This window comes from Bos indicus, chromosome 16, assembly GCF_029378745.1.
Source record: "Bos indicus isolate NIAB-ARS_2022 breed Sahiwal x Tharparkar chromosome 16, NIAB-ARS_B.indTharparkar_mat_pri_1.0, whole genome shotgun sequence".
Taxonomy (NCBI): domain Eukaryota; kingdom Metazoa; phylum Chordata; class Mammalia; order Artiodactyla; family Bovidae; genus Bos; species Bos indicus.
The window spans coordinates 27,881,629-28,169,986 of NC_091775.1; the positions used below are offsets into that span (position 1 = coordinate 27,881,629).

The 288,358-nt window shown below is 45.9% G+C and overlaps 3 protein-coding genes across 5 annotated transcripts; 1 reads left to right on the forward strand and 2 right to left on the reverse strand.

Moving 5' to 3' along the window:
* Positions 1–3,578: 3,578 nt before the first annotated feature.
* On the reverse strand, positions 3,579–72,105 carry CAPN8 (calpain 8). Its single transcript, XM_070768016.1, has 21 exons — positions 71,869–72,105; positions 63,262–63,331; positions 36,531–36,649; positions 35,883–36,016; positions 34,667–34,835; positions 33,633–33,716; positions 31,947–32,032; positions 29,506–29,580; positions 28,625–28,785; positions 25,399–25,574; positions 21,203–21,214; positions 18,078–18,289; positions 16,841–16,877; positions 16,472–16,540; positions 13,686–13,743; positions 11,701–11,765; positions 7,450–7,518; positions 6,966–7,044; positions 6,318–6,434; positions 5,014–5,072; positions 3,579–3,862 (listed from the first exon to the last, which is right to left on the reverse strand). The coding sequence occupies exons 1-21, from the start codon at positions 72,103–72,105 to the stop codon at positions 3,839–3,841; spliced, it is 2,112 nt and encodes a 703-aa protein (XP_070624117.1). The 3' UTR covers positions 3,579–3,838.
* A 33,971-nt stretch (positions 72,106–106,076) lies between these two features.
* On the forward strand, positions 106,077–164,294 carry CAPN2 (calpain 2). Its single transcript, XM_019976266.2, has 21 exons — positions 106,077–106,338; positions 111,455–111,524; positions 137,242–137,360; positions 138,339–138,472; positions 139,573–139,741; positions 141,082–141,165; positions 142,762–142,847; positions 144,054–144,128; positions 144,834–144,994; positions 146,750–146,919; positions 148,661–148,672; positions 149,859–150,070; positions 151,895–151,931; positions 152,852–152,917; positions 154,367–154,424; positions 157,367–157,431; positions 158,383–158,451; positions 158,935–159,013; positions 161,145–161,261; positions 161,521–161,579; positions 163,326–164,294. The coding sequence occupies exons 1-21, from the start codon at positions 106,102–106,104 to the stop codon at positions 163,347–163,349; spliced, it is 2,103 nt and encodes a 700-aa protein (XP_019831825.1). The 5' UTR covers positions 106,077–106,101; the 3' UTR covers positions 163,350–164,294.
* A 1,389-nt stretch (positions 164,295–165,683) lies between these two features.
* TP53BP2 (tumor protein p53 binding protein 2) lies at positions 165,684–233,476 on the reverse strand. Of its 3 annotated transcripts, XM_070768019.1 has the most exons (19): positions 233,155–233,476; positions 210,107–210,250; positions 206,126–206,273; positions 199,450–199,563; positions 195,880–195,962; positions 190,991–191,092; positions 188,728–188,902; positions 187,995–188,176; positions 187,469–187,633; positions 186,855–187,083; positions 185,026–185,136; positions 184,559–184,707; positions 183,222–183,687; positions 180,889–181,664; positions 177,769–177,906; positions 176,944–177,077; positions 174,286–174,452; positions 169,123–169,322; positions 165,684–166,610 (listed from the first exon to the last, which is right to left on the reverse strand). In XM_070768019.1, exons 3-19 carry the CDS (start codon positions 206,271–206,273, stop codon positions 166,569–166,571), a joined length of 3,381 nt encoding a protein of 1,126 aa, XP_070624120.1. In that variant the 5' UTR covers positions 210,107–210,250; positions 233,155–233,476; the 3' UTR covers positions 165,684–166,568. The 3 variants fall into 3 exon arrangements, with proteins under 3 accessions (XP_070624120.1, XP_070624118.1, XP_070624119.1); XM_070768017.1 differs by lacking the exon at positions 210,107–210,250; XM_070768018.1 differs by lacking the exons at positions 210,107–210,250; positions 233,155–233,476 and having other exon boundaries at positions 183,222–183,440; positions 183,531–183,687.
* Between the last annotated feature and the right edge of the window lie 54,882 nt (positions 233,477–288,358).

Genomic DNA, 288,358 nt, shown 5'->3' on the forward strand with positions numbered 1-288,358 from the left:
GGCCTTGGGAGAGTTGAAGGCAGTAGTAAAGCTGACTGGTGGTCAGTCAGAATGGCCATCATCAAAAGGCTACAAACAATAAATGCTAGAGAGGGTGTGGAGAAAAGGGAACCTTCCCACACTGTTGGCAGGAATGTAAACTGGTGCAGCCACTATGGAAAACAGTATGAAGTCTTCTTAAAGAAACCAAAAATATAGAGCTACCATGTGATCTAGAAATTCCACTCCTGGGTATATGTCCAGAAAAAAATAGAAACACTAACTTGAAAAGGCAGAGGAACCAAAGACCAAATTGCCATCATCCGCTGGATCATTGAAAAAGCAAGAGAGTTCCAGAAAAACATCTATTTCTGCTTTATTGACTATGCCAAAGCCTTTGTGGATCTATGCCAAAGCTATTGTGTGGATCACAATAAACTGTGGAAAATCCTGACAGAGATGGGAATACCAGACCACCTGACCTGCCTCTTGAGAAATTTGTATGCAGGTCAGGAAGCAACAGTTAGAACTGGACATGGAACAACAGACTGGTTCCAAATAGGAAAAGGAGTAGGTCAAGGCTGTATATTGTCACCCGGCTTATTTAACTTATATGCAGAGTACATTATGAGAAATGCTGGGCTGGAAGAAGCACAAGCTGGAATCAAGATTGCCGGGAGAAATAGCAATAACCTCAGATATGCAGATGACACCATCCTTATGGCAGAAAGTGAAGAGGAACTAAAAAGCCTCTTGATGAAGGTGAAAGAGGAGAGTGAAAAAGTTGGCTTAAAACTCAACATTCAGAAAACTAAGCTCATGGCATCTGGTCCCATCACTTCATGGGAAATAGATGGGGAAACAGTGGAAACAGTGTCAGACTTTATTTTTGGGGGGCTCCAAAATCACTACAGATGGTGACTGCAGCCATGAAATTAAAAGATGCTTACTCCTTGGAAGAAAAGTTATGACCAACCTAGATAGCATATTCAAAAGCAGAGACATTACTTTGCCAACAAAGGTCCATCTAGTCAAGGCTATGGTTTTTCCTGTGGTCATGTATGGATGTCAGAGTTGGACTGTGAAGAAAGCTGAGTGCTGAAGAATTGATGCTTTTGAAGTGTGGTGTTGGAGAAGACTCTTGAGAGTCCCTTGGACTGCAAGGAGATCCAACCAGTCCATTCTGAAGGAGATCAGCCCTGGGATTTCTTTGGAAGGAATGATGCTAAAGCTGAAACTCCAGTACTTTGGCCACCTCATGCGAAGAGTTGACTCATTGGAAAAGACTCTGATGCTGGGAGGGATTGGGGGCAGGAGGAGAAGGGGACGACAGAGGATGAGATGGCTGGATGGCATCACTGACTCGATGGATGTGAGTCTGAGTGAACTCCGAGAGTTGGTGATGGACAGGGAGGCCTGGCATGCTGCGGTTCATGGGGTCGCAAAGAGTCGGACACGACTGAGTGACTGAACTGAACTTGAAAAGATTACAATAGTCAAGACATAGATACAAACCAAGTCTCCATATACAGATGAATGGATAAAGGAAATGTGGTATATACACACATATATAAAATACATATGTATTTAAAAATATATGTATAAATACACACATTTGTAAAATACATATGTATTTTAAAATATATGTATTTTATATATATGTGTATACACACACACACACACACACACACATATATATATATACACAATGGAATATTACTCAGCCATAAAAAATAATGAAATAATGCTATTTGCAGTAACATGATGGACCTAATATCATACTAAGTGAAGTAAGTCAGACAAAGAAGGGCAAATATCATATATCACTTATATGTGGAATCTTAAAAAATAATATAAATGAATTAATATACAAAACAGAAATGGACTCACAGACACAGATAACAAACTTATGCTTACCAAAGGGGAAAGGGTGGTGGGGAGAGATAAATTAAGAGTTTGGGGTTAACAGATACAAATTATTTTACATAAAATAGATAAGCAATAAGGATTTACTGTATAGTACAGGAAACTGTATTTAATATCTTGTAATAACCTATAATAGAAAAAAATCTGAAAATATATATATATAATTGAATCACTTTGCCTTACACCTGAACTAATACAATCTTGTAAATCAACTATACTTCAATTAAAAAAAAAAAATCTGACTTGTGTTACTCCATACTTATAAGTCATGGTCCTATAAAGAAGACTCATCCAGTTGCATTTATAGAGGTCAAATACTAACCCTTAATGAGACTACTACGGAGACCAAGGTGTGAGTATGTGTCTTCTCTCCAGTAGCTCACTGCAGTGGACTGAATGGCTGTGCCCCCTTCAAATTTAGATGTTTAAACCCCACACCACACTGTGGTAGTTTTAGGATGTCGGACTGTAGGTTATAATTAGGGTTAGTTAAATAAGATCGGGGTTTCCCTGGTGGCTCAGACTGTAAAGAATCTGCTGCAATGCAGGAGACCCAGATTCAATCCCTGGGTCAGGAAGATCCCCTGGAAAAGGGAATGGCAATCCACTGCAGTATTCTTGCCTGGAGAATTCCATGGACAGAGGTGCATGGTAGGCTATGGTACATGGGGTCACAAAAGAGTCAGACACAACTGCTGCTGCTGCTGCTAAGTCGCTTCAGTCGTGTCCGACTCTGTGCGACTCCATAGACGGAAGCCCACCAGGTTCCCCTGTCCCAGCTGAGCAACTAACAAACACACACACACACAGGTAAGATCATGAGGGTGGGGCCCTCATGAATGGGATTGAAGTGTTAGTAGCTCAGTCATGTCCAACTCGTTGTGACCCCATGGACTACTAGCCCATCAGGCTCCTCTGTCCACGGGATTAGGATTAGTGCCCTTACAAGAGTCACGAGAAAGCCTGCCTCCCCTCTGCTCTTGCCACATAAGGACACAATGAGAAGTCCACCGTCTGTAGCCCAGAAGGAGATCTCACCAGAACCCAAGTGTGCTGCACCAATCTCAGGCTTCTAGCCTCCAGAACTGTGAGAAAATAAATGTCTGTGTTTTATAAGCCACCTGGTCTCTGGTATTTGCTAGCGCAGCCCAAATAGACTAAGACATTCATCTTCCTTTATACTTCATTTCCACAGTCAGTGCACGAGAGTCAGCTCCATCCCCAAGTGCCTATCAGGACGCTGGGCTATAGCATCTATTTTCTTACCAATAACAAAGATCCTCCTGTTTCACTGTGAGCAAAATTAACCTGAACCTCACCTCCCCTCAGGTAAGAATTCCCCGCAGCAAGAATTTTCCCTTCCTTTCCTTTCCCTCGGGCAATGCTGACTTGCAATGTAGCAACTTATCCATCTGCGAGTGAGGAAGAAAGAACTCCTCCCCTTGTAGCTCATCCCAGCACCTATCTCAGAAGGGTGGGGAGCAGCTCCTCTCCTGCAGGTGGTCCCCAGAGGTAGCTTAATCTGTAGCAGGCCTTTTCTTCAAGAAATCCACCCGCATTTCTCATCTTGCAGCAGCTTTGGGCTGGGTCATTTCTCAAGGACATCTTGTTTCCTAAAGCAGGAACACCCCAGAGCAAACCCCAGATTGTGTATCAATAGAGAAAGGCAGAAACCCTTTTGGCCCACAACTTTAATCAATTTCTGTCCCTCTGTGGTGCCCTGGGATCAGCGTAAATGCTGTTGAAAGAGATCTCAGACTCCCTGATTGCTCCGGTGAGACAGGCCAGGATTTCAGGAAACAATAAACAACAAGGAAGAGATGAAAAGTTAATGAATGCCCCCTTAAGGATGAAAGTTCACAAAACTGCAAAGAAGGGGAGAAAAGATGCAGGCAGGTTGTCATGGAGCATCACCGATGACCAAAACCCTGGGTCAGACCAACACACAGCACAGCCACTGCAAAAGAAGGAGATAGAAGTAAGCTCAGGGGTCCTCTGGGAGCTGGTGTGATTGCACCAGAGATGTTCTCCAGCCTCACATGGGTGTGACTTGCTCTAGCTCCTTCCCCAGGAAGTGCCTCACTCCATAAGAGGAAGCAAGGAAGCCCTTTGCTAAGTCACTGCTCCCCAGCCAGAGCCCCAAGGAAATATGACTTAGGAAAAGCTTGACTTCCACAAATTTCAGATTCAACCCAATTGAGCCTAATGTGCTTCTAGGAAGGCCTTTCCTAGATCACTGGAAAGGGGTCAGCAACACTACTATTCTAGAGCAGAATAGAAGTGGTTGTACCCAGACAGCTAGGCAGGACCAGGAATAAGCTGGTGCTCTAGCTCTTCTGCCTGAGAAGCAGGTCGAGGGCAATGCCCTACTCCTGAATCCTCGGGACATGCCCATACCTGCATCTCCACAGGCCAGTAAAGGCCTTGCTGCATAGGCTGCAGCCTTCCCCAGGGGAAGGGCCTGGTGTTCTCTGCATAAGATATTGTGGGCCTTGTACACAATAATTTACACCCATTTATTTTGCATCTACTCTTGTTGCTGTCCAATCACTCAGTCATGTCCCACTCTTTTTGACCCCATGGACTGCAGCACGCCAGGCTTCCCTGTCCATCACCAACTCTCAGAGTTTGCTCAGATTCACATCCATTGAGTTGGTGATACTATCCAACTATCTCATCCTCTGATGCCCCCTTCTCCTCCTGTCCTCAATCTTTCTCCACATCAGGGTCTTTTCCAATGAGCTGGCTCTTCCCATCAGGTGGCCAAAGTATTAGAACTTCAGTATCTACTCTACCTTGTTGCAATTTAATTCTTTGTTTCTGATTTCCTTCTATATGTCAATCAAAGACATTCTGTGTGAGAAGTTAGGCGCTTTAAACTGTACCCACCACCCCCAATTTCATCCAAATTAATAAGAGCTTGCATCCTTGAAATGATCTGAGATATAATTGATGACAATCACACTCCTCCCAGAAATGCCTGCCACAGAACATGCATTGTTTCCACAAAGAAATAAGACAGGCCAGTGTGAATAAACAGCGCTTGGCAGCAATACCATCCAAGAATTTTCAAGTATCACGAACAAGCAGTTTACCAAAACGACTTACCTCAGCCAGAGAGAGCTGGACAATGCCATTCTGGTCCTTGTCCAGAAGTCTGAACAGTTCTAGAATGCCAGAGAAGGAATGAAGTCAGATAAGGATGCTCCTGGACTTTGGAACAGCCGGAGAGCTGCCTCTGTCCACCCCACACCCACCTGACATCCTCCCTCCATCTCTGGCACCCTCTCCAGCTCCCACCTTGCTTCAGGGACCCCAGAAGGGTAGATCTGGATCCAATGCCCAGAGCAGTGAGCTTTTGGCAGCAGATGTCCGCTTGCCCAATTAGACAAACTTCCAGTTGTGAGCAGAGAAGTTCCTTTTACCATCTGCACATTCAGAGCTCTAGAAACTTGCAATTCTTTTAACATTGGGGGGGGGCTGGGGTCATGGAACAGGGGTGGTTGCTCCATGTGTGGGTAATCCAGACACTAAGCTTCGCCTCTGGCTGCCTGACCCTTCCCCAAACTCCCTCCCTTAATAGGATATATTAGCATAAGCATGGGGCTTCCTAGATGGCTGGGTGGGTAAAGAATCTGCCTGTAATGCAGAAGATGAAGGTTTGATTCTTGCATCAGGAAGATCCCCTGGAGGAGGAAATGGCAACCCACTCCAGTATTCTCGCCTGAAAAGTCCCAAGGACAGAGGAGCCTGGTGGGCTACAGTCCGTGGAGTCGCAGAGTCAGACGCAACTGAGGGGCTAAGCACAGCATTACAGCATAAGCCCAAGCGGGCAGAAGACTATCCACAGCCTCCCAGAAGGAGACCCCTATCCTCTCTCTGGGAGGTGATACCTGCTCTCAAATGATTCCCATAGATGCGAACAGATACCAAAAGCCATTTAAGGACCATTGCAGGACTCGTTCATTTGCTGCAGTGACTGCACACAATAGGTGCACAAAAATCTTCCAGAGAAGGCAACACCTTGGGCATGGCCAGCTTGGACTTCCTCAGCCCCTTGTTTCTGCTGCCCCTCCCCCAAGGATGCCACAGTTACCTAAGCCTTTCTGGTTCTGCCTTCTGGCCCTGCCCCCTTCCCCTTCCTATACCTCGGGAGAAGTGGGATGGGTCAGGGTGGGGGTGAGGGGCTTCCTTGGTGGATCAGATGGTAAAGAAACTGCCTGCAATGTAGGAGACCCCGGTCTGATCCCTGAGTTGGGAAGAACCCCTGGAGAAGAAATGGGCAACCCACTCCAGTATTTTTGTGTAGAAAATCCCATGGACAGAGGAGTATGGTGGGCTACAGTCCATGGGGTTGCAAAGAGTTGGACACGATTGAGGGACTAACACTTTCACTTGAGAGAGTGACTCACTGAAGAGGGTCTCCAGGCGGATCATACAGGCAATGAAGCTGTCAAAGTCCATGGTGAGTTTGCTGCATGCGTACCGCATGGCGATGGTCTGCTGGACCTGGTCACTGAGGGTGAAACCTGTGGGCAGAGGGGGGCCAGGGTCACAGATGGAATGGGGGGCTCAGTTCTATCTCCAACAGAACTCAGGGCTAACTCTGGCCTGATACTGCCCCCTTCAAAGGATTCCAGAGGATTCTGGTAATCAAATCAGTTTCCTTTTAGAAAATCCTCAACAGGATGAACCTCCTCCTTGGTCCAAAAATAGGCCTGGAGCTCCAGCACTAACTTAGCTTTGCATCACATGGACGACAGCAAAAAAAACAGGGAAGGTGAAGGGACTGCCTCTCCTGCCCATCCCCTGCACAGCCCAGTCCTGTGATTCCTGTCACCTTCCCAGGAACAGGCAAAGTCCTTGGAAAAAGTCTAAAGAATCCAGCAACATTCCCTGCTCCCCAGTTAAGGAAGGTACTCAACACGTCTTTGTTATCACACTGACATCCAACATAAGGCAATTACCACTGATGGTCATTAGCAACCACCATCATATTAAGCACATTTACAATGAGCACATCCCAGTCTCGGGATCTTGCCTTCAGGATGTGTCCTCACCTGCCTTCTTGAGGGCTGTCCTCATCTCGTGGGCATCAATAGTCCCCGAGTGGTTATGATCGGTCTCCCGAAAGATGTCCTAAAGCAGGAGAAAAATTCCAGGTGAAAACAGCTGTTTGCAGCCCCTGCAGAACCATCTCCCTCCACCCCCACTGCTTCCTCAACAGGCCAGGGACACCCTCAGAGGCTTCACTGATTCCTCCCAAGAAGTCTCCAGAACAAAAATAGGAGCTTGTGCTCAGAGCCAGTCTAGTCCTTGTGCTCTGTGAACAGTGGGACTTCCTCTGGCGGCACTGGCGCAGGGGCCTGCTTAGTCCTTCCCGGACAACGTGTCCGGGTCTGGGGTTCACTTTGACCATGATGAAGGATCTGGTCAGACCAGGGCAGGAAACTGATCAGGAATGGGTGTCAGCAAGGCGCCAGGAACAGAACCGAGGAGAGTGACCAGAGCCCAGAGGATACCCAACAGGGGGAAAAGGGTTACCAGGTACTTTCGGATCTTCAGCCAGAGCGTCTTGAATTCCACCAGTTCCAGGGAGCCTGTCCCATTGCTCTAGGCGGGTTAAGGCCAACGCGATCAAGCCCAGATTCCACATGCTTTATGGACCACATTCTCTGTGGCCTTGCACAGTGAGTGTCTTAAGACCTCAGTGAACATCCATGTCTGCGGTAAGCAGGGCCCTGGGGGTCATGGTGGGAAGGATTGGTGGGAGACAAGTTCAAATAAAGATTAAAGAGTCAAACGCTCACAAAGGCCCTCGTTTGAGGTCAGGCATAGAGCTAGGGGCAAAGGGCAAGTCAGGAGCCTAAAGCCCTCCTACAATATCATTCGTTTAGTGTCCAGCATCCTCATCATCGTGGGACATTGAAAGGGTGGAGCTAAGCAATCTGTAGTAAATTCCCTTCCAGATTTAAATGTCTGCCATTGATACTAGAGTTGACGGCAAAATGGTACCAGAAGAGTCAGGAGCATAGGACTGGGATTCCTGGCCACACACAGTCTACACGTATTTGGTGCTTTAAAGGGGCTCTGAGCTTCTCAACATTGATTCCCAGGGATCTTGAGACATGGTCCCAGCAGGACAGCTGGCTCAGCCAAAATGGGCCAGGGGTTCTGTGCGATCCTCTGTGTCCTGTGACTGCTGATTAAGCACTGGGCTAGACCTGGGGGGTGCTTTTGAACTGTTTGTGAAGTTCGGTCTCTTTGAAACTACCCTTTTCTCAGCCATTCCAATTAATCAATAGACACCAGCGTGTTACAACTCAGGTATTAAAATTCTGAAACAGACCATCATTCTCACCTCCTTCAACTAGCCAAACAAAAAGTCATGTTTGCACTCAAGACTGTAAACCTCACCCTTTAAGGAAGTCTGTGTCTTTTGTCTCCACAGTCTATGCTGAGTGTTGGATGTAACCACAGCCTTCAAATCCTCACTAATATGTCTACCAACATGCCTGAGGATAGTAATCCACAAAGAGGGCTAACGCTATGGTCTAGCCAGACCTGTGTATACTTGTATCTCATTTCAGCCTCACAAGACCACAGGAGCTACACTCCGTTATCCCATTTTCCAGGAGAAGACATGAGGTTCACAGTATTCAATAACTGTGGTGGGGCCAGAACTTGGATCTCCTGTCTGTTCCAAAGCCCTGTCTCAGAGCACCAACATATCCTCAATTCCAGACAAAGCTTCCCACTCCCAGGCCTTGTCCCAAATACCCTGAATCAGCATCTCCAGGAGTGAGACCCAGGCAACTGGATTTTTAAAACCCCATGATTTTTCAGTGATGATACATGCTACACTGGACCACATGTTAAACGATTCTATTAACATGAAAATATCCAGAATAGGCAAATCTATAGAGACAGCAAGAGGTAGTAGGGCAGAGGGTTTGGGGTTGTTGAGCGGAAAGGTGAGTGACGGCAAATATGGGTGCAGAGTTCCTTTTAGGGGTGATAAAAAGCTCTAAAATGGATGGTGGTGTTTGCACAACTCTGTGAATATACTAAAAAAAAACATGAAATTGTACCCTTTAAATGGGTACATGGGATGGTATGTGAATTATGTCTCAATATCGATAGCTCAACAGGTAAAGAATCCACCTGCAATGCAGGAGACACAGGAGACATGGGTTCCATCCCTGAATCGGGAAGATCCCCCAGAAGAGGAAATCACTACCCACTCCAATATTCTTGCCTGAAAAAATCTCATGGACAGAGAAGCTTGGTGGGCTACAGTCCAAAGGGCTGCAGAGTCAGACGCCACTGAATGAACAAAAACACGCAAAAAGCTACACAAGGTTCCATGGGGCTTCCCTTGTGGCTCAGATGGTAAAGAACCCGCCTGCAATGTGCAAGAACTGGGTTCAACCCCTGGGTTGGGAAGATCCCCTGGAGAAGAAAACAGCTACCCACTCCAGTATTCTGTACTGGAGAACGCCAGGAACTGTATAGTCCATGGGGTCGCAAAGTCAGACACAACTGAGCAACTTTCACCACAGGCAGTTCTGCTGTATTTTCTGGTTCAAAACCACTGCCCCCCAAAGCATCCAAATGGTGAAACAGACACTCTTGAAGAATGGCTGAGTTACAGTCCTCCTAGAGCCATGAGAATGCAAACACCCCTGGGAACAATGTTTGAGGGACCACAAGGTCACCCTCAAATCTAAATGAAAGCTCATAGGCAAGTTTGAGAAGAATGACTCAGAAATCAAGGAACTGTTTGCAGAAAAGTGGATCAACAGTTAACAGTTCTTCATGGCCCATGGTTTCTTAAAGGTGGACCTCACTGAAGGACCACACTGGCCTCATAGAAGGCTGCAGGGGTGGACAGGCCCAGCATCTGAAACTCCGGGACCACAAGGATAGAACCAGCTCTCCACAGTTGACACTCCCTAGCAGAGGTCGGCACACTCAAGCCGGCCACCCAGGCCCTCTGTGCATGGCCACGGGGCAAGTACAACTCATTCCTCCCACCCCAGAGGTCGTCATATCTCATCACAGATGAAGCCCCCAGAGCTGAAGTACATTCTCCAAAGCTCCAGTTTTCAAAGAAATCGCCTTCACCAGCAGCACCATGGGACACGGTAACCTGGACCCACCCAAGACCAAGTTTCAAGGAAGGGGCGCCCTGCCCTTCCCCACTCTGTGCTGAAGGTGTTCCTTCCACCTGGAATGCCCTAACCTTCTCCATTCCTCCCCAAATCCCTTTCTCATTCTTCAACATAGAACAAGGGTTAAATCAGGTCAGAGCAAACAAACAGGTTTTATCCTGTGTCATCAAATTCTCAACAACTGGTGTCAAGGCTGGGAGACAGAGACAGATGGGGATGGAGAGAGCCAGGGAGAGGAAGGAGAGGAACCGAGCTCCGTGGGAGGAATGCCATGATAAGTGGGGGGAAGGCCACAAATGCCATTTTTGCTGTCTCTGAATTATTGATATGTATACACTATCACCCTTATGGCAGAAAGTGAAGAGGAACTCAAAAGCCTCTTGATGAAAGTGAAAGTGGAGAGTGAAAAAGTTGGCTTAAAGCTCAACATTCAGAAAACGAAGATCATGGCATCCGGTCCCACCACTTCATGGGAAATAGATGGGGAAACAGTGCAAACAGTGTCAGACTTTATTTTTCTGGGCTCCAAAATCACTACAGATGGTGACTGCAGCCATGAAATTAAAAGACGCTTACTCCTTGGAAGGAAAGTTATGACCAACCTAGATAGCATATTCAAAAGCAGAGACATTACTTTGCCAACAAAGGTCTGGCTAGTCAAGGCTATGGTTTTTCCTGTGGTCATGTATGGATGTCAGAGTTGGACTGTGAAGAAGGCTGAGCGCCGAAGAATTGATGCTTTTGAAGTGTGGTGTTGGAGAAGACTCTTGAGAGTCCCTTGGACTGCAAGGAGATCCAACCAGTCCATTCTGAAGGAGATCAGCCCTGGGATTTCTTTGGAAGGAATGATGCTAAAGCTGAAACTCCAGTACTTTGGCCACCTCATGCGAAGAGTTGACTCATTGGAAAAGACTCTGATGCTGGGAGGGATTGGGGGCAGGAGGAGAAGGGGACGACAGAGGATGAGATGGCTGGATGGCATCACTGACTCGATGGATGTGAGTCTGAGTGAACTCCGGGAGTTGGTGATGGACAGGGAGGCCTGGCGTGCTGCGATTCATGGGGTCACAAAGAGTCGTACACGACTGAGCGACTGAACTGAACTGATACACTATCATGTGCAAAACAGATAGCCGGTGGGAAGCTGCTGGATAGCACAGGGAGCTCAGCGTGGTGCTCGGTGATGACCTAGAGGGGTGGGATCGGGGTAGGGAGGAGGTTCAAAAGGGAGCGGATATATATGTAATTATGACTGATTCACGTTATTATACAGCAGAAACCAACACAACATTGGAAAGCAATTATGCTCCAATAAAAAAATTTAAGTTCTTGGTGAAAATGAAAAAAAAAAAATGTGAATCACCAAAAAAAAAAAGAGGATCTTAAACAAGTCATTTAAACATGGCACACCTCAGTTTCTTCACCTGTAAAACAGAGAGCATCTCAGGCTTACTGAGGAGCAAAAATGAGATGACATTTTTCTTTCCAGCTCAGGCAGGGTACCTGCCATATGCTCAGAAAATGCTACTTCCCTTCTTTCTCTTTCCCCTGCCTCCATCTCAGGTGGAGGAGTCGAGAAAACCAGGATCAAAGTAAAAATAATGTGACATTTAAAGGATACATCCATCAGGCTGATCATCTCTCTGCAAGTGTTGATGTCAAATCCATCAAATTTGATGTCTGTTCCTAAATATTTAAATAGAAAGGGGTGAGGGGAGTCAGGATCATTTGAAAGCACGGGAAATAATTGCCCTGGTAGGAGGCCACCAAAGACACCAGCCAGAGTACAGAGCCGAACGTGAGCGCCGCATAAACGAGTGAGCTTGGTGGCGGGCTCCTGGGAAGAGGCCCCCTGGGGTCCCAGAGGTGGATGCTGGCCTCGGGGCTCAGTGTCAGAATCTCAGCTTTGCAACTCACAAGCCACGGACTTCAGCAAGCTAATATCTCTGAGCTGTGCTTTTCTGCTCCATCAATAAGAACAACAATAATACTTGCCCCCAAAGCTAACTGGTGATAAAATTAGATAATGTAAGTGAAGTTCTTAGCATGGTGCTTGGTCTATGACAAGGTCTTAATAAATCAGCTAACTTTTTATTGGTCAGGTATTGTTCAAAGCACTCTATTTTGTTTAGTCTCTACGTCAAGTCCAGCTCTTTTGAGACCCCTTGGGCTGCAGCCCAAGTGGCTCAGCAGAAAAGAATCTGCCTGCAATGCAGGAGTCTCAGGAGATGTGGGTTTGATACCCAGATTGGAAAGATGGAAAGAGGGCATGATAACACACTCCAGTAGTCCTGCCTGGAGAATGCCATGGATGGAGGAGCCTGTGTCTATAGGATCACAAAGAGTCAGACACGACTGAAGTGACTTAGCACGCATGCATGGACTGCAGCCCTCCAGGCTTCACCGTCCATGGAATTTCCCAGCCAAGAATACTGGAGTGGCTTGCCATTCCCTTCTCCAGGGGATCTTCCCGACCCAGGGATCAAAGCTGCGTCTCCTGCGTTGGCAGGTGGATTCTTTACAACTGAGCCACCAGGGAAGCCCTCTAAGAACTGTACCCCATGTGGTAAATACCTTCATACCCATTTTATAGATAAGGAAACAGAGGCCCAGAGAGGTTAAATAATTTGCTCAAGATCACAGAACCCAGGCCGAGCTGCGATCTAAACACAGGCCATCTGGCTCCACAGCCCAAGCTTTTAACCACAACACACAGCCTCTCAAACAGTAACTGTTAATGTTACTGCTAAATTGCAGGCATCTCTGGGATCTACAGCCATCCCTGGCTCCGTGCTCAACTTGTTCACACCTGAAAACCAAGGCAGGAAGACGCCAAAGACCCTGCAGCCCTCTCCACTTCCCTGGGCTCCTTCTCTGCCAGGCGGGAGGAATAGCTGGAGCAGAGGGTGGGGAGGGCCTCCAGGCCTGGGCTCTCAACCCTGGGGAAGTGCTCAGCCCAGGGTGGGCTCACATCCGGCCTTGCCCCTGTGTCCTTCATGCTCGGACCCTTTCTGGCTGCCATGGGTGAACATACCCATCGCTCAACCAGCCAGAAGCCTTAACCTGGCCCATCCTCGGGCTGGGCAAGAAACCAGCTCCATGGATCTGCAGTTCATAGGGGAGGAACATGATTTTTCTCAGCCTGGGTGCAGTTTGATCCTCTTCCAGCCCTCAGGACTTTAGCTAAAGTCTGAAGACTGAGAACTGTCATGATCGAGGACAGGCAGAATCCTCCCCTCCACACGCCTTCCCCAGAGGTGCACTACAGAACAGGATTTTCAAGCTGCATAGCTTCCACAGTACCAACTTATTAATTTTGTGGGAGAATTTCATTTAAGTCACTTTAAGCCCAATTTCTTTCCCGCCAGGACTCAGGACTCTTTGCTGTAGGGCCGAGTGGCCCCAGCATCAGCCCCGCTCTCACCCTGCCCACCACCCCTCTGCTCCAGCCTCTCCCACCTGCCAGACATTCTCAGTACAGATGGAATCAGGGCCCTGGTCCCCATCTGCAGTGCCCCTGACCCAGTGCCCACCCCCACGCTCACTAGCTCCCAACATCTCTCTTAGGCTCCCAGACTTCCTGAAAAGGCCCCATCAAGAACTTACGTTTGGAAAACACTTCATTCAGAGCTGTCCTGAGTTCATTGGCCCTGATCTCAGAATCCTAGAAAGAGGAATCCAAATGCAAAGCATGTCACACCTTAATGAGTGTTTCAAGACACAAAATTAACGTAGATTCAGACACCAGGTCCACTGACCCTATGATTTTTAAAAGGGTATGACAGCTTTAAAAAAAAAATCGAATTCACAGCTTCTCTGGGGCCCCCATAGCCCAGTGAGAACTGTATATTAATGGCGTGAGCAGGGTACACTCATAGCAGAAGGCTGCACACAGGGTCTACTGCCTTTCTCAGACTTGTCCAACCCGAGACCAAGACGGGGCAAGAAGCAGTAAAGGAGCTAGTGTTGAGAGCCACGTGCCTGGGGTGGAGCATCTGCAAAACCTCACAATAGGACTGTCCTTGTGTTAGGGTGAAGGGAGCTGTGACTTTGTAAACTGCTGAACACCATATGGGCTTCCCTGGTAACTCAGTAAAGAATTTACCTGCAATGCAGGAGACCCAGGTTCAATCCCTGGCTCAGGAAGATCCCCTGGAGAAGGCAACTCACTCCAGTATTCTTGCCTTGGAAATCCCATGGACAGAGGAGCCTGGAGAGCTATAGTCAATGGGGTCGCAAGGGTTGAACATGACTTAGCAACCAAACCACCACCAAACGCCATTTACCTTTACCATGTAATTGCCATTTGCCTGCAATATAATTGCTGGAGTTCACAGTCGCCAGTGGCAGAACTGGGATTCGAAACCTAAGTCTGTCTCACTCCAAAGCACTTGCTTTCCCCATTGCATCTGTGGGAGCTGCTATTTCACATAAAGCCCACCTCATCCCAGAAGTAGAGATTTGGGGGACTAGGGTTTTTCACCCGCACGGGGTGGGGGATAAACACTGAGCCTCAGGATTATTGGTCCCTTAACAACCAGCTGAAGGACAGACCTCAGGCAGGATGCCGAATGAAGCTCAGAGACAGTGAGGCTTAGAGAAGGGGCCCCAGGTTAAACTCTGGGTTCCAGTTGTAACCCCCCCCCCAACTTATTCGCCATGGGACCTTAGCCAAGTCACTTCCCCTGGTGAGGTGTGGTCTTAACACTTGTCTGCACGGGGCCCCATTTCTCCCCTCTTCCACCAGCCAGGCCCAGGCTGCTCAACTGGAAATAAGCAAGGTGGGAGCTGTGAGCTTGCCTGTGAGTGCAGCTGGCCTCATTCAGGCACAGAACGGTCAGTCTCAATAATAAGACCTGGGGACATCCTGAAAAGCCTCCAGGCCAGGAATGGGCTGTTGAGACCTTGATTGTCCTTCACAAGGCCTCATGCCCCAGCCAGCTCCTTAACCTCTCTGGGCCTGACCCTGCACCAGGAGAACAGCGACAGTGACTGATATTGCCCCACCAGGCAAGCGAGAAAAGATAAGGTACATGAAGAACTACACAAATAGGAGCTTTCATTTTGTTATCAGTCTTGATGTTCCAAATAAAATACGGTCCCTTGGAAGCTAAGGCAACAAGGTTTTGTTAGCAAAACATTGGTCTAAGTGTCTGTCTTGAACATAAATTGCCTCAATTTTGCAAAGACTTCTTTAATGGCTATATAAAGGAATTGTGTTCCCAGGTTTTATTTTCTGCAAAGGATTTTAATGTATTTTCTTCTACTCCGTCCTTAAGTCTATAAAGTGGCTCAGAGCTTTCCAGGGATGGAGAGCATTGTTTTTCTCCTTCTGTTACAGAATGAATGTTTGCATCTCCAAAATTTGTATGTTGAAATCCAACCCCCAATGTTAAAGTATAGGAGGAGGGACCTTTGGGAGGTGATTAGGTCATGAGGGTGGAGCCCTCATGAGTGGAATTAGTGCCTTTACAAAAGGGACCCCAGATGGATTCCTAATCCTCTTTCTGCCACATGAGACAGTGAGACGTGAGTCCACAAGTTAGAAGACAGCCCTCCCCAGAATCTGACCAGGCCAACACCCTGATCTCAGACTGCTAGCCTCCAGCACTGTGAGAAATAAATTTCTGTTGTTCAAACGCTTCCCAGTCTGCAGTACCTTGTTATAGCAGTCCAAGATGATGGACGCCTTTCCAGGCCCTCTGGCAAACCTATTATCCTTCAAAGAGCAGTGCATTCGCTGTATTTATGGGGCCAGTTGTGACACTTGGAGTCTTGAGTCTGCTCTGACTTACAGCCCCTCAGGACCGGAATCACAATAAGCCAAGTCAGCAGGATGGGGCGGGAAGGAGCAGTGGGCACACCAGCTCCACAAGCCCTGGAGCGGCGCTGGCACCTGGGCCAAGCTTGACTTTCACAAGCCCAGTTCCGCCCGTGTCCCTGGGGGCAGGCGAGGCAGCAGGACAGGAAGCACTTAGCCCAGGTCTGGTTGACTGAGCTGCCAGCCACCTGGGCTGGGCGATTCCTCTCATCTCTGAAGGATGTAGGGAAGTTTTGCCTTCTGGTTTTCTAGTCAGGGTTCTGATCCACCAGGGTCAGTTTACACACAGAAAGGCTTTTGGAAGGACCTGGAGATTCAAATTTTCTACTTTCTCAAAATGCAAGACGACACAGCAAGAAAAGTGGCCGAGGTCAGTCCCACAGTCCTCTCACCAGCAGTGTAGGAAAGACCTCAGGCTTCAGACAGGAAGAGGCAACAGACAGGCCTGGGAGGCCTGAGACCTGTGGCCCTTGCTACGCAAGGAGATGCAAAGGACAAAAGACTCAGGTGACCTGAGATTTCTCGAACACTCTCCTGCCTGTGTGGGAGCTCGTGTTCGCCCTCTACTCACCTTCCCAGCAAACTTCTCAAACAGGCTCCTCAGCTGGCCATCTTCTTGCTCCACCTCGCTGGGTCGAGGCTAAAAGGCAGGGCAGTTACATAGTTAAGATGGGACTCACTGAGAAAAATGAAAGATGAAGATTTAAAATTCATTCGTGCATCATTCACTACATCTGTTGTGAGTCTGTTGTGTGCTGGGCACTAGGTGGGGACGGGGGTGCATGGTGATAAACAGGAGGGGTCCAAGATCCTGGCCCCAGGAGTTTCCCATCCAGCCAGGCAGGCTCAGGGGTCAAGGGGATTCCTAGGCAATCAATAAGAAGCCCCAAATGACTGCTACATGTCAGTGTCAGAGCTTGGCATTTTAAAGGTGGCATACCTCATGTGGGTTTCCAACTACCACATCCCCAATTTCCCTGAAACACAGAAAAAGGAAATAGCAAACATGGATAAGTATTAACAAAACATATAGCTAATGGCTAGGTTCTTTCAGGAAGTCTGTGACCCAGCTGAGGGACCAGCTTCCCAACACACGACCTGGTTCCTACTTTCACCAAACTGCATAAACTGAACCAGGATCCCTCCCTTCAAGTCTCCAACTCCCACCCCACCCTGAGTTTTTCACGAGAGACAAGAGCTGCCAAGTTCAGTGGGCCCTTCATGGAATCTAGAATGTTCACCCTGGAGGACCACTCTTCTGGGGAATTCTCTCCCCACCTTTCCCAGTTACTAATATCATCTTCCCAGCTATGTGAATCCCTGCTGAAATGGTATCTGGGGAATGAGTCACCAAGCCCACAACCCACGAGTCCATGCATACATGTACATGGTATGTGGTGCAATGTGTGTGAGGGGAGGGGGGTATGGGGGGGCGATACTATGTGTTAAGTGTGTGTACGTGGTATTTGTGTGTGTGTGGTTCTATGTGCATATAGGTGTGTGGTATATGTGATGTGTGTATGTACAGAAAGTATATCAGGTGTGTGTATGGCGTGTATGTCTGGTATATATATGTAAGGGACATGCGGTCTGCATGTATGTATGGTATGTGTGTATATGCGCATGGTGTGTGTGTAGCGTGTGTGGTGTGTCTGTAATGTGTTGGTATGCAGGTGCACAGTACATGGGATGTGTGTGGCATGTGTGTGTGGTGTGTGTATGTGAGATGTGCGTGCATTGGATATGTGTGGTGTGTGATATGTGTGTGTGGTATGTGTATGTGATGTGTGTGTGCATGGTACATGCAGCATGTGCATGAGTGTGTGGTGTGTGTATGTAGAGTATGAGTGTGTGGCGTGTAAGAGAAGTGTAAGAGAAGAGGCAGTGTCTCACCCAGCTCCTCCTCTATGTGGCGCCCATCCCTGCTGGGAGGAAAATGCTTTCACCCAGCTGTATTGATGCCCTCTCTTGATCTTTTTAGAAGGAAAACTCTCCCCGTCCTACAGACCAACACGGAGGGGCAGGAGCGGGCCCCTCTAATGAAGAACCCTTGCAGGGGCAACAGATTTCCTCCGGAGGCTGGGGGTGGGTCCCACACACCGACGGCGCCCTGCACCCTCGCGGGGCCAGGTCCCTCTGCGGCCCCCGCTACCAGCCCGCAGAGAAAGGACACGCACAGGGCCTTGGCCTTCTTCTCGGAGAACACCCTCAGGCAGAAGTCGCCGTCCTGGAAGGGCTCGAAGGTGGCCGGCACCACCACATACTCCCCGGGGGGCAGCTGCACGCGCGCGGAGACTTCGCGCAGGTTGACGTAGGTGCTGGAGCGGGCGGCAGGCGGGCGGCCCAGGAAGAAGTCCCGGCCCAGGTGCGCGTCCGTGTGACTCTCCAGCTGCGCAGAGCAACGTCAGGGTCAGGGTCTGCCCACATCCTGGAAGATGAGGGCCGCGGAGCTGGGCTCTATTGCGTTGGTTTTGGGCTCGCTGATCTTTAACCCTGGGCTGGGAATCCTGGGTGTTCACTGGAAGGACTGATGTTGAAGCTGAAACTCCAATACTTTGGCCACCTGATGCGAAGAGCTGACTCATTTGAAAAGACCCTGATGCTGGGAAAGATTGAGGGCAGGAGGAGAAGCGGACGACAGAGGATGAGATGGTTGGATGGCATCACTGACTCAATGGAGATGAGTTTGAGTAAACTCCAGGAGTTGGTGATGGACAGGAAGGCCTGGCGTGCTGCGGTTCATGGGGTAGCAAAGAGTGGGACAGGACTGAGCAACTGAACTGACTGACTGAGAATCCATAGGCCTTGGACTCTGCAAACTCACCCTGTGTCCATCAGCAGGTGTATTCTGAACACCTTCTGGGTGCCCGGCCCGGTCGAGGCACTGACCTTGACTACACGACCTTGGCCTGACCCCTTGCCCTCTTCCCAGCTAAATAAAGGTTCGTCAACAGGGTCTCCACTGTGTGCTTGGCTTCTCTCTGGATATTTGTCCTTGTGAATCACCCCTCATTGAATCCAACAGACTCTTTCTCTGCATCTATACCTGGGGAGTGGCTCTGAGCTACCCAGTACAGGCCTGTGGCTTAAATCCCAGTTCTCAAGCATCAGCAGCCAGTAGGGCCTGTTCATCTTTATCTGGCTGGGAAAATTGCCCTGCCAGGTAACCAGGGCGTTAGGCTGGACGGTCAGGGAGGCAGACAGAGGGGGCGGCCACAGCCAGACCGCCCTTGGTGCCTTGGCTCTCATCTGAGGGAAAAGATGCTCCCATGACCCATTTGTTTGTTGGAGGGAGGCGGAGGCTAGCAGTGATGACACCAGCTAATTAGTGGCTGCAGAGTGCTTCGAAAACATAGGTGCTCATGTTATTACTGCTGTAATTAAGCCTCCCCTTAGCACTGTATTTTATGATCAATCTTCATCAAGATACCTGTGGCAGAGGGCAGGTGCTGGTAAGCTACAAGGGCAGTGACTTCTGTGTGACCCGGAGTTGGATTGCCCACCCCAGAGTCACAGTGTCCACTCATGGTCACCAGAGCCTCTTTAGATCCCAGGTCTGCTAAACAGAGAAGGAAGGCAGGGCCACCAGCCCCCACTGCCCTGGTCAGGACTCCACAGGACCCACCAGCGAGTGCCTGATGACCTGGCTGCAAGGGCAGCCACAGCCTTGGGATCCCTCCCTGAAAATTTTTATACTCTGGGGGCATGCCAGCAAGGTGTTGGCCAAGACTAAGCATTACTGGGCTAAAAGTCATTCTTGCCATCCTTGATGACAGCAATCAGCAGGGGGAGGTACCAGTAATGTAGAAGTGGGGGTGGGGGTTGTGTTGGGAAAAAGGCAAATTGAGTTCTAGTAAGAACTGAGGGCTGGGACAGAGTACAGAAGCCTCATTCGAGAGGCCAGAGTGAGAGGTGGAGAACACAGAGGCAGGAGCTGGCACCCCTCCATCTTACTGGAGACTCCACACACACGTGCTCCAGGCCCCCGGCTCTCGCACCTCCCCGTGGCCTGGCCCAGCCACCAGTGTGGACCAGCATGGGCAGCTCTGGGGGACTCATTGGAGACGCAAGTTCTTGAGCCCCACGCCAGACCTACAGACTCAGAGATTCTGGGGTGGGGGGCAGCAGGCTAATGCTTTCACAAACCCCCAGGGGCTTCTGAGCAGTGGTTTGGAACCACTGACCAAAGATTCCACAGCACTTGGGGATCACGGGATCCACAGAGTCACACAGAGGGCACAGGGAAACTGCAGGTAGAGGCTCCTCCGGGCATGCAGAGGGGCCTTTCCCAGGAACCGGCCATTTCTGATGGGAATCGCCACCCATCAGACTTAACACAAGTCTGAGTTTATTTACTTTTGAGTGGTGACAAGGGCTTGCCTTGAATCATCCATACCCGCTTTCTGTCACCGCCATAACCAATAATATGCATTTGGGAGTCAGCGGGCAGGGTATATCAGTGGTCAGCACCTTTGGAACAACGCATGGGCTGGAGCCTGTGAACTTGGGCTTCACTGGCACATGCTACCAGGTGGCCAAGGTTGAGAACCCAGGGGGTAGGGGTAAGAACAGCAGGCAAACGTATTTCTACATAACTAGAATAACAGACTGGCTGGGGGAACTCCAAACAGAAGCATTTCCTAACCTCAGCTGCACACGGGAATCACGCAGAGGTTCTGCTATAATTGCTCGGGCATGAGATGTCTAAGAGTTCCCTGGTGTCCCCAGCGTGCAGCCGAGGGGAGGCCTGCCGGGTTGGGATGAGCTTGGGCCTGACTGGGTACCATCTGTGTGGACAAGGCACTCTTATAAGTGTGCCCTGCTAGCCCCTGCCCATGAGGCCACTGGCATTGCTGGCTGAGGTCTGGGACGGCAACAGGAAACCCCAGCGGTAAGTAAGACCTTGATGATGTTTCTCTCAAACCCAGCTGTAAATCACTGAGGAGCACGGGAACAGCCAGGAGCCAAAAAGATAAAACTGGTGCTTCCTTTTCTTATCAGACATGAGGGCGTTTATTCCTGTTAGCTAGATAAACAGGAGCCTGAGTGAGCTACAGTCATCCTGTTTGGATCAGAGCACCAGGCACACGGGGGCAAAGGTTACCACTGTGCCCTTCTTGGAGGGTGGGTCCCAAGTATCTTTACCAGGTCTCAAGGTTACCAGCTCACCAGATCCTGTAGAGTTGGTTTGTGGGAGAGCCAGCTTCCATCAGAGGAAGCTGATGTCGCCAGGTGCCTATCCGTAGAGGCTGCCCAGCTGTTCCTTACCAAAGAGGGGACATCTCCATCAGCGTGAACATACCTCTTTGGGTATCTACAGGGAAGGAGAAAAGAGCAGGTCACCCAAGGGTTCCTCACCCCTCCCCTTGTGCCTTTTTGTCCCTCCCCACATCTAGCGCAGACTGTGCAGTCCTGGGCCACTGGGAGGAAGCCTGTGCTAAAGTGAGAGACTCATCAGCATTTCTGAACCTGGAAAGTCATTGGTGAATAGCAAGATCATCTGTAGACTACTGAGCCCTAGAAATCTGAAAGAAAGGAAAAAAAAGGAGTTCTACTTAATTTTCTTGTTGTATAATCTACCAGGATCCCAAATGTTTTAAGAGTAATAGCCTTGGGGTTTACATGAGAACTAACATCTTACAGGCCTACAGACCGGGCCTCCAGATCAAGGGCTTGTCCAGAAGAGGGTGTCACTCAAGTCAAGACATAATTTAATCACATTAACAACAGGGATTGGTCCAGGAAGAGGCTCGTGACCCAAGTCAAGTCCATCAGAGACTTCTCTATGATTTTCAAATTGGAACTAAGGGAAGAAGGCTCTTCTTTTATGTGGACAACATTAGGGAGATTGTGCAGAAAGCTAGACCGGGAGGATGGCATTGACACCAGAGGGCAGATGTGGAGAGAAAGGGTCCTGAGAGCAGGCAAGTCCCTTGTCCCAAGCATTCCTGTCATTCTCTGGGTTTGCTTACATGAACTGGTAGATTCCTTTTCGCTAGTCTGTGTGCGTGCTTAATCACTCAGCTGTGACCAACTCTTTGCAACCCCATAGACTGTAGCCCACCAGACTCCTCTGTCCATAGGGATTCTCCAGGCAAGAGTACTGGAGTGCGTTGCCATGCCCTCCTCCAGGGGATCTTCCCAACACAGAGATTGAACCCAGGGCTCCTGAATTGCGGGTGGATTCTTTACCATCTGAGCCACCAGGGTAGCCCAAGCATACTGGAGTGGGTAGCCTATCCCTCCTCCAAGGGATCTTACCAACCCAGGGCTCAAACCCAGGTCTCCTGCATTGCAGGAGGTTTCTTTACCAGCTGAGCCACCAGGGAAGCCCCTAGTCTAGTTGGGTCTATTATTTGCAACTGGAAACTGTAATGCCCACAGGAAATCTCGGATGCAGAGTGGGAGGCCCCATGTGCCCAGATAGAGAAGAAGGTTCAACCCCCAACTTTGCCCCTGCCACACAGGCTGTTTAGACCAGAAGAGCAGGAAGGGCATTGTTTGTGGCTTAGGTCTGTGGGCAACTGCCAACACTGAAGGAAAAAAAGGAAATTTGGATCAGCTGGCATCCTCACTCTGGAGCCCCCGTTTATAATCAGCAGCAGAGGTGGAAAAGTCTGGGGCCACTGTCACTCCTCTGACTTGGTGTCTAAAGCTGAGTCGCATGCAGAGGCCCTGGCTGTCCGGGAGAGCAGAGGTCCTCAGGGGACTGCCTCGTAGTACCTGTCTAACTGCTTTCACCACCCCCTCAGCAGGGACTCCCTTAACCACTTCAGAGGTCTTTCCATTTAACTCGCCCACCGCCTGGGGCAATATGCTCTGAATCCACAGCCAAGAGTCCCTGGACAGGATCTGAGCCATCCAGCTAGCCAGGCAGCATCCAGGCAGGAGACAAGGCCAGCCTCGCCCAGTGATGGATGAAAAGGGACAGTCACCTTTGAAACGTAGGATCCTGAATGCAAATGACAGGCCTGCCTGGCAGGAGCCTGTTGTCACCACAGGAAGATAACAGGGGAGAGAATGGAGGCCAGACAAGCAGGGCTCTTTAGCCTTCGGGGCTTTCTGGCTGCTTCTCAATCAGTGTCAAGTTTCCAACCTCAAGCCAGACTCCAGTTTACAGACAGTTAAAGCCAGAAAGGGGAGGACAGGAGGGGTTGCTTCCCAAGTGGCGCTAGCAGTAAAGAACCCACCTGCCAATGCAGGAGACATAAGAGATGAGGGTTCAATTCCTGCATCAGGAAGATCGCCTGGAGAAGGAAATGGCAACCCACTCCAGTCTTCTTGCCTTGAGAATCTCACGGACAGAGGTGCCTAGTGGGGTACAGTCCATGGGGGTTGCAAAGAGTCGGACACGACTCAGCAGCTAATACTTTCAAAGCCAGAGGAGGCAGTTCCAAGGGTCAGAGAACAGTACCCCCTACAACCCCTGCATTCCCTTTGTCCAACACCAGGTCCTTTGAACAAGCCCAGACACTGCCTCCACCCTCAGACACTGCCTCCACCCTCAGACATCCCTACAGCGCTGCACATGCCCTCATCCTAACCCTAAACTTTGTGTTCACAGGTGTCATGCTCTAGATTAGAAGGCTCTGGCTATAAGCAGGTCCACGGATCACATACATGGGGTTATTTTAAAAGCAGCTATAAACTGATGTCTGAAAAACTGACATGCTGTATATATTATTTATGAGAGCAAATGCCATGCCCACAAAGCTATTTCCGTGTGTTAGCTCACATTCCAAAGAAAGAAAGCTTTTCTGATCATGTTATAGTTGGTAGAGCCTGTGGATGACAGCTGGTGGCCACAGTCCCCATTGCAGCCCACCCTTCGGCCATACCTGGCTACTGCTTGCTCTCTAAAACTGTCGCTTTCTCTCCTGCTGTCAAGAAGCACATGCTGTCCCCTGTGGCTGGAAAGTTCTCCCTCATTCATCTTTGAAATCCAGCTCATTTTTTGATGCCCTGATCAAAGTCTTCTCCACGAAGCTATCCCTCTGTGAGGAGACCTCAGCCCACAGTGTAGGTCCTCATCATAGCAGATCTGACCACCCTGCAGTTAGTGGTGTGTGTGTGGTTTTCCCCTTGAGATTATGAGCACCTTGAGGGCAATAACCTTGTGCTATTCCTCTGCATCTCAGCCTTCAGCAAGGCACCTGGTGGATACACACTAAAGATGGGTTGAATTGATATGCACGGGGTAAGTGCTTCCTCAGTTTTGATAAAGAATCTGCCTGCAATGTGGGGAACCTGGGTTCAACCCCTGGGTCAGGAAGATCCCCTGGAGAAGGGAATGGCAACCCTCTCCAGTATTCTTGCCTGAAGAATTCCATGGACAGAGGAGCCTGGCAGGCTACAGTCCATGGGATCACAAAGAGTCGGACGTGACCGAGTGACTAACACTTTCACTTTCTATAAAAAAAGAATCTGGTTGGGTGCTACTTACATTCTAGGTGGAGGTGGAAGGGCTAAGCTGGAATAGAATTGGAGCTTATTTATTTGAAATTCTTTTCTCCAGCCATCAAACAGCAATTATTTTTCAATTCCCCATTTCTCCAACACAAAATACACACACCCTAAACTCTAAAGCCCTAAATTCCTAAATAAGAGAAAGAAAGGGGCTGGAAGTTGTATGAGCTTAATAGTCACAGTTTTCCTTACTGGTTTCTTATTATAATACTTCTTTTTCATGCAGTAATTTATACTGAGGTGTTGGGCCTCCAGCCAGCTCTTGGTCCTTCTGATTAGAATTGTATTTTCCCCAAGAAATTCATTTTTAACAAAATTCTATAAAAACAACCACCATGAATCCCTCCAGAATTCGTTATAGAAAGTCTTTGCCTGTATTAAAAAGTGGATTCCAATTTGATCCTGGCTAGGCTTATCAAGACCCAGAGGTCTTGCTCGAACGTATCTGTGAGGCTGTGAAATCTATACTGAGGTGGTTACCAGGGCAAACTGGGGTATTAAGCCAGGCACTGCAGCCTGGGCCAAGAGCCAGCTATGACCTTCAGTCCAGAGATACCAGAACTGAAAATGACCTGTGGCTCCTTTTACCCCAGCCTGGTGTGTCCCAGCAAGTGTCTTGGGGTTACCCCGAGAGGAGGGTGTTTGTCTTTGGCTCCCATAACAATCTTCCCTTTCCCTACTCTGTGATGTCCTCAAACTCCTGTGTCACCTTCTTGGCTCCTGAACCCTGAGAAGCCTATACCTGGAAAAAGTCTAATAAGTGTGTTTACACTGAATAGGCAATGACAGGGAAAAGTTTAATGAATTACACATCTCGATGTTAATAATAGAGATTTAAGCCAAAGGAATGAATATCTAATTGTGAAACTGAGGCCTCAGTAAGGCCATTGAGAGAAGCATTTTAGGGGAGCAAGGAAAACGCTTGATTAGGAACAGCCAAACAAAAAGAAAGATGCACTTCAACTGCTGGCCAAAATATTCCGACCAAAGACAATAGGTGTGCCATGATGGCTGACCCCAGCTGCGGAGTACCTTGTAGACAGCATAGCCGATGCTGAGCATGCCCTGTCCCATCCTCTTCTGTCGCCGGCGATTCTTCTGCATCAGCCCCAGCAGTACCGTGCAGCAGGGTTCACTGACGCCCTCCTCCTGGTGATCATCCACCTCGTCCAAATGGATTTTGAACTGGGGATTGGTCCAGTAAGTGGCTGGAAGTCACCCAGGAGATGGTGGTTCCCCACAAGGCAGGTGAGGAGATCAGGAAGAACAGAATGAAAGGGAGGAACGTGATCATCCCCAGAAAGCATAACTCTGGCCAAACTGTGCCAGGTAAGCTGGCCTCAGCAAGACTGCTTTCCAAGGTCGTCGGCATTTCCTCCTATCTCCCTACCCTCCCCACATACCAGCACACACACACCCCCAGCATGTGCAAACTTTGCACTTGTCCATTTCATCAACCAGGGGCCCTGGGTGCTTGACTGGGATATTCAAGGTCCCGATGTCCCAGGGCTACACAAGGTCCCTCTGGGGAAGGCCAAGTCTTCCTGGGGAAATGGTTAACATCTCCTTGTTCCCAGCTCCTGGCCTGTGAAGATGAACCCAACTCCTGGAGGAAGGAGGTGTCTGGGGAACAAGCAGGTCTCTGGCTCAGGTGAGAACAAAAGTCCAGTGAAGACTAGGAACCAAGGGGGCCCCTCCTGACAGGCTGTAAAGATGACCACTCTTGCCCCCAGGAAGCCCCCTCTGATGGGCCCCTGCTTCAGATCACAGCCTGAAACAGCCCTGATTACAGATTCTCTGTCCAGAGGCCCCGGGGCCCCTCTAGATGACTCGGCACTGCAGCCAGTGATGAGACACACTCCCTCAAGAGTACAGTGGAGAAGGAAATGGCAACCCACTCCAATGTTCTTGCCGGGGAAATCCCATGGATGGAGGAGCCCGATGGGCTATAGTTCATGGGGTCGAGAAGAGTTGGACACGACTGAGTGACTAGCACTTCAAGTCACTTCAGTAGTCTCCAACTCTTTGTGGCCCTATGGACCATAGCCCACCAAGCTCCTCTGTCCATGGGATTCTCCAGGCAAGAATACTGAAGAGGGTTGCCATGCTCTCCTCCGGGGGATCTTCCTGACCCAGAGATCGAACCTAAGTGTCTTATGTCTCCTGCATTGGCAGGTGGGCTCTTTACCACTAGCACCACCTGGGAAGCCTAATTGGCAATTAAGAAGCATGTCTGCCATGCCACCTGTGGATATTTTAAAAAGACTGCTTCATTTCAAATATAAAAAAAAAAAATCTTAAAAATAAATCTCTCCAAATAGCAACTGTACAAGCTAAGGCACAGAGACGGCAAATGAGTCACCCAGGGGCAGACAGCAATTCTATGACAGACTCAAGTAGCAAAACATAATTGAGGAAGACGGGCTTGATGGGCCATCTCCATGCCAGGGCCTCGATAAAGTCAATAATGATGTGCCTGAGGGCAGGCGGGGCAGGGGGTTGGGGGGAGTGGGAGGAAAAGAAGGGATCCTCTAAATAAGGGTCCAACTTGATGAGATAACAAGGCTTTCACAAATGACCAACAGCCACTGGTTATTATATTTTCTTAACAATAAAATTACAATCCCACCTTCCCAGAACCTCCACTTTCAATTTTTTTTTTAAGGACACAAGTGTGTAGATTTTAAAGCCAAATATCTGCCGACTCCAGAGGAGCCAGAGACAGTTCTGTAATCTTCTGTACTTACATCATTACCAAAGGGCAGGAACCATTCATCTCTTCTCGACAGCTAGCTGGCGGCACAGATGGGGTCGCGATTTCATGCATACAGATACCTTAGGCACCCCCTACAGTGCCAAGCTCCCAAAATGATCCATGCAAATTTCCAACACATTTTCTAAGAGCTTGCTAATGGTGAGCATATTTTAATTTCTCCCAAATGCAACATTACTGCAATCCCTACATATTTTTGTTTACTCCTTAACGGAGCTCGAAGAAGAGAATGGGTCATAAAAATAATACATCCCATTTGTATAACACTACACCGTTTACAAAGCACTTCCAAAAGCTGGTATTATCCCTCCACTTTGACGATTGGGAAATTGAAGCTTAGAACAGGGAAATGACCCTCCCAGGGTCCCAGAGCCGTTAGACTGAGCATCTGAGCAACTGTGGCAGGAAAGGAACTCCCTCCTCCCTCTCTGCTCAGTGTTCATCTCAGCCATCAGAAATGGGAGCTGAGGTTGGAGGGGGACAAAGAACCAGAGACCCAGTCAAGCCCCAGGATTCCACCCACGTGGGACTTTGTTCTAATGCTGCTCCCACACCCTGAGCACAGGCCTGCACTGAGCTCTGTCCTGAGGACAAGGCCCAGCGCTTACACATCTAAGTCCATCAACAATGTCGACATCAAACTAGGAGAGGGAGCATGGAACCTGGGGAGGTGGGAAGTGGAGAGGGTGGGTTTTGCTTTCTTTCATTTCTCCTGAGAGATGTGGGGCTGTTTTTCGGAGTTTCTTCCTCTGCTGCTGCCTCAGGTGATTCGACCTAGGAGGAGCCTGTATGTGTAGACATTAGTGATCTCCCGCCAACGGGAAGGCTTCCCACCTTTAATAGGACAAGGGCCCAGGTTAGCACAGCAGCAGTGGTTTGCACCAGACTATCCCCACCAGGGAGGGTGCTCCGATGACTCCCAGGGGGAGCGGACAGTGGCCATTCCCACGCCCTGCGTGTGACCACCACTGATCAGGCTGTCAGGCCCCCGCCACCTCCAACTTAGGTGCAAACAAAGCAGAACAGCCACTCGGATGCGGTCTACCGACACAGTGACGCTGCACCTGTCCCAGGGCGCAGTGGGCCAGGTGCCAGCCAGCTGGGCCGGGTGGAGACGGAGGAAGCCCCAGAGAAGAACAACAGACCTTGGTGCAGGATGCCAAGTGCATGGTTAGTACAAAGAAGAATAGCCTTTTGGGGCAAGGGGCAGGTGGGTGGAACAGAAAGTCTGAACACGCAGATATGCTGAAGAATGACATTACCTGAGATCGAGCTGCAGGTAAGGGGCTGCAGAGTCACCACCCACCCCTGCTGCCTTGGCCTCCAAGCCCCAGAAAGAGTCTGGGCCACCAAGTGGTGTCAGGAGCCGGAGGACAGAGCGCAAAGGCATTGTCCCAAGATTAACGGATAAGGATGCCCAGCCCAGGGAGGACAAGACAGAAGACGAGGTGGACCCAGCATCACCCTCCCCGCCCCCCATCTCACCTGGGTAGTTCTGGCAGCCTCCAGCTGTGGAGCCCCGAGTCCAGCGCCCATTGAACAGCACCAGGCTCCACTTGTGCGCCTCCTCGCTGCTCAATGAGTCCAGGGACAGGTTGCAGATCTCCAGCCGAGAGAACTGCCTCAAGAAATCCGAAAAAGACATCCTGGGGGCAAAGGGATCAGTGAGCTCTTGGTCAAGAGAGCTGGGCTGGAAAGGTGGTGGAAAGTGTGGCCCAGTGGGCACAGGACAGAGCAGAGGCTGTGGGCCAGCTAAATCTTTCCTACACCCCACAGTACAAATACGCAGTGATCATTGGCCAAATGTCTCAGTATTTCTTTTTAAATGACTTATAATTTACCAAACAATGGTATTTTAACAGCAGTGAAAAAACTGTACAGTATTGGCAACTTCCTCACTATTGCTTGCATCTCTGCTCTTAAAAAGCTCCCCTCTTATATCCAACCAACCAGCAAAGAGACTGAACCCTAAACTGCAGAGATCCTCGGAGGTAAAATGAACCAAGTTACCACCTTGAGGTGACTGGTTAACTCTGGTGTCCAGCCTAGAGATGGTCCCTAAGCCACACAGTCTAACCGTGTCCTTATTATCTTCCTTAGGGAGTGAAGGAAGTTATTGTATTTTGATGCTAATCTAAACTTTGGACTTTGAAAAGATACAGAAACTGAGAAAGTCAGGCTGATAGCTAATCTTGAGGCCCAGATATCTTGGTTTCTACCTTTTACTGGAGTAAAAGGGGAAGAAGAAAGAAGACCCCTGGCAGGAAACCACATTGAATTCCTGGAACACCTAGAGAGAACTGCCCATGCGCAATCCAGGAAGGAACCCACAGCCAGGAGGACAGCACTCCTGCAGACCCTCTCACCAAAACTCTCCATCCTCGGCTTTCTTGCCCAGCTGTTCTTTCTGCCTGGGGTCTATGTAATTCCACTCCGGTGCACTGGGAAAGAAAGAATAAAGATGTTGTTTTAAGGAAGCAGAGGTGATAGTTCTTGAAGAGCTTGCTGCAGAGCAAGCTGTTTACTGCAGCTCTCAGCTTCCCACCCTCCCCACCTCCTGCCCCACCACCAACCCCAGACATGGGGAATACCGAAATGACTGAGGGTGGGCGAGGGGTATGAGATGATAGGGGATGCGGTTGGGGAAGGGACGGGACTTCACAGGCACTAGCAGGGTGACCCCAGACATGCAGCAGGAGGAACCCTGGGCCATGGCTTTGCTCTAATTTCACTCTCCAGCCAAGTTCTACATTCATGTCTGATTCAGCCCCCCAGGCCCTGGATCACAGGCCTGGGCAAGTCCAGGGGAAGAGCTGTGAGAATGGCCAGCAGAGAAAGACCACCTCCTCCTCTTCTCAGTTGGGGAGACATCCTTCTGGCTTATCTGTCTGAGGTGAAGATACCGTGAGAGGGGCTAAACGTCTCGGACACATCAACGTAGCCCCCTTCCTGAGCCTGCGGAATGCTAATCACACCCAGTTTTGTGACAGTTTCCCTGGAGTAATGGCACCCTGCAAGGCCCCCTGCTGGCAGCCTTTCCATGGCAATACCCACGTACTTTGTTCAAATGCCATCTCCAGCTACCTGACCTTTAAGAAGTGAGGTTTCCCTGAAATATGTATGCAGTGTCTAAATAACTAAGCAGCATCGAGATCCATCTTTAAAAAAAAAAATCCCTTCTCTGAATGTTTTCAGCAAAACGTGAAGACCTCCTCTTGGCTGCATGAACACCAGGACTAAGCCCAGCCTCTTCCTCCAGGAGGGCTCTCAGGTCCCCTAAGGATCAGGCAGGGAAGCTCTTAGGGCCTCTGTAATTCATGGAAACAGTCACTGAATCAGAACCAAAGCTCAGAATGTGCTTGTCATAAACAAAGATTAGGAGACAAGTTGGAGAATTTGAGATCTGACCTAAATATCCCAGTTGGTCTCTTAAAACTAATTGGAAAAAAAATTTATTTTAATTTAAAGATATTGGGTTGAGGCTAGGAGGAGTCTCACAGAGCTGCAGCACCCTCCCCCACAACATCCATATAGAAACACCCCAGGCTGCGTCTCCAGATGGTGGGGCCTGCCAGTCATCACCTTGAACCCCTGGACCTGTCCCAGCCTGTTACAGACTGAGCAGCATCAGGGAAAGGAGATAAAGTTCCATACGCCCTGTAAACAGCTTGGGAAACAGCTGCTGCTTAAAAAGGCCAAAACTCGGGATTTCGATTTCATTCAGCCATGACACGCTTTTGGGGCAGTTGGTGTTGGGTTTGGGTAAGGTTTTGGGTTTTGCTCCATCACAGGCAGTAGAATGACAAGTCTTTAATACAGGAGGCCATCTGTGGCCCTGGGGACGTGTGTTTCTTCGTGACACAAACCTGAAGGGAAGGACTGCAGTTATGAGCAGTAATGGTGTGTGATTAGTTCATAAAAGTAATAAAGTTCCCTTCCAAAGCCCTGGTGGCATCATGTAGTACAGATAGCACATGGGGTGCACGTGAGGCTTAAGGACGTGTTTTTTGGGGGGTTGTTTTTATGACCATTCCCATTTCTGGCAGCTCTTCATCCATGACACTGGTGAGTGCTCCATCCTCCCCCAGTGGCGCCAACCTGCCTCCTGCCTCCCCCGTGCCAGCAGCGCTAACTAGGGCGGAAACCAGACCAGGCTCTCTCCATCCTCCCACACCACGGTGGCACTGGTTCCAGAACACAGCTGTCCCGGGACACCACGGGAGGCCTCTGTCTGGGTTCAGGCACCATCTCTGAGATGCCTGGGTCCCTACAGTCATTAATGGCTTTGTCAGGAGAGATCAGTACCCGCCAGAAATGAGCTCTCAGGGGGCGGGCACCCCTCCCGTTCATCCTCCTGCCTGCGGTGGCCAGTGGCTCCTCTAAGATTCAGTTCCTCTTTCTAAGCGCGTTTCTTCCTCGTGCCAAGGGGTTTGGCCTTTGTCAGAGTAACCAGACTTTGCGAAGTGGAAAGAATTGGATGGAGAGTGATGGATCTCACCTTTGGATGACCGCCGTGGTACACAGCAAACAAGCAAACCCTCGGGCGCTAAGCAAAATTCCACTGAGCTGCCAAACTTGCAAATGCCAGAGCAGAGCGAGGAATTAAAGACTACTGCTGAGTGGGTTTTGTTTGGCTTTTCCCCACCTGGAACCATCTAACATTCTTTTCTAAACAGGCTGTGATTTGCGGACAGGAAGCGCTGCGAGCGCACTGCCCTGGGGGTCTCAGAATCATTGCGCGTGTTTCGACTGATGCCTTCCCTGCAGAGGGAGGTGAGCACGGGCAGGGAGGGAGGGGAGAACCTACTCGTCGCTCCAGGCCCCCTTCCACTCCACTTCGCCCCACGGGTTCCGGAGTCTGATCAGCCTCTCAGGACAGCCCCGGAAATCCACCTGCAAGGGCCACACACAAAGGCATCTGAATCTCCACACCCACCCCTGCCGCCCTGCGTTCCTGTCTGCACCTGAGGGACTTGCATTCAATTCCTCAAAGGCCCCTAAACATTCTTCTTTTCACACAGTTTTTCAGGGCTTAGCTCTGTTTTTCACAATCTGGTTGAATAAATAGTGAGTCTAGCATAAAAAAACAAGCATCTGTCGGCTTTAACTTGACTTAAAATTTTATAGTTGACTGACTCAGTTCTTAATATATGAGACCCATTGATAATAAATGCCCTCCAACAAATACTAAGAGCAGAGCAATTAGCATTTCATGAGCTGGTGCTATGACCTGGGCACCAAGTTCGGCCTTTCAAATGCATTATCACCTCATTTAAACTTCACAACCATCCTATAAGTTGGGTGCTGTCATCATCTTCATTTTAATCTCCCTCAAAACTTTGAGACTCAGACAGGGTGGATATATGTACATGGATAACTGATTCACTCTGCTGTACACCTGAAACTAACACAACATTGTAAATAAAATATATTCCAATACAAATTTTAAAAACAACACTTCTGAGACCTAGACAGAGGGGTTGAATTATCCAAGATTACCTAGTTAGTAAGTAGTAGGTGGAGGACAGGCACCCAGGCAGCCTGTCTGAAAGCCCATACGTTCAGCCACCTTCCCCTGCTCTCTATGGAACCCCATTTGTGTATTTGCTCACACACACAAACACGATGAACTGTTCAGTCTTCAGGATCTGACCTCCCTTTGTATTCTCCATCATGCCCTCAGCCCAGTGTTTACACATTCATGCTGAATTCATGTTTGGAATTGACTTCATTAAGGAGCGTATTTGTGAAACACAAATACACAGAGTGAACATTAAGGCCTTTTTAATAAATAACAAAAACTAAGACACCATTGCATTTCCCTTTTTGCCTTAGCCCTCAGGAAACCCAAAGCAAAATTAATTTCTCTACTGTCTTTAGCCCGGACTGTCTTCTGTATTTTGCCTTTGTTGTATGGTTTTATTGAGTCTGTGCTTTTCATTGCAAACCACTGCACATCCTTTTTGGAAATAGACTATAGTAAATAAAAATAATGAAAAGCTTAACCCATGCTTTTTCCTTGGGCTGGAGAGTAAGGAACATCTGCGTTCCTCTCACTATCACACCCCACCTTGAAAGCTGGGGCACGTATTACTGCCTTTTTCACCTTGAGGATCCTATGGGTTTCCAGTGCTTTACCTGTCAAACATACCTCTTAGAAAGAGTGTGGATCTAACTGACAATTTCTACAACTTTCCTCCAAAACCTTCTGTCCCTTCCTGGCCACATCTCAGAGGAGAGCCTGCATTTAGTTAGAACCCATAAAGCTGTGGCTCAGAGAGGTTACGAAATCCATCTCTGAGTGGGTAAGAGGAAGAAGGGCCCTTGTAATGAGGAGGAGAGTGTCAGGGGCTCTGTGCAACCAGAGAGGCTGCACCCCAGCAGGGCAGGGAAGAACTGGATGGTGATCCCCTCTCTTTCTCTCTAGGATGCCAGGGATTTATGGTAACACCGTCACGCATTACCCTACCCATCCATCCTGGCCCAATTTTACCTCTTCAACTCCTGTGACAGAGTATGCGTGACCCTTAACCAGCTTCTGGCTGGTGATGGCTTCCGTTTCGGCTGCACTGGAGATCTGAATTGAGAATAAAGAAGTCCACTCAGAGTGGCTGAACTTGACCTTCTTGGGACCAGTCCTACAAGGCTTTCTAAGCATATGCTGCACAGCCAGAGGGTCCCAGTGCAGGACTGGGGATATATGCAGGCGGAGCAATTAACCCCAGGTCAACAGAGCTCTCTCCATCTACTCCTCTTTGATCAGGCCTGCCTGCCAGTCCTGGGAAATGACTGACAAGCCTTTAAAATGACATAGGAAGCTGGGAAGTAATTTATTCCCCAAGAGGGATCCCACGACTGCCTGCAGAAGATTAACCATGACAACCCCTCTGGACCGGTCCCAGTTCACCAGCGGGGGTCCCCAGAGTCCCTCCTCAATAGTCCCATGCCCTCCCCAGGGTCCACATCACTTCTCTACCAAAAATCACACATATCCTGCTGGGGTTTTTATAGAGAGCAGAAAGGGAGATTGTTCCTGCCTGGTCATTTATATGTGTGAGACCACCAGGTAAGGAGAGAAAGAGCAGGTGGAGGGGCTGGTGGCGTCCAGAGCATCACCCCTCGTTCAAAACCTCTTCCCTTTTCTTCAGTGAGCTCCAAGCCCCCATCATATACTGTTGATCACTGTATTTCCAAAAATCCCAAGATTACTTAGCCAAAAGGGGATAGCAAAAGTAGGGCCCAGGATCGAGGGGTCAAGACTACATTCTTAGGGCAATTCCTGCAGAACTAAAGGGGCTTGACACTTAGGGCTCCTAAAATTTCTGAGTTTATGAGACCAAACTCTGGTCCCTATCCATTAATTAGGTCTTGCCACCAGCTCCCACCTGCTAGGGACCAATATATCATGGGACTTACCCCGTAAGCCCCTGACTCTGGCCCAAAGCCTTCCCAGCCTCGAGCCCCCGATCTGGTCCCTTCCCTACCACACGCAGGGAGGAGAAGCAAAGAGAAACCATCCCAGCTCACGTCAATGGAGCAGGCCAGCAGAGACCCCGAGCGGAGGGCCTTCTGGATGATTTGGAACAGACTGGCCGGTGGCTTCTTCAGGTTATAAAACTCAGAGATGCCACCTGTGAAATCCTCAAACCCCTCCACCGTGGACCCTCCAGTGAGAGCCTCGTAAGAACCGTTGAGCCTGTTGGACGAGAAAGAACACGGGTATCATCCACAGCCATTAGCAAGGGGGTCCCGTGGGATGGGGCAGGAGTGCCGCTAGGACATGGTGCGCCCTGGAGGGCACAGGAGGGCCTTAGTCAGTTTCGTCTGTGGGCCAAGGAGGGGTTTAGGCACAGTTTCACAAGGCCAGCTCAGCACTCTGCCAGGCATGGATCTCAGAACACCTCTCACAAAGCCAAGTGCTCTTTCAAAAAGCAAAGTGCAGGACTTCCCTGGTGGGGTCCAGTGGTTAAGAATCTGCCTGCCAATGCAGGGGACACGGGTTTACAGGACACAAGCCTGCCTGCCTACAGCCCATGCTCCACAGCAAGAGAAGCCACCCTAATGAGAAGCCCAAGCATTGCAAATAGACAGCCTTTACTCGCTGCAACTAGAGAAAGCTTGAGCGCAGCAACGAAGACCCAGCACAGCCAAAAAATAATACATAAAAGTAAAAAGCAAAGTGTAATCCAGAGCTGACCTTGACATCTTGGGTTTTGGGGGAGTTGAGGGCATAGGTAAGGATGAAGGGGACCCTCCCTCAAGGCTGAGAGGACTCCTTTGGGGCTTGCTTTGGGAATAGGGCTGGGAAGGAACAGAGGTTACAGGAAAAGGGGACCAATCAATAAAATGAATTAAAAGAACCCCAAAGAAGACTTTGAACATTGAATGCCAGTGAAGAAGAATGACTCCCAAACAAAGGGTAGAGACTTTGGTGAATCTGATATCTAAGCATATTTGCTTTATTCTTCTTCTTCATCACTCTTTAAAAAACTCACATTGACCTAAGAACTGACCTGGAGGCTTTAAGAAGACAAAGCCAACATCCCAATTCACACATTCGTTTGGGACAGAGCTGAGCTTTGAACTCCTAGCCCAAATTTCTGTTTCTCTTAGTTATTGAGGATACTGTACTTGTGGGGTCTGGGTGGTGGGAAAGACTTGGTCAGGGTACCCAGAGCCAGGGGGGAGGGGGCAAGCTCCCCCAGCTCTGCGTGGTCTCCCAGCTCCTACCTGCACCACTTACTTGGCATAGGCCTTCTCCAGCAGTGCGCTCCAGAATTCACTGCCTTCTTCGGAATGCAGGAAGAGCAGCTTTCCATTCTTGGTGGGGAGCCTGTCGTCCACGACCACCTCCACCCACTCTCCATACTGCCAGAACTGGGGGAGGGAAATACAGCATCCGCTTACAGGGATGAGCCGACAGGCAGAGTCCGCGTCCTCAGGGGACCTCGGAAGGAGCCTCGGAGCTGGTTAATGCTCCAGCCTTTAATGAACTGAATCTGTCATTTAAGAGCAGGATCTGTCTTATTTGACGATGCCCATGGGAGATGCCAGTGAAAGCGGAAAAGAAGTCCAGAGGCCGAATTTGTGAATAAGAGAACCTGCACCTCGCTGCGGCAGCAGTGTGTGACTCGAGCCCACATCTCCTGACCCTCCCTCCAAGTGCTCTCCTCAGGGCCACGTGCCCTGGAGGAGACGGGAGGGGATAGGCGTGTGGATGATTGGAGGAACGCAGCAAAGCAATGGTTCTCAAACTCAAGACCGCGTCAGAATGCCCTGGAGGGATTGTTAGAACCTAGGCTACTGGGCCCCAAACCCGGATTTCCGATTCTTGGCATGGGTCCCCAGACTATGGAAAGTAGGGTCAGGGGCCAAGAGCTAGGCAGGATACCTGAAAACGAAAGATTCCTGCATAGTTCTCCTGGAAGCTCTGGTCCCTGGGAACCACGCGGTACAGCAGCTCTCGGTTCAAGGTGAGGGAGGCAATGGCCGCCAGCAGCCAGCAGTCACCTGCGCCGGGTCGAGGGGGACACACACTGGTCAGGCCAGGCCTGCAGGCTCGCTGCTTTCTTTGATTCACTGGCCCGTTCAGTCCAGAGTCATGTGACTCCCTTCTAGGTCAGATAATTGGACTCTCTTCCTTAGTGTGTGAAGGTCCCACAGCCTTCTTGGAAGTTCTTAGCTCCTCCCTCACCACCTCCCAAACACACAGACACACACACACACACACACACACACACACACACGCTGACCATTCCACATGTCCTAAGCACTCAAGAGTGGAGTAGAAAACAGAAAAGAAGAAGCAAAAACCAGCCTCTTTGATTCCTTAACAGCAATGTTAAGAAAACATCTGGGGGACTTCCCTGGTGGTCCAGTGGTTAAGAATCTGCTTTGCAATGCAGGGGATGTGAGTTTGATCCCTGGTCAGGGAACTAAGATCCCAAATGCCTCAGAGCAACTAGGCTCACACGCCACCGCTACTGAGCTCACATGCCACAGGTAGAGAGTCCGTGCGCTGCAACGAAAAACTCATGTGATGCGATGAAAATCCTACGTGATCCCACATGCTGCAACCAAGACCCGACATAGCCAAATAAATAAATATTAAAAAGAGGAAACGTTTGGTTGGGGGAAACACTGAAGCGATGTGGTGAGTGCAGGGGTGTGTGTGTGTGTGTGTGTGTGTGTGTGTGTGTGTGTTCCTTGCTCCTTGGCCTTGGGTAACAGAGTTGCCTCTTGGTGTCTGTTGGAGGACTGCCCTTTTACGTTTCACATCTCACCATGACAGGCTTGATCTCTCATTGCTTATAACACTCCTGAGATATTAATTAGCATGAAATTATCATACTTTTACGCACAGCAAATAAAAATTAAGAGAGGTTAAAAATGATAGGGCTCAGCGCTGGTCACTTTGGAGATCCAAGTAAATGTAAAAGAAAACAGAAAAATGCTTTCTGTACAAGTCAGGACACCCCCATGCCCAAGCCCCTGAGCACTGCCTCCCTGGAGGGCATCTTAATCCCCCATGGTGTTGACTCCAAAGGTGAACCACAGGCCCCAGAAACCCCTTACTGACTTTAGCATCCTGGGGTGGATCTAGCATCCTGGAATTGATGTACACTTGTGCCACATCCATCTACCTGCTTATTCTACACCAGTCTCTGAGATCTCAATGTCCCATGTGTGCTGCTTGTTGCATGAACGAGTAAGTCCATCCTCCCAGTCCAACAGCTGCCTCCTCCCCGTTTCATTCCAGAGCCCTGCTTCTAGGAGTCTAGGGTTTGGTGACAAGTTTGTCCATTCCTATCCCACTCAAATGGCTCCAAAACCCAGCCTGCGTGTCACAGCCTTCACCTTGTCCACAGAAACAAAATCTCAACATCCTCAGGTTATCTTCAGAGGAAGTCCCTTCAACCTTTCAGAGCTCCTCTGAGGACTTTGTCCAACTCCCTGTTTTCTTTCAATGCTGTGGCCCAGGTTGCATACATAATCCAAGATGTTCTCTCAGATGCAGGCTATCTGAGCAGGCAGTAAGTGAATAGTGGGCCAGGAACCCACCTCCGAGCATCTGTCACCTGCTCAGAACAGCTCCATCACCAGCTCATCCCAGAAAGCCTTTTGGTTTACCTGCCCTCATCTCTCTCAACAGAGAGGCTTCTGATTTGGTCCCATAGTAATTCCTTTCCCTCTACCTTTACCCAATCAGGCTCGTGTATTTTCTCTCTTTCCCTCTCTCACACAGTTACTTTTTGAAGAGCGTTTCTGACCCAGAAGGCAGCCTACTCCCTGCCTCCCACTCTCACTGACAAATGCCCTCTTCCCTAAAGCAGCAGGGCCTCCAGGTGGGACCAGATCCAGTAGCCAGAGGAGATAAAAATTGGTACAGCAGGCCTGAGACTGCAGCTTCTCATTAAAGAAGACTCGAGGGGGCCAGTACCTCGTTCAAAGACAACTTCCAAAGAGTAGATAAAATAACATATTCCCTTCTCTCACTCCAGCCTTCTTCCTGTTAACACATGTGACCATCTCATTCCTCTGCTCAGAAATCTTCGACTTCCTCCACTGCTCAAGAGCAAGATAAAAACTAATGGAGCATCAAGACCCTTCACGACATGCCTCCTTTCTACTTCCGCTGCCTGCCTCCCACTGTCCTCCCACCGTGAGTCTGGTCTCCAGATGAACTCGGAGCTGCATAAACACCATGCCCTGGTCTTTCCCAGCGCGCGTGTTCACTCATCCATCCCCCCGGCTTGTAGAGTCCTTGCTGTAACACCATCCCCTTTCTCCTCCTCCATGAAGCTTTCCCTGATGCTTCTCATCCTCCAGGCGCAGGTCACCTCTTTTTCTTTGTGTTTCCCAAAGACCTTGTTTATATCTGCTGCTGCTGCTGCTAAGTAGCTTCAGTCGTGTCCAACTCTGTGCGACCCCATAGACGGCAGCCCACCAGACTCCCCCGTCCCTGGGATTCTCCAGGCAAGAACACTGGAGTGGGTTGCTATTTCCTTCTCCAATGCATGAAAGTGAAAAGTGATAGTGAAGTCGCTCAGTCGTGTTCGACTCTTCGTGACCCCATGGACTGCAGCCTACCAGGCTCCTCCATCCATGGGATTTTCCAGACAAGAGTACTGGAGTGGGGTGCCATTGCCTTCTCCGCTTGTTTATATCGGGTTCACTCGGATTTTTCTGTACGCTGTTAAGGAAAAACCTGAACTAACTTTTTGGCCAATCCAGGACTTCTCGGTGCACAAGCTCTTCCCTGTCCAATTCCTGACGCACCTCGGTGCTCCATGTGCTCCATCCCCAGAGCCCCCAGCACCTTTCTGGGCCACTTGAACAAGACTGGCTTCCTCACCGTCGTCCCCACCCCATCTCCCGCCCAGTCCTCTGCATCTCTTCCTCAGAACAGGCACATGGATCCCTTCATCTTGGCATCCCCAGCAGGTAGCCAACACATAGCAGGGACTCAATGTTTAATGAATAAAAATAAATGTTTGCAGAGAAAGACAAGTATCATATGATTTCACTTATACGTGGAATCTAAAATATGATACACATGAGCTTATATACAAAGCAGAAACAGACTCATAGACATGGTAAACAAACTAATGGCTACCAAAGGGGGATGGGGAAGGATAAATTAGACTTTTGGGATTAGCAGATACAAACTACTAAATAAAACAGATGAACAACAAGGTCCTACCATAGCACAGGGAGCCATATTCAGTACCTTGTAATAAACCATAGTAGAAAAGAATATGAGAAAGAATTTATATATGTATAACCAAATAACTTTGCTATACACAAAAGTTGTAAATCAACTATAACTTAAAAAAATGTTTAAGAGTTTTTAAAAATTTGTAAATATGTGAAGGTAGTGCTAGTGGTAAAGAACCCAGCTGCCAATGCAGGAGACATAAGAGACGCAGATTCAATCCTTGGGTGGAGGAAGAACCCCTGGAGAAGGAGATGGCAACCCACTCCAGTATTCTTGCCTGGAGAATCCCAGGGACAGAGGAGTCCAGAGGGTCGCAGAGTCAGACACGACTGAAGTGACTTAGCCCGCACATACATGACCAAATGAGTCAATGATTCATATTTTTGTTCTTGTGCAAGTTCCCAGCAGCACCTCACATGTTTGCATCTGAACATCCCTGGTGTGTGGAGAGGTGGAGCCCAACGAGGACATGCCCTGAACGTGACAAGAGTCAGCTCTGCCAGTATCAGGGGCCTCAGCCTCTAGAGCCAGAGGGCAGAGGGAGACAAGGGAAGATCACCGCAGAGGCACAGGCCTCTGGGAGTGGGCAGTGACTGGTCCGCAACCCTCCCTGAGGCTGGTGGCCTCTCGCAGAGATCTGAGCACACCTCCCTTCACAACGAGTTGCTGCCTTGGTTCTCTTCTGATACCAATGTTCTTGCTGCCAGACAGGCTGCTTCCAACGGCCCACCTTAGACGTACTCCTTAGACGTTACAATTCACCACAAGGACACAAAGTGTCCCTCAGCTGCTGACATCAAAGGGGCTGCCCAGCTGGAGGAGAGTTTAATTTGTTCTTAATTTGCCTCATTCCTGACTTTTCCCCGGGTCTGCCAGCACAGGGCTGAGAGGAGATGCAGCGGGTACCGGGGCTCTGGGATGCCTGCCAGGGGCTCCGTAAGATATCGATGCACAATCATCACCAAGATGCTTTCTCTAAGGCACAGATCCAAATGAGCGTGTTCCTCTTCCGAGAACCCTCTTGGGAGGATAGACGTTTATGCTGTCGCTCAAAACATTTCAGAGATGTGTTTGGGGATCTGCCTGGACACCTGCACATATACATCGACTTCTCCTCCGTGGACTCACAGCTTGATCTTTGAGCACAATGTTAATATCCAAAAGCAACCGAGCGGCTTTTGAATCTCAGTTTAGTGGTGAAAAAGATGACAGAAAAAACTGGGAAAGAATCTTGATGGTCAAGGCCCTCCTCCCCAGCCACTCTCCAACGAGGGCAGGTTCCGGTTAGAGAGTCACCGACCAGGGAGCTAGAGAACGGCTCCTGCATCCCTGTCCTCGTGGGAAGCCTGGAACCACCCAAGCTTTGTTCTTCCCACTCCTTCTTCAGGTTTAACATGTATTAAAATAATAAGCTGACTTATTTTCTACTCCACTCAAACTTCCCACTCATTGCATGAGCAGGCTTCAGGGCTCTAGTAAACAGCAGGTAGATCCCAGTCATTATGATGGAGCTGCTGCCCTGCTTTGTGAAAAACATGTTTTAAGCCACTGAGGAAATGATAATCCTGAGTCAGGCTTTGTTAAAAACAAACAAACGAAAAACTCCAAATTAAAAATTTCCATTTACATGTTACCATCAAAGCTTGATGATCTAAACACCCAGTGTTAGGATAAGCCCTAGGTATCATGAACTGGGGCTATAATCTAAACGAATTTTTCAAGCTCAAGGGAAGAAGTGGAGATGCTTCTGGGCTACCGGGAGGAGAGAGGAAGAGAAAAAAAAGAGAGAAAAGGTCAGACATTGGAACCCCTGTTATCATTCCTCTTCCACCGGGAGGTTGACCAATGGCTGGAGCAGCAACAATAGCAAAACCACAGAGAGTTTTTAAAGAGGAAGCCAGAGCAGAGAGGATTTATGCCCAGCTTCCCACCGAGGACACGGGGAGCAGAATAAAAATGGCACCACAGAGAGCACGGGGTTGGCGGGGTTGGGGGTGGCGGTGGGGGGGCGGTGCTCGGGGAGATGCGAGAAGGTGGTAAAGAGCGCCCTCTAGGGACTTCCTGGCGCTCCAGCAGCTGAGACTCCATGCGCCCAGTGCAGGGGGCCAGGGTTTGACTGCTGGTCAGGGAACCAGATCCCACATGTCACAACTAAGAGTTTGCATGTCGCAACTAATAGCTGCTGCAGCCAAATAAATAAAAATACTAATATGCTTAAAAAAAAAAAAAAAAAGAGCACCCTCAAGTCTTCCTCTGCCATCAGGGCTAAGGGCAGGGAAGAGAAGGCAGGTCAATCCCACCACAGAGGCCATGGGTGACCGCCTGGCTCAGGGCCATGGAGGTGTGCCAGCATACTGAGGCAAGCCTGGGTCAGCCAGGGAAGAAGGTCCACCAGACCCCAACAGCACCAGCAGCACAGACCGCACACCGCACACCATTTCCAGCTCCATGAAACCAGGGAGACACAGGGGCCAGCCACCCTCCTCAAATAGCCTGGAGGACATTTGGCCTTTCCTTCCGTGCAGGCGCCGTCCTGGGGAGGCTGGAGAGGGGCCAGCCCTGAAGAAGCAAAAAAAAAAAAAATCACCCGAATAGAGAGACTGAAGGAGGAGCATTTACCAAAAAGGGACAAGAACCCGAAACAGGCTGAGGCAGAAATACCTTTTATTGGCCGGTTGCCGGGTCCCTCCCACTCACGGTCAGTGGAAATTGGGGCTCCCCAGCAAGCTGAGAGAAGCGAGAAGGATACAGAATACGTGACGATCGCATATCTGAATGTAATGCAGAGACTCTGACGCGCCTCTGTGTGCTTGTTTCCTAAAAACCCATCCTTACTCACAGCTGAGGCCTCCTGCGTCCTCTCCTCGCTGTAAGATGGCTGCAGGGGTTCACACTCGGGCTGCTGTTCTCACTCTGCACATCAGCACCAAGCAATCGCTGACGCCTCTCTCCTCCCCTCCCTCCCATGGGTGGACAGGCCTTTTCCTGCCCTCTGCATTCAACTCCTGCCTTCTTGGATGAACTGAAGCACATACGCACATGCTTGTGGCCATTCTCGCTTTGCTGACAATTCCCAGCTCTCTGGCTAGACCAAAAGCTGACTGGAGGCAGGCAGTGAGCTCCTGTCTTCGTAGACCTCAGCATACAATGCTTCAGTGAATGAAATCATTCTGGCCGGCCTGATCTGAAAACTCATACCTTAATTACGAGCAAGAAAGTCTCATAACTTAGCCCATTTAGCAGTTGAGATCTTGAACCAGGAGAAATAATACAGCATACATTCATGCTGCATAAGACTAGAATCAGATTGAGAATTTAGAGTTACTAGCCTAGTTAATAGGGGCTTCCCCGGTAGCTCAGCTGGGAAAGAATCTGCCTGCAATGCAGGAGACCCCAGTTCAATTCCTGGGTCAGGAAGATCCCCTGGAGAAGGGATAGGTTACCCAATCCAGTATACTTGGGCTTCCCTGATGGCTCAGATGGCACAGAATCCACCTGCAGTCCAGGAGACTTGGGTTCAATCCCTGAGTTGGGAAGATCCCCTGGAAGAGAGCATGGCAACTCACTCTAGTATTCTTGCCTGGAGAATCCCCTTGAACAGAGGAGCCTGATGGGCTTACAGTCCATCGGGTTGCAAAGAGTCGGACATGACTGAGCGACTAAGCACAGCACAGCATCCTAGTTAATAAAGCTCCTGTAAGTTTGGGATTAACAGATATACACTATCATGTATAAAATAAACAACAAGGACATAATGGAAGCACAGAGAACTATATTCAACATCATAATGGAACCTAACAACCTAATGGAAAAGAATCTGAAAAAGGATACATATATATTATTTATGATTCTTCAAACAGAATCACTTTGTTGTACAACTGAAACTAACACAACATTACAAATCAACTTACTTTAACATTTTTAAAGGAAAAATATTAAAAATAAAAAATCTCCCATAACATAGTATATCCAGCCAGAGCAGGTTTCTCTAGCTGAGCACTGCTGACACTTGGCTGGATGGCTCTGTGTTGCCAGCCATCCTGTGCTCTGTAGATATTCAACAGTACCCCTGGGCTCTGCCCACCAGGTGCCAGGACCACCTGCCTCCCAGCAGGACAACCAAAAATGTCTCCAGACACTGCCAACATGCCCTGGGATAGGGGATGGAGGATCATCTCCCACCCCCATTGAGACCTCATGAGCCAGAATATCCACAGCAAAATCGGGGGGTGAGGGAAGTCTGCGTTGGAGAAGGTTGGACAAAATGGCTTTGCATATGTCTCCAGTTCTCAACAATGGCTCAGTATGAAAATGTCACTGACGAGAATGATAATGATGTTTCCTTAGTCCATTACTCCTAGAGTCTTCTGGAAGCCACTTTCTTCTTCCCCCTTCCTTCTTTCACACCTGTCTTCACTAAAGAAAATTGTTAACACCCAAAGGAAAGCTCTGACTTGCTCCTCAAGGTTGGCACCCAAGCCAGAGTAGGGTGTCATCTTAGCCTGCTTCCAGCCTTTGCTCATCTCAGGATCCCAGGTGTAGCATGATTAGACTTAGGCCCCTCTACCTGGATTTGGAAGAGTGACTGTTTGACCTCTTGCAGACCTCCTGAGCTATATCATTCTACCATTCTTCTTTTCTGCAAATCATACAGACGCCAACCTTCACTGTTGCAGGCCAAGGCAAAGCTAGACATTCCTGAACTTGCACGACATCAGTGCCTCTGGGTCCCCTCACCCCCTCTCTGCAGCCTCGGTGGCCAGCCTCCATCCTAGCCTCCAACCCCCTTTCTAGGGTTGGCCCAGGATCACAGATGCCTGCCAGCCCAGGAGAGTCTGGCTCCAGCTCTGCAAGGGTCTTTTGGCATCCTCAGGGGTCCTGTTTACTCTGACATTATTGTCAACTGCTCCCTGCTCCCCCAAGCCACATCACTCCCTCCCTGGAGCAGTGCCTGCCCAGGCTGGTCTGGTGGTGCACAGGACCAGGGGAATGAATGAATCAGCCACATTCACACCCCCTGCATCCTACCAGAACCCTCCATTGACATTCCAGTCCTCTTTGAATCATTTAGTATATCTCCCCCACCTCATACCTGCCTCCAGCCCTCCTTGGAAAACATCTCTGTGAGGTTCCCTTCCCTCAAGTTTAGGGAGTATGTCCTGTATGTCAGTCACCATCACTCACCAGGACTTAGCAAGCATTGCTGGTGTAGGACACTGGGACAAGAGAGATGTAAAAGACATGACCCCTGCCTTCAGGGAGCCAGCAAGCTTAAAGGAGTCAAAATAGCATGGCTTTTGCCCTCAGAAAGCCTGGGTTTAAATTCTCAGGCCCCACTTTGCCTGCCAAGTAACGTGTAGCAATTCTTTAACTCTTGTGATCCGCGGTTCTCTAATCTGTAAAATGGGTTTATGTCTCACAATTTATCGTACAGGATCATTTGAGCAAAAAGAACTTATTTGTAGCAAGAGGGATGTTTAAACATAAATAGCAACTTCTAGTTAGGTAGAGAGGACATCAGGACATAAAAAATATAAGAGATGCATACGGATGTACATGTAACAGCAGACATATTTTTGAGGGTCTCTGGAGTATCTTGATTAATGGTCTCCTGAGGGTAAGCCAGCTTTTCTCTACCCCAACCCCATTTACCAATACAGTTTCAGGGAGGGCAGAGAGGGATGAGCAATAAGAGGTGGGCTTTAAAACTCCAGAGCAATGAGCAGGGGCCCGAATGGGGTGAGATGAGCCCAGAGGACAGTGTCTCTCGGACCCTCCCCAGTTGGGATTCAGAGAAAACCACTGTGGGGAATCTTCTACACCACAGAGGGAGTGGGCAGCCTCCACAGAATTAAGAATGTGGTGAGCCATGAGCTGACTCTCAGAAAATCCCCCAAGCTCCCCTGTGACCTCAACAAAAAAAAAGGCAGAGGCCAGTGCAGGCAGGAAATAGGCTGAGCAACCCTGGCAGACACAGCTAGTCTGCACACGGGGCCCCAGCCGACCGGGCCTCTGGCATCATCTTGGGCCTCCATCACCATCTTGGGAAGGAGAGGGCAGAGGAGAGCGATCTGGAAGGCTAAACAGTTACCCCAAGGGAACAAGCTATACCAAAGAAGGCTCTTTCAACTACTGGGTTGGACAAAGTTTCAGGCTGAACTGGACTAAGTGTAGTCCCCCACTTCGCTAGGCAGGGCTCCTGAGGAAGATGAAAGCAGCTTTAGATCTCAGACATGCGCTAAGTGCCAAACCCAGAGACTCCAGAGAGGCTGCCTGAGATGAACTTTCAGGAAGTCTCCCACAATAAGCAACATTTCTGCTCAGATGCGACGACTCCACTGGCCTTTCTAAGGCCAAACAGAAGCCTCTGTGCCTCCTGGAATAGCAGCCGGGGGCTCTCAGGCTCTGTCTGCGGCTGTCTCTTTCCTGGGTCAAAGGAAACACGTCCGGGAACAGGTCACACTCACACGGCAGACATGAGCCCTACATCCGGCTTCTCTGCCCGGGTCCATGCAGCGTTAGCACTTCCCAATGTGAATCTCGTGTCAAGTGCCTGCACCTTCTTGGAACCTGCGGGTGTACTGTGGGCTAGAGGACTGTGCACATCCCGTCCCCAATAAACCCTGCCACGTCCTGAGGTAGATTAATCCGATGGTTTCTGTGAGTTCTTACAAAATGGAAATGAGAGGAAAAGGCATTCCAGACTCAGCCCTTCATCTTCCAAGAGTTTCCCTGAAATCGCATAAGTGCCCCCGTCCTTGTTAGTGTTCCCCACAGCAGGAGGGTATCTTCCTGCCTTTGAACCTTTCCAGCTCTGCACTGGGTGAGGCAGGCATCTAGTCCCCACTTTCCAGATTCGTAACACTGAGGCCCTGAGCAGCTCAAGGTCAGTCAGTGTCAGAGTCAGGTCTAGCCCAGCAAGATGATTAGCCTGCTGCATTCCCACACCCCGCGGAGCCCTCAGAAGCCAAAGCAAATGGAATTATCCCACCATATGAAATGTTATGCCCTAGATGTCTGGGCAAGAGGCTCATTTGCAGGATTTCATGAAATTGATGAAAGTGACTTTGGAGGCCTGTTCCTCAACCAAACCCAAAAAGAACCTGGCAGAGTGGCAGCGGTGACAGCTAAGGAAGAGAAGACGGGGTTCCAGGCACAGTGGGCGCTGCAAGGGAACAGTGAAAGCATCAAAGGATTGAAAATGGACCTTGGGGAAAGTGGGGAAGCCTTGAACGTTTCCATGATTCTGCATCAAAAGTCAAGGGAGAAGTGGAAGGTGTCACATCCCATGGCCTTGTCTTTTTTTTTTATTCAGAAAAAACACACCCCTCAAAAGTCAACAACTGGGACTTCCAGGGTGGTCTGCAGGTAAGACTCCAAGCTCTGAATGCAGGAGGCCTAGGTTTGATCCCTGGCCAAGGAACTAGATGCTGCATGGCTTAACTAAAGATTCTGTGTGCCACAATTAAGACCCAGTGCAGCCAAATAAATAAATAATATTTTTCTTTAAAAAATCAACAATTGAAGCAATCTAAATATCTATCAATAGATGAGTGGATATAAGATGATGGGGCCGATACATACAATGGAATACTATGCGGCTATTAAAAAGACTGAATTTTTGCCATTTGGTGGCTGCCAAGGTCTATTGAAAGGGAGAAGTGGAGAGATATTAAATTGGTATAAAATTTCAGTTGTCTAAGATTAATTCTAGAGATCTGCTACAGGACATACTATATCTGATATGGTGCCTACAGTTAACAATAGTCTATTGTGCACTTGACAGTTTAAGAAGGTAGATCTCATGTGAAATGGTCTTACCAGAAAAGTCAATAAAATGAAACAAAGGAACATGAGGAAACATTTGGAGGTGAGAGATATTACTTTGATTGTGGTGATGGTTTCACAGGTGTATGCTGTCTCGAAACTCATTAAACTGTATACATTAAAAAAGAAAAAAAGAAAACTATAGTCATGGAGATCTAACATGGCCTTTTGGAAGTACCTGGATTTGTGAGGCCCATGAAAGAAAAAGGATGAAAGGACCGTCCTTGTAGATCAAATAAAAACACAAGCCGGGAAAAGAAGCCAACAGTTGATTCATTCTAAGATCTAGCACAAAGCTGCAGTTATTGCATGAGAGCTGCAAAAATCTAAGAAAACATTTTTTCAGAATTTTTTTGTATCATTGTTCAAAGTGGCATACACCAAACCTTTTTAGACACTATTTACCGTTGAAGGTGGGCCTCTTCTGATACAGCTCATCCTCATATAATGAGGGTTTCTCGTCTTGCGGCTCGTCTGTCGAAGGGTGTTTCCACTCTCCCCACTACTGCAGCACACCTGGTGGAACTTGCCCTTGGTGACAAGCTTCCCCATGGGCCCACTGCCCAGGACCAGAGCCCCGAATTCTTCCCCCAGCGTCACGGCCCTGCACCGTCCGGCAGCTCCCTGCTTTCCACCCCCAGCCTCTGTGCCCCTGCTCCGTCTGGGCTGCAGCCCCTCCACTTTCCTTCAAGTGCTCCCTGGTGTCCCGCTTTTCCTAGATAAAGGACCCTTGCTTATATTCCTTCTGTTGCCTGAAGCCCTCCTCACTGGGAGAGGAGACACAGTGCCAGTTTGTTCAAAGAAGACACTTAATATGGGTAAAATGAAGGAGTGAGCTGTGAAAGTTCTTCCTGATTGTGACAGATTTAAATGTCTGTTAAGACATATATCACTTCACTCTTGGGAGCATCCCACTGTCAACCACCCCTGGATCTGCCACCTAATCCGCACCTCCTGCTGTGCCTGTAAATGAAGAACCTAGCACACCTTACTGGAGAAGGCCGTGGCACCCCACTGCAGTGCTCGTGCCTGGGAAATCCCATGGACAGAGGAGCTTGAGAGGCTTGCAGTCCATGGGGTCACGAGGAGTCGGACACGACTGAGTGACTTCACTTTCACTTTTCACTTTCATGCATTGGAGGAGGAAATGGCAACCCACTCCAGTGTTCTTGCCTGGAGAATCCCAGGGACGGGGGAGCCTGGTGGGCTGCTGTCTATGGCGTCGCACAGAGTCGGACAAGACTGATGCGACTTAGCAGCAGCACACCTTACTGGAACATCTTCACTTTATGGTTGCGCTAGAGCAAGGTACCATTGTTCTAGAAGCAGGATCCCAGAGCACGTCAATCCTTAGTATTTTGAATGTCCAGAAGCAGGGGGTGGGATACTGGGGTAACCCTGGGAGGAATATCACCAATACATTTTCCAGGATTAGCCCCCAAATCCTATCGGTATTTTTCTGAACAATGGTGGCGTGATTCCTTATGGCAAGTATAATTTTTACATCCTCAAAATCACTCCTTTCAAGCTGCAGTATATATAATAAAGCACACTAAATAATCCACTTCTGCGGCTCCCCCCATAGGTCAGCTCGCATCGCCACTCCTGGTTCCCATGACTACCCAGAAGGCAGCCTTCACATCTGACAGCAGAGCTGGGCACCCAAGGCAGCCAGAACCCATCACTACATTCGGCACAGGGTAATTCTGGGCAAGGGGATGGGGGTGGGGGGATTGGTCTTCAGCTTCCAGGAGCTCAGAGCATCCCAGAGAGTTAATGCAGCATCAAAAAAGAAGAAGAAAATGGGAAAGGTTGGCAGGTCATCTTTTGAGTCAGAGGCCATCTTGCTTTACCTTCAAAGTGATCAGTGGGGAAGAAAAAAGAAAACTCTTCATAGTTGAGGGAACTTATTTAAATTATTTCAGAATTTCTTTCTAGTTGTTCAGGGAGCCCCACCCCGCCCCGCCCCAGGCCAATTCTCATCTAATTTCTTCTATTGTTGAAGGAATAAGGTTGATAACATGACACTGCTTGAGGTCATCCTATCCCCAAACCCCCTGTTTCAAATCATAACTTAAATGCTATTTAGAAGGGGAAATTTCTTATATAGATTATAAAAATGAAATTGATTCAAAGGAGGGGAAAAAAATCAGTAAGTAAATACATTTGGGGCTTATGTAAATACATCTCAGAGCTAGTTTCCAGGAACTGGCTTGCTTACTGAGTTTAATTATAATACCCTTTGGATTCAAACGCCAGAAGCCAGGTTCCAATGGAGAGAGAAATAAAAAGATAAGTGCTAAAGATTCATCACAAGCTCTGGCCCAGGCTGAAACACAATGAGGTAAAAAGTGATCTTTCACTGTTTGTGCTGAGGCAGAATAAGCATGCATGCATGCTAAGTCGCTTCAGTCGTGTCCGACTCTTTGCAACCCCATGGACTGTAGCCCGCCAGGCTCCTCTGTCCATGGGATTCTCCAGGCAAGAATATTGGAGTGGGTTGCCACGTCCTCCTCCAGGGGATTTTCCTGACTCAGGGATCGAACCTGCTTTTTTACATCTCCTGGATTGGCAATTGGGTTCTTTACCACTAGTGCCACCTAGGAAGCCTGAAGCAGAGTCCATGGCTTATCAAACGCCTAATTCCAAAAACGATGGTAAACGGTGTGGCACCCCCAGATCGGTCCTGGGATCCTTGGGCTTCAAATGTACCTGTGGGTCCTCAAAGTGCGACAAACATGAAACACAGCCTAAAGGAGAGTCTCCACAAGATGAGGATGGCCTTCCACATATTAAAACATAGGGTGGAAGGACTTCCTGATATTCCGATAGTCCAGTCGTTAAGACACGGTGCTTTCACTGCAGGGGGCACAGATTCAATCCCCAGTTGGGGAACTAAGATCCCACACGCCATGCAGCACAGCCAAGAAACAAACAAAAAAAAGAGAGCAGGTAAGTGAGCTCAGATATAAAGTGCCTGGAGCCCAGTAGGGTGTTGTCAACAGAAAACAAGGTATTTTTATGCTGGGGAAACATCCTGAGTACAATGACAAAGAGCAAAAAGATGGAAAAAGAGACAGAAAGGAATCAAAGCTCTTAGGAGGAGGGGCAGAGGTGACCCTGGCCAGGTCTCTGGGCAGGGGACCACAGAGAAAGCAATTTCCAGCAGCAGCCAGGGCAGGCATGCCTGGGGCTGGTCTACAAAAGAATAGGGTTTCTTCGAAGACGAGAGTAAGGACGGTGAGCAGCAGTTCAAGAGGCTCAGCAGGGTAAAAGTTGATTAGAATGCAGAAAATCCAAAAGGCCAATGGCATAACTCGAGCCCAGTAGGGCCATAGTGTAGAGAAAAGAGGATAAACCAGTCACAACTGGCTCACAGATCTGCTGGGCTTGGGCAGTGCTGGCCGGCATAGTGATGAGCGTGTCTGAACTGGGAGCTTTCACATAAACAACCGGATTTCTGGCTTCTCTTAAAAACTACCAAATCCAGCCAAAATTCCTGTAGTCATTCTGCAAATATTCATTAAGCATCTACTCTGTGCCAAGCAATATTCTAGGCCCTAAGGATATAACAGTGGGCGGGGTGGAAATCCTCCATGTGATGGAGTTTCCATTTTAGTGGGGTAGACAAGCTAAATAAATCCATGTGCCTGGTGGCATATATATATGCCATGAAGGAAAAGGAAGCCAGGTGGGATGAGTGAGAGTCACAAGGGGGCTGCTTTTGAAGGTAGGGCAGTCGGGGTTAGCCTCCTGGTTCCTTGGGTACCATCCCGTTCAAGCTGGGGGATGGCTCCCTGTCGTGCAGGGTGTGGTCTCCAGCTTGCCACAGTCACCACTGCTCTCTCTTGTTACCTACTCCTGGCCTAGAGGAGCAGGCAAAAGGGCAAGATGGCAAGAGGGAGGCGACAGAAACTGGCAGGGCCAGGAGAAAGTCCCTGAAAGAGACAGGCATCTGGGAAGGGCTTGTAAAAGGCTTAAACCAGGGCAATGGAGACACTGCTTGTTCTCTGTCTTCAAATCAGTGCAGCCTCTTAGAACAAAGGAAGCATCTGTCCTTCCAGTGAGCAGGTGGCATGGTGTTGCTTCCGGGAGGACCACCTCATGTGGGAGGAGAGAGCAGAGGAGGGGAAAGGAGGACCCATGTTTCTGTCCTGCGGGTGGTGGGAACCAAAGGTATAACCTGTGGACTGCAGCTCAGATGCACCTGCAGAAGCTTCTAGTAAACGCCCCCAGACTGAACCAAACCTCATGGAGGCCCAAGCACAGCCGGTAGCCTCGTGCTTCCTGCTCCTGCACCAGGTGGCCTCCAGCTCAGCTGCTTGCTCTCGGTGAGGAGCCCCTGCACACAGCACACACAGGCTCCCTGCAGGCTTGGGGACCCAATGTAGCATCCTCAGTGCTCCGTCAACGACCCTATCTGCCGCCGGCCCCCGGGCTTCTGGAATGATGCCCTTTGACCGGCCTCATTTGGGGGGGCAGCGGTGTGCCCCCTAAGAAGCCAGAGAGGGTGGAAGGAACCCAAGACTCACAGCCGGTGCCTGATGGGGAAATTGTCCTTGGGCCCTGGGGTGGTGTCTGAAATGTGGGGACCTAACCCAGAGATGGGAGTTCCCTGAGGCACAAAGTCGGGCCTTAACAGTGGGGGTCCTATTGGGTCCGTGGATGACGCTACAATTATGGTCCTCTAAAAATATAGGACAGAAGTATTGGGTTGGCCAAAAAGTTCGTTTGGGGTTTTCCGTAAGCTGCTACAGAAATATCTGAACAAACTTTCTGGCCGACCCAATGTGTCTGCCACCACCTCTCTGAGCAGGAGTCAGCCAGACTCTGAACTGGGTTTTCAGACCCAAACCTCAGGCTGCTCAGCCAAGGCGGAGCTCGACAAGCACTTCCTCCACCGGCTGGTACCACTTGCCACTTCCTTATCAGTTTAGTAACCTCCAGGGCAAGAGTGGGTCTCCCTAGGGACTCACTGGCTGGCCTGCACTTTTTGCATCTCTCTTAAGAAGTGAGAGATAGTCAGGACATCTCTTAGTAAAACTGAAGGGCACTGACAAAATTCCCTTTGCTGCAAAAAGAAATCTACTCCTGGTAGAAGCAGCCTAATATCCTAGTAATGCAGAGTTCTTAATCTTTCCTATGTCTGGACCCTTTGGCAGTTTAGTGAAATCAAGATCTGATCCCAGGATAATATTTCTAAATGGATAAAATAAAATATAGGACTACAGAAACTATATTGAAACTATTATTGAAATATGTTTTAAAATTATACTAAGGTTTCTACTTCTTTATTAATATTCTATATAAAAGATTTGGAGTGGGGTCTAATAAATAGCATAATTATGAAGTAAGATGAATATAAGTGGTATTTTGAGATATTTGCAACAATCGTAATGTAATATGAATATAATCCATAATTTCTATTACTGTGCTTCACTGCTTGCATTCATACCAAAAGGAAATAACTTAGTGAGGGTTAGTGTAACTAAAGATGTAAGAGTCCAATTCTTTCATGCTCTTAAGATTCTGTTCTACATACAAATCCTCCTTAATACATTGGTTCAAATTCATACTAAAGTGTAAATGGCTGTCCTGGGCCCTTTTCTCAGAGTGGATGAGACAATGGTGTTAGCGGGACCAAACATGAGGACAGTAAGCACTAGGGATCAAATAGAGGGAAAGATATTTCACAAAGAAGGGGAATCACTGAAAGCAGGAGAAGACCATTAACAAAAGCAAACTTCCCCATGTCACTTAATGACTGGGCTACAAGTTACTGTCATCTGCAGAAGTCTAACCCTGTACTCTCCAGAACCAATGAGGGGCTCTGGTCCCTTTGAGTTCTCTGAGGCTTCCCTGGATTTCTCATTAAAAGTAACTAGTGAATTGACTTACTTTGCCCCAGCCCTCAAAGGATGCTACAGATCAAAAGGTATCAAGAAAAATGCCTGTGAAGATACTGACATCAGCCCCAACTGCTGAGGGCTGTGGGGGCCTGGCCTCTGTTGCAGGAGAGCAGGCCTCTCTTGGTGGGGCGAGTGTGACTCACAGAGAAAAATCGATGCAAGGGTTGCATCAGAGAAGGTGCCTGGATTTAGGTGTCCCTGTTCACTCTTTTTTGTCTATAGAGACAAGTGAAACCAGCCAGTCATTCCTTTTTTGAAACAAAAATATCAAATATAAAAACCCTACTTGAGAAATACAACAAAGATGAAAAAGACATCAATTTCATAAAGGTGAAGAGGAAAACCAAGTCACTAGAGAAAGGAAGAGATAAGAACACATGAACACACACACACAGAGAAGTCGGAGAGTGGAAAATAGCAGGATAAAAAGAGAGACCCCAATACTCACCAAACCCTTCAACGGAAAGTTTAGCTCCCTCACTAATCCTGCTCCAAATGGAAAATAAACCACCACTAGATCAAAAGCCTAGATAAACATAGTTTCACATTTGTTATTCAGAAAGCATGCTAATTCCTATCTAAATTCTTCAAGTCTCTGTCTCTCCTTTGTTAAGGAAGAAAATCTCCTGCTCCTCATTCCTGAGAGCAGCAGGGCACAAAAGATGCCCAAAGACACGTAAAGTCCTGTTGCACTTTGACAACTGTAGGCATAAGTGATACCCTGACTCAATGTTTCCCCACTTGAGGATGCAGGATGGGGAGGGTGGTGGGCCTGCGTGGTTCTGCTGAGCCTGGGAGAGACAGGCTGACTCAGAGCAGAGTCCTCTCCTGGGGGCCACAAGATCTAGAAAGCAGAAGGAGCTGGCTTCCTCCCCATGTTCCTTTACTCACAGCCACCACAGGGCCTTAGGACAACGTCATTCCTGATGTCCCTGGGACCTAAGTACTTTTGGTGATCTGAGAATGCCAACAAGCTGGTTTGCGTGAACTTTGAAATCCTTGAAAAATAAAGACAACCCACAAACTGCAGAACAATTATACCAAAGAAATTCTTGCACTGTTAATAAAGTTCTAGAACCCACAACAGATTTCCTAACCTGGGGATCTAGCAAAGGGACTGAGAACCCCCAGAAAATTTACCCAGACTTGCCTGTGAGTGTCCAGGAATCTCCAGCAGAGGCATGGGTCAGCAGTGGCCTGCTGCAGGGTCAGGGGCATTGAGTGAGGCAGTGTGTGCCTGGGACCTTTTGAAGGGGGTCACCATTATCTTCATTACCTCCAGGACAGTTTGGTCTCAGGTCAAAGAACAGGGAAGGAACACAGCCCTTCCCGTCAACAGAAAATTGGATTAAAGATTTACTGAGCATGGCCCCACCCATGAGAACAAGACCCAGTTTCCCCCACAGTCAGTCTCTCCCATCAGGAAGCTTCCATAAGCCTCTTATCCTTATCAGAGGGTGGACAGAATGAAAACCACAATCACAGAAAACTAATCAAACTGATCACATGGACCACAGTCTTGTCTAACTCAATGAAACTATGAGCCAGGCCCTGTAGGGCCGCCCAAGACGGACGGGTCATGGGGGAAAGTTCTGACAAAATGTGGTCCACTGGAGAAAGGAATGGCAAACCACTTTGGTATTCTTGCCTTAAGAACCCCACAAACAGTATGAAAAGGCAAAAAGATATGACACTGGAAAGATGAACTCCCCAGGTCGGTAGGTGCCCAGTATGCTACTGGAGAAGAGTGGAGAAATAACTCCAGAAAGAATGAAGAGACGGAGCCAAAGCATAAACAATGCCCATTTGTGGATGTGACTGGTGATGGAAGTAAAGTCCGATGCTATAAAGAACAATACTCCCTAGGAACCTAGAATGTTAGGTCCATGAATCAAGGTAAATTAGAAGTGGTCAAACAGGATATGGCAAGTGTGAACATCAACATTTTAGGAATCAGTGAACTGGAATGGGTGAATTTAATTCAGATGACCATTATATCTACTACTGTGGGCAACGATCCCTTAGAAGAAATGAAGTAGCCCTCATAGTCAACAAAAGAGTCTGAAATGCAATACTTGGTTGCAGTCTCAAAAATGATAGAATGATCTCTCTTCAATTCCAAGGCAAACCATTCAATACCACAGTAATCCAAGCCTATGCCCCAACCAGTAAAGCTGAAGTTAAACAGTTCTATGAAGACATACAAGACCTTCTAGAACTAACATCAACAAAGATGTCCTTTTCATCATAGAAGACTGAAATGCAAATGTAGAAAGTCAAGAGATATCTGGAGTAACAGGCAAATTTGGCCCTGGAATACAAAATGAAGCAGGGCAAAGGCTAACAGAGTTTTGCCAAGAGAATGCACTGGTCATAGCAAACACCCTCTTCCAACAACACAAGAGAAGACTCTACACATGGACATCACCAGATGGTCAAAACAGAAATCAGATTGATTATATCTTTTCAGCTGAAGATGGAGAAGCTCTATACAGCCAGCAAAAACACCACCAGGAGCTGACTGTGGTTCAGATCATGAGCTTCTTATTGTCAAATTCAGACTTAAATTGAAGAAAGTAGGGAAAACCACTAGACCATTCAGGTACGACCTAAATCAAATCCCTTACACTTTATATAGTGGAAGTGACAAACAGATTCAAGGGATTAGATTTGATAGACAGAGTGCCTGAAGAACTATGGACAGAGGTTTGTGACATTGTACAGGAGGCAGGGATCGAGACCTTCCCCAAGAAAAAGAAACGCAAAAAGGCAAAATGGTTGTCTGAAGAGGCCTTACAAATAGCTGTGAATAGAAGAGAAGCTAAAGGCAAAGGAGAAAAGGAAAGATATACCCATTTGAATACAGAGTTCCAAAGAATAGCAAGGAGAGATAAGAAAGCCTTCCTTAGTGATCAATGCAAAGAAATAGAGGAAAACAACAGAATGGGAAAGACTAGAGATCTCTTCGAGAAAATTAGAGACACCAAGGGAACATTTCATCCAAAGATGGACACAATGAAGGACAGAAATTGTGTGGACCTAACAGAAGCAGAAGATATTAAGAAGAAGTGGCAAGAATACACAGAAAGAACTATACAAAAAAGATATCCATGACCTAGATAACCACAATAGTGTGATAACTCACCTAGAATCAGGCATCCTGGAATGTGAAGTCAAGTGGGCCTTAGGAAGCATCACTACGAACAAAGCTAGTAGAGGTGATGGTATTCCAGTTGAGCTATTTCAAATCCTGAAAGATGATGCTGTGAAAGTGCTGCAGTCAATACGCCAGCAAATTTGGAAAACTCAGCAGTGGCCACAGGACTGGAAAAAGTCCATTTTCATTCCAATCCCATAGAAGGGCAATGCCAAAGAATATTCAAACTACTGCACAATTGCAGTCATCTCACACGCTAGAAAGTAGTATTCAAAATTCTCCAAGTCAGGCTTCAACAGTACGTGAACCATGAACTTCCAAATGTTCATGCTGGATTTAGGAAAGGCAGAGGAACCAGAGATCAAATTGCCAACATCCATTGGATCACTGAAAAAGCAAGAGAATTCCAAAAAAACACCTACTTCTGCTTTATTGATTATGCCAAAGCCTTTGACTGTGTATATCACAACCAACTGTGGAAAATTCTTCAAGAGATGGGAATACCATACCACCTGAACTGCCTCCTGAGAAATCTGTATGCAGGTCAAGAAGCAACAGTTAGAACCGGACATGAAACAACAGATTGGTTCCAAATTGGGGAAGGAATACGTCAAGGCTGTATATGGTCACCCTGCTTATTTAACCTATATTCAGAGTACATCATGTGAAATGCCAGGCTGGATGAAGCACAAGCTGGAATCAAGATTGCTGGGAGAAATATCAATAACCTCAGACACGCAGATGATACCACCGTTGGGGCAGAAAGTGAAGAGGAAGAGAAAAGCCTCCTGATGAAAGTGAAAGAGGAGAGTGAAAAAAATTGGCTTAAAGCTCAACATTCAAAAAACTAAGATCATGGCATCTGGTCCCATCAGTTCACTTCATGGCAAATAGATGGGGAAACAATGGAAACAGTTACAAACTTTATTTTCTTGGGCTTCAAAATCACTGCAGATGGTGACTGCAGCCATGAAATTAAAAGATGCTTGCTCCTTGGAAGAAAAGCTATAACCAACCTAGACAGCATATTAAAAAGCAGAGACATTTCTTTGCCAACAAAGTTCCATCTAGTCAAAGCTATGGTTTTTCCAGTAGTCATGTATGGATATGAGAGTTGGACCATAAGGAAGGCTGAGCACTTAAGAATTGATGCTTTTGAATTGTCGTGTTGGAGAAGACTCTTGAGAGTCCCTTGGACTGCAAGGAGATCCAACCAGTCCATCCTAAAGGAAATCAGTCCTGAATATTCATTGGAAGGACTGATGCTGAAGCTGAAGTTCCAATACTTTGGCCACCTGATGGGAAGAACTGACTCATTGGAAAAGACCCTGACGCTGGGAAAGATTGAAGGCAGGAGAAGGGGACGATAGCGGATGAGATGGTTGGATGGGATCACCAACTTGATGGACATGAGTTTCAGCAAGCTCTGGGAGTTGATGATAGACAGGGAAGCCCTGTGTGCTGCAGTCCACGGGGTCACAAAGAGTCGGACACGACTGAGTGACTTGAACTGAACTGAAAAATAAAGACATGTTGTCAACTTCAGGATGGGATTTTTTTATTCCAAATATATTCCAAATGCCCGATCCAGCCTGATTGCTAAGAGTGATATTGGCAATAAAGGAAGTAAAAACACAAGTAGCTTCTGATTTAGGCTACCCTGTTTCCATGATTTAATACTGATACAAGGCAAAGGCTTTAGAAAACAGGTCAGATGTAAGTAAACATTCATGGAGCCCTGCTACACCCCCAGGCACTGTGGATTATAGAGACGCAGAAGAGAGTCAGTCCCATGGTGCATATAGGCAGGGCACCCAGGGTTATTACATCCACTTCCGCCCCCACTTACTGCCCACTGCTGGGAGGACAAGGAGCCGTGTCAATTCCCTACCCATCACAACCACCAGGCAGGCTGGGTTTGATTATATCCCCACTGTACAGCTGTGCTAACTGAGGTGGTGCGGCCACAGGCAGACCGTGAAGACCCAGGTCTCCCTGCAGGGCTCTTTGCACTCCAGCTGTGAACTATGTACTGCTGGTGGCAGATCCAGAGAGAGAGGAGAACGGTGGGGAGGAGCATTTCCCAGAGCGCTGCAGGGTGGTGGATTCAGGGGCAGGGCTTGGGGGAGGGGAGAGAAGAGGGCAGGGCCAATGAGTCTGAAAAGCAGGGGTGACCTGGGGTGGGGAGAGCGCAGTGTGGCCAGACCTGATGCCTGCCGGCCCACTGCCGCCTCCTTTCCAAGAAGTATTTGGGGGGAAGGCCTGCAGTCACAAAAGCAAGTCCATGACCCAACCAACCATAGAGTCCCTCACCCCTCCGACTAAAAGACCCCAAGGAGTGGGCCAAGAACCCAACCACCAGACCAGAGGCTTTTTCTGGGATTAAACCAAAGCTGGTTCATGATCGTACCAAGTTGACATCTGGAACCCTAGTGGTCATCTCTTCTGCTGCTTGGAGCCTGCCTGGCACGGGAGAGGGTGGAGCTGGCACACAGAGACCAGCGGAGACGTGACAGGCAGAGAGAGCTCCAGGAACACCTAGATCCCTGGACCCAGCCTTCCCCACGCCAGCGCAGCCCTTCCCTTCCCGTGGTCCAATGGGATGAGCCAACAACTTCCTTTTCCTTAAGTTGACTGAGTTGGACTTCTGAAGCCAGTGACCATAGGAGTTCTGCGTGGTGCATGGTCATGACATATTGCATGAGGTGAATGAAGCCAGAAACATGAACTTCATGGTGGGACAGGATCTGTTTCTGTGGCCTCAGAGGGACACACATGGGTCAACAAGAGAGAGACAGACAGTGCAGGGACAAACAGCAGAGGGACCAGAGAGGTGCCTGCTGTTCCCTGGGTGATGCACCAACCATGAGCCTTCGCCGGAAATGGGCACCACAGACGTGCCCTACAGGGAATCTCACACTTAACAACTTACTCGCTCATGACACAGTGAGGCCTCTAGATCCCCTCATACTGGAGGGACACCGAGTGTGTGGCCCTTGCTAGATCTGGTGAGTGTGGGCTCTGCCAGGAAGATGGAGCATGGAAAGGCTGAGGCTGAAGGGGACCCCTTCTTAGTGCACCAAGGTGCACTAGTCCTGAGGAGGCCTTTTGTCTAGGGGCTGTTTCATCACCAGACCCCCAGTTGATAATGTGTGAAGGCAAACCACCGTGTTCTCTGGCAGAGACTGAGTCACCCAACAAAATGCATACGACACTGTGAGTAATTATCTGGAGCAACTGAACCTTTAGCATTGCAGACTTCCCAATCTTTCATCCTATAATGATGTCTCCAAAGAAAGTTAGCTCCTGGACTGCACACGAGCACAGACTCTGGTGGGAGCCAAGGACTCTCACAGGGTGAGAACTCACATGAAGCTCTCCTAAGAACTAGATTATATATGCTGCTGCTGCATCGCATCAGTCGTGTCTGACTCTGTGCCACCCCATAGACAGCAGCCCACCAGGCTCCTCTGTCCCTGGGATTCTCCAGGCAAGAACACTGGAGTGGGTTGCCATTTCCTTCTCCAATGCATGAAAGTGAAAAGTGAAAGTGAAGTTACTCAGTCGTGTCCAACTCCTAGCGACCCCATGGTCTGCAGCCGACCAGGCTCCTCTGTCCATGGGATTTTCCAGGCAAGAGTACTGGAGTGGGGTGCCATTTCTTTCCCCACATAGCATGAGGTGCAGCCAAAAAAAAATAAAAATGAAAAAAAAAAACAAGAACAAAGCCCTTCATACACTGTCTTGGAAAGATCTCCAAGACATTTTATTAAGTGAAATAATGACAAATAATGGCAAGGTGCCAAACAGTATTTCCTGAATGCTATCTTCAAGGCAAAAAAGAGATACGTATTAGACTATGTTTTAAGATTTGCTTGAATTTGCATAAAGAAATACTGGATGGAATTTAAAAAGGTTGCAAGGAAACAGTAGAATAGATGGAAATATATGGGAAGCCGAATTTTCACTCTGGACCTTTCAGTTGTCATTTTTGAACAGTATGTAATGAAAATAAAAGTAAAACTACAGTGACACAAAGCTGTGTAAAGGACATCATTTTCATTATATAGATAAGCTGTAAAAAAGTAACAGTAATATTTAAAATCTGCATTAGGCCCCACTGCGCTGTGTTGGACTCTGTCAAGCCTGCAAGGCACTGGGCAAGTATTAATTCCTGTCACTCCCTGACAGGTGCCACATAACACCACCTCTTAATCTCTCCACGATCCACCCACTGTTAAAGCCGCCAGGCCCAAGTCTCATAGGCCACACGGATTGCTGCCATTCAGCCCCGGGCATCCACCTTGGGGCCAAGTTGCAGGCCCAGCGCCAAGGTACCCACTTCGATGCTTGTTGCAGCTCCATCTGGTCCACAGGCCCTCTGGCCCCATACCAAGCACCCTTCAGGAAATTGGACTCAACAAGCCTTTCCGCTCGGTTCATTAAAATCCACCAAGGCAGCGCCGGGCTAACCCAGGGCGGCCTCCACGGCGTCGCCCCAGCACTTTGATGTGAGTTGGATTCGGGGAGTCGGGTTCATTTCCTGCTCCTCCAGCCGCAGGCTTCATCAGCAGCACACGCTCACCATGGTAACGCTCTGGCCTCTTTTGGGAAACTCTCTTTCCTCCAAGCTTAAAACTATTCAAAGGAGGATCTCTCCAAGTCAATCAATTAAAAGATACTTACTAAATACCTTTTTCCAAAGTCAACCCATCTACAAGAAGAAGTTGTTAAAAGCGTAAATGTGAAGTTGTGTTTCCCTGAGATGTGTGCTATATTAGGTTAAACATTTCACTTGAAGTAAAAAGGCACAGCACACTTACCAGAACAAGAAGAGGTCAGAACACAACCCCTCTGGGAGCCCTCACCTCGCTCAAAGGCTGAGGACACGGAGGCTGTGGCTTTCAGGGCCTGGGGCACACGAGGATGTGGTACCCGAATGGTTCTCACTGCTTTGTACTCACGCTCCATGAGCTCTGGCTAAGGGGATATTTGCTATACTCATTAAAGGAGAGAACATCGGAAGCATTTAAAATGAATGTCAGTGATCTTCAAAATCATAAAGGTTTCCAGCAGGCTGAAGAGAACAGGTTTGCGGTGCAAGGAGAAAAAAGACAGAGGGGAAATCTCCGGAAAGATAAAGGGCGATGGGGACACGTGGACGCGGAGACTTTGTTTGTTTGGCTGACTTTCAAGCAAGCAGGATTTGTTTCCTCCTGTCTTCGTTTCCAGTTCTATATCCTGCGGCTGTCACCGGCTGGCCGTTTGAAAAGCTGGCGAATTCAATTCAGAGCCATGTTGTCCCTAAAATGTCAGTGTTGTCCAACTCAATGCAGAAACCGTGAGATCCTGGGATCAGGAGGGCTTATGAGATCAACAATGCTAATCTGCTATCAAACAGAACCTTGGTTTCCAACACTTAAGGCTAGAATTTAACAAAACAAAATACATTATTCCTCTAACTTAACTGTGCCTGATTTGGAGGGAATATGGAAGATTGGGAAGTGAAGGTTCTGAATCCCATGATTCCTGGCCTAGGAAAGAAAGCTTGGCTACAAAGCTAGGATTTTTGTTTTCTTACTCATGATAAGAGCATCTATTGTGACAGCAGGTGGCGCTAGTGGTGAAGAATCCGCCTGCAATGCAGAAGACCTAAGGGACGTGGGTTCCATCCCTGGGTCGAGAAGATCCCCTGGAGGAGGAAATGGCAACCCACTCCAGTATTCTTACCTGGAGACTCTCACAGACAGAGGAGCCTGGGCAGGCTGTGGTCCAAGGGGTCACAAAGAGGCTGACATGACTGAAGAAACTTAGCATGCTTAATTGTATACATGTGGCCACTCCACAGGTCGAATCATGTCCATTTACAGGAAACTATTATCAAAACACAGCACAGGGACTCCCCAGCTGGTTCAGTGGCTAAGACTTCGTATTCCCAGTGCAGGAGGCCCACGTCTGATACCTGGTCAGGAAACTAGATCCCTGTGCTGCAACTAAGAGTTTGTATGCCACAGCTAAAGTGCAGCATGCTGCAACTAAAACCCGAAGCAGTCAAATAAATAAATATTAAAAAAAAAAAAAAAAAGGACACAGCTAGCACAGTTATCTGCTGCTGCTGCTAAGTCACTTCAGTCGTGTCCGACTCTGTGCAACCCCAGAGACCGCAGCCCACCAGGCTCGCCCGTCCCTGGGATTCTCCAGGCAAGAATACTGGAGTGGGTTGCCATTGCCCTTCTCCGAGCACAGTTATCTACCATATGCCTATAATCCTAGCTTGTGACTCTAGCATTAAAAAGGGTTAAATGAGCATATGGAAAATCTCTTGGTTAAAAGGAACCAAAGGGAGTTCCAGTATTCCAGACCCAGAGTGGAGAGTGCAGTCTCAAAGACCCATACAGGTGAGTGACAGACCTAATGTCGACGGTCAAGTCTAACAGCGTAATCTGATGTTACTCATCACACACACATCTGCCCTCTCCCAAAACAAATAGGACTCTCCCCAGTGACTCACCCAGGGCACCCTGACAGATGTCTGTGCGCGTGGCTCCACCAACGATAAACTGAGGGCTGGGGCACAATTCCTGGAAACAATCGGGGACAAAACACAAGTCACAAAGATGCCCAGTGATGGTGGCACCAAGGGTGAAGGGGCTTGATCGTCACAAAATTCATGGAAGAAACCCAAGGGATCATCTATTGCATGTACCGCATTTTATCACTGAGGATTCTGAAGCCCAGAGAAGGCAGGAGAGCTGCCCACAGTCACACAGCCAGGGGTGGCAAAGCAGGAGCTGGAGCCCACAGGTCCCCTCGTGAGCAGGCTTTTTATCACTATACATACAGTGTGGGTGTGGGTGTGTGGGTGTGAAGGCGGGGGAGGCAGGAGAAAGGCAAAGGCTGAGATAATGACGGGATAAAATATGATCTCACCGTTCAGACAACACCCCTACTTTTAGGGAGAGGATGAGGCTAATGTTTACACTCTAAGAAAATGCTCTGTGCCCTGCGGACACTCATTGACTCAGTAATGAGGACCCTGTGTGCTGATGGAAACACTGGGGCTTCAGGAAGTGTCTGTCCAGAGAAGAGAACTCAACCTCATTCCCACACCTGCCACCTCCCTGCTCATCTATCTCAGAGTGGCACTTGTCACAGGCAAGCTCATAGCCCTAGAGCTCTATTAGGGCACAAGAAGGCATCCTGTAGGCCTTCTTTCTTTCTGGTTTACCCAGCAAGGATGTACTCAATGCCTGTTCTATACATGGTACTGCTGCTGCTGCTGCTGCTAAGTCGCTTCAGTCGTGTCCGACTCTGTGCGACCCCATAGACGGCAGCCCACCAGGCTCCTCCGTCCATGGGATTTTCCAGGCAAGAGTACTGGAGTGGGGTGCCATTGCCTTCTCCGATACATGGTACTAGTTGCTCCATATCGGGCAGGGGAAAGATGGGAGCATGGTGACACAGAGGGAAAGAACACACGTGGTTCTTGGCCTCAGAGTGCTTTCAGCCTACGTGGGAAACCAAGATAGACATCCATGGTAAAAATCAGAGGAAAGGGACTTCCCTGGCAGGCCAGTGGTTAAGACTGTGCTTCCACTGTAGGGGGCTTGGGTTGGATCCCTGGTTGGGGAACTAAGATCCTGCAAGCCATGCAACATGGCCAAAAAATAAAAATAATAAATAAAAATTTTCTTTAAAAAAATCAGAGGAAAAGCCTAGTGCCTAATACTGCCGTGTAGACCACAGAAAACAAAAGGAGAAAAGGGAGAAATGCCCATGAGGGATTATGCCTGAAAGACTTATTAGATGGGAGATGATGCCTGTGCGTGAGAAAAGCAGAATCTAGGACAAGCTAGTGGTACTAGTCCCGGGTGGCGCTAGTGGTAAGAATCTGCCTGCAGTGCAGGAGACATAAGAGACAAAGGTTTGATCCCTGGGGGGGAAGATCCCCTGGAGGAGGGCATGGCAACCCACTGCAGTTTTCTTGCCTGGAGAATCCCATGGACAGAGGAGCCAAGCAGGCTACAGTCCATCGTGTTGCAAAGAGTTGGACATGACTGAAATGACTTAGCAGATGTGAAGACTGGTTCCCAAAGGAGAGGTGGGTCTGCCTCACCACCAGGAGCACTCTTAGGGGGAAAGGGTGGAAGCCCAAGGGACAAAAAGGAAGCCAGCCTGGTTTTGCTACATCAGGGACTGTCTGACCACAAAGAATGGGAAATATTTCCATCTTACTCCATGAGTGACTGTGTGCTAAGTCACTTCAGTCATGTCCGACTATTTGTGACCCCACGGACTGTAGCCTGCCAGCCTCCTCTGTCCATGGGATTCTCCAGGCAAGCATACTGGAATGGGTTGCCATACCCTCCTCCAGGGGATCTTCCAACCCAGGGATTGAACCCGAGTCTCTTATGTCTCCTGCATTGGCAAGCAGGTTCTTTACCACTAGCGCCACCTGGGAAGCCCATCTTACTCCATAGAGATAAAGAAATGGTGGATCGAAAAGGAAAGGAGAAGCAAGAGAATGATGGGTTGAAGGCAGACAGAGAGAGTGGGTGTGCAGCCATGAGCTGGGATTCTGGGGTTCTGGGACCACGAGGGGCGGAGGCTTCCGAGTGGCAGCCCTAACACCCTTGATTAAAGCTCCTGCCTAAATGGGCAGAGATAGAGCCTTTGGGCTGACTTTTTTTTTCTTCCAAATATTAAAAAAAAAAAAAAAATCATTAACTTGTTTTTTATTTAAGAAGTGTATGCCCATGGGTAAAAAAAAAAATGTAACAGCAAATAATGCTATAAAAACAAAAAAACTCCTTTCACTTTAGATTCCTTGCTGTTAACATTTCTTGTATACCCTTCCAGTAACTCTTTTGATGTAAAAGCATATTTACATATATATGGCTTCCCTGGTGGCTCAGATGGTAAAGACTCTACCTGCAATGCAGGAGACCCAGATTCAATCCCTGGATTGGGAAGATCCTCTGGAGAAGAGAATGGCTACCCACTCCAGTATTCTTGCCTGGAGAATTCCATGGACAGGGCAGCCTGGTGGGCTACAGTCCATGGCATCACAAAGAGTTGGACACGACTGAGTGACTAACACTTTATACATGTACATTTTCTATCTTGTATGTCTTTGCTCAGCACATATAGACCTTTATCATTTCATTGTAAGTACCGTGAGTTATTTAGCCAGCCTTCCAAAGATGGAGCATAGTTCTGCTTGTTTGTTTCATCCTCTAGTGGCAACTTTTTGTTTTTTTAATTTGTCTGCACCAGGTCTTAGTTGCAGCATGTAGGATCTAGTTCCCTGCTGCAGCTAAGTCACTTCAGTCGTGTCCGACTCTGTGCGACCCCAGAGACGGCAGCCCACCAGGCTCCCCCATCCCTGGGATTCTCCAGGCAAGAACACTGGAGTGGGTGGCCATTTCCTTCTCCAATGCATGAAAGTGAAAAGTGAAAGTCAAGTCGCTCAGTCATGTCCGACTCTTCACGACCCCATGGACTGCAGCCTACCAGGCTCCTCTATCCATGGGATTTTCCAGGCAAGAGTACTGGAGTGGGGTGCCATTGCTAGTTCCCTGACCAGGGGTTAAACCTGGGGCCAGTGCATTGGGAGCACGGAGTCTTAATCACTGGATCACCAACTGTCCCTCTAGCAGCAATTTACAGACAGAAGTGGCATGAGCCAAACTAGGGGTTCTAAAAGTGGGCAGCAGCAAATTCTAATCCCAAGTGATCAAGAATATCCCAGAGTCCAGACATCCTCTCTTTGTGGGCAGAAGGTAGAGAGATTTGAAATTTTAATTAATAGAAATGGAGAGACAAAAAGAAATGTTGAATGTAATCTGTTTGTTTAAAAAAAAAAAGGGGGGGAGGGCTGAGAGCACGCTGAACAGAGGTTGGGCAGAATCTCTGCTTAAAAACCTTCTTTAAAGAATCTCCAGCGCCTCATCTCCCGTCCATCCGTCAGTCTCCTGAAGCCGGGCTCCAGTCTCCCAGGGCTCCATGAAACTCCTCTCACCTGAGTCACCAGCACTCACAGGTTGAGCTTCGCTCTCCTCCGTCTCACTGCTCTTTACACTTGATACTCTTGCCTGTTCCCACCTTCTGAAACCCTCCTCTCTTGGCGTCTGTATCCTCACTCGGTCTTGACTTTCTCACCTCTCTACTCCTTGTCAAGTCTCCTTCAAGAGTTCCTCTGCTCTGTTCATCCTCAGGACCAGGGAGCCCCTGAGCTGGGTCCTCAGTCCTGGGCATGACCCCGTCTCATAGAGCAATAACATGCCTGAAACCTTCTCCCTGGGTGATGCCATCCAGACCTGTGGCTTCAGTTACTAACTATAGAATATGCTGATGCTCCCAAAGCACTCCCCCGAGCTGTACGTTCAATTACCCATGTCACACTGTCTATATGGTAGAAGCGCACTAGACTCATACCTAATAGGTCTACCAAGCTCAGCTAAAATGTAAGTTTGGCTTGGAAAACAGAGTGGTTTGCAAAGGCTAGAGACAACAGAAAGCGTTATAACCAGAGTGGTGCTAAGGGGTTCCTGTGTGTGCCCGCTAAGTCACTTTCAGTTCAGTTCAGTTCAGTCGCTCAGTCGTGTCCGACTCTTTGCGACCCGTGTCTAACTCTTTGCACCTCTATGGATCATAGCCTGCCAGGTTCCTCTGACCATGGGATTTTCCAGGCAAGAATACTGGAGTGGGTTGCCATGCCCTCCTGCAGGGAATTTTCCCAACCCAGGGATCAAATACACGTTTTCTTATGGTTCCTGCATTGGCAGGTGGGTTCTTTACCACTAGAGCCAGCTGGGAAGCCCAAGAGGGTTCCGAGGTGATGGACTGCTCATTTGATTACATGTTATTCACTAGCATAACTCAAAATATACACCACCACCCCCCAAGAGAAAACTACCAGGAAATTCCCTGACTTATATGTTGTATGAATCTCTCAGGGGCCACAGAATGTCCTTAGCCTTGCAAGGAGATCACATCTCAGCATTATGCCTGAAGAATATTCCCAAAGTCTTCTCTCCATTACTAACTTTCTATCAGAACTCAGATCAGATCAGAGATACAAAGTAACTTGGCAGTCAAAGATGTTTAAAAGAGGCAAGCCCCTGCAAAGAGGCAGGCTCCCAACTCCCTACACTTGGGACACTATATTTTCTTCTTTAAGAACAAACATGTCTTTTTAGCAATAATGTTTACAATTTCTCTGATAATCAAAACACACCAAAAACTCAATTACTCAAGCATCCTATCAGCCTCTGATGAACAGTCACAAGAGAACCACCGGTATTAGTAATAAATTCAAGGTAGGAAGTGATTTAAATCACACTCTCAGTGATTTGATGACTTGGAAATGCTGCTCCCCAGGATATTAGTCCATGTCTGATAATCTATGTTTGGCAATTCAGGAGCCCTGGCTGTGCGCTTCCGGGAAACCCAATGATGCTGTGACATTCATCAGCAGCAGCATTGATTATGCCCATGGGACTCAGCCCAGCACTCCTGTCCCTCTAGGGTCTGGCCCCATTTGACGTTTCCAGGCTTGCTGTCTGCTTCCCACGGTGCTCTCTCTCCTCTGACTACAGGCCACTGTCGTCCTCTGAACGAGCTCTGAATGCACATCCACGGCCCTGTGCCTCTGCCCACACCGTGCCTTCTCGGTCTTGATCATGACCCTCTTCTTTCACCAACATGCCCTCCCACCTTCAGATGTCTGCAGTAATTAACCTGCCCCAATCCCACAGTCACTTTCACTGTTTCTGCCCTGAACTCCTGTACACTGTGTCCATATTCATATTTCACTCTTTGGACATTTTGTCTTACGGTAATAGCTAGAGACAGCTCATAGAATCAAGCATCTATTACATGCCAGGCACTGGGCTAAATTCATCCTCTCATTCAAACTTCCCAATAACCCAATGAGATAAGTCATATTCTTCTTCTTCTTCTTTTTTTTTTTTGGCCAAATTGCATGGCATGTGGGATGTGGAATCTTAGCTCCCTGACTAAGGATTGAACCCACATCCCTTGCAGTGGAAGCACAGAGTCTTAACCACTGGACTGCCAGAGAAGTCCCATGTTATTCCCATTTTATAGACAAGGAAACTGAGTCCTGGGAGGTCAGTAACTTAGCCACACAGCTAATAAATGGCAGAGAGGGAACCAGAATCCTGACCCACCTGTTGCCCAAACCCAAGCTTTTGGCCATTCTGCTACTGGTCCACTATTTGACTGTCTCCCCGGCTAGCCAAACTTCACAAAGGCTCCATGCTAGCATCTGTACGTGACCAGCACTCAATAAATCAAGGCTGAGCTGAAAATTCCCAAATTCATTCACCTAAGCGGCAGGCAGAGTGGAAGCCCCACACTGAGGCCTCGCCCCCTCATCCTTATCCAAACCTCCCAAAGGTCAACCCAGCAGGTTTCTCTTAACTGGAGTTGGCTGTTCCATGAGTCCGTACCATGCAGCTGACACTGTCTCACTTCTCTCTCTCTCTGTATTTCTCCTTAGAATCAATAAACTTCTTAATTACAGAAAGGGAAAAAAAAAAAAAGGACAGAGAAGAAAATCATCGATTGGTCCAAACTGGGGCCTGCACACATCGAGCATCCCTCAAACCACAGAGGCCGGGCTGGGCATCAACCCAGGGCCATGGGGAAGTTGGGAGATGAGAAGCCGCTTCTAGAATCCCAGGGACGGCGGAGCCTGGTGGGCTGCTGTCTACGGGGTCGCACAGAGTCGGACACGACTGATGCGACTTAGCGGTGGCGGCAGCAGCAAGAAAAAGAAAAGAAGGAAGGAAGGAAAGATGGAAGAAAGAGGGAGTGGGAAAGGGAAGAAGAGAGGGGAGGGAGGGAAAAAGGCAAATGAACTCATTGATGCACCTCATTTTTGGACACCCCGACCTTCTTGCGGGCCCCTGAGAGACCTCAAGGAAGAAGGAAATGAAGCATTTGGGAACAGGCTGATTTTCCCAGATCCTGAGGCACATCTCTAATAACAGAATCAGGGTCATTACCAACTCAGGAGCCTATTCAAAAACCTGTAAGATCGTAGAGGATAAAGCTGGGTCCTGTAGCATGCCAAGTGATGTGTGAGCACAACCTAGCCAAAACCAGCCGTGTGAGAATCCTTACTGATGACTGGGAATGGAGAGGGTAAATTTTGACAGGCTTTTATTCACTCATCTGAAAATTCTCAATAATGGGAGTACTTAGGTTTCACATTAATCAGGTTCTACTTACTACCTCATCGTCTGGATTTTATAGCATTTTGCTGACAGGCACAAATCAGCACTCCATTCTGAAATTACCAAATTTATGTGGATAGTGAGGCCAGGTGAAGACACAGTCTAGGGCAGAACGTGGTTGAGGAGGTGAGGGCTCTAAGAATTTCACAGGAAGGAGGGGCTTTCCTGGTGGTCCAGCGGCCAAGACTCTGTGCTCCCAAAGCAGGGGGCCCAGGTTCCATCTGGCACACACAAATATATATATATACATATATATATATACACACACACACACATATATATACACAAATATATATATACACACACACATATATATACACACAAATATATATATTGCTAAGTCGCTTCAGTCGTGTCCGACTCTGTGCGACCCCATAGATGGCAGCCCACCAGGCTCCCCTGTCCCTGGGATTCTCCAGGCAAGAACACTGGAGTGGGTTGCCATTTCCTTCTCCAGTGCATGAAAATGAAATGTTAAAGTGAAGTCGCTCAGTCGTGTCCGACTCTTAGCGACCCCATGGACTGCAACCTACCAGGCTCCTCCGTCCATGGGATTTCCCAGGCAAGAGTACTGGAGTGGGGTGCCATCACCTTCTCTGAAATATATATATATACACACACAAATATATATATATATATGTACACATAGGCTTCCCTGGTGGCTCAGATGGTAAAGAATCCACCTGCAGTGCAGGAGAGCTGGGTTCAATCCCTGGGTTGGGAAGATCCCCTGGAGGAGAGCATGGCAACCCACTCCACTAGTCTTGCCTGAAGAATCCCCAGGGACAGAGGAGCTTGGCAGGCTATAAAGTCCATGGGGTCACAAAGAGCAGGACACGAATGAGCAACTAAGCACAGTATATATATATATATATATGGAATTTCAAACAAAGGAGAAACACTAGGCAAAGGCTAACGATATCTGACTTTGGTCACCAAATGAAGCTTTCTCCCCTCCCACCTTACCCATCTCGCCTGCCCCAGGCTCCCTGGGGCCCTTCATCCCACTTGAATGCGTCCTCTTCCCTTTCCATCATTCAGTCTTAACACCCAGGGTCCCGCACCCATGGTTTATGTCTCTGTTATCATTTCCTTCATTCTGCCCAGGATGTCAGTCCTTTATTCAGTTGTCTGCCTTCCCACAACCTCCATCAGAGCTGAGACCACAGTTGATCCCTCAGTTTCTCCCCAACCACCTTCCCAAACAGGGCAGAGCCAACGCCTGGCCCAAAACAGGCCTAAAAAAAGAAAAAAAAAAAACAAAAACCATCTGTTGAAATGAAACATGGCTTTCAACTCCTGACATTAGACTATAAACCCAACCTGGATTTTGCGAACATCTCAAAGTACCCAGATAGGCTCCAGAGAGGGGTGGGAAATGGCCATGGAAGGGCTGGAGGGAGGCTAGGCCAAGGAGTTATGCTCAGAGGCGGTGCTCAGTCATGTCCAACTCTTTGCAACCCCATGGACTGTAGCCCACCAGGCTCCTCTGCCCATGGGATTTTCCAGGCAAGAATACTGGAGTGGGATGCCACTTCCTTCTCCAGGAGAGGTAACTGTTTTGTAAAACTGATAGGATGAAAACAGAAAGGGAAGAGATTGCTGGAGGTAAGGGATGATTCTGATCCCAGGATTCCAATCTAACTTGTCTGGTTCCAAAACCCATGCATACTCTTCCCTCTATACTTTATTGTCTCTGAAAAAAAAATTTTAAGTGGGGGTGCGGAGGGGGGCGGTTGTCTGAAATACGGGATCCAGGAACACAGGGTCAAGAATCATAATTTCTTCCTCAACTACTGCCCAGAAGCGAGGGACCTCAATGCTGACTCTCAGCAGCAAGCCCACCTCCTTACCATGGGCCGCTTCCAGACAACGCCTTGAGTTCGAGGGGAGCAAGGTCCGAGATCCTTGTAGCCCAAAGCTGACGGGCACGCTGGGAACTCTGGGTCCTTAAATAGGAGCCCCGAGTCCAAGCACTGCTGCCTCAAGGTCTCGAAGTCCTGGCCCAAGTACCTCACAGCCTTCTGGCTGGAGCCAAGGCCTTCGGTGGCTGCACGCTGCCGGGTTACTCGGGCCGCCAGGGCTGCCATGGCTGAGGGCTCAGTGGGGTAGACAGAGGGCAGGGCTGCTCCGTGCTCTCAGAGACCTGCCCCCCTGGGAGGGAAGCTATAAGGCATCGTGAAGCAGGGGAGGGGCGGGTGGAGCAGGTAAACATTTCACCTGAGGGCCCCCGCCCCATTGGCCCCCCTGCTCCAGAGGGCAGTGAGTCAGGGCCAGGAGCAAATATGTACCCAGGGTGCAGGTGAACCTGCCCTGCCCTCCCCTTCTGCCTTTCAGCAGACAGTTTGGAGGCTGGGAACCTTCCAGGGCCCCTCCCACACCATAAGCCTAAGACATTCTTGAGGATCACAGTCACCCAGCCCCATCTCTTTGCAAGACCTGCTTACCTGTCATTGGCACCATCAGCTGAGATGAGAAGGCCTATTGGGTAGCTTAAGGCCAGTATTTACCAAAGAACTGGTTCTCAGCAGAAGGGAAAGGGGTTGGAGGGGTCACCCTTCTTGCCAGAAAAGTTTGGCTACATATTTTCTAGAAAGATAGAAATATCAGAGAAGGATGAGTCATGGAAAGCATCAGTAACCCCAAGCAAAGGGGCCCCACCTATGAGTGAAGGGTTTGGCCTTTTCCTGGGCATCTATCCCATCTCCACCAGTCATTAGCTCTGTCACCTGGAGCAAGTCATTTAACCTCTCATCCCCTCAATTTTCTCCCCTGTAAAATAGAAGGTAATAGTAGGACCTACCTTATATAGGGTTGTTTGGAAGGGTGATGAGATAGGACATAGAACTTGCTTAGAAGAGTACATAAGAAGCACTCAGTAAATAATCCGTCATCATTATTCCTGGGAACCAGGACCAGAAAGAGAAGGCCTGAGGATCAAGAGCTGTGGGTTCTGTGGATAGCCTTTAAAAGCCATCCTTGCCGCAAAAAGCAAGGAGCTGGGTTTCCCATACAGAGCCTTAAGAAAGGTGCAGAGCCTGCTGACGCTGCTTTCTGCGCAGTGAAGGCCGTCAGTCTTCTAACCTATGTAACTGTGCTGTGCTTAGTCACTCAGGCGTGTCCGACTCTTGCGACCCCATAGACTGTGGCCTGCCAGGCTCCTCTGTCCATGGAGTTCTCCAGGCAAGAAAGAATACTGGAGTGGGTTGCCATTTCCTTCTCCAATGTAACTATAGAAACCAAACTTGTGTTGTTTTAAAGCCACTAAGTTTGTCATCGGAGAAGGCAGTGGCACCCCGCTCCAGTACTCTTGCCTGGAAAATCCCATGGATGGAGGAGCCTGGTAGGCTGCAATCCATGGGGTTGCAAAAAGTCTGACACGACTGAGCGACTTCACTTTCACTTTTCACTTTCATGCATTGGAGAAGGAAATGGCAACCCACTCCAGTGTTCTTGCCTGGAGAATCCCAGGGACAGGCGAGCCTGATGGGCTGCCGTCTATAGGGTCACACAGAGTCGGACACGACTGAAGTGACTTAGCAGCAGCAAGTTTGTCATAATTGGTTATGGCAGAAATAGAAAATTAATACAGGAAACAAAACGTAATATGAGGAGTGGTTACATACAGGGGAGGAAGGAAATAGGGAGGGGCGGTCCCGAATAGAAACTAGACTTATTTTATAGGTTTGACTTGGAAGGTGTAAATATTTAATCCTAAAAATTGTCATTAAAAAAATCCATAAAATAAAATGGGATGAACATATTGGTAGCACACCATTCAGAAGTTCAAAGTGGCTAAAAACCACAAGTTATTTGGTTACAACCTTTAATACAACATATCTTGGAAGAAAAACTTCTGAAACCACAAGAAAAAATCTTACACTATTTTCACTAATCATACGGTTAGTAGTAAAATTTTCGTCATTGTTTTGAAATTATTGCGTGCATATTATGGGAGAAAGCAAATGAGAAGTATTTGATATTCTAATTCTATAATTCGGTGCCGTTAGAACTCAAATTCTGGGCAGGGGGTAAGGGAAATTCATACTTAAGATCAAAAAGATTAAATAAAAATTCTGCCAGTCCTCAATTTGGATTGGAAGTATCATCTTAAAAAAAAAAGAGTTGTGGGTTCTAATCTCGGTAGAGAAATAGGCCCTGGGACCTTGCATTGATCGTTTTTCTCAGGGCTCCAATTTTCTAGGTCTTGTCTACCCTAAGATGGGAACATCAGTGATTTTTGAAATTTGGGGGTGGGGGAAGCTGAAAAATGGTCTCCCAAAGACATCTAGTCCTAATCTCTGGAACCTGTGAATAGCATATACCTTATGTGGAACCTGTGAATAGTATATACCTTATGTGGAAAAGGGATTTTTGCAGACGTGATTAAGTTAAGGATTTTAAAACGAGGAAACTATCATAGCCTTAAGTGTAATTACAAGTATCCTCATGAGACAGAGGTCGAGGGAGATTTAACAACAGTCAGAACAGGAGAAGGTACCCACAGAGGCAGACAGACTGGGGTGATGCTGTCACAGGCCAAAGAATGCCAGCAGCCACCAGAAGCAGACAGAGGCCATAAATGAATCCTCCCCGAGAGTCTCTGGAAGCGATGTGGCCTTGCCACCATCTTGGTTTCAGCCCCATGGAACTGATTTTAGACTTCTGGCCTCCTAAACTGAGAGAGAACATATTCCTGCTGTTTTAAGCCACAAAGTTTGTTAACTGGTTACAGCAGCCCCAGGAAACAAATCCAGGGTGTGCAAGACTCCTGTGAAACACTTGCTTAAAATGCTGATTCCTGGGACTTCCCTGGCAGTCCAGGAGTCAAAAATCCACCTTCTACTGCAGGGGGTGTAAGTTTGATTCCTGGTCAGGGAACTAAGATCCCACCTGATGGTGCAACCTAATAGATACAATTTTTTTTTAAGTTTTTTAAAAAATAAAATGCTGACTCCTGCCTTTGCTCCCCACTCCCTCCAAAGTTCTAATTCAGTGGGTGTGGGGTAGGACCCAAGGGTCTATAGTTTTTATACTGTTATTACAGTTCAGTTCAGTTCAGTCGCTCAGTCGTGTCCAACTCTTTGTTACCCCATGAATTGCAGCACACCAGGCCTCCCTGTCCATCACCAACTCCCAGAGTTTACCCAAATTCATGTCCATCGAGTCCGTGATGCCATCCAGCCATCTCATGCTCTGTCATCCCCTTCTCCTCCTGCCCCCAATCCCTCCCAGGATCAGAGTCTTTTCCAATGAGTCAAATCTTCGCATGAGGTGGCCAAAGTATTGGAGTTTCAGCTTTAGCATTAGTCCTTCCAAAGAACACCCAGAACTGATCTCCTTTAGAATGGACTGGTTGGATCTCCTTGCAGTCCAAAGGACTCTTAAGAGTCTTCTCCAACACCACAGTTCAAAAGCACCAATTCTTTGGCACTCAGCTTTCTTCACAGTCCAACTCTCACATGCATACATGACCACTGGAAAAACCATAGCCTTGACTAGACGGACCTTTGTTGGCAAAGTAATGTCTTTGTTTTTCAATATGCTATCTAGGTTGGTCATAACTTTCCTTCCAAGGAGTAAGCATCTTTTAATTTCATGGCTGCAATCACCATCTGCAGTGATTTTGGAGCCCCAAAAAATAAAGTCTGACACTGTTTCCACTGTTTCCCCAACTATTTCCCATGAAGTGATGGGACCAGATGCCATGAGCTTAGTTTTCTGAATGTTGAGCTTTAAGCCAACTTTTTCACCCTCTTTTTTCACTTTCAACAAGAGGCTTTCTAGTTCCTCTTCACTTTCTGCCATAATGGTGGTGTCATCTGCATATCTGAAGTTACTGATATTTCTCCCGGCAATCTTGATTCCAGCTTGTGTTTCTTCCAGTCCAGTGTTTCTCATGATGTACTCTGCATATAAGTTAAATAAGCAGGGTGATAATATACAGCCTTGATGTACTCCTTTTCCTATTTGGAATCAGTCTGTTGTTCCATGTCCAGTTCTAACTGTTGCTTCCACCTGCACACAGGTTTCTCAAGAGGCAGGTCAGGTGGTCTGGTATTCCCATCTCTTTCAGAATTTTCCACAGTTTCTTGTGATCCACACAGTCAAAGGCTTTGGCATAGTCAATAAAGCAGAAATAGATGTTTTTCTGGAACTCTCTTCCTTTTTCCATGATCCATCAAATGTTGGCAATTTGGTCTCTGGTTCCTCTGCCTTTTCTAAAAACAGCTTGAACATCTGGAAGTTCACAGTTCACATATTGCTGAAGCCTGGCTTGGAGAATTTTGAGCATTACTTTACTAGCGTGTGAGATGAGTGCAATTGTGCTAGTTTGAGCATTCTTTGGCATTGCCTTTCTTTGGGATTAGAGATGATGCCAAATGCAGGGGTCCACGGTCCACACTCTGAGAAGCTCTGAACCAGCTGAACTCTGAGTGCTCCGGGTTCCCACCTTCTAAGCCAGCCACCGCATATAGAGCAGTTCACCAGGGTCTGGGCAAAGAGAAAGAAGTGTCTGCTCCCCAGGCATCCAGCATAAGACATGGTTTCAGGTTTCACCAGAAATTCAAGGCCAAAAAATGACCCTTAGAGGCTCAAGCTAGCATCAATGTCTTGGCTAGGCCCTCATCTCTCTGGGGGTCCCACCTGCATTTCCTCAACAGCACCTTGATTCACCATCTGCCCCAATAGTAAGCTCATCCGAATTTTAAGATTAGCTTTTCCCTTGTGGCTCAGCTGGTAAACAATCTGCCTGCAATGCAGGAGACCTGGGTTAGATCCCTGGGTTGGGAAGATCCCCTGGAGAAGGGAAAAGCTACCCACTCCAGTATTCTGGCCTGGAGAATTCCATGGACTGTATAGCCTCTAGGGTCGCAAAGAATCGGACTCGACTGAGCGACTTTCATTTCACTAACGTTGCTCCTGGTCTCACTTGGGTGGCCCCATCGTCCTTTAAAATCAGAACCATAATTCCTCCACTCAGTCAACACAGAATCCTCTCAAGCACATAGGATTCCAGGGGCAATCTAGCAACTCTGTGCGAAAGGCAAGGAAATACTTATTTTTAACTTTTGAATCTGAAAGTGAAAGTGGAAGTCGCTCAGTCATGTCCGACTCTTCATGATCCCATGGGCTACACAGTCCATGGAATTCTCCAGGCCAGAATACTGGAGTGGGTAGCCTATACCTTCTCCAGGGGATCTTCCTGACCCAGGAATCAAACCAGGGTCTCCTGCATTGCAGTCAGATTCTTTACTAACTGATCTATCAGGGAAGCCCCATTTTTTAATTTACTGCCTAATTATCTGAAGCTTGTGACTGACGTCCATGGCCAATCTTACTCTACTCAGAGCAGTCATTTCAAATACAAATCCAACCATGTCTCTTCCAAACCTAAAGCCCCCTCAACAGCTGCCCATCATTCAAGAGAATAAGTCTGCCCACCACTCAGCAGACTGGTCCCTTGCTCCCTCTCTGCCCCCTGTCCCAAACCCCCCTCCCTCTCTGCTTTCCACTTCCTGACCTCTTTCTGGTCCTGGAATGCCATGCTCTGTCCCACTGAAGGCTTTGCACCTGCTATGCCCTCCCCCGGAAATACCCTCTCCTCACCCCCACCCCTACTCAGCCTTCAGATGCCCAGTGCCCCAGGGAAGACTTCCTGGACCCCCTACACAGAGACATCCACCTTCTGTAGGCTCTCGCAGCAGCCAGCGGTACCCTGTCTGGCAACCAGGCAGGGTGAATTTGATGAATGCCTCTCCACCCCAGCAGACTCTGATCTCCACAAGGACAACTCTCTGTGTTTGCTTTGCTCATCACTGTGTCACTGGATCCTGGAAAGCTCCTGGAGCGTAGTAGAGACTGAATAAATATTTGCTGAATGAATGAACACCCATGGCTATAAGATGCCCAGTGGTTGGAGAGATACACACCAGGTATAGTGGACCCAGTACCTTCAGGCAGATAGCTCGTGGGATCATTTTCCCTGCCTCTGTTTCTCTCCAAGCCTCCCTGAAACACTCCCCTTAGATGGACTGAAATAGACAAGCCCTCCCTCCATCTGGACTGAAATAAACAAGCCCCCCCCCCCCCCCACCATCTAATGGCAGAGTGAGTGCAGCTGGTAACTTCTTTTATCCATAAGTGGCTCCTTTGGGGTTAGCAATCTCCTTCCCACCCCACCTGCCTAAATCACCTCCAGACGCTGCACGAACAAACCCATCTTCATTTTAGGCAGACAGGTCTGCACCGCTGTGAACAGAGCCCTCATTTCCCAAGTCAGGCGGCATCTCTGCTCACCAGCCCCACCTGAGCTGACAGCCAGCGTCTCCCCGTTACCCAGCCAGGTGCCCGCTGGCCCTGTCAACCTGGACAGACATCTCCCCAGCCTCACACCCCAGACACCCCAGCAAGAGCTGCTGCCAGTTCCACCCAGGAAGCCCAAGTTCCATGACAGAGGCTGACGAGGGCCTGCAGAAACACATCAGGCGGCGCCGACTAGTAAGAACCCTTCTTGGCAAACAGCACTGGTCAATGCGGTTCAGACAGAGCACTGTTTTACCCAGTGGCTCCTCTCAGCCAGAAGGACAGGCTGCCTTGTACCCTCAGCAAGGAAGACAAATCACCCCAAAGCCCAAGTGAGCTTTTCAGACGAAGTTTGCAAAGCTTGTTGTCATGCAGAACCCGATCTTCCGTCTCTCTCCTGGGCCTTCCCATTTCAGATTTCTAAGGCAAGCAGGGGGTGAATCTAACGTCAAGAGGATTACAGAGTTCCCATACGCCCCTGGTGGGAATGGAAAATGTACAGGCACTTTGGAAACCAGTCTGGCAGTTCCTCAAAATGCTAAACACAGAGTGACAGGGTAATTCCTGGGAACATTCCACTCCAGGGAATTGAAAGACAATTGAAAACTCAAGTCCACAGGAAAACGTGTACTCCGATGCTCAGAACACGTTATTTGCAATAGCCAAAAAGTGGAAACAGTCCAGTGTCTATCAATGGATGAATAGACAAAATGTAGTATCGCCATGCAACTGAATATCATTCAGCCATAAAAAGGAACGAAAAAACGGACACACACTACAACGTGGCTGAGCCTTGAAAATACTATGCTAAGTGAAAGAAGGGGCGGACCGGCAAGCCGAGCTGGGAAACCAGTGGAGACTGCCCCCCAGCGGCCAACCGAGATCCCGCAGACCCAGTGAGACTACAGCCGTCACAAAAAAGCTATGATTCTAGCTATATGCAATAACCAGACTAGCCAAGTCCACAGAAACAGAGTAGATTATTGGTTCCCAGGAACTGAGCAGAGAGGGAAACTGGGACTGACTACAAACAGGTATGCGGTTTCTTTTTAGGGTGATGGAAATTTTCTCGAATTAGGGAGCAGTGATGGTTACAAAGCATAGTGACTGTAACGGAAGCCACAGAATTGTATACTTTAAAATAACGAGTTGTCTAATATGTGAATTATTTCACAGTTAAGTTTTTAAAATAGAAGAAAATAATATTACAAAGAAGATGGTTTGATGTGATCTATGCATTCATTTGTGCTCTCTAAGGAAAAAGATGGGTTTCTGGTCTGCCCCAGGACAGCAAGAATCCCATCATACCAAAGAGTGCCAGAGCTGAAAGACTGAACCCTAAAACAGCCCCGAGAATACAGAAGTCTGGGCAGGCCAGGTATGTGGGTTCACATACCATCCCAGGCCCTCATCGCTGGCAGGAAGGGGTGGACCCAGTCAAGCCAAGCTGAGAGACCAGCTGAGACTGCCCCCCAGTGGCCAACCTATATCTTGCAGACCCAGTATGACTAATGCTCTAAAAAGTTATATCTGAATAGAGGTAGCACTTTCAAGCCCATGACCAATTTGAGACTCATAGCAAGTCTATGGGGAGAAGGCAATGGCACCCCACTCCAGTACTCTTGCCTGGCACATCCCATGGGCAGAGGAGCCTGGTAGGCTGCAGTCCATGGGGTTGCTAAGAGTCGGACATGACTGAGCGACTTCACTTTCACTTTTCATTTTCATGCATTGGAGGAGGAAATGGCAACCCACTCCAGTGTTCTTGCCTGGAGAATCCCAGGGACAGGGGAGCCTGGTGGGCTGCCATCTATGGGGTCGCACAGAGTCAGACACGACTGAAGCGATGCAGCAGCAGCAGCAAGTCTATGGGTAGATTGTATTGTCAGGTTAACCCAAAGTCATTCACGTGATAAACATGACCCGAAGCCTTCTGATTTTAAATTCTACGCTCTCTCCACAGCACAGGACCTACCCTGCCTACTAGTAGGAAGCCCTGGTCTGGGCAATAGGCCACAAGGCAGGAAACCTGAGACAAAAAAGGCTATTGACCGTTCAGTCCTTCAACCCACAAGCCTTCTCCACACCAACACTTTGCTGTGCGTGAGCAGACACCAAGTAGCAGGATCAAAGGACAAGCAAACAGCACCCCTGCCCATGAAGAACTTGGATGCTACAGGAGAGACGGGGCAGGCCACTCAAAGGAAGGAGTGGCCAATTCCGAGGGGACAGATGGTAAGGAAGGCTTCATGGAGAAGATGGCATTCCAGCTGGATCCTGAAGCTTTAAGGGACTTAAAGGATGATTAGGATTTGAAAAAGGGAAACAAGAAAACCGCATTTGAGCCCAGAGGAGCATTGAGAATAAAGGCAAGGACTATTAATGCTCCCACGTGGCACTAGTGGTAAAGAACCCACCTGCCAATGCAGGAGACGTAAGAGATGCGGGTTCGATCCCAGGGTCAGGAAGATCCCCTGCAGGAGGAAATGGCAACCCACTCCAGTCTTCTTGCCGGGAGAATCCCATGGACAGAGGAAACTGATGGGCTACAGTCCATGGGGTCGCAAAGAGTCAGACACAACTGAAGCAACTTAGCATGCATGATTAATGCTCCAGAGCGGTTGGAGTGAGGGATGAGGTGATGGACAAGATGACAGGGCAAGTAGGTACTTCAGACGTGGAATTTTTCTCTAGTTAAAAGCAATTAGCAACTTCCCTGGAGAAGGCAATGGCACCCCACTCCAGTACTCTTGCCTGGAAAATCCCACGGATGGAGGAGCCTGGTAGGCTGCAGTCCATGGGGTCGCTAAGAGTCTGACATGACTGAGCGACTTCACTTTCACTTTTCACTTTCATGCATTGGAGAAGGAAATGGCAACCCACTCCAGTGTTCTTGCCTGGAGAATCCCAGGGACGGGGGAGCCTGGTGGGCTGCCGTCTATGGGGTCGCACAGAGTCAGACACGACTGAAGCGACTTAGCAGCAGCAGCAGCAGCAGCAACTTCCCTGGTAGTACAGAGGTTAAGAACCTTCCTGCTAATACAGGTGACACTGGTTTGATCCCTGATCTGGGAAGATTCCACATGCCACAGAGCAACTAAGCCGGTGAGCCACAATTACCAAAGCCCAAGCACCTAGAGCCCACGCTCCACAACGAGAGAACCCACCACAATGAGAAGCCCGCACGCCGCAAGGAAGGGTAGCCCCCACTGGCCACAACTAGAGAAAGTCCATACACAGCAACAGAGACCCAGTGCATCCAAAAATAAATAAATATTGATAAATAAAATTTTTTTTTTAAAAAAGATGCAGTTGCTCTAAACCAGGCAAGAGTGGATGACAGTCTAAGCCAGGTAGTGCCCGTGGGGTTGGGCAGCTGGAGAGATGAATCGCCAAGGTTCCCCCCTCTGCGTGTCCTGGAGTGGCCGGGGGGAAACTGCCAGGGTACCGATGAACAGTGGCCTTGTGGAGACCCTCTCCCACCCCCGCCCTAGAGCTCTGACAGTTCAGGATTCACGTTTTGAGTAACAGGGGCAATGTGATTTCCTCCAAAAGGAAACGACTTCCTAGAAAAGAAAAGGCTGGGGGGAAAGGTGAGAACTGTCCTGGCCCAGTCTATCGCAGAAAACAAGGCCATGGAAGGCTGGAACTGTGCATGCGTTATCTAGTTTATCATGGAAGCTGCCACAGAGTGCCGCGGGTAATTGCCAGAGCTTAGTGATTTGAGGTGGTTCTTTCGGAGTATCACTAGGCCACACACTCCCTTGCCCTCCGTCCCCGCTGCCAGGTAACCATGGATGTAGCATCGTCAGTTTTCTCTTTCCTTACGAGGTCATTTCCTTCAGCATACAGCCTTCCTTTAATTTCTCTTGTTTCTAACTTTTCTTGAATCCATATTTCTGATTCATTTTCCCCTTTTTACAACAAAATGTCATCAAAGAAGTGTATGCACTCACTGTGTCCAATGCTCACCTCCAGTCTCTCTTCCAGTCAGATTTTCAGGATAAACCATTGGGTGAAGAACCTCATGACCATGATGTTGCTAAAACCAATGCTTACTTCTCAGTTCTCATTTTACTTCAACTATAAGTAGCAATTAGACACAGATCAATGCTCGTTCCTTCCAGAAACAGATGGTGGGGGGGGCAGAATTTCACGAGGGATGTCTTTGAATGGGCAAGGCAGGATCCGATCTAAAACCCAAGGGGAAAGGTTGGGCACAGCTAGGAGCATAGACAGCCCGTCCTTAGTCACAGGAGCGAAGGCAGAACAGGTATGAGCGCAGGTATGACCGTGGGACCCAGAAAGTTCTCTTCTGATTGCTTTAATTTTTACTCATGGAAGTAGGAATTAGGACATTTAGGTGAAACTAAGAATGAGGTGGAGGTGTTGGAGATCTGAAAGAGAGCAGTTATGAACGGGAATGGGAGGAGGGAAGGATGGAAACATAATAGTATGGTTGCCAGGCAGTATTAAGAGCCCAGTGGAGTCAGTGATTATCAATAGCTGCTGCTGCTGCTAAGTCGCTTCAGTCGTGTCCAACTCTGTGCGACCCCAGAGACGGCAGCCCACCAGGCTCCCCCGTCCCTGGGATTCTCCAGGCAAGAACACTGGAGTGGGTTGCCATTTCCTTCTCCAATGCATGAAAGTGAAAAGTGAAAGTGAAGTCACTCAGTTGTGTCCAACCCTCAGCGACCCCATGGACTGCAGCCTACCAGGCCCCTCCGTCCATGGGATTTTCCAGGCAAGAGTACTGGAGTGGGGCGCCATCGCCTTTTCTGGATTATCAATAGAGTGTGAGACAAATCAGCCTGTGTATTAGTTATCTATTTCTGCTAGCAATTTACCCCAGTTGTTGGCCTAGAACAACTACTTATTACCTTACCATTTCTGTGAGTAAGGAAGTTGGGCATAACTTAGCTGGGTGGTTCTGTTCTGAGTCTTTTTTGAGGCTGCAGGTAAGATGTTGATGGGAAGCTACAATCAGCTGAGGCTTGATTGGGGTGGGATGTTATTCTCAGATCAGCTGAGATGATAGCTAGCAGAAATTAGAGCTGCAAGCAACAACCGTCAGTGGCAAGGAATTTTTAAAGGTGTCAGAGCCAAGGTGTTGTGACTCCAGCGGCTGGTGGTCTTTGCTGCCCCCTAGATCCCTGTTTCATTTCAACCTGCCTTGTAGATTCATTTGAAACCAAGTGCTTGGTGTAACAGAGAGTGTGTAGTACCACTCTTCCTGTTTCACCCCTCAAGAGGGTTGTAGCTAGCTGTCATTCTTTTAAAGGTTGTGCCTGCCCCCTTCCCTACTCTTTCATTTTTATTAAACATCTAAAAATGTGTAAGAAGAGAGCTTAGGGGCACTGTGTACCTGGAGAATGGAATATCATTAAAGTGAGAAAGGGAGAAGGAAATCGCAACCCACTCCAGTACTCTTGCCTGGAGAATCCCATGGACAGAGGATCCTGGCAGCCACAGTCCATGGGGTCTCAAGAGTCAGGCACGACTTAGCGACTAAACCACCGCCACCACCAAAGTGAGAAAGGGTGATGAAATGGGTCAGGTCAGGGTTAACAATAAACTCCAAATTTTGTAGCCAGTTAGACTGAAGCGACTTAGCAACAGCAGCAGCAGGCTTTGTTAGACTGTTGTTCCCAACACTAATGTGAACAAAACATACAGCCCAGCTTTTAAAAACTAAAAATTAAGATATTATTTATATGAGTCATAAAAAAATCCCCTTACCACCAGACGTAAGCTAATACCACATATAAGAGTGAACAGTCAGGAACATCATTCAACCTCTTGTTTAAAACTGGCTTTGAATTGCCGAACTCTGGAGAATTAGAGCTGCTTTTTATTGTCTGGGATTCTCTGGAGGGATATCAACTCTGATCAGAGTTTTAAATAGAGAAAAATATCGAGAGTTAATTAAAATGTGTCAATGCTGTCATTTTCCATGGGGCACAAAGAACTCTAATGTGTAGTTAGGATATCAGCAAAAGGCTAGTAAACATGCTATTCACTGGTAAATTAAGTGCACAACTCCAAGGATATGATCACAACACAACTTTTTTTTTTACATCCTGTTCAGTGTGCATTTGATATTTCTACTTACATGCCTGCTTTGTGTAAAAAGTGAGGATCCATTTTCGTATGAAAGGAACTTTCACAGTTAACAACACTCTTAGCTATGGGTGCCGTTCCAGGCCTTTTATAAACAGATTTCAGACTCAGAAAGAATCTGTCAGGCAGAAGGAAAACTAATCCAACAGATTTATCTACAGCATTTTGACCATATATCCTCAGTAAAGACAAAAAGAATTGTAAACAAATATTGAATACTGATTGGTAGTTTTGACTTTTTTCACAGTAGAATGAGTTAGCAATTTAAAACTACTTTCAGAGTATTCTTGGATTAAGTAAATGAAGAAATACATTAAGAATGATGTTCTCATTGCTGGCGTTCTTCACTGTTGGTGAAGGGAATTACAAATAAGGAGAGAGGGAACTTTAAAACAAACCACATGGCATTTGTTTGGAAATTGAAGATCAGTATGAACTCATGAGGCAAGGTATAATTTTTTATAAGTTAAAATGTTATTTCATTTATTCACTTTCATAAACATAAAAGTGAAGATGCATTTATTTACCCAATTTTTAAACTAATTTATTTTCCTGTTGAAAAGAAAACCAGCAAGGTGGTAAAAGGTGGTTCAAAGAGAATTTGAGAGATTAAATATTGCAGATACTGAATAAAGAATGATAAAATAGGATATGTGGGTTAGATACAAAGCTGGTTAATGTCATACAGGGCAAGGAAACTATAACCTTAGGGATTTGAGGATTTAGTTTCTGATTTTTTTGGTTTTTTGTTTTGTTTTTTACCTGAAAGAAATAATTTGCCTCAGTACCAGACAAAAATCTATGTATTAGCATGTAAACTTATAGAGTCTGGGCTCTATTCAGTGGTGAATAACGACTCAAACAAAAGTTCATTTCCCTAAAGAATTTTTTTAAAAATCCTTGCGTGGACCTGTTAGCTGGCGACAGGACAGTGTCCTCTATAGCGAGGACAAGATATGTCTGCCATGAGGGTCACAGAGCATCGCTGCTTCAATAGCAATAAGCACCTAGATCTTTCCAAACACCATTCTCCACTAAAAGGTACAAAGACTCCATGAAGTAATGGAGCTAGGGCAGAAAACATTCAAGAGGAATCTGGACTCTAGTTATGTGCCAAAAAGTAAGAAAGTGCTCAAAGAGTGGTTCAATTCAGCTCAGTTCAGCCACTCAGTCGTGTCTGACTCTTTGCGACCCCATGAACCGCAGCACACCAGGCCTCCCTGTCCATCACCAACTCCCGGAGTTCACTCAGACTCATGTCCACCGAGTCAGTGATGCCATCCAGCCATCTCATCCTCTGTCGTCCCCTTCTCCTCCTGCCCTCAACCTTTCCCAGGATCAGGGTCTTTCCAAATGAATCAGCTCTCCGCATCAGATGGCCAAAGTATTGGAGTTTGGGCTTCAACATCAGTCCTTCCAAGGAACACCCAGGACTAATCTCCTTTAGGATGGACTGGTTGGATCTCCTTGCAGTCCAAGGGACTCTCAAGAGTCTTCTCCAACACCACAGTTCAAAAGCATCAATTCTTCTGCACTCAGCTTTCTTTATAGTCCAACTCTCACATCCATACATGACCACTGGAAAAACTATAGCCTTGATTAGACAGACTTTTGTTGGCAAAGTAATGTCTCTGCTTTTTAATATGCTGTCTAGGTTGGTCACAACTTTCCTTCCAAGGAGCAAGCGTCTTTTAATTTCATGACTGCAATCACCATCTACAGTGATTTTGGAGCCCAGAAAAATAAAGTCTGACACTGTTTCCATTGTTTCTCCATCTATTTCCCATGAAGTGATGGGACCAGATGCCATGATCTTAGTTTTCTGAATGTTGAGCTTTAAGCCAACTTTTTCACTCTCTTCTTTCACTTTCATCAAGAGGCTCTTTAGTTCTTCTTCACTTTCTGCCATAAGGGTGGTATCATCTGCATATCTGAGGTTATTGATATTTCTCCCAGCAATCTTGATTCCAGCTTGTGCTTCCTCCAACCCAGCGTTTCTCATGATGTACTCTGCATATGTTAAATAAGCAGGGTGACAATATACAGCCTTGATGTACTCCTTTTCGTATTTGGAATCAGTCTGTTGTTCCATGTCCAGTTCTAACTGTAGCTTCCTGACCTGTATACAGGTTTCTCAGCAGGTCAGGTGGTCTGGTATTCCCATCTCTTTCAGAATTTTCCACAGTTTATTGTGATCCACACAGTCAAAGGCTTTGGCATAATCAATAAAGCATGGTGGGGATATGTTAAAAGGACATAGCAACCAACTTGAACTCCAACTGGATGACTTGAGGATAGAAATAAATAATGATAGTAATGGATTAGAATCCACTGAGTAAAATAAGAATTTGTGTGTCTTTATTGGAGGAGAAGGGGAAGTTCTTCATAACAGCAGAATGCCAGCCAAGGAAGACAGAAGAAATAATAAGACAAGAAACCACTGTTTTGTAATACTCATAGTAATGGTTGTTTCAGGCAAGACATATCAATGAATGCTATAGCTAGCGGACAAAAGTTTGATTAGGCACAGGACATTAATACAGTTTCAAAATATTTCCTATCAAATGATTGATTGATTACAGAGGACAAACTAACTTTACAGTGGAGAAGCTGGCAGACACCACCTTCCCTCAGTAACCAAAATCAACATCTCCAGTAATGGGACAAATCAGTATCATATGCCTCCAGGATGTAAAGTCCTAAAAAGGATAGAGCATCATTTCTATGACATTATTGCCAAAAGGCACAGCTCAGATCATGAAGAAACATCAGACAAACCCAAACTCAAGGACATTGAAACTAGCCTGTATTCGTCAAAAATGTTGAAGTCATGAAAGACAAAAAAGACTGAAGAACTGTTCTAGTTTAAAGAACTCTAAAAGGATATAACGACTAAAAGCGCTTCATGGTCCTGGATGGGGTAGTTTGTGGTGGTGAACTGTAATTTCCTAGTTACTTGTCTACATCCTCTGTGTCTTGTTCATGGTTGAGGCCTCAGTGCTCATTGTTTTACCTGGCACATTACACCTTGACAGAATAGTGATACATATATGCATGGATAGATGGATGGATCGATAGATGCTTGGTTGATTGATGATAGTAGGTAGATGACCCATTAGATAGAGATGGATGGATAGATAAATGAACAAAATAACTCAGTATCAAACTCCAGAGTGTTTTGGACTCTGCACTTAAATTCCTGAGATCCGTGGCAAAACGCTTTACCAGTTTTACTCATTGATACCGAAAAGTATCAAAGGACTTTGAGGTAGAGATTTCCTTTTCCGCAGCTATATTGGGGGTTTTGTGGTTTTGAAATGACAATACTGCGTTCTGCCACGTGGTGGCGCCAGCACAACACCAAAGAGGCCTTCAGCGGCGCCGTTTCGCCTCGTCTTCTGGCTGAGTGTGAAGTCACCCACCCCGGTGGACGGTGGATAGGGTTATTACGGTAAAGACTCTACTGCTGCTGCTGCTGCTGCTAAGTCGCTTCAGTCGTGTCCAACTCTGTGCGACCCCATAGACGGCAGCCCACCAGGCTCCCCCGTCCCTGGGATTCTCCAGGCAAGAACACTGGAGTGGGTTGCCATTTCCTTCTCCAATGCATGAAAGTGAAAATTGAAAGTGAAGTCTCTCAGTCGTGTCCGACTCTTAGTGACCTCATGGACTGCAGCCTACCAGGCCCCTCCGTCCATGGGATTTTCCAGGCAAGAGTACTGGAGGGGCTTGTATTTTGTTATTCGGGTCATCATGGCAATAGTTAAAATTCTCAGACTCAAAGAAATCATCCTAGCTTCACAAAAGGGTGGAGAGGGGTATTTTCTCTCCAAGAACCTGTCAGCCACCTGGGAAGAAATAAGGGAGCAAGCTGTTCCACTGGGAATGAGGAGAAACCATTGTCTTTGAAAAAGCCAAGTACTTTTCCCTCTGGGCCTGCCTCTGAGGTCAAGCAGGCTCTAGGGACTGAGAGGAGGGGTAGGAGGGGGGTGGAGTCTGCAATCGGACCAGATTCTGCTTCTGGAAGGAGCCTTCAGTGTCTCTGGCATTTCCTGCCATGGGGCTCAGGGGCCCCCTCCACCCTGACCCTGATCCCTCCCCGACCCAGCCTGACCTTCACACTCATCTCCTTAATCCTTTTATGACTCCCTCGAGGACCAGCGTCCCTGGTGGCTCAGCTGGAAAACGTCTACCCGCAATGCGGGAGACCAGAGTTTGAATCCCTGGATCAGAAAGATCCCCTGGAGAAGAAAATGGCAACCCACTCCAGTATTCTTGCCTGGGAAATCCCATGGATGGAGGCGCCTGGTAGGCTACAGTCCATGTGGTCGAAAAGAATCAGACACGACTGAGAGACTTCACTTTCCATTCCTTTGAGGGCCTGCAGAAGAGCCAGCCCCTCCCCACCCCCCAGGCTCACCTCTGGGCCCTCTGCCCGCCTCCACACTCCCACTCCCCTCCACCCTACCCACCACCACCCCACCCCCCACCCCCCGCCCCTGCAAGAGATCAAGAGAGAGTGCCCTGGGTCTCTGGTTTGTAACTGGCCCTACATGCCCCCAGTGGGTGGAAATGGGGTAGAGAGACTGGGCTGTGTGATGGCCAGTCTGGTCCCAAGCAGACTCTCTAAAGGCTCTTCCGCCACACACACATACCAGCATTAGCATCCATACCTGAAGGAAGGATGTAACTCTGGACCAGTCCAGCCACAGAGCATGGGAGGAGGAGGGAGGCAGTAGGAGACACTTGAAGGTAATTGATCAAGAACATTCTCACCTTTCTCCTAGAGGAGACGTCACAGGCCCCGCCCTGGGGAAGAAACCTTCTGGTTCTCCTCTAAAGAGGGATGGTGCACCCCACCCCCACGAAAAACAGGGACATGAGAAATAATCATCATGGATGTTAAATCTGGGCTCCTAAAAACTCTGAGAATCAAACCAGTCCATCTTAAAGGAAATCAGTCCTGAATATTCATTGGAAGGACTGATGCTAAAGCTGAAGCTCCAATACTTTGACCACCTGATGCAAAGCACTGACTCATTAGAAAAGACCTGATGCTGGGAAAGATTGAAGGCAGGAGGAGTAGGGGACGACAGAAGATAAGATGGTTAGATGGCATCACCAACTTGATGGAAATGAGTTTAAGCAAGCTCCAGGAGTTGGTGATGCACAGGGATGCCTGGCCTGCTGCAGTCCATGGGGTCGCAAAGAGTAGGACACAACTGAGCAACTGAACTGACTGAAACTCAGTTCAGAGAAAAAACTCTGAATTCAGGGATCCCTTTAGCAGGACACAAGGCCCTAAGTAGCATCTCCTTCTACCCTATATAAGTGACATGCGTGCATGCTAAGTTGCTTCAGTAGTGTCCGATTCTTCGCAACCCCATGGACTGTTGTCCACCAGGCTCCTCTGTCCATGGGATTCTCCAGGCAAGAATATTGGAGTGGGTTGCCATGCCCTCCTCCAGGGGATCTTCCCAACCTACAGATCAAACCTGTATCTCCTGCAACTTCTTCGTTGCAGGAGGATTCCTTACCGCTGAGCCAACAGGGAAGCGCATACAGGCAACACAGACATTGAAGAAAACAGCAAGCTTTGCCTTGGGGAAGCTTTGTGTCTATGGTCCTTCAGTCAACAGACCTCTACCAGGGACCCATCAGGCGCCAGGCACCGTGCCAAGGTCACAAAGTGAATGAGAAAGACCCAGTCCTCCATTTCAGGGACTTACAGGCCAGGCGGGGGTCAGACCCATAAATATTTGTCACACCCAGTTATAAACGCTGTAACAAGTCACACAAAAAGTGCTAAGGTAACAGCTCTAATTATTCATTATCGTGGGTTCTGATTTATATTCAAGTCCACAACATAGAATATACATGAGAGAGCACTTATGTCTTGACATGGCTTGCATTTCTGATCAGTCTCTAGAAAAGAATTCCTCCAGGCCACTCCCTTCTGAGTATGAGTCAGGAAGCTGAGGCCTCTCCGGCATAAACTGGGTCAGAGCGGGGGTGACTGGGCCCCACTGCAGGTTCCAAGGGGAGTCTGGGCACAGCCTGAGTGGGGGTGGAGGCGGGTAGCAGGACCAGACCCCACTCTGAGAAGCAGGGCCTCCGTGCCAGCTCCAGCCCTCCCCTACGGCTGCCACAGCCCTTCTCTAGCCTCGGCCTCTCATCTGGTGATGAGATGGGAGGAGACGGTCCTGCCCTCTTCTCCACCTCCAAGCCGGTGGCCTTGGTGAGTCTCATCCTTGCCATTAGATGCTGAAGAACCTCCACTCTCTGAGTCAGACCCTGTGCGGCTACATCGCTAGGACATGACTCAGACCCGGACTCAGCTGGGAGGCTCCTCTGGTAATATTCCCTTATTTGGCCCCAGGCAGGGGCTCTCTTGGGAGCTGCTGGGCAAGGCCTCTTTCTGGGCCAAGGAAGAACCTGGGTGCCCAACACTCAGGCAGGGACAGCCGGTCACAGGCTCCATAACTGACTGGCTCATCCCCAGGAGGGACTAGTGCTCAGGAAGCTTTTCCCAAGCTTTAAATCATACGGAAATGTAGGTTATAAATTGTCTGGAGAATGACTTGGGCACCGTTAAGATTCACTGTGCCTGGAAGCCCAAATTAACACTCTGAAAGTTAAATATCTCTGTAGAAAAGCCGTGCAAGTATGCGCTTGTGTGTGTGCATGGTGTGTGTGTGTGTATTAAAGAAGACAAACAACCTCTCCAAGGAGGAAGCGTCAGGCAGTGCAAATACCTTAGTTCTACTCCCAGAGCTGGCTGCATGTGCACGTGGCCCCCATGGCTGGAAGTTGAAAACAAGAGTGGAAGATGGACCAGGCAGATTCTGAAACAGGAAAAGCTGAATCACTTGTACATAAAGGGCACAGGCAGAGGAAGGGGAGCTGGTGAAGGTGGTTGAGGAAGAACAGGCTGAGACCTGGGAGGCAAGCCAGGGGAGGGAGTGTCCATGGAAACAGAGCAGGAGAAAGGTTTTGAGGAGGGAAAGGGCTGCACAGGACGAGGCAAAAACAGAGAAGCCTTCCAACCTGCCAAACAGCTCAAAGGGTGTGGCTCAGAATATCATCTATAGCCTTGGAGAAACCAAGATCTTCTTTAAAAAAAAAAAAAATTTGAGCCATTAGGAAATGTAGATGTCTTTTTAAATTTTATTTATTTTGACCGTGCTATGCCGCATGTGCAGTGAAGGCAATGGCAACCCACTCCAGTACTCTTGCCTGGAAAATCCCATGGACGGAGGGGCCTGGTGGGCTGCAGTCCATGGGGTCGCTGGGAGTCAGACACGACTGAGTGACTTCACTTTCACTTTTCACTTTCATGCATTGGAGAAGGAAATGGCAACCCACTCCAGTGTTCTTGCCTGGAGAATCCCAGGGACGGGGGAGCCTGGTGGGCTGCCATCTATAGGGTCGCACAGAGTCGAACACGACTGAAGCGACTTAGCAGCAGCAGCAGCAATGCCACATGTGGGATCTAGTTCCCCGACCAGGTATCGAACCCATGTCCCATTTAGTGGAAATAGGAGTCTTAACCACTGGACCACCAGGGAAGCCCCAGAACTAAGATCTTTGATTGAGAATATGGAAGCCATCAGTGACTGTGGCCATTGCAGTCTGGGACATACTGGTGAATAAGGTTTAGAAAGTTCATTTTTCACCCCATTGGTTCTGCAAATCACATGGCCCTGGACTCCCCTACTCACTGGCTAGATGACCCCAGGGAAGTCACTGCAACTCCTGGTGCCTCGGTTTCCTCATCTGTAAATGTGGGGAAAACGACAAGACCCATCTCCAAGGGTTACTTTGAGGAATAAAAGAAAAAAAAATGTGCAGGGTATTCAAGATGAAGACCAGCTCTCGCTAGGCTGCTCCAGCCCCCGACAATAAAGCAGAGGCGCCGAGCTGGCCATTTCTGTCCACCTCTAACAGGCCGACTTTGCTCAGGTGTCCCTCGTGGGTTGGCTGGGACTTTCTTGGGTGGCACTGCTGGCCCCCCAACCCTGTCATCTTTCCTTCTCTTTCTCTCTTTCCACAGGTGTCAGGCTTGTACTGTGGTCAGAAGGCTCCCCGACGTCCTCTGCCCCCTGCACACTTCTCTTTCATGGTATCACCCCCAATCAATGTCTTGCACGTCTGATTTCACGCTGGCATTTGCTTCCTGGAGGACCCAAATTGACAAACTAGGCAAAACAGAATTCTTCGCTATGGGACTTGCCAAAGTCTTTAACGTAAGAATATACATTATGATTTTCAAGAGGGGAACATAATCTGAAATGTGTCCCAAATTTATTTGATCTCTAAAAGCTAACATACACATACTCACACCCACAACACCACAGAACATCCATTGACATCTCATGGAACTTACGCTCTGTAAGTAAAGTTTGGCGAACACTGAAGGAGAAGGCCTCTACAGTTCCATCCGACCCTGGGATTCTGTCTCAGGGCTCTCAAAAGGTGAAACACTTCTGTAATTAGAGTGCTTCCAGGGCTTCGTTGTACAGAAGGGAAGTCCCAAGTCCTCACTTGATTTTTCTCAACAACCCAAGAGATATTTATGTCTCCTTTGTTTGCACACCGTACTTTATTAATACCGATGTAATCATCCCTATTTTATAGACGGAAAAACTGAGGCTTAGGAAGATTAAGACACTTGCCTCAGATCCACACTCAAGTTCCTGGTGTTGACACTGAGTCATGATCATTTTGAGACGTTGCCTTGATGGGCGGCCAAAGGGAGTGGGGAAATGGAAAAGTTCCTAAATCTAGGTCCCAGGAATAAATTGGATGACAGCAAAAACAAGATGTCACTAGGTCGAGCCCTGTGCCTAAAGGAGAAAGAAGGTAAAAAGTAACAGCAAGAGAGTGGTGCCTGAGCCCAGGTGGAATGCGATATCGCACAGAGGAGAAAAAAATACCGAAAACTGCCAAGTAGCATCTGTAACAGAGTGTGGGGAATGTGGAGGCGCATGGGGCTTCCCTGGTGGCTCAGATGGTAAAGAGTCTGCCTGCAGTGCCGGAGACCCAGGTTTGATTTCTGGGTTGGGAAGATCCCCTGGAGAGGGCATGGCAACCCACTCCAGTATTCTTGCCTGGAGAATCCCATGGACAGAGGAGCCTGATGGGCTACAGTCCATGGGGTTGCAAAGATTTGGTCATGACCAAGCGACTAACACAGAGGGATTAGGAGAGAGGGCTATGTCCTTGTCCTTGTATCCTGTCCAATGAGCAGGATTGGCGACTGGCTGCCCCAGCCCCATCCATGTCCGCTCACTGTTCTAGCCCAGTCTGCAGTCCCCAGACCCACCCCAGCCCCATGTCGACCCAGTCCACGCACTGTAGGATTACCACCTAACCCAGCAGAAGCTAGATCAGTGCGGCCACCAGCTTCCCTTCCAAAGGGTGGGTATCTGGAGACACTGGTTATGAAACATTTTCAAGTTCATTCTCCAATAACAAGCCTGTTAACTAATTGGCTGAAAAAAACAGGAATGGAATTGGGAGAAGTAATGAATCCAAGAGACCAGACAGAGCCAGGCTTCTCAAGATGCAGTTACCCACATCCCAGTGTAAACAAATGAGCATGGGTGATGTTTACTCATTGCTCTGAACAGCCCCACACATTACTGGGGAAGCTGGTTTCTGTCACAGCTCATGTGGGCGTGGTGGGGACAACCACACGGCAGCCACCAAGCCTGCAGACAAGGAGGGCAGAGGGGGCCGAGTACACACTTCTCATCGTCTGAGCTGGAGCATACGTGGGGCAGTTCTAGAATTTCTACATAAAAGAACTTAGGGCTGGAGATGGGGGTGGTAGGTATAGTGGGGTGCGCTGGGGCCTTGTCTTGAGGCTTTTTTGCCTAATAAGTCCCCTGTTCCAGCTCAGAAACGTATTAATGTGGGGGGCTTAGAGGTTCTGCTGATGGAAGTTATGGTTGGGGCCAGCCCCCCTCCCAGCACCTGTGGTGCAGACACTGGAGCTTATTGCTTCCAGCAGAGGAGAGAACACCCGCCCTGCGGTCCTTCCCTGCTACGGGCGGCGTGAAAATAGAGGAATCGCTCCCAGAGTGTCAAGGACACCCCGGGCTTGAAGACAAGGGTGCGCGGCTGCTGGTGAATCGGCCGAGGTAGTCCAGTGCCAGCAATTTCACACACACTGCGATTCGACGCTTACAAACAACTCTGTGAACTTTGTGACGTAGGTAGTTTTCCCCATTTGAAGCTATGAGAGAATTGATGGTTAGTGTTTTGACAACTCCAAAGGACCCCACAAATACAAGATATAACATCATCAGCAAAGCTATCACCAGGGGACCCCTTCTATGGAAGCTGCTCCCAGAGATGGTGTGTGGTAGGTACCAGCAGCCCTGCCTCCCTGGCCTCTTGGCAAGAGTCGGTTAAAATACCTTGGAACCTCGGAGTTCCAGCCGACTGATAAAATCATCAAAGGGCCCAGGAAACTGGGCTTTTGGAAGCTTGCTTTGCCAGGCACGGCCCAGCCCAGTCCTTGGAAACACACAGGACACCCCCTCCGCTCGATGGAATCCAGCAGGCCCTTCCAACCCTCATGGGACAAGCATGAGGAAAGAATAAGGTCTGCGGCAGCTCCAGCGAGGAGAAATCTCTAAAACAAAACCATATGTTGTTAACACTGCAGAATTCGTATTCGCCCTGTTCTCCGCTAGATTCTGATCACGGACCTGAAAGTTGAGGAGAAGACAGAACTCACTTTGCCTCAGCCTGAGTCCTAAGGGAGAGGCGGCCCCTTGCCCTCCTAAGCCAGGAAAAGAGACTGGACAGGACTAAGGCTCTATTACATAATAGCTGTCACTCTCCTGGGCCTCAGTTTCCTCGTCTGTCAAATGAGGAAATAAGATCTCCCTGACCAATTAAAGATTTAAATGTGCAAACGTGTATAATGAGCGGAGATCAGCCTGGCACATAGAGGGGTCAGTTAAGAAGTTGGCTTGGAAGAGTGTCCCCAGGACCTTCATACTGTGCCCCTGTCACCTCTCAAGCAGCCGTGCTGTGGGGCTGGTATGACCTAGGTGCTTTATTTTCTCTTCTTTTCACTTGCAGAAAATAATCTACAGGAAAAAAATCTAGGAAAGGATGTCCTACTATATAGGACAGGGCTTCCCAGGTGACTCAGTGGTAAAGAATCCGTCTGCCAGTGCAAGAGACGCAGGTTCAACCCCTGGATCAGGGAGATCCCCTGGAAGAGGAAATGGCAACCCACTCCTGTATTCTTGCCTGGGGAATCCCATGGACAGAGGAGCCTGGTGGGCTACAGTCCATGGAGTTGCACTGAGTGACTGAGCACATGCCACATAGCACAGAGAACTGTACTCAGTATCCTATGATAAACCATAATGGGAAAGAATATTTTAAAAAGAACGTATATATAGATTTAACTGAATCACTTTGCTGTACAGTAGAAATTAACACAACATTGTAAATCAATTATACTTCAATTAAAAATATATTGATCAAGAAAAGAAAACCTACTAAAAGAAATTCCTTTGCTGTGGCCCTCTGACACACACACACATTCCCTCTCTCTCTCTGTCACACACACTCCTGCTGATGCACAGACTTGTGCTTCACCCCTAGGCAGCTTTGGGTAATCCCAGCAGCACTGACTCACCCCTGCTCTCAGGACTGGTGACTCACTGGATCGGTGAGGCTGGTGGGGTGTATGTATGTCTGTGCTGATGAGCCCTGAGGAAGGGATTGTGTGGTCAGAGAGAGATGAGGTTTTTCCAGATCCAGCGAGATAGCATTATGTGAGAGGCTCTGAGAAGTACAGGGCAGTGGTTATTCAGGTTTTAAAAACTGGATCTCTTCCAATGGTGGGCGTGATCATCACCGTGTGTAATTACAAGTAAATGTGAGTTCCTTTGTGAGAGTCCTGTGTGCAGAGGCCCTAAAGGCTGGCCAATCAGTTGCCAGGGCTGCAGAGAAAATTGGGCATTGCACCAGCCCAGAGGGAGGCAGTCCAGGGTGACAAGGAGGCTCCTCTGCCAAGGGCTGCAGGGAACTTCTGTTAGGGCTGGTTTGCCTTTGTCACTAAAAGGCCTGGGGGACCTCAGCCACTTGACCGGGAGAAGGTGCCTTCCTGGAACCAGCTGTCCTCCAGCAGTCGGCTGGAGAAGCAGTCTGCCCACTTGGCTGCTGGAGGGGTGCACGAGCTTTCTCTCAAGAGCCCAGAGCTCAGTGCCCCAATGGAAATTCAATAGTGCAGGAAATTAACAATTTCCATGAAGAGCTGTCTCTTCCCTCTCTTCTCCACTGGCATGGTTTCATGAAACTCTTGCATCAGAAACCCGTGAGCTAGAAATGAATGCCTGTGTCCCCCATTTCACCCAAGCATACAGAAAGCAAAGCCCAGTGCTGGTAGTGTATGAAACACATTCAGACTTAGACGGGGAAGACTAATCAGAAAGAAAGGCTGTTGCAATCAGGGGAACTCCCTGGTCGCAGAAAGCTGCAACAGTCTCAAAATCAAACAAAAAAGGACTTTGTGTGTGTGTGTGTTTAATAGAGTAAAGGAGGGGCAACAGAGATAAGCAGAATGTTTGGAGGGGAAGCCAGACAAACAAGGGGAAACGAACGGGGTCGGATAGGAAAGGGTCATGCTGGAGTCAGCAGATTCTCGGGAGAAGCTGATAAGGGGGGCCCGGTCCATTTTTTTCTGTGTTGGCTTGGGCTTGGAAGCAAGAGAGAAACCTGATAAAGTTTGGTCAAGCAGAGGGTAAGAAATGGACTCCTGAACAGCTGGTCAAGGACAAGAATAGATAAAGGAGGAGGAGTAAAGTCGGTGAATACAAAACCAAACCAAACCAAGTGCAGGCTGATTCCACAAAATCAGGCGTGCCTGGGAAGTCCACTCCTGAAGCATTTGGTGCAAAGGGCTCAGTCCTCAAATATGAAAATATACTCGTGCAGCCAATGCAATTCACATATCCTATGGCTCTTCCTCCTCTCCAGGAAATTTAGAAAGTGGGGAGCAACAGGCAGTCCCCAAAAGATTCTGAGGGGCAGAGAAGTAGTTCCTTCGAATGCAACCCCCCACCCCTTATAAAACAGATGTGTGGCCCTCAAGATCAACATCAGTGCTGACTTTAAAGAAGAAGCTGGCACCCTGATGATGGGAAAGTAGCGACAGCATTGGCTCATACCGCCTGTCAGCAAACCTTCTGGTCATGGAATCTTTGGCTATGAAAGGACCCCAGAGGTCACCACCCCCCATCGCTGAGCCCCCTTTGGCAGAGGGACCCCAAACTGGCTGGCCCTCAATCATTAAAGACCAAACACTTTCTGACCTACAGAGCCTTGGCTGCCCAGCCCAGAATCTGTATTTTTAACACACTACCCAAGTGATTCTGATACTCACCAAGCTGGGGAACTCCTGACCCCTTGAACACAACCAGTGGTGCTGGACTCCCAGCATCACAAGGTGGCCCATTGCACATGGCACAGCTCCAGCCACTATTTAATTAGTTTTCATGGTGAATTAAAATCCGTGCCCCTTTAAATCTGCCACTAGTTCCTTTTCTCCCTCTGAAGCAACACAGAATGAATACGCTGCCTCTTCTCCAGGACAATCCTGCAAACACTTGAAGTTAGTGTTACCTGCCCAATATCCTTCTCTTGCTTCCCCAGTGGCTCAGCTGGTAAAGAACCCACGTGCCAGTGCAGCTCAACAGACACGGGTTGAAACCCTGGGTTGGGAAGATTCTCTGGAGAAGGAAATGGCAACCCACTCCAGTATTCCTGCCTGGGAAAGCCCAAGAAGAGAGGAACCTGGCTGGCTACAGTCCATGCAGTCGCAAAGAGTCAGACAGGACGGCGCATGCGCACATGCCCATCCAAGGAAAAATGCCTCTGTTTTCTTTGACTATTTCTTACCCATTTTATTTATTTAGTTTTGATTTAACTCATGAACAAATGAGGGAACCAGTATATGTTCTTGAAAAATTAGTTCAAAGGAGAATCTGAAAGAACAATTAGGAATACTAAATGGAATTTGTTAATATACGCAAAACTGAGGGAGGAAAGATGGTTGATTGCACTTCTATCCCAAGAAATTCATTTGCATATACACAGACAAGAATTATTTGCATTACTATCAACGTCTACACTGCACAGAGCAGTAAAATATACTGAAGACTATGAAAGGATGCTTAGGCACAGACCCTGGCAAAGTGATTAGGCTTCATCTAACTCTGATAGGGACAGAGTAGGATAATCAAATAGCTCTGAAATCCCATTATGAGATTATATCACTAGATAGAGAAGCAACTTTAGGAGGCTTTGGGAGACCACAGTAAGTTTATGATCACTCAAGAAAGCCAGGTTTGCTTAACCACAAAATCAAGCAGGCTTGCTTAGTAACAAAACCATGCAACAGAAGCATCAGACATACCCCCAAAACAATAAAACAGCGGTGGCAGGAGACCCACACATGACCAGTGAGCTCAATAAGTTAATGACCCCTAGGACACGCTCTCTGCACACATAAAAAATATAATAATAACTTACAGAAAGGCGACTCTTCAAAGTGAAAGGCCTGAGTGTACTGAGACCTGAAATAATCTTTTCATAGTGCCATGACAGTCTTGGTTTGGCCACATAGGGGCAAGAAAACTCCCCTGCCCAACCTGGAGGAGGAACTGATGGTGGAAACATGACATCTACTCAAAAATTAGGAAGAAGGTGGTTTTTCCCTCCTCCCTGCTTTTCCTTTGATTATAAAACTGTAGCCCACTAAGTGCTCAATGCACAGCACCCTCTTGTCCTCCTCCCCCGCTTGTAAGCCTCACAAGGTTCCTATTCTAATAAATCACTTCTTATCTATCACTTTACCTCTTGCTGAATTCTTTCTGCACTGAGACTTAAAGGATCAGAGCTTCTTGAAGCCCCCGAAACCAGTTTCAATTCCACAGGGCACCAGGAACATTTTTTTAATTCCAAAGACTTTTAAGTCTATCCCTAAAGATCATTGCTTCACTAAAAAATTCTGAATGTTTAAATCTCAAACTATCCTTCAAGATTGACTAAAATGCCACTTTATCTGGTCTCCTTTCCTTGAACTAAAAGATAATTTTTTTAAATGGCAAAATCATAACTCATAGATGTACCCATTTTAATGGACACATTTTAAATTTTTTATTTAACTTAATTAAATGAAGCAACTAGTGGCAGTGTAGTATTAGTTGCTCAGTTGTATCCAGCTTTTTGTAACCCCTTGGACTGTAACCCACCAGGCTCCTCTGTCCATGGGATTCTCCAGGCAAGAATACTGGAGTGGGTTGTCTTTCCCTTCTTCAGGGGATCTACTGGACCCGGGACTCCAACCTGGGTCTTCTGCATTGCAGGCAGATGATTCTTTACCATCTGAGCTACAGGGAAGACCTAAAATAAGAAGCGACTAAGTGATACAATAACTGATTCAAATAAAAAAGTCAAAGAACCACATGTTTATATGAAGTGAAGAATAAAGAATATTAAAAATGAATGTGCAAATGGACTCAACAGGCTTCTCTAAGATGGATAGAGAGATCCCCCCACTGGACAGAATTAATCTGCATGTAGAGAAAAATTATTTTGCACTGCTACAGCTGTCTACAATTTGAGGTTGTAAAATGACTTAAAAACAATGAAAAGCTGGAATCAGATAACCTGGGTAAAGGTGCTCAAAACCAGACTTTCTCAGCCTCAGGGATTACTGACATTTTGGATGCTGACTAAAAATTGTCACTTGCCATCTGGTTTCCACTAGCCACTGCAGTCGCTGACCTTCAACACACTCTGAAAGAAGTTCAGGGTAGGGATCAGAAATGAGGCACTCACTGCTCTGGGGAAAACTGGCAGAACAGGCCTTGAGATAGTTAGATATTTTCAGAAGGTTTTATGAGCCAAATTTCATGCATCTTCTCACATCTCAGTCAGTTCAGTCGCTCAGTCATGTCCGACTCTTTGCGACCCCATGAATTACAGCACGCCAGGCCTCCCTGTCCATCACCAACTCCTGGAGTTTACCCAAACTCATGTCCATCGAGTCGGAGATGCCATCCAGCCATCTCATCCTCTGTCGTCCCCTTCTCCTCCTGCCCTCAATCCCTCCCAGCATCAGGGGATTTTCCAATGAGTCAGTTCTTTGCATCAGGTGGCCAAAGTATTAGAGTTTCAGCTTTAGCATCAGTCCTTCCAATGAACACCCAGGACTGATCTCCTTTAGGATGGACTGGTTGGATCTCCTTGCAGTCCAAGGGACTCTCAAGAGTCTTCTCCAACACCACAGTTCAAAAGCATCAATTCTTCGGCGCTCAGCTTTCTTTATAGTCCAACTCTCACATCCATACATGACCACTGGAAAAACCATAGCCTTGACTAGACGGACCTTTGTTGGCAAAGTAATGTCTCTGCTTTTCAATATGCTGTCTAGGTTGGTCATAACTTTCTTTCCAAGGAGTAAGCATCTTTTAATTTCATGGCTGCAGTCACCATCTGCAGTGATTTTGGAGCCCAGAAAAATAAAGTCTGACACTGTTTCCACTGTTTCCCCAACTATTTCCCATGAAGTGATGGGACCAGATGCCATGATCTTAGTTTTCTGAATGTTGAGCTTTAAGTCAACTTTTTCACTCTCCACTTTCACTTTCGTCAAGAGGCGTTTTAGTTCCTCTTCACTTTCTGCCATAGGGTGGTATCATCTGCATATCTGAGGTTATTGATATTTCTCCCAGCAATCTTGATTCCAGCTTGTGCTTCTTCCAGCCCAGCGTTTCTCATGATGTACTCTGCATAGAAGTTAAATAAGCAGGGTGACAATATACAGCCTTGATGTACTCCTTTTCCTATTTGGAACCAGTCTGTTGTTCCATGTTCAGTTCTAACTGTTGCTTCCTGACTTGCATATAAGTTTCACAAGAGGCAGGTCAGGTGGTCTGGTATTCCCATCTCTTTCAGAATTTTCCACAGTTTATTGTGACCCACACAGTCAAAGGTTTTGGCATAGTCAATAAAGCAGAAACAGACCTTTTTCTGGGACTCTCTTGCTTTTTCGATGATCCAGCGGATGTTGGCCATTTGACCTTGTGCATATCTTCTGCTTCTGTTAGGTTCATACCATTTCTGTCCTTTATCGAGCCCATCTTTGCATGAAATGTTCCCTTGGTATCTCTAATTTTCTTGAAGAGATCTCTAGTCTTTCCCATTCTGTTGTTTTCCTCTATTTCTTTGCATTGATCGCTGAGGAAGGCTTTCTTATCTCTTCTTGCTATTCTTTGGAACTCTGCATTCAGATGCTTATATCTTTCCTTTTCTCCTTTGCTTTTCGCTTCTCTTCTTTTCACAGCTATTTGTAAGGTCTCCCCAGACAGCCATTTTGCTTTTTTGCATTTCTTTTCCACGGGGATGGTTTTGAACCCTGTCTCCTGTACAATGTGCACGAACCTGTACGATGTCCATAGTTCATCAGGCACTCTGTCTATCAGATCTAGTCCCTTAAATCTATTTCTCACTTCCACTGTATAATCCTAAGGGATTTGATTTAGGTCATACCTGAATGGTCTAGTAGTTTTCCCTACTTTCTTCAATTAAAGTCTGAATTTGGCAATAAGGAGTTCATGATCTGAGCCACAGTCAGCTCCAGGTCTTGTTTTTGCTGACTGTATAGAGTTTCTCCATCTTCGGCTGCAAAGAATATAATCAATCTGATTTTGGTGTTGACCATCTGATGTCCATGTGTAGAGTCTTCTCTTGTGTTGTTGGAAGAGGGTGTTTGCTGTGACCAGTGCGTTCTCTTGGCAAAACTCTATTAGTCTTTGCCCTGCTTCATTCTGTATTCCAAGGCCAAATTTGCCTGTTACTCCAGGTGTTTCTTGACTTCCTACTTCTGCATTCCAGTCCCCTATAATGAAAAGGACATCTTTTTTGGGTGTTAGTTCTAAAAGGTCTTGTAGGTCTTCATAGAACTGTTCAACTTCAGCTTCTTCAGCGTTACTGGTTGGGACATAGACTTGGATTACTGTGATATCGAATGGTTTGCCTTGGAAATGAACAGAGATCATTCTGTCATTATTGAGATTGCATCCAAGTACTGCATTTCGGACTCTTTTGTTGACCATGGTGGCTACTCCATTTCTCCTAAGGGATTCCTGCCCACAGTAGTAGATATAATGGTCATCTGAGTTAAATTCACCCATTCCAATCCATTTTAGTTTGCTGATCCTAGAATGTCGATGTTCACTCTTGCCATCTCCTGTTTGACCACTTCCAATTTGCCTTGATTCATGGACCTAACATTCCAGGTTCCTATGCAATATTGCTCTTTACAGCATCAGACCTTGCTTCTATCACCAGTCACATCCACAACTGGGTATTGTGTTTGCTTTGGCTCCATCCCTTCATTCCTTCTGGAGTTATTTCTCCACTGATCTCCAGTAGCATATTGGGTACTTACCGACCTGGGGAGTTCCTCTTTCAGTATCCTATCATTTTGCCTTTTCATATTGTTCACAGGGTTTTCAAGGCAAGAATACTGAAGTTGTTTGCCATTCCCTATATCTAGGAAAGCACAAAAGTCATTAACAGAGACACCTGCTCCTGGTGACTGACAGAAACCTTCTGCCAAAATGTGGGCTTGACTACACTCATCTCCTGTCACCAAAATCACATATATATACTAACTGGGCTGGATGAATCACAAGCTGGAATCAAGATTGCCGGGAGAAATATAAACAACCTCAGATATGCAGATGATACCATTCTAATGGCAGAAAGCTAAGAGGAACTAAAAGGCCTCTTGATGAGGTTGGAAGATGAGAGTGAAAAAGCTGACTTAAAACTCAACATTCAGAAAAACAAGATCATGGCATCTGGTCCCATCACTTCACAGCAAATAGATGGGGAAACAATGGAAACAGTGAGATACTTATTTCCTTGGGCTCCAAAATCACTACAGATGGTGACTGCAGCCATGAAACTAAAAGATGCTTGTTCCTTGGAAGGAAAGCTATGACAAACCCAGACAGCATATTAAAAAGCAGGGCCATCATGTTGCCAACAAAGGTCTATATAGTCAAAGCTATGGTTTCTTCCAGTAATCATGCATGAATGTGAGAGTTGAACCATAACGAAGGCTGAGCACCAAAGAACTGAGGCTTTCAAACTGTGACGTTGGAGAAGACTCCTGAGAGTCCCTTGGACTACAAGGAGATTAAGCCAGTCAATCCTAAAAGAAATCAATTCTGAATATTCATTGGAAGGGCTGATGCTGAAGCTGAAGCTCCAATATTTTGGCCACAAAATATTGGATGCAAAGAGCTGACTCACTGGAAAAGACCCTGATGCTGGGAAAGATTAAGGGCAGGAGAAGAGGGTGACAGAGGATGAGATGGTTAGATAGCATCACCGACTTAATGGACATGAGTTTGAGCAAACTCTGGGAGATGGTGAAGCTTGGTGTGCTGCAGTCCATGGGGTCACAAAGAGTTGGACAGGACTTAGCGACTGAACAACACAGACAATGGGACACAGAGAGGTATCTGATCTCTAGGCCTCGAAGGTCCCCACCACACTGAGCCTATAATCTTTGCAGATATCTCTGTTGATTGCTCTGTTTTGGAAACAGGTCCTTTATCTAAATTCTTCAGGCCATTATCGGGAAGGTCAGTTTCTTCCTGAGTCTTCTGAGCCTCCATTGTTTTCAGTTCAAAATAATCCGCATGCCAAATAAGACATTTTGAGGTGGCAAATTTTGGTCCCTTAAATAAGAAATAATTTTTTAGTGTAAGTATGCCACCATTCACTATTTGGAACATACGTATAGTGAAAAATCATTAGTGTTTACCTGAAATTCGAATTTAGCTGGGTGTTTTACTGAATGAAATTTCGTGTGCCTGACACCCAGTGAAGCCAAATAAATCAAAACAGTTTGGAGCAGAGGAAGGTTTATTGCAGGGTCATGCAAGGAGACCGGGGTGTCTCATTGTTAAAAAGCCCTTAACTCCCTGAAGGGATTGAGCAAAGCACCTTTAAAGGCAAGCTGAGGGAGGGACATGGTTAGCTGTTGCAAACTTCTTGGTGTTGGACTCCTTTCTTAGCTGTCCATGTAGGTCAGGTCAAGACATTCCCATAAATCTTCAATGAAACAAATGTTATTCTCTGTTCCCCAAATTTTTATCTCTATATGAATGGACTCTTTTAGGTGAGAGCCCTGAAACTAGGCTCCCCTATATATTTCAGGCTATAGGCAACATTTTTTTTTTTTTTTAACAAAAGATGCAGAACCAATATGAGTAAGCACAGGCAACACAACAGATCTAATATGGAATCATATTTGTTCTTCCCTATTGCAGCCATGAAATTAAAAGACGCTTACTCCTTGGAAGGAAAGTTACGACCAACCTAGACAGCATATTCAAAAGCAGAGACATTACTTTGCCAACAAAGGTCCGTCTAGTCAAGGCTATGGTTTTTCCTGTGGTCATGTATGGATGTGAGAGTTGGACTGTGAAGAAGGCTGAGCACCGAAGAACTGATGCTTTTGAACTGTGGTGTTGGAGAAGACTCTTGAGAGTCCCTTGGACTGCAAGGAGATCCAACCAGTCCATTCTGAAGGAGATCAGCCCTGGGATTTCTTTGGAAGGAATGATGCTAAAGCTGAAACTCCAGTACTTTGGCCACCTCATGCGAAGAGTTGTCTCATTGGAAAAGACTCTGATGCTGGGAGGGATTGGGGGCAGGAGGAGAAGGGGACGACAGAGGATGAGATGGCTGGATGGCATCACTGACTTGATGGACGTTAGTCTGAGTGAACTCCAGGAGTTAGTGATGGACAGGGAGGCCTGGCGTGCTGCGATTCATGGGCGCAAAGAGTCGGACACGACTGAGCGACTGAGCGACTGATCTGATCTGATCTGATCTGATTACAAGTGGATATATTTTTATTTGCCAAATCTGGCCCCGCTATCTGTGATCATACAGCTAACCAGTAGCAGTGTGTAGCCTTCTGATTGTAACATGCCTCTGGTAACTTGGAGTCCTTGTTCCACCCCAAACTAGTTGAGCAACACCGGGTGATGTCGTCTAACCTCACTGTTGCTCAGTTTTCCCATCTGTCAAATGGGGTCTATAGCAGAGAAACCACCTTCTTACAGAGCTGATTTCGTCTCCTCCAGCTCTCTCCCCTTCTGACTCACAGGGTGTTTCCTGGAGAGTCAGGATAGCCCCAGCCTTGGGTTTTCGCCAGCCTTCTCCAGCAAGTGGGAAACCGGCTAAAGTGAGGCTGGATTTGAGTCCCCGCTTTTCCACCGGGATGCCCGGGATGCTCGCAGCCGGCCGGCTCGGCCATCCCGGGAGCCGTCCGCAGGTGGCAGCACCGGCCCCGCGGGCCACCGCCGTCCGGCTGGCGCTGTGCAGGCCGCTAGGGTCCCGGGAGGGGCGCCGAGCAGGCCGGGAGCGGCCAGGCCACGCCCGCCGGGCGGAGGGCGCTGCCGGACCCGGTGAATCATCGCCGGCGGCGGCAGCTCACAGTCCCGCTGCCGCGCGCCGGAACCTGGCCGCGCCCCTGCCGAGCGCTGCTCATAGCCGCAGCCGAGACCCTCGCTCGCTCGTCCGGCGGCACCGGGCCAACCATGGCGGGCATCGCGGCCAAGCTGGCGAAGGACCGGGAGGCGGCCGAGGGGCTGGGCTCGCACGAGAGGGCGGTCAAGTACCTCAACCAGGACTACGCGGCGCTGCGGGACGAGTGCCTGGAGGCCGGGGCGCTGTTCCAGGACCCCTCCTTCCCGGCCCTGCCGTCCTCCCTGGGCTTCAAGGAGTTGGGACCTTACTCCAGCAAGACCCGGGGCATCGAGTGGAAGCGGCCCACGGTAGGGAGAGCGCCCGGGGCGGGATGCGGGGCCCGGAGGTGCGGCGGACGGGCCTGCGAGTGGGCGAGAACCCGGCCCCGCGCGCGGGGAGCCGCGGAAGCGCGGGGAGCGAGCCCCGCGGCCTGGATCCGGGGCTCCGCTGGCGCGGGGTCGCCCGCGTCCCATTTGCCACCCACGGGGCCCTTAGGACGCGCCGAGGTGCACACTGCCCACAGATCCCACTAGCAGGCCCACCGGCAAAAACTCACAAAAACGCGGGTGACATAAGGGGACCTGGAGGAAACTTCTTGGATTCCGGATGGCGGAGAAGGGAGGCCGGGGGTTAGGGGGGGGGGGGGGGGAGACCGGGGCGTGGGTGTTACGGTATTTCACGGGGAAAGTCGGTCTCTAACTCGGTTATCTCTGCTTCAGGGAGAAAGTCCACGCATGGCCTGGACGTTGTGACTAGGGATTGTCTCTTGAAGTGATGGTTAGATTTATCCACTCAGTTTCCTGTTTATTTTTCCAGATGGGAACTGGCAAGACAGCTCCCTGTAATATTTACCCTGGTGATTATCAAAAGGATAGGGGAGATGCAGCCAGGAGCCGGTTCCTGCTCCTCATCCGGGAATCTCCCGGCCTCCTCTGAGCTCCCTTTTCCCACCGGCCCTGGATCTCTGTCCTCCGTGCCCTGGCAGGCCTTGGGTGCAGTTTGCTTCCCTGATCAGTTTGTACATCCTGTGTCCCTGGGAACCCTCCTGGCCCCACCTCCTATGGGACAGACACCTCGCTGACCTTCTCCCACCACACCTCAAGGAGGCCTCCTGGGAAATCCAGCCTCTAGATTCCTGTTAGGAAAATAAGCCTTCCTGTCCTGCTTCCCCTCCCCTGAACCCCTACCCCGACCCCCATCGGCTAGTCACCTTCTGTTACCCCAAACCCAGCCCGCAGGCAGCAAGTGCAATAGGAGGTACCCTTGGCCCAGAGCACTTGAGTTCAATTCTTGCTAACTTGAGTGAGCTGTTTAACCTCTGTGCCTCCATTTCTTTATCTAAAAGAGAGAGTTTCCTCTCTCCACTGACTCACCAAGCCCAGCACTTTTTAGTTTCTCAAGGGCACCTTGCTCTTTCCTGCCTCACTGGCCAGAGATGCTCTTTCTCAGTTTTCTGGAATCTGGCTCACTCATTCTTTGGGACTTAGGTGTTCCCTCCCCAAAGAGATTTTGTCCTGACCATTCTTTGCAGCCCCGCTTCTCATCTTGTCATTCTTTATCATGAACTCTGCTGATTTCCTTTACAGCATTTCACAGTTTGTTCACATAATTACATACATTTGCTTGTCCTTCCTATTGAACTGCAGGGACCGTGTGTGTATTGTTCACCAGTCAATCCCTGGTGCATTCAGAGTAAGCATTCATTTGTTCATTCATTCATTTAACAGTATTTGTTGAGTGCCTGTTAAATGTCAGGCACTGTCTTAAATGCTTGGGATACATTTGTGAACAAAAAGACTCTTTGTGGAATGAATGAATGAATGCAAGATTGTAACAAGCCTCAAAAAAATTACGACCGTGAAAGTGATAAACGAGAATGTAATTGCCTTACGTTTGTATAGTACATGACAGTCTGTGGAGTGAATTTATATACTTCTTTGCTTATTCTTTCATTCATTCTGTAAGCTTATATTGAACACCTACTGTATGCTAGGCATAGTGCATATTGGTTTTTGCCTCTGAAGGCATTAGGGGCTAGACAGACAGGTCACCCAACAGTTGGGAATACCTGTAGGATTTCCAGATGGGAAAATGGAAATCTAAGCCCATTTTAGAGCCCCAGGTTAGGGCATGAAAGGGGTATGAGCTGAACAACCAATGGGGAGGGCAACAGGTATAGACCCATTCAGCAGCTGAAGAAATTGAGGCTTGAGAAGGTTAAATATCTGCTTATTCAGGTGTCTTGGGCTGGAGCCAGGACTGTCCGCCTGGGGGTGTTTAGAGTCCACAGCTCATAGCCACCTTCTCTGCCTTCTCAAACACGGCTGTAGTTCAGGTCAAGTGAGACAATCAAAAATGTATCCACTGGATCTAGACAAAAGCAAGTCACTGGTGACTTTAACAGAGCAATTGCCATGGGGTAGAATGAGATGGTTAGGTAGCCTCACCAACTCAATGGACATGAATTTGAGTAAACTCTGGGAGATAATGGGGGACAGAGGAGCCTGGTATGCTGCAGTCCATGGGGTCAAAAAGAGTTGGACACAACTTAGTGACTGAACAACAACAACCGAATTGCAGTGGGTAGGAGCCAGATAGCTGTAGACCCCAAAGTAAGGAACCAGAAATGAGGAGCGTGCTCATGTAGTTCCAGAAGCGTTCTTGCGAAAGGAAAGGAGGAAAGGTGGCAGGGAGAGTGGGACCTGGGACTTGAGAGGTTGTGTTTTCAGACGAGAGCAATTGGAATGTTTTATATGCCAAGTCCCAGGCTTCCCTGGTGCTCAGTGGTAAAGAATCCACCCGCAATGCAGGATCCACTGGAGATGCAGGTTCGATCCCTGGATGGGGAAGATCCCCTGGTGCGGGGCATGGCAACCTCCTCCAGTATTCTTGCCTGGAGAATCCCATGGACAGAGAAGCCTGGTGCGCTACAGTCCAAAGGGTCACAAAGAGTCAGACATGACTGAGCAACTGAGCATGCACACAAGCTTATGTCAAGCCCCAGAGAGAAAGGAACTAAAGAGAAAAGGAGGCCCCGAGGAAGTGAGAGGAGGGAGTAAGAGGAGGGAGGGGAGCGGGCCAGCCCTGGAGCCAAAGGGCTGCCCTTCCTCAGAGGGGGTTTCTCAACACTAGCCACAGAGGGCTCCGCAGACGGGAAGAGGACACGGCTAAAGTCACTGTGGGCTGGTCACCATCAGGGATGGCACCAGTCAGGTTGGAGCGAGGGCAGACATGCCAGTCCCCACCTTGCCCTGACCGGTGCCTATGGCCTGTTAGGAACCAGGCCATGCAGCAGAAGGAGAGCAGCTGGTGAGCAAGCAAAGCTTATCAGTGTTTACAGCTGCTCCCCATTGTTCACATTACCACCTGAGCTCAGTCTCCTGGTGTATCAGCGGCAGCATAATAAATGTAACATGCTCGAATCATCCCCAAACCATCTCCCCACCCCATGGGAAAATTTGTCTTCCACAAAACCAGTCCCTAGTGCCAAAAAGGTTGGGGACCTCTGATCTAAGGCCTCTGAGACCTTAATGACTTGTTTACACTCAGCTAGCTGAATTCAGCCTCAAGCCTGCATCTCCTGCCTCCAAGTTCAGTGATTATGATACTCCTTCAATAGCTATAATAGTCGGTAACTGATATAGTGCTTACCGAGACACACATCCATAGTCATCTCATTTAACCTTCAGATGTCGTAGGTACACTTGTCATCACTATCCCCATTATACAGATGAGGAAACTGAGTCTTTTTTTTTTTTTTGAAACTGAGTCTAAAAGAGGTGAAGTAACTTGCCAGGGTCATTGAACCCACTATATAAGAAGTGGCAGAGCCAGGAGTCACACTCCAGCTAACTCCAAAGCCCAGGCTCTCAACCCCTTTCCTGAGACTGTGATGTTCCGTATTTAATTCGTGCCCTTCATGCTGTGTACAAATTTCCTGAAGCATCTCTAAGAGCCACTCTAAACTTTGCCTTCTTTGGAGAGGCTGCCAAAGGCGTGAAAAATTTCTCAAAAATAATGGAAAAACCCTTCTGGGATAAGTGCCTGGCGCACCGAGGATTATCAATATGATTTCTAGGCTCCCAGCACCAAGTTCCGTGTATTCCATCAGCAGGATAAGTGCTTGGCTGGCAGGCCTCGGGCAAAGCTGGCTTCCTTTGCCTCAGCAAAAAAACATTCTCACTGTGCCTGTCTTCCCCCAGACAGACCCACCCGAACAGGGAAGGGACAATTCAGGCATGAGAGGAGTGTGCTCTGCTGTGGATTCCAGAAGGGTCTACAGTCTAAGCCACGATGGACAGGGGCTAGATCCTGGCCTCACCCAGGAAACGTTTCTGCTTGACAGAGAGGGGGCCCTCCGGGCACTTTGGGGTGGAGCTCCTCCAAATCAAAGGGTCCCGGCCAAGGGAAGCCCAGATTTATGCTCTGTGCTTCCTCTGTGGTTTTGGGTGCGGCTCTTCAGAATCAGGAAGCGTGCTCAGAGAGGGCAGCAGAGGGGCCAGCCCTGCTCAAAGTTGGCTTCCAGTAGGCGACCTGTGGGACAGCCCTTTTTGGCTTGTTAGTAATCATTTAGAGGCAGTTCAGGAGGGGAAGGAGTATATGGTTTACAGCAGTCAAATCCCATTGCTGTCTACAGTCATGAGCGATGCATCTTGGGACACGTGGCTCATCTCTTAGCCTGTTTCCTCACCTATAAAACGGGGTTGTTGCCCATCCATGTTCCTGAGATAAAGCACCACACACAGTACTGACATACAGCAGGCTCATAGTATGCGAACCCTCCGCCCCGAGTATCATGGCCTGTGGGCAAATCCAGAAAGCTAGATACCTCCCCCTGCCCTCAAGAAGCATAAGTGTTAGGAAGACATAGTGGTATCCAGCACCATGCACAGCACACATCTAGCTGCTGAATTGCAGAGTACAGATACTCTGGGATTCAGGATGGAAAGGATGAGTGAGGGCCAGACTGTGAAGGAGGGCTTCATGGAATTGGTGGCAGTGAGTCTTGAGATATGTTAAGATGTGGAGAAGGAGGGAACTGGGTAGGAGAGGAGAAATCCCATGCAGGAAAAGAGGAGAGGGGCGGGCGTGGTGGGCAGGGCAACTTTAGAGTGTGGAGCATCTCCAGGCCCCCAGAGGAGGCTGGACTTGCCACCGCCCTGGCCCTAGGAAGTGGCATGATGAAGTAGGCTCCAAGCAGTATGGGGCGTTGGGATCTGGTGGAGCAGTAGGATCCCCTACCACCTATCAGGACCCACAGAGCAGGGGTCAGAGAAGGACCCCATGGCAGTCTAACGGCCAGGCGTTCCCTAGAGGAGAGGGGAGAGACAGAGGGGTTTGGTGCATCTGTTGGAAACTGAGGTGTCCTAACTACAAAAGCATATGGCATATATGTTGACAATACTTTGTGGGTCTCGTTTTCAGGAGATCTGCGATAATCCCCAATTTATTACTGGAGGAGCCACTCGCACAGACATCTGCCAAGGAGCCCTAGGTAAGTGATGGCATCTAAGCAGGCTACAGGGGCCTGTCGACACAGCTGTGGGTGGAAAGAGTGAGGGATAGTTATGATTCCGCTCTCTTGCTAAACCCTTTGGCAATTTCCATTTCCAGAAGCTTCCTGGAATGTCTTGTCTCCTTAGGATCCTGTGCTGTGGTAGACAAATAGACAGAGGTGCAGTGAGGCCCCCTGTGTCCCCTGCACCAGACTGGGCTGTTTGTTGCTGTTGTCATTTTAAAGAGTTGAGATTATTATTATTTTTACTATGTATTTATTTTTGTGCTGGGTCTCAGTTGCAGCATATGGACTTTTCAATCTTTGTTGCAGCATGCGGGATCTTTAGTTGTGGCACATGGGTTCTAGTTCCTTGACCAGGGATCAAACCCGGGCCCCTGCCCTGCAGTGCGAATGAGAAGTCTTAGCCTCTGGAATACCAGGGAAGTGCTGGGCTAGTTGCTGAAGTTACAAAGATGCTCCCACTGGGAGACAGAGGAGCTCCTGGATCTCAGCCACCCGGAGCGTCTGCATCTCCCGGAGCCAGTGTTACTAGTGGCCCACGGAGCAGTCAGGCTCCAGGCTGAGGACCAGTTAGGAGGACTCCCCCGGGTCAGCTGCAGCACTGAGACATCAGTTCTCTGTGGTTCAGGGATGGGATGGTGACTCATTGTAAAGGAAGAGGAAACCCTAGTAGTCACTGGGGGGAGGAAGTTAACGTACCAGGGTGTCCTCAGTGTTTGCAGGACGAGCTCACCATGGTATCACAACAGTGGGCATGGTGCTCTTGTCACAGAGGCAATTGTAATGTTCACTTAAGTAATTTTAACTGGAGTAGCTGAGTTGTGAGGCTCTCTGAAGCCGGGCTCTGATTTCTGAATACAGTGCCTGCTGAGACTGGAACCTACAGGCTGCTTTGACATGAAAGCACCTGCGTTTTATTTTTGTTTTTTTAATTGATTTTATTGAAGGATAGTTGATTCACAATGTTGTGCTAATTTCTGCTGTAAGAGTGACTCAGTTACACATATACATGTTCTTTTTCACACTCCTTACCATTATGGTTTATCACAGGACCTTGAGTACAGTTACCTGTGCTCTAAGTAGGACCTCGTGGCTTATTGCCCCCAGGGTTTCTTTGAAGAAGTCTTAACAAAGGGGCCTGCGACCACTGTTTAAGATTCTCATAGAATCCACGCTTATTATGTTTTACTCCTAGTAGATATGAGCCTACGATCGCTGGAGCAGCTTATTTGCTGCGATAAACCAAAACCTAATTTTGAGCCATCAGCTTCAACTTGTTTTCAGTAACAGAGTTAAGCATCTTTGAATTGTGCCTTCTTTCCTGGCCCACCCAGCAGAGAGGTTCTGTCCTGGGAGTGACTTGCTTAAGGTCATCCCACAGCTGAAGCGAGGGCCTGGAATGCAAATGCAGACGGTCTGTGTTTAATCCCTGAGCTAGACTCCCTAGAAGGGGCATGGAAAGTTTTCAACCTCTGAGGGATGTCGGGGCCGCTCTGTGAATCATTAAGATGTTAAGACAGGGTATGCTGGGGGCCCCTTGGGAAATGGAGAGCATGACTCAGAGCTAGGCGTGCAAACCCCACTATCTGAGCTCAGCATCCGTGTGCAAATTCCTGAGATGCCAGAGCATACTTTTACCTAAAGAATACCTACCTCCCATTTCCTGCCTTCTCTCCCTCACAAAAGATAGACCCAGGGGCCCTTAGGCACCTAAGGTGGGTACTCCAGAAAAGTCCATTGGTTAGAGAAAATGAAAGTTAATTGAGCTAGAAGTTGATGGAGATTACAGCTAACCACGGGGGTTTTAGAAAAATCTGGAAACAGAAATGGCAACGGTCATATCTGGGCTAAATTCCACACCTGGGCTAAACATCCACTTCAGAGCTTAATGATCTCTTAAGGACCGAATTGTAAGATGTAAGTCCTGTTGGAATACTGTCAGGCCATTTGGAGAGGAGACACAAAAAGTTTACATTCCTGGGGTAAAAATCCACATGATATGCACCGAATTAAATAAAAACAAGTTTAAGCTAAAGTCCTTTAAAAACTTCTCAGTAATTAGGTTTGCCATTTCTAAGTTTTGTTTGTTTGTTGTTGTTTTTATACCACATTGGCCATTTTGTTCTCTTGGCCTTTTGTACTGGAGGATCCTGATTTGACTATGAACTGTGAAATGTGGTGAACTGAACTCTCACCCTGACTCTGGCATCTGGGCAGAGGGTGGGTGTGGGGTGGTGGCTGTCACCCGGTCCCCGAAGGTTCAGAAGCATCAGGAACAAATGGCAGCAATGCCTGCCACGCAACTAGAGATAGGAGTCGAGGCTCACCTCACAGTTGAGGACCGTGGGCAAGTCATCACTAGGAACCTCAGCCTCTTCTAAAAAGGGAAGGTGGGGAGGGTCAGCAGGGTGATCTCAAAGATTCCCTACTAAGGGGCATTCAACTGTTCTAGAATCACTCCTCATGCCGGACACTGAGTGGAGATCTTGGGCTAGGCACCAGAGTGATATCTTAGCCGAGGAGTGATAACAGCCCCTGTGACCCTGTGTATTCATGCTAAATTGCTTCTGTCATGTCCAGTTCTTTTCAATCCTATGGACTGTAGCCCTCCCGATTCCTCTGTCCTTGGGATTTCATAGGCAAGAATACTGGACTGGGTTGTCATGCCCTCCTCCAGAGGGTCTTCCTGACCCAGGGATCGAACCCGTGTCTCTTACGTCTCCGGCATTGGCAGGCACGTTCTTTACCACTAGCACCACCTGGGAAGCCCCTGTGACTAAGAAACAGTGTGCAACTCGTGGAGCATTTTCATCTCATTATCTCATGTCATAAATATTATTACATGTAGTGATATTATTATTATCTCATCCAAATAAATATTTTCACCCCACTATGCAGATAAGAAAGCTGCGGCAGCAGGTGGGGACTCCATGCAAGGCCACAAAGCTAAAAATGGCCCAAGGAAAGAACTCGAATATGATTTTAAATCTTTCTACACTCTTCTCACTCCCATCACAAGTTGCCATGAGGCTTTGTTGAGGAAATATGGAGGTAACATTCTCAAAGCAAACTGTATTTCCTTACCTGTACTTTTTACCCGGAGACTCACTCAGTTTGCCAGGGAACCTGGGCCGGGGCTGTCCTTGGACTTGTACATCTCCCAACAGGGCTTCCTTCACAGGGCTGCCTGGCAGTAGTTAATCCACAGATTTCTACCACCTTCCCAGAGGGTCAGCTCAAAGCCGCACCAGAGTAACCCTAACTGTTGTAGGCGGCTCTGATGTGAGCCACTTGTACTGCAGACCTTGGCTGTGCTGAGCACTGAGTCAGGGAAGAAAAGTCTGCCTCTCTGGAGGAAGGGCTGGAGATCCAAGCTGACCTTCAGCCAGGCTGCCCTGCAGCTAAATACAGCCTGGAGTTGCTGCTGATAGCCTCTTGTGACAGGTGATGGCCATGGTGGCCCCCAGGGCTGGGAGACCCGAGAGCCGAGCTCCTTCTGCCTCTGATTTTCACTGGGCCACTGCTGAGCTTTCACACTGCCCCTTTTACATAGCTCCCCACGGTCCCCACTGCCCTCACGGCTCTCAGGGGAAGGTGGCTGCCCTGGCCAGGTGCCCCCAAAGGCCCTCAGCTTCTTGAGGGAGGGCTCCAGGCTGCCAGTGCTGAAACCGCACAGCCCCGTGTCTTTGTAACCTGGCCCCTAAAGGTGGATCACCCAGCCTCTACCCTCACCCTACCGCTGAGGGTCACACAAGCCCCACAGCACCTGCTGAGAGGTGTCACAGGGTGTCTCCCCTCACAGCCGAGCTCAGCAGAGAGTGGGGAGCCCAGAGCCAGTGGGAAAAGCACCAGGAAGGAGGTCTCCAGTTTCGGCTTCCTCTCCTGTTTCCTAGCCCGCGTGACAATGAGCAGGTTATCCAGGCACTCTGAGCCTCAGTTTCCTCTTCTAGAAAATGGGAATCATGATAATACTTCCTTCCTGGGGCCATGGTGAAAAATGCAATTAATATAGGCAAACGCACTTGGCAAATTGTAGAATCCTGAGCAAATTCAGCCTCTCCCTATTTTCCCATTTTTAAAGGTTATATAATAATAATCATTTAAAAGTGATTCTTATAATTTTTAAAAGCCACTTTAATAAGCACCTTAAAAAAATTTAATAGCCTTTATTTGTTGGAACAGTTGTAGATTTATAGAAAAGTTGAGATGAAAAGTACAGAGAATTCCATACACACCACCCCCAGTTTCCCTGATTGTTAACTTCTTACATTATTAGTGTGGGACATCTGCTACGATTAATGAACCAATACTGATACATTATCATTAACCAAAGTCCATCCTTTACCTTCCTGAGTTTCTCCCCAGTCGTTTTTCTGTCCCGGGATCCCATCCAGGATACCACGTTGCATTTAGTTGTCACGGCTCCTAAGGCTCCTCTTGGCTGTGACAGTTTCTCAGACAGCTTTGATGAGCTTGCCACTTTTCAGGAGTCCTGGGCCAGGATTTTGTAGGATACGTTTTTTAAAGATAGTGCTTATAGTTTTTTTTTTTAAAATTTAAAAATGAGTGTTGGCTGGTTTCTCCTCTTTCTTAAAACAATGGCTTCACCACCAGCCCAGCACTGCCCGCACTGCCCCACCCCCCTCCCCAGCCTCCTGGGGCAGATGTGTGCAGTCCATGAGTCATCGTTTCCTCTCCCAGCTCTTCTGGTTATAAATGCTCTTTCACAGCGTCTCCCTTGTGGCAGCAGCCTGTGCTCCCAGCTCCCTTTCCGGCTGCACCTGAGACAGGTCTGTAAACAGGGCAGGGATGGATCGCCCAGAGGCCCCGTCCTGCCCTGGCCGTCACACAGCGGGGTTCCTGCCCATCAGATGCCCAAGGTTGAGCACATCTCTCCTTGCTGCCCCTGACCTCATCTCTCCAGAGGCAGTAGGAATTCTCCCCAAAGAATTCTCCCCCACCCCACTGTCGCGTACAGGGTCCTCTGCAATCTCAGGAAACGCCCGAGGAGTTGACAGGGTTCTTCTGCTCCCCGTGGGCCTGTGGGTCAGAGTGTGACTTTTCGCTTATTCCACTGCTCCCTGAGCCAGGAGCCAGGCCACATCCCTGTGTGGTCTCTGGCCTTTTCCTGAGATGAGGGGATTGGATCTGAGTTCCCTGAGGTCTCACTACTTCCTACATTCTGTGGCTCCCCCTGGCAGCCGCACATCGCCCCCGCACCGGGCTTCAGTTCATGTATGTTGAGCAATAACATCTCCATTCCAAGGTCTGAGACCCCTGCTCAGATCATCCCCCCACACGGCATCAGGCCCAGCGAGGCCCTCATCCAGGGGATTTCAAAAATGAAGGGCCACATGTTCTGTGAGGTCTAGTGGGACCCTCGGCAGCTACAGTACAGGCACAGGAGCCCCAGGAGGAGGGTGGTCTGCTGGCTGGCCCAACATTGCATGGCCGGTGTGCAGTGGGGCAGACTCCAAGCCAGCACTGTCCACCAGAACTTTCAGAAGTGATGGGAATGTTCTGCACTGTCCGTATGGTAGCCACAAGCTACATGGGGAACACTGGAAGTGTGACTAATCCAACCACGGAGCTGAATTTTTTATCTTATTCGGTTTGAGTGGAAAAAGCCATGTGTGCACTATAGCTACCATAGCATTATGGCTACTGCTCTTGGGATCCAGCCCCCCATCCTCGACTTTTCAGGGTGGGATGATCCTCACAGGCCTGTATGTCTCCACACAGAGCCAAGCAAGGCACACGTATCAGTGAAGAAGTGAAAGTGTTAGTTGCTCAGTCACATCTGACTCTTTGCATCCCCATGGACTGTACCCTGCAGGCTACTCTGTCCGTGAGATTCTCCAGGCAAGAATACTGGAGTGGGTAGCCATTCCTTTCTCCCCAACCCAGGGATCGAATCTGGGTCTTCTGCATTTCAGGCAGATCCTTTACCGCCTGAGCCTCCAGGGAAGCCCCAGACATCAGCAAATATCTGTAAATAGCAGGGTCCAGAGTGAGGACTTGAGTGTCCATCAGTTAGAAGTTGGCTTCTTGGTTCCACCACTTCTTGGCTGTGTCACATGAGGCAAATCACCATCCTCATCAAGCCTCAGTTTTCTCATCCATAAAATGGGATGATAATAGTATCTACATCATAGGGCTATGAAGATGGAATTAAATAATGCGTGGAAAGCTCTACTTGCCAGAGGCTGACACTTAGTAAGGGTTTAATAGCTGCAAATTGCACATTACCTTTGGGGAGAGCAAGGCTTGAGGGGAGGAGGTACATGCGGCTGGTTTTGAATACCCCACGGGGTCGGCTCTAGCACTTGGCTTTGACAGACACTGAAGCTGTGGAGAGGAGGTGACAGAGGAGCTAGTGTTTGGAGGAAAGTTCAGGAAACTCAGTGAAGTCTCCTGCCCCAGCTTTCAGGGCTCATGCAACGGCCATTTCTCCCTGATGTTTCCAGGGGAAGCTGGGAGGCTCTTCACTCCCCCTTGCCTGGACCTTTTCCTCTCCCAGCACCCACTTTGTCTGCAGTGCCTCTGCTGTTTTCAGCCTCAAAAACTTACCCACCTGGGAAATGGGAACAAGGTGGCATTTGCATCTCTCCTTTTCCCATGTGGTGCAGAACCTTACGGGTGTGTCACTGGTGGTCTCTTCTCTCCCTGGGGATCAGACTGAGGAAACCTCTCACATTCATTCTTTTGAATAATTTTTAGTTACTTGTGGCTGTGCTGGGTCTCATTGCTGCGCAGGCTTTTCTCTAGTTGTGGCGAGTTGGGGCTGCTCTCTAGTTGCAGTGCATGGACTTCTCATTGCAGTGGCCTCTCTTGTTGCAGAGCACAGGCTATCGGGTGCCAGGGCTTCTGTAGTTGCAGCCTCCGGGCTCTAGAGTGCAGGCTCAGTAATTGTGGCGCGTGGGCTCAGCTGCTCCGCGGCATGTGGGATCTTCCCAGACCAGGGATGGAACCTGTGCCTCCTGCATCGGCAGACAGACTCTTCACCCCTGAGCCACCAGGGAAGCCCCTCCTGTGCTCATTCTTACCACAGTCCCCTATGTGATCTCTCCCCTGCATTTGCTGCCCCAGCCACGGTGAGACTTTTCCTTTAGTTCGACACTGTGAAGGCCCCTAGGAAGTCAGGAAAGTAGACCCCTGCTGGCTGGATCCTCCTGGAGTGAGGAAGGAGCTCTGAGAAGTAGGAGTCTAGAAGGAGGGTTGGCTCCACCTCCTCTCCTGTGGGGGCCTGGGGCACAGAGGGGTTGAGGAGGACAGCGAGGATGTGGCTGTGGCTGGCAGGAAGGCAAGAGAGAGCTGGCAGGTAATGCTGCTATCAGGGGGTCCCCGTGGGGGCCACTCTCACAGGGAGCTAGGGAGCAGAGATGGATAACAGGCTGTGTCCTCCAGGCACATGGAGCCCAGCCTCCTTCTGGTCATACACGCAAGCTTGGTGTGCGACAGTGTGCCCCTGAGGCCTTGGCACCCCGTCCCCCTCCATCCTCCCTTCTCCTTCTCCCTCTCAGAGCTCTCCACAGGAGCATCAGGCGGAGGGAGGGAGGGAACACATCCGGCCTGGATCATCTGTTCTTGCTCCAGCTCTGTGTGCGGCTCACGGAAGGAGGCTGAAGCCCCGTGTTACAGCCAGGGTTGGGATGTGAGCAGAGTGGAGCACCCCCCTCCCCGCCCCACTCCCCCTCCTGCCCCTGACAGCGCTAATACAATGTGATGTGATTGTATGGAAGCATCATTCTGGTTGGGGGCACCCTTTTCTGGGCTGCTCCAGGCAAGGAAGCAGTCACGGAAGGGGCGGCCCCTTGGGACTCATCTCTCCGGCCGGGTCCTGGCAGAGTGTACGCTTCGTTTAGGAACCCCCCCACCACCACCAGCGCCCGGAGTGGGGGCACCATTGGCTTCCTTCCCCTCCATTCCAAAGCTGAGACTCACCAGGCTGCCTCGGCCAAAAGAGATTCGTCCCGTCAGCAGGGCATCAGGCCTGCTGGAGATTGTTAGATACCAGTGTCTCGTTTCTTCACTAAATTGTGTCTAATTCTTTTGTGACCCCATAGACTGTAGCCCACCAAGCTCCTCTGTCCTTGGGATTTCCCAGACAGGAATACTGGAGTGGGTTGCCATTTTCTTCTGCAGGTGATCTTCTGACCCAGGGATCAAACCTGCATTTCTTGCATTGGCAGGTGGATTCATTACCACCAAACCACCTGGGAAGCACATACCAGTATCTCAGTCTCAGGAAGGGTCATGTATCTAGCCGTCACCATGGAAAGCAAAGGAACAAAGTACTATAGGGATGAAATGCGAGGCAAGCAGGACTCGAGAGAGAGCAGGGTTTCCTGGCCCCAGCACAGCTGACAGTTGGGACTGGGTCATTCTCCGTCCCGGGGGCTGTCCTGAGTGCTGCAGGCTGCATGGCACGCTCCCAGCCTCTGCCTGCAAGATGAACTGGCACCCCAGTCCCCAAGCATGGCAACCAAAAATGTCCCCAGACAGTGCCAAACGTCCCTTGGGGGTAGAGGGAGCAAAAATGTTCCTGGGGGATACCGTGATAGACCCAGGAGGAGAAGGAGACTAGGGAGGCATTAAGTACCATGGGGCAGATGGAGGGTGGTCACTGGGCACCCAGGGTGCGATGCCTGTGCTGGGAACTGGTGAAGACTCCACACAGTGCCAGCCACAGTTAGGAGCAGGCGTCATCCTAGGGAAAGAGGAAACAATATGGAGCCGCAGTCAGGGCGGCATTGCTGGGATGTTTGACCCCGTGGGAGAAAAGCTCCAGCCCTCCTCTGGGGAGCTGCTGCAGCAAAGGAGATTAGCCCTCCTGCATCTCGGGGATACTCCCCCTGGCAGGGCCATCTATCGTGCCAGCTTCCTGGACCAGGCATGTGCAATGCATCTCGGGTACTGGGGTGCCCCCGGGACCTTGGAGTGACTGGATGTCAGCATCCTCACACTGACATCTCTCCATGTGGACTCCTCTCTGTTAGTTGGCAGGTGCATCTCACTGCCCCTGGCCAGGCACAGATTTCAGGAAGGTCCTGGTCTCCTTACACCTGTATCTGTTGTTTAGCAACCTGCCTCCCACCATCAAAGGCTTGAAACAATAGCAATCATTTTCTTGTTCTCTCTTGTGGTTCTGAAGGATGACTGGGCTCAGCCAGGGCATTCTCTTGGGGTCTCCCATGGGGTTGGGGTGGATGGGGCTGGGGGGCACCTGAAGATCCCTCAGCCACAGGTTGGTGTCTAGGCTGGAGGCTGGTCAGCTGAAGCTCCGGGGTCTCTCTGCCTCCTGTGTGGTGTCTTCCACGGGGGCTTTAAGGGAGCTCACCCTCTTACACAGAAGTTGTAGAGAGCCCTAGAAGTCAGGAAGCATCCCTCCTGCCATGCCTGTTCATCGAGATAGACAGAGGCCCACCAGGTTCAAGGGGAGAACGCAGATCCCACCCCGTGGTGGGGATGGGCAAGGCTCCAGAAGAACACGTGCAACCAGAAGTATTGAGGTTGCCATTTTTGGAAGATGCCACGGTTCCTCCCCTTTGCATAATGGCCTTGTCCTTCCTTCACCACAGTGGTGACCCAAGGCTGCTCGGACACAAGCCCATCGTGGTTGGGGCAGGTGTGTTCTCCAGGGCTTCCCGGTGTGCAGGGCGGAGGGGCACTGAGCTGGCTGGGCTGGTGCTCCCAGTTTCTGGACTCCCTTCACCCACCGAGCTTTCCTGGGACACCCCGCCCAGCCCTGAGACCCTCTCTGCTTCCGTTCAGCCAGCTTTACTGGGTGCCCATGACAGGAAGATCAGTGGACTGGACTTTAGGCAAAAGAAAACAGCAACAACAAAAAACATCACAGTCCTTTCTCTACACCGGCCTCTTCTTGTCTCTGCCTCTCCCCACTCCCCCACCACCACTTTCCCCCCATCCATCCAGTCCTCTCTGTTCTGCGTCCTTACTTTCTCTCCAGGGCTTCCCTACTGGCTCAGCTGGTAAAGAATCTGCCTGCAACGCAGAAGACCCGGGTTCGATCCTTGGGTCCTTCTTCCCCAGCAGGGAGAAGCCCTTTCTGGAAGATGCAAGTGTTATTTTCTTGTGCCTGGAGGGTCTGTGCAGAAGAAGAAAGGGTGAAAAGGAACCTCAGGTTAATTTCCCTCGGGGGTCAGTTCAGACTCTGGATAACCCGTGTCCAGCCTCCATCCTCCCAGCATCCTCACTGGGGCTCTGGCCTGCTTTCCACGCTCCTGGATGGTGCCACGCCCCCCATACCTTTCGGCATCTGCACTGGACCTTGCCTCTCCCTGCAAGTTCTTCCCGCCCCACCTCCACTCCCTCTCAGGACCAGTCTAAGCTCCCCTCCTCGAGCCCCACCCCGCTACAGCCCATGTGCCCTGTTTGGACTTGAGGCTCGATGTTCACCTCCCCCCGCCCCCATCTCTTCTAATCCATCTTCTTTGATCATCATCCCCCTTGCTGTCTGATGAACCCTGGAGAGGAAGCTCTATCCTTCTCTAGACCTGGCTCAGGAGGGACCACGGGAACAGGGAGTTTGAGCCCAGAAGGGAGGGAAAAAAGCAGCACGTATGCAGGGTCAGTGCAAGGACAGGTGCTCAGAGGCGCCGGTCTGGCCAAGAAGGCAGAGAGGGCCCTGGGAGGCCAGCCCTGGGCTTCGGACTCTGTCTCTTTCTCTGAGACGTCTGTTGCTTCACGGAGCACGTGCTCCACGGAGACAGGGTCCCGGCCCCTCGCAGAGCTGCCATTCTCCTGGGACCGTCAGCAGGCACCTCTCCCTAGAGTAATAGAGCTGCCGTGGGACAGGTGAGCAGGGAGCCAGCATCTCCCAGCTTCTCTGCTCCACTTCCCTGTGGTTGGAGGGAAGACAGTGATGGTGGGAGAGAAAGGAGGAGAAGGCATAAACAAATAGCCTGCTCCGCTCTTGGAAAAATTTCCAGCAGCCGCAAATACAATCCTCGTCACCGTTCCACTCCCCGCAGCGGGCCCCAGGTGGCCTGGCCGGTGCTCAGCACTGACCCTCAGGACCAGACACAGAGGCCCGGGGAGCACGGCTCTGGAAATTTACCCACATGGCTCTACATGTATTTACCTTTACAGAAGAGGGCTCTGGAGCTTAAAGGAGCCATTCACGAGGTCTGCCTGGGGGTGCTGTGTGCTCAGCGGGTGGGGGTCTGGGTGCGGCCGAGTGTGCACCGCAGAGGGAAGCCTGTGTGTACATGGTCAGGGTCACGGTGAGGCTGTGCAGGAGCCGGGGGAGGGCAGCCCGGCTAGGGACAGTTAGACCTTTATCCAGGTGCCTGAGTCCAGAAGGGTGCGGCAGCTGTGCTTAACAGCCAAAATCCTGCTCAGACCTCCTTTCCCAACAAATTAGAAGGGGAGGGAGGGGGAAGTTTGAACTTGCAGGGTATTCCCTGGGGTCCCTTGAGCAAAAGTGGCCTAAGTAATCTTGGCAGGTGCCCGAGGGTGGGCCAGAGAGAAGACACGAGGTAGTCATTGAACTACTGAAAAAATTAAAGTAAAAAAATTAAAGCTAACATGAATATTCATTGGAAGGACTGATGCTGAAGCTGAAACTCCAATACTTTGGCCACCTGATGTGAAGAACCAACTCACTGGAAAAGACTCTGATGCTGGGAAAGATTGAAGGTGGGAGGAGAAGGGGACGAGAGAGGATGAGATGGTTGGATGGCATCACCGACTCAGTGAACATAAGTTTGAGTCAACTCTGGGAGTTGGTGATGGACACGGAGGCCTGGTGTGCTGCATTCCATGGGGTCGCAAAGAGTCAGACACGACTGAACGACTGACGATCAGTTCAGAACGACTGAACTGAACTGACGAATCCTCTTCTGCTGTGGGCACAAAGGTAGTAGAAGTTTTGTGCGGAAAACGCCTGGGAAAGGCGTGCAGGGAGAGAAAGCGATTATCAAACTGCAGACACAGGAGGAGGCTCCTGGGTTCTGCGAGGGGACAGAGCAGAGAAGAGACCACCAAACCAGCCTCACCCCAGAGGGGTGGTACTCAGTTCCCAGTCCTGCACTGGGAGTAGAGAGGGACAGCTGCCACAGTCCCAGGCGAGGCAGGGGTGGGGGGGGGGGGCGGTGAAGGTGAGTGGTGGCGGTTGAGTCGATAAGTTGCGTCCGACTCTTGTGACCCCATGGACTGTATGTAGCCCACCAGACTCCTCTGTCCATGGGATTACCCAGGCAAGACTGCTGGAATAGGTTGCCATTTCCTTTTCTAGGGGATCTTCCCCACCAAGGGCTCAAACCTGAATCTCCTGCATTGATAGGCATATTCTTTACCGACTGAGCCAGCAGGGAATCTCTCTGTCTTTCTGGGGTTTTGAGTGAATGCATTTGGATCTACACCCTCATCAGTGCTCACGCTTCACCTTTATTTACACCTCCTCCCCACCCCCTTACTTTGGACGAGTTGGCCGGGGCTCACAATGATCAGGCCCACAGGCGCTAGTGGTCTCAGTCCTTCCCCTCTCACCCCCTCCTCACCCTGGGGGCTCCGCTCCCTCCTCACTCCCACCTTCCTGCACCCCCCCATCCTGAGCTGTCACCCTTTCCGAAACAGCGCAGCCTGCTGTGGCCAGTGTTTGGTGCATAACGCATCCTCGGTCAAGACTTCGCCTCTTCCAGGCCTCAGGTTTCTCTTCTATAATGTTAGAAGATTAAAAACAGCCACCACCTATAGACAGTGTTCTAAATGCTTATGTTCTTGCATTTAATTCTCAACTCGAGACAGCTCCCTATTATGAAGCCCATGTATACATGAGAAAACAGGCACACAGAGAGTAGTATGCCCCCAGTCAAAGCCAGGATTGGAACTCAGTGTCAGCTCTGGTGTTATTTAACTTTCGGGGTATGAAAGGGGGGTGAAACCTGACTCCTCCCTGGAAAATGCCTGTGTTTGCTTACAGGCAAAATGTGCACACCGTGTCTCTGGGTTACAGATCTCTGAAACCCAGCCAGGAACCCTAGTTTCCCTTTTCCGTCGGATCCTAACAACCCTTTGAGGGTATGTGTGTCTTTTACCCACTTCACAGCTGAGAAAACATGGTCTCAGAGGAATTAAGAAAGGTGTCCGAGATCACACAGTCTTAAGTGGCGAGGTCAGGATTCATATCCAGATCTGCCCTCCCAGCTCTATCCAGGGGGTCTTTCCCTTCTGGTTTGGGGATTGCCTGGGGGGAGTGTGGGCGCCCACGGAGCCCCTTCCTTGTGTCTGGTGGCTGGGGCTCTTCTAACCTCCTCGGTAGGCGAACCATCAACCCAGGTGCTGCCGGCCCCGAGGTTCTCCTCCAGCAGGCCAGCACTCCCAGGCAGCAGGCACCCTGCCTGTGGGTTTGTGCACCTCCTTTTAGCTGCAGAGCAGGCCCCTAGGACATCATGAAGCCGACTTGTAGAGGAAGTCTTGCTGAAAGGACAATCCCAAGGGCCTGGGTTGGAGGAGAAAACCCAGGCAAAGGGGACTGACAGGGCAGCCAAGAGCCAGCCTCTGAGGAATCCCCAGAGGGTGGAGTTGGCACGGAGGTTTCCTGGTGCTGGAGGCAAAAAGGGGTGTGGGAAGGCGAGAGAATGAGGTGCAAGGCAAGATGAGGGGGCAGTGAGGCAGTTCTTTGAGGAAACAGGCATGAACACAACCTCCAGTGAGACACGCCCGTTACAGGGATCCAGAGGTCCCCACTGGGCAGGGCAGTGCCCGCCTACGTCCAAAATCAAGGGGCAAGTCTAGCTTGAGGCCCTGGATCCCCTCCCCTGGGTGATTTCCTTTCTATCCTGCTTTCCACTTGTCCCCCACCCCCAGCCTGCTCCAGATTCCCAGAACACCGCCTCTCTCATCCCCCCACTGACCTGCGCTCAGTCATTTTCACGTGAGGGCATTTGAATCCACAGTTCCCTTTCCCGGGGCACTTGCATTCTAGGTCCCCTCTCCATGTGGAGTGAGGACTGTCTCTTCCTGGGAGTTAAGTCTGGATGTGGTGCCAGTGTTGGGAGGAAGGACCGGCAAGCCCCTGCTTGACCAGGCAGGAGGCTGTTGGGCACCAGGTGAGCTTTAAGGGTGCAAAGCAGAACAGAAAATCCCCCAGCCCCCTCCCCAGCCTGGCAGGCCTGGACTGGCCGAGTGTCTCCCAGGACTGAAAGGAGGAGCAGAAGCTGAGCCAAGTGTTGGGGGAGCCCGGATGTTGGAATAGCCCATCTGTCCAGCCTGCGGTCAGGCTTTGGTGTGGTTTGGGAACCTCTGGGCAGGACCCTGATGCTGCCTCAGGGAGGGACTTGGCCAGGAGCCGCCTGCTGAAAGGAAATGTCACCAGCAGCCAGGGCAGTCAGGGACCCATAGTGACCCAGCTCTGACACTTGTCCCTGCTTGTGTTCAGGCCTCAGGACAGACCAAGGCAGGTATCAGGCTCCCAGGATGAGAAAGGCAGAGGAGAGGTGGTGAGTCAGAATGTATTGGTATTTAGATATACCACGCCTCATTCCTCAGAAATTTTTTTGGCTTTACCCCCTCACCCCAAAAGCATATATATATACATGTTTGAATGTGTGTGTGTCTTATAGCAAAACAAGTTCTAAAGTATGTGTGCATGAGTTCAGTTGTGTCCAACTCTTGACCCCATGGACTACAGCCTGCCAGGCTCCTCTGTCCATGGGGTTTTCCAGGCAAGAATACTAGAATGGGTTGCCATTTCCTCCTCCAGGAGATCTTTCCCGACCCAGCGATCAAACCCGCATCTCCTGTGCCTCCTGCGTTGCAGGCAGGTACTTTACCGCGGAGCCATCCACGGCCCTGCTTTGGGGAGGTGACCATGTACAATTATTGAAAGACTCTGAATGTCTCCACACCTGACCTAGTTAGCTTTGCATTTCCCAAACTTATCTGACGTCACACTGAACACATTTCTGAAGGAACATGTTAACCTGAGGAACTGGTTTCTACAGAACACACTTTGGCGGACACGGGAGTAAGTGACTTGATTGACTGTTCTTGACTGTGCTGTGCTTGGTCGCTCAGTCCTGTCTGACTCTTTGCAACCCCATGGACTGCAGCCTGCCAGGCTCCTCTGTCTATAGGGATTCTCTAGGCAAGAATACTGGAGTGGGTTGCCATGCCCTCTTCCAGGGTTCTTATTGACTATGGAGCAATTATTATAGAAAACTTCTGCCAAAAATAATTTTCATTTAGAGTAATTGATATTAAGCTTCATTTTTTTTTCACTGCAAGTATTAACCTAACCAATTATCTATTGAGGGCAATAAACTAGAGTTTATGGTAATAAAACCACAATCTAAGCTTATAGAAGAACATGTTTCTCTTCTATATCAGATCAGTCGCTCAGTCGTGTCCGACTCTTTGCGACCCCATGAATCGCAGCACGCCAGGCCTCCCTGTCCATCACCAACTCCCAGAGTTCACTGAGACTCACGTCCATCGAGTCAGTGATGCCATCCAGCCATCTCATCCTCTGTCGTCCCCTTCTCCTCCTGCCCCCAATCCCTCCCAAATAACTTCAGATTGTGAAGATATGAATTAGAAAAGGGAGGCAAATACAGGGTGCCCCCATCTCCTCTTTTTCTGTTTCCTCTTGTTGTTGTCGTTTTGCACTTGCTTTGTTTCACGTAGCACATCTTGGGGATCATTCTGTATCAACAGGGAGCATCTTCATTCCTTCTTACGGCCGCATAGACTATCCCTGGAGAAGGACAATAGTTTGTTTCACCTCTCCTCTGTGGATGGAGATATACCTTGTTTCAGACTTTTCTGTTGCAGCGAGCGCTGCAGCAAATAAACTTGTACATACATCATTTCTCTTGTGAGAATGTCTGTAGGGAGATGACTACATATGATATTACTGGAGCACATCAACAATAGCCTCAAACTGCCTTTGTCAGGACTGAGGATGTACATTCTCCCACAACCTCTCCAGGTCATCACGCTTTGACCTTGGCAATCCCAAGGGTGAAAATGGTATCTCAGTGTAGTTTTACTTTATGCTTCTTCTATGATGAGTGAGGGTAAGTGCCTTTTAATATGTTTAAGAGCCATTAATTTTTCCTTTTCCCATTGACTCTGTTGATGCCATTGCCCATTTTTCTATTGAGCTTTCATTTTTTTCTCGTTAAATACTGAGAAGATTTATACATAACTTTTGGTCTGGGATCTGAGTAACAGATATTTTTCCCTGTTATTTTTTAGTTTGACTTTGCTTATTGTGATTTGTTTAGCATGTCGTTTTTTTTTTTTTTTTTTTTACTTTAATGTAGTTAAGTTTATCATTTAAACATTTTATGGCTTTTAAAATCCATTAGCAGCAACCTTACTCAGTGGACTAATTTAAAAGCTGTTGTGGGCTTCCCTGGTGGCTCAGTGGTAAAGAATCCACCTGCCAGTGCAGGAGACGTGGATTCCTTCCCTGATGTGGGAAGATCTCACACACCTCAGAACAGCTAAGTCCATGCGCCACAACTGCTGAGCCCACGCGCAGCACCTACTGAAGTGAGCTTGCCTTCCAGCCTGTGCTCTGCAACAGGAGAGGCCCCCACAGGGAGAGGCCTGTACACCACGACGAAAGAGTAGCCCCCCACTGTCAGAACTACAGAAAAGCCTGCAGCCTCAAAGACCTCGCACAGCCAAAAAAAATAAAGACTGTTTAACACTGTACTGTCCACAAGAAATAAAAAGACCTAAAGAATATTTCTTAGAATATTTTATGACCTCTAGGTTGTAATTTGATGATATCTCCACTCTAAGGTTATAAAAGAATTCTCCCATTATCTCTTATAGAATATATGGATTTATAAAAATATTATAATGCTATCATAGCATGAATTTATATTAAGACATAACAGTATATCATATAAATACATGAATAAACATGTCAATAATACAAATGGCTAGATTGATCATATTGTGACTGTATTAAAATATAACAGTATATCACATAAATACATAAGCAAAAATATGTAGATAATACAAATGGATAGATTTATAATATTTACATATAATACATAAAAATATAAAGTATATAGTTAAGATGTATAATATTATATTTATATGTAAATGTTATTCCATTTAGAATTTATTCCCATGACAAGATGAGCTATAATTTGACTTTTTTTCTAGATGAGTACTCAGTTATTCCAATTTCATTTGTGAATAACTTATCTTTACTAAATTTCTATGTTTGGAACTATTTCTGGACTTTCTATTCAGTGCATTTATGTATCTCTATGTTCATGCACAAGTTCTGTACTATTTTATTTATTATGTGTGTGTTTTAATATCTAATAGATATTTAGATTTTTTGCTGGCTAGGCTTCATGTTTATTTTTTCCCAGTAAATTTTGGAATCAGCTGTGTTCCAATTTTTTAAAAATCCTCTTGCTATTTTTATTGGGATTGCATTAGATTTATAGACTGGCTTAACAGGAAGTAGCAATTTTATGATGATGAATTTTTCTAGCCAAGAATGTGGGCCACAGTGTAAATGGAGTAAATGATTGTCTATGCAGGCTGTATGATGCCCTTGGAGTTAATTCTAAGGGTGAACAGCTGGTGGAGGACACATCACACTAGTCAGAGAAGGTTTGAACACTGTTGGACATAAACAGCCTGGCTGGAAGCCTCTGCAAGTGAATGAGGAGGCATAACCATCCCTCCCAGGATTCCTAGATGGCGCTAGTGGTAAAGAACCTGCCTACCAGAAAGAAAAACACCAATACAGTATATTAACGCATATATATGGAATTTAGAAAGATGGTAATGATGACCTTATATGCGAGACAGCAAAAGAGACACAGATGTAAAGAATAGACTTTTGGACTCTGTGGGAGAAGGTGAGGGTGGGATGATTTAAGAGAATAGCATTGAAATATGTATACTATCATATGTGAAATAGATCGCCAGTCCAGGTTCGATGTATGAGACAGGGTGCTCAGGGCTGGTGCACTGGGAGGACCCTGAGGGATGGGATGGGGAGGGAGGTGGGAGGGAGGTTCAGGATGGGGAACACATGTACACCCATGGCTGATTCATGTGACTGTGTAGCAAAAACCACCACAATATTGTAAAGTAATTAGCCTCCAATTAAAATTTAAAAATAATTAAAAAAAAAAAAAAAAAGAACCTGCCTGCCAATACAGTAGATGCAAGAGACATGGGTTGGATCCCTGGGTCAGGAAGATCCCCTGGAGGAGGAAATGGCAACCCACTCCAGTACTCTTGCCTAGAAAATTCCATGGGCAGAGGAGCCTGGTGGGCTACACTCCATGGGGTCACAAACAGTCACACACGACTGAGCCATTTTTACTTTCAGAGTCTCTTATAGACATGTAATTTAAACATCTATAGAAGTACACACCGGATCTTTCTTTTTCAAGCCCCATCCATGTGGCAGCATTCCAGGAGAGGCCTTGGTCACTGGCAGGCATCCTCTCAAACCAGTTAGAACCACAGGTGAGCTGGAGCCTCAAAGGTCAGTGGATCATCTGGCCTGGCCTGTACCAGCCAGCCTGGTTTTACCCAGACCCCAACGTGGCCGACCCAAACAGGCTGTGCCAGAAGGAGACTCCAGTGCCTCCTCTCCACCCTGCTCACCTCTGCAGGAGCAGGTCACCATGGGGTTACCCAGAGCAGATGGGTTTTTTTTAAACCATTGTAGGATGGGTAGATTCTGACCTTGGTAGGGGGAACCCAGCAGGTTTCCTTGTGGGGAGAAAACCCTCAGGCAGGTGTGGCCATCCAGGTGGAGTGAGCAGGAAACTAGAAAGAAAAAACACTGAGCAGCCCAAATGCTGACACATAATGGAGTCACCTCTCAAGGACAAAAGCCCCCAGGACCATGTCCTGGGACCTAAGTGAATTAGAAATTGACACCTATTTGCCAAGGAGACTGTTCCGATTATGCATTAACAGAGTGTGCTTTGCTCAGACAGGCCTGACAGCCATTCATTAGCTGGGGCCTTGGGGTGAGCCACCCAGTCTCCTTACAGAAGGTGGTAATAGTGCCCACCGATATCAAATGGGTTTGTTTTGGTTTTTAGCTTTTTCTTTTTTTTTTAGCTGCATTGGGTCTTCATTGCTGTGTGAGGGTCTTCTCTAGTCGCGCTGCACAGGCTTCTCCTTGTGGTGGGTTCTCTTGTTGCAGAGAATGGACTCTAGAGTGAAAACTTCAGCAGCTGTGGCTGGGCTTAATTGCCTCACGGCACGTAGGATCTTCCTGGACCAGGGATCGAATCCATGTCCCCCACACTGGCAGGCAGATTCTTAACCACTGGACCAACAGGAAAGTCCCTCTCACATTGTTTTGTAGCAACTTCATGATACTTTCAAGTTAAAAAAAAAAAGCCACACAACCTCAAAGTTGTGAGTTATGTTTTATTCGGGGACGTTACTGAGGACTGTAGTCTGGGAGACAACCTCTCAGCTAGCTCTGAGGAATCATTCCAAAGACATAAGGGAGGATATGCAGGATATATAGGGGGTTTGCTGAAAAACAAAACAAAACACGGATTTGAACATTAAAATATTACTGCTAATCATAAAAAGCAGACTCTCAAGTTAATGATTTCAGTGCTTTTCTATGCATGAGAAGATGCAAGAGTCTGGGCTCGTTGAAGTTACTCCTTAGGTATGCATCCTAACTGTCTAGGACCAGTGTCCCAGTCTTCTCCATGCTGATTTTCCCTCAGGGCTCACTGGCAGGGCCGCTGCAGTGGCTGATGGTTTGACGGCAACAACATTCTTTGTTTACTAAGTGACAGGTGATACTTTTTTTGCTCACAGTACATGTAAAGCATTTTAGCACAGGGCCTGGCACATAGTAAGTCTGCATGAATGCAAACTGCTATAACCATTGTTTTCAGATTTTGTTACTGAGAAAGCTTATATGGACAGATAATAAATAAACTTTAAAAATAGGTTTTGATGAGGGCCATTCTAATGAGGTGGATGAACCTACAACCTATTATACAGAGTGAAGTGAGTCAGAAAGAGAAAGATAAATACCAGCAATGGCAACCCACTCCAGTACTCTTGCCTGGCAAATCCCATGGATGGAGGAGCTGGTAGGCTGCAGTCCATGAGGTCGCTAAGAGTCGTGCACAACTGAACGACTTCACTTTCACTTTTCACTTTCATGCACTGGAGAAGGAAACGGCAACCCACTCCAGTGTTCTTGCCTGGAGAATCCCAGGGACAGCAGAGCCTGGTGGGCTGCCGTCTATGGGGTCGCACAGAGTCGGACACGACTGAAGCGACTTAGCAGCAGCAGCAACACATATATACAGAATCTAGAAAAATGGTACTGAAGAATTTCAGGGCAACAGTGAAGAAACAGACATAGAGAATAGACTTATGGACATGGGGAGAGGGTGAGATGTGTGGAAAGAGTAACATGGAAACATACATTACCATATGTAAAACAGAAAGCCAAAGGGAATTTGCTGTATGCCAAAAAAAAAAAAAATAGGTTTTGTAAGGGAGCTTCCCAACTTTGTTAAAAATATTTTGCTGCGTGTGGTGAGGGATGGACTTAAGAAATCAGAAGTATAAAATAATATAAAAGTATATTATAAATATCAATAACCTCAGATATGCAGATGACACCACCCTTATGGCAGAAAGTGAAGAGGAACTAAAAAGCCTCTTGATGAAAGTGAAAGTGGAGAGTGAAAAAGCTGGCTTAAAGCTCAACATTTAGAAAACTGAGATCATGGCATCTGGTCCCATCACTTCGTGGCAAATAGATGGGGAAACAGTGGAAATAGTGTCAGACTTTATTTTTGGGGGCTCCAAAATCACTGCAGATGATGACTGCAGCCATGAAATTAAAAGACACTTACTCCTTGGAAGAAAAGTTATGACCAACCTAGACAGCATATTGAAAAGCAGAGACATTACTTTGCCAACAAAGGTCCGTCTAGTCAAGGCTATGGTTTTTCCAGTGGTCATGTATGAATGTGAGAGTTGGACTGTGAAGAAAGCTGAGCGCCGAAGAATTGATGCTTTTGAACTGTGGTATTGGAGAAGACTCTTGAGAGTCCCTTGGACTGCAAGGAGATCCAACCAGTCCATTCTGAAGGAGATCAGCCCTGGGATTTCTTTGGAAGGAATGATGCTAAAGCTGAAACTCCAATACTTTGGACCACCTCATGCGAAGATTTGACTCATTGGAAAAGACTCTGATGCTGGGAGGGATTGGGGGCAGGAGGAAAAGGGGACGACAGAGGATGAGATGGCTGGATGGCATCACTGACTCGATGGACGTGGGTTTGGGTGAACTCCGGGAGTTGGTGATGGACAGGGAGGCCTGGCATGTGGCGATTCATGGGGTCACAAAGAGTTGGACACAACTGAGCAACTGAACTGAACTGATACTATTATAAAATAGGATTTCAAATGTTTCTACCTTATTAGAAATAAGACTTAGAGCCACTTATATGTGTGTATATATGAAAACCTTTGAACCTTTGACCATAAAGTGCATCTAACTCTTGTTTACCCTTGCTTGTGCTGTGATCTTAGTGCTAGGGGCTTGGCTGTGCAATGACAGGCCATCCTCCTGTTGCCTTAGGGAACTGTATTGCATTGAATAGGTGACATGTTTTAATATTTCTGAGCCAAGGATTTTGGGATATTAACATGCAATATAGGATTTCAGGAGGCCACTGCTTGTTACCCCTTAGTTTTGGGGTTTTTTTAAAGATGTTTTTGATATGGACCATTTTTAAAGTCTTTATTGAATTCATTACAATATTGTTTCTGTTTTATGTTTTGGCTTTTTGGCCTCAAGGCATGTGGGATCTTATCTCCCCTATCAGAGATTGGACCCACCTGCTGCATTGGAAGGCAAAGTTTTAACCATTGGACTGCCAGGGAAGCCCCTACCACTTAGTTTTAAATTTGAATTGCAGTTGGATATTCCTAGTGGGTTCTTTCCCTAGTTATGAGTCATGCTGTTAACCAAAGGAAGTATTTTGCAAGGTATGTTTTTTAAACAAAACCCAGGGTGTGGATTCAGACAATTTGCATGTAAGACCTGTCAACTGGGTAGAACACAAAACTTCCTGAGCTTCATCCAAAAAAGGTGATTAGTAATACTGTAAGGACAATCATCTCAAAAGATATCTGTAAGGATCAAATAAAATGTAAACCATGATTTTGTAAATTCCAAAATGTCACACAAAATATTAGCTACTTGTTATTTCTCTCATTTCTTTTGGCGGAAGCAAAAGAGTCCAGACTCTGGTCCCTGCTCTGCCCTTTCCAGTACCTGCAACCTCAAGCAAGTAACTTAATTCTTAAAGTATTTTAAATCTCTTAATTGCCTCTTGGACAGTTTTGTCATCTAGGAAACATTCTAGGATTACAAATCCTAGAATTTATAATCAGAGGAAACAAATTAGATTGGAATAGAAAAGGATCAAAAAAGCAATCCTCTCTGAAGGGCCAGGGGAGATGAGGTCTTTCCTGGAGTGACCAGGAAAAAGGTTCTGGGACATGAAGAAAGAAAACAGGGAGCCATGAGGCATGGCCACTGATTTCTGGGCTGTGGCAAGAGCATCCAGGTCTGGTGGTGAGCAGTAATCTGAGAGAGGTGTGTGGCCAGCACTGACCTAGATGGATGACCCACAAAAAGGAAAAAAGGGAAAAAAAAAAGAAATGGTACCACTACCCAAATCCAGTCCTTCATGCATTCAGTCACTGTCCCCTGAGTAGCAGCATAGACAGCTGTGATCTCCAGGGCTAAAAAGCAACCAAATGGTCCTGCAGACACACACCAGTGTGATGCCCACACGCATGCACAAGGTAAAGGCCATCCTCCTGTTGGTACCGAGGGAAACAGAACTGGGAGGGCGTTCAGATGGCCCCTCCAGAGTCAGACAGATAGGGAAGCTCTTCGGAGGATGCTCAGGGATTTTATGGTAGATCCACAGGAGCCATGGGAATAACTGGTTTCAGGACAAATGCCACTGAAATTCCTACACGTGGGCCCATGTTATCTGCAAGGCTGTCTGCCTCCATGTATTGAGAGACCCAAATCCTTTTCCAAGATTCCGAGAAAATCTCAAATAACCTCAAGAAAGATAAGAATCACAGGCATCTCCAGGTTCTCAAAGGACTAGAGTCAGAAGAAGGTCTGGCTTGGAGGAGGGGGAATAGATTGAAAAGGAGGATCTCTTGACTCTGAGAGCAGCTGGCACTTGGTGACGTCATCCTCTAGGAACGATAGATAATATGATAAAGTCTGAGAGAAGGGTGGGTTCTCAGAAAAGGCTGAATGTTGTTTGTTATAATGACGATCTTGTTCCTGTCTGGCAGCATATGGAATCAGGCCAGGAAAGCTCCTCTGTGTAGAGTTCCATCCCCACCAATCAGGGGCTCCTCCCCATGGCCAGCAGTAAAACCTCTCAATGCCAAGTTTTCTGCATGATCCTATTCTAAGTGTGTCAAAGAGTCTCTAGTTTGGTTTATATAAAGATCTAGTTGACCCACAAGTTGTCTTCTGAGATCTGACAAACATACCTTCTAAACTCTTCCTTGTAGTGTTTCACAGTTGGCAGTGCATTTAACCTAAGCCCTGTTATCCTTAGCTTTAACATGGAGATGGTGGCAGCACCATCATGGAGCTTCTGTGGGAAATGAATGAGATGATGAACCCGAATCTCTTGGAACAGTGACTGGCACATAGGAAGGCCTCATAAGTAATGGCTAGCGTCCATGCACCCCTTGCAGTCAAGTGGCAGGAACTGGGCTAATGGGTAAGGAAATAGGGACATGATCAGTTCATGTAATAGACGTCCAAATAGATACAGCTTCAGGTACAGTTTGATCCAGGGAACTAGCCAGCGATAACACCAGGGCCTGGTTTCTTCCTCCACCTTTCAGCCCCTCTTCCTTTGAGCTGGCTGCAAGATGGCTTCAGCAGCAGTAGACCACACACCATTGTAGAGCCAGTGAAGTAGAAGAAGGAACCTGTCCACTCTCCCCGAAGCCCCAGGAGAGGTCTCCTCATACCTCCCCCTGGCTCTGGCTGGGTTACAGCACCTTCCCCGAGCCAACCACTGAAGCCAGGGAATGTGCTGCTTATTTGCTAGAGACCCACCTACCTCCCACCTGGGGGCAGGGTCCATGCCACCCAAACCTCACAGGCAAGGAGGAGGCAGGGAGGCTTGCTTCTCAGAGGGTCATTGGTGGTGCCAGAAGGGGAGCAATGGCTTCTGAGTGGGAAACTACAGAGAACCCACTGCACCTGCCCAACTGGAGGAGCAAAGTGACTTAACTTCCTTTGGTTACTGATTGACTGATTAGGGAGGGGTGGACCCCCTCTTTCCACAGGGTTGTCAGGAGCACACAGAGGCCTCAGAGCTACTCATACAGCATCATTGCTAAGTGTTAGCAGGACAATCCAGTTCAAGAACTACCAGGACACCGAATAGTCTGCAGAAATCAGAGATCACGGTGAACTTCAGTGGCAGTTTTAGTGTGTGTGTGTGTGTGTGCACGTGTACTAGGCTGTGTCCAACTCTTTGCGACCCCATGGACTATAGCCTGCAAGGCTCCCCTGTCCATGGGATTTTCCAGGCAAGAATACTGGAGTGAGTTGCCATTTCCTCCTCCAGGGGACCTTCCTGACCCAGGGATCGAACCCATGTTCGAACCCTGCATTGGCAGACAGATTGTTTACCACTAGTGCCACGTGGAAGCCCACGACACTTTTAATAGATCTGCCAATTAATAAAAAGAAACCCAGCCATGGAGATCAAACTCATCTGAGGCTATTTCCTATTATTGTCATCGGAAATTGTAGAAAAGTGCACATTCCTTAAGGGAGTAAACTTCCTTATCTTTTCCCCAGAGCCTCCATCAGTCAGACCTTTTGTCTTGTGGAAAACATGACCTCTCCCCACCATCAGCTTGCTTCTGACCACGTGAAATGAGTGCATGCTTTACACACGTGCTCTCATCACACCTCGTGTATGACCCACGTATCAGAGAGGAGGGCATTGAGACCAAGGCCAGGCTGCCAGACCAGCCGCCCATCTAGCTGTCCCCATCCTTACTCCCCATGCGTGGTGCCCACACCCCCCGCAGAGGGCTTCATACGTCCTTGTCCATCCTCGAAGACAGCCCAGCCCAAGGTGCCTTCTTAGACTCAGGCCCTTGTATTTGCATCCGTCGGGCCACGTGCTGGCCTCTCCTCCCTTGCCGCTACATCCTTTTCCCAGGAGAGGATGCATGATATTCGATCCCTTCCCATCCATCACGATGTTTTCTTCCTGTCACTCAACCTCACCTTTAAAGCCTGTGTTCTCAGCAGCCTCTTCTGCCAGGTTGGCGTCCTCACTGCACACATGCTCACTGCTGAGCACCTCCAGCAGACCAAGCCTAGAGCCAGCTGTGAGGACACAGTCTAGCCATCACAGGGTCTACATCTTTCAGGGAATGAATTCTCCCATCTCCACCCAACTGCTATCACAACGAAAACGTCTCTCCCTCAGCAGTCCCCTCAAAGCATCACCCCAGCCTTCCTCCACACCCCTCACATGAGGACCAGCTGGAGCATCTGGGCCAGGTTGGCCTTAGGCTTCCAACACCAGAGGTGGTGACAAGCTGTTTGGCACTGAGATCCCTCTGATGAGAGTTCCTTGTGCTGTATTCACAGGTGACTGCTGGCTGCTGGCCGCAATTGCCTCCCTCACTTTGAATGAAGAAATCCTGGCTCGAGTCGTCCCCCTGGACCAGAGCTTCCAGGAGAACTATGCGGGGATCTTCCACTTCCAGGTAACTTAATAGTTGGCTCTCATCATTCTCATCACGTCCTGGTTGTTGTTATTCAGTTGCTCAGTCATGTCTGACTCTTTGCAACTCCATGGACTGCAGCACACCAGGCTTCCTTGTCCTTCACTATCTCCTGAGTTTGCTCAAACTCATGTCCATTGAATCAGTGATGCCATCCAACCATCTCATTCCCTTCAATCTTTTCTGGCATCAGGGTCTTTTCCAGTGAGTCGGCTCTTTGCATCAGGTGGCCAAAGTATTGGAGCTTTAGCATCAGTCCTTCCAATGAATATTCAGTGTTGATTTGCTTTAGGATTGATTGGATTGATTTCCTTTCAGTCCAAGGGACTCTCAAAAGTCTTCTCCAATACCACAATTCGAACAGGTCCTGAGGGCCAGGATCATGTCCTGGGTACTAGGAGCAAGTGTGGAGGTTAGGAATGGATCCTGGGGGCCAGGAGCAGATGCTAGGGGCTGAGAACAATACTCTTCTACTAAGCACCCTGAGGAACATCAGGAAGCTCCCTGACCTGCGACCAACCTGAGACCCTGTGAGGACAGCAAAGGCGAGGAGGGTGGTAGGGCAGGGTTCTCAGGAAGCGGTTCCCAAGTTTTTAAAAAAGTGTGCTATTTGGGATCTGAGACAAAATGTTAAGGTAAGGCTCACTGTCCTCCTTGTATGCTGGTAAATGAGAAATAGTATTTTTTAAAGTATAAGGTGCAGGGTAGAGGGTAGGAGGGGAGGGTGTGGCCTCGGAGGGAGGGGCAAGCATGTGTCCTTGGTTTCTCAGTGAGGATGAACCTGCAGGACAAGGGCTGGAGGGAGCACCTCTTCTCAGGGTGGGCTCATGGAGCCTATGCCCAGGGCCTCCTACGGGAGGAACCAGGTGCAGCTGAGGCTCGTGGGGTGGGAAGGACCCCAGGCTGCCACCTGCCACCAGCTCCCTCTCCAGGCCAGCCCTCTCTCTCCCTGCCCTGCAGTTCTGGCAGTACGGCGAGTGGGTGGAGGTGGTGGTGGACGACAGGCTGCCCACCAAGGACGGGGAGCTGCTCTTCGTGCACTCGGCAGAGGGCAGCGAGTTCTGGAGTGCGCTGCTGGAGAAGGCCTACGCCAAGTAAGTGCCTGCGCCCTGCCCCCGCCAGCCTGCCCCCAGCTGCCCTGCATTCTGGAAAAGACAGAAACTATTCAAGGACGATTTTGAAAAAAAAAAAAGTCCTATACTACAGAAGGACTACTCTGGACAAAACTGGGCTCGAAATTCAAGGAGATAATGCACATGGCTATTGCCATTTTTCACCAAATGCACAGGAACACGCACGGCACTAATCGTGCCGGCCTTGAGGACTTCTACTTCCTTGGCAGGTCGTGTTACATTTTTGTCAGCTAAATGCATCAAGGATTTTTTTGCCAAATGGGCAAAACGATCCATTGCAGAGGTATGAAAATTATGGAAATTTGCCCAGAATACATAATACACTGATTAGAAATGGTTTTCCCCGGCCCTCCCAGCTGCATCCCCCACAAGCTGCCTTGTCCAGTGCTCAGCACTGCCTGTTCCCAGCAGGATCCCACCCCCTACCCCCATCTGTCCAGCCCCCTCCAGAGTGTGCCCGGTCCTGGCCCTGCTGCCTGGGCTCCCTCTAGGAAAGTGAGCAGCTCTCAGGCATCAGGAGGATTTCTGTTCCCTCCAGCCCCTGCCAGGGAGGAGGGCCAGGAGTCAGACACCAGCTGTGAGAAGCTGGGGCCTGAATTGCTGCTAAGTCTACACACAAGCAGTAGAGTTAGGGAAGCCACAGGGCAGCAACGTTGTGACCAGGGCACCATCAGGAGCAACCAGCACCTCCTAAGACAGTGCCGAGGATGCTCAGGGAACCTACTTTCATTACTGAACTGCTGTCCCCATTTAAGCTATAACCGCCAAACAGCCCATTTAGCAGACCCCTTTCCTGCCAGGATGCAGAGAGAATCAATACAGGAGGTTGGCCAGATAAACATCCAGGTCCTTCCAGCTGTAAGGTTCTGTGAGACTTTTCCAAAAAAGTAACCACAGGGACAGTCACCTGCCCTCATGGGCAACTTGAGCTGGAGACAAACCAAGGAGAGACTGAGCAGAGGGTCCCTGGAGCATCCAACAAGAGGCCTGAGTTGGGCAGGACACTTTGAGAAGCGGAAGTTTCAACTCCGGAGGCCACAGTGTCTCTCCCCTTCCCGCAGGATCAATGGGTGTTATGAAGCACTTTCGGGGGGCGCCACCACTGAGGGCTTCGAGGACTTCACTGGAGGCATCGCTGAGTGGTATGAGTTGAGGAAGGCCCCTCCCAACCTGTTCAGGATCATCCAGAAGGCTCTGCAGAAAGGCTCTCTCCTGGGCTGCTCCATCGATGTAAGTCCAGGCCTCCCTCCCTAGCCACATCCCAATCTGCTCTAGTGGAAGTGAGCTTCCACGGTGACTGAAAAGTCCCACTGCCCTTACTCCCCGAACGACTAGCCCATCTTTTGTCCGCCCAGGGGTGGCTAGGCAACAGTCAGGCTGGCTGGGGGTACAACTGTTGCCCAAATGGTGACTCCAGCCTCCAGCTGTTCTCTCTCCAGCCCACGTACAACCCTCAGCCTCCTGTGACTCACCACCCAGATCACAGCTTCTGTGAGAGTCCCCTGCCCTCTGCTGGGCCCAAGGGCAGCACCATCCCATTCACCTTCAGCCCACCTGCAGGGCCTATGCCCAGAGCCCAGCAGCCTCCCCCAAACTGGTGCAGGGTTAGCAGATCTGTAGGAAGACTTTAGGAGGCACAGGGAGGAGCCATCTCCTCATGCAAGCCTTGCTGGCACACCTTGCCAGGGGAAGGGAGGTGGGTGCGACATCCTGTCAGCAAGGAGCCGCCAGGCTTTGCCTGTGCCCAGCAGCCCAGCCCTGTCCTAACCAGGAGGAGCTGGTTGCTCTGGGATCAGGCATAAGAAGCCTGGCTCTGGGGGGTCCAAGTCTGTGTGCGACTCTAGGCGGAGATTTGCAAACCTTCTCTGCAGACCATGTCCAGGCATAGACCCTTTCTACTAGCAGCCCTTCTCATTGACTCAGACAAAAATAACCACCTCCATCACAACAAATGGGGAATGGGATCCCTGGGGAAGCCTTTTTTTTTTTTAATTTTATTTTTAAACTTTACAAAATTGTATTAGTTTTGCCAAATATCAAAATGAATCCACCACAGGTATACATATGTTCCCCATCCTGAACCCTCCTCCCTCCTCCCTCCCCATACCATCCCTCTGGGTCGTCCCAGTGCACTAGCCCCAAGCATCCAGTATCGTGCATTGAACCTGGACTGGCCAGACTCCAATTCTGAAGTCAGGCAGAAACGGAGGACTGCCCTCGTGTAAACCCTGCAGCGGGGCGGGGCAGGGCGATCCGCGCGGTTTCCGGAGACCCAGCGCATTTGGGCCGCCCAGGTGTGTGCCCTGAGTCCCCTCTGCACGGCGTGCCCTTTTCCTGCGGGAATTTGTGACTGCGCGGGGCACACACACGAGTGCAGGTGCGGCGCCCCCCGAGGGCTGCTTGCAGCCTCTCCTCTGGTTGTAAATAACGGCGGGAGGGCTCTGGGCGGGAGTGGGGCGGCTCTCTCACCCACCACCCAGGCCCCCCGCCCTGCGGTAGGACCCGAGCGAGGGAGGGAAGGAGGGAGAAGGCGGGATGTGGAGGCCGGACTGATTCTCCCGCGTTTGCAGATCACCAGCGCTGCGGACTCGGAGGCCATCACGTTCCAGAAGCTGGTGAAGGGGCACGCGTACTCGGTGACCGGTGCCGAGGAGGTAACGCCCGGCAGGCATTCCTGGGGATCTTTCTCTCCCTCACCCGATGGCAGAAGCACATTTTTGCCTGCTTGCCGAGGGTGGGGCCCCGCGTTCCCGGTCCTTTCCCAGCAGCCCCGAGTTGCTGAAGTTCAGGGCTCGCGACGGGTGGCCCTCCCCAGCGCCTGCCGGCCGCGCGCTGCCCTCTGCTGGCCGCGAGTGGGGCCAGGCGCAGTGCCATCAAGTTCCAGAATCGCCTCCCTCCTCCAGACCAGCTAAAGAGAACACGACACAGTGTCGTGTTCCAGCCTCTTTAAAGTGCTTTCACATTTGATCTCACAAAAGCATTAGTGCCCCAGTTAGTGTTCAAATCTGACTCTGCCCCTTGCACGCTGTTGGCCTGGGCAAGTGTTTAAACTCTCTTCTACTCCCCAGTTTCCTCAAAGTTGAATTAGAAACAATAATACAGTGATACCCGTTGTAAGGTTGTTGAGGTGAATCAAACGAGTTAATACGTGTAAAGCGCTCAGACTTCCTGACAAGTTGTGTATAAACAAATCGCTCTCCTTGACTTGGCTGTTATTATCGTTACCATGCTGCTGCTGCTGCTGCTGCTGAGTCGCTTCAGTCGAGTCCGACTAGTAGCGACCCCATGGACTGCAGCCTATCAGGCTCCTCCATCCATGGGATTTTCCAGGCAAAGTACTGGAGTGGGGTGCCATTGCCTTCTCCGTATCATTACTATAAATGTTGTTAGATAGCCATCTTCTAATCACTGAATGAAGACTAGATCCTAGGTCGTCTGACATACCCAGTGCGGTTTTTTGTTTTTAACCTTGAATCTTTGTTTTATCCAACTCCCCACATCTTTGTATTTTGAAAAATCTCAAGTCTACAGAAAAGCTGAAAGAATCATACAGTAAACATTCAAATGCTATTTCCCTGGATTCAACAATGGTTAAGATTTTCCACAGCTGTTTCATCGCTTAGTGTGCACTTTCTTTCTGAGCCATTTGGAAGGAAATCGCAAATGTCACAACACTTCACTCGCTCCTGATATTTCAGTATCTCCTGCCCACAGGGACACTGTCTTACATAATCCCAGTACTGTTTTCATGCTGAAGAAATAAACATTAATTCAATAATGTGATGCAATAAATAGTGCATATAAACATTTCCCCAGTTGCTCCAAAATGTCTTTTATAGCCTCCTCAATGCCCCCAGTCCAAGGTTTAGTCAAGATCCATGTACCGTTTTGCTTGTCATCACCAGTGTTCATTTGACGGAGCTCCTGTGACAAAAATACATCCTATTATAGTCAGCTGAACGGAGGTTCACAGGTGACGTGCCAGTGCAGAGCCCAGAACAAGGGCGTTTGTGCCTCCGGCTCACAACGGAGGTTGAAGAGCCCTGGTCTTCTGAGGGTTAGACCCAGGAGCTGCCACAAGCTGAGCAGCAGCGAGAGTCTAGGGGTCAAACCCTTCTCCCTTTTGTGATCCCCCTTGTAACATGGCTCCCATCCCTGCCTCATGGAGAAAGGGGCTTTGGGCCGGAGAACCTCCAGGCCTGGCTTGAACTCAGCATCTCCCTCCTCTCCTTCACCCACCCATCCTTCAGGTGGAAAGCAGAGGAAGCCTGCAGAAGCTGATCCGCATCCGGAATCCCTGGGGAGAGGTGGAGTGGACCGGGCAGTGGAATGACAAGTGAGGAGGGTGGTGGGGGTCTGGGTGGGGGGCGTCCGGCCAGGAAGCTCTGGGAGGGGAGCTAAGGAGAGCACGCACGGCGGCTGTGCTGAGAATAAAGTCCCAGAGCACAGGGTTCCCCCACCCCGAGTGGGACCCATGGGGCTGGTGGCCCCTCAGGACTCTTAACCACAACACTCCAGCCACCTGGCTGCCTTTCAAGGCCCAAGCTCCCGGGATGCTCATCCTTTCATCAGCTCATGGTCCACCCCTTCGCTGGCTCAAAGTCACTCTGCTATTGGATCTTCAGAGAAAATACACACCTTTCCTCCTTCAAGCACTCGTTCTATCCCAAGGATGTAAACGTTGTGCCAATAGAAGTCCTCTGTTGATGTCCAGGGTTCTTGGTTGGCCTGTTCAACCTTCAGCTCTAGGGTGAAATCTCCCATGAGCCCCTCTCCTGGTCTTCCTCTGCTCCTATCTCCCCGTCCTCCTCCACAGCCCAGCAGCTACAATTCCACCTTTTCCCTGGCCAATTCCCAGGCAGCCTCTGCTTTGGCAGAGAGACACCCGCCAGGGCCCGCAGGTCAGCTGCAGAGGCCAAGATGAGCACCCCCTCCCCACTCCATTGGATTTCTGCTGCTGCTGCTGCTAAGTCGCTTCAGTTGTGTCTGACTCTGTGCGACCCCATAGACGGCAGCCCACCAGGCTCCGCTGTCCCTGGGATTCTCCAGGCAAGAACAGTGGAGTGGGTTGCCATTTCCTTCTCCAATGAATGAAAGTGAAAAATAAAAGCGAAGTCGCTCAGTCATGTCCGACTCTAGCGACCCCATGGACTGCAGCCTAGCAGGCTCCTCCGTCCATGGGATTTTCTAGGCAAAAGTACTGGAGTGGGGTGCTATTGCCTTCTCCGATTGGATTTCTAGTCACCCCTTAAAAGAGCTGCCAAGCCCTTCTCAGTTTGGGTCACTGATGCTACTTCCTGTCTATCCAATGGGCTGTGTTCATTCTTTGGAATCTTCCTTGCCCCCATCTTCCAGGATAAGGTATCCTCTCACCCTACTGCCCTGCACCTCTCAGCCACCTGGGTGTCACTTCCCTTCCTTACTGGGGTCTGGGCCCTCAGATGAGAGAACGTGTCCCTGGTCCTCAAATTTGGAGCAACTTGGGGAGAAGTCATTGCTCCACACTAGTTTCTAATGTCTGTCCCATCGCTTGGTTTTCCAGCTGCCCAAACTGGAACACAGTCGACCCCGAGGTGAGGGAAACGCTGACTAGACAGCATGAGGATGGGGAATTCTGGTAAGATTCTTGGGCTTTAAGAAAAAAGGTGACTGATCTTTACTCAAAATTGAGTGAGATTATTGTGTGGAGGGCACAGGAGTGTGGGATCAGGGTTTTGTTGTTTTAAATTCACTGTAAGACCTTGAACAAAAAAGTTCCTGAACCTCTTCAATTTATCCATCTCAACAACTGGGTTTCAAAGCTGAGCAGCTGAGCAGAGAAGGCTATGAATTCCTGCAGGAGTGTTCAGGTCCTGAGAACATGAGAAAAAGAGGGGAAAGATGGACTTCACTCCTAACAAGTTCCTAGAGAATCTTCCCAAGGCCTCAAGAAACAGGTCCCTGGGAGAACAGGGATGGGCCTGGGCATCTGTGTCTGTGCTGCTCTGAGACCACCCACATCTGTACAGTCCTGGCATCTTACCAACTGAGTGTCCATATTTTGTCTCATTTGATACTCGTGTCTCCTTTGACACCCCCGTTTCTACAGATGAGAGTTCTGAGTTTCAGAGAGGCTTAGGTAACTTGTTCAAGATTACCAGCTGGAAGGTGGCAGCACCAGGACCGGAACCGGCGCCGTCTGATGGCTGACCTAGTGGCCATGCGGCCCTGATATGCTGTCCACTGGCTGCCCTAACTGCGTCCTAGTCTGGCCTTGGGTGGAAGGTCCAGGCTTGCCAGTACATCTTCTGGCAGCCTGGGTCATGAGTCCTTGCTTTTGCAGGATGTCTTTCAACGACTTCCTGAGACACTATTCCCGCCTGGAAATCTGCAACCTGACCCCTGACACACTCACCAGTGACAGCTACAAGAAGTGGAAACTCACCAAGATGGATGGGAACTGGAGGCGGGGCTCCACCGCGGGCGGCTGCAGGAACTACCCGAGTGAGCCCCCCTCAACCTTACCCTGGGGTGCTGCACCCCAGCCTGGCTGCTCCTACCACTGGGGCCCTCTGTCTCTCCTTCCTGAGTCTCCATCTCAACACCCTCTCGGTCTCCTCAGCCCCTTCCCTTCTGTACTCACCTTTCTACCTGCCTGGGCAGAACCCAAGACGTGCTGAGTCTGTGATTCCTCTCCAGGCCCTAGATTCCCTGATGCCATGACCTCACACTGAGGTAGCACTAACCCCACTTCATGCCCATGGGCTACTTTATCCACCCAAAGCCCAAGCAGCTTAGCCCAGCAGAGGTTCTCACCCAGTGGGTCTCTGCACGTCCAGGCCCTGGTTGTTGCCTGGCAACACTTTTGTGCCCAATTCACTCAGCCAATGCTGATGGGGCCCTGCTCAGAGGAGGTGGCAGTGAGGATTCCTCTAGTGGTTCATCCTTTGTTGATTCCCTTGACTCTTCTGCCTCGATGACCCAGTCCTCCCCTGCCCTCTCTACCTCAGAAACTGTCTCATCACGATGACATCTGCCGATTGTGGAAGACACATTGGGTGCTAGTCTTCACAGAAGACTTCTGGGGCAGGCACTTTATTATCATCTCCATCCTTAAGATGAGGGGACTTGGTGAAATTAAATGTCTTGCCCAAGGGCCACAGAGCCTTGACTGTGCCTAGGGTTAAGAACCCAAGCAGTCTGGCTGTGAAGTCAGCCTTTAAGCACTACAGTGGCAAGTCATGGTCATATATGGATTCTCTGTTACAGATGAAGAAACCGAGGCTCTGAGTGGCATGCTCGGGCCACAGAACAAGTAGTCAGACTGGGACTAGCTGGTGCCTGTAGCTCTGGTGCTTTTAATCCTTCACCTCATGTGTGCAGCCACCAAGCAAGTTCCAGAGGTTCTAGGAGACTGTCCTCTGCCTCAGACAAGACTATCTTCCACCCCTTATTTCAGGGGTTGGTAAACTCTCTCTTGGGGGACAGATAGTTGATACCTGGCTCTGTGGACCACCCAGTCTCTATGGTAACTATCAACTGTTGCTGTAGCCCAAAGGCAGCCATACTTAATGAATGGATGTGGCTGTGTGCTAATAAAACTTTATTTGTAAAAACAGGCATCCAGCAGCTCATAGAGCCATAGTTTGCCAAGCCCTATACTAGATGTTTGGAGAGGGCAATGGCAACCCTCTCCAGTATTCTTGTCTAGAGAATCCCATGGACAGAGGAGTCTGGCAACCTATAGTCCATGGGGTCGCAAAGAGTCAGACACGACTGAATGACTAACACATACTAGATGATGCCTTTATTTCCAGAATCCAAGTATTATCCCATCAAGGAAGGGGAGGCAATCATATTAATTATCCTTAAAATGAATGAATCTCAGCTCCTTCCAGCACCATGGGAGTGGGCAAGGGCACAGGCCCAGGAGGACGGGGACACAGAACAAGAGGCTGAGATTGTGCACTGATGTTCCTGGCCCTTAGTTCATTGAGGGGGCTGCAGAGCTAGTCCCCAAGTCTCCCTAGCCATGCCGTCCGAGCCATCTCTGACCCCCGAGTTAGAGCCTGGTGAGGGGAGGAAAAAGTAGGGGATGTCATAGCTGATCCAAAGGAGATCTGGGCCTCAGCTCTGACCACCCTGTTCCAGGGTGAGAAATGCACGCCCCCCTCCAGTCCTGGTCTCTGGTTCCTCGTCCATCTCCCCCACCCATGTGTTGTGTGTTGGGTGACTGACCCCGCCCCTCTCTGTCTGCAGACACGTTCTGGATGAATCCTCAGTACCTGATCAAGCTGGAGGAAGAGGACGAGGACCAGGAGGACGGGGAGAGCGGCTGCACCTTCCTGGTGGGCCTCATCCAGAAGCACCGGCGGCGGCAGAGGAAGATGGGCGAGGACATGCACACCATTGGCTTCGGCATCTATGAGGTATGGGGGCGGGGTGTCCGCGGGGCGGGGCATCCACGGGGGCGGGGCATCCACGGGGGCGGGGCTCCGCCTTCCCTTCCTTCTCGGCTCTTAACCTCTGCCAACCCCAGAAGCAGACCTGGGGAGGGGGCTCCAAACCAGAAGCTTGGCCAAAGAAAACCAAAGCCAGGGTCCAGGCCAGTCTTAGGAGAAGTCATGCAGGGAGGTCCGTGCAGTTGGTCTGTGTCGCTGGAGGCCCCCCTTTCCCTGCAGCCAGCTTCCGGAGGTCCCATGGTATCAAATAGCCTCTGTGGCCCTTCTCACATCCCCAGGCCTGGCACTCTGGTTGGTCGTCAACCTCCAGAAAATCGAAGAGATGTGAACTGAGGACAGAGCATATGGAACCACACGGGGCACCAGCGTGAGGGCAAGAACTGAGCCGGCAGGTGCTCTCTGGTCTGAGTCCACAGAGTGTCTGCTTTTATGGCAGAGCGCTGGGCAGGGGAGCAGTTAGTTGGCCTTAGGCTCCAACCAGGGCTCCGCAGGTGGAGCCCGGCCCCCGCACAGGCACGGTGACTGCCCCCATGTCCTTTCTTCTGGAACTTTGCAAAGTAAACCAAAGCCCAGCTCAGCCACAGTCAGAGAGCAGCCATGTCATTGCCACTACTGGGTCCCCTCCCCACTCCTTTCTACAGCACAGAGAAGAGTTTCTCCCAGCCTGGGGTGAGCAGTGGGAGAAGAGGGGTGAAAGGAGGACTTCAGAGCTGCTGAAGTGGGTTGCACATCGGTGTGGTGGGGGGCCCTGATGATGTGCTGGAGCTGGCCCACTCTCCCTGGCCCCACCCTTCAGTGAAGTCACTTTGGCAGCCCAAAAATGACCTTGGCAAGGAGTGGGCAGTATTTACACTGTAGAAATTAGGAAATATTGCAAATTAGGGTTCCCACCATCCCTCAAGAGCCAGGCTCCCAGCACAGCACGTGGGAGTCAGGCACAGTGTCAGAGAGAAGGCTCTCTGCTCACTTCACTCATCAGGGCAGTGATCTACCTTCTCACGCACGAACAGGTGGAGTTGGGCAAACATCATCTTTGCTAAAAATGCACACAATTCCAAGCTCCTCAGTCTCTGAAGTAGGAGCTGAGGACTTCAGAGCTGGGACAGAATAACTGCCAGAAAAATGCAGACTGAATTGTGACACCCAGCCCACCCTACCCCCACCACTCACAGGCCAGGAAATCTAGCCATGGGCTGCGAGAGCTGAGAAGGACCTGGGGGGTCATTTGATCCCATTTTAGAGATAAGGAAACTGAGGCCAGAGAAGGAAAGAGACTTACTTGAGGAAATACAGATGGAGGTGGCCAATAGGATCCTAGAACTGACACCTGCTGGCTCCAGGCCAGAGCACATCCTGCTGCTTCTTCAAGCAGCTCAGCTCTGTTTTCCCTGGGGGAAGGAGGGGTGTAGGCTTTGCTGCAGGCAGCTGGTAACTGTAGACAGCCACTTCACAGCTCCAAGCCTTGGTTTCATGCTCTGTAAGTTAGGAATGGTGCTAAGCGCTCATCCTCATTATTGCTAAGTCCTAAGAATTTTTTTTAAATGTGAGCATGCTTTGAGTTCCTTGGAAAATACTTATTTTGATGACTCAGTTATTCTTGCTAAGGCTACAGAAGAAGTAGAGTAACAAAGGAGACCATCTCAGTGGGGACATTGCTTTATGGAGCTCTTCCAGAGTCTGAATTACACATGCTTTCCTTTATTTGCAGGTTCCAGAGGAGGTACGTCTGGCACGCGACAGCCCCCATCCTTGGGGCTCAGGTTCACCAACAAGGAAAAGGCTTAGACTGCTGGCTCTGGGGTCTCGTGAAGTCTGGGCAGGGGCTCATGTCTATGAAGAGTGAATGCCCACCCCCGCCCCCTGAGCCCTGGTGAGGTTGCTCAGGTCCTAGGTCTCACGGTCTAAGCACATGGGGAGGGGTCCGGGACAGTCCCCATGGAACGTACTTTCTCCCTGAGGCCCGCAGAGTCAGACACATTTAGTCCTGGGTGGAGGTTCGTTGGTCCTGGAACTGCAGGAGACTCTTCTCAAGAGTCCTGTAGTGCTCCTAAAACAGGCTAGAGGGACTTCCCTGGCTGTCCAGTGGTTAGAACTCTGCACTGCCAGTGCAGGGGGCGCAAGTTCAATCCCTGGTCAGGGAACTAAGATCCCACCTGCCTCATGGCATGACCAAAACAAAAAAATTGGCCTAAAGAGAAATGATGAGCCCTACAAGTGGTATTATAAGGAGATGGGGGGACATAGCAAGAGACCTGGACCCCGTTCCCAGCTCTGCCACCTGCAGGCTGTGTGACCTTGGACAATTTACTTGCCCTATCTGAACTTCAGTTTCTTTGTCAGTAAAACTGACCAACCATCCCCCTTACCAGATCGTTGGGATGCATTGAGATACGTGAGAGCACTTAACAGGCCCACAGTCAGGCTTCACTGAGCTGGTGAGATGCACAGTTGCGGTGTGTGTCTTTAAAGGCCACGGTTGGTTATTCAAGTCAACACAAACGAGGCAGAGCAGCTGGTAGCGTCCTGGGTCTTTGTGGATGCTGTGGACAGACTGACACCCCAGGTTTGGGAGCTGGGACCCCTCCTCACCTGTCTGCTTGTGTCAGTGTGTCTACACCACACAGAACCGAGCGGATCCCAGCCACGGGGACTCTGATATCCCCGAGTCATTGCAGCAAGGCTGAGGACCTCTGTCTGAGCGAAGAGATGGGGTGTCTGCAGACAGTGGGTGAATGTGGGTCCCCTCTTACGTGTGTCTCTGAGCTGCTGTTTGGGCTGAAAGGTTTGCTTTTTATCTGTGACGCTCCAGCCTTATGGCTGTGATCCTCTTACCCCAAGGAGTGGAGAGGGCAGTGCTTGGAGCCCTTCCCTCCATCCACTCCCACATGCTCCTCTTTCTTCACCAGTTGACTGGACAGACCAACATCCACCTCAGCAAAAAATTCTTCCTGACAACCAGAGCGCGGGAGCGGTCGGACACCTTCATCAACCTGCGGGAGGTGCTCAACCGCTTCAAGCTGCCCCCCGGGGAGTACATCGTGGTGCCCTCCACCTTCGAGCCCAACAAGGACGGCGACTTCTGCATCCGGGTCTTTTCCGAGAAGAAAGCCGACTACCAGTAGGTCGTTCAGCCCTCCTCCTCCGCGCCCCTTGTTCCTGGCCTGCCTGGAGCAACCTCACTCCTCTGAATGTCAGTTTCTTTTTCTGTAACACCTGCCGGCTTCAGAGGCGAGTTATTGAAGGACTCTAGCGCTGTCATCACGTCAGCAAAGAAAATAGCCACTCAGGATCTTTGGGGTTAGAAAGGGGTGGTGGCAGAGCCAGTCGCAGAGCCTGACTTTACAGCCGTGTCTCCGAATGTCCACCAACTAGGGCAGTGCTGGTGGGATCCTTGTGTCCCCAGTCCGCCGGCCTGGCAGAGCCAAGGGTGTGAGTAAGTCTCCCCGCGGCAGTCACTAGGTCTCAAGGCGTTCCCCCTTCCTCACTGGAGCCCAGCTGTCCAGGATCCTTTTTAGCTGAAGCCACTGTCAGTACAGCCTCAATTCTAGTGGCTTCTGCTTCTCCGGCTGCTGCCCAACTGTGTCTGTTCATCTCGGCCCTTGACTGCATGCGATGTAATCAGCCTGGGGTAACTTAAGCAGATGGAGATTACTGGAAGGCCATGGAACTCTCTAGAACCTACGGGAGGCTGGACAACGGGATAGAAAAGTGCAGGGACCTCAGATGCTCCCGAGGACCAGGGTGTGGGAAGCAGGGGTTGTGGTGGCTGCCGTGTCCCCTCTGACCTGAGTCACATGCTCAAGGTCAAGAGACTCAGTAGAGTGTCTCCGTTGGATGGGCTCTAGAGGCTGCCTAGAAGGGGAGGGCAGCAGGCAGGAGGGCCAAGGATGATGGCCCAGGCTCCAAGACAGTGCACGGCAGAGAAGGAGTTCCTCTTGAGAAAACTGGGGTGTTGTTAAAGTGAGGGAAAGTGTCAGAGCTTCGAACGGGTAACAGCGCTGCCATGGCTGTAGCTTTCCTGCCTCTGACAGGCTCCCTTCCTCTGCTTAAGCTCGCCGTGGGGCAGGGCCTTGCTCTCAGCTCCTAGGATCCTCGGGGCTGGCCTGGTATTTAGCCTGTGGTCCCCACTGACAAGGAAATGGGGACATGACACAGTGCATTGGAATGACACGGTCCTATGTCAACCTCAGTCCCCTCCCGGGGAAACCTCAACCACCTCCTGCCCCGCCACCAACTCTGCCATCTCTTGGCGAGCTCCCTCCCCCAAGGGGACACGCCATCCCTCAAAGGTGTCCACCTTCTTGTCCCAGGATATTAATCCTGATTCTAACTGTCAGCACCAAGAAGTCTCCGCGTGCATCCTTCTGTGAGGCATCAGCACGGTAGACGGGACTCTTGGTGGTCTAGTTTGAGATCCCAGGGGCCGGAGGGAGACCCTCCTGGGCTTAACTTGCCTCACTGTAGAGCAGAAGGACCCAGCCCTTCACACAGGTGTGGGATAAACCAGCCAGTGCCCGAGCCTCATTTGAAATCTCCCCCAGGCCTCCCCGGCTGCCAGCCTCCTCCCGCCCTAGGCAGCAGGGTATGCTGATTCTCGGTGTGTTCACGAGGGCAAAGAGTGTTTCCAAGGGAACCTAAAAACTGTTCTCCAGGCCAGAGCACCACCGCCATAGTACATGGGAAGCCTGTGTTCTTTGATAAAGACCAAAAACTAGGGACCAAAAACATTCTGATGCTCCAAGTGTTTTTTGGTGATGACACTTTTTTAGATCGTTTCTGCTTTAATTTCTGCTGAAATTACGGGATGTGTTGTCACAGAAACTTGGGATGCAGAGAAACCCCCTGTGCCCACCCCATGCTGGGTGTAATATGCCAGTTCCATTTTAGCAGGGATTTCTGCCCACTCCCTCTGCAGTAACACACGCCTTCCTTCTGCTTCTAGAGTTGTCGACGATGAAATCGAGGCCAACATTGACGAGGTACTGTAACTGTTCGAATTCCATGCCTGTGTCCCACACAGCCCAAGAGGAGAGGAGCAGAAAATAACCCCAGGGGTTTCCGAGGCCCCTGGGACTTCAGGAGCACAGCTGGAAGCTGGGGTGCAGCCCTGGCCTGGGAGTCTGAGGGCCCCTCCTGCACCGGTTCTGGCTGCCACGTGGGGCCTGGGCGGCGCCCCAGGCGTAGCCCACAGGCGTGGGTGCCACGGAGGATGGGACCCCCAGCTGCTCTGAGCAGCAGGCGGTCTTGTCACTCCCCTTTCTGGACCTCAGTTTTCTCACTGATTAAACGAAAGTGCTGCACAAGATTTCTCAGGGTCCCCAGAGTCCCCAGAGTTGTGATTCGGGGTAAGGCCTGAGGGCTTTGAGGGCTACAGCTCAGGCCTTGCAGACTTGGCCCAGGTGGAGGAAGGGGACCACACAGAGGAAGGAGCACTCTTCGGCCGTCCCGATGCCCGCCGGGGCTCCGTGATTCTGTTACTCTCAGCTGCCGAGGCTCCACACTCGTCACAGTGAGAGACAGAACGATTTCCAACAGCCTCATATCTGTGCTCTCGACGTGGTCAGTGTCCTTCCAGAACTTGCCAGCTAGTCCTTATGTTTCTGAGCGCTTGTTAATTAGATCATGAAAGTCCATTTTAGTGGAATGTCAGAGAAGATGTCTATGTGAGAAATGAGAGTGTAATTCCCTCTCACATAGTATACATATTTCCTCTCGTGGGTTTTAACTGGAAAAAATTCTTTTATTAATTCCTCACCTGTCCTTAATCTCAGTAACCTTAGAATTCAGGCCCAAGAGAGGGAGAGAGGGTTCCTGAGCAGGGAGGGGAGGCCACCCTGGAAGGGAGAGTAGACATCTGCTGGTCACCCTCTCTCACTCCTGGGTCTCCCTCGCCTTCCAGATTGACATCAGCGAGGATGACATCGATGATGGATTCAGGAGACTGTTCGCCCAGCTGGCCGGAGAGGTGAGTGGTCCCCAGGTCCCTGTTATGTGTCCTGCTTTGATACCAAAAATGGGACAGTCTTTGTCCTCAAGGAGACTTCCATGTAAGCGGGGAGCAGAAACAAAAAACAAACAGAACAAAAGCAAAGAGGAGTTGCAAATGTAGCTGAGGTTTCCGTTGACATTCCTTGCTAACGGCCTCCCTAGACTTTTTGTGCATCAGTCGACAGGGGCTTCTGCTGTCCGGTCAGCTCTCGATGAGATCCTCCTACCTGAGGACTCCGGGCCTCTCCTGTGTCTGAGTCATTTGCTCTCTGCCACTGTGACTGAGGCGTGGAACTTGGCCGCTTCTTCTTGATTCCCACAAAAACATTTGGGGAGATGGCGGGTCTTTAATCTCAAGGATGTAAGCAACAGAGTACCAGACATCCCTGTTCTTTAAAAAGAAATCTCTCAGCCACTTGGGCTTCGGTCCACTACAAAGTTAGTGGGCCTCCTGTTCCAACAACTTCAAAAAATGCATTTTCCTCCATATATGGAGGATGCTAGCTCTTGCCAGTGTCCACTGTCGACTCACCTAGGCCTCCTCATCAAAGAGCTGAAGCAGGCACCACCTGCTCCTGCATGCCTCCTGGTTTCTAATGGAAGGAGCATCACAGAGATCCATTTCCCCATTAATTGAATCATACACACCGACATACACACACCCCCCACGAAGGCACAGTGTCAACCTTGGTCTCAAATAATAGGGCTTGTCCCCCAGTTACACAATATGTGTACGTGAACAGAGGCACCCACACCACTCCTGAGGGGCTCTGGCATCAGAGGCCACAGAGAAAGTGCTGGGCCAGTTCTTGGAGACAGCTGGTTCCAACTAACGCCACAGGTCTTGGTTTTGAAGGGAGGGGAAGGCATGCTGTGTGAGAGGAAAGTGTAAAGAACCGAGTCTAAAGACCACAAACATGGATAGAGTGGAGGATTTATTCTTTACGTTCTCTACAGCAAGGCAGTGGTGAATGAACTCTGCCTGTTTTAATGTTGTACACTGAAACACTAACTAGAATTCGGGCTGTGGCTGTGCTACTCGTAGTGCCATATGGGGGCGGCAGCATCATCTCCTGGGGGCTTGTTAGAAATGCACATGCGGGACCTCCCTGGTGGTCCAGTGGTTAAGACTGCAGCGGAGCACTGGTTCGATCCCTGGTTGGGGAACTAAGATTCCTCATGCCACACAAGGCCAAAAGAATAAATAAACGAGTAAAGAAAAAATTAAGTGCTTTAAAAATAAAGTAAAACATTAGCATCTTTAAAAAACAGAAATGCGCATGCATGCATAGACCCCAGATCTAACGCACCTCGCAGGGCTTCGCTGGAGCCCAGCTCCTCTGGACACCGGTCACACACCTGCTCCTCTGTGCTACATGCATTCCAAGGAAGCCAGTAATGACACTTTGGTTGTGTGTTTCCACAGGACGCAGAGATTTCTGCCTTTGAGTTGCAGACAATCCTGAGAAGAGTGCTAGCAAAGCGTGAGTATCCCCTCCTTGCAAATCCCTCATCCTGCTCGTCCTCGTGCAGTATGAGGGAACACGGGGATCCTTCCCTTTCCCATCTCAGATACTGTGATGGCTGAACCATCATTCCCAGTCCTGCTCAAATACTGCCACCACCAACAAAGAACTGGATGAAGGAGGTTCTACTCAATGTGATTAAAAAAAAAAAAAGGTGGGGGACAAAGGTAGGACTTCCCTGGTGATCCAGTGGTTAAGACACCTCACTCCCAATGCAGTGGGCATGGGTTCCCATCCCTGGTCAGGGAACTAAAATCCCACATGCCACGTGGCTTGGCCTAAAAAGGCAAATGTTTCTGGAGTCTGGAGGTCAAAAGTCATATCCAGGTTTCCATGACTTACTAGCTCTGCGGTCTAAATGAAATTAGGTAACCTCCCTGACTCTCGTTTCTTTATCTGCAAAATAGGCACATTATTATTTATCTCTTCAGAGTGACTGAGATGACATGTAGGAATTGTGTAGCACCAAGTCTGGGCTCTGTAAATGGTGGCTGTTACCATGATTAATTGGTAAGAAAGAGTGAGTCAGTCCAGACAAAGGAGGGAGCCGGAAAGCACTCCCCATCGCTGGACTCCCAGCTGTGTTCAGTGGGGAATGACTGACGGAGCGGCACTAGCTCACTGATTAGCCAAAAGATGGAAAAATGCATGATCTCTCTTTTACTCAAACTAAGGGGATGGCATTAAAAAGGCTCATCTCCCAAATGTGTGTTTAACTGCGCCTGGTCAGGCCAGTTCTTATTGGGAGAAATGTCACTTCAGTTGACCCAGTGGGCCAGGCAAGTGGCTTCAAGGCTGCCCAAATGGCTGCTTTCAGCCTGGGCTGACGGGCTTCCACAAAGAGTGGGCAGAAGTGGGTGGCAGCTTGAGAAGGAACTAGAGAGCCATGGTCCTCACATACCCTTTCAGGTTTAACTGTTTCTTAGGCAAAAACTAGGGCTTCCCAGAAGACTCGAGTGGTAAAGAACCCACATGCTTATGCAGGAGACATAAGAGACACTGGTTTGATGCAGGGCAACCCACTCCAGTATTCTTGCCTGGAGAATCCTATAGACAGAGGAGCCTGGCAGGCCGCAGTCCATAGGGTCACACAGAGTCGGACACGAGTTAGCACACATGCAAGCAAAAATTAACAAGGGCTGGATAGTCCACCTCCCCAGTGTTGATCACCACTGCAGAGGTTAGGGAGAAGGTGTGCACGCATGTGTGCACACTCACACACACATGTACACATAGAGGCATTTCCCCCTCAAGTTATCCTGAGAACTATGCTGCTTTGATAAGACAGCAGCAGTCCACTGAGCAGGGACTGTCGGGTATCAGTTCTCAGACCAAATCAGAAACAAGTGAGTATGTTGTCAGGTCTGAGTGTCAGTCTGGGGATTGTCTCTAGAAGTCCCGGGGACTTCACTCTGGCTCAATCCCAAGAGATGAAAATCCTCCTCTGGAAGCCAAAGAAGGTTCTAGGCCTGCAGGGTCTTCCATCACAGTGGATGCAAACAACACACCCTTCATGGAAACCATCTGTGGCCTTGGAACAAATGGCTGCTTTTGAGCGTCTGTGATTCGAGGAGCTGCAGTTAGGGGGTCGATCGGCCAGAAAGGCTGGGCCAGGGCAGGGCTTCCCCAAGATGCGTCCCAGTCCTAGGCTCCCCTCCTCTGATCTGGGGGTGACGAGAAGATGGTGTTTACCCTCAAGGCCGCCAGGCACAAGTGAGGTCACGGGCTCTTCAGCTGTGTGGCCGTCATAAGCCCAGGGACACAGAGGCTCGTTATTTCTGCACAGATGTGGGAAGGGTGGGGGAGGGGTATGGCCAGCTCAGATTCAGCTGCTCTTTGTTGGGGGCACAGCAGTGGCCTCCCCCACACCTCAGAGCGCGGTACCTCCCCCCAAGCAATGCCTGGTGACTCCTCCTTCTCCCCAAGGGGCCCACGCACAGTCTCATGCCCACACGGAGAAGGGGTCAGTGCCCAGAAGGGCAGCTTTGAGACAGGTTAGGTCCTAACCTTTCATGGCAAAAGGGGTGGGCTCCCCTGAAGGCTGTGGGAAGACTCATGTCTGTGGCGAGGTGCTCACTCCACCTACTGACCACCAACTACATGGGACTCACCTTGCAAGTGACTCACCCAGGAGAATACAGGCTCCAGCCCTCAATTCCCACCCAGCTGGGGACACACAGGACCCCTGAACACCTACAAAGAGATAGTTAAGTAAACATCTTCTTCTTCAGGGCCCAGCCTAGGATGAACACATGGGGCTTCCGATCTGTCCACAGGTGGCTTTGCACTTAAAAGCCCAGATCCTTATCATCCTGTTATTTATTTAAAAAACACTTGGCCTTCCTTGGCGGTCCTATGGTTAAGACTCCACCTTCCAATGCAGGGGGCAAGGTTTCAACCCCTGGTTGGGGAACTAAGATACCACATGCCATGCGGCACAGTCAAAAAATTTTAGAAAGCTCTTATTAAAATCCTGGGTGCCCGTGGCTAATATACAGAGAAGTCAAAAAAAGGTTACACATCTCTGCACTGGCCCAGTATCATGGCCATCAGCCTTATGTGGCTATTTAAAATAACTTAAGTGGCTCCTCTGGTGGCTCAGCGGTAAAGAATCCACCTGCAATGCAGGAGACACTGGGTTCAGTCCCTGGGTGGGGAAGATCCCCTGGAGGAGGAAATGGCAACCCACTCCAGTATTCTTGCTGGGAAAACCCCATGGACAGAGGAACCTGGTGGGCTACAGTCCATGGGGTCACAGAGTCAGATGTAACAACGACTTAGCACACACAAGTGGATCCCACATCAGGGGTGCAGACACAGGACTTCCCTGTCCTCCCAGAAGGTCATGTTGAATAGCACTGCTCCACAAGATGCTCCTCTCACACTTCTTTTGATCCTAGGCCAAGATATCAAGTCCGACGGCTTTAGCATTGAGACCTGCAAAATCATGGTGGACATGCTCGACGTATCCTTTAACAGGCCCCGAGGACAGAGGCTGGGGGAGTGTGAAACTGCACTCTGGGAAGATTCAAACACATGCTTCCTTCCCCTCACAGCGGCCAGCGGTCCCCGCCGGCCGAGGTGTAGGACTGTTGTCAGCAGTGACCTCTCTCGCTGGGGAAATTCGGGAAGCTTCAGATGAGGGAATGCGAGATGCCACATTCACTCCAGCCCTCTCCCCTCCCACCACCCGCACCACAGGCTGAGTGGTTCCTGGGCTCTTGCAGAAAGTGCCCAACAGCACACCCACCGTCACCTGCCAGGGCAGTTTGGACTTGTTACCTCTAGGGGAGCAGTCCCTAAACCATGGTATTTCTGATGTGAATGTTTCCCCAGGCATGGTTTTCCGTCCTAAGAGCGCCCCTGCCCCCCAACAAGAGCACAGTCCTTCGTCTTTGCTCTGGCCCCTTCCTAGGCCACCACCTGGCCCCAAGGCCGACTCCTCACCCATCCAGTGTCCTTCCTGCTTCCTGGGAGGTGCTGGGCAGGAGTGGCCTGGATGGTCCAAGCTGCTGTGAAGCTTCATTTGGTGGGCCCTTGGCACCTGCTGTGAGCTCCCCTCACAAAAGTCCTCTTAGAAATAATAATTCTCCCCAAATAGGCAAGGGCCAGGCCATTAAAAGCCGCCCAAAGCCTCTGCATATCATCCGAGGGCTCATTGCTAGCAGCACCTGGGGCCTTCAGCAGATCACCCCAGACCAGTCAGCACGCAGGGTGAGGGGGTCTGCAGGTCTCTACTGGGCCTGTCCACCAGCCCTTAGAGGGAGCTCTAGCCAGTGTGAAGAGTGGAAAAGGGCCTTCTACGAGAGCTCCTCGTGGATGACTGGGGTTACCAGACTCCCCAGGGGAGAGGACAGACGAGGTGACTCAGCCCGGGTGGACCCAGACTCCAGGAGCTTTCCTTAACTGAAGGCAGTCGGATGGGAGTGGCAAACTGGGTCTGAAGGAGTTCTACATTCTCTGGACGAAGATTCAGAAATACCAAGTGAGAGCCCATGAGGGCCGGGCGGCAGGGGCAGTGGGTCTGTGTTGGGATGTGGAGGAACAGCTCCAAGGGGAGGGGACTGTGCCTGTGACGGAGCTCAGAATGGGTGCAAACAGGTCGGGGCAAATTAAGTGGCATACTTCCTTATGGACTGGAGACGGGCTCATCTAAAAGCCACCATCAAACGTCCTGAAAAGGTTTGTGTAACTGTAATCCCTTGTAGTTTGGGTTTCTGACAGCTCAAGTGCAAAGATTACAGAAGATAGTAACAGGACTCATGGAGTTGGCTAGGTGACTTGATGGGCTTATTTATAATCCAGCTCACACAAAGAGGCAAAATACTATTTAAGGCTGAAACGTGGATGATTTTTCCAAGGCCAAAGTAGAGGCACAGAGCTGGAAACACCCCAGCCCCACTTAGCACATAGCACAGAGGTAACTTGCTGCCTTTCAGGTCATGATTTTCTGTTTTGTATGTTCCAGAAAATTTACCGGGAAATTGATGTGGACCGGTCTGGAACCATGAACTCCTATGAGATGCGGAAAGCATTAGAAGAAGCAGGTAATACTTCCTCACTGTATTTTCTTTCTTTTATCTGTAGAACATGTGAAAACTTAGACTATATGATACAAAGCTTGGTAAACTGAAATAAAGTAGGTGCTGCTGCTGCTGCTGCTAAGTTGCTTCAGTCGTGTCTGACTCTGTGCGACCCCATAGATGGCAGCCCACCAGGCTCCTGCCCCTGGGATTCTCCAGGCAAGAATACTGGAGTGGGTTGCCATTTCCCTCTCCAATGCATGAAAGTGAAAAGTGAAAGTGAAGTCGCTCAGTCGTGCCCGACTCTTAGTCACCCCATGGATTGCAGCCTACCAGGCTCCTCCGTCCATGGGATTTTCCAGGCAAGAGTATTGGAGTGGGGTGCCATTGCCTTCTCCAAAAGTAGGCGCTGGTTCAATACAAACACCTCCTTTTCGTTTGAATTTTAAAAACGAATTGGTAAAATGAAATGGAGTCCAGGATGTGTCTGCTCTCTAAGGCTTCTTGAATCCCATTTCCCTCTGAGGGCCCTGTTGGGTTGCAGGCAAAGTCAGTTCTCAACAGACCCACCACCCCCACTCCCCACTCCCCACCCTGTTCAGGTGCAGAAGTGGGGTGTCCAGCTCCATCCTTGAGTGAGTCCCTAACAGAATGTGATGTCCGTAAAAAAGGACACGAGCTGTGGGAGACCTGCAGAGTGGGAGACTGGTGTGGGGACAGATATGACAACATGGAGTTGTTCATTCGATGGGATAATGCTGCAGCAGAGACCCCCCAAGTGAGTGGTTTAAACAACATACACCATTCTCTAACATAGCAATTCAAGCTCAAGCCGTCCAAGGCCAGGATGGTGTCTCCTGCTGTCAGGGACCCGGGTTCCCTCTGTCATATTGTGTCACCAGCCTGCAGAGCATTGCCTGTATCTGCAGGACCAGGACAGCTTGCCAAAGCCACATGCTAGCAACAGGCTGACAGAAGGAGGGAAAGACAGTCTCCTTGTCTTCATATATATATGGGCTTCCCTGGTAGCTCAGCTGGTAAAGAATCCATCTGCAATGCAGGAGATCCCAGTTCGATTCCTGGGTGGGGAAGATCCCCTGGAGAAGGGATAGGCTACCCACTCCAGTATTCATGGACTTCCCTAGTGGTTCAGACAGTAAAGAATCTACCTGCAATGCTGGAGACCTGGGTTCAATCCCTGGGTTGGGAAGATCCCCTGGAGGAGAACATGGCAACCCACTCCAATACTCTTGCCTGGAAAATCCCCATGAACAGAGGAGCCTAGCAGGCTACAGTCCATAGGGTTACAAAGAGTTAGACATGACTCTTTGTCCATGTAAGTGTGTACGCACACACATATAAAGTATTATCTGGCTGCTTGCAATCCTCCTTGGGTCGTGTGAGATCTTTCATCATGTTATGTGAACTCAGTAGTTCATGGTGTGCGGGCTCAGTTGCCCCAAGGCATGTGGGATCTTAGTTCCCCAACCAGGCATGAACGCGTGTCCCCTGCATTGCAAGGTGGATTCTTAACCAGTGGACCACCGGGGATGTCCCAATCTCCTTGCCTTTAAGGGCATACATCACTCTGTACACAAATCCCAGTGCCAGGGCTTAGTCACAAGGCCTCAGAGGACTGTAAGGGAAACTGAGAAATGTAGCTTGAATTCTAGGCAGCCATGACCTGTTAAAAATTCTACTACTGTGGGAGACCTCCTTGGTGGTCCAGTGATTAAGACTCCACACTCCCAATGCAGGAGGCCCAGGTTCAATCCCTGGTCAGGGAGCTAGAGCCCACATGCCACAACTAAAGAGCCTGTGTGCCCCAACTGAAAGATCCTGCATGTGGCAACAAAGATCCCGTGTGCTGCAGCTAAGACGCAGCACAGCCAAATTAAAAAAAAAAAAAAAATTCTACTACTATGGAAAAAGGGAGAATTAATATTGGTTTAGCATGAACAGTTTCTGCCACATCCATCCAGCAACGCCAGAGGCACTAGGTTTGCAAAAAAAAATCTCACAGCAGAGCAACCAGGGGGACCAAAGCAAAGACAACTGTCATCTAAACCGCCCCGCCAGGTCCACAGCCCATGCACAGAGCCCACGGGTGCAATCGAACACCTCGCCATCAGTTTGCTTGTTCATTTAACTTCAGGTTTCAAGATGCCCTGTCAGCTCCACCAAGTGATTGTCGCCCGGTTTGCAGATGACGACCTCATCATCGATTTTGACAATTTTGTCCGGTGTTTGATTCGACTGGAGACACTGTTCAGTAAGTGCCCATTGGGGGAAAAGACCCATTTCAGTTCTCTCGGCAGGAAAGCAGCCTACTTTTCTTCATGGGTGAAACAACCTGAGCCAGAGACGAGTCTGTTCAGCTGGGAATGAAACTCCTTCTTTAATCTGGGGATAGTGGGAAGAAATCATAGCTGTGACATTCGATGAAATCGGCTGCCAGTCTGGGGAAGAGGATAATGTGATCTTTGTTTCAGTTCACTCATTTATGTGACATCCTCTTTCTTCCTCCACAGGGATATTTAAGCAGCTGGACCCCGAGAATACTGGAATGATCCAGCTTGACCTTATCTCTGTAAGTCAGCAGCCTCCCAGCCCAGACTCCTAGGGGAGAAGGGCTGTTACCGGGGCGACAGAAGCCTGAAGCTTTTGGTCTGTTAGTGACAGGCTATAAATGGTTATGAGATCCCAAACTGCACTTCTGTTTGGTTGTTCCCAACTACCTATTGATTCTCCAATCCAAGAAATACATGTGGCTCCTCCTCCCAAGAACTTTGCCCTGAGAATAGCACAAAGTTAGAATAAGGAGAGGGTGGCTGCAGAAGGCCTCTTAGAAAAATGACCTGCTAATTAGCATGCATGGGAGAAGGTGCTTATGCAAAGAAGTCCTTTGGCTGAAAGTTAAGTGGGTGTTAGGAAGAGCCATCATTCTTAGTTTTGCTTAAAAGGACTTTGTGAGCAAATTACTTTTCTCCATTTCCTCTGCCCTTGAAGTAAAACTAACAATAGTGACTAAGCGTGCCATATGTAATAATTGTGTTCATATGGTCTGGAACCCCAGTGACAGCCACCTATAAAATGATCACCAATCCAAATTCAGTTGGTACTCCAGTTCCACAGAAAGCAAAGCACAAAATGTTCTCTTGTCATCCAAAGACGACAAAGTGAGTGACGTACTCACTTCAAAGGAGGTCACTGGGGTTACTTTCATCCTCACAGGGCCCCAGCCTGCTTTTCCTCTGTCTGAGGGGGAGCTGAGCTTGGAACAGGGCTACCTACAGAGGGTGGGGTGGCATGACCAGTGCTGAGTGGGGATGACCGGATCCCATGGGCCAGAGAGGAGCAGAGTGTCAAGGACAGGGGGTGGGGTCGGGGGATGAGGGACTGTCACTTCTTTCCTTAAATTTAGAACTCTGGAGGAACCCAGAAACTAAATGACTCTTTCAGTCTGCTATTATGCATTTTAAAGTAACATGAGCCAACTGCAGATACATTTTAGCTGGTTCCAAAGAACTAATTTGCTTGAAACTCATGTAGCTCAGGAAATAACCCTCCCCTGAGACTGCAGTTAAGGTAGAGGCATTCCAGTTGGGGCCAAACATGCCACGTGTGAAGTTTGCAACTGTAGCCCCCTTTATCATTCTCAATGGAAATCTATTCCTCCCCGGCTGCCACTGTTCCCTATGACCAGCCTACTCACACCACCATCCCCATTTCCTCTAGGAAGCATCTTACCCACTGGCTTTCCATCCTTTCTTAGCCTTTCCTCTTACAGGTCCCTGGAGTTCCCCAGTCTTTTTTGTTTTTGGCTAAGGTGGTAACAGCAGGAAGATCTCCCCTTTGGTTTGCCATGATGGTCAACCTTGCCTGCAGGCTAGACCTGGGAAACTTCAAAAAGTCCCAATGTCCAGGCCCATTCCAGACTTAATTTCATTAGAATCTGGTGTAAAGTTCCCAGATTCCTCCAATATAGAACTAAGGTTGGAAACCACTAGTTTAAGGGTTTATCCACACCCTAAGCTAACCTCTGCTGTGACACTCTGAGGCACAGAGGTGGAACTGCTAATTCAAGTGTCCAAGTGTCATCGTTTCAGTCAACCTTGTAATTCGATTCGTGACCACCTGATTCAAATAACCACTTTTCACTGCCCTGTAAAAAGCTAGACTCTAGAAATCAGGTAGAAAGAAATGTGAGTTAGTGCAGTCACATCTTAAGCCTTAATCAGCTTTTCTGGTAAAACAGGCAATCTTTCAAAATAATCTACACCCTTTGAGTTTAAAAAGTGATCCCTGATTTTTTTTTTTCTTCCTTTCCTCACAGTGGCTGTCTTTTTCAGTACTTTGAAGTGATAACCAATCTGCCTGAAGATGTCTCATGAAAGAAAATCAGCTGAGGACTAAGCTTCCACGGAGAAACTTTTTATCTAGATCTTGAAATTATGGGAACATTTACTTAAACTGATGATTAGAGCTGAAAATGATATTGTCGACTTGAGAAAGCAGAACTTTCAGATATCCAAGTAAAAGATTTGCATATAATCATACTAAATGCAAGTCACTTAAACCCTTGACAAACTTAGAGAAAAATCTTCCATCTGTATATAGTATATACTTTTTACTTTTACACACTTTCCTGTTTAGAGCAATATTAAATCAGGAAAAACTGCAGGGAGGTGTTTAACAGCTGAGCTTAATTGAACATTCAGTCAACCTCAAAGGACACAACGTCCTTGCCAGCAATAGTTAAAGCAACTTCAAGTTTAAAAATGCAGCTATGACATCTACCAAACAGCTGTCCAGGGATTCCTTATTGCCCTTGGGTATAATGGGAAAACATGATGCATCATGAAGGCATCTCAAGAGGCCAGGTGAGAAGCACATCTCAGTCACTGGGTTAAGAGACAGATTTTATATAACATTGATTGGTTAACCAGCATGTCTTAACTCAAGTGCTGGAGCACATCTGGTCTTAACACACTGAGTGTTATGATACCAAAAGGATGCTACTCTGGCTCAGCTGAAGCACTGACCCAAACTGGGCATCTGTCTACAAGCCCACTGTGATGGAAGACAGCACAGCTGTTTGCCGCCCGCCTCAAATCTTCCCCAACTTCCCCACTAGCATCCATGCATGGACTGGGGGGAACGTCTCATAGAAACCCCCAGGGAAACCACCCAAGCTTGTTTCCTGGCTTTAACTTGGGGAAAATGCTAATGACATTATACAAATACTGCCTTGTTGCCTTATCTTCTTCCAAGTGTACTGTTCAATAAAGAGTCGCTCAGGCAATCCCACGTGGGTGCTGTTCTTCCTGGAGAGGCGCAGCAGTGAGCACCCCCAGTCACAGCCCACCCCACTCCAGCAAGGCGTGCTCCCTCCCTCTGAAACTGCCTGTATTGGGAGGAGGGGCCTGCTCATCTACCATTTCGTGGAACTGTAAAACTTTGTAAAAATCCAATTCAGAAGCTCTGATAATTGACCCTAAAGTTAGCTCCAATGTCTGCTGCTTCTTGGTCTCCTGAAGAGATACCGGCAGTTTTGGGGTGTGCCTGCCACTGAGTGTCCTTTGGTGGAGGGAGTAAGAGAGATCCGGAAAGGCATGCAACTAAAGCCCTGGTCAACTGCTGGGGATCCTTAAGGAATGGTGGACGGGAAATATGACTAGGAAAGATGACTAGGAAAGTGGTAAACGGCATTCGCTGGCTACTGGCCTGACCTCTTTTGATGATCACCACTTACTTCCCAAAGTCAAATCCTATGACCACATTTGGGCCCACCTGAGATAATCCAGGATAATCTCCCTATTGTCAGGTCAGTTGATTAGGAAATTTAAATCTGAAAAACCCTCTTGGCAGTACCTAGATTAGTGCTTGATTAAATAACCAGGTGTCTCAGGCTGCTGTAAAAAAATACCACAGGCTGTGTAGCTTAAACGACATCTATTTCTCATGGTTCTGGAGGCTGGGACATCCAAAACCAAGGTGCCAGCAGATTCAGTGTCAGGTGAGAATGGCAGCCTTCTTGGGGTATCCTCACAGATTATACTAGACTTTTCCTCTTATCAGGACACTAAGTTCATGCAGCCCCACCCTCATGTAAACCTAATCACCTCCCAAAGGCCCCACCTCCAAATACTATCACACTGGGGATTAGGGTGTCGACATGAATTTTAGGGGGACACAAATATTCAGTCCACAACACAACAGAACAAGAATATGGGGGACTGGCGGGGCATCTTCAGAATTTTGTCTACCACACAGGTCCTCTGACATTTCGTCCATGTTTTCTCTACTCACTATTAGTCTGAAAGGCACAGTATGTTCTGCTGTCTACCTTCCTTTCTTGCTAGAATCTACTACTCGTAAAAATGTCTAAGGAAACGTGACCACTCGTTTTCTCACCTGTATCTTCTAATAAATGAAACAGTTTTACTAAGCAAAATGAGGTCCCCAACAATTCACAAACTTGGTAACATATTAATGTGCAGGCTGGGGCTACATTAACTTTACATCCTGTAACTCAGTGTATATAACCATATGAAGCCTCTGAAATAAAATGAGGACACAAACAGCCTGTCAGAAGCTCTAGGTAAAGGTACAAGCTTCTATCACCATGGCCTCTAAGATCTTTTATAAAAAGTCTTAACTCTATATCAAAGACCACCACAAAAATCACAAATTGCAAAACTGAGCAAAGAAATATTTAATCACATGGCTGGTAAAGAAATATTATTTTTCAGCAGAGTATGATATTCCAATGACTTAGGAACTTGAAACACAGCTGTTAATGACATAAAAAACTAAAGCCAGTAAAAAGCTTAGAGTCAAAAAGTTTAATTTTATTACAATTATTTTTAAAGTCAACTATGATCTTGACAAATATCATGAGTTAAGTCTATAGCAAGTCTCTAATTTCTGAGATACAAAAGACAATAAATATAGATTCAAATCTCAGCCTAAAAACAAGAATCTAAATCTACCTGTAGTGTAGTGTGGTTTCAATATTTCAAAGATACGGTGCTACGAGGAATCATACCATCAGGTTATTGCTCACTGACAACCATCAAACAGTTCTTCACAGACAAGACACAGTCTGCGGCGCCTTTGAGCCTCCATGCAAGTCCCCCGCGGGCCTGCTGTTCTGGGGGACAATCAGATGGCACTGTGGTGGCACTGGTCCTGGTGGGAGGACAGGGGTGTGGCAGGCGCTGAAACACACCACCGGAAGCAGGCCAAGGAGCCGACCTCGCAGTAGTCCAGTAAGTGGTCCCATTTCTTGCAGAGAACAGGATTGTCACCATGGATCTTTCGGAGTACAACACAGGGCACCTTGCCCAGCACAGCGCATCAGCTTCCTGCCAAGCTCTGCTCCAGCGAGCTGAGCATCCTTCGCCAACAGTGGCTGCTCCAAGCCTTCATCTGCTTCCAGAGCTCCTTCTTCATGGCTTTCAAGTTACTCTGTCATTAAAATCAGTCTTGAGAAATTTCTGCCGCAAACGATCATACTGTTTCTTCTTAGTGGTAACAGAGATGAATTCTTCATGAACTAAACATCTGCAAAGTTTCAGGCCAAGCTCCTTTGTCTTGGTTTAATTCTTGGGTATAGCTGTTAAAAGAAGTTTTAAAATATTTACATATGCACGACATGGGAGTATAACACCTTCAGGAAAGTATGGGGGCGGGGGGGAGTGGGATGTTGATGTCACAGGAGAGAAGTTAAACCAAAGAAAGGACTCTCTGCCATGTGAAGCAACCAGAGTAGCTGAGTAACTCTTGTTGTCATAGGGGTTCCCTCAACAGGAACACTCCTGGTGCAGTGATATAAAATGTGGGATGGCTCAGAGCATTAACTTCCTCTACGCAGCCTACTGAACTGCAAATCAAGTCCAACGAGGACCACAAAGCACTGGAAGAAACGACTTGCAATACGCTGTAACTCCAACACGGAGAACTTCTGTTCTGAGGGAAAAGGTAAGGAGTGGAAAAATCTCTTTGAACTTTATGCGTAATGGACGTCACATGGTGTCATGGGACTGGAGACCGTCATGAACGAAATGCCACAGACTAAAAGTCTACAGATTTCAGGGAGGATAGTGGGGATTTTTTGTTTTAGGATCTCGTGCTTTTCCATAACAAGAGCTGGGAAGGAGAGTGTTCATGAAGCCAAGAGCAAGTCAGACTAGTCATTCAACTGGCAAACAAAACCAACCCTTCCTCCCTCCTTCTCCTCCTCCAGACAAAGGGGGAAGAAAAAGACAATCGAGTCGGACTTCAAGCCAAAACTGAAAAGTTAACTGAGGGATCAATGTTATATCAAGGACTGCTTCTCTCTGTGAGGAAAGATACTTGGCCAATACAGTCTTCAAAACTTGTATGTGAGCCTCTGACTAAAAATTCAACATTTAGGCAATTTCCTTTTCAAAAAAACTTCAAGAGAAACCCAAAGAAGTTGTGTAGAGGCCACATGTACCCAGGAAAGATTTCCAAAGGACTAAGAATATTTAAATGTTGGATTAAAATGAAAATCTTCAATCCAGTCCACTGATTTCAGAATCTTTGAAAGCCATCCTCAGGAGGAGAGCTTGATCTCTGACCAAGTGCTTCCACACTTGGGAACGAATCATTCTCCCCACGTTTCAGTAACCACTGGACCTCTCTGTTAGAAAATTAAAGTAAGACCCAAATAATCAACTACTTCTAAGGGGCAGAGCTTTCCCCAAGAAACTATAAGAAGTAAAAGTACATATTTCCTCTTGGTGTTCATTAAAGAAGGAAAATGGCTGCATGTAAGAGATTATGCTTCTCTGGCGCTAAAGTTTTTGTAGAAGCAAACAGGAGGGCTTGAAAGAGAAGCATCTCTATATTTCTACTTTTGTGTGTTAATTTGAAAAGCTTTTTTGAAGGGCTCCATGGCTTGTTTTGGTTTTTTTCCATGTTCATTACGATCAGATGAATAAATATTATCCAAACCCCAAATGTTTAATAATAATAAATTTTGCTCCCAGGAAGACAGGCATCAAGATGAAAGTGAAAGTGAAGGTCACTCAGTCGTGTCCTACTCTTTGCAACCCCATGGACTATACAGTCCATGGAATTCTCCAGGCCAGAATACTGGAGTGTGTAGCCTTTCCCTTCTCCAGGGGATCTTCCAGGTCTCCCACATTATAGGCAGATTCTTTACCAGCTGAGCCACAAGGGAAGCCCAAGAATACTGGAGTGGGTAGCCTATCCCTTCTCCAGCAGATCTTCCCAACCCAGGAATCAAACCAGGGTCTCCTGCATTGTAGGCGGATTCTTTACCAACTGAGCTATGAGGGAGTCAAGATGTATGAAGTCATTTATACTGTACATCAAACAACAAAGGAGAAGACTGAGTCAGAATGAGGAGACATGGGCCAGAATCCAAGCTCCAGATCCCAACACTGGAGTCATTTTAGCCATCTCCCCAGAGAGTAATGCCCGGGCAGAGGGACACTCCCAGTGCTCCCTGGTTTAGGACCTCAAGCTGAGCAGAAGCACTCTGCAGGCACAGACCATGCTGGCCTGACAAATGATGAAAATACAATAAAAATATCTCCCATTTGCTGTACATTAGACTCCGTCCAACTATACTAGCCTTTCCCTGAAAATACCCCCAGAATGTCTGCCCAAAGAGAGCAGCCCCTTCAGACTAATATAGATATGTTATGGGTTTATATGTGCTGGTGTGATTTGATTACTTTCTTGGTTTATATGAAACAAAATTCAACAGTAGAGCAAGAACAAAGAATCTTGCCTCTGGTGCCCTGTTCAAACTCTCTAGCAGATTCACAAATCCCGACTTAAATCCAAAATGTATTTCAAATTTCATAAGCTCAATTTCCATCATATTGTCCAATTATCTTCACTGTATTTATAAATGAAGACAGAACCCCAGACTTCTGGGGGCTGGTAAACCTGTAAATATGCTATTGATCATAATAGGAATCACTGGAAATGAGGTTCTGGATCTAAATTTAAGACAAAATGTTAAATTCCACTTCTCATTAACAAAGGGCAGCAGGCTGCACTGAACCTACAATACACAGCCATTTTCCCCAAGCCCCTCTCTGACACACATAAAGACATCATTCACTTACTCCCAGCAAATTGCGTGGAACATATCCTTCCTTGTCATTCAGGCGGGCCCACCACCATTCAATCTCATCTTCGTCTTCCCTGCGCACAATTGTCATGCAGTCTCCTTCTTTCATGGGCAGCTCGTCATCATTCTGAGGTTCATAGTCCCAAAGTGCGTAAATGATCCCTTTATTCATTATGCCCATTTTCTCCTGAACTCCTAAAATCATGTAAGATACAGCACAGAGTAAGTAACTCAGAGGATACCACGCTCAGAACCTGCAGCTCCATGAAACTAAATGAGAAGTAATGGGGACCTGCTGGAATGGGAGAAGCTACTACATTAAACATTCAATAAATAAACTTCCCGGGGCTGGGGAAGGAGAGGAACACCAGCAGGGTAGAAGCAACATATAAAAGACAAGTTAATGTATGCTATTAGCTTTAAACGAGCTCTAAAATTAACCAACACTTTATAAGCAGCTCTCAAAACTACTCTCACTCAGAATACAAAAAAAATTACAAACCCAGGAATGAAAAAAACAACTGTTCAAGTCTAGAATATTAAAAAAGTGGATGAGACATCTGTCAAATTTTAGCAGACTAAGTGTAATGACCAAGGAACTCTGGGATCATTTTTGTTCTCTACCTAAAACTTAAAGCAGGCAGAGAAAAAAGATCAGAATGTTGTGCCTGTTAAAGTGGTTTCTATTAATTTCCAAATAAGGAAAGATGGAAGAAAAATATATATAAAATGTTAGAATGCAGATATAGGGACAGGTATTAGGATATAAAAGTCTATGTATAGTCAACTTGAATCAGAATTCTAAAAGTCACTGAAGTCCACAAACTGGGGGAAGGAAAAAAAAAAATCCCCAAATGCTCACTTTTTACCAGAGTTAACACCAGATTTGCAGATGAACTAGGACTGTAGGTTTCATCTTTCTCCATTTATACCTCCCTATCCTCTAAGGTCGGAGAAGGCAATGGCACCCCACTCCAGTACTCTTGCCTGGAAAATCCCATGGACGGAGGAGCCTGGAAGGCTGCAATCCATGGAGTCTCGAAGAGTCAGACACGACTGAGCGACTTCACTTTCACTTTTAACTTTCATGCATTGGAGAAGGAAATGGCAACCCACTCCAGTGTTCTTGCCTGGAGAATCCCAGGGACAGGGGAGCCTGGTTGGCTGCCGTCTATGGGGTCGCACAGAGTTGGACACGACTGAAGCAACTTAGCAGCAGCAGCAGCATCCTCTAAGGTGATGCTAATAAGGAGTCGCAATCATCAACAGGCAGGCAACACAGGGGAAGGGGAAGAGGAATTAGACAACAATCTCCTGAGCAAGGCAGACTTCATTATTATTTTCACTTTTTTAGAAAAGCCAGGAAAGTATCTGCTTGCTTATGAAAATAGTCAGGTCTTTCAACTTACGTGAACCTAAGTTATTGATTATAAACCTATTTTTCTTGTGTCAGTTAATGCAGCAGCACACGCTGCCTGTCTCTCACTCTGGGCAAAACTAGAAATTAAATCATTCTTTTCCAAAAGAAGGCTCTGCCTATCTAGAGGGTCAGGTTTCTACTCATGGGGACAAGTGAATCTCCAACTTTCCTGCTTATATAAGACATGCAAAATATGGGAGATTCACAAGGACAATAAGACTTGATACAACCATGATTCCACTAAATTTTAAAGCTGGCCAGATTTGTTATCTGTTTGGGATGGAATGATGCACTCGAAATAACAACTCGAGTCTCAATTCCAGGAAATCATTAGACGTGAAAGACAATTTCTCATTGTTTATTAAACTAAGAGTTACAAATTACTGTTTTAAACAGTTCCTGAGGGCCTAAAAACTTGCTCCACCCTCACTGTAATTTGGGAAATGCAAACTAAAGCCACAGTGGGATAGGATTCCAAACCCACTGAAGGTTAAAGAGAACACGGAGCAGAAGGAACACTCTGCTTGACAGGCCTCCCTGTGACCTGGCAGCTAGTTCTAGGGACACTGGGAGACGAGGACAAAAATGGTCACCAGGGCGGAAGGAAGGAAGCAAGCAAGAGAGAGGGACGGAGGGAGGCATGAAGCGGGAAAACAACCCAATGTCCACCCAAAGTAAAATGGAAATATAGCTTGTGGGAGAGTCCCAAAATGGAACAGCAGCACAGTGAAAAGAAACGTCAGCTACAGGCAACACCACCAATGACTCTCAAAAGCCACAGTGGATGAAAAAAGAAGCCAGGGCATCACTAGTATGGTTTATTCTATGTAAAGGTCAAAAACGGGAAGATAAACAATATTAGTTGTAGGAGTCATACAGAGGTGATAAAACTATTGTTATCAATTCCAGGGGGCAGTCACCAAAGATGTGAGAGGGGCTATGTCAGGAGGGGCCCAACTGATGGCTGAGAGCACTCAGCCTCTGTTTCCCAGGCTGGATACCTGGATGCTTCACTGTGTTCAGTCTAGTAGCATCAGTATTTAAACTACATATCAGAAATGCTCTCAGTATCCACGATCAGATCAGATCAGTCGCTCAGTGGTGTCCGACTCTTTGCGACCCCATGAATCGCAGCACACCAGACCTCCCTGTCCATCACCAACTCCCGGAGTTCACTCAGACTCACATCCATCAAGTCAGTGATGCCATCCAGCCATCTCATCCTCTGTCGTCCCCTTCTCCTCTTGCCCCCAATCCCTCCCAGCATCAGAGTCTTTTCCAATGAGTCAACTCTTCACATGAGGTGGCCAAAGTACTGGAGTTTCAGCTTTAGCATCATTCCTTCCAAAGAAATCCCAGGGCTGATCTCCTTCAGAATGGACTGGTTGGATCTCCTTGCAGTCCAAGGACTCTCAAGAGTCTTCTCCAACACCACAGTTCAAAAGCATCAATTCTTCGGCACTCAGCCTTCTTCACAGTCCAACTCTCACATCCATACATGACCACAGAAAAAACCATAGCCTTGACTAGACGGACCTTTGTTGGCAAAGTAATGTCTCTGCTTTTCAATATGCTATCTAGGTTGGTCATAACTTTCCTTCCAAGGAGTAAGCGTCTTTTAATTTCATGGCTGCAGTCACCATCTGCGGTGATTTTGGAGCCCAGAAAAATAAAGTCTAACACTGTTTCCACTGTTTCCCCATCTATTTCCCATGAAGTGATGGGACTGGATGCCATGATCTTCATTTTCTGAATGTTGAGCTTTAAGCCAGCTTTTTTACTCTCCACTTTCACTTTCATCAAGAGGCTTTTGAGTTCCTCTTCATTTTCTGCCATAAGGGTGGTGTCATCTGCATATCTGAGGTTATTGATATTTCTCCCGGCAATCTTGATTCCAGCTTGTGTTTCTTCCAGTCCTGCGTTTCTCATGATGTACTCTGCATATAAGTTAAATAAACAGGGTGACAATATACAGCCTTGACGAACTCCTTTTTCTATTTGGAACCAGTCTATTGTTCCATGTCCAGTTCTAACTGTTGCTTCCTGACCTGCATACAAATTTCTCAAGAGGCAGATCAGGTGGTCTGGTATTCCCATCTCTTTCAGAATTTTCCACAGTTTATTGTGATCCACACAGTCAAAGGCTTTGGCATAGTCAATAAAGCAGAAATAGATGCTTTTCTGGAACTCTCTTGCTTTTTCCATGATCCAGTGGATGTTGGCACTTTGATCTCTGGTTCCTTTGCCTTTTCTAAAACCAGCTTGAACAACCACGATACATTTCACAAATTTTTAAAATTTCTGGTCAAATGTCCTTAAATGTTTTAAAAAATCACATTCCTTACTTAAATATAGCTCAATCACCAATATGAGCTATATTTTTTCAATATATGTTTTTAACAAAACAAAACACATATTACATAACACTGATTTTTAAATACAGTAATACATCAAAATTATTCTTCGATCTAGAGTTCAGAACACAAACAGTAAATGATCATAATATCAACAATAAAAACTAAGAGCTGAGAGATAAAGAAGAGAATCTACAGTCTGTGGTTCTTCCTCTGACTCTCTCCCTTCTCTCCTAGAGCCTGAAAACAGGCCTAGTCACACCCCAAGCACAGCGAGAGAAGACGTTTCACCTTGGGCATCTTCCCATGTCTGATGCCTGAGTGGTTTGGGGTCCTGGGACCCGCTGCCTCATTTGTCTCTCGCTTTATCGCTTCTCCCTTCCTCTCAAGCCAGTCTAAAAACAAATACTAACCTCAACTTCTAAGATTTGTAAATAAAAAAAACTTTTCCCTGTAAATAACAATGCCAACCAACATCTATCCATCTAAAACCTCAAGTCCATTTTTCTCTGGGTACAGCACTGATGGTATTATCCACTAGAATAATAAACGCAAAAATAAGAGAACAAAAGAGTAAAAAAATTAGCTCTGAAGTACATGTGATCTACTTTGTGACAAGTCTGATTTAGCAGGAAAACTTGAATCAGTTGGATTCTTATTCCAACAATGCATTTCTCTTGCTCATCTTAGAAGCGGGGAGGAGAGTTCTGTGTACTTATGCGCAAAGCTACAGCAAGATACAGCATCATTTGCCAAGTACTGAGGTCTTACTAGAGGATCTTTTGATGGTCAAAAGCTATTAATCCTGCTAGATGCAATGCTGCATCACTGTCTTTTGTTGGTAAAGATGTCCCGGACAATAGCTGCTTCTAGACACACACACACACACACACACACAAAAGCTGCATTCACATTTGAGATCAAGGCTGCCCTATTTTCAATGCCTAGGACAATGTACCAACACAAAATGCTTTCCCAAATAATAAGTGAAAGTCGTTCAGTCGTGTCTGACTCTGCGACACCATGGACTACATAGTCCACGGAATTCTCCAGGCCAGAATACTGGAGCGGGTAGCCTTTCCCTTCTCCAGGGGATCTTCCCAACCCAGGGATCAAACCCAGGTTTCCCGCATTGCAGATGGATTCTTTACCAGCTGAGCCACAAGGGAAGGCCAAGAATACTGAAGTGGGTAGCCTATCCCTTCTCCAGCAGATCTTCCTAACCCAGGAATCAAACCAGGGTCTCCTGCATTGCAGGCGGATTCCTTACCAACTGAGCTATCAGGGAACCCCCAAATAATAAGAACACTTATCAAATGACACCCTAGAGATACAGGATACACGAATGCAGTAATCAATACAGGTGTATCTAGTTGCTCCATACCATACAGAAATTGCGAGCACTGGGTGTAGCCTTCTTCCATCTCCTCGCACTTATCGGCAGCCGTCTGCATATCACTGTAGGTCATGGCAAACACAGCGGCTCCTGACTCCACCAAGAACTTACACACCTGGACGTTGTTACAGGAGGCAGCGCAGTGCAGCGGGGTCCTGTGGAGAAGGACACAGCAAGGGCTAGAGACGGCTTCCCAAACTGAATGACAATTGCTATGACAGAGTATCTGAAAAGACAGTTCTCAAGTCTGTCATCTACCAAGCCCCTCCCGAAAACCTTTCACACCGATTTTTGAAAATCAGTTAAACACAGATATCTGAGCCCATCTGAGAATTACAGAGCCACGAAGGTAAATGTCAGGGTGCTGGACTACACCAGGGCCAGGGCAGCCCAGCAGGTGAGAGGAATCAAGCACAGGAGTGAAAGGACATGGAAGGGTCTGATCATCTAAAGCAGGATAAAATGTATTTAGTTCCACGCTCTGGAGCATCCAGTCTAATTATTCCTGCCACAGTGGAGGTTATAATTCTTTAAATAACAGGCCTTTTCTCAAAACATGCACCTTTAAAGATCCCTTTTGAAGGAACTAAATTGCACCTAAATAACTCCCTTCATCCAACACTTAAAATCCTTACTGAAACTTAATTGGGAAAAAAAAAATGCCAATTCAATCTGGATCAGAAAAAATGACTGTAAAATACACATCTCAATCTATGGTGAGCAGACACTTATGAATACCATGACAGAGAATCTTCCCTAGCATCTCAAATGTTTTGTAATGTATTATAAATGACTCCAGATTCATAGTAAAGGTGGAAGAGTCAGGACCACTGCTCAAACTCAGAAGACAGGCTTGAGGACAGTAATCAGGCCCTGAAGTACATGAGAATTCACTTCTTTACCCTCTTCTCCTCCCCTCGTCATTTTATTCCCTTTGGGTCTTTCAGAATAGAAATTTATTTCCTATCACCCATCCCAAACACTGAGTTCAATAGTTTGGTGACTATTACTGTAGATTTTTGAACTGCATGGCTTTTTTAATAGTGAACAATTATACATAATCTAAACTCCCAATATTAGGAAAACAAAGGCATTATGACACCTTAAGAATTTGTTTTGCTTATGGCATAAAGTTAAACTAAAAAAGTAGGCATAAAAAAGACAAATACTACATGTTACCACTTATATGCAGAATCTAAAAAATAAAACAAACAAATGAATACAAAAAAACATGGAGACTCACAGATACAGAGAACCAACTAGCGGTTACCAGTGAGGAGAGTGCAGCAAGGAAGACAGCAAGACAGGGATAAGGGACTCAGACAGACAAACTACTATGTATAAAATAAATACACTACAGCACAGGAAATAGAGGCAATATTTTAAAAATAACTAAGCCGAGTATAATCTATAAAACCTTTGAATCCCTATGCTATACACCTGAAACTAATATAGTATTGTAACTCAACTATATCTCAATTAAAAAAAACAAAACTCCACTGAGAGCTAAACTAAAAAAACAAAAAGAGAGACATAAAAAGCTATATATACACACACATTCATACATGAGCTTGAAGGAAGTATATTAAAATACTGATGGTGGGGTGCACATGGCTTGTTTTCCTCATTTCTCTATTTTTGCATGTTTCCATATTCGGCTCATATTTTATACATATTAATTTTTTAAAACTGCAACCAAAATGCTTCTCAGAGTATCATTTATAACAAAACAAAAAGTTGGAACAACAGTCTAAATGTTTAACAAGAAGGAGACAGTCACAGTAAACAAGTCACAGCCAAGTGAGGAGGACCCATGCATATGGGTGTCTGCAATTTATGTGTATACATGTATATTTTATATCACAATTATTTCCATATCAAGAGAAAAAACAGCCTATAAAATTAAAATACTTGAGTAACCATGGTGTGATTTACAACTTAAAAAAATTTCCCATATAGAAAGAAGTAGATTTTTGGTATTTTCCCCACAAAAAAAGCATATCATAATTTAAAATTTTATTTTTTCAAAAAATTAAATACAAAATTTAGTATCCATTCAGTTATCCTGGTAACTACAGTTATCAGGAGTAACAGTAACTTATTTGGGCCTTTGACATTATTAGATAATAATAATGTATTATCTTATAAACAATAATATTCATCATTTGCAATAGTATCTCCTGAGATTATCCACAAACCAGTTCCACAAAATGTTCCATGAAAAATGGATTCCACAGTCAAAAATATTTGGGAAAGGTTATAAATTATTCAATACGCTCCCTCTTAAGAGACATATGGTAGTTTCAGGGAGGTGGAAGGAACCTGCTTAAATCAGCATTTCTCAGATCTGCAGAAACATGCCAGTGAACTGTATACCACCTTGGGACATTTCTTGTTTTTATTAGTTAACTACTAAACTTCTAAAACTCCATCTGCTTCCAGAATGGGAGTGAGAGGACTGTTAACACGAGGACATATTAATTCCTTGAAAGTGTCTCCCACGTCTCCCCTTTTAGATTATAAATAGCGTGAGGACACGCACTGACATACTTCTTTGCCCTCCAGAAGCACCTACAACACCGTTCCTCTGCTGCCTACACAGCAGATACAACGGAAGCCAGAATGGAGTTTAAAAGAAAGTCTTACCATCCATCACTGTCAGCAGCATTGACATTTACACCAAACTGCACCAGGAATTTCACAATTTCAGTGTGACCTGCACACACAGCGTTGTGAAGAGCTGTAATACCTTCATCATTAGGCAGGCTTGGGTCATCAACCTATAACGTCAATAAGAAGGGCGACTGTTACTCAAATTTCTTGTTGCCCAAATGATCAAACATTAGCTGGCTCTTTAGGATTAAGAGAACTGAAAGAAACTCTTGTAGTAATTTTTTTTTTTTTAAGAAAATCATAATTAAAACCTACAGAAGCCAAAAAAACTGTACCAAGAACAGTTCTAGAAGCAAGATAGACATTAAGTAGGCACTCACTATAAAAAGGTTTTTTAAAAACTGAAAAAGTCCCAGAAACTATAACCTTACAGTCATTTTTGTTTATTTATCCTCCAACCTCCCACCACAAATTAGTGTCTAAGCAGAAGTCACATTTGCCATAAAGAGGAAGAAAGGTCAAACTAAAAATATTTTAAATAGCAGGCTTCTGAAAAGTAGGGACCACAATTGAAACCACTGCAGAGTACAAATCCATACATGAACAATTTTTAAAGGAGGGTCATGATCTCCCTGGGAAAGCAAAGTAACCCCAGAGAAAACTGAACGTCCACATTATTGAAACTGTTACAGCCACACTCTTAAAACAGAGAAGCTGGTTGTGGAGCATGCTCAAAAGTTCCTCTCAACAAACCCAACTCCCAAAAGAGAAAACAACGTCAATTACAGTAGCTTTCTGATCAGAGCTTTAAAACAAAATACAAGGTCATATTTATGAAATTAACTAATTCAATCATACCTCATAAATAATTCTCTGTACAAGGTCAAATTCTCCCTCCAAAGAGGAATCTAGAAGCAAAGCGAGAGGGTTGAATTTCACCCTCATTCCATGTGCAATCCGCTCGGAACCAGTTTTACGCAAGTTTGTCCTTTTGCCCTGCAGAAGAAACACAGGGAAGATTTAGGAGACCACAAAACAACAAAAAGGAGAGGAATAACATCTCAGCTGAGTTAGTAAAAAGAACTTTAAAATATATATATTTAGCACATTTTATTAAAGTGTAACATTATATTAGAAAGTATATAAATCATAATACATAGCTTAATATTTATATATGCATATAACAGAGTGGAAAGAACTTAACTCTTTAAAACTTAGTGAAATCACATTTGGGTAACACTGGGCTAAGAGTAAAATCTGTAAAGCAGATTGGATTATTTGTCAAGGATCAAAATTAGCCAAGACTGGTCTTTAAATTACCTAATATAGTAGAACAAACCCCACATGATTAACCTGAGCAAGAGCACAAACTCTAAATTCTGATAGCTGACATGTATTGAATGATTATTCTTTTATTCTTCAGGAAAACTCTATTATCCTGTTTTACAGATAAGGAAATTGAGGCACACAGCCTGTAAACATCAGTCAGAGACGGAATCAAATCCGAGTAATCAGGCTTCTTCAAAACACTTTCTTTTAATCATTTCACAACATAAAGCCTCTTGTGGGGTTGGAGGGGAAAGTATATTGTAAGGAAAAATATAAATATCAGTCTGACTTAGATAAACCAGGGAAGAATCCTACCAGTCTTAAAATGCTATCACTATTTTATATTTGAAAATTTAACTGTATTCCAAGATATGTGAATAAATTAATCAAGTCCTCTCTACATTTTAATACATCAGGCTTAAAAAAATTAGGCAACCAGACCTAACATTCTCCCTAAGGTAGGTTTCTTAAACACAACCAACAGAGTAGAAACATTTCCTAGGGTATGATATACCACACTTCTTTCTTTTATTTCAGGTATGGAAACTACTGAGTTTTGAAAAACATTAAGTGGCAATCAATATATTTCACAAATGTGCAATGGCTAAAATGCTGTCTCTTGAAAAAAAAGAAATGTAAATATTACATGGCAGCGATAATACAACTCATAAATAATACAGTCATATCCACTTTCAAACAAAAGTACAAAATAGAGGCTCCTACTTTACACGAGCTAAGAAGGAAAAACTTGATAAATCACTTTCCTAGGAAGAGAATGACAGAATCTTGCTTAACACTAAGAGAATCATGCCTCAGAACTTAGAAGCACGAATTTGTTTAAAAAAAAAAAAAGTTTTAAGTTCTATTTTAAAACATTTCCCCTTACAATTCAATGTTCACTGTCTAAAACTTTTAAACAAATGTTGACTGTAAACTAGTAGCTAAAGCTACTTTGGATAATCATTATTTTTGAATACTACCACATCTAAAGATGTAATAAGGGATCAAATGTATAAAGCACTTAAAAAAAAGAAGCTTTAGCAATATTTATTTATTTAAAATTTTTTAGCCACGTGGCATGTGGGACCCTAGTTCCCCAACACCTTGATCAAAAACCCATGCCTCTTGTATGGAAGCAAGGCGTCTTAACCACTGGATCGCCAGGAAAGTACCTAGAGCGGTTTTTTAGAAATCCTTATAATATACTATGTTGCTTTGCCCAGGTTTTAAAAATTGATAGCTTGCATTCCTACTGAAATAAAATTGACTTCACATTAAACTCTGAAAAAACCGACTTTAAAGACATTCTCAGGTTTTGATCTTCTCACTACTTCAAAGAGGCATAATAAACTCCCAAAGAAAAGCTTAATATTTGGAAGGAGTCTGGGAGACATGCCCAAGTCAAAACATACAAAGCTTTAGAATAGCTTCATGTCATCTAAAATGTATGGGATGCGCAAAAGCAGATCTAAGAGGGAGCTTTACACACTTACCCCAGGAAACAAGAAAAACCTCAAATAAACAACCTAATCTTATATTTAATGCAACTAGAGAAAGAAGAACAAAGAAAACCCTATGTCAGCAGAAGGAATCACAAAGATTAGAGGAGAAACTAATGAAATAGAGACAAAAGAAACAACAGAAACAGTGAATGAAACCAAAAGCTGGTTCTTCGAAAAGGTAAAATTGATAAACCTTTAGCCAGACTCATCCAGAAAAAAGGGAGAGGGTGCAAATCAATAGAATTAGAAACGAAAGACGGAAGTTACCACGGACACCACAGAAGTACCAAGGACCTTAAGAGACTACTACAAACAATTCATGCCAATAATATGGACAACCTGGAAGAAATGGACAAATTCTTAGAAAGGTACGATCTTCCAAGGCTGAACCAGGAAGAAATAGAAAATATGAACAGACCAATTACAATTGCTGAAACAGAATAACTTAATGTCAGAGCACAAGGAAACCTAAGGGATCACTATGATACCCGGAGACTTCAAACCAGGCCGAAGGTGAGGATGAGGCTAAAGATTGTATACCCCACTCTCTCCTACACCCCAATTCAAGCAGAACCCAATTCTTCCAGAACCATTACAATTTTATCGATGTCAGAAGTTTGAGGTTCCATCTAAATATGACACTGAAAAATCTGAAAATAAATTTCAATGCTTTCAAAAGTAAAATTTGAAAGAGTGATGTCAACAAGAAGTTAAACCATCTGCCTTATTTCACAGAGCTAAACTAATGATCAAAAGTTCCAAATGCAGTCTTTTCATTCCCAGTGTTGCTTCCCTAATATGCATGCAACACCAGCTACAGAAGAAACAGCAGACGTGGTATTTATAGGTCTAAGAACAAAACTTTTGTTTCCTCCATAAAGAAAGGGGGTCTTCCTAAAAAGTGAAAATGTTCATGATACTGAATATACTGCATTTTGATAACATTTGTAAGACCCACTCTGTGCCAAGAGAATTGCAAAATAAAAGGGAAGCTGTGGAAGACATTTGTTATAATCAGCAGTTTAAACACAGATCTTCATTTGTGAATGGCCTAAGTACTCGCTGGTGTTTTGCTGAGTTGTGACCATCAGCCACCGAGAAGGCTGTGACAAGATAAAAGCTTTCTGCGATGAAAGGTTTTACTTACAGGAGGCAGAGAAACTTGCCCGGTGATCTCAGGTGGACGCAAGCTCACAGAGTCTTCTCCCGGGCCTTCTGGTTCCCCAGATGGGTATGGCGGGGGTGGGTAGGGGGGGTACTCCTCCAGGTACACTTCCAGCAGAGGGGGAGCCTCTGGGTTTGGTTCTTCCACGCTGTTCTGGAAATTCGGGCTGCTGTCTGGGACTCCTTCAGGCACATACTCGAGGCCTGTAGAAGGAGCTGGAGCGTCATTGCTCTCTGTACTGGCGCTCCCGGCCTCCTCCGGGGACGCCGGCTCAGGAACCAGAGGGACCACCTCCTTCTCTGGCTCCACAGGCAAATATGGATTCTGAATCTCCAGCGGGCTTTCCGGGCTGGCAGTCCCAGAAGCAGACTTGGATGGGTAGGCTGGGACAGAAATGGTCTCCATGGCGGCGATGGTGGTCCTCTGATACAGAAGTTTCTGAATATTCGGCCCATTAGGACCCTCGGGTTCTGTAATAGAGCTGCGTTTCTTTAACGGCCGTGGGGCGTTCGACAGTTTCTTTCGTAGGGCTTCCAGGTCGGCATCACTCTGGTTTCGGTAAGGATTAGAAAGGAAAGGCAGTAATTTGGTCGGGCTGAGCGGCCGAGGAATCCTTTCATTTTCGTGGGTCTCCTGAACTGAAGAAACAGGCTCTGTTTCGGGTTCTGGGCTGCCAGATTTGCCCTGGTTATTGGAATAAACGTTCTCTGGGAGCTGCTGTTGGTTCTGAGCAGCAGCAATCACAGGCTTCCCATACACTAATTGGAATTGGGGGGGAAAAAAGGCCTTGATTAATATTAAACAAAACTAGCAAATAACAGACAGAAGTAACAATAATTAAAGCCTCTTTTAATTTCATAGTTATTACATAAATACCCTTCAATACAACTAATTTTTAAAAATAATAAACAGAGCAAGGTTTCCACCACTGCATAATACATATAGGTTAAATCAAAACCCTCACTGATTGTAAACAGGCCCATTATTTTACGTATCAATAAGAAAACGCTGCCAAGTACAGTTGTAAGAAATCACTTACATAGCATCCACATTTAAATTGTTTAAATGTGAAATACATAAATAAATAAAATGTCAAACTGTGAAAAAGATTTAGAATCAATGAAAACTGGTAATCCTTTCATGTGTCCAAATTAAAACTAAACATGCGTGATCCCATCTTTTAGTTTTCAAAAGTAAGTCAATGTGAGAAATCATCTGGCTCACAAAATTATTAATAACCACCTATATTTACCAAAACTAGTCCCCTTAGACATTCTATCACCATTATCTAATTCCCAAATTATTATATGAGCAGTTCACACCAAAGACTCATGAAAAGAGAAAGATGAAGTATGCATACAAATTCTCTGCTGTGTAATTAGTTCCATGACATCTGGGGCCACAGCTACATGCTTATTTCATAACTAGAAAGCCTTTTCATTCATTTAAAACTTATTGAATTGTATTCTAGTCCCGTAAAGTAATGACTCTTAAAAAGGACCCAACAAATGACCAGACCATGTACATTTAACACAAAGTAATCTTTTGATGTTTTATATATAAGTAGTAGCTGTGTCCTCATTAGAACAACTTAAAATATAGTAGAGAGCATTAAAAAAAAAAAAAAAGCCATTCACAGAGGCAGCTGTCCAATCCTCTATGCCCCAAGAATGTCTGGTCAGACCTCGAGGGAAGACACAGCCTTCTGCACGGTAATTACCCACAGGCACTCTTCCCCCCTCACCAAGGGGCTTGTCCGTGAACAGGAAATAAACACGTGGGAAATTTAACACAGGAGGTGATGTCATCCCTACAGGTTTTACTTATCTATTTCATTCATTTATTTCATTTTACTCATATTTTATCTACCTATCATTTTCAGCTACCACAACAGCTGGCATTTAGCACAAACTCCTTTAAACTCTCCATGTAGAACAGGAAAAAAGTGAAAGTGAAGTCAGTCGCTCAGTTGTGTCTGATTCTTTGCGATCCCATGGACTGTAACCCACCAGGCTCCCCTGTCCATGGGGATTCTCCAGGCCAGAATACTGGAGTGGGTAGCCATTCCCTTCTCCAGGGGATCTTCCCAACCCAGGGATCAAACCCAGGGTCTCCTGCTTTGCAGGCAGATTCTGTACCATCTGAGCCACCAGGGAAGCCCTATGCAGAACAGAAGCCATACTGAAATAAAACTCTTAGGACAAAAGCATCAGTCAAAGCAGGTACAAGTCACCGTCCTGTTTACAGAGAGAGGGCAGCTCCAGTGAAGGACAGAAACACATCCACGCAGGTGAAGATGAGACCCAGAATCTTACCGCTTGGAAAGTGGGGCGCTCGGGGATGGGGCTTGGTCAGCGCGCTCTGCACGGCCTGTTGGAAGTTCTTCCCGGGAGCCTGGTGCTGTGTGTACATGGAGTATATGGAGCTGGCAGCCACCGTCTGGGGTTTTCTGAAGGGTGGAAGGAGGGCGTCCTTGGAAGGCTGAGGCGTGAAGGGTCGGACAGCGGCAGCAGGGGGACTCTCTTGCTTAGAACCTGGAGGAAGGGTCTGGTCTGCTGGGCCCACTGAAGGCCCGCCGGGGGCCAGTAGGCCCCTCTGCTGCTGCACGGTGGGTTTGGGTTTACCTCCCATGGATGCAACAGCTGCTGACAACTGCGGAGCAGTTCCATCTGGCTTCATGTCGGATGGTGACTGGTTAGTTTGTCCGAAATAAGGCAAATTTATCTGTTTTGGTTTTGATGGGACAGGAGGTGGTACCTTAGCCACATTTTTATTTGCAGCCTGTAAATATACACACACATATCCAGTTAAAATACTGTGTAACTGGGTACATGGAATGTTCTAGATAACCTAAGTTTTACAAGTGTCAAATATAGACTGAAAAGATTAGCTCTACATTGAAAGGTCATTAAAAAGTTTTAAATCTCTGAGTTTAATCACATGTAAAAGGACCTTCAGTAATGCAATACAATTCCTATACCCGGTACGACTTCCTCCAAGTTACCCCTTCCTACTGGGGCAACGGTTTAAGTGTCCACTTGAAAACCTTTTAATTGCCATTTTACATATTCACAGATGGCACCAATAACTGAAAACCATTCCTGTTCAATGGAACTTCATGCAATCTGGGCCGTGTTGTAAAAAGAAAAGAAAAAAAAAAAAAAAAAAAAACTCCTAACTGGATCACACAGCCACAGTCTGGTTGTCAAAGGCTGGGATTCTAACAGTTATGGAAGATTTACCGTCAAATTGCTTGATACTGCCTTAACCCCAAATTTTGAAGAGACAATGTAACTAAGCAGTGTGAACATGATGTTCTTTAATGCACTTGTATTTTTTAGAGAGTCGCACAAAATAATACCCACAAGCCAGTCAGTCATGCTCCTCCTGTATGATGGGAGACCACAAACACACTTAAGTAACAGAACTGAAAATAACAGAATGCAGTTATATTTTCTAATCTTCCAGATTTTCCTCCTGTATGATGGGAGACCACAAACACACTTAAGTAACAGAACTGAAAATAACAGAATGCAGTTATATTTTCTAATCTTCCAGATTTTCTTTATTCTCCCTCACATTAATACTTTCTCTTTTGAAAAATGCACAAAGAATTACTATTAAATGTTAAAACTGGGACATCCTCACATACCTGAGCATCCCGCAAAATGTCTTCACTGCTCTGGTTCTTCCTCAGGGTACCGAAGGCAGGTGGGGCGGCAGACTGGTCCACGGTGTCGAACATTGAAAAGGGACGCACTTTCTTCTCCTTCTCCCTCAACGGAACCTCTCCATCATCCACTGAAGACGACAGAAAAAAAAAAAAATCATTCTAATAATCAAACTGCTTGTGATAAAAATTTCTTATTCACGTTACTCTCTCCACAATCTCTTTGAAATCCTATAGTCATTAAATGCTCTATTTTTAAATTAAGTCGATTAAGGAATAACCCCACACTACAATGCTAGTACCTTAATTCCCCTGCTAAAGGAAGATGTTCTAGAAATTAACACGGTCCCTGGTTTTAACACACTAGAAAGTAGCAATCTAAAAAAGAATACTTAGAGCCCTCAGACAGCCAAAAGAGGATACTCAGGAACAGCACAAGTAAACCTCACCTTGGTCTGGAACATTCCCAGAGCTTTTAGACACAGAGGCAGAGGCTTGGCTAGAGAAAAGATCTGCATTCGGAGGAGTCCAATCAGGGCCAAGGAGATGGATTTTAGAGCCTAGAACACAGAAAAGTAGCTGCAATAACCCGGGATGCTAAGGAGATTTTTAAAGGTTCCTTTTGCTGCTAAGACATTTAATCCCGTGAAAGTGAAAGTCGCTCAGTTGTACCTGACCCTTTGCGACCCCGTGGACTATACATACATAGTCCATGGAATTCTCCAGGCCAGAATACTAGAGTGCGTAGCCTTTCCCTTCTCCAGGGGATCTTCCCAAACCCAGGGATCAAACCCAGGGCTCCCGCATTTTAGGCAGATTCTTCACCAGCTGAGCCACAAGGAAAGCACTTTATCTCTAAAAATCGGTTTAAATATCAGACTCACAACAAGCCCAGTAAACTTACTTAGAAACATCAGATTTTATACTTGTATTAACAATGTAAGAGTGTTCTCATTTACTTAAAATAATCACGATCAACACAAAGTCTGCCTGAAGCAGCAAGGACACGACTTCTCACAGGGTAAGGAAACATCACCATCACACCCAGAAAACGACTTCCAATTCATCAAACCAAGGCCTCGCTGGTGTGTCTTACGTAACGGCCACGTTGTGATGTATGCACAACAAAAGCAGAAACGCAGGCTTTCAGCCCGTGACTCTGACCACAGCCTTGGATAAATCAAAATATTCAAGTGTTTTCTACACTGGCATTTAAGTTTCAAAGCCGCAGCTTTTCTTTCACAGAAGTAACTCTTTCTGCAATAAAACCCAGACTACATAGCACTACTGCGTCACAGTGGTAATTGCAGCAAAATAATAAATAATTTTAAAGTTAGCTATTATTTACACATGATAGTGGCTAGGGAAAAGACACAATTCTATTTTTTTCTCCTGAATAATAAGCTCATTAAAGGATACTTTCACCCAGCTTTTGCTACAACTCTCCTTTCATTTCCTCCTCTTACTAATATAACACTCTGGCGTGCACCCCACCCTCCAAAATATCTGAGGACTACACACAGAAAGCAAAGGTCACTAACACAAGCAGCCTCTATTACCTTCACTTTTTTAAAAAATTTGTTATTTTTTTATAATTGAAGGATAATTGCTTTACAGAATTTTGTTGTCTTCTGTCAAACCTCAACATGAATCAGCCACAGGTATACAATATCCTCTCCCTTTTGAACCTCCCTCCTTTTATCTTCACTTTTATCTCCCAGTGTTTCCTTTTATTCTAAACATTATCCGTAGGCAAATTCTCATGCAGAAGCACATACGGATAGAAAACACCAACCATCAACGGAGGGGACCCGCCACCTCAGTCTGCACAGATGACGCCACTAACACATATCTGGCCTTTTTACACAACAGGGAAGGTTCTCAAGCTGTTAACATCAGATCAAAATTTCTTTATTAATGAGAAGAAATTCAAACCAATGTTTAGGTTTTCAAAAAACCTGATGTTTTATTTCATTTCCTGAGCAGAACTATATCATTGAGCATTAAGAAAATTATCATTTCTTAACCCCAAAGAACACAAGGAGGTTTTTAGAATTTCAACACGAACAAGGAATAAATAGGAAGACACCTTTAAAACTCAAAATTTGGCGGGGGGAAAAAAAAATCTAAATTAAAAAAAAAAAAACTTGCTGTGAAGCACAAATAAAAGAAAGGTATGCCAAAATAAATAAATCAATAAAACTCAAACTTGAGGGAAAATCACAGTGAGGAGGGGAACAGCCAGGCCATGGAAGGACTAGGAAGTGCCTGATTTTACCTTTCGCTTGCGAGGCGGCCCCAGATCTCATGTTGGGCAGCGTCTGGACTTTCATGGGCCCCTCGGAAGCCTGCGTGGCCCCGGGCCCATCGGGCAGGGCTGGCTTCACCAGAAGTTCAGGCCGTGACGGGATCCGGGGCATAGTTGACGACTGGATATAGGGACCAACTGCCGCCACTCGACTCTGCCCCGATGCTCCCGGCTGGGGCACGTGTCCATCAGATGAGACCTTATTCGGAGAAAGCACAGGGCCTTTAGTATTCCAAGTCAGACCGGATCCAACTCAGAAAAGCCTGTGACACCATGATAATTTTAACTGCTAAAATCCAGCACTTTCAGGATCTAGCCATTGAGTGTACCAGAAACATCCCCCGACAAAAACACTCCTGGGTGAAGTCTCACCCACACTTCATTACAAGAATTAGAAAGAAGAGCAGAGCTACAGAAGGGATTATATTAAAAGTACAAGAAGAGTGGACTCTCTTTCAAGGAGCCACAAGGTCCTGTCTCTTTTCCGAGGATGTGCCCAGCAGTGTTTCTGAAATATGCAAGCACTGACCTCACTGGGATGGTCACTGTCCCCTCCTCCTGGTCCTGGCCAACCGCGCACTTACTGGAAGGTTCTCTTTCTGCTGCAGGGCCGCCTTCTTCTTCCACAGCCGGTCCCTGAGCTCATTAACACGCTTGTCCATCACCGCCACTTCTGAATTGCGCTTATTCAAACACTCCCTTTGTTGTTGCAGCTTGGCATTCTGCTCCTGGTTCAGTTTGTTTCTTAACTGAATAAAATTAGGGGAGAAAAAGGTAGCCAAGGAGTAGGCAGAAAAATTTCTCAAACAGATAATCACACGGTTCACTATTATATAATTTCTAAAAATGTAAGGTCCCTCCACACTTCTCATCTCATGGTTTAAAATGAAGTGTTAGACCACCGGCTGTGGTCACAATGAACGCCTCAAGTTTCCTGTTTGAGGTACCATAAAGTTTATTCTGGATTCTGTGGAGTTTAGGTCTTCCTCCCTGTCCCCACCCCTTTAAGGAAAAGAGGTGGAAATCCAGGACTTCCTGCCCTGTATGTGGACAACACTGTGGTGCTGGAGATGAGGTGCCACCGAAATGTCACAAGAGGCCACCATTTACCTGAAGCTCCTTGTAGAGCCGATCAAGCTCAGCCACCGCGGACTGGTTGTCATGGTGACCGTCAATCCTGCCATTCTTCAGCATCTCCAGTTGTCTTGTAAGTTCCTCTACTTTTGACACAGCCAGAACAAGCTCCCTCTGCTTTTGCTGGAACAAACTATTCATCTGTTCAATTTCCTCCACTAAAGTAAGAACGAGAAAAGCAACAATTGTTGAAAAGAAAAATGAGAAGGGATCGCTTCCCAGGCAACCTAAGATGTACCATAAACTTCCTCATAAAAAGCAAAGAAAATTTTCAGAAATGTCCTAGAACCAACCAATTCCTATATAATCAACTGAAGTCAACAAAGACATCTATAAACCAAATCACTAAAGTTTTAATTAAAATGGCATTATAATCGATGGAGCTATTAATATGAATAAAAATCCTTGCCTTCATTGAACCTTCAGTCAAGAAACTATTTAGAGAGAGGAAAAAAAAAATATTCTATATTCCAAAAAAGAACCTTGTCTAGAACATTCAATAGCTGAATTCAACTCAGGGGAACCAGCAGCTTCGAAACTGCAGTGAGTTATACTTTTCCCCAAAAATCCTTTTTAAGTGACCTACATACAAAGTCTCATCTTAGTCCTCTTACTACAAATTCATACAAACTTCCTACACCAGTGTTTTTCTATACTCAAACAGTCTGTGGCATTTAGCACTGACATAAACTGACTGGGAGCAACTTACCAAGTTTCCCATTGCTTAGCCTCTTCTGTTCCACGTGGCCTTTAAGCGCTCTCACTTTTTTTAGCTTCGCTTCCTGATTCTCAGCTATTTCTTTGAGCCTCTTAAGCTTTTCTTGTTCAGCCGCTTGTTGCTGTTGACGCTGATCTTGCTGTTTCAGAAACTTCAAGCGCTGTTCCTAAAGATATAAGCCATCATCAGACATGTCATTTTAAACAGCAGACCACTAACCTACAATCACCCTGAGATGCCCAGACTGACGTGCATCTGTGGCATTGCTCCAGTCTTACCATCTGTCCTCACGCTGCCATCAGAACCACCTGGGGCGTTTGTGAAAAACAGACGCTCCTGAGCTCTACCCTAGGATCTACTTAAGGCGGTAAGATCCAGGAATCAGTACTGTTATCCAAGTGGTCCTTTTGCAGCGAGCAAGCAGTGATCTGTGAACTAGTTTTCATGAGCTGCAGCCATTAATATTAAGAAGGAGCTCATGCAGCGATGGGAGGCGGTAAAAGAAAGCTATTAAATGACACACTTTGAAGTTAAATTTGGATTCAGACTCAAGCCCTGCCACTTATTAGCTATGAGACTTTGGGGCAAATTATATAACCTCACTGAGTCCACAAGTCTGTGTCTTCACCTATAAAATGAGATGATCACTAGTCCCTCCAGGGCTGCAGTGAGGAATCAATGCAACGTGTAGTGGAAATCTCTGTGACCAGCATCTTACACAGTTAGGGCACACTCGGCACGCTTAGAAAAGAGCCAAAGAACTACTTTCTAAAGAATGCCTTTAGGAAACTGCAATTACGCAACTTACAATTTTATTCCTATTATATCTAAAATTTCAACTGAGGAAAACAGAGCCACACAATTTATACTCAAGGGTAAACTTCTCAGATTTGTATGGCTAACACATACAAGGACACAGATAGTTTCAAAATAAGACCTTGATTTTAAAGATTTATGCTGTTAACAATCGAATTTTTTATTTGAATTCATGTCCTTGCTACTCAAGGAATGCTGCATCAGCACCGCATGGGATCGCATTAGAAATGTAAAATGTCAGACCCGCAACCCACACCTACTGAATCAGAACATGCATTTTTAACAAAACCCCTAGGTGATTCATACGCACATTAAAGTATGAGAAGCAACAATACACAGGATTTTGAAAAAGCTGGTGTCTAGCATCAAAAGTAGAAAAGGATGCATAGGTACATTTGGTGCCACTAACCCTCTGATGTAAAAAAAACAGCTGTTAAATGCCTTTAAATATTGTGTTTTCTACTTGGGAACCATATGGAAAAGTTTAATTTGTAATTTCAATAAATATTTTAAGTGTTAAAAAAGAAAAGAAAAGGATGCATAGGAACCCTAAGAAGTATTACAGGGAAGCCACAGTGCATGCTGAGAATGAGGTTGAAGAATCCTTGGCCATCACTTCAAAGCCATGCTGGGGACCTTGCTACTCAAACTCTCAGGTGTCCACCCCAGCTTACAGACCCTCAAAGACTGGTAAGCGAAAATATTGAGTGTTTAGACCAGGGCTAACAGACTACACAGCCTTCTGTCTGTGTTCATAAACAAAGTTCTCTTGGCACACAGCCACATCCATTCGTTTACCTATTGTTTATGGCTGCTTTCCAGCCACAGATGCAGAGCTGAGACTGCACAGCCTGCAAAGCCTAAAATATTTCGGCCCTTCAGAAAGTCTGACAACATCTGGTTTAGACTATTAGCCCAAGGCTCGCAGGAGCAGCCGCAGGAAGACTGGTTTTGAGAGTGATGGAGAAACTTCCCATATTTTCTCTGTTCAAGGAGAGGACAAGGTTTATTTTGTGGGTGGAGAATGTCCCCAAGTAGAGGCAAGCAGCCTGTTTTCAGTGCCAAGCAGTAGCTGGGGACAGGTGAGCATGAGACTTTGAAGTTCCTCCTGATTCAAGATGAAGTCAGCCCAGACTAGTGCCTGCAAGCAAAGCTGAAAGGCTCTTTACGCCTTCCCTGTTTTACCGACACTCAGCACAGCGTGGTTAACTTTGATCAGGATCGGGCCAAGGAGGATCTAAAACAACTGAATGATTTTAGCATTTCTACAAAACGCTACAGTGAAGAGAAGAAAGCACCACACAGCAGATACCTGTTGGGCTGATGTTATCAACTCATATGTGAGGGAACCGGCTTACTAGCAAGGGTGTACTGTAAACAGCTTTACTTACACAGGAACGGGAGTGGCCTGTTAGGTCTCTGAAAACATGGCCATTACCTTAGTGGCCAGCATTTGTTGCTGGGCCTCAATCTGTTGCTGCTGGCGGGACGCCATTTCCTGAAGTTCAGCAAGTGTCAGATCCATTCTAGGACTATTAACCTACCAAAAAAAGTGCAAATAATCCAACTCACTATAAAATGATCACGGAGACTCCTCCCTCAAATCATGTTATCATGACAAAATTATTTAGCTATTTTTCTCACATCATATTAAAGAACTCATTAATTTTTATATTACTATTCCCATATTGACTTAATATTTAAAACATAATGATACACAGACTCTTTTAAGTTGTAAATTTAAATTAAATAGTTTCAGTACTGACACAAATGGAACCATCTGGAATCACCTTGTTCTGCAGTTAAATTAGGAAGGCAGTATTTGACCACATCAAACATGATGTTGGGAACTGGCAGCAAACTTAGAATACAGTCATTAAAACACCCTTTAAAAATGTAACACTGGAATTTAAAAAATCCAAGACACAGTAGGTCATCAGAGACAAAGCAAGATGTCTACTATACTCCCTAAACATCCATTCCACATGGTCCTAAGAGGTTCTCGCTAGAAAGAAAGGAAGGCAGGAAGAAAGAAACTATATCCAGATTGCAAAGGGAAAAATTTTCTGTCTTTACTCAAGGACAACATAATCATCTATGAAGAAAATTCTATGGAATCTACAAAAAGCTACTAAATAAATAAGTTATTTAGCAAGAATGCAGGATAAAACATCAATAGCCAAAATCAACGATATTTCTATACATTAGCAAAACCCAGAAAACTGAAAAAAGACATTTTGTAATATCATTAAGATTAGCATAAAAACCATGAAGCACTCAGGAATAAATTTGACAGATGCTCAGGCCTGACACTGAAAACTTCAAAACATGGCTGAGAGAGAGAAGACCTATTTGGGGAGGAATACTGTGGTGCTTGTGAACTAAAAAGCTCAATATTGTCAGATGGCAATGCTTCCCATACTGACCTACAGAGGCAAGACAATACCAACCCAAATCCCAGCAGGCTTTAAAAAAAAAAATAAATCAACTGGCGAATTATACAATCTCATATGGAAGTGCAAATGAGACAGAATAGCCAAAACAACTTCGAAAAGAAGAGTTAGAAAACATACACTGCCTGACTTCAAGACTAAACACGCTTTAGTGATCAATACATTGTGTTACTGATATCATGTCAGATGAACAGATCAATGAAACAGAAGACAGAGTACAAAAACAGACCCACACCTACACTGGTAATTGATTTAAGAGAAAGGGCAGTTGAGTAGACAAAGAAGAGTCTTTTCAACAAATGCTGCTTGTACAACTGGATATCCACACACAATAAACAAAATGCACTTCTCTCACAATACATGCAAGTGTTAATTCAAAATGGATCCTAAACTCAGATGCAAGATCTAAAACTTCTAAGTTGATTAATTATACTGTATTGAAGTCATAGACTGGGAAAAATATTTGCCAATTATCTATCTAATAAAAAACCTTGGATTCAGCATATATAACAGAACTCTTAAACTCAATAATAATGAAGCAAACAACCCAATCATGAAAAAGATAAGCAAAAGAGGGGAACAGGAAGTTCCCTAGTGGTCTAAAGGTTAGGATTCATTTATTTCACTGCCCTGGCCTGGATTCAAAACCTGGCTGGGAAACTGAGATCCCAAAAGCCCTGCAACATGATAAAAAAAGAAGTGAACAAATATTAACACTTCACTAAAGACAATATATGAATGGCAAATAAGCACATGATAGATGCCCAATACCATCAGCCATTAGAGAAATACAAAATACAACCAGAATGTACTACCATCACCAGAAGCCAAAATTAAAAGCACTGACCATACCAAATGTTGGCAAGGATGTGGAAAAACTAGAACTCTCTGATGAGGACTATAAAATAAAACAATCACTTTGGAAATCAGTCTGACAGCTTCTTAAAAAGTTAACATATGAACCAACCATTTTACTCCTAAGTATTTACTTTAGGGAAATAGTAATAAAAGCATATGTCCATACAAAGATGTATACCCAAGTACTCATCACAGCGTGATACAGAATAACTAAACAATCAAAATGCCCAACAGATGAATGGATAAGGAGTGGTATAACCAGGCAATAGAATATCTCCCAGCAATAAAAAGGAATCAACTACTGATACACAACAAAATGAATAAACCTCAAACTATTTATCCTGAGCAAATTCAGACAGAAAAGAGTATATACTGGATGACTCCATTTATCCTAGATTCTGGAAAACAAAACTAATTTATGGCGACAGACAGCAGACTGGCTAGCAGTTCCCTGAGGATGGGAAGGGAGGCAAGAAGGAACAATTACAAAAGAACATAAGGAAACTTTTTTTGGGGGGGGTGATCGAATATGTTCATTATCTTGATTATGGTGACAGCATCAGAGATGTACACATGTCAAAACTTATCAAAATATATACCCAACATGTGAGCAGCTTGTTTATTGTGTTGTGTTCGTCACTTAGTCATGTCCAACTCTTTGTGAACCCACAGAACCCGCCAGGCTCCTCTGTCCATGGAATTCTCCAGGCAAGAACTCTGGAGGGGGCTGCCATTCCCTATTCTCCCAGGGATGTTCCCGACCCAGGGACTGAATGAACCCAGGTCTCGCACATTGCAGGCAGATTCTTTACCATCTGAGCCACCAGAGAAGCCCTATGTGTAGTTTATTATATGTCAATTATACATTAATAAAGATGTTATTTAAAAACCCAGTGAAGGGGTTTCCCTGGTGGCTTAGTAGTGAAGAATCCACCTGTCAATGCAGGAGATACGGGTCTGATCCCTGGTCCAGAAGATCCCACATGCTGCAGAGCAACTAAGCCTGTGTGCCACAAATATTATTGAGCCTGTGTCCTAGAACCTGGGAACTGCAACCACTGAAGCCTGTGGGCCCTAGAGCCCATGCTCCGCAACAAGTCACTACAATGAAAAGCCCACACGATGCAACTAGAGAGAAACCCCTACTTGCTGCAATGAGAGAAAAGCCCAAGCAGCAACAAAGACCCAGAACAACCCGTAAATTTTATTTTTTTAATTTTAAGTGTTGTAATACTTTCATAATTAAAAAAAAATAAGAAAAAAAAAACAGTGATGGGACTTCCCTGGCAGTCCAGTGGTTAAGACTCCAAGCTACCACTGCAGGGGGCAAGGGTTTGATCCCTAGTTGGAAAACTACAATTTTGCATGTCTCATGGCGAGGCCAAAAAATAAATAAATCATTTTAAAAAAATAAAAATCCAGTGATGGGGAAAGATACATTGTGTCGATATGCACTGAAATCTCGTTAATGGTCAGACCATTTCCATTATCCTTGTATCAGCCTTTCATCACTAAGATAACTATGAGATCAAAGAAGAGAAACAGGAAGAATTTGGGCAAGGTGGAATAAAAGCAGTGTGCGTTGGAGAGGTAATTTAGCTAATCCCTAACAAGGTTAAAAATTCTAAGCTCTGAAAAGAAAATGTCTACAAGGAGTCCCAAAGATACCTGCTAAAATTCATATGCAATAGCAAGAGCATTAATATATCATTAATGCTAAAAGCAATAACAGCAACAAATAAAATCACCAAAAAAACAAATACTTCCTCGAACTTATTCACATTAATGCTAAAAGCAGTAACAGTAACAAATAAAATCACCAAAAAAACAAATACTTCCTCAAACTTATTCAACACTTGTTCTGTATTTGTGACATATCCAGCATCTGACTTCTTTCAACAGCCATGTTGTTGCTGTTCAGTCATGAGGTCGTGTCTCTTTGCGACCCTATGGACTTCAGAAGCCCGGGCTTCTCTGTCCTATACTATCTTCCAGAGCTGCACTGAGTCAGTGATGCTATGTAACCATTTCATCCTCTGCCACCCTTTCTCCTTTTGCCTTCAATCATTCTCAGCATCAGGGTCTTTTCCAGTGAGTCAGCTCTTCACATCAGGTGGCCAAAGTACTAGAGCTTCAGCTTCAGCATCAGTCCTTCCAATGAATATTTAGGGTTGATTGCCCTTAGGATTGACTGTTTTGATCTCGTTGCAGTCCAAGGGACTCTCAAGAGTCTTCTCCAGCACCACAGTTCAAAAGCATCAATTCTTTGGCACTTGGTCTTCTTCATGGTTCAACTCTCCCATCGAAACATGACTACTGGAAAAACTACAGCTTTGACTACATAGATGCTTGTCACCAAAGTGATGTCTCTGCTTTTTCAATTGCTGTCTAGGCTTGTCACAGCTTTCCTTCCAAAGAGCAAGCATCTTTTAATTTCATGGCTGAACTCACCATCCGCAGTGATTTTGGGAGCCCAAGAAAATAAAATCTGTCACTGCTTCCACTTTTTCCCTTTCTATTTGCCATGAAGTGATGGGCCCGGATGCCAATATCTTCGTTTTTTTGAATGTTGAGTTTCTTTTTTTTTTTTTTAAATTTTATTTTATTTTTAAACTTTACAATATTGTATTAGTTTTGCCAAACATCGAAATGAATCCGCCACCGGTATACCCGTGCTCCCCATCCTGAACCCTCCTCCCTCCTCCCTCCCCGGAATGTTGAGTTTCAAGTCAGCTTTTTCACTCTCCTCTTTCACCTTCATCAAGAGGCTCTTTAGTTCCTCTTCACTTTCTGCCATTAGAATAGTATCATCTGCATATCTAAGGTTGTTGGATATTTCAACAACCATAGAGACCATTAATCACTTTCATGAAATAAATTTAAAATAAACCTTTAAAAAAGGGTTTCCCTTAATCACCTACTGAATAAAAAATGAACAGTGAATGAGATTTAAAAGTTAAAAAAAAAGCAGCATCACTGTGGTCCAAACACAGAATGGGTAACGACGATCACTTACGCCATTCTCCTTTCTTCGATGTTCACCTGGAACTTTTACACCATTTCTTTTTAAACTTGGATCCTGAGACCTTGGTCCACTCACTAAGCACAAAATTCAAAAAGTATGCATTAACACTAGAGGTGACAGATATTTTAAGTACCAGTTCATTTCTCAGTTATGTTTTTAATGCTAATACTTTAAGTTGAAAATATACTTAAAATACCAATACTTTCTAATACCAATGAAGTTAAGGTCTCACAGATTCAACCTGTTCTAGAAAACTTCACTTGGAACAGTGAATGGTCAGCACTAGAAAATGTCACATGCTAACCAATCCCTAGAAAAGCTGCATGAGTTAGGTGCTAGAGGAGAAAAATTAAGAATATAAATATACTTCTTCTTTTGGGTCATTCATACCATATGCCTACAGTGTCTGTTCCCAGTTCTCTTTAGCTACCCAGAAATAAAACTGGGAATAGTCTCACTGAAAGAAATAGGTGAAAATTAATCAACCCACCCTTGTACTCATTAAAGTGTTTGTAACTTCCACAGGAAGGAAGCAATCGAAACAGAACAAGTAGTAATTCGAATTTTGTGGTAATTCCTAAGTACTAGCAAGTACTTCCCCATTTAAGTAAAAAAAATTTCATTTTCTTAGCATGGGAAAGTACTAGTTGGAAAACATTGTACATTCTGCTTTTTGGGGGTAAAAAGAACTTTTCAGGTCCAAATATATGTTTCTCAGCATCACTTAATGTATCATGATAAGAAAATAGTTTTAACTTAAACTGATAAATTGAAAAATATCAAAGAGAGTTTCTTAAATACATGAAATTAAGCTTATAACTGTACTTCCCAGATGTTAGAGAAAAAATACTAAACTATTTCCCAAGAAGCTTTAGATAAAAATTTCTTCTGAATCAAATGTTTGTTGAACCTGCCTGGAAGCTTGGCACAAATTCCCACAAATAATAAATATGTCTATCCTCAGAGCCACATGTCACACTTATACCTAACTCCAACGTTTTCTCAGCTTTACTTTTAAAACTGCTCAATTTTCTGGCAAAATAGCTCAGGTATCTGTCACAATATTTCTGCAAGGAAAAAAAAAAATCTACCATTCGGGAATAATTGCTTTCTTTGCTGCCTCCAAGAGAGAGCAACTGAACTGGCATGTTCAGTTACATAATTAGAATAAAAAGCAAGAGCTTTGAAAATAGTGTCACATTAAAAAAAAGAGAGAAAAACGTAGCGGATTTCCATGGTGGTGGTCCAGAGGTTAAGACTCAGCACTTTCACTGAAAGGGGCTGGGTTTGACCCCTGGTTGAGGAACTTAAGAACCCGCATGCTACATGGCGTGGCCAAAAAAAAAAAAGTCATATACATTCTGGGTCACAGGTCCTAGTTAAACCAGAAAAAGAATACAGTAACAGTCTCTTAATCTGTAATCTAGAAGCCTACAACCACAAAGGCTGACACCAAACAGCAATCCTGTTTTATCCCAGTTTTGACACTGTGTGGCACTGGTGTTTTGCAACAATGTAAAAACAGCGCCTTTATCTTCAGATTGTATTTCTCACATTACAGACACACTGAAACTGCATATTGCACTATTGAGAAGCTATTTAATAATTTACCAGGTACCATAGAGGAAGATATTTGAACTGACAGATGAAGGGAGAAAATTCAACTAATTGAGTAAAAGGAGATATATGCAATAATGTAAATAAAGAACAAAATAAAAATAAGATGCAGATGTCAAAACCACAAAAAAGAAGGCAGCTTTGGGGGGGAAAAATGCATGTTTATTTAAAACAGTATTACAGACACAGTGAAGCTCAAAGGCCGAGGAATCAGCCAGGATAAGGAGACTCAGGTTCCCCTCCTGGCTCTGCCTCCTGGTATGTGGCCTCTGATAAGTCATCTAACCCCTAAGTATCAGCGTTTCTCATCTGTAGAGCAGAAGAGGCTAGACTACGTCAATTCTGGGGTCTCCCACACCTCTGATAATGTCTAATGGCTGCCATGTGGACCTCTGACTAAAGGAATAAAACTGAGATTCTATAACATGTAATAATTAACCTCTGTTATCGACATTCTTACTCCCAAGAATTTTTCAATATATACTAAAGTCACAAACCGTCAACTTTCCATTTTAAGAATCCCAACATTTTTAGAAACACCTAGTAACCCTGCTGCAACCACTTTCCACTGAGAACAAAGGCTTCCCTACAGATCTCAAGACTTGAAACTGCTTTCTCTCCTACATCCTATGAGAGAGACCTCAGGGTCACAGGTTTGACTGTGTTCTCAATGTCTAGTCGCTTTCAGCCCACTATTTCCGATCTCCACTTATCACCTTCTACCCTCTGCTTACTGTCATCTAGAAACTCTGGTCACACAGACGTGACCACCTGACCCTTCTGTTCTCTTTGCCCAAGTCCCCCCCCTTCATTTTGGATGACCTCACCATCTAAAAGCTCGCCTCTCAGATCCACAACTTCCTGTCTCCTCTCTAATTCAGCTTTATTTCATGGTCCAATACAAGACCACGTTATCTAGAAATGCTCTACTCCTGACATGTTAAATTCAATCTTCTTACTTTTTGACCACAATTACCTCTCGCTACACCTGTTCAATAACCTGAAACTTGTGTTTCTTTCTCTGCAGCCCCTCCGCCTTTACTTCATCCCCATCTCGGCTTGAATGCCATCTCACCAACATCCTCTTTTTTCCTTGTCTCACCAATTTTCCACTGAACTTGTCTGGCCAAATTCCAACCTTGGGTCAATCCAACCATCTTCTCCTCTTACAACCCTCTGGGCTGCAGAGCACCACTGCAGCAAAATCACGCATGGTCTCCTGGTGTCTAATCTCCACTGTCCTCTAGGGGCCCTGGCGTGCCAGCTTCCCTGGCCACACTCTCTCTTATTCTCCACCAGGGCCTCCTCCCTCAGAGAAAACAAATGTTTTCAAATGAGAAGCCCCTCCCACTACTCCCATAGAGAGCACACATTTCCTGCCTCTGGGAAGCGTCCCTTCCACCCTGTTAAAATGGAACAGACCCTTCTCTTACCCTCCTATCTCACCCCTCGACCCCCTCGACCCTGAATTTCCCCTTGGCTAACTTGCCCATCAAGCATTCCCTTCTTCCTTGTATTTCAAACTCCTTCTCTACTGACTCCTTTCTTTCCCGCCCATATTAACAGCTGTAGTCAAGGGACTTCCTTAGTGGTCTGGTGGTTAAGACTCTGTGCTTCCAAGGCAGGGGACACGGGGTTGATCCCTGGTCGGGGAACTAAGATTCCACGTGCCATATGGTGCAGCCAAAAATAAAACATTAAAAAAAAAAAAAAAAAACTGTCATCAAACTTTTCCCATCTTTCAACAAAACACAACAAACAGAACCGCACCCTTTTCTGCCCACCCTACAGAGTCAGGGCTTGGGAGAGAGGGCTATCCTCACTTTTCCCCCTTGCTTCTTGCTCACTTATCCATCACACTGCCTGCTCCTGATCACGGGTCACCTCTCCCGAGCATGAAACTGAAGTCCGAATCTTTGTCATGATCAACAGGATGCTACCTACCAACATCCCTACCAGGGGGGCGTTCGTGGCGAAGGAAGAACCGAACTTCACTCCTCTGACTTCCAAACCGCTGCAGGACATCGAACATTCGCTCATTATCGGCAACTGGACGTTCTAAAAGAAATGAATAAATCATGTACAAGTCATGTTACCTGGTAACACATCACTTACTGTCTACCCTTCATACAAATTATGCATTATGAATGCAGAAAATACTATCTAAGATCTTTTTTAAAAAAAAAAGAACCCTTAGAAAATGAAGTATCACCAGCTTACCACCCACATAATCAGGGTCAAAGCTGGGTGGAATACGGGGATAGGAAAGGACTGGGTCAGGGTCACTGGCAAGAGCTCAGGAGTCAGATTCAGCAGCCCCTCACCAGTTCCAGGCAGGCCGTGAAGCTCTGCGGGTTCCAAAGTTCCTGTTATCTATTCCATAGGATGGTCTCTGAGGTCTCTGTTAACTCTAATGGTTCTATGATTTTCCAAGTATACAAATGAAAAATTAAAAACAACTTTCTAAATAGCCTTGTCTTTCTATTATGGATTTTTTTTTTGACAATTTTACAAACCATGTTTAAAAAAAAAAATTATACACATGTATTTCCAAACAAAAGTCTGTTTACTGCCCTGAAAATATTCCTTGAGACAAAAAAAAAAAAGAGGCATAGCTAAATACTACATGGGAACTGTAATCTTCCAATCTTAAGGAATCTGAACATAAAAACCAAATATACTGTTTGAGGATGCCAACAGTTTAAAATCAAAGAACTTAATCATTTTTAATGTAAGAATGCTGCAGTGGCCCCCCAAAAAATTCAATGCACTTGTCAGTAACCAAGGACACTATCTGAGTACCTTAAATAAACAACACGGGCACAGAAGAGAGCAGCCAAAGATTCAGCAGCCAATTCTGTGAACTAACCCCTGAACTTAATCGGCTTGGTGGCAACAAAGTACAGCTTGGGTTCTATTTACAGCAACATGACATAATGAGCAGACACAGATACCCTCTTCTCTAAACCAGAGAAAGTCTAACCAAGACGCCCCCCAAGAGGAAAAGCGGACACCTTCCTGAAAGAAATTCTGGGCAGACCTTCTACCTCCTCACAAAAACAAAAATCACACACACACACATACACTTTATTCCAAAAGAAATGAAGTAACTTCCAATCCATGTAGACCCTCCACCTTCTCACAAAAACAAAAATCTCACACACACTCACTTTATTTCAAAAGAAATGAAGTGACTTCCAGTCCATGTAGACCCTCCACCTTCTCACAAAAACAAAATCTTGCACACACACACACACACACACACACACACACACACACTTTATTCCAAAAGAAATGAAGTGACTTCCAGTCCATGCAGACCCTCCACCTCCTCGCAAAAACAAAAATCTCTCTCTCACACACACACACACTTTATTCCAAAAGAAGTGACTTCCAGTCCATGTAGACCCTCCACCTTCTCACAAAAACAAAAATCTCACTCACACACACACACACACACACACACACACTTTATTCCAAAAGAAATGAAGTGACTTCCAGTCCATGCAGACCCTCTACCTCCTCACAAAAACAAAAATCTCACACACACACATACACACACACTTTATTTCAAAAGAAATGACTTCCAGTCCATGTTGAGCGTGGACCTTCTAGGTCTAGAAGCTAAGGTCCTAATGGCCTACAGTGACAACATGTATACATATATCAAGCTTAGGCCAGCACAAGCGGAAATACACTTCAAAGGTTCTCAAAGCCGCCCATTTAACCCATGCTCCAACGACATCCATCCCTCGTCCTGGCGTCCATGCCTATGTGACTCTGAACAAGCCATTCCCAGCACTGAGAACTGTCCCCAGTACCCTCGTCTCCTTCTGCAGATGGAGCACCTCCATCTATTCCTGAAGTCATCACTCTGTATGAGAGAAATGTCTGCTGATTCCTGTTTTTACTTTGACAGCACACGTTCATCTCTCTCTTCTTTACAATCAAGCACAGCTCCTAGCAAACGACAAGAATCCAAGATATGTTCTCTCAGCAAATAAACCAGAGGGGAGTAAGGAAATGGAGATGGCAAGTAAAAGCTATCGTTTTTTAAAATTTTACTTTTTGACCACACAGCATGTGGGGTCTCAGCTCCCTGCACAGAGATGGAACCTGTGTCCCCTGCGTTGGAAGCAGTCCTAACCGCTGGACCACCAGAGAAGTCCCAAAAGCTACTTATTTTAAAAGACAGTTAAAGGAAATGGGAAACTTGAAAAGCAAACAAAGTGGAAGTAACATAGTTACTATTTTTAAAATGGGACACCTTGGACAAGTTATAGCAAAAAAAGAAAAAAGGAGCTGAAAACGTAACAGCTATTACTTGCTGAGTGTGAACACTAAATGTGCCAGGGGCTATGCTAAGCCCCCTTCAAATGTCAGCGCCTAGGATTTTCACACAATCCTGTGCAATAGATTCATTTATTATCCCAATTCTGTAGGAAAAACACTGAGGATTATAGAGATTAAGTATCTTGTCTGACGTTATAAAGCTAGTAAATGAAAGAGACAAGATGTTGACACCCACAACCTTGCTCTTAATCACATCATACAAACAACCCTCAAATTAATTATGAATTCCCTGCAACCAATCAAAATCCCCAAAGAACTATTCATGGAACCTTTCAAGGTAATTCTAAAACATATCTGAAAAAGAAAATACACAAGAATAGTACAGGAGCACAATGAAATAAGCAGTTGCCTTTACAGGAAATGGCAACCCACTCCAGTACTCTTGCCTGGAAAATCCCATGGATGGAGGAGCCTGGTGGGCTGCATTCCATGGGGTCACGAAGAGTCAGACATGACTGAGCGACTTCACTTTCACTTTTCTGCATTGGAGAAGGAAATGGCAACCCACCCCAGTGTTCTTGCCTGGAGAATCCCAGGGATGGGGGAGCCTGGTGGGGTGCCGTCTATGGGGTCGCACAGAGTCAGACACGACTGAAGCGACTTAGTAGTAGTAGTAGTAGTAGTAGTAATCTATTATAAAACTAGAGTAAATTAAAACTATTTGGTCCTCATCAAATTTTTGCATCTGGTCTCATGTCACTGGATATATTCTAGTGTCTCCTAGTTTATGGGAACTTAAGAGTATGTTACTGCTGTGTAAAAACTGTATAAATCTTAATTATCTCGAATTGGTTCATAGTATTTTTCAGGCCTACTATATCCTTCTACTTCTCTGTATATTCATTTTACTAATTTTTGAGAGTTTGATATTGAAACTCCAACTAAAAACTTTAATTTACTTATTTAAAAAAATGATTGCAATATATAGTGGAACTATATGTAACTTTGTTCTGTATTTTCCAAGTCTCTGTAAATGAGTTATCATATTTTCATAATTTAAAAACTAAGAAAAATAAAATTTAAGAAAACTATTTGATCCTATCATAAATAGAAGAAAAAACTAAAAGTAACTGGCTGAAGCTTATAGAAATATACTTCCTATGAGATATAACAAGACTATGAAGTGAAGTTTCACATCAGTAAGGAAGAAACCAAGTGTCTTCAATAAGACACTTAAAAAAATTCACTATCCACCTGGGGTGGGGGGAACATATTAGATCTCTAATTCACACTAGTCAGAAAAATTAATGACAAAGAAGAAGGGAAGGGTGGGGAGGGTAGGGAAAAAAATTTTAAATTTAATGGTACCAAACAACAGGAGACTATGTTTACAGCCTTAACATACAGAAAAGACTTTTTAAAACAACACACAACTAGGCCTGAGTTCTAGAAGAGTTGTGTTTTTCTATAACATCTACAAATCAAGAAGGAAAAGGGCAAAAGTCAAAAGAGACTTGAGCAAAGACTATAACGAAACAATCTTTTTTTTTTTTAATGGAAATCCAAGTGGCCAGTAGATAAATGAAAAATGATCAACTTCAGCATCAGCTAAGCAAAAGTAAGAATTCATTGTATTAGTATCTTTTTTTGATGAGGGATACTTTTAGAAATAACTGGTAGAAGTGTAAATTTCTACAGCCTTTGCTGAGGGAAATCTGGTGAAATATATTCAAATTTAAAATGTGTGAACCTTTAAGCAAGCAATTCCTGGTTATCTACCCTAGAGAAATGCTTGCACGTGATCTAGAGGCTTCTACAAGGCCTTCTACTGCAACATTTATAGAAATAAGAGAATTAATTGAAATGTTAGTGAATAAAGAAATGCAGTTTGTGGGTCATACTACGGAAAATTATGATAATTAAAAACAATGGTACGATGGTGTAGATTTACACAAGCTAATCAGAAAAGACCTCCAAGCTATACTGTAAGGTAAAATAATAAATTGTAGATAGCAAGATGTATGATACTGTTACATAAAGAAAAAATAGAGATGACACAAAACTATTTCTATAGTTACAGTACAGATAAAAGTCTGAAAAGTTATCTGCTAAAATTATAAGCAATTATACATCAAGCGACACAAGATGGGCTTGTGGGAGAGGTTTCCATTCCATCTATATTATTTGCCTTACAAAAAAGAATCCATTCATGTGGTCTTTTTTTTTTTTAATTAAAAAAATTAGAAGAAAGAATATCCTTTAAACACCCTCATTACATAGCAAGGGCTACTGAACTCAAGTGAGCAAGATACTAGAGAGGAAAGGGAAACAGTGGAATCAAGAGTTTCAAGGGAGAGGGTGAGCCTTGGCAAAGGAAGGAAGTCAGAAAGAAGGGCAGGCACACATCCAGAGGAACCTGAGGTAAGCAGCGGGGAGGAGACTGAGGAAGCGCACAGTGCATGGTCTCAATCACTTCACTTTGGGCAAGTTATTTGCAGAATGCAGGGAGGCCACCAGAGCAGCTAGAAGCTCGTTTATTCTTTCAGTAAATATTTCCTGAGCACTCCCTCTGAGCTAGGACACAGCAAAGAATGAGACAAGCAGGTCTCCACTCTTAAGGAGTTTACATTCTCGTGCATGTGTGTGAGGCTACAGGGATTAAAGAGGCAGCAGATTAATAAACACACACACAAAAACCAGACAGACACGTCTCATGCAGAGGATCAAACCAGGATGACATAATAGAGAACCTCGTGCCTGCTTTAGTGGGAAGCTCAGGAGAAACATCTCTGAAGAGCCAAGGTGTTAGCTGCAATCCAAATGACCAGCAACAACAAAATCTGGGAGTGCAGAAGGAGCAGCTGGCACCAGAGGCTCTGAGGTGGGACACAGCTTCATTTATCCAGGAACATAAAAAAGCGGCAAAAGGTGAGCAAGGAGGAAAATGGTACCAGACCTCACAAATCTAAAGACCTCACAATTTAAAACCAAGACTCTGGATTTTGTCCTAAGTAGAATAAAAAAGTTAAAACAAGAAAGTCAAACTATCAAATTTTCATTTAATAGGGATCACTTGGAGGGACTTTCCTGGTGGTCCAGTGGCCAAGACTCCATGCTACCAATGTTAGAGGCTCAGGTCCGATCCCTAGTCAGGAACTAAATCCCATATGCTGAAAAAAACGAAAAGATCTTGCATGCCAAAAGGAAGACTGAAGGAAGAGCCCACATGGTGCACCCAAAACCTGGCGCAGTCAAATAAATTTAATTTTTTTTTTTACAAAAAGGATCACTAGGGTTTCTTTACGAAAATGGTCTAATCTAGTTCCTATGTGAAGTAAGCAGCTCAGAGAGAGTGAAGGAAGTCTTCCTGAACACCCAGCTGTAGGAAAATCATCCGAAGATGATTGAGAAGACTTGCCTGGGAAGCAGAGGGTGTTAGCTGAAGTCACACCCCCATGAACGGTGTGAATGCAGTGAACAGTGGGAAACCTGCACTGAGATAAACTGCACCAAAGGGGAGAAGAAGGAAACAGTAAAGGCTCACCCAAGCTGTACAGGGATAGCGCACAACTTGTGAAACATTACTCCTCCATCTACAAACTCCTGAAGGGCCAAAAGGAAACCAGGCTGTCCCATTTTAGGGCTCCAAAGAACTAAGTAAGGGACCGATTTCAAGGCTTAAAATAATGACTATGATTTCACCACTGCCTCCTGCCACCATAATTAACTCAATACCGAAGAGCTCTCCCTAAAAACCTCCAAAGACTTAGAGACGGCAAAACAATCAGAACAGCTCAGAATGCCTCAAATTTCTAATGAAGTGAAAACACCTAAGCATACCCAAAACACTTCTGAGCACAGTACATTTTACCCTAACACCTCCAGAAGTTTCCACCCCATGTATCAGCTGCTTATCCTTTGACCTTTAATACTGTAGTGTCTATGATGTGCTGCGGAAAAAGAAAACAGCAGAGGACTTTGGAGGAACTTCCCAGGCGGTTCAACGGCCGTGACTCCATGCTCCCAGTACAGGGCGGGGGGCCCAGATTGCTTCCTTGGTCAGGGAGCTAGATCCCACATGCCACAACCAAGCGCTGGAATGCCACAACTAAAGATCCCACGTGTTGCACTGGGACCCAGCATAGTCAAAATAAATATTTTAAAAAAAAAAGACTTTGGAGGAGGCAACAAAACTGGACTGAATAGATAAAACTGTCTCTCTGATAGACACCCTATTCTCCAGTTTCTCCGTGGATAAACATGAAAGGCACACACTGCCTTCTCTAAAACTTTGATAATAAAGATGGCACAGCTGAAGAAGACGTACCAGAGCCACACCACACTTCAGCCAGGTGGCAATCGCTCTCACCAGGTTCTTTGCACAAGTCCACCACGTCTCTGCAGATGGTTTCTGGAGTGACAGGGACTTCTGTGAAGTGCTGCTCATTGTTGCTGAGGTACACAGTAAGAAACATCTGGAAACAGAAGGAGAAACACAAGGGTTATCAGTACCACCTACACTGGCACTGGTCACTTCTCGCTTACTTTAGATTTCTTTCCCCAACTGTCTTAACTGAAATGCAAATACACAACAGGACCATCTGGCTGTCTCCAGGCCCAAGGTGGAGAGGGACCCGGAGCTTTGCTGATGGCCCCTGCCCTCCCTCCATCAGCTGCGCCTGAAGAACCCTAGGGGATCCCTGGAGCACAGTAAATGGATCAGTGCACACAAAAGGTCAAGTTAAATCTTCCTCTGACAGTTTATTTATGTCATTTGTTTACCAAGACTTCTGTAGTTCTTAGTATATGATATGCCAGGCCCATACTACAAAGAGATTCTCCCATCAGCCCCGTGAGTATGATCAGGAGATGATGATCACACAAACACATGCTTAACTGAGCAAAGTCTCTTTCAGGAAGGATACATAAACAAAACATGTGTTGCTGCTGAAGGTGGGGATGGGAAAAGGGGACAGAATTCAGAGGGATATCTAATATTTATACCACGTACAATGTATCACCTGTTCAAACAATTATATTTTCAAATCTAAGATGTTTTAATCAGATTAGATACATACTTTAAAGCATAAGTCAGTGATGGCTCAGTGGTAAAGAATCCACCAGTCAATACAGGAGACACGGGTCAATTCCAGATCCAGGAAGATCTTACATGCCTCAGAGCAACTAACCCCACGTGTAACTATAAAGCCTGTGCTCTAGAGCCCACCAGCCACAACTACTGAAGCCCATACACCTTAGAGCCCATGCTCCACAAGAGAAGCCACCCCAATGAGAAGCCCGTACATGGCAACTTGAGAGTAATTCCCTGTTCACGGCAACTAGAGAAAAGCCCAGGCAGCAACTAGAGAAAAGCCCAGGCAGCAACAAAGACCCAGCACAGCCAAAAATAAAAATAAATAAATACAATTATTTTTAAAAAGCTTAAGTATTCATCAATAAGGTGTAAGTAGAAATGAATGGCTGTCGTGCTAAAGTTGAGATGACCTTGTATATAAACACTCAGACCAGAAGATTTAGATCTAAAACTCAGTCTTCCTCCCGGTAAAAACAGATACTGTATCTTAAAAACACTGCATCTGCCTACAGTACGGGAGACCTGGGTTCGATCCCTGGGTCAGGAGGATCCTCTGGAGAAGGAAATGGCAACCCACTCCAGTACTCTTGCCTGGAAAATCCCATGGACGGAAGAGCGTAGTAGGCTACAGTCCATGGGGTCACAAAGAGTCGGATACGACTGAGCAACTTCATTTCACTTCGCTAAAGAATTCAAGTGTTCACACCTATCAAATAACAAAACAAAAAAAAATCAACCAAACAAAAAACAACCGTTGTTAATTCCTAGCACTGAAGAAAACTGAGCAAATAAATTGTTGATGACAACTCAAGTCTGCAAACCCATTAGCTCATTCATTCAGTGAGGACTTACTCTGGGCAGATTAATGTGTATCGGGATTAAAACAAGTAAACAAAACCCAGACAATTTGAAAGTGTTAATTCCACTGTGAGCTTTATATTCTGTGAAAATAATTCTTATTAGAGAAAGAAAATGCAGTGGCTTTGAAACATGAACTTGATGGACCAGTATACATTCTGTAAAAAGAATTAATGAGACCAAGCCAAACACTTCAGGAGTTTGGGTTTTAAGGCTATAACAAAACAGAAGGGGATTTCCCTGGTGGTCTAGTGGCTAACATTCCAAGCTCTCAAAGGAGGAGTCCTGGGTTCAATCACTGGTCAGGGAACTAGATCCTACACACCGCAAATAAGAGTCCACACGCCACAACCAGAGATCTCACATGCCAAAAACAAGATGGAGATCCCCTGCGCTGCACCTAAGAACTGGAGCAGCCAAACAAATAATTTTTTTTTTCTTTTAAAGGCAGAATGAGTAGGATCTGCACTGTGGTCACAATGACACATATGAGCCACAGTGCCCTCAGTCACATGGCGTCTCACGCAGCATAAACCTCTCTCCCACTACCCCAGAAGTGAGAGTTGCATTAGGCTCTTCTTTTTGGGGGGCGTGGGGGAGGGGAGGGGACAGCGGGAGAGCGGCAGCATCTGACTAGGGATGATGATGGAAACTGGCTGAAACAGCAGACTGGCCGCCTCAAGGATCTGGTTTGAGTAAGGGGAGAAGAAAATGCACGAGAGAAGGAGGCCCCCTGGGTCCGTGGGCTCTGCCCACGGGGCTTCCCTGCTCCTCCCTGCAGTAAAACTATGCTTTTCCAAAGTAAGCCAAGTCTCCACTTCCTGCAACTGAAGCTCTTCATTCACAGAAACACATCTAACACAGAAAGGAACCCCCCAAACTGGAAAACATAGACAGGAACCCATTACAGCTAGAAGGCAACTCAGAAACAAATTTTAAAGCGGATGCTATCAAAAAAATAAAACATATGAAAACAAAGCTGCAAAATTTGTCAGCATGAGCTCAGAAGCCTTCAAGCTAACTGTACCAGGTTCTTCACATTCTGATAAACTGTGCTACATAAAGATACATAGTTCCAGGCCTCAGCTCAGCCAACAAGGCAGCACTTTAAAACTGTTACACAAAAAAAACTGTTACACAAAATGAACACAGGTTTCCACCCTGGTGCGACTCTGGATACATAAACAGCACATGTAACCAGTGTAAATAATTTACACTTTAGTATTAAAGAGTACTCCTCCTCCATACTCCCTACCCACATCAGAACTTTCTCTGAAGTTTAACACTTCAAACATAGGAACCGTTTTCATTGTAAATATGAGACTAAGAGGCATTTATCAAATTATAGAAATATTTAATATACTGTATATACACAAAACAGGTTTTCCCAATGACTCAGCAGGTAAAGAATCTGCCTTCAACGCAGAAGACACAGGAGATGAGAGTTCGATCCCTGGGTCAGGAAGATCCCCTGGAGGAGAAAATGGCAATCCACTCCAATATTCTTGCCTGGAAAACCCCATGAACCTAGTGGGCTACTGTCCAAAGGGTCGCAGAGTCGAACACAACTGAGCGACTGAGTACCCCTATATACAAAACACACACTGTATCAACAAATAAGAGGTTATTTCCCAAGATAAAAGTGCCTTACCTCGTAAACCTCATCTTAAAGAGTCCTTTCACACACATTATCTCAGAAACTTACATCAACTCTCAGATAAGCAGAGCAGATATTACTTTCTCTATAAATGAAGCAAGAGTCTTTTATAAAGAGTCTTTATACTGGCTACTAAAATGAGAGGATGAGCGTACAATTCTGTTCTCCACCCGTCCTCTACTCTTTCAGCTGTTCCTTATAGCAGAAAAGTATTAGGAAATGCTCTATTGAACCCTGGTAAAAATCCCCAGGAGGAGGGCAAGGCAGTCCACTCCAGTATTCTTGCCTGGGGAATCCCCATGGACAGAGAAGAGCCTGGTGGGCTACAGTCCATGGGGTCGCAAAGAGTTGGTCACGACTGAGCGACTAAGCACACAACCAAACTTGTATAGAGATCTGGTGTTTTACTTTTTAGAAGACAACAGCTTCATTTATTTAAAAGTACAAATTATAGATACGAAGGATGAGAAACGTGTTCTAAGATCACTGCACTTTTCCCCCAAAATCCCACAGGATTAACACTGGTGTGAGTGGTGAGTGGACTTCATTCAGGCATGCCTGAAGACAGCTCTGGAGTGACTGTTCTGGGCTGAGTGCTCCAAGGCCAGGCCGGCAATGTGAGCTGCTCCTGACGCCCAGGTGGGAGATCTGGGTTCTTACCCCAGACTTGTTAATCATTATTAGGGAAGTAATGTCACCTCTCTGAATCCCAGCCTCCTGGTCTTCAAAATAAGAGTCCTAAGTTCCTGAGAGCTGCCACGTAGTTTGGGTGTTTGTAAGAGCCAACTTCTTCACAACAGTCCACAACCTGGAAGGTAGCAATTCAGTCGCGAAGTGAGGACCTGAATGAAGGCAATGGACAGAGGGGGAAAGAACAGATTCAACAGAAAGACTGGATCTGGTGACTAAATGTGGGAGGATGGGGGGGCGGCGGTGAACTAAACAATTCATAGCAAATTCAGGAGGAAAACCAGGCTTGCTCCACTCTGAGATTATGGTAGCAGCAGGCAGGGGATGAGAGAAAAGCAGGAGTTTCGTTTGGATGAGCTGATCTGGGACCACCTGTCCCCACCCCCTCTCCAGCCCTCACGGCCTTCGGACCTTCAAGCTCGGCTCCACCAGAATCCTCCTCCTTGCCTCCCACCCCCTGGAGCCGGCGCATCCTGTTTCTGACTGCCATGTTGTTGGCTCGAAACGTCCTCAGAGCTTCTGGGGTGGACTCTGAAACTGGCGCCAGGCGCGGAGGGCAAGGAGAGACAGAAGGCAGGCAGCCCACTCCAGACTGGCAACTGGCCTTTCCGGAAGCAAGGCAGCTTGCTCAGGAGACTGGAGTGGCTCCCCCGACCCCTGCCCAGCAGCATGGTAAAAGCTTATGGAGAGGGTCCCCCTGGGTTCAGTCTCCAGCCTGCGTCCTTGGGCAGCATGAGCCTGGGACAGCAGGCAGCACGTTCCAAGGATAGGAAGGTGGGTGAACAGCCTCCAAGTGCCTGGGTCAGCTTCCAGGTCGAGCCTGAGGTCACGTCTTCTTGATGACCTTCCCCGACAAATGTTCTTCCCTGTGTGCCAGCACGGCCTGCCGCTCCTTTCCCTGGGTCTTGATACAACCACTTCCTTCCCGGGAGGCTTTCCCTGGTCATCCTGCCTAAAACCCCACCACCACCCTCAACTTGCACAGCATGCGTGCACCCACATATGCACATGCACACACATGCACTTCCCTACTTTCTCTCTCTCCCTGGCACAGTGACCAACATACCATATATTGTATTTATTTCACTTGCTTTTACTGTCTTCCCTGCTAGAACAGACGGTCCATGAGGCCCAGGGTTTTGTCTGTTCAATACGGCATCCTTAGCACCTTGAACTGTGCCTGGTTTGTAACAAACACACAGTAAGTGTGTGTTTAGGAATGAATAAATACCGCAGCTGTTACTGCACTTGACAGATTCACCTCTGATTTATTTTCACAGTAAGTTTCCCACAGGTATTGACAGAAAGCAGAGCAGACAGTATTCAGCACAGCTACACACGCCGACAGAAGTTAGTGTCCTCTCCTCTTCAGTTTGTATCATGCTATGCCATCCTACTTCTGTTTTGACATCTTGTTCATTTATGCAAGATTTATAGGCTATCTATTTTATGGTTTAAGTTCTAATACAGACATAATCTTTATTAAGTAGCCATTACAGCACACGGTACAGAACGAGAGACAGAGAGCACTGTGTGGAGAGGGACACAACCACCCCAGGGGAATAAATACCCCAACCTGGCTTCCTCCTTCTTAGGTCATCCGTGCTACCCCTCCTCACTGGAAAAACCCAACAAGAAGTCAGATGGAAAGGGAGACTACTGATGCCTTTATAGAAGTCAACTTCCTGGGGCACAAAGCAGGGTGGAGACAGGCAAGCAAAAGATGCTTCCCCACTCCATCCTCAAACTCAATGACTTCAACCCCTCTATGGTGAGCGAGGGCTCCTTAGCCACAATCTAAACAGAATGAGAACACAAAGTACAGGAAAAGAACAGCCCAAGCAGAGGGAAGAACAAATGTCAAGGCCCCAAGGAGGAATCAAGCTTGTCACATTTGTGGGCAAGGAAGGTCACTCTGACAGAGTGAGCAAGAGGAAAGGATTATAGGAGATTAACTCAAAGAGACTATATCACGCATAGAAGCCACAGAGTCCTCAAGCTGTGGTGCAAACAGAGGGTTATTCATCACAGATGGCAAGGCCCCACCCTCAGAGATTCTGATTCAGTAGACCAGGGGTGGGGACAGAGATTCTGCACTTCTAAGAAGCTCCCTTGAGATGCTGATACTGTGGCTCTGGAAACTGCAAACCAAAAACCATTGTTCAAAGACCCAAAGGCTGGAGCAAGGAATCTGGATTTTAATCTAAGAGGCCATTGGAGGCAAATCATTAGAGACAAAAAGATTAGATTGGTGGTTGCCAGGGGCTGGGGGACTGACTGCTAACAAGTACAGGGCTTCTTTTTGAGGTGATGAGAATGTTCTGGAAATAGTGGTGATGGTTGTACCACCTTGTAAACATACTAAAATCCACTGAACTGGATACTTCAAAATGGTGGTATGTAAATCATATCTCAATTTTTTAAAAAATAAGTCACTGGAGGATTCTGAAAAGAGTATTGAAGTCATTTTTTTAAACATTACTCTGGCTACTATATGAATAGACCACAGAGAGGCAGGCATGGAAGACCAATTAAGAGGAAATGTAGCACATAAAGGGGCTTCACTGATGGCTCAGCAGTAAAGAACCCATCTACCAATGTGGGAAACATAAGGGTATGGGTTTGATCCCTGGGTCAGGAAGATCCCCTGGAGGAGGGTATGGCAACTGACTCCAGTATTCTTGCCTGGAGAATCTCACAGACAGAGGAGTCTGGTGGGATACAGTCCATAGGGTCACAGAGTCAGACACGACTGGAGGGACTTAGCACACACACACGCAGCACATAAAATGAGATATAATGGTAGCACAGACTGCAGGTAACAGCAAGTGGTGAAAAATGGCTGGACCGGATTATATTTTGAAGGCAGAGTCAACAAGACTTGCCTAATGGACAGAATGTGGGATGCAACCATAGAAATTGAATGAACGTAGATTTGGTGTCTAAGCAAGAGAGTAAATAGTGCTGTCATTTACTATGAGGAAGGAGGAACAGATTAGGGAAGGGGCCACAGGACTGGGGCCTCGGCCAGAAGTCCCATAGAGGACAGGGACCCAGTAAAGGATTAGAAAAGATCCAACCATAAAAAATGGAAAGAAACACAAAGGAGTGTGGAATACCAGAGACCATGCAAAGCAGTGTCTCAACTAAGTCAAATAAAGTTTAGCGATCTTAGAAACGAGAATGAGGACAGTTCTCCAGGCTGGACAAGACGGAGGCTGCTGGATGCCTTGACCAGTGCTGTCTGAGGAACAAGGTCGAAGGCCTGTTTGAGACAGGCTAAGAGCCCAAGGGAAGGATGCAGAGACTCAGAACAGAAAGATGGAGAAAACAGCGACTCCCTGGCAGGCCAGTGGTTGAAACTCAGCACTTTCAATGTAGGGGGCACGTCGATCCCTGGTTGGGGAACTAAGATCCCATATAACTGCATGGTGCGGTCAAAAAAAAAGGAAGGTGGAGAACATGGAGCCACAGATGGAAGAAGACAGAGTAAAAGCGGTGCTTTGTTTCTTCTTTATTTCAACATGGAGTTTTTCCAGAGCATTTTAATGGATGGACTGATTCAGTCGAGAGGGGAATGCTGCTGCTGATGCTGACTCTGTATCTCTAGTCTCTATTCCTAGGCCAGTACTCACTGCCCAGTGGCAATCTATGTCTGGAGAACCCGCAAATGCTTCATGCTCAGCTTGGCCAAACCAGCACAGTCCCATTTGCACTGACTTTCTTTGCTGTAGTGATTATCTTACTTTTTAGGTTACAAAGATAGTTTATCAAGTTTGACAATTTCTTAATGGGGGACACCACAGCACAGTGACAACAATACAGCTGGGAAGAGGTGGCTTTGAGCCGTGACTGTGTGACAGCTGATGTGCAGCCAAGGGCAGGTGTCTTCCTGACAATCCCAGAGAAGGGGTAGGAGAGAGGGACCACCCACCAGCCCCAGCTGCGCCTGGTGGCCCTGAGACCTATAACTGCCACATTTCCCCCTAGAAAATTTCCATTAGAACAAAAAGGCATCACGTCACTTGAAATAAATAGTTTAAACTCATTTCACCCATCTTAAATTTATAGACATTAAGTATGTCCCCTTGCATTTATATATCACTTATAATTTAAAATCTTTTCATTATAATCTGCCCACAATTATAGGCTTTACTGTGATAATTCATAGTTGTTCCAAATTTTACAGAGGGAGTAAATCAGGCATTTTCTCAATGAATATCTTTTCTCTTCTTTATTTGGAAGAGGAAAAACAATAACATAAAAAGATGTTGTTGCTAAGTCGGGTGGGAGGAGAGAGATGGACTGGGAGTTCAGGGTCAAGTAGATGCAAACTTGAAGGCAATGGCACCCCACTCCAGTACTCTTGCCTGGAAAATCCCATGGACGGAGGAGCCTGGTAGGCTGCAGTCCATGGGGTTGCTAGGAGTCGGACACGACTGAACGACTTCACTTTCACTTTTCACTTTCATGCATTGGAGAAGGAAATGGCAACCCACTCCAGCGGTCTTGCCTGGAGAATCCCAGGGACGGGGGAGTCTGGTGGGCTGCCGTCTATGGGGTCGCACAGAGTCGGACACGACTGAAGCGACTTAGCAGCAGAAGCAGCAGCAGATGCAAACTATCATGCTTAGAAGGGATGGACAGCAAGGTCCTCCTTACAGCACAGAGAACTATATCCAATTTCCTGGGATAAACCATACTGGGAAAGAATATATATATTTCTTAAATATATAGAAAAGCGAGCCAAATCAAAAGAAAAGGCTAGTTAAACTAACCTATCATGCTAACCTGAGAAAAGTAGGCACACGGGCTCTTTATACTGTACTTTCTTTTTATCTTTGTTTCATAAGTGGACTGTGCTACAAAACATCGCTCTTTGAAGTGTAACTTAATTCCCTAAAAAATAAAAAGATGAAGCTGTTTTTATTTCATTTTGATGAGGCAGTTTTATCAGCATGTTGAAACCTTACTAAAGAAAAAAATTTTAACCTACTCTATCAACTAAGTCCTTCTGAAAACAATAATTTTGGCCAAAAATTCATGATCTTTAATGATAAAAAATAAAATGGCTAAATCTTAGAGAACTTTTCAGCATCTAATACCAAAACATTTCAGAAGGAAAAAGCATAAAAAGCGAAACTTTCAAGAATGGTCAGGTATGTACTGTTTTGTTACAAAACAGTATTCACCATATCCCACTATACAAATGGAAAAATATAATACGTGTACACAGACATGTAGTACAAACAAAAAAAGACCTCACCAAATTAACAGTAGTAATGTTTGGCGGTAAGATTATGAAATGAATTTGGGGGGACTTATCTATGCTTAAACTTTCTAGAATGATTAAACATCACTTGGATAATAAAACTGATAAAGAATCAATAATTAAATTAATAAGGCAAACATTTTTATTACCTGGTCCTTGCTATGTGATATATATGGCAAATATCTGTCTGACAATGTTGTTTTCTAGGGTCACCATACTGCCTCAACTTTAGCCAGGGACTAAAACCTAACAATCAAGAAATATATCCTGGAACTTCTCTGGTGGTTCAGTGGTTAAGAATCCACCTTCCAGTGCAGGGGACACAGGTTTGATCCCTCGTCAGGGAACTAAGGTACCCCGTGCTGTGAGGCAACTAAGCCCGTGTGCCGCACTTATGAGCCTGCAAATACACACACACGCACACACACACACAAGAAACACATCTTAAACATCCACTGCATTAGAATGAAATATTATTCAGCCATAAAAGGAATGAGGTACTGATGCATACTACACATAGATGAACTCTGAGAACACTATACTAAGTGACAGAAGTCAGGCACAAAAAGAAACACCACAATATTCAAATCCATAGAGACTAAAAGTAGATTAGTGTTTACCAGGGGTTGAGGGGAGGGGGAATAGCGTGTAACCCTAGAGGATGTTTTTCTCTAAGGTGATGAAAATGTTCTGGAATTACCAGTGGTTAACACTGTGAACATACTAAAAACAAAACAAAAAAAATACTGAATTACATACTTCATAGGGTGAATTTTATGGTATGTGAATTATATCACAATCTTAAATGCCCACTACATGCTTACTATGTGACAGATACAAGAATCTCTTAAGGGAAATAAAATTTACTCATAAAAAAAACTTAATACCAAATTAAGAACAACTTAGTACCAAATTACGTGAGTGGGGCTGTAAGTAAAATGAAAATTCAGAAAGGAGAAAGATGAATGTGATCTGAGGCAGACTGAGGTTTCAGCAAACAGGCATAAACTAATGGCAAGCATAAAGAAAGAAATTCTGGGTTTCCCAGGTGGCGCCAGGGCTAAAGAACCTGCCTATCAACGGAGGAGACAGAAGAGAGGTGGGTTGGATCCCTGGGTAGGGAACATCCCCTGGAGCCGGAAATGGCAACCACTCCAGTATTCTTGCCTGGAGAATCCCATGGACAGAGGAGCCTGGCCGGCTACAGTCCACAGGGTCACAAAGAGTTGAACACAACTGAAATGGCTTATGCATGCATAAGGAAATAATAAAAAAGAAAAATAATAATCTATAGTAACCTTACTTCTAAAAATGCCATCTTTTCCTGACTCTTTAGATTTCTGAAAACACCATATTCTCAAGAAAACAAAGATGACTCCCTTAGCTCCTTTCCCGTAAGGAAGAAAGGAGAATGGAGTTTCCTGGCGTCAAATCGCATGGGAGGCTACTGTGAGAAACTTGGTTATTTTCATTGACTCACAAATGTGTTCCTGGGAACTTGTGACGTAAGTTATTTTCATCACAAGCACAGCAATAATCAGATCAAAACAACACATCAGCTTTCACAGCTGAACCTGCAGCTGTGAGGACGATAAATTGCTGGGGTATCTGAAAATGCTCAGAGTCTAGCTTGGACAGAACAGAAGAGATGGCTTTTCTTCCCCTGATACCAGGTCAGCCCTTCCCATTAACAGAGACATGAACTGCTCACTTCTTCCCAACTTGCACATCAAGAACTTCATGTTTTTAAAAAATAGTAAGCATCAAATCTAATATATACTTGGGAGCAGAGGCTCTCAGGGACAGACCATAGGGCAATACGAAAGGTAAAACACAGAGTGGGAAGGATGAATGTAAATTAAAACAATGAGTCATCACTTACAACTATTAAATTAGTGATTAAAACGTAAGATCCAACAGAGATGAGACTGATTCATTCAAAGATATAATGATGGTACTAAAAATTGTTTAAAATCCCACTTGGAAAGTAAAGTGTATCATGTTATCAAAACCCGTAAATTTACGTATACCCCATGAATTACCCTTACAGAAATAACTGAAATGAAGAAAACCTGTAAATGGCTGAAGATTTTTCACTGTGGTGTTGGAGCTATGAACAGTAAGATAGGAAACTAACATCCAATAAGTTAACCATGGAAGGGTAGCTGCTGGAGGGACTATGACCCAGGTACCAACTACTGTAAGTACAGTGTTAGAAAATGGCAAGATAAGGTTACAAAATAGAAATATTAAGTTGTAGATTTTAACCATTTAAAACATATGGACAGGACTTCCCCGGTGGTCCAGGGGTTAAGACTCCACTTCCACTGCAGGGGGCGCAGATTTGATGTCCGGTTAGGGAACTAAAATCCCACCTGCTGCATGGCGCAGCCAAAATATAAAAAATTAAACATACAGACACAGGAACTGTCTTGTACAGAATACGTAAGAGAACTCTGGTATTATGAGATCGGGTATGCTGCTGCTGCTGCTGCTAAGTCACTTCAGTCGTGTCCGACTCCGTGCGACCCCATAGATGGCAGCCCACCAGGCTCCGCCATCCCTGGGATTCTCTAGGCGAGAACACTGGAGTGGGTTGCTATTTCCTTCTCCAGAGATTGGGTATAGATGTCACTTTAAATTTGTTTAAATATCAATGTTAATATAGTTTTATAATAATGTACAATTTAAAAGTATACATAACACAATACAAACTGTGATAATGTGAAAATATTTCCCTAAAAACAGCAAATAAGATTTGATTCTTAAAGTGATCAATCTGAAGAGAAAGATTCAGGGAAGGACCAAACACCATTACATTAAGTTGCACCAGGCCTCCCCACACGCGCTGCACAGTAATTCATGCCCAAGTCATGTCTGAAGAAGGCTTGCCCTTCCAAAAATCCAAAGTCAGAGACAATTTTCATTAAAAAAGAAGAGATCAAAGATTTATTTTTAAGAGTTCCATTTTAACAGGACATGTATGCACTGTAACTATAAAGTTATGCTATTAATACAAGGATGACTCATTTCAAAGAGGAATTATTTCAGATTAAAATTTGGAAGACTTTTCCAAAAGGAAATTGAAAAAAAAAAAAAACTGACCAGGGCATTTACAAGAAATTTACTTTGTGTCAGAGGCTAAATTTATTCCTTTGACTGAAAAACCATGTGAAGTTTAACAGAAAGAAAAATAGAACTAAGAGTTTAGGATGTTCCCTGTCATAGAAAGGAATTTAAGCTTTGCAATAAAAGCACCAGAGTTTTGATTTATAAAATCCCAAATCACTTAGGTTTACCTAAGAAAATATATATATATATATATATAATATATATATATATATTGAGAAAAAAATTTGTCCTTTAGAGGAAAATGAACAATCTATAAAAAGAGTGACATAAATCCTCCCCAATCTTACAACTCACAGGAAACTCACCATAGAGGCAATCAGATAATAATGGTAGTAGAGAGTAGAGAAAAGTCAAGATGATTTTTGTATTTAATAATTCCCCTATGGAGACAGAAATGAAATGAAGGAAGGAAGACCCCAGACTACCTTCTAGAAGAGGATGCTGCTACTAGGCTTCCTATAACCTGGTCAAGAAAAACACCTCTCTTAACAGTAAGATACATAGAAAGGGATTAAGAAACAGCAACAACCAAAGCTTCTTTCAGTCTCTCAAACATACAGAGCCATTCAGCCCAACTCTGGCTTCCAACCTGAGAAAGGGGTCAGAAATGAGACGCAGATCATTCCAATCTTCCAGCATTTTCAGCCTCCTGCTCCTCAGAGACCTCGCTGTCTGCTCCTGTGGTAACTCTGCTCCAGGGGCCACGAACCAAGAACACGGGGCGGCTTGCTTGGCTCCCTGACTTGGACTTGCTCCGTCCCAAGGGCGGGCTGGGCTGCCCTCCTTCTGCAGGGGGTGTGCCGCCCAGCCACCCCAGCCTGGACGACCCTGCCACCCCTCCCCAGTAGTTCAGTGGGCATCCCGACAGAGGTCTCCGTGACGTCTCCCTCAGGAGCAGCGGGTACACTTAGTCTTTGAGTCCTTTCCCTCAGACACTCCCCAGCCTCCCTGATGACCCGTCCAACCTTGCTACCGCTATCGGCGATCACTGCTGACAGAGGCTTATTATGTGCCATCTCTCCTGCCCAGAGTTTACTCCTGAGGCCATTACACTGCTTTATAAAATCTTCATCAATTACCATGGGTCACATCTACTAATGTTCCATTAAAGATCAATGATATTTAAACCCACTTCTACACTAAGTATGGCATATATTCACTAAATGTACTGCATTTTGCTCATGGAATACTTTAAACATCAGCCTGTCAGTTTCTATCAGACATGTGAGTTATTTAAAGAAAAATCCGGGACTTCCCTGTCGGTTCAGTGGTTAAGATTCCACAATTCTCAACCTGGATGTCCTTCTAGAGATGAATGGATAAAGAAGATGTGGTTCATATATACAATGGAATATTACACTCAGCCATAGAAGGAACCACTTGGAGTCAGTTCTAGTGAGGTAGATGAACCTACAGTCTGTTATACAGAGTGAAGTCAGTCAGAAAAAGAAAAATATCATATATCAACACATATATAAGGAATCTAGAAAAATGGTATTGATGAACCTATCCACAGGGAAGGAATGGAGGAGACACAGATGTAGAGAATGGACTCATGGACACAGTAAGGGAAAGAGAGAGTGGGATGAACAGAGAAAGCGGCATCGACGTACATACACTATCACGTGTAAAACAGATAGCTGGTGAAAAGCTATTACACAGGGAGCCCAGGCTGGTGCTCTGTGATGACCTAGAGGGATGGGATGCATGGAGAGGAGGATGGCTCAAGAGCGAGAGGATATATGTATAATTATGGCTGATGTCTGCTGTTGTATGGCAGAAACCAACGCAACATTGTAAAGCAATTTTCCCCCAATTAAAAAATTAAAAAAAAGGAAAAAAAAAATAAAAGACTCCATGCTTCCACAGCAGGGGGCACAGGTTCCAGCTCTCATCAGGGAACTCATAAGATCCTGCATGCCGCATGGTGTGGCCCAAAAGTTTTTTAAATAAAATTAAATAAATTTTTTAAATAGAAAGGATTCATTAAAAATAAAGAAAAACCATAAAATCATATTCAAAGGATTTCTTTATATTATAAACTATTTCTTCGGTCACTAGAGCAAATGAGTAGAATCTAGAAATCAATGACACAAATTTGAATAGTTAAAAAAGTTCACCACATTTCCTAGCCATTCATTCAGGATCTTCTAGAGTACACAATCATTTTCTGAGACAACTACCATTCTGAGAAAAATGACATAGTAAATATGGTTACTTTAATAGCGGGAAAAAAATTCATCACATACTGAAAAGTAGCTGGTTTTAGATGTCTGATTACATAACCACTTCATCTACAGAAAGAGAGAGCAGTCACCTCCCCTGAGACATAGAGTCTTCTCTCATGAACGTCAGTCATTCAAAAGGAGCGCCTGGTTTGGTTTCCTCTCAGTCCCATCTTCTTGTTGTTTTCAACATCTTTCATTCACCCACAGAGAATGGGAAAGTCTGCATTCTTCAGGGCAGAGAGAAGAGACTGATCAACGAGCACAATAAAAGGTGATGTGATAGAGAAAGATGCAGGTGATGGCAGGACATGGCTAATCACGGTTGAGAGAGGAGCAGCTGAACTGAGGCGGAAGGAGCCGGCCTCTTGAAACATCCAGGGAAGACATTCCAGGCAACAACCCTGAGATGGGAACAGGCTTGGTCTGTGCCGTGACCACTAAGAAGGCCAGTGTATCAGGAATATAGGCACATATGAACAAGGATGGACAGGTAAACAGCTGATAAAGGGCCTTGAGGTCAAGTATAATGGACACAGGCTGAAGAATAAGGGACATCACTAGAGTAGTTCTCAAAGTATGGTCCCCAGACCAACAGTATCAGCATCGCTGGGAACTTGCCAGAAACAGAAAGTCTCAGGCCCCCACCTAGACCTCCTGAATCAGAAAACCTTGAGGTATGGCCCAGCAATCCCACTGAAGTTTGAGAACCACTGCATTGGGGCTTATAAGCAGAGATGTAACATGAAACTAAATTTCTGGGTAAATGAACTACAGCATTAGTTCTTTTACCAATAGATAACAGCAGTGCATATTAACCTGTATAGTGTATATTAACTTAAAATGTCAATGGTTAACCCTGTGACAATCAAAACTTCACAGACTTTTAAACCTGTAACTTACCTGTACATCAACTATACTTAAATTAAAAAAAAAAAAAAATCAGATTCATATACAGTGGTATTTTATCTTTGCCTATTTTTAATTTCAAGGAACTTCCAATCAATTATAAGAAATATAAAGACTTAAAACATAGAAGTTATCTGCTCCACAGTCACAGCCTCAAATCACCAAATGAGAAATCTCGAAAAGCTTTCTGGAATAATTCAAAACCATAAAATTGCCTCCAGCCCTGTCCCTCCCACAGACACGCACCTCGAGCCAGGAGGACACTTTCTCTCTGCTTCTCAGACGACTGTTCACATCACAGTTGTCCGGATCCCAGTCTTATCTGTCTTACTGGTCTATAAATTCCTTTGGTACAGAAGTTCTGGCCCTCAAATGCTTCCTCCCAGTTTTTCTCCTCTCCCGAAAAACACAATCTCAGTATCTGTCTGACACACAGCAAATCTGAATATGTGATTGTTCAACTGAACCGATACTGTGGCTCAGAGACTCAAAGTTCCCCGGAAGATGGGAATGTGAACAGGAAACAGATGTGAACAGTGTGTTCACGTCATCAGGCATAAGAAGCACTTATACGTGACCTCGCGGTGTAACTGCAAAGTGAGTTTTCTCAGAGCCAGACCATGTCTCAAGGGAAGAAAACAAAGCATTCTGCTTACTTTAGGATAACCTAAGAAATCTTTTCTCTCCTTTTCAACTATGCCAGAAGCCTGATTTAGGCAAGATTTCAAATTCCAAAATATCTATCAAAGTCGCTCACTTGAAGCTACTCTGCTTTCAGTGTCTGCCATAAACAAACAACAAAATAAAAGAACTAAATAAATATACTTGACTAGTTAATTCTCCATCCCTACCTCAACCCTTCTGTATAAGCTTCATGTTGGCTGGTATACTTTCTTCTAGGCTGAGCACTGCTGTCTTAGGAGCATGTCTAATTTTACACAAAGGCACCATCATAGACTTCACTCTATCTGTTGCTTTTATTCACTAAGCATTGTATTTTTAAACAATTTTTACTGGAGTATAGTTGATTTCCCAACTGTATTAGTTTCAGGTGTACAGCAAAGTGAATCTGATACATATACACATATCCACTCTTTTTGAGATTCTTTTTGCATATAGGTCATTACAGACCCATGGGAAAAGTTCCCTAGAGTAGAGCTCCCTGTAAGCACCGTATTTTTAAGATCCATGCATGATCGCCTGAGCACAACCAATCCATGATTTCTAGTTCTTTCCTTTCTACCTGGCAGTCTGCTATGGAAGTGGTCCTCTATGTTCAAAGATTTCACCTCTGTGAAACTTCTCCCAACAATGGACATATATTTAAATGGGCAAGCACTACCCTCCCCAAGGAAAATTAAAAATAAGAACATTCATTCACCCAAACTACATTTATTAAATGCCACTGTGTGTCAAACACTGTGCTCAGTGTTAGAAACACAGACTAGAGGATGGGTCACACCCTCAAGCCGCACACAGAGCACAAAGCCCCACAGGGCCCCGCAAACACGTGACACAACCGGAGAACTTCCTGGTGGAGGTTCAGATGACGTCCAGTGAGAACAGGGAAAAAAAACCACCCGTCTCAAGGAATACTACTGAACCGAAAAGGGTAGGATGAGTCAGACAAGAAGAGGGCTGTCCAGGCAGAAAAATGGCACATGTAAAGGCACAGCAGTGAGAGGAAACCCGGCGTGCTATCGTCACGCAGCCCCAGAACTGCTGAAACCAGGAAGGTGGGAGGTCAGACAGAAGGAACAGGTCACCTCTCAACCCCTGAGTCACAGCTGTGACGCAGAAACTCGGGACATACACGACTTATTTCACACTGACAATTAAGGCCCAGTCAGACGGCGCAGAGCAGGTGATGGACGTCAATATACAAGAAGGTGCAACTCACTGCCAGCTAGAGGAAAACAGATCAAGCCCCACAGAGGCCTAACACAGCGTCCCTTGGGAGCATGAAGGAGGCGGTGAGCAGATCTTCTTCCCCAACTGCCCTGCAATCCTGAAGGCAGGCCGGCTGAGCAGGGCGAAGGGGGCTGCCCTTCTGCCAGGCACGAGGCACACGCACCACTTACTTTCCCTCCGCAGCGGGCGCTGGGTGTGAAGGGCTGAGTTGCTTCATGTTTTGAGTCTTTCGATCACTTCCCTTCCCCACTGAGAGGCCAAATATTCTACAAATGTATTTGGACACAAAAAAGGCTGAAATCCACTGGGCCAGATGATAAGGAAACTTTGGATCTAGCTAAGGAGATTATGTTGGTATGCTATAGGTAATACAAGTCAGTCTTGAAGAATTCTGGACAGGGGGAGCAACAGACACTATCTCAGATCACCATGGAAGTAGTGTGGAGATGGACTGACGGGGTGAAGGACAGTAAAGGTATAAATAAGGAGAGGATCACCCCTTCCAGGCAGGAGAGGGGTAACACAGAAGAAGAGCACCAGGGGCTAGAGAGGAGGAGTCCGGGACATAGTGATGAAACCATCATGGGAGAAAATGGAAGAACGGATGGAATGCAGGATAACATCCAGGTCTCTTAGTGACCGAAAGCAGCGATCAACACCTACCAGAGAAAGATCCTATTTAACTTTAAAATAAAATTAGTATCCAAAATAGTCCCCTTTTCCAGATCAACAAATTACAAGAAAATAATAATAATAACCTGTGCTGTGCTTAGTCGCTCAGTCATCTCTGACTCTTTGTGACTCCATGGACTGTAGCCCACCAGGCTCCTCTGTCCATGGGGATTCTCCAGGCAAGAATACTGGAGTGGGTTGTCATACCCTCTTCCAGGGGATCCTCCCAACACAGCAATCAACCCAGGTCTCCCTATTTCAGGCAGATTCTTAACTATCAGAGCCACCAGGGAAGTCCAGTAATAACCTACACGTCACAAATTATCAATAGCTAGCAGTTAGCAACTAGATATTGCTGTGATACAGAAAAACACTGGCAGGAAGAGACTCTTTCTAGAATTTAAGTCAGCTCTGATTTCAATTTCCTAGGTCATTGGCTGTTTTGTATCTTTGTCAATAAAATGAAGATTACCATTGATTAAAAAAAAAAAAAAAGGTGAAGGAACTTGTAGGTGAAAGCACTTGAAGCTTTCAAAGCAGATGATCATGGGGTGGAAGGCACAGTTGTTGTAAAATACCTGTAGGGTTAAGGCATCCGCAAGGGACTGATCTCCATGCACGGCGACAGGCTTTCTCTAAAGCTCTGCAGAGCTCTTTAAGGATGTAACAAGTCTGGTTTCTCTTGAGTCTCACAGGAGGAGCTTGTGGAGTGGAATAACCCTGCCCATCCCTGTCCTGATCTTATGCCCAACCCTGGGGTAAGATCAACCCTTCTCTCATCCCTGGGGCTTCTGAACGCCTAGAGCAAGTCACACACTGCATGGACTGAGTTCATAGCGAGTTCACACTAACTGCTGGGCCCTCACAGTATATGATAAAGCTTTTATCCATCTTTGGTGGTTTTCCATTGTCTTCCTACCACAAGGGCTGTCAGGCTCCCCCCATATTTCCCAGTTCTTTGGCTGTGGCACCTCCACAATCTGTTCTCACACAGCAATGGAGGCATCTTTTCTAATCTCTCCATTTATGTCACTTTTACTCCTTAGAACTTTTCCAGGGGCTGTCACATCCCTTCCCCTGGCAACTAAACTCTTCGCCCCGCCCAGGAAAGCCTACAGGCTGCACTTCTCCACCTCCACTCCAGTCACTCGCTCCCAACCACTAAGCTCCGGCCTCATAGTCCCCCTTGCTTCCTCCAGGCCTTTGCACCATCCCCTGGGAATTCTGCCTACTTGATATGTTGTTGTTGTTCAGTCACTAAGTCATGTCCAACTCTGCAACCCCATGGACTGCAGCACGCCAGGATTCCCTATCACTATCTCTTGGGATTTGCTCAAAATCATGTCCATTGAGTCAATGATATCATCCACCCATCTCAGCCGCTGTCATCCCCTTCTCCTCCTGCCCTCAATCTTTCCCAGCCTCAGGGTCTTTTCCAATGAGTCAGTTCACATCAGGTGGCCAAAACACTGGAACTTCAGCTCCAGCATCAGTCCTTCCAATGAATACTCAGGGTTGATTTCCTTTAGGATTGACTCATTTGATCTCCCTGCAGTTCAAGGGACTCTCGAGAGTCCTCTCCAACACCACAGTTCAAAAGCATCAATTCTTTGGCACTCAGCCTTCATTATGGTCCAACTCTCACATCCATACATGACTACTGGAAAAATCATAGCTTTGACTATATGGACCTCTGTCAGCAAAGTAACGTCTCTGCTTTTTAATATGCTGTCTAGGTTTGTCATAGCTTTTTGCTCCTCCCACAGATCTGCACAGGTCTCAGCCAAGATGTCACTTCCCTGACCACCAATCTACAGCAGCCGTCCTAGTCACATGCTGTTTAAATCCTACATAACTCTTTTGTTTTGTTTCTACTTTCCATATCCTCTCCGCTCCAAGCCTCCCACTAAGCTTCAGGAGAGGTACGCTCCTTGAAAACTGTCATCTTCTTTCCTGTATCCATGGCACTGAGAACAGTGCCTGGAATATAGTGGGTGTTCACTGCACACTTATTGAACAGATGTTGTCCCCAAAAGGCCATCCAAAAACAATCAGCAGGTTAATAAGGAAGAAGGAAGATCACTGATTTAATATGATTTCATTCCATACCAGTCTCCAGTTTATTTCCAATAAATTCATCTGATTAAATGGAATCACTCTTCCTCACTATACACACCACCCTGGGGCAGCAAGGGGAGATGCTGTCACTTTGTCCTCATCTGGAGATTCTGCCAGCAGTGGGCATTCCTCCAAGTCACAGATTCACCTCTCAAGCCCCTGGAAAAGACTGCACAATAAAGACGGCAACCTCACAGCAGACTCTCTAGTTTCCTGCCCTCCGTGGCTCTTAACCACCCATTCCACTCTGACCCTTACTCTCCTACCTCACAACGTTCACACCCTGTTTAAACATACCATCAAAAGCAAGATTATCCAATACCCCTCAGACAAAAGGCAATTGTATCAAAGAAAGAAGAAGAAGAAAAAAGGAATCATTACACCCCTTCTCTTTCCCAGATGATGCGAAAGAGCCGAGATCTCTATAGAAGCATTAAAGGTAGAAAAAAATAATAGTCACTGAGCCATTTCCTTTGCACAGGGTGAAGTCAGCTCCACATCAGTCGAAACTTGATAAGAGAACCATTTACCAAATTTATCACCCAGTGTGGATTTACATATGGGAAGATATCTCTGTTTTCCTTAAAGTCAAAAATAATTAGTGTTATGCTCTATAAACCAGTATTTGAAGTTGTCATTAGCCAAAAGAATACCATGACTACTGTCTTGATAAGTATACAGAAACATTCTAGAGCATTTCTTCACAGGTGGACCTGGTTCTCATCTCATTTCTGCCAAGTGACCCAGGGTAAATTACCAAAACCCTATGGGCTTCAAATTCTTTGTTACATGAGAAGGGGGAAGCCTTGCTTCACAGGGTCAAAACCGGATTATCTGAGATGAGCAGCCCAACAGAGGGGCAGGTGTTGGGCACACAAGGGGTTCCAGCAGAAGCTCCCTCTCCACCCTGGGTGGAAAATAAAAGCATGGGGCTTTCAACCATACCAGTTGACAGAGAAATTATTCTTTCCACTACGGAAGATTAACACACTGTCTGGATCATTTCTTATTATTACCACTAGTAGTTTAAAGCAATATTTTACAATAGTTTACTCCTTATGATTCTCTATTACTTTTCTAAACTTGTGTCTTAAGGATTTCTGGTTGAAATGTTGGAAATTTAAATAAATAGTACTAAGTCACAAATCTGTTTCTAGAACAACCACTGAAGTACGCATTTCAAAAGGGAAAATTCAGTATTTATTGGTCCCGTGAAAATTTTCAATGAAAAATCTGGTTCCGTTAACCAAATGAGTCATTTGTGTTTGGATAAATATTAAGCAGAAAAAAGCTAAAAATGGCCACAGTCGCAGAGTCTGTGAAGCTACTTTTCCTACACAGGCTCTAACTATGTTGGGAATTTGCATTTCTTTGATAAGAGAGTTTTCCTCTGATAAGAGAGTATGCAGAATGTTTTAAGAATCACTGCGTCCTTAATGTTCAGTGCTCCTGAAGGCTCTCCTAATGACTAAGACTTCTCAGCTCTCCCCAACAAGATGAAAAATTTTACTGTCACACCTACCACTCCAGCCTAAGTATACCTCTCACAAGGTCTGTCATCTGTTTTTGCTTTTCTCAATGACATCTGATTAAAAGAAAATGTTCTGTTCAGTACCTGCTTCAGTATCATGAAAAAAGAGAAATATTTAAATAATGTTTGACTTGAAAAAGTGGCATGAGCTGAAAAGAACACTCTGGATTCCTGAATTCTTCTATCCCACTCTTCATGTTCTTTGCAGTACTTGTAAGTAGAAAAGGCTGGTGAGAGGTTTACAGGGTTGTTGTTTAATCGCTCAGTCATGTCTAACTCTGCGACCCCACGGACTGCAGCATGCCAGGCTTCCCTGACCTTCACTATCTCTCGGAGCTTGCTCAAACTCATGTCCATTGAGTCGATGATGCCATCCAACCAACTCATGCTCTGTTGTCCCCTTCTCCTGCCCTCAATCTTTCCCAGCATCAGGGTCTTTTCCAATGAGTCGGCGCTTCACATCAGGTGGTCAAAGTATTGGAGCTTCACCATCAGTCCTTCCAATGAATATTCAGGTTGATTCAGAGGTTTATGGTACATGATGGAAATCATATCAACATGTATTGGTACGCTGTTACCCTATTTGAACTAGAAAGAGGCTGGACCTTACATGAGCTGCAAGAATGGCGCAGTGTTAGGTGCACTTTAGAAAGACGTTTTAAGAAGTCTCACATACTATGGTAGATTACCAAGAGATAAAGGTCTACAGTGTTCCTTAAAAGCTCCAGAAAAGAGAGGTTTTGTTTTCTTGTTTTTACCATCTGCTGCTGGGGGACAGGGAACGTAGAGAGAGAGAAAAAACAGTTCTTCCTAGAAGCAGTGTATGAATAAATGACCCTCTGTGTCCCTCTAAGATAAATTCTAAGTTAATTTTTACAATATAAGCAGGTGTATGATTGTGCTACAGTTCTTTATAAAGTCTAAATCCAGTTTCTCTCAAACAGGTAAAAATACAGAAATTGTTAAAATTCTTTTCGGCTTTTAATTAGTGTAGCATAAGTCACAAGAAACAAATTTCACTACAGCACAGGAAATGTGAGATACTTTGCACATTTTCTTTTAAATAGATGATTTGTTTAACAGCCTTTGAGAATTATAGTTCTATAGAGAACCTACCTTAAACTTTATTCTGAAATAAAACCTAAGCTAATGGACTGCATTACTTCTCAACAACAAAAAGGAATTCTTTCAGAACATGGTATAATCATAATAATACAATGTTCCAAAGCTACAACTTGAAAAGGTTTGTCATTTCAAAACACAATTTCAGTTTGGGAAAGTATGTGCAAATAAAACCAGTATATAATACAAATAATACTTTAAAACATGAAAATAATACAAGTATTTCAGCAGAAGTTAAGCTCTCAGGCTGGGGAGCTGACTAAGCTGCCTTTAGAAATACATAAATCTGATTGACCAAGAATGAGACTTCTAAAGGAGCTACTGCAATATCCCATTTTTTTGGTCCCAGACTTCCAAAATTATAAGTTCCAATAATCAGATGATATTTCACAGCATAATGAAATTGCTAGGCGTAATTATGATACCTCTGTAGCATTGAAAGATAAAATGCCATAAACCTAAAAATAAATCATGATTAGTTCAACTGAGCTCTTTAAAATAAGCTATTATTTTCTCCAAAATATTATCCATATTAGGGTTTTGTGGTGAAATTCATTTAAACAGAACACTAAATTAAATAATCGGAAAACCCATTCTCCAAGTCATTAGGGATAAACGACCCATTACAATTTCATTTAAAGTATTAACGTAAATGTGAAGCTGCAAATATGGGATTCAAATGTAAAATGCTCCTTTGTGCCCCTTCATCAAACCAACTGCCCTGTCGATACAGTCAGTGACCATCAGGCATATGTGGCTATTTAGATATAATTAGATTTTTTTTTAAATTCAATTCCTTGGTCTCATTAGTCCCATTTTAAGTGCAGTAGCTGCGGGTGGCTGGTGGCTACCACACTGGACAGCACAGATACAGTTCATTTTCTATCACAGCTGAATATAAATGCCACATATATGACATCAACCACTGAGACAGGCAAATTCAAGTCCTCTGGCCTTCCACACGGCACTGTGGAACACTGTGTGGTTTTGTGAGCAGGTTTTTTTCATTTACCTTTGAGCAGCAGGTACAAACAGAAATTGTTATCAAACTGTATCTAAAAAGAACAGGGAATGCTTTTAGAGTTAGCTAAGCTCTTTCATACCCACTCCAGTGTTCTTGCCTGGAGAATCCCAGGGACAGGGGAGCCTGGTGGGCTGCCGTCTCTGGGGTTGCACAGAGTCGGACACGACTGAAGCAACTTGGCAGCAGCAGCAGCAAGCTCTTTCATAAAAATATTCTTGTTTGAATACAACACTTCACAAAATGAAAAGTAATGAAAAAAGATATGTGATATAATTTTAAACAGCTGAGAAATGTTGCTTTTAATGACGATTTCCCTTTAGTTGATAAATACAACATGAGAATGCCTCATTAAACAGCCATACTGCCAAACTACAAATAACGTTTCTTTAATGAAGAAAAAGATACAGTGTCAAGTAGGAAGGAGTAATCAGTTTCTCCTCACCAAGTTGTGGAAATATCACAGAACCAGACATACCAACTATGGCAGGTATCTCAAAATGAGTGTAATTATTACACCCTTTTCTGCAGTACCCTATCATTATCTCTACTGTGATTCTCAGCACTTGCCTACTTATTTTTAGTTAGCCTACTAAAATGCATCATCCCCTTCTGATTTGGGATCCAATTATCACTTCATGTCCCACATGAAAGAAATTCACTTGATTCTCTACCATTTGTTGAGAAAACACATGAACATAATTTATTTGCACAACTTTAATATAATGCAGTCTAAATAGCAAGTTGTTATCTCCAGCATTCCTGTAAAAGCAATTTTAAAAATGTATTCTTAATGTCACAGAACTGTACATTTTAAAATGGTTAAAACTGTCATTTTTATGTTATGAACATCTCACCTCAACAAGAAAGCATATCAAGGTAATTGTCTACATTCTGAGACTATCCATTTTTCCCTATTAAGCAAAGTGCTTTTTTTTGATAAATTGGTTAGTTTTTCAAAGTAATAAATTTAAAACCTCACTTGATGATGGAATAAAAATCCATATTAAAAGCTAAAGAGAAGAGATATATTTAAGAAAACAGTCTTATTTTCAAATATCCCAACTATTACAGGATAAAGATATAACAAGAGGTTAATAAATGAAATTTTTTTTCATATTTTTTATGTGTTGCCAGTATAAGAATCTCCAGTTTAACCTAACCAATGTTACAAATTCAAGAGAAGTTCTTATCTAGCAACTATCCCGAGAGAGGCAAGGAGGCACTAACTGTTTCATAAACAATAACTCTAATCCTCACAAACATCCTAAAGCTAGGTTACTACTAAAACCCCCATTTTACAGATGGTGAAACAAAACACTAAGAAAGAAAAAAGGCTATGGTCACAAAGGTAGGAGCTGAGCAAATACTGCACATGCCACCACATCATGAGTCCTGTTAGATTCTACTGACAGGGTTTCCTTGGTGGTCCAATGGTTAAGAATCTGCCTGCCATTCAGGGGCCACGGGTTTGATCCCCGGTCCAGGAAGATCCCACATGCCAAGGAGCAGCAAAGTCCGTGTGCCACAGCTACTGAGGCAGCACTCTGGGGTCTGTGCCCACAACAAGAGAAGTCACTGCAATGAGAAGCCCACGCACCACAACGAAGAGTGGCCCTCGCTCCCGGCAACTAGACGAAGTCCACGGGCGGCAAGGAAGACCCGGCACAGTCTAAGAAAAATAAATCTTTTTTAAAAAGATTCTACTGACGTTAGGAAACGCAATAGCCTAAAGAGCTATATAACTTTCTATACATTGTGATGATCTGGTATGTAAGAAGGAAAACTTTCATCATCATTAATAATGGCCAAAGAATACCTTAACATACAACTGATCTTTAAGAAAGAAATCATACCGCAACAACAAACACTTGTCTTGCTCCTATTTTTAAGGAAAAAAATCACAAACTGTGAAAGTTATTTTTAGGCAAAGAAATGTAAATACAAGGAATAAAACATTTTAATGACAAAATCCCTCACCCTTCTCCATATTTTAAATATTGGTCATTCACATCACAAACCTAACTTCATAACCAGGTATCAAACTAAAAAAGGACACATAATGCTATTAACACTTTCAAATTCTCTGAATCCTGGCAGGACAAAATATCCCAAACCATCTAAACTGAATTATCAAAACCAATCAATCAAATGTGTCCAGTATGTGAAAGTTTAAGAAACCCTCCCACAACACAAGCTAAGGGGCCAGAAGATAGTGTATTCTGCATCTGAGACTGCATATACACAAAATTTGTCCTCACTCATTCCACAGACTCTATAAAAGTAAAAGAAAAGTGATTTCTTTGTTTCCACAAATGAAGCCATAAGAAAACATCGCTCGACTGCAAGATAATCCTGCTTCAGTGGCAGAAGTGTAAAGTACATACAATTTCCTCGAGGAAACACGCTACTGAAATCTGCATAAGCCACTGCAACCCTCCAGCTTCTGCGACCGTTGAAGAAAAAGGGCATTTCAAACGTCTCAAACCTGTTGTTCACCTGTGTGGCCTGGTGGACACGTCGAAAGCCTACGGAGTCTATAAAGAACTCACCAACCTTCTCCGAGGGCTCGCTAAACAAGCTGTGGAAACGGTGGGAGCCAGGCAAATGCGTTTTTACTGCTATCAAAAACTTTGAGGCTTCATTTATTAAAATCAGTTTCCAGATAAAAAGAGTTGGCCATCACCGATATCAAGATCGAAATTCAACTAAAAACAAAAGGTACGCTTTTCGGTACGTGTATTTCATGCCAACTTGAAGTTGTTTCTTGTTTTTTTTAAGACAAAGCAAATAAGATTCCCGGTTCCCTTGTTCTTGACCTTCAGGAACTGCAAAAAAAAGTCAGGACCCAGCCAGACAGAAAAAGAAAAGTTTAGAGTGGCTGCCGCACCGGCTCGGGAGCAGTTGCTGGGACCCCTACCCTCGGTGAGGGTCTCCCCGTTCCCGCACGCGGGAGCTTGGGGTGGGGAGGATGGAGCCGCTCGCGGGAGGTGAGCTATGCACGGACCACCCGCGACGCGGACTCAGCCCCCCGCCGCCGCCATCCCCGGGCTCTGCTCCGGACCCGCACGAAGGCGGGCACCAGACCCCTGCCCGCGACCCCGCACACTTCCGGTCCCGGCCCCTACCGCCCGTCCGCTTACCGGCATCATTTTGGACCCGAACCGCATCGAAGCTGGTGGCGAGATGACGGCCCGGAGCCAAGCGGAGGCACCCCGGAGTGTGGGGGTCGCACGGTGCGGGGGAGGGGAGCGCAGAGGGAGGCCGCCCGAAGGCGGCGGACCTGTTGCAAAGAGGCGGCGGGTGGCGGGGCGGCGTGCGGGTCCCCAAAGCTCTCAGTGCGGGCTGGGGCGCCACCGAGCCCCGAGCCCACCTCCGGCCAGGCCCCCCCGTACGTGGCTTTGTCTGCTCCGCGCTCGCCACGGCCCGGACTCCCTCCTCGGCTCCGAAACCAACTAATCCCCGGGCCGGGCCCCCGCCGCCCGCGCCGGCTCCGCCCCCCGCGCGGGGCCCCGCCCGCGGCGCGCGAGGCGGGGTGGGGGAGGGGAGGCCGCGGGGACGGAGCCGCGCGGGCCCGCGGCGGGAGGGAGGCCGGGGGCGGGAGCGCGCCCGGGGCGGCGGGGCCGCGCCGCCTTTATTTGCCTTCGGGATGACAAGTTACCGGGGGCGCGCGCGGCGGAGCCACCAGAGCGCGCGCGCGCCCGCAGGCGGAGCCGAGGACTCTGAGGCCGCCTCTGGAAGACAAAATAAGGAAAGCGCCGGACGAACCCCAGTGTTGCTGCGGCCGTCACCTCCCCGCAGTTTCGAACTGGGTCGGGGTGGGGGAAAGCGGGGGGAGTGGGGGCTGAATCCTGGGCGGAAACTTGGCACCTGGACGGTTCCTCCCCGGAGCACCGCCGCCGGCCTCGGCCGGAGCCAGACGACCGTACCTCCTGGGAGGACCCAGCCGCGGGGCTGGAGTGGCCGAGGTCCCTGGAGGCTCCGGCGACGGCCCGGTCCCAGCAAAATGGAGATCGGCGGGTCCGTCTCAGCTGGCACTGCATTCCGAGAGTTCCTGGTGGAGGAGTCCTCGGGCTGTCGCCTTCCCTCTCTTCTGCATCGCCCAAACTCTAGTTTAGAACTCTGTGTGACTTTCTGTAACTAAAAACAAACAACAAAACCCCGAACATTCAAAAATAACTAAAATGATCAATTTTGTTTGTTTTACCACAATAAAAATAAGTAAATAAAACCAAAAAAAGTTTGAAGCAGCTTTCCGAGGAGCTTCTTTTTCTGCTATTCTAAAAAGTCCTGGATTTCCTCTCTGAAGGGTACTCGTTACACCCTCAGGACAGTCTCGGAAATGGCCACACACTCTGCTCCCTTTGCCTAGGAGAATTGCAGTGGCTCATTTTGAAAGAGCAGCAGAGCTGGTTTAGGCACCTTCTTCCACCTTCCAAGGACACAGATTCCTGGAACCCTAACTACAGGAAACTGTAGTTCTGTTTAAATTGTCCTTGTGAGGAGATTAAGTGGAATAAAGACCCTGCATTCACCTAGCCTCAAGCATGGACAGATCTTTCTTAGTCCAATATTGTTGGTCAGTCGCTCAGTCGTGTCCAACTCTGTGGGACGCCATGGGTTGCACGACGCCAGGATTCCCTGTCCATCACCAGCTCCCGGAGCTTGCTCAAACTCATACCCATTGAGTCGATGATGCCATCCAACCATCTCATCTTCTGTCGCCCTGTTCTCCTCCTGCCGTCAATCTTTCCCAGTATCATGGCCTTTTCCAATGAGTTGACTCTTCACATCAGGTCAAAATATTGGAGCTTCAGCTTCAGCATCAGTCCTTCCAGTGAATACTCAGGGTTGATTTCCTTCAGGATTGACTGGTGTGATGTCCAAGGGACTCTCAAGAGTCTTATAGTCCAATATATCGCTAACCAGAATCTCCATCATCAAACTCTTAGCCTTCTTATCCCAGCTACATATCTGGAAATACTAATATATTAAGCTATGGCTAATTCAATTAGAATCAAAAATTCTCCAAAAATCTAGTGTAAAGCCTAGTTATTTTAAGAGGATTGTCCTAAATTGTAAAGGAAATTCATCCTTTTATTCAGTAAATATTTGTCTAATATTTACTACATGCTGAGTATTCTTCTAAGTATAGGGATACATTAATGAAGACAACAAAATTAGGTGGACAGTAAAATCAGTAGCTGAGTATATTAATAATTAATATTTACATAAATTACCAATTATCTCAGCCAGTCCAAAAAAAAATGACCAAATATAAGACAAAAATTAAGGGGATGAGGCATGCAGGTGAAATTTTACATCAAGTGGTCGAGGTAGACCTCACTGAAAAGATGATATGTGAGCACAGACTTGAAGGAGTAAACTGCAGCCTTCATGAAGGCTTCCAAGCAGAGGGAACAGCCAGTGCTAAGGCCTTGAGGTAGGAGCCTACTTGGTGTTTCCAGGACCCTCAAGGAAGCCTGGATGGCTAGAGCGGACTGGATAAGGTAGAGAGAAGCAGAAGATGAGGTAGAGTGAAATAAAGAGCCAGATAATGTACAGCCTTACGAGCCATTATAAGAACTTTGGCTCTGAGTGAAGTGGTTAAGTCATAGAAAAAATTTAACCAATGGCTACCATGATATGACTTCTGTTTTAATGGAATCACACTAGCTGCTGTGGTAAACAGACTGAAAGTTTAGCAGAGAACCTGTAGGAAGAGCTTGCAATAATCCAAGAAAAAGATGAAAGTGGCTTGGGCAGTAATGGTGAACATTGTGAAAAGTAGTCAGATGTGAGATGTATTTTGAAGGTCAAACTCATAGAATTTTGTGACAAGGTAGATATGGAATAGGAGAGTAAAAAGTCAAAGAGAAGTCCAAGGCTTTTGTCCTAAAGAATGGAAATTGCTACCCACCAAGACTGAGAAAAACCCTGAGTGGAGCATGTTGCAGGAAGAGGCAATCGTTAAATTTGAGAATCTTAATTTTAAAAAGCCCTAATCTTGGATTTTAGCACATTTATGGGAACCAAGACTGCCTATTGGCAACCTGCAGGGACTATATAACCGAAAAAACCTATCTCGTATTCCACTGACTTTCATTATTTTCTTGCATGCAAAGAAATATCAGAAACAACTACAAATAAAGTCTCAGAAACGACCACGATCTAGGTCATCTAGAGAAAGAATTCTGGGTATCAATCACTAAACCTCCCATTCTCAACAATGAGAAAACATCTCTCCTTCATATCCAAAAAACACTGTGTGTTACTGGTCACACACAATAGTAAATTATATTTAGAGGGAGCACTGGCAGCCCTGACTTATTAATAAAATAATAACCAAAGTAGAAGAAAGGAGAGAAGAATTGGGATATGATGGCCCGGGTCTATTTTTTTACTGCCTTTTTTTCACGAACGGGCTGTTTTGCTGCTTGTTTCTCCCAAGAACAGGAAAGAAAAGGGGATAGCACCTGGCAGTGTGTCCCGAAACCTACTTCCAGCCAATTGAGAATTCCCTGCTGCCAAAGAGCAGGTATGTTTCTGTTTGAGGGTTTTGTTTTGTTTTCTTTCTCTCCTCTTTTTTTTTTTTTAGCATAGAAGCATGAAACCAAAGAAACCTTGTCTGTGCTTTGGTTTCATTTGTTCAAATTCTGTGCCATCATACTGAGCTCTCAGATAAGCTGTTTTCTTCCTTCCATCTCTTTCTTCATGCCCACTCTCACCTGCTTATTCGTGGAGAACCTATCATTCTCCTAACTCGATAATTCTGCAGTCAACTCTGAGAAAGATAAATCACCACTCGCTGGGTGGGGAGCTGCTGTCTTCTCTTTGGATCTCACCTCACCCCCAGGCACAGTACAATTACCTGTTTGGCTTCCCAACCTGTTTGTGTTCCCAACTTCCTCCCCATGTTACTTTCTTTCCCGTTTCCCACAGTGTCGCAAACCTTGCATCCCTCTCTCTCCCCCTCAGGAGATGAACTCCCATCTTCCTTACCCAATGATATTGAGGCTATTGGGGCTTGCACTACACTCCTGCAATATCATTTTCTCCACCTCCAACCTATGTGGCCTTCTCTGCGTTCTTCCTCTCCTTCCCTCTCCTACTGTGGATTCTTTTCTTTAAAAAAAAAGAAAATTATTTATTCTGTTTGGCTGCACTGGATCTTAGTTGCAGCACTCAGGACCCTCTATCTTCTTTGCAGGATCTTAAGTGGCAGAAGGCAAAGAAACTCTTAGCTGTGGCATGTGGAATCTAGTTCCCTGCTGCTGCTGCTGCTGCTGCTAAGTCACTTCAATTGTGTCCGACTCTTTGCGACCCCAGAGACGGCAGCCCACCAGGCTCCCCTGTCCCTGGGATTCTCCAGGCAAGAACACTGGAGTGGGTTGCCATTTCCTTCTCCACTGCATGAAAGTGAAAAGTGAAAGGGATCAAACCCAGGCCCCCTGCATTTGAAGTGCAGAATCTTAGCCACTGGACCACCAAGGAAGTTCCTGTGGATTCACTTTACAACTGTGTGCCTGTATTTTGCCAGGCACTGTTCTAGACTCTAGAGCTACAACAGCCTACAAAACAAAGACTCTGCCTTCATGAAGCTTGTGTTCACGTCAGGGAGTTAGACAATAAATGAATGAGGTTATAATAAATGCTTTGGGTCAGGGATGGGGAACAGCTAGGTACACAAAAGAGGGTAAAATCTGTTTTGGATAGAGTGCTTAGAAAAGGCCTCTTATGGATGAAGTGAAGGACAAAATCAGACTCTAGGCAGTGGAAGAGCCTGAGGCTGCTGCTGCTGCTGCTGCTAAGTCGCTTCAGTCGTATCCGACTCTGTGTGACCCCATAGAGTGTGCAATTAAAGAAACAGCAACAAAGGCCAATGTGCCTGGCCTTGAGTGAGTGAGGAGGAGAGTGGTCAGGGAGGTAGAAGATGTAGCCACGGTCTGGATGTATCATGTGGGACCATTTGATGTTCTACCCATTATGCTCCTTCTTGAAACCTCAGATACTCCCATCAAATTTATCTGGTTCTCTCCTGCATTCTCTTTAAATTAACAGTAACCAAAAGACAGAGATGGGACAGAAGCTTCCATTTCAAGCCTCCTTAATGCCATCCATGCTTTTCTCATTGCTTTGACTATCTCCCCCCTCATCCTACTTCTGCTAGCCTTTTAAGTGCCTACCTAAATGTCATTCTTGCAGCTCATGTTTGCTGTTTCTCCACCAGAATTAATCAATATCTCATCTATATTCCATAGCCCTATATATGTATATATAAAATGTATGTATTGTTGTACTTACTATATGATATAGAAAAATATATCTGTCTCTCCAGCTAGACTCAGTGGCAAAATCTATTCATCTATTTACTCAGTGGCAAATCTGTGTATCTTCAGCCTTAATGTTGTGCCTAGGCCATAACAGGTACTCAATAAATGTAAAACTGATGGTACTTAATCAGTGTTTGGGCTTCCCTGGTGATTCAGTGGTAAAGAACCCACCTGCCAATGCAGGAGACAGGGATTTGACACCTGGGTCAGGAAGATCCCCTGAAGAAGGAAATGGCAACCCACTCTAGTTTTCCTAGAAAATTCCTTGGACAGAGGAGACTGGCAGGCTATAGTCCACGGGATCACAAAAGAGTCGGAAACAACAGAGCAACTAAACGAACTAAACAAAACCACAAAACAAGTCAGTATTTACCATGCTCTCTTTTCTCTTTGCTGGGCATAGTGAGGTTGTGTTCTTGACCCCTGCAATAGCCTCAGCGGGGCTTTCTGCCCTGGCCCCTCCAGTCCACCCTCCACCCTAGGAGTTGGCAGATAACTGGCCAAATCTATCCTCCTCCAGTTTTTGTATTGCCGATGAGCAAAATGGTTTTTACATTTTTTTTTTTTTTTTTTTAATGCTCAGGGCAGAGGGGAGGAAGCAAAAGAAGAACACTTTGTGACACATAAAAATTATACAAAATTCCAATTTCAGTGTCCTTAAGGACAGTTTTATTGGAACACAGTCACACTTACTTGTTTACATATTGTCTGTGGCTGCTTTCACACCACAACAGGGGAGTTGGGTAGTTGTGGTAGAGACTGTATGGCCTGCGAAGCCTAAAATATTATCTGGCCCTTTAAAGAGGAAATTTGCCACTCCTGCTCTAAGAGCAATAAGGATGATCTTTGTAACAGAAGTGTAATTGTGTCACTCCCATGCTTAAAAGTCTTTAATCCAAGGGGATGGGCACATGGATAGGGTAGAGTTGAGGGCTGAAGAACATTGGAGCCAGGTGATAAATGCACATCAAAGTTAATTATGCTTTTCTGTCTTCTTGTGTTTACTCTAAATTCTGGATAATAAAAAAGTTTTTAAGAAAACCCTTCCATTGCTTACTCTTGGTATTAGGGTAAAGAATACTCCATACATGGCCTCCCAGCTTTTGCTTGGTCTAGCTCACACCTAGGAGAAGGCAATGGCACCCCACTCCAGTACTCTTGCCTGGAAAATCCCATGGACGGAGGAGCCTGGTAGGCTGCAGTCCATGGGGTTGCTAAGAGTCGGACACGACTGAGCGACTTCACTTTGACTTTTCAGTTTCATGCACTGGATAAGGAAATGGCAACCCACTCCAGTGTTCTTGCCTAGAGAATTACAGGGACGGGGGAGCCTGGTGGGCTGCGGTCTCTGGGGTTGCACAGAGTCGGACATGACTGAAGCGACACAGCAGCAGCAGCAACTCATACCTACTTTCCAAGACAGTCAGGGTAGAAAGGAGAAACAATACCTCCCCAAATACATGGAAAAAATATTCTCCATTGTTAACTTGGCAAGATAAACTCAGAGCTTTGAAGACATATATCTGTGTACCTTGATTTGGTTTAAATAATTCCTTGCTTACTGAAAGTCGTGGAACTAGGAGCTCCGGGTTTCTTAGCTTCTGTTGTCATTTCTCTTTCCATACTCCACCTCCCACTCCCGCACCCAGTCTGCCTTCCAACTCCATCCCTCTTCTGAAAGAGCTTTTGCTGCAGTCACTGGTGACCTCTATTCCACTGATGCAATGAACATTTTCAGTCTTCCTCTTTCTTGATCTTCCACCAGCATGGAGCCATGGCTCATTCTCTCCCTTTCAAAACACCTCTTTGCATGCTAAGTCACTTCAGTTGTGCTGACTCTTTGAGACCCTATGGAATGTAGCCTGCCAGGTTCCTCAGTCCATGGAATTCTCCAGGCAAGAATACTGGAGTGGTAGCCATTCTCTTCTCCAGGGGATCTTCCCGACCCAGGGATCAAACCTATGTCTCCTGTGATTTCTGCATTGCAGGCAGATTCTTTACCGCTGAGCTACCTGGGAAACCCCAAACAGCCCTCTCCCTTGCCTTTTAGGACAGCGTTCTCGTGGTTTCCCTTCTAATTCTCTCCCTGCTTCTTCTCTGTCTTTTTTTTTTTTTCCAAGATTTTTCTTCATGTGGACCATTTTAAAATTCTTTATTGAATTTGTTACAATATTGCTTCTGTTTTACATTTTGGTTTTTTGGCCACCAGGCATGTAGGATCTTAGCTTCACAACCAGGAGTCGAACCAGTATCCCCTGCATTGGAAGGCAAACTCCAAACACTGGTCTGCCAGGGAAGTCTGTTCTCTGTGTCTTTTGAAGATTCCTTCCTCCTTACCAGCCTTTACATGTTGAAGGTCCTTAAGGCTCAATCCTAGCTGTTTTCTTTTTTCACTGACTGCCTTCTTCCTAGACAATCTTATCCTCAGTCTTAAACCTCATATACACATGGTGTGAATTTTTGTATTTCCAAACCAGACTGCTTCTCTGGGCTCTAGAACTTAGCTATCCAGGGGCAAAGTCACTAACTATATATAGCTACTGAGCCTTTGAAATGTGGCTAGTGCAACTGAGAAACTAAAATTTTAACCTTAATTCATTCAAATGTAAGTGGCCAGTAGTGATTAAAATAGTGAACAATATAGATACAGAATAGTTCCATCATTACAGAAAGTTCTACTGAAGAGTGCTGAATATCTATATTCAGTTATATCCAGCTGTCCATTAGATGTTTCCTCTTGGCTGTCTCAAAGTATTGCAAGTTCAACTGCTCTAAAACCAAAGGTATAGTCTTTCTCCCCAGTATGTTCTGTCTCTGTGAATGGCACATGTGTTCATCCATTTTCTCAAGCCAATAACTCAGGAATCATGCTTAACTTTATTTCTTCCTTATCTCCAACATGTATTCAGTCATCAAACTCTGTTCATTCTCTTTCCGTTTTTGGATATATATATTTTTTTGGGGGGGGTGCGGCCATGCCATGTGGCATGTAGGATCTTATTCTCCAACCAGGGATCAAACCCATATCCCCCGCCGTGGAAGCATGGAGTGTTAACCACTCGACCACCACCAGGGAAGTCCCCTGTTCATTCTATTTCTTAAACATTTCTTCAAACTCCCCATTTTCCATCACCACCACCACCCTGTTAAAGCCACCACCATTTCTCACTTGTCTTATCATAGACAGCCCTACTTAGAGTCTTTCCTTAACATTGCCTCCAAGCCCTGATTGTCTGTCCCCACCCATCCCCTCTCCTTAACAGGTACCACAGTCCCCTCCCTTCCTGAGACTCAGCCGCACCATCCTTTTTCAATCCCTTTCCCCCTCTGTGCTTCCTCCAGGACATATGGCAGCATACTCCGAGGACCTCACCTTTATGCCATGTGTCACCACAGGATATTCAGATGATTTGTGTTTCAAGTGTCATTCAATTAATGCTTTCTCTCTCACAAGACTTTGAACCATAGGGTAGGAATTTCAACTCATCCTTGTTTACCACTGATTCTTCAGTACTTAAAATAGGGCCCAGTGTGTTTGAATGAACAAAAGAGTGAATAAATGAATTGTTCATTTGTCTGCAGTGCATGTGATTAAAGCCAGTGCATTAGTCAGCTCAGGCTGCCATAACAAAATAGCATAGAATAAGTGGCTTACACTATAGGAGTTTACTTTTTTTTTTTTTTTTTTTTTAATGGTTCTGAAGGCTGGGAAGTCCAAGACCAAGGTGTCAGCCAGTTTGGTTTCCAGGTAAGGGCCCTCTTCCTAGCTGGCAAACTATGTCTTGGCATTTATCCACACACAGCAGAGACAGAAAGAGGAAGCAAACTCTCTGGTGTCTCTTCCTATAAGAGGGAGAATCCCATCATGAGGGCTCCACCTTTAAGACTTGAGCTAAACCTAATTATCTCCCCAAAGCCCCACCCTCAAATATCATCACATGGAGGGGAGCTTTGGGGGGGATGGGAGTGTGGAAGGGAGGGTGGCAGTGCTTCAAAATACGAATGAGGGGATGACACAATTCAGTACATAACTATCTGTAACAGCCATAATTGTACAGTTTTCCAATCCTATGGCCATACAGTATACTCATCACCCCAAAAAGCCATCTCATAAATGCCTATAAAATGTTCCAGTTGAGTTAGAGTCAAAGGATCTATGGAACTAAATAAAACCCATTGCTGAAAAACAAACTGAGGTGCTTGCCCTTCTGCTGATTGTCTATGACGTCATCATCCGTAGAATGACTCTATTGATAATTACTGCACAGCATTTGAAAAGAAAGTCAGTCCACCTGATGAGATTTCAGAAAGTTAGTGAGCAAGCAAGAGAAGTCTAGCCTGAAATGCTGAAAATGGACACTTTTAAGTGCTGAGATGTCACCAAGGACATTGGCCATCAACAGAGCCTGCTGTGGCTTTCTCCCCAGTGCAGATGGGTTTTTATTTCACTGTGAGAAAAGTACATGTATTTCCTCTTGGTCTTTATTAAAATACTCTATGTTAGCCCAGAATGAACTGAGGTCTAGTCAGTTCTATTTAAAACCATTTTAAATGGTCTGTTTAAAACGATTTTTAAATTTGGGATTTATTCAAATATTTTTCAAGAGTGCCCATGAAAACCACTGTGGTTTTACAGATTCATGACCAAAGTTCCTTTGGGGAAAGGACCAATTCTTAAAGTTTTTGATATTCCTTTTAGCCTAGCACACAATGTTTCATTGTCAAGTATTGAATGAATGCAATCATGTTGCTACTATAAATTTTTTGCCAATAGCTAAAGATAACCAATTGAATGAGAAATGAATTGGATTTTCTGTACTGTCATTTAAACCCCATTTATGTGAAGTCCATAACTCAGTTTCAGTACCAATTATTTGCAACACTCAAGTTAGTTATTAATTGACAGTTGAGAACACTCATTTCTAAAAGTCTTGGCTGAACTCAGTTCTTTGTGCTCTTGTTAAGCCCCAGAGGAAGCTTTAAAAAAGACCCACAGAGAAGGTATACTTAGAAGACAATAAAACTGAAAAAAGAGAGTATTATCTGGTTAGAGAGAATTTTCACTTCAAATTAATGAATCCCCAAGCTGTAAGCACTAAAGATTATTTTTTTTTCTTTAAGTAATTTGTTCTCTGAAAGTGTTTATAAGTTGGTTTGGGGGAAAAGTGGAAATCTCATTTCAAGTACACTTCACATTTACCACATCTAATAGAATAAACATGCAATTGAAAAAAATCAATTAAGGCATGCTTGCGGGACCAACTACAGCGAGGTCTCGTAGTCCATTTAAATATGCCTTTGTGTGTGTGCTAAGTCATTTCAGTCGTGTCCAGCTCTTTGTGACCCCATGGACTGTAGCCCGCCAGGCTCCTCTGTCCATGGGATTCTCCAGGCAAGAATGCTGGAGTGGGTAGCCATGCCCTCCTCCAGGGGATCTTCTTGACCCAGGATTCATACCTAGTCTCTTTTGTCTCCTGAACAGGTAGGTATTTATACCTTTCAATTTACACACAGCTTTTCTGTTTAATTCAATAAACACTACTGAATGTCTACTATGAGCCATGAACTGTCTGGGATACAGGATACAATGAAATGAGATACAGATATAGGACTGAAGCCTACACATGCTGCTGCTGCTGCTGCTGCTGCTAAGTCACTTCAGTCATGTCCGACTCTGTGAGACCCCATAGATGGCAGCCCACCAGGCTCCCCGGTCCCTGGGATTCTCCAGGCAAGAACACTGGAGTGGGTTCCTATTTCCTTCTCCAATGCATGAAAGTGAAAAGTGAAAGTGAAGTCGCTCAGTCATATCCGACTCTTAGCGACCCCATGGACTGCAGCCTATCAGGCTCCTCCGCCCATGGGATTTTCCAGGCAAGAATACTGGAGTGGGGTGCCATTGCCTTCTCCAGAAAGCTACACATAGGGGAATCTTAAACTAGTTAATCTCCGCAATAATTGTGAAGTTGGTACTTCTGTTATCCTGTCTTAAGGGCAAGGAGTCTGAGGCCCAGAGAGTTTAAGTAAATTGTCAGAAGCCTCACAGCAGGGTGCACTGCAGAAGCTAGGATTTGAGCCAAGGTACTTGAGTCCAGAGTCTGCATTCTTAACCTACTTTCCTTTATGGTCTCCTTTCCTTCAGCACTTCTACCCTGAGTGCCTGGGGCACCAGACCAGCCAGTGGGTAAGTGGGACTCAGAGCATATACAGCCTAGTATGTGCATCCTTATGAGCCATGCATGAAATCTAACACACAGGTGCAATGGTTGAAGTTGGCATGGGGAACTGTTTGTACCTAAGCCCCTGACCCTCCCAGGTTAGGACAGTCTGGAAAACACTCAGAGAGAAGGGCTCAGGAGCTGAGTCTAAAAGATGAACTTACCTGAAGGGTTTGTATTTTCTATTTCATTTATTTGAATCGCTGGTTAAATAGTAAATTTTACTTCATTTAAACTAAGTGAAATTGAGTGTCTACTATATGCATAGCAGTATAAAATATACCAATAGACTTGATCTGGGCCCTTGATCAGAAACTGGTGAAACTGGTGAAGGGGGAAATGTGGGTAGAAATTATAATAACTAAGTCCACCATTTATTGTGCACTTACTAAATGCTCAGTTCACTTCAGTCACTCAGTCATGTCCGACTCTTTGCGACCGCATGGACTGCAGCACACCAGGCTTCCCTGTCCATCACCAATTCCCGGAGTTTACTCAAACTCATGTCCATTGAGTTGGGGATGCCATCCAACCATCTCATCCTCTGTTATCCCCTTCTCCACCCGCCTTCAATCTTTCCCAGCATCAGGGTCTTTTCAAATGAGTCAGTTCTTCACATCAGGTGGCCAAAGTATTGGAGCTTCAGCTTTAGCATCAATCCTTCCAATGAATATTCAGGACTCATTTCCTTTAGGATGAACTGGTTGGATCTCCTTGCAGTCCAAGGGACTCTCAAGAGTCTTCTCCAACACCGCAGTTCAAAAGCATCAATTATTCGGCACTCAGCTTTCTTTATAGTCCAACTCTCACATCCATACATGACTACTGGAAAAACCATAGCTTTGACTAGACTACTTTGTTGGCAAAGTAATGTCTCTGCTTTTGAATATGTTGTCTAGGTTGGTCATAACTTTTCTTCCAAGAAGCAAGTGTCTTTTAATTTCATGACTGCAGTCACCATCTGCAGTGATTTTGAAGCCCCCAAAAATAAAGTCTGTCACTGTTTCCACTGTTTCCCCATCTATTTCCCATGAAATGATGGGACCAGATGCCATGATCCTAGTTTTCCTGAATGTTGAGTTTTAAGCCTATTTTTTCACTCTCCTCTTTCACTTTCTTAAGAGGGTCTTTAGTTCTTCCCTTTCTGCCATAAGTATAGTGTTATCTGCATATCTGAAGTTATTGATATTTCTCCCAGAAATCTTGGTTCCAGCTTGTGCTTCATCCAGTCCAGTATTTCTCATGATGTACCTTGATATAAGTTAAATAAGCAGGGTGACAATATACAGCCTTGATGTACTCCTTTCTCAATTTGGAACCACTCTGCTGTTCCATGTCCAGTTCTAATTCTTGCTTCTTGACCTGAATACAGATTTCTCAGGAGGCAGGTCAGGTGGTCTGGTATTCCCATCTTTTGAAGAATTTTCCAGTTTGTTGTGATCCACACAGTCAAAGGCTTTGGCATAGTCAATAAAGCAGAAGTAGATGTTTTTCTGGAACTCTCTTGCTTTTTCTATCATCCAACAGATGTTGGGAACTTGATCTCTGGTTCGTCTGCCTTTTATAATCCAGCTTGAACATCTGGAAGTTCACGGTTCACGTACTGTTGAAGCCTGTCTTGGAGAATTTTGAGCATTACTTTGCTAGCGTGTGAGAGAGTGCAATTGTGCGGTAGTTTGAGCATTCTTTGGCATTGCCTTTTCTTTGGGATTGGAATGAAAACTGACCTTTTCCAGTCATGTGGCCACTGCTGAGTTTTCCAAATTTGCTAGCATATTGAGTGCAGCACTTTTACAGCATCATCTTTTAGGATTTGAAATAGCTCAACTGGAATTCCATCACCTCCATTAGCTTTGTTCGTAGTGATGCTTCTTAAGACCCACTTGACTTCAGATTCCAGGATGTCTGGCTCTAGGTGAGTGATCACACCATCGTGATTATCTGGGTCATGAAGATCTTTTTTGTATAGTCCTTCTGTGTATTCTTGCCACCTCTTCTTAATATCTTCTACTTCTGTTAGGTCCATACCATTTTTGTCCTTTATTGTGCCCATCTTTGTATGAAATGTTCCCTTGGTATCTCTAATTTTCTCGAAGAGCTCTCTATTCTTTCCCATTCTATTGTTTTCCTCTATTTCTTTGCATTGATCACAGAGGAAGGCTTTCTTATCTCTCCTTGCTCTTCTTTGGAACTCTGCATTCAGGTAGGTATATCTTTCCTTTACTCCTTTGCCTTTCGGTTCTCTTCTTTACATAGCTATTTGTAAGCTATTTATAAGCTATTTGTAAGTGACACAGCTACTTGTCACTCCTCAGACAACCATTTTGCCTTTTTGCATTTCTTTTCCATGGGGATGGTCTTGATCTCTGTCTCCTGTACAATGTCACGAACCTCCGTCCATAGTTCATCAGGCACTCTATCTATCAGATCTAATCCCTTAAATCTATTTCTCACTTCCACTGTATAATCATAAGGGATTTGATTTAGGTCATACCTGAATGGTCTAGTGGTTTTCCCTACTTTCTTCAATTTAAGTCTGAAATTGGCAATAAGGAGTTCATGATCTGAACCACAGTCATCTCCCGGTCTTGTTTTTGCTGACTGTATAGAGCTTTTCCATCTTTGGCTGCAAATAATATGATCAATCTGATTTCAGTATTGACCATCTGGCTATGTCCATGTGTAGAGTCTTCTCTTGTGTACTATGTATATGCAGGTACAAGTCATTATTTCGGCTGCACTGGGTCTTCATTGCTTTGCAGGGGCTTTGCTGTGAGTGGGGGCTACTCTTCAATGCAGGGCACCTGCTTCTCGTTGTGGTGGTGTCTCTTGCTGCAGAACACAGGCTCCAGGCGCGTGGGCTTCAGTAGTTGCGGCACACAGGCCCAGCTTCCCTGCAGCATGTGAAATCTTCCCAGACCAGAGATCGAACCTGTGTCCCCTGTATCAGCAGGTGGATTCTTATCTGCTGCAGCGCCAGGGAAGTCCTGTGCAGTACAACTCTAAGCTCTAGAAATACAGTGATAGGAAGGAAAGTACCTGCTCCGCTGTCTAGAAGTTTTTGTTCTAATGGAGGAGGCAGATGATAAAGAAGTACATAGGACAGATGTTATGAAGAAATTAAGACAATGTAAGTGACTGGAGTGGAGTGAGCACTTTAGAAATGGTGGTCAGGAAAGTTCTGTCTGAAGGGGATGATGTTTGAACTGAGATCTAAATGAAACTATCTTCAGAAGATCTGAATGAAGAGGGTCCCGGGCAGAGGAAAGAACCCCTGCAAAGACCCTGAGGAAGAAGTGAGCCTGGCATGTATGATGAGCAAGAGGAAAGCCAGGGAGGTTGAAGCAGGGGATCTTACCCCAAGTCATACAGACAGCAACCAGCACAGATGCACAGAGGACAGTCAAATCTAGCTCTGCCTACAGCCACAGCCCACATACTACCACTAAACTAATTGCCTGAAGGAACAAATCAAATGTTCTACCTGTTGTCATCAACATGTAGAAGTGTGTTTTTAACTTGAACAACCCAAAGAAAATCCAAAGAAAAAGGAACACACGGAATACAAAAGTCAGAATAGAAGTCTCGTAAGCAGAAAGGCTTCTCTCAGAGAGGAGGTCCCAGACAAACAAGGGGTTGTATTGCACAAGCTGTATCAAACCCAGCTTCATCTAACCCTGATCTTAACCTCAGCCCATTATGCATTCACAGTTCTTATCGCAGACTGAAATCCCTTGGGGGTAATGGGAGGCAGCTCTAATACTTCAGATTAGGAGCTCAGATAAACTTAATGTCCAAAATTCTTCCAGTTTCTCACGGATACCAGCAGACAAGTACTCAGTGTGGAGGGCCCCTTACTTCTGGAGGCTCCATGAGACGAGCCCTTGGCAGGCAGGAGCCATCTGGGTGAGAGTTTCTGCAGGAGATCGTGCAGGGTTGGCTGGTCAGGTGTGATGAAACCAGTGCACGCACGGGAGAGGGTGGTAGACGGGAGCTGTTGCTGAGATAGTCATCATCGGGTAAGTGGCAGAGAGCCAAATTGTGGGCAGGGGAGGCTCAAGTTGCCAAGCAAGCTGTCATAGACAGAGGGCAGAAAACTTCATCAAAATGAAACACCACCTGTGAATCCAAGAGCGACAAGTTTTCTAACACCTTGCTGGGTCAAATAAGCCCACTGTAAGGCAGGTCAGCCTGGGTTTAATGGCATAACCCAAAGAAATCTCACTTAGTCCTGAAGGGCTGGACCTCTCCTCTGTATCCAGGCACACAGAACGTTCTATTCCAGCTCAGCCAGGGGAGGAAGATTAGCCCAATTTTCCTGCTGATAGTTGGCATTTTTAAAAAGGTGCTTTTCCAGGGTGTGATTTGTATGTTCTGCTGGTGTGATCTGTGGGTGGTGGGCAAAGATACAGATCTCCTCTGAGATCTACAGAGTCAGCCCTTCTAAAAACGAGATGAATCATGAACCACATTCTTTCATGAGTTGATTAGAGGGGAAAAAAAAACTTCATGGAAAAACAATCCATGAATAGTAGTAGTAGGAACTATTCGGTTGGCTAAAAGTTTCTTTGGGCTTTCTTTGTAAGCTGTTACAGAAAGATCCAAACAAACTTTTCAGCCAGCCCAATACTTCTGATTTTAAATTTCATGCCAGATCCTAAAACAACACATTATATCTTATGAAATCCTCACCATGACCCTATGAAATTGATGCTATTAATAGTCCAGTTTACAGATAAAGAAGTTTGGACTTAGATAACTAACTCATGCAAGATCACTCATTAGTGAGAAACAGCCAAAGGTCTCCTTACCTAGGCTAGGTCTGTGCTCTTTATTTTTTTAGTCCACTTTATTGAGGTATAATTTGCATTCAGTGTATTGCACATACCTGAAGTGAGCAGTCATTTTAGTCTTGACAAATGTGTAAACTCTTGTGTATGCATGCATACGTGCTCAGTTGCTCAGCTGTGTCAGACTCTTTGTGACCCCATAGACTGTAGCCCTCTACACTCTTCTGTCCATGGAATTCTCCAAGCAAGAGTACTAGAGTGGGTTGCCTTTTCCTAATCTAGGGGATCTTCTCAGCCCAGGGATCAAACCTGACTCTCATGTCTTTTGCATTGGCAGGCAGATTCTTTACCATGCACTGCTACTACTACTGCTAAGTCGCTTCAGTCGTGTCCGACTCTGTGCAACCCCACAGATGGCAGCCCACCATGCCATCAAATCAAGGTTAATAATTCTTCACCTGCCTCTTATATCTTTGCATCAATCTTCCCAGACCTGGCAACCACCAATCTATTTTCTTATACCAAAAAGTAGTTTGGCTTTGTTTTAGAAGGTTAGAGAAATAAAATGAGATAGCATTGAACTCTTTCATGTCTGTTTCCCTTTGTTCTGCATATTTCTGAGATTCCTTCATGTTAGTGCATGTATGAATAGTGCATTCTTGTTACTACTGAGTAGCATTCCATTATTTGTCAAACCCTTCATCCTTTGATTGATATTTGGGCTATACCATGATCCGACTATTATGAATAAGCTTGCTGTGAACATTTATAAATCTTTTTCTGAGCAAGTATTTTCATTTATCTTCGGTAAATATCTCGAAATCTAGCAATAGAATTGCTGGGTCATTTGGTTACTGTGTGTTTACCTTTATAAAAAATCGCCGAACTCTTTTCCAAAGTAGTTAGACCACTTTACACTCCTGCCAGCAAGGGACGAGAGTTCCAGTTGCTCCACATATTTGAGCATACTTGGTATTGGACTCCTCTGTTGGCTCTGTGGTAAAGAATCCACCTGCCAGGGCAGGAGACACGGGTTCAATCCCTGATCCAGGAAGATCCCACATGCCTTGGAGCAGCTAAGCCCAGGCACCACAACTATTGAGCCTGTGCTCTAGAGCCTGGGAGCTGAAACCACTGGATCCACGTGCTGGAACTACTGCGGCCAAGTGTCCTAGAGCCAGTGCTCCGCTATGAGAGAAGCCACCACAGTGAGAAGCCCACACGCCACAGTTAGAGAGTAGCCCCCGCTGGCCACACCTAGAGAAAAGCCCATGTTGCCGTTAAGACCCAGCACCGCCAATAGATAAATAAATAAAAAAAAATTTTTAAAAAAGGATTCTTGATATTGCCTCATTTCTTATGGTAAATATCTTCTTGTGCTTTTGGCCATGTGTATATTTTCTTTTGTGAAGTATCTGTCCAAGTCTTTAGCCCGTTACTCAGGCTGTTTGGCTTATGATTATTGAGTTGTAAGGATTTTTGTATATTCTGGGAAAATGCCCTTTGATAGACATGTGCATTGAGACTATTTCTCCCATTATGTGGCTTATCATTTCATTTTCTTGATGGTGTCTTTCAAAAAGGAGAAATTATAATTTTGATGAAGTTCAATTTATCATGCTTTTGTTTTGTGCTTTTTCTGTCCTAAGAAATCTTGCTTAACCCAAGCTTTCAAAGATTTCTCTCCTATATTTGCTTCTAGAAATTTTATAATTTTACTTTTTACAGTTAGGCCCATGACCTATAGTGTGTATGAGATAAAATAAGGTCAAAGTTCTTTTTTTTTCATGTGGCTATTCAGTCGACTTCAGTGAAATAGACTATCCTTTCCCCATTTGATTATTTTGGCTTTTCTGTCAAAAATCAACTTATTATATATGTGTGGGTGTATTTCTGGGCTCTCCACTCCATCCTGTCGATGTCCCATAGTTCCTGCCTCCCAGCCACATTCACAGCCCCAAACTCTGATCCCTGCTTCCTCAGCTCAGAGGGACCCCCAGACTCTGTTTGGGCTCTATATCATGATGCCATACAAATTATCCCCAGATGCAGTTTGCCCAAATCAGGGCAAAGGAGGGCTTCCCCAGGGGCTCAGTAGTAAAGAATCTGCTTCAGTGCAGAAGCTGCAGGAGGTGCGGGTTCAATCCCTGGGTCAGAAAGATTGCCTGGATGAGGGCGTGCAACCCACTCCAATATTCTTGCCTGGAGTATCTCATGGACAGAGGAGCCTGGTGGGCTACAGTCCATAGTGTCGAAAGATTCAGACACGACTGAAACAATTTAGCACACACACATGCAGGGCACGTGGGGCTCACCCCATGAGCTTCCTTGTTCTCAAGAATCACAGCCTTATGGTTAAATTAAGTTCAGTCGCTCAGTCGTGTCCGACTCTTTGGGATCCCATGAACTGCAGCACGCCAGGCCTCCCTGTCTATCACCAACTCCCGAAGTCCACCCAAACCCATGTCCATTGAGTCGGTATTGCCATCCAACCATCTCATCCTCTGTCGTCCCCTTCTCCTCCTGCCCTCAATCTTTCCCAGCATCAGGGTCTTTCCAAGTGAGTCAGCTCTTCACATCAGGTGGCCAAAGTATTGGAGTTTCAGCTTCAACATCAGTCCTTCCAATAAACACCCAGGACTGATCTCCTGGTGGACTGGTTGGATCTCCTTGCAGTCCAAGGGACTCTCAAGAGTCTTCTCCAACACCACAGTTCAAAAGCATCAATTCTTCTGTGCTCAGCTTTCTTTATAGTCCAACTCTCACATCCATACATGACCACTGGAAAAACCACAGCCTTGACTAGATGGACCTTGTTGTTGGCAAAGTAATGTCTCTACTTTTTAATATGCTGTCTAGGTTGGTCATAACTTTTCTTCCAAGGAGCAAGTGTCTTTTAATTTCATGGCTGCAATCACTATCTGCAGTGATTTTGGAGCCCAGAAAAATAGTCAGCCACTGTTACCGCTGTTTCCCCGTCTATTTCCCATGAAGTGATGGGACCAGAGGCCATGATCTACGTTTCCTGAATGTTGAGCTTTAAGCTCACTCTCCTTTTTCATTTTCATCAAAAGGCTCTTTAGTTCTTCTTCACTTTCTGCCATAAGGATGGTGTCATCTGCATATCTGAGGTTATTGATATTTCTCCTGGAAATCTTGATTCCAGCTTGTGCTTCATGCAGTCCAGTATTTCTCATGATGTACTCTGCATATAAGTTAAATAAGCAGGGTGACAATATACAGCCTTGACATACTCCATTCCCTATTTGGAACCAGTCTGTTGTTCCATGTCCAGTTCTAACTATTGCTTCCTGACCTGCATACAGATTTCTCAAGAGGCAGGTCAGGTGGTCTGGTATTCCCATCTCCTTCAGAATTTTCCACAGTTTGTTGTGATCCACACAGTCAAAGGCTTTGGCATAGTTAATAAAGTAGAAATAGATGTTTTTCTGGAACTCTCTTGCTTTTTTGATGATCCAGCGGATGTTGGCAATTTGATCTCTGGTTCCTCTGCCTTTTCTAAAACCAACTTGAACATCTGGAAGTTCACAGTTCACGTACTGTTGAAGCCTGGCTTGGAGAATTTTGAGCATTACTTTACTAGCATGTGAGATGAGTGCAAGCCTTATAGTGTCTGTTGCTAAATGCCTGAAACAGTTGCTGTGTATATTTTGCCTAGTTTTATGCTTATTTATGGCAGGTTGGCTAGGCTAGTACCAATTAGTACATCTTGGCCAGAAGCAGAATTAAAGCCTACACTGCTAACCATAAGTAAAGAAACCTTGGAGGAAGACCTGAGCGACAACCATGGCAGCAGTAACAGCAGCAGCTACAATGCCGTGGGAGGGCCTGAATTTTGTCACTTTTTTTTGGCTGTACTGGGTCTTCATTGCTGTGCACAGACTTTCTCTGGTTGAGGAGTGTGAGGGCTACTCTCCAGCTTTGATATGTGGGCTTCTCACTGTGGTGGCTTCTCTTGTTGCAGAGCGTGGGCTCTAGAGCTCGGGCTCAGTAGTTGCAGAACCTGGGCTTAGTTGTCCTGTGACATGTGGCATCTTCCTGGACCAGGGATTGAACCCATATCCCCTGCATTGGCAGGGGATGCTTAACCACTGAACCACCAGGGAAGACCCTCAAGTCTGTCACTTTCGTTAGTAGCTCATGGCTGCAAAAACTGAAATGTGCCATTAGGACAAAGATGATGCATCAAACCCTCAAGAAGGGCTCCATCATCTCTTGGAATTATATGAGGCCTTCTTTTGATCAGCTTATCTGATTCTTTATATAGACACAAATGCATAGGTATCCACTAACTAGCAGATGCTCTCTCCAAATTGAAGGTCATCAAAATTTCTAGGTGACCACGAAAAGGTTTATAAACCACTCTTGAGAAGAGTCCTGGAGAACACACCTGCTTCCAGCAAGGAGTACCATCCTGGACCTGGGGTTCACTGATAGAACTTGTTGAACCAGAAAACAGCCTGGATGCCCCCAGATGGCAAAGTTGGGATAAAACTGGGACCTCACAGTTACATTGAGAAGCAGAAGGCGAGTTGACACCATCATCTCCGGGGATGTCTGGGGCCGGGATAAGGTTCAGAGAAGACAACCTGAAAGGGAAATGCTGGGGAGATGTCTCAAGTCTAAACACCAAGCTGAGTAGTAAGCTGGGCCTATGTTACCAAAAACTGGTTAAACCTGAGGACAGCGAGAGATGTTTGCATGGACAGCGATCAAGTAAATGGATCCTTCTGGTTAACGCCAATAGCCTAAGTCATGAATCTTAAGTCAGTCTGAGAATAAGTTTCGTTGTCTTTTTTTTCAAAGGGGTACAGGGCAATCGACGTCTAGTGGTAAAGAACCTGCCTGCCAGTTCAGGAGACATAAGAGACAAGAGTTCGATTCCTGGGTTGGGAAGATCCCCGGGAGGAAGGCATGGCAACCCACTCCAGTATTCTTGCCTGGAGAATCCCACAAACAGAGGAGCCTGGTGGGCTACAGTCCAAAGGGTCGCAAAGCATCAGACACGACTGCAGAGACTTAGCACACGTGCACAGGGTAAACATAAATAGAAGAAATCTCAACAAGCTAAAAAGAAAACCTCCACTGAGCATGTTGGTTCCAGGGCACCAAGAACTGCCATGCAGCAAAAGATTGATTCATTAAGAAATCTAAGAGCCACTGAGTCTCTGATCATAACTGTTTCTCAGCCACAAGCATGGGAAAATTAGTCTCTTTAACTAGAGACAGTCTGAGTCTATCTAACTACCACTGGAATAAAGCCAACTTTGTGTTCAGGGGCTTCAGTTCCTATAAGAAAACATAGCGGAGTGACTAGAATTATGGACTCGGTGTCACACACAGGACCATACTGGAAGCCATCTCTGACACTGGCTATCAGTGTCGCATCAGAGAAGTTATTGAAACCTCTGGAAGCTTTAGTTTTCTCAGCTTTAAGATGAGAACAATATTATTTTGCTCTCACAATACTGTGAAAATCAAGGGAGGTAGTACATGCAAAAGATTTAGCTCAGGGACTTCCCTGGTGTTCCAGCAGCCAAGACTCTGAGCTCCCAACACAGGGGGCTGAATTCAATCCTTAGTCAGAGAACTGGATCCCATAAGCTGCAGCTGAGATCCAGCACAACCAAAAAAAAAAAAACTAAAGAAAGAAAGTGAAGTCTCTCAGTCATGTCCAGCTCTTTGCGACCCCTTGGACTGCAGCCCACCAGGCTCCTCCATCCGTGGGATTTTCCAGGCAAGAGTACTGGAGTGGGGTGCCATTTGTAGCCTACCAGGATTCCCTGTCCATGGGATTTTCCTGGCGAGAGTACTGGAGTGGGTTGCCATTTCCTTCTCCAGGGGATCTTCCAGACCCAGGGATTGAACCCAGGTCTCCCGCATTGTAGGCAGATGCTGTACCATCTGAGCCACCAGGGAAGTCCAAGGGGAAAAAAAAAGGTTTAGCCCAGAACCCGGTTCTTAGTAAGCATTCAATAAGGGGGTTACACATATTTTTACCTAGTATCGAAATCAGACCTTGTGCTCCCCAACCACAGCTGTCATTTCTCATTATACAGAGCAAGCCTGCAAACCCTCCAGGGAAATCTGATCTGCATGTCTCTGTCAGGGTAGAGGTGGGGGTGGGGGGTGGAGGGGAGGCGGGGGTGGGGGGGAGGTGGAGGAGGGGTGTCTCTTCCAGCTCAGAGGACCAGTTCTGTGATTGTATTCCTCAGGCCCTTCATGTCCCAAGCAAAGTGGCTATCTAGACTTACCTCAGTGTTTGACTCCAATTGTTCCTTCACAGGTTTATGCTCCCTCAAAGCCCTGCTTGACTGTTTCTAAACCTCAGTTTTGTCTTTAAGTGAAGATAATCATGCCTGCCTTTCCTACTTCATGAGATTGCCATGGGGATCAGATACTACTCTATAAAAAATGAAAGTCATTCAGTCGTGTCCAACTCTTTGTGATCCCATGGACTGTAGCCCAGGCTCTCTGTCCGTGGAATTCTCTGGGCCAGAATACTGGAGTAGGTAGCCATTCCCTTCTCCAGGGGATCTTCCCAACCAAGGGATTGGACCCAGGTCTCCCACATTGCAGGCGAATTCCTCACTGTCTAAGCCACCAGGAAAGTCCAAGAATACTGGAGTGGGTAACCTAGCCTTTCTCCAGTGGATCTTCTCAACTAAGGAATCAAACCACAGTCTCCTGCATTGCAGGTGGATTCTTTACCAGTTGAGCTATCAGGGAAGCCCATATGACTCTGTAGATGAAGTGAAACCTCACCAAGAAACATGAGGTTTAGGTCAAAATGACTGATTCAGCTCTAGAACCAGAAGCTGGAAGAGGTGGGCAAAAAGGAAAGGGTGCTTTTAGGAAAGGACAAGTGAGTGAGCAAAATCCAGTGAGGAGACTGGCCACCTGGAAAAGGGAAAGAAAATAACCTGATTCCCAATGATCAACATGGCCCAAGAGTAAGATAAGATGTGTGAGAGGCAGTCAGCTCAGTCCTGAGACCCAAGCAAGTGACAGGCAGGTTGGGAATAAGCTCATCCAGCTGCTTGCTGGCTGTACCTCAAAGCACAGGCGCTTGCCCCACACAGGGGCTGCAGAGAGGGCAGGCAGAACCTCTGGGTGTGGTGTTTGTGCAAAGACAGATGCTCCCAGCATCAGTAGCGGCACTGCAGACAGAGGTAATCTAGGGGCAATGAGAGCACCCCACAGAGACTCAGCAGCTAAGAGGCATGTCAGGATGTGTAGGACTTGGTGGTTTGCAAGACCGCCCCCAGGAATAAGAGATTTCTTATCATATCACAATTTGAGTGCCTCTGGAGGCTGAGGAGCCCAGGAAAATACCTGCACCAGATGTAGAAACACTTTGTAAATGTTTTCAGATCCTACAAAGAGTTTCCATCAGATTATAAGAAATGGAATTAACAAATGTTATAACTTAATAAAACCACAGAGGATGAGATGGTTGGATGGCATCACTGACTCAATGGACATGAGTTTCAGCAAACTCTGGGAGACAGTGAAGGACAGGGAAGCCTGGCGTGCTGCAGTTCTTGCAGTCCCAAAGAGTGAGACATGACTTAGCCATTGAACAACAACAATAATAAAACATTTGCAAAACTCAACATTCATTGAATGAAAAATGACATTTTATGTAACTACGAACTCTGTAAAGGAGTTAGATTTAAATTTGAATATCACTACTTCAAAAGAATTTTTTAAAATAAAAAATAAATTTTAACATGATTGTTTCACATGTCTGAATAAACATTTTACCATATGCCAAAGTGAACATGGTTCTTCAGCTTTCCAGGTGAGGCGTTTTCCACTATTACTTGCACAAAATTTGTCACACGTGCAACTTAGAGGTGGAGCTGGTACCCCTCTTCTGAGTGTCTGATGTTTTAAAAAAATCTTCATGCGAATTGTTTCCTCCCCAAAAAAGGTGACATGCCCAACCAAACTATCATTTAAGAATATGTTATTGGATAATTGATGATATCATGAGGTCATTACAGATTTAAGAGTGACAGGGACTTGCCTGGTGATCTGGTGGTTAAGACTTCACCTTCTAAGGCATGGGATTCAATCGAAGAGCTAAGATCCCACATACCTCAGGACCACCAAAACACCAAACAGAAAACAGAAGCAATGTTGTAACAAATTCAATAAAGACTTTAAAAAATGGTTCATATCCAAAGGTCTTTTAAAAAAGAAAAAGAATGATAATGATACTACTGTGGCTATCTTTTTAAGTCCTTATCTTCTAATTATACATGTTGAAATAGATAAGGATAGAATGATACGATATCTGACTTTTGCTTCAAATAATAAAGGGGGAGTAGATGAGAGTATAACTGAAATGAGATTTGCCTGAAGTAGAAAAGAAAAGTGATAGGTACCTAGGAATTCACTATACTATTCTCTACATTTTTGTATACGTTTAAATTTTTCCACAATATTGTAAAAAGGTAAGAAAAGGTCTTCAAATATTTAAAGGGTTGCCATTTTTAAGGATCCTTGTGATTTCACTGGGCCCATCCATATAATCCAGGATAATTTTCCCTATTCTAAGGTCAGCTGATTAATAACTTTAATTTTATATGCAGCCATAATTACTTTTTGCTATGTAATGTGTTCACTGGTTCTGAGAGGGTCACTATTCTGCCAGTTATATTGAGATATGATTGACATACTAAAAACTGCAATATTTACAGCATACCATCCATGAATTGTAACATATGTGCAAATCTCTGAAAATGTCACCACAATCAAGATAATAAACATAGGACTTCCCTGAAGACCCAGTGGCTGAGACTCCAAACTTCCAATGCAATGGACACAGGTTTGATCCCTGGTCAGGGAACTAAGATCTTACATGCTGCATGGTGCAGCCAAAAAAGTAAAAATAAAACATCTTTTTAAGAGATAATAAACATATCCATCACGCTCAAAAGTTTCTTTGTGCCCCTTTATAATCTCTACTTCCTTCCTCTTCCTTTCCCCCTTCATCCCTATGTGGCTACCAGACTGATTTCTGTTGGGATAGATCAGTCTGCATTTTCTAGAATTTTATATATAGATGGAATCATACAGTATGTGCTTTTTTGGGGAGTGGTTTGATTTCACTCAGAATAATTATTTTGAGATTCACCTATTTTTTTAAGGTGCAGCATTTTAAAAAAAATTATTTATCTATTTATTTTTGGTTGCACTGGGTCTCCATTGCTGTGAACAGGCTTTCTCTAGTTACAGTGAGCCAGGGCTATTCTTCATTGAAGTGTGCGGGCTTCTCATTTCGGTGGCTTCCCTTGTCTCAAGCACGGGCTCTAGGGTGCACAGGCTTCAATAGTTGGAGCACACGGGCTCAATAGTTGTAGCACACAGGCTTTAGTTGCTCCAAGGTGCATGTAATCTTGCCGGGCCAGGGAAGAAACCCATGCGATCGGCATTGGCAGGCAGATTCTCTTCCACTATGCCACCAAGGCAGTCCTCACCTATGCTTTTATGTGTATCAATGTTTCATCCTAATTTTTTGCTGTGGTTTTGGTTTAGTAATATTCCATTGTCTGGTTATACCACAATTGGTCTACCTATTAATCTGTTAATGGAAATCTGGGTTGTTCCCAGTTTGGGCCTATCACAAATAAAGCTGTTACAAACAGTATACAAGTCTTTGTATAGACACATGTTTTCATTTCTGGTAAATAACCAGGAGTAGAAGGCTTGGTCATATAATAGATGTATGCTTAACCTTTTAAAAAAGGTGCCAAACTGCTTTCCAAACTGTTGTAACATCTTACATTCCACCGGCAGTGTATGAGAGTTCTAATTCCTCCACAACCTCACCAACACTTGGCAAGGACCCTCTTTTTCATTTTAGCCATTCTAATTTAGACCACTAATTAATAGGCGTAATTTGTGGTATTTGCTTGTAGTTAAAATTAAAATACTAATGACTCATAATATTGAGGATCTTTTCATGTACTATTTGCCAACTAAATATCTTCTTTAGTGAAGTGCCTATTTAAATTTTTTACCCAATTTTAAAATTGGGTGGGTTTTTTTTTTGTATTATTGTTTTGAGAATTACTTACATATTCTGCATATAAATCCTTGCTAAAATCAATTGCACCTAGAAGAGCAAGCCTCTGAGCTAACTACTGGTTTATAGGAAATATAGGAGACAAAAGAACAGGTTAGATGACATCCAGGAAACACAATCAGCAAAATTCAGACTACGGGAAACTATAGGTCAAACAATGCTATTTCTTAAAAAAAAATACACTGCAGAGAAAAAAGGGTAAGGCAGGGGGAGAATCTATAGATTAACAAGACAAGAGACGTATCAGTCTATTGTAATGTATGAATACTGATTTTGGAGAAGGCCATGGCACCCCACTCCAGTACTCTTGCCTGGAAAATCCCATGGACGGAGGAGCCTGGTAGGCTGCAGTCCATAGGGTTGCGAAGAGTCGGACATGACTGAGCAACTTCCCTTTCACTTTTCACTTTCATGCATTGGAGAAGGAAATGGCAACCCACTCCAGTGTTCTTGCCTGCAGAATCCCAGGGACGGGGGAGCCTGGTGGGCTGCGTCTATGGGGTTGCACAGAGTCGGACACGACTGAAGTGACTTAGCAATACTGATTTGAATATCAAACTACAGAGAGAGAGTAAAAAAGGGAAAATTGGGAAATTTAAACACTGACTGGATATTTTATGATACTAAGGAATTACTGTTTATCTTCAGTTTGATAATAACATGGACTTTGCTTCAGAAGAGGAAGTAGCCAGTGGAAGTGGGGGAAGACATACAGATGAAATTATGTTAGCCATGCATTGGTAGTTGTTTAAGTTGTGATGAACACATGAAACATGACACAAAAAACTCTCTGCCTTTGTACATGTTTGAAATTTTGTGTTATAAAAATTAAGACACAAAACAAAAAATAAATACTTTAAAATACATAACATAGAAAGTTTACTGCCTAAAATTCTCACTGAAAAAATGTCAAAAGATGCAAAAGAATAAAGGAAGATGTAGAAAATAAAAATAAGAACGGGGACTTCCCTGGCAGTCCAGTGGTTATGACTTTGCACTTCCACCACAGGGGCATGGGTTCAATCCCTAGGGTCAGGGAACTAAGATCCCACATGTCACACAGGGTGGCCAAAATGTAAAAAAATAAAATAAAAAATAAGACTGAAGGGAGAAATTGGTAGTATATGGTAATACATCTAAATCTAAAACTAAGTTTAAATCATTAATAGTAATAATAAAAATAGTTTTTGAATGTTTAAATACAAACTAAAACAAACACCAATATCTGGCTAGGTATAGAGTTTGCAAGAAGTTGACAGGCACTAAATTCTTGCCTCATTCAAGAAGGTGATACAGTGTTTTAGTGTTAGTCACTCAGTCGTGTCCAGCTCTTTGTGACCCCACGGATGTAGCCTGCCAGGCTCCTCGATCCATGGAATTCTCTAGGCAAGAATACTGGAGTGGGTTGCCATTCCCTTCTCCAGGGGATCTAGGCACTAAACTCAAGGGCCTTCTTGCCTCACGCAAGAAGAGGATAAAAACACCGATTAACTTCAAACTTTATTGGAAAAAAACTAGATATGCATGTTAAAAATTAAAGTCATCACAAAAATACCTCACCCAGAGCTATAAGAATAAAGAGGGCTTCCCTGATGGTCCAGTGGTTAAGAGGCTGCCTTGCAATGGAGGGGACACCCGTTTGATCCTTAGTCTAGGAAGATGCCACATACCTCAGAGCAGCTATAGGCCACAACTACTGAGCCCAGGTGCTTAGAGCCTGTGCTGCACAATGAGAGATGCCACCACAGTGAGAACCTGCACACGGCAACCAGAGAAAGCCCACGTGCGCGACGAAGACCCGTGCCGTCAAGAAAATAATAAAACAGATAAATCTTCTTAAAAACAAACTGGTGTAGTTCTAAGAAAAAGAATAAAGAAAATTTGTCAACACAATAGACAGCAGGAAAGAAGGAAAAAAGTAGTAAATAAAAGCACAGAAAAAAGAAAACAAAATTAGATGGTAGTAACATGTCTACTTTAGAGCAAAAGTTGAAAGACTAGGCTATGTTATAAGCCTAATCCTAGGTAGCCTTGTAAAAATATCTCTTTTAACTATCTTCTGAACGTATATTCACATTGGTTTTTAAGATACATTAAGTTATATATTTTTTCTCTTTCCAGAGCTGCTTCTGAGGGGCTGCCCTTTTTTTGTTTTTTTTTTTTAATTGAGGTGTCATTCACAAAGGGCTGCATTTTTTGAAAGATTTCTTACAACTATGGCTGGGTATTTTACTCTAGTCTTCCAAGAAGGGCCATTATAACTTTATTGTGACTTTCGAAGTGACTTCGAAAGTCACTTCTGAAGTCAAGTGGTCTTTAACTTTGGGGATTAGTTTGCATGTAAGTACTAATTCAGATTTAAGCTTGAGTCATCTCATATCCGGAGAAGGCAATGGCAACCCACTCCAATACTCTTGCCTGGAAAATCCCATGGACGGAGGAGCCTGGAAGGCTGCAGTCTGTGGGGTTGCTAAGAGTCGTACACAACAAGCGACTTCACTTTCACTTTTCACTTTCATGCATTGGAGAAGAAAATGGCAACCCACTCCAGTGTTCTTGCCTGGAGAATCCCAGGGACAGGAGAGCCTGGTGGGCTGCCGTCTATGGGGTCGCACAGAGTCGGACACAATTGAAGTGACTTAGCAGCAGCATAACATGTCTACTTAGTAATCATGATAAATGTAAATGGTAAAACACACCAAATAAAAGACAGACTCTTGGACTGGATTTAAAAATTCCAACTCTTTTTAGGACATACAGCTTACTATTTATAAAAAGAAAATTAATACCTTAATTAAAACATTATAGCATTTAAGGGAATAGCAATAAAAGAAATAAAGAGGGGTATTTCATACTTAACCCACCAAGAAGACATAACTGAAAATGTCATGGAAAACCCTTGTAAAAATTATATTAGAACTTCCTTTTCTCTAGAACTTTATTTATTTCATGGCTCTGTACATTTTTTTTTTTTTTAACATTTTAAGGTTTAGTCCTTCATGTGTCTTTCAGTATTTAAATATAGTACAATACCAAAATACATTCTGGCACAAAAATAACTCAGGGGCTTTGAAAAGCCAAGACTAAGAAAGACAAATAGGAGGTAAGGAAGACCAATGGGCTCTTATTTTCTGTGGAGAAAGAACAGGTCATAGTAGCCCCATTGCAGACAGTGAATTCATTGTCACAACATGCTGTGAGGTGCGGAGGAAGGGTCTGGCATTCATTTGAAGGGATCAGAAGAGATTTCTCAAAGAGGTGGTATGATGGGAAAAATTTAAAGAATGACCCCAGTGATCCTCACCCTTTTATAATTTCATCCTCTTTGAGTATGGGCAGAACTGTTGAGATATTATTCCCGTGATCATGTTACTTTCTTTGGCAAAACGGAGTTTATCCAAGTGGGCCCAGTCTCATCACATGAATCTTCTAGAAGAAGAAAACTTAAACATGAGGGCAACTTGGGACTCAAGGGAGGTTTTCTGTAGCTGAGATGGAGGAGGACACGTGGAAAAAGCCGAGAGCAACCTCTAGGAGGTCAGAGCAACCTCAGCCAATAGCCAGCGAGAAAAATGATCTTCTTTCTACAACATAAGGAACAGAATTCAGTCAACAACCTGGATGAGCTGGAGACAGATTCTACCTGGGAGCCTCCAGGTAAATGCCTACTCCAGCTGACACCTTGGTTTCCATCTTGTGAGACCCTGAGCAGAGAATCCAGTTGAGCCTGCTCAGAATTCTGACTGACAAAGCCAGGAGGTAGTACATGGCTGTTGGTTTAAACCATTGCGTTTGTTACATAGCAGTAGAAAACTAATACAGTGACATTTGAACTTTCCCTTGAGGAGGGATAGGATTTCAAAATCTCAAGAAGAGGGGGGAAAAGTCCTCCAGGCAGAGGGCAGAGCACAGCCAAAGGTGAGAGCTGGAAGTGTTGGGAAGTCTTCAAGAAGGCACCGATAACGCTGCTGCCAGGCCTCCTGTGAGGCTGAAGTCTCTTCAGTCACTTTCCCGGGATCCAGAATGCCATCCCAAGAAGGTTATCTTTTTTTCAGGATGTCGTAAGGAGACATTGAAGATGAAGAAGAGTACATGATAAGCACTGTTCTTGAGGAAGATGAAGCTGACATCACAGGAAGGGGTAGACTGGAGGTAGAGATGCTGAGGTAGGAAGTTATCACAGTTGCCCAGAGAACCAGACACCATGGGGCCCACATCCCATCCCCTCAGCACACCTGTGATTTTGAAACAAGATCAGGACCCTATGGCCTTTGCCCAGCTCCCCACCCTATGTCTTATGCCTGCCTTTTATCTATGAAAACATTAGTCGAAGGATAAGTTTAATCAGAGAAATGAGAGCATGCAGAAACAAAGGAAAGCAGTCAAAAGAGATGAAGTAGTAATAATGTAGTCATTAAGCACAGCCAAGGACCTTTAGTTCTTTCTCAAGGGCAATAGATAAAATTCTGAGCCATATCCCATGAGCTGTCTTATAGATACTGAAACCCCAGGTGGAAGAAGTTAACTACATGATGACCAGACTGCACCCACAACATAAGCTGCCACAATTCCAAGAACTGGCCTCAAAGAGATGGGAACAAATGGACCCTGGAACTGAAGATTGTGCTGTGTCATGTTTGACTCTTTGCGACCCCCATGAACTGTAGTCCACCGGGCTCCTCTGTCCATAGGGATCCTCCAGGTAAGAATACTGAAGTGGGTTCCCATGCCCTTCTCCAGGAGATCTTCCCAACCAAGGGATCGAACCCAGGTCTTCCGCATTGCAGGTGGTTTCTTTACCATCTGAGCCAAAGGGGAAGTCCAAGAATACTGGAGTGGGTAGCCTATTCCTTTTCCAGCAGATCTTCCCAACCCAGGAATCGAACCAGGGTCTCCTGTACTGCAGGTGGATTCTTTACCAGCTGAGCTATCAGGGAAGCCCCTGAACTGATGATTAACCATACCTAAAACAACCAAGACGACACTGGTCAGACCACTAATGACCAATGTCAAGATTACTGTCAGAGCTGACTGCATTGTTCTGCATGTAGCCCCCTCCTTCAGCCTATAAAACTCTCACCCGCTGCTTGTCAGGGGTGGCGTGGGCCTTTGGATAGATGTCCATCCTCCTCCCCAATTACTGACGTCTGAGATACAGCAAACTTTCCCTTCCACCAACCTGGCCTGCTTATTGGCTTTTGAGTGGTGAGCCGCCAGAGCCCGCACCTATCGGTAACAATTTCAGGTGACTGTTTCAGGCTTTCTATAAGTCTCTGAGAGTCCACCAGGCCCAGAAGCCTTGAATAAATGTCTGTCTTCTGTCCTTTAGGTGGACTCTTCTGGTAGCTACTCTCTACCTTTCTAAAAGGTCCCAGTGGGATCACATCTCCATTGTTCAAAGCGATCTGGACCCTCAGTAACACACCCCAATATTGGCTTTTCTTCCCTTCCTCTCTCCCTCTCTCCCATCCCCCTCACTCCTGCTTCTTGTACCCAGGTCCTTATGTCAGGCTCTTCTGTGGGGAAAACCCACACTAAAACACCCAGGTGAAGAGGGCTGAATCCAGGCTGGCAGTGTGGATGAGAAAGAGATAGAAACACTACATGGCTAATTGAGCAGTAGACCAAACCCTTGGGATGTGAAGACAACAAAAAGAGACGAGCCCAGGAGGATACCAAGGCTTCAAACCTGAGGGTCATTGACAGAAAAGTCAACTATGGAGTAAAAACATATAATTTGTGCAGTTCTCGGACCAACATTTATTTTAACATCAATATATATATATATATATACACACAAACTATAGAGCCATACACCATAATTAATGTCATGTTTTATGTCCTATATCCTGTTGTTCTTTGTTGTAAAATACTAAGTCATAGATACCAACTGTTATTTGTGTAAAGGAGTTGGGGTACAGAAAAAAGCTCCAGATGGTACCAGTAGCTCTTAAAATATTACACACCTCCATGGGCCACATCGGTGGCTTTGCCTGTGGTGGTCACATCCTCCCTGGTCTTTCCCACTGTCTTGTGCCCAGGGGAATTCTAATATGTGACCAATGTACCCAGCACCAGACTTTTCACAATCTGCTAGAACAAATGAAGAGCTTATTTCCCTAGGTAGGAAGATGCAAGATTTTTATTTTATTCTTACTTGCAAACAAATAACAAGAAGAACAAAAAGTGTGTGTTTTCCAAGCCTCCAGCAAACCTATTGTATTATAACTTAACCTCAATTGTGTGGAAACAAAAACAAAACCAAGTCCTCAAGATTCTAATAGAATCAAAGATGAAACCTTCAGTCAGTCAGTTCAGTCTCTCAGTCGTGTCCAACTCTTTGCAACCCCATGGACTGCAGCACGCCAGGCCTCCCTGTCCATAACCAACTCCCAGAGTTTACTCAAACTATGTCCATTGAGTCGGTGATGCCATCCAGCCATCTCATCCTCTGTCATCCCCTTCTCCTCCTGCCTTCAATCTTTCCCAGCATTCGGGTCTTATCAAATGAGTCAGTTCTTTGCATCAGGTGGCCCAAGTATTGGAGTTTCAGTTTCAGCATCAGTCCTTCCAATGAATATTCAGGACTGATTTCCTTTAGAATGGACTGGTTGGATTTCCTTGCAGTCCAAGGGACTCTCAAGAGTCTCCTCCAACACCACAGTTCAAAAGCATCAATTCTTTGGCACTCAGCTTTCTTTATAGTCCAACTCTCACATCCATACATGACTACTGGAAAAAACATAGCTTTGACTAGATGGACCTTTGCTGGCAAAGTAATGTCTCTGCTTTTTAATATGCTGCCTAGGTTGGTCATAACTTTTCTTCCAAGAAGCAAGTGTCTTAATTTCACGGCTGTAGTCACCATCTGCAGTGATTTTGGAGCCCAAAAAATAAAGTCTCTCACTTTAAAACCTCAAGTTTTGCCAAATGTCTTTTCTCCCAGCTAACCAAAAGAACAAAATTACATTGTTACGCCTTTCAAATAATGAGGGCTCTCATTTTTTGAGTGCTTACAATTTATCAAGAACTTTTATGGTAGTATTATTTTTAATTCTCATGACTTCATGAAGTAGTTATTAGATCTCCATTTCACAGAGAAAACAAACACTCAAAAAGGTACAGTAATGTGAGCCAGATAAGTGGAAATATAATTAAAACCCAGGTCTGCTTGATGTCAAATCCCACTCTTTCTGCTACATAATCCTGACCTACCTGGGGTCTTGGTAGCTCGAGAGTGATAGGCCACAAAGGAGAAGACAGATCAGCACTATTTTCTTTGGGTCAATGACCCTTAATCTCATTCTTGTGATTATATGAGGTTTTCCATGTTTTTCCAGAAAAACAGAGGTAAATGATTTGCTTAAATCCCTGGGGATCAATACTAATAAGTTAACTCTAAAACAAGTGTGCTCAGTGTGACATTACCGCCCGTCTCCACCCATGGATTATGTTTCCTGAGGTGACTCATCCTCTCTGGTCCTCATCCATGTAGCAACCTGCCAGCAACCCTGAAGGCATTCATCCAATGACCTGCACCTCCTTCCCCGCCCTGCAATTTCCACTTGAAAGACATTCTGCCTCAGTGTTCACTGCAGGCTCCCTGCTTGGTGCTCGTGAGAGGGTTGCAGTGGGAAGAAGGGTCTTTCTACCATAACATTCACATATACACCCAATCCTACAACAGAGTGGGGTGCTGGAAGAGGCGTCAAAGGTTAGGATTTCATTGGGAGCCCCTGAACAGGGCCAGAGTAACATGAGCTAAAGATGGAAACTGTGGTCCAGAGAAATGTGTGGGACCCCTCTTAGTAGCAAAGCCACCTATTCCTCCTGCGGATGAAGAAATGGGAAATTAGTGGAGGTGAATCCAAGCTGTGTTCTACGAGCTGGTGTAGAAGCCAGAATGTCCCATCCCTCTGGCTTATCCCCTCTTACTGGAGCTGCAGACAGAATAGTCAAGGCTGCTGGGAAAAAAGAGTCATGTAGATTTCTCAACACAAACAACAGATTAGTCAATTCGGAAAAAAATTCAGGGTAGCTGAAATTCTTCCCAAACTCCTGATCTAACAAACACTATTAACTGAGACAGAAATCCACCCCTCAAATTCTGGAAAGCTTGATATGCTTTCCAGAATCATGTGCCAGGCTGACAGAAATAGCCCTCGATGGTAGCTTCAATGAATGATACTAAAACCGCCTAAAGAAGAAAGTGTCAGAGAGGAGGTGACTTAGGGAGAAAGAATGGATTCAGGGAGACAAAAGAAACCAGTAGCGTCTATTTCTATCCAAGACCCTGCTTCTGGGGTCACTGGACAAACAGCCTTGTCACCGGAGAAGTATCTTCTGATGAAGAGAAAGGATTTTTCATCAGGCTTTATAGGAACATAGATGAAGAGTTCCCCACAGGTGGAATGCTTTCTTATCTATACTCTGTTCACAGAAAACAGCCTTCTGATTAATAATCTGGTCACCCAGGGCCCTTCTATTACTACACTGGATCTTAGCCAAAAGGCCGAGAAGCAATGGCCTTTCTATTACAAATGATGGTTCTGCTCCCATAGGCAAGGCTTGGAGACTCAGGCATCTTGGTCACTGCAAAGGGAAACCCTGTTGCGATCATTTTGCTGGATTCTAATGAACAAGTCAGTCCACCGTCAGTTTAACTCATTATTGACCGGGGCATTTTTGCAGAAACTAATACCTGTGGCTGGTGATTTTTATTTTGGTCCGCCAGATATTAATTAATTCCGTTATATCATAACACTTTGTGGGTTATTCCATTCAACAGTTACACCTGACACAGCTGTAAAGTCTTCTCCAGAGCCATGAGTTTCATTTTCACTTTCCTTATCAAGATGAATCTCTAAGGCTTTCTGTCTTTTTGTGGGTCTAATATTCACATCGTCTGAATCAGAACTATATTCCGAAGAACTATCATCTTCTGAGACACTAGTATATATATTGGGTAAAGTATCTGCTTAAAATTCACCAAAAAATTCTTCTTCACTCAAAATTTTGCAACGTGTCATTTTTTTTTTAAAGTTGTACGGTAAGTTTGTGTTTATAATATACACAAGGTTGGAACAAAACCCTAACAGAGCAAAATGTGAATGATAACCACAATCGTAAGCTGTGTGATGAACCCTTGAGCTATTTTAAGCTCCATCAACTTCACGCAGTGATGTTAATTGCATCACTCTCTAAAAATGTATTGATACAACTCCAGTCAATTACAATCTTTGATAATTATTAGTTACTCAAGAATAGTTATGTTTTATGAGTATTGTTCAATTGTCATCATCAAATAGAATGATACTCAGATGTGTTCTTTCTATAAAGCTTTATAAGTAATTTTAAAAAAGCCAAAAAAAAAAAAAAAAAGAGAGAGAGAGTAGACAGCACTGTCCTATTGAAATATAACAACAACAGCAACAACATAATGTTTAACAAGCATAAATCTATCACCGGCTGGCCAAAGAAAATCTGGGTACTGGACCCAAAAACCAAGGACTAAGTTGAGTCCTGACCTTAGGGATCTCTCAGAGGTGCCCCTAGTGTGACCTGCTGGATTCCCACCAGTGACGACCACACCCACCTCTCTCCCCATCAACTCCTCAAAAAAAAGAAACCTTTTACACATCAGAATGCTTAGAAGTCATACCTGTGTGATAATGATACCACATTTCCCAGGCCTGATCCATTCCTGGGACAGGGCTTGTTCGCTGTGCCCCTTCTCCTGGCAGGCAGACTCTGGTTCCCAACCCTAGATCCACGCTCTGCTCATTTCATCACATTGGATTCTGCAAGACTGGAAGTCTGCCTTGGCTATACTTTTCTGTCTCTATTAGTAATTGTTTTTTTAAATTCTCTTTTTCCTCTGTTACTAGTCTATTAAATTTTGTTCCTTGCAGCAGTAGGATGTAAAATAAAAAGTTAAAAGTACTTAAAGAAACATGGGGAAAGTTCTCCATAACCTTAGTGCGAGCAACACAAAACTCAGATGCCATTTTTTTTTTTTAAAGATTGAGTAATTAAATTACATCTTTTAAAAGTGATCCCATTGGACACAGAGAAAGGAATGTATTGAAAGTAATTACTAACACAATACATCATTAGTGGGACATATACTAAGAACAAAAAGAACTACAAACATTGAATTTTAATTAATAGATTTATTTTTAGTAGTTGCATTGGTGATACATCCAAAGGTATTTTGTTTGCAATGTAGGGCAATGAGTCAATTTACTGGTGAGCAAATTTACTATTTCAGGAACAGGATTTTCTGTAGGAAAAGGGAGATACAATAGAGAAAATGGTAAGGCAGGGGAAAAACTTGTGATGTCAGATTTCAATGGTCACGATATACATAATACATATACATATATATGTACATATGTATTTTAATTTTGAAATGAAGCAGGACCCTACGGTCCTTGCCCCCCATGTCCTCTGCCTGCATTTTGCTGTGGAAAACTTTAGTCAAAGAATAAGCTTAATCAGAGACATGAAAACATGCGGAAACAAAGGAAAACAAAGGAGACCAAACAAAAATAATGTAGTCACTGAGCATAGTTGAGGACCTTTAGTTCCTTCTCAAGGGCCATAGATAATATTCTGCGCCACATCCCATGAGCTGGTCTTATTGATACTGAAACCCCCACCAGGTGGAAGAAGTTAACTACATGATGATCAGACTGCACCCACGACATAAGCTGCCACAACTCCAAGAATTGGCCTCAAAGAAATGGAAACAAACTGACCCTGGGAGTGATGATTAACTGTTCCTAAAACAATCAAGATGACGTTGGTCAGACCGCCAAGGACAGATTTCAAGACAACTGTCAGAGCTGACTGTGCTGTTTCTGCATGTAGCCCCCTCCCTCGGCCTATACAAGCTCTTGGCCCACGGTTGTCAGTGGCAGACAGCTGGCCTTTGGACAGACGTCTGCCCTCCCCACCAGCTGCCAGCATCTGAAATAAAGCAAACTTTCCTTCCCACCAACCTGGCCTGTTTATTGGCTTTTGAGTGGTGAGCAGCCGGATCCCACTTTTTGGTAATAATTTCACATACTTAATTTCATATAGATTAAAATTCTGTAGGAAAATATGATGGACAAAGACAAAAGACAAGCAAGAAACAAAAGAAAATATTTATAACACATAAGACAAAGAACTAATTTCTTTAATATTTAAAGAATTCCAATATATTAAATTTGAAAAAGAACAAGGAGCCATATGTAGAATAGATAAATCCGTAGACAGGAGATAGACTAGTGGTTGCCAGGGACTGCTTGGGGGAAAGGGGAGTGAGGAGTGGCTACTTACTGGGTTTGAGACTTCTGTCCGGGATGATGAAAGCATTTTGGAACTTGACAGAGGGGGTGGTTGCACAATATTGGAAATACACCAAATGCCACTGGACTGTTCACCTTAAAATGGTTAATTCTGTGCTATGTGAATTTCACACCAAAACAATATGTTTTAAAAAGAAAACAAAAGATGTTTCTTTTGAAACATCTTTCTCAAGAAGAGAAAAAACAGGTGGCTACTTAATTTATCAAAAGCTACTTGACCTTACTTATAATGTTATATATGCAAATTAAAAATTCTCTGTGGCGGGGGGAACTGACAATAGCTATCAATTTTCAAATTCGTATCTCTAACCCAGCAATTCCTCTTCTAAACATTTAAACTTGCAAGTGAATGTAAAACATAAATACCAGGATACTCACTGCACTATTATTTATAGTAATGAAAGTGAAAGTCGCTCAGCCATGTCCGACTCTTCGACCCCATGGATATTCACACAGTCCATGGAATTCTCCAGGCCAGAATACTGGAGTGGGTAGCCTTTCCCTTCTCCAGGGGATCTTCCCAAACCAGGGATCAAACCCAGGTCTCCCACATTGCAGGCGGATTCTTTACCAGCTGAGCCACAAGAGAAGCCCAAGAATACTGGAGTGGGTAGCCTATTCCTTCGCCAGTGGATCTTCCTGACCCAGGAATCGAACTGGGGTCTCCTGCATTGCAGATGGATTCTTTAGTAATAGAAGTTTGGAAATAAAATGAATGTACACCCAAAGGACACTGTTGAATAAATTATGATATAGCCATGCAATGAAATACCACATAGCTGTTAAAACAATGAGACAGATCAAACATCTTGATATGGAAAGATTTCCAAGACATAGCATAAAATTAAAAATAGGCAGGAAACTAAATCATGTGTATGTAGTTATTCTCAGTATTTAAAAACAAAAGCACATATTTAAATGTATAGATTTGCTACTCATAGACTTCCTGTGCTGTGCTCAGTCATGTCTGACTCTCTGTGATCCCATGAACTGTAGCCTGCCAGGCTCCTCTGTCCATGGGATTTTTCTCAGCAAGAATACTAGAATGGGTTGCCATTTCCCCCTCCAGGGAATTGTCCTGACCCAGATATTGAGCCCAAGTCTCCTTCAATGCAGGCAGATTCTTTACCCCTGGGCTACCAGGGAAGCCCATTTAAATGTATAAATACAAATATATACATGTTTTTATACATAGACTATATCTGGGGAATATTAAAAAAAAACATGAACAGTGGTTGGTTCTGGGAAAATAAATTGGGAGACTTGGTGAAGGGTGGATACTTTCTTTTTACTTATACTCTATGAATACTTTTGGATTTTATTAACCTATTTGAGAGTAATGAATTATTTAATTTCAAACAGCTCCTTCCCAAGAAAAATGCAACTTAAAAATTTTGATGAAAATTGAAAGTCAGGAATATAAGGTATAAAACATAACATCAACAAAATATTTTTTAAAAAAAACAAATATTGTTGGTGGTTAGATTTCCTGTAATGAGTGGTCAGAGCCAGTGAGTCATTTTCAGACAGTTAAGTAGAAAAGAGGTAATTATTGCCAGGGAGGGCCAACTCGTGTTACTAAAGAAAGAAAGAAAGATTCAGGCAAAGCAGAAAACATACTATCAAAGACGAAAACCTGGAACTTTCAAAATGGTTCTATCATTCAAATGGTGTCTGAGCACTTTTCCCCAAAGCTGATATGTATCGGCTGAAATACATTTCTTATCCTACCTAATCTTTCAGAAGAAGCAAGTTCACAGTCAATTGAGTAGAGAAGGTGGCAGATCATACATAATGCAGGAAAGGTGAGGGAGTATTTTTTAGCTTCTCAAGATACCAGCAACCTATTTTTTATCAGGAATTAGAGGCTTCAGGGAAAGCAACAGTTGAAAAAAAATTTTTCCTGTAAAGTCACCTGGCAATATATAACGACTTTGGATCAAAATGCTTGTGTTTTTACTCCTGCTATTTATAATAGTGAAAACTTGTGAAATGCACTGAAACAATATTTAACTTTCTAAAATGTATGCATGTAGACAATACTAATTTGAATATGTGAAATAACAATGAATTAAAAACAGAAAACCAAATAGTAGATAAACATTTGTTATCATTACATAAGCCTATGTAGAGGAATTGTCAAAGATTTTTTAAAATGAGTGTGGAGGAGTGGAAACAATTTATAATGAAATCTTCATTAGGTTATGGTTGAACGGTTGCTTCAGGTCTCAAGACAGAGTCCATCCATCTGGTCGACATTACGAGCGAACAGGGAGGAGCAGATGGGCACAGCAATAGGTCAGTACCAGCAGAGGAGAGAATTTTTCAGTTGGGTTACTGATGTCCCACCTTTGGCACCAAGGGCCATGCGGCTGCCTGTGCACACCCAAGGGAGTTTATGGCCACCTGGTGGCTGCATTGGAGAATTACACTTCAGTTGATTCCTGGAGGTTAGAGGTAGCAAGACAAGCAAAGTAGGACTTGGATTCACCGCCACTTTCTGGTCACCTTTCCATGCGCACAAAAGCACCTTACTGGCTCCTGGTTTAGCATCACTATTTCCTATAAATCTTATTGCTTTAGCTCATCTTCACCAGGGTTCTCAATCACTCTGTCACTTACACCTCTCTCTATTATCTTTCCCCTGGAAATGCCACGTGTAGGATACATTACTACTGCATATGAGTGATAGAGATTTAGTACTTAATGACAAGAAAACCACCCCTTTGCCCTAGCACATTCTCTAATTCATCTTCAGAAACACAGCAATATATTTTATTATTAGACATAATAAAGTAGCACTTGATTCCCAAAGATAAATACACTTTATGAGGGGGTTGGGAAAATGGATGGAGTGGGAGGTTGGGGTTAGCAGATGGAAGCTTTTATACACAACTACTGGGCCCACACACCTAGAGCCCACGCTGTACAAGAAGAGAAGCCACCGCAATTAGAAGCCTGCACACCGCAACGAAGAGCTGCCCACCCTGGCTTGCAGCAACTCGTGAAAGCCCAGGAACAGCAACGAAGACCCAATACAGTCAATTAAAAAAAAGAAAGAAAGAAAGACAGACCTTAAAAAGACAGGAAAGTCTCTCTGGAAAGGAACTTCTGGATGTTGACACATGACTATCTTAGCTTTTGTTTGATTACTCTTTCTACTGACCTCAACTTCCCGATGACTCAGCTTTTCATTCTGCATCATCAAAGTACATGGATCATAGCAGGAGCTCAGTAAACATCAGTCCCTTCCCTTCTCATCCACCTGAACTGGCACACTTGTGTAAAATCCGGGAGTATGAGCAGGATGGCAAGCACCAATCACACAGGAGGTGAAGTTGGGGGAGGTGAGTGTGTGTGTGTGGTGGGGTGGGGGGGTCAGGTCCACTCTTCAGGTCCATCTACAGCTTTGATGAGTCCCAGGACCTGAGCACACCTTCTCCACTCAAAGGTGGGGAACCCATCAACCCTCTAGTTGATCTCCTCCCAGCCTCATAGTGTTTCAAATCCTCTTTCCTGAAATCCACCCTGTTACAGCACCACAATTATTTGCTTTTTCTGAACTAATTGAAAACTGGAAGATGTGTACAAAGAGAAACTTGTAAACAGACACACAAAAAACTCCAGAAAACGTATGACATTAGTCTAAGAAGTCTTCCGCTTAAGTGGATTCCAACATATTGATTAGTCATTGTTCCCTTAGTGTTTCCTGTGTCGGTCAATGATCAAAACACCAGAAAGTAGTTGACATCACCAGTAGTTAGTGGGACAAACTGACAGTCTGAGTTTTCCCCACATCATGCAATTGGCAGGATGCACCGGCACTTCCGTACTATTCCAGCCAAAAAGAGGCAAACGTGAACCTAGCCATACATCAGAAGACATTCTACTACAGGGACTTCCCTGATGGTCTAACGGTTAAAAATCTGCCTTCCAGTGCAGAGGACGTAGGTTCGATCCCAGATCTGGGAAGTAAGATCTCACATGCTGCGGGGACCACTGAGCAGGCCCACCATATCTACTGAGCCTGCATGCTCTAGACCTCAGGCATCACACAAGAGATTGCGCCCTAGTGCCACATGGGTGCCACAACTAGAGGAAAAAAGCCTGTGGGCCTCAAGAAAGACCCAGGACAGCCAAGAAAAAAGGATAATGGAGTATGATCCAGCAATCCCACTCCTGGGCATATACTCCCAACAAAACTATAATTTGAAAAGATACATGCACCCCTATATTCATAACAGCACCATTTACAATATCCAAGACATGGAACCAACCCAAATGTCCTTCAACAGAGGAATAAGTAAAAAAGATGGGGTAAATATGTACAATGGACTACTACTCAGCCATCACAAGTAATGAAATAATGCCAATTGCAGCAACATAGATGAACCTAGAGATTATCATACTAAGCAAAATAAATCAGAAAGATAAAGAGACATGTACAATATCACTTATATGTGGAATCTAAAATACAATACAAATCAACATATCTACAAAACAAAAGCAGACTCACAGATATAGAGAACAGACTTGTGATTGCTAAGAGGGAGGAGAGAGAAGGAATGGGAGTTTGGGATTAGCAGAGGCTAAGTATTATTAAACCGGAGAAGGCAATGGCACCCCACTCCAGTACTCTTGCCTGGAAAATCCCATGGATGGGGGAGCCTGGTGGGCTGCAGTCCATGGGGTTGCGAAGAGTTGGACACGACTGAGCAACTTCACTTTCACTTTTCACTTTCACGCATTGGAGAAGAAAATGGCAACCCACTCCAGTGTTCTTGCCTGGAGAATCCCAGGGATGGGGGAGCCTGGTGGGCTGCCATCTATGGGGTAGCACAGAGTCGGACACGACTGAAGCAACTTAGCAGTGGCAAGTATTATTAAACAACAAGGTTCTACTGTTTAGCACAGGGAGCTATATTCAATATTTTGTGACAAACAATAATGGAAAAGAAGACACAGAAAACTAAAATCATGGCATCCAGTCCCATCCCTTCATGGCAAATAGATGGGGAAACAGTGGAAACAGTGAGAGACTTTATTTTTGGGGGCTCCAAAATCACTGCAGATGGTGACTGCAGCCATGAAATTAAAAGATGCTTGCTCCTTAGAAAAAAAACTATTAAAAAGCAGAGACATTATTTTGCCAACAAAGGTCTGTCTAGTCAAAGCTATGGTTTTTCCAGTAGCCATGTATGGATATGAGAGTTCAACTATAAAGAAAGCCGAGCGCTGAAGAATTGATGCTTTTGAACTGTGGTGTTGGAGAAGACTCTTGAAAGTCCCCTGCACTGCAAGAAGATCAAACCAGTCAATCCTAAAGGAAATCAGTCTTGAAGAGTCATTGAAAGGACTGATGCTGAAGCTGAAACTCTAATACTTTGGCCACCTGATGCAAAGAACCGACTCACTGGAAAAGACCCTGATGCTGGGAAAGATTGAAGGTGGGAGGAGAGGGGGACAACAGAGGATGAGATGGTTGGATGGGATCACCAACTAGATAGACATGAGTTTGAGTAGGCTCCAGGAGTTGGTGATGGACAGGGAAGCCTGGTGTGCTAAAGTTCATGGGGTCGCAAAGAGTCAGACACGACTGAGTGACTGAACTGAACTGATATGTATATATACACACAAGCATAACTGAGTCACTTTGATGTACATAAAAAATTAACACAAATTGTAAATCAACGAAACTTCAATAAAATTTAAAAATAAAATAAAGTAAAAAGATAATGGGTGGCAATAACTTCAGAAGCCTAAAAGAAAATCTAAGTGCCTTCTGTAAAAGAAAAATGAAAGTCGCTCAATTGTGTCTGACTCTTTGTGACCCCATGGACTATACAGTCCATGGAGTTCTCCAGGCAAGAATACTGGAGTGGGTAGCCATTCTCTTCTCCAGGGGATCTTCCCAACCCAGGGATCGAACCCAGGTCTCCGGCACTGCAGGCGGATTCTTTACCAACTGAGCTATCGGGGAAGCCCTCTGTAAGAGACAGATTGCCCATAGTAAACAATGAACATGTTCTCACCTCCCAGAAAGTCTCCTCATGCCATCTTTTGGGGAGGATATTGAAAGGAGAAGGAAATGGCAACCCACTCCAGTATTCTTGCCTGGAGAACCCCATGGATAGAGGAGGCTAGTGGGCTACAGTCCAAAGGGTCACAAGGAGTGGGACACGACTAAGCAACTAAGCACACACATTGAAAGGAAGTAAAAGATAAGAGAACATGAGAAGGAAGTTACAACCTAAGCAAACCACTAAACCATCCCAAATATAGGCAGTTGGTCAGAAAATTCCATTGCTATTTGATCACATTTAAGGGCAATTTTCCTTCCTTTTTTTAACTTAATGTTTTCAAAGTCAGTTATTGACCTTTATCATGAAAAATTCCCTGAAATATTAATTTATTCCAAGCAACAGTGAACAGCAAGCCTCACTCATCACTGCCAGGTTGACAGCTTAGATTCTGATCATAAGGAGCAAATGAAAGGCTGAAGGCTCTTCTTGAACTCATTTTCCATTAACAAAAACCACTGTCTAGACAAATCTTTACCCAGAAAGAATTATCTCTGCTGTAAAAGCAAGATTGTCTAATAGTGTTACCAGAGCTCTCTGTACCTCAGTTTCCTCATCTGTAACCTGCCATGCCCACTGTATGAATGCCCTAGGGCTGGTGTTTAAAGTGTACTACAAATACTAAGGCTTCCCTGGTGGCTCAGATGGTAAAGCATCTGCCTGCAATGCGGGAGACCAGGGTTCGATCCCTGGGTCTCGAAGATCCCCTGGAGAAGGAAATGGCAACCCACTCCAGTATTCTTGCCTGGGAAATCCCATGGATGGAGCCTGGTAGGCTACAGTCCATTGGGTCACAAAGAGTCGGACACGACTGAGCAACTTCACTTCACTTTAAATACTAAAAGGAGTTCCAAGTGAAAATTTCAGGACAGTAGTACAACTTGTAGCTTTAAGAATTAATTTCCCTATGGAATCATTTAAAACCAAAAGGGCTCTACAGATTATGACTGAGTTTAATCCTTTATAGGAGCAAGAAACACTGGGATGAACTTAAATGAAATCTAACCCCTAAGTACTTGCCTAAGTGCCTAAAATGGTTATAAGTCTTTCCTTGAGAGTTTTTAAGAAAATAAATTCCATTTCCTGAAATAGTTCAGGTTTCAAGTGAAGCTGCTACGTAGCAGAGTTCAATTAAATAATCTCTAAGATTTTTTCCAAACCACTGGGTTTTTTCTTTTTAATTCTCTTACGTTTGCCTCCCTCTCTCATTTCAAAGATAATCAGGAAGTCTCCTAGGATAAGGTTAGCATATTCAAGTCTTGCCAAAAATGTAAGAAAAGAAACTCTTATTTGATTGGATCGAGAGGAACAATGATACTTCCTAAAATGAGGCTAAGCTAAGAAAATGGAAAGGTTTATAAATAAGAAGGTCAGTGCTGCTTTTCTGGTCTCCTTTCATGACTGTGTGATTTACTTTAATAGAAGCCTGTCATTTCAAGCTAGGATGACTCCGTGGCCTGGTCATGGGTTACAGGGCATTTCATCTGTGGTCACCCATCCTGCGCATGAAGGAATTAATATTTAGTCTCTCCTTGTTTCTCACTGACTATTATTCTCTACTGTAACCTCCTGACCTTTGTCCAATCAAAAAGATTGGTGCTATTCTGCTTTTACCTACAGAAAAAGAGAAAGGAGAAGATAAAAAACAGGACCTTGCTATTAGGAGTGTTGGTTTACTTCTGATGGTCAGGAAAAGCTGTTTTGAAATTTGCCCCATCTGTTCCTAAAACTGCAGCATAGGAATTTAAAATCACAACTGCCCTTTACTTTCCAAGAATGAACTTGCCTTCTCCAATTGAAATTTAAGGGAATGAATTAAATGGTGTTTCTAGAAGAAGTACTCTGTAATCACAAAGTATTATGAGTATCAGGGCTTCCCTAATGGTTCAATAGATAAAGAATCTGCCAGCAATGTGGGAAGTACAGGAGACACAGGCTCGATCCCTGGATCAGGAAGATCTCCTGGAGTAGAAAATAGCAACCCACTCCGGTATTATTGCCTGAAAAATCCCATGGACAGAGGAGCCTGGTGGGCTATAGTCCAAAAGGTCACAACAAGTCGGACACAACTGAGCACGTATTGTAAGTATCACCATAGACTTTTTTCCTTAGTCAGTTAGAAGGAAGTATGACATTTTTCAAAGCTATTCTCTAATTCTATGAGCAGACCCTACCAAGAATCTGATCCCCTCTCTGACCAGGTAGTGACAGTGACAAATGACTTTCAAGCTTAGGCCCGTATACACCTAGATTTCTGATTTGCCCCAGGGAGAGGTTTCCATCACAGTGTTCTGAGTGCTGGCCTTTGGGCCTGATTTTCCAATGTGCTTGGATTTGAGACTCTGCCTATCCTTTAACTTGTGATTTGCCCCACCCCCAGCTTCCTGATCTATTCTTGACCTCCAGCAACAGCATATTCCTTGACATTTGTGCTGTTACTGGCAGAATGGTGATTTCCTTGGTTCTTGTCCTCTGGAGGGAAAGAATTCAGACAGGACACATAGAGCAGTTTCAAGTAGCAAGAGTATTAAGTATTAAGTATTAAGCAAAGTGATAGTGTACTCCCCAAACAGGATGAGAACAGGCTGTCTGGATACCAGACCGCACCCGGCAATGGGGGTAGAGTAGGTTTCTCTGAGTGTTAGAAAGTCCCTCCCTCTGTACCGGGTCATTTGATTGACAAGGTGACTGACAGTTTTACGTTATGTGTTTACGATATATGTTTTCTCCTTGTATGTGGGCATTTATCCATAAGCACCCAAGTGAAAGCCATGGAGGTGGTCAAAAACCACAATGCTACTTTATTACAAATATGGCATGATGAGCCCCGGATTACTTTGAGTCACCTTTTAGGTCTTGCTGCACCTCCACCAACCTGTGCTGGTGGGTTTTATCTTGTTTGGTCCTGATAAAGCTGGAAATTTAGCAGTCCTGGACCACAAAAAGGGGAGGAACTCTGGGCATGTTTTGATCACCAGTGTACGGGTTGGAGAGGGGACGATGACTCCATCCAGAACGATGCAGAGACCCACTCATGTCTGACTAAACATCTATCAATTCTACCTATGTAGATCCTGGCCTTCCACCTGATTTTTAATTCTGATTGTTGGGTTCCTGCAAGGCCAGTCCTTACAGTCTGGGGAGGATGGAGATGTTCATAGACTGAAATGGTCAAGACCAGAGTTCATGATAAATAAACTCAGACCACCCAAGGATTCAGTGATCATAAGTAAGTAAGTAAGTAAAGTCGCTCAGTCATGCCCGACTCTTTGAGACCCCATGGACTGTAGCCCACTAGGCTCCTCTGTCCATGGGATTCTCCAGGCAAGAATACTGGAGTGGGTTGCCATTTCCTTCTCCATCAGTGATCATACAAATGTCCAAATGAGGGGACATATGACTTGCTGGACTTCCCTGGTAGCTCAGATGGTAAAGCATCTGCCTACAATGTGGGAGACCTGGGTTCAATCCCTGGGTCAGGAAGGTCTCCTGGAGAAGGAAATGGCAACCTACTTCAGGATTCTTGCCTGGAAAATCCCATGGACAGAGGAGCCTGGTAGGCTACAGTCCATGGGGTTGCAAAGAGTCAGACACGACTGAGCGACTTCACATGACTTGCTGTAAGGCCTTAGGTTTCATTTATTATATCTATGTGGTTCATTCAGGACACTAATGAGCGAGAGACTTTTCAAACCTAGATCACAGAACAAGGAGCATAGCCCCAAAAATGTACCCTGGATTACACAGCAAAAAATACACAGTCAGGGAATTGCTACTGGGCTGACAGTGGGAGAGAGACTCAATGAAGTATGTAAATTCTGGGAAGCACTTTATCATCTACAAATACAAAAACATTGTATGTAAAATTAGTTTCATTCCTTGGGGAAGCTATTATTGTAACTGTTCAAATATGTTAAGGTTCTTAAAATAAAAGTAGTCTGGAAGACCAAGGGAAATGCCAGGTAGGGAATTAGAAGGCTCGGCTGGAGAACTTGCTCAGGCACTGATCTGCTGGCTCTCAATGCCTTTGTCTAAAAAGTTAAGGAAGGTGATTCTGAACCACGTTTATAGCACTTCCAATTCTGAATGATTCTTTGACCTTGAGATAGAATCACAAGTCTGGAAAGGATCCTGGAAGCTTCTTAATTCAACCATACCTTTCAAGACATAAAGGACAGCCTCTCCCTAGCCAGTCCATGCCCTTTCCCAACAACTCTTATCAGGAGAAAAGTCTTTTTTTTTTTCATTAACAAATCTTAGGGTTTTTGAAAAATATTTATTTGTCTGCACCAAGTCTTAGTTGCGGCACACAGGATATTTGATCTCCATTGCACTCTGCTGCTGCCGCCTAGTCACTTCAGTCGTGTCCGACGCTGTGCGACCCCATAGACGGCAGCCCACCAGGCTCCCCCGTCCCTGGGATTCTCCAGGCAAGAACACTGGAGTGGGTTGCCATTTCCTTCTCATTGCACTATACAGGATCTTTAGTTGCGGCATTTGGAATCTAGACCCCTGACCAGGGATTAAACCCGGTCCTCTTGCATTGTGAGGCAGTCTTAGCCACCAGACCACTAGGGAAGTCCCAGCATATTTCAGTTTTTAGAATGGTTTCAGAGTTGTAGAAAATTTGAACAGATTAGTCCAGAGAGTTCCCATATCACCTATCCCTTTTTCCCTCCCTACTCATACATGGGTTCTCCTGTCTTTCAGTTCAGTTCAGTCTCTCAGCGGTGTCTGACTCTGTGACTCCGTGAACCGCAGCACGCCAGGCCTCCCTGTCCATCACAAACTCCCGGAGTCCACCCAAACCCATGTTCATCAAGTCGGTGATGTCATCCAACCATCTCATCCTCTGTCATCCCCTTCTCCTCCTGCCCTCAATCCTTCCCAGAATCAGGGTCTTTTCCAATGAGTCAGCTCTTTGCATCAGGTGGCCTATCTTTAGGTGCTCAATAAGTACAAGAAGATGTTCATGCCATAGAAGAGGCCTACCAGAATCAGGGGCAAACCAGGCAATGAAGCAATAACCAGAGAAAGATCTTTATGTTGAACAGCCACCTTTCTCTTTGTATTTTCTACCCTTAGTCCAAATCCTTCCTCCTCGACAACATAATCCGAAATTTTAAAAATTTATTTATTAATTTATTTGGCTAAACTAATTGCAGCATGTGGGATCTAGTTCCCTGACGAGGGATCAGAGTTTGGAGTTTAGAAAACTCAGCAGTGGCCACAGGACTGGAAAAGGTCAGTTTTCATTCCAATCTCAAAGAAAGGCAATGCCAAAGAATGCTCAAACTACTGCACAATTGCATTCATCTCACATGTTAGGAAAGTAATGCTCAAAATTCTCCAAGCCAGGCTTCAACAGTACATGAACCATGAACTTCCAGATGTCCAAGCTGGATTTAGAAAAGGCAAAGGAACAAGAGATCAAATTGCCAACATCCATCGGATCATAGAAAAAGCAAGCAAGCTCCAGAAAAACATCTACTTCTGCTTTATTGACTTTGCCAAAGCCTTTGACTGTGTGGATCACAACTAACTGTGGAAAATTCTTCAAGAGATGGGAATACCAGACCACCTGACCTGCCTCCTGAGAAATCTGGATGCAGGTCAGGAAGCAACGATTAGAACTGGACATAGAACAACAAGCTGGTTCCAAATTGAGAAAGGAGTACGACAAGGCTGTCTATTGTCACCCTGATTATTTAACTTATATGCAGAGTACATCATTTGGAATGCCAGGCTGGATGAAGCACAAGGTAGAGTCAAGATTGCTGGGAGAAATATCAATAACCTCAGATATGCAGATGACACCATCCTTATGACAGATAGCAAAGAAGAACTAAAGAGCCTCTTGATAAAAGTGAAAGAGGAGAGTGAAAAAGTAGGCTTAAAACTCAACATTCAGAAAACTAATATCATGGCATCTGGTCCCATCACTTCATGGGAAATAGATGGAGACACAATGGAAACAGTGAGAGACTTCATTTTCTTGGGCTCCAAAAACACTGCAGATGGTGACTGCAGCCATGAAATTAAAAGACGCTTGCTTCTTGGAAGAAAAGCCATGACCAACCTAGACAGTGTATTAAAAAGCAGAGACATTACTTTGCCAACAAAGGTCCATCTAGTCAAAACTATAGTTTCTCCAGTAGTCATATATGGATGTGAGAGTTGGATTACAAAAAAAGCTGAGCACCAAAGGATTGATGCTTTTGAACTGTGGTGTTGGAGAAGACTCTTGAGAGTCTCTTGGACTGCAAGAAGATCAAACCAGTCAATCCTAAAGGAAATCAGTCCTGAATATTCATTGAAAGGACTGATGCTGAAGCTGAAGCTTCAATATTTTAGCCACCTGATGCAAAGAATTGACTCACTGGAAATGACCCTGATGCTGGGAAAGATTGAAGGTGGGAGGAGAAGGGGACAATAGAGGATGAGGTGGTTGGATGGCATCACTGTCTCGATGGACATGAGTTTGAGTAGGCTCTGGGAGTTGGTGATGGACAGGGAAGCCTGGTGTGCTGAAGTCCATGGGGTAGCAAAGAGTCGGACGTGACTATGTGAATGAACTGACTAACAGAACTCACCAGGGATCCAACCCAGACCCCCTGCATTGGAAACTCGGAGTCTTAGCCACTGGACCACCAGGGAAGTTCCCATAATCCAAATTTAATCCACATCCACATGACAGCTCTTTGCATTTCCCTTCTTACATTCTCTGTTTCAAGCAAAGCATTGTTTGTTTCACGCATTCCTTGTTCACTGAGATTTCAAGTCCCGTCTCCACGCATTTCACTCTTGTCTTATTCTGTTCTGTGCTGTCATCATCTTTCTCAAAGGATACGGTAGGGGACATGAGAGCATCCACAGATGAATACCAAAGAGAGAAGGAGCATCTCCTCTCTCTTATTATGAGCATTCTACTTCTGTTAATGCAGCCCACATATCAATTAGCATTTGAAGAACAGTCATATCACATTATTGAATTACATTGATCTTATAGTCTTTTTCATGTGTATGGGCATTAAGCAACACCTCTTGGAGTCCATGTTTAATTAGGATTTTTATTCCAAGGAAGAATCTTAAAGTTTACCTCTGCTGTCTTTCATCTAGTTAGTGTTGAAAGATTCTACAGCAAATCTCAAGGCTAAAGGGATCAGTAATGGACCTTCAAGGAAATGAAACAGGAAATAGGCCCCGTGAAGCAGAGTTAACTAGGAAGCCTAGTTCAGTGACTTCAAAATTAGGAGGGCAGATGAACCCTGTGTTTACTTTTACTGCCTCTTAAAACCCCAATAAATCAACAAAATAGGGATTTGGGGTTTAAGCCACAAACTCATAAAGATAAAGAGAATGGAGAGGCCATGACAGTAATAAAATTTTGGCATCTGAAAGCTGATGGACAAGTGGTAGTTCAGGGCATCAGAGAAAGCTAGATCCTGAGCCAGCAGTGGGAAAGATGCAGTTTGATGTGTACTCCCAGAGTCCTAAAAGGTTCCAGAATTGATGGCTTGAGGTTCTACTGGAAGTGGGGAGGAAGGTGGGCCCAAACAGCTGATTGAATGAAAGTTGCTATCTACCTTTCATAGATTGCCCCTTTCCCACCCTATTAGTAGGAGATGTATTATCTGGACATAAGGCAACATCTAAGGTTGGTATACTGTTTTCAGAGGATTAAAGGGAATATTTTCAGCTCAGCATCATTTTCATTTTATCATTCTTATAGACAAAATGTTAGCAGCTTCTTCTCAAAAGAATCCAACGAGTCCAAGAGGAAAGACCCAAGAATTCAGACTTGTGTTCTTCAAAGACATGCCTCAGCTAGGTCATCATAGGTAAAGTCCACAAGCAAGCCCCACCCACATACTCAGAACTTCCCAACTGACTGCAAGGGTGCCTCTCTAAAATATAAGAAGACTTTTAAGGCTCACCACGCATCTGAGGAAAATCCCCAGCATGAAAAACAGATCACAACAAACACACATACATAAAACTTAAAGGAAACAAAAGTTGCTGAGATAAAACATTGCAAAACAATAATTAGTAACCTCAGAAAGTTAAGAAGATATTGCATTCATGAAATAAGAATATTTAGAGACCATTAGCAGAAATGAAAATCTCAATAAAAGGTTTAGAAGATCGAGTTGAAGAAATTTCTCAGAAAGTAGAAAAAAATGATCAAAAGATGGGAAACATGAGTGTAGAGATAAGAAAATAAAAAAGACTATTCAAGAATGTCTAATATTTGAATAGTAAGAGTTTTTATAAAGAAAGAATGGGGGCAGGGGAAATGGAAGAGAGGGAATCGTCAAAGAAATAATTCAAGAAAATTTCCTGAACTGAAAGGCTTAAGTTTTTAGATGGAAAGCATTCATCCAATATCCAGAATAATATCTGAAAATAGAACCACAGAAAAACAAATCAACAGGACATTTCCATTCACTAGTGACAAAGAGAACTCATAAAAGATCTCATAAAACAGGCCATATATAATCAGGAATCAGAATGTCTAGAAAACAGAAGAAAATGGAGCATTGCTTTCAAAATTCAGAAGGAAAATGATTTTCAACCCCAAATTCTATCTCATGTATCAATTACATGTAAAGATAAAATAAAGATATTTTTAGACATGAATGGCCCCCACATTTTCCTTCCTATTTACAGTTTCTCAGGAAGCTCCTGAAGGAATGCACACCACCAAAACAAGGAGCCAAGCATGGGAGAGAAAGTCACAAGAAACAGAAGTTCCAACTCAAGAGGAAAGCAAAGGATCTCCCTAGAATGATGGTGCAGAGATAATCCAGGAAGACCACCATGCAGCCAGCACAGAGAGCAGTCAAGTCAGACAGGAGCAAGTTGGAAAGCTCAGGGAAAGAATTCTTCAAGAAGATAAAAGTGACAAGAAGATAAAAGTGATGAGGTGGCAAGCGTTAAGAGAAGATTTAGACAATTGTGGAAAGTTTGTGGTTGATTTATTATAAGTATAAAGAAAATCAAGGAACAACAACAATTTTTTAAAAGACAATTATTAACCTCAGGGGAAATAAAAAAGTTCTGCAAGAAAGGGTAAATAATCACAGTATGCTACCTGGTCCATTTCTGAATAGTATTTATGTAGTTATAATGGTGAACACATGGAATTATCCTCTATCCAAGATGGGATGGGGTGATGGGATATACATGTATATATGTAAGTATGTGTGTGTGTATGTGTATATATATATATATGTACACACCTATATATATATGGTAGCGGAGGGCAGTGGTGAAAGTGAATTGAATCTTTACCTTTCATGGAAGGAGTCAACAGATAATGTCTAAAATGGAAATACCAAGAAATAACAATATCAACAGTATCTCAAATGACAACATGTAGAGATAGGAAGATATATATTAAAAGAATCAGCTTAAAGATTTGAAAGTTATTGCCTCTAAGGAAAGAAACAGGATGCAGAAGAAAGCAGTATTTTTTGTCACAAGCCCTGAAGAATTGATTCTTTATGTGCACAAAAATTGTAATAAAAATAAAAACTACTTGAAATCAGAATGAATTAATGAAGGGGGAAAAAAGGAATTGAAAAAGCCATTTAGCCTTGCTAAGAAAATCCTTCGATGATGAGTGAAAAGGGAACAGAACTCATCCAATACTTCAAAGCCAAGTGGAAAGGAACCAGAAGTGAAGCAAAGGACTAAGGACCACCACTTGAACATATAATTGGATTTGGCAGAAAGAGGACAGAGGTCAGTCACCACGGATGGTCAATTTCACCTTCTTGATTTTATTCACTTTTATCCAACCCCATTCCTGCTGTCCAAACAAGGCGACCTGCTTCACGCTCCCAGGCTCCTGCAACAGCCTTCCTGCCTCCAGCTTTAGTCTCTTCTAATTTACCCTCTATAGAGCAGCTGCATGGCCCTTTCTAAGCTAGAAGTCTGATCAGATCATTGCCCTGATGACATGTTTTAATGGCCTTTCATTGTTTCAGCAAAATACCAAGTAATCTGATAGGAACTATATATTTTTCAACAGCCTCTTCAGCTTCATTTCCCTCCACATGAAAATGGTACATTGTCTCCATTTCACCCTGCTGTCTCTCCACTGAGCTTTCACACTCTTGCCCCTTTTCCCCTGCCTAATTCCTGCACATGTGGTTGTGTAAAACACCCCCTGACCTCCTACACCAGTGTGATTTCCCCTACTGGGAGTTCCTCTCACACACCATTGAAGCATTCAACACATGTACTCCAATTTCTAGAACTCTCCCACTAGACAGTAAGCTCTACCAAAGCTGAGACAATATCTGTCTTAATTCCCCCATTCATCAAATCCCTTATGATTATACAGTGGAAGTGAGAAATAGATTTAAGGGCCTAGATCTGATAGAGTGGCTGATGAACTATGGAATGAGGTTTGTGACATTGTACAGGATACAGGGATCAAGACCATTCCCATAGAAAAGAAATGCAAAAGAGCAAAATGGCTGTTTGGGGAGGCCTTACAAATAGCTGTGAAAAGAAGAGAAGCAAAAAGCAAAGGAGAAAAGGAAAGATATAAACATCTGAATGCAGAGTTCCAAAGAATAGCAAGAAGAGATAAGAAAGCCTTCCTCAGGGATCAATGCAAAGAAATAGAGGAAAACAACAGAATGGCAAAGACTAGGGATCTCTTCAATAAAATCAGAGATACCAAAGGAACATTTCATGCAAAGATGAGCTCGATAAAGGACAGAAATGGTATGGACCTAACAGAAGCAGAAGATATTAAGAAGAGATGGCAAGAATACACAGAAGAACTGTACCAAAAAGATCTTCATGACCCAGATAATCACGATGGTGTGATCACTGACCTAGAGCCAGACATCCTGGACTGTGAAGTTAAGTGGGCCTTAGAAAGCATCACTACGAACAAAGCTAGTGGAGGTGATGGAATTCCAGTTGAGCTATTCCAAATCCTGAAAGATGATGCTGTGAAAGTGCTGCACTCAATATGCCAGCAAATTTGGAAAACTCAGCAGTGGCCACAGGACCGGAAAAGGTCAGTTTGCATTCCAATCCCAAAGAAAGGCAATGCCAAAGAATGCTCAAACTACCGCACAATTGCACTCATCTCACACGCTAGTAAAGTATTGCTCAAAATTCTCCAAGCCAGGCTTCAGCAATACATGAACCGTGAACTTCCTGATGTTCAAGCTGGTTTTAGAAAAGGCAGAGGAACCAGAGATCAAATTGCCAACATCCGCTGGATCATCGAAAAAGCAAGAGAGTTCCAGAAAAACATCTATTTCTGCTTTATTGACTTCCTGATGTTCAAGCTGGTTTTAGAAAAGCCAGAGGAACCAGAGATCAAATTGCCAACATCCGTTGGATCATAGAAAAAGCAAGAGAGCTCCAGAAAAACATCTATTTCTGCTTTATTGACTATGCCAAGGCCTTTGACTGTGTGGATCAC

Bases quoted from the DNA above. Each gene is read 5' to 3' on its own strand.
- CAPN8 (XM_070768016.1), bottom strand. From the start codon at position 72,105: ATGGCAGCCCTGGCGGCCCGAGTAACCCGGCAGCGTGCAGCCACCGAA. The intron at 32,033-33,632 runs GTAAAATTGGGC...TGGCCCTTGCAG, and splicing joins CTGTCACAGGAGTTGAAGAG to GTGGATTTCCGGGGCTGTCC. The intron at 3,863-5,013 runs GTAAGTCGTTTT...CTTCTTTTGCAG, and splicing joins TCCAGCTCTCTCTGGCTGAG to TGGCTGTGCTGTGTGTTGGT.
- CAPN2 (XM_019976266.2), top strand. From the start codon at position 106,102: ATGGCGGGCATCGCGGCCAAGCTGGCGAAGGACCGGGAGGCGGCCGAG. The intron at 144,129-144,833 runs GTAAGATTCTTG...TTGCTTTTGCAG, and splicing joins CATGAGGATGGGGAATTCTG to GATGTCTTTCAACGACTTCC. The intron at 158,452-158,934 runs GTGAGAGCCCAT...TGTATGTTCCAG, and splicing joins CGAAGATTCAGAAATACCAA to AAAATTTACCGGGAAATTGA.
- TP53BP2 (XM_070768017.1), bottom strand. From the start codon at position 233,181: ATGCGGTTCGGGTCCAAAATGATGCCG. The intron at 195,963-199,449 runs GTAGGTAGCATC...TTTTGTGCTTAG, and splicing joins CCCCCCTGGTAGGGATGTTG to TGAGTGGACCAAGGTCTCAG. The intron at 191,093-195,879 runs GTAAGTGATCGT...TTTTTTTGGTAG, and splicing joins ATCGAAGAAAGGAGAATGGC to GTTAATAGTCCTAGAATGGA.